Source organism: Carassius gibelio, chromosome B2, assembly GCF_023724105.1.
Source record: "Carassius gibelio isolate Cgi1373 ecotype wild population from Czech Republic chromosome B2, carGib1.2-hapl.c, whole genome shotgun sequence".
In the NCBI taxonomy this organism is placed as follows: Eukaryota; Metazoa; Chordata; class Actinopteri; order Cypriniformes; family Cyprinidae; genus Carassius; species Carassius gibelio.
Window position 1 is genome coordinate 18,288,927 of NC_068397.1, and position 288,358 is coordinate 18,577,284.

Here is a 288,358-nt window from a genome sequence, read left to right on the forward strand (position 1 = left end):
AATGGAAAGACTTTTAGCTGAACTTGACACACATTTAAAAAACCCAGTGCTCAAGTGTTGTCTATGAAACTGCGAAAATTCTAATTTGTGAACACGGTTATGTCATACACATGCTTATGTGTTCTGTCTAAACAAATACATACAAATTCATGTATTTTTATATTATTGTTTTTGTGGGTCCATGTGGGATCATTTTATCAACATTTTCATTTGTGCATTAATCTTTTAAAAAATGCAAAGAAAATTTCTATTTTTAGTGCAATCTTTGTTGTGTAAACATGCCCTTAAACATTTTTATAAGGTTGTGTCATGCTCAAGATGCTGCAAAAGATGTAAGACGCCTTGTTAAAAACAGTGCAGTAGAATAGAAAAATGTGTTCTGTGTGAACGGCCCCCGAGCAATGATCTAGCATGGCCAGAGCCCACTGCTTTTCATCACAGAAAGGTGGACTACTAGCGAACGAAATAAAAGTCATTACACATAGCCTATTTGTGAAGTGAAACTTATTCACTCGAGGTGCGATACAAGAGACATGAAAGTAGCATCTGTTTCAGTTGCCCATATACAGCAACGCCAACAGCTGATGGCACAAATATTAAGAAATATCTGACCACTGTACAGTCTGCTGGTATAACCACATGTAGATGACCCAGAAAAACAGTGAAAAAGACATTTACCACAAATTCGTGTCAGTAGACATTGTATAATAAAATATATTTTTAGCTGAAATGTCATGCCAGAGAAAACATGTCATTCGCCATCTCTGGCGTGGCAGGGCTGACTTTAAAAGGTAGATTCAGGCCGGGAAACATGTCAATGTTCCTGACAAGTCCTGTGTAACATTTCAACTTTCCCACTGGCAGAGAGTTACAATTGTGAAATAGTTTTTTTTTTTTTCTCTCAATGAGCAAATATCCAGTCTGATTTGTTCCCCGGTCTGCCCAGGGTTAGCAGCAGCCTGTAAGAAGTGTCATACTCTATTCTTCTGAAGTCTGAATATTCAGAAACATACTGTTTTCTGCAACCATTTGTGCCGATAATTAGACATAGCACTGCTTGTAACACTTCTCCTTCACACATTGGATTCTGGACTGTTAAATGATCCTTACTTCAACTGCTCTGTTTTAATGATCAAAGTGTTTGCATTTTGATATGCATCTTGCTGGGAGCGAAATCTAATGAATTCTTTGAAAATGTATTCATCTTTAATGTGAGCGAAAAGCTGAAATCCATATTTTACTACAGGTCCTTACATCAATATTTTAGAACATGTATTCCTTCATGACACTATAGTTCCATCATGCTTTGTGACTGCATAATGAATCTGCAACTGGGATCTGTTCGAGATTTAATTGTTCGAAAACGTAATTGCGCTTTCGAACAATGTCGGAGTGAAAATTGGCCGAACTGATTAAGCATTCATGTATGGCTTGGGGAAATCCACAAGCAGAAACAATAAACATGTTAAACAGAAGAGGTGAAATATGGACAGATTGCTGACCAAAATAGACCTTCTTGTCTTCCTATGCCTTAAGGGTATGAGGTTTCCAGGGGAAAAACAAGTAGTGGTTGATATATGCCCGATGTACTAAAACATTAAAATATTCATAACACCTCCAGCTTGAATACACAATAAATCAATAAAATATTTTATTCTATTGGTCTAAAGTCTAAATCAAACATCAGCTCCACGTGTCAAACTATTCTTTTAGACAGTCTTTTAGAAATGAAATGCATGTGTGGGAAGCTAGGATTTTCATAAACTACATAATTTCCTTTAATCAAATATGAGACATTCAACAGACTGTGTCATCCGCTCTCACATAGCTAATGCCCTCATCTTTTAAATCATTACTTTAATGACAGTTAAAACAGTGCCGCGGTGGAGGGCTCATCCTAATCACACTGGCACTTCTTCACTCTTCACAGCAGATTCCTTCAAACGTAAGGTGACAAGGATACATTTCAGTGCACTTACAGACCTGCTCATTAACAAAAGACTCCTTCAAACTGTTTCTGGCAAGTACATATTAACCACCAAATGTTTTGTGTTGTATGTAACCTACAGCACTTTACTAGTTTTCACTTTTAATGGGAGTTTTGAATTTGTGCCTATATGGTTTTGGACTTAAAGACACCTATTGCTGTCGATGCATGAGGTTTGTTTTTGCTGTTTTTGTCTTATGCTACATTAATCTCTATTGGATTCGATGCCAATTAACTTTAATGCTTTGTTGGAAGATCATACTGGTAAGCGGTTTGGCTGCTGCTCTGAACTGTGATCAGACTGCCGTGAGTTCTCTTCCCTGCGGTCACTGTGCATTGAATGGAGGCATTTTTCCTTGATCTGTGACATGGAAGCTGCTGGCCGTCACAGTTTGTTTAATCACTCCAGGCAGCAGAGACTGTTTGTTTGGGCATTTTATATCTACACTTGTACTCATTCTGTCTGAACTGTCTGGTGGACTGTGCACATGCTTCTCCATAGAGGTGACTTCAGGTAAACTGGGATCCCATTAGGATGACTGCCAAAAATGTCCCAATTCCCTTTAATTAACTTACACTAGACTATGACGTTGTGTACATTGAGTTTGTTATTTGATGTTTTGTTTACATAGAGTTATATGTTCATTCTTCATAAATCATCAGCCATGAGCACTGACTGAAAGCATAAAGAAAACAATATTGTTTATGTTATTATTACACTATTAATTATTAGCTCAACAGCATGATGAGGATGGTCACGTGATCTCAACATGAATGCAAAACATGACCCTGTCTATAAAACAGCTTTTTCTGCAAATCGACATTTAAATGATATTCCTCAAAAGTACTGTTCATTTGCAAAATATTTTTATTTGCAACATGAGTGCATCTGTAAGCCTACACTTTCAATCCATCATTTGGCCAAAGTAACTACATAAAAAGGTACTTTGTGCACTGAATTGCTCTGTGAAGGCAGCTTATTGTGCATTGATTTGCATATGCTAAGCATCACTGTTACTTGTCAAGCTGCCCATTAATTAACATATTCAGAAGAGCTGTAAGTGCATGCGCATGCAAAATAATAATAATAATAATAAAATAATTCTGCACATCGCGTTACTCAAAGAAACATTTATAACATTATATCATGCAGAGTTATCATATATACAAATATATCGTCTGTATAAGAATTAATAAACACTGAACACTGGAGGCAGTTTAATAAAGGCATTAAGTTTTTGGGAAAAGTTGTAGTTATGATTCGCAATATTTTTGGTAATAAACTTAGCCCACTAATGAATTGGAAAGACTAGTACTCTCAGGTGACATTCACATTACTTCAACTTATCATATCTTCGCGAATACAGCATCTTTCAATATACAGCATCATTCACACAACGTTACTCTGCCAGATCTACACGCGCACATATTCACGGCATCTCACCGCAGCTTGGTTAGGCTATTCAGTTGTTTTCCTCCCATTCCCGCTTACCTTCGGGCAAGACGAGTTTTGCTTCAGCGAAGGCAGTATCACTCCATTCGGTAGAAGACAGTATCCTGAGTGAACACTGTCTGTCAGTCTCTTGATCTCGTGTTCACAGGAGTGACCGCGTCCGCGTCCGCGCAGTTTCTCCCTCAGCGCAGACCACATTGGATGCAAGGTTAAGAACATAGCGTTACCATATCAAATCCCATGAGACAGACAACTGCACTGAGCTGTGCTCTCATGTACAGTTAAACGTTGCATGGTGTGTACATTGTTTCTTCCATTTATGATTGAAGCTTCCTGTTTTTGTAGCCTATAGGAGAAATTACATTCACTGAGGCCTGAAGCTATTAGTGAAGACCACTAATACATTATTTTCTAACCTTCATGATATTTACTCCGCACCTTCACATAACCCTCGCTCACCCTCACCTGTTGACATTAGATCTAGAACAAAGCAGCAGTAGTAGTTCTATTATGCGGATTTTTGAACATTTCAAACTGTAAGGCGAACTTCACAGTATTTTTGTAAATATATATTTTAAAGACATTTTCAAAAGATAAAAAAGGCTCTCATAAACAACCATATAACTTACACGTACAGACAAGAAAAAGGGAATAAAGTCAGCAAACAAACAAACACACATTCAGAATATTTCATTAGTCGGTTGAATTATTGGTTTTGGACACCTAATGAAAGATTACTGCAGAAAAAAAGATAAAGGTTGTCCTGTCTTAAATCAGCATTTGCAAAGACAGGATAGCCTGTATTTATTTTTCTTTTATTTTCCCAGTTAGGCTATTTACACTTTATATGAATGTAAATAATTTTTCTTTAAATACCAACAAAATTACCTTTTTTTATACATATCTTGTTCATAAAGATGTATTCTGGCCTGTCCCCTCTCAGTCACCGCATTCTGAAATTAAAGATTTTTTTTTTTTGTATGAACATATTTTATGTAGCTTTAGTTGCTTGAAGTTTCACTAGGTTATATGTCACTGTCAACCCTATTGCTCTTATAAATAGCTTTTTTTTAAAAGTGTTTGTTGCCTTAACTTGAAGTTAACTAAACAAAAGTATATGACGATAAAATATTAATTACTTCCAAGTAAAAATAAACTTAAGTGTTGAACTGTATAGCCAAATCAATCACAGATCCGTTTAAATTTAAATTCAAAGTTACATTTATTCCTACTTAAAATGCGTTGGTTATACAGATGAAAACAGTCACACACATAGAAGTGTTTCATATTTGGCGCTTTAATTGATGTAAATAAGCGCGTAAAAGATGACACGCAAATGTGACATGTTGCACAAATATAGGGGTGTTATGAAATGAGCAGTATATTTATTTTAATATAACTGGATAATTCAAGTCCAATTATGATATGAAAAACTAAATAGTTTTTTGCCATAACATAATCTATAATGTTATACTTGTATATTATGTATTTACCAGATGTAGTTGCATAAAGATATTGATCTCCCCCCACGAAAGAGATGTAAGGGTCCGGAGCCCGCCGAATCCACTTTGGCGCTTCAGTACCCTTTTCCTATTGAGGCCGATTGTTCGCTAATCTGACAGCAACATAATGCTTACTTTCTGCTGTAAAATTAATTAAATCAGTCAAAACAATGTCGGAAGACGACATAAAAGTACCGGAAGAGCTTTTCAAGGACGTGAAGTTCTATGTGGTGGGAGATATTGATCAGAAGGTACATTTAACATTAATAGGCTATTCATTTAGCTTTTTGGCTAATACTGGATACTGACTGGTGTTAGCATGAAGGCTAATCCACAGCAGCTTTCATAATATGGTGAAACCTAGAGAATACCCTATGGACAAATTGCATTTAATGTTATTCTTAAATACAGCTGCTTTTATTAATTCAAGTCGTCGGCTTTCGTATGTCTGGTGCCTTTATCTGCGGTTAGCGAAAGAACTGTCTTCAGATGTTAGCCATTGTCAATGACAACAATGCGACACTTCCCACGTTGGGCTCATTTTTGAGTTATTTTAGCGATTTATTTGCTATCCTGCCCCTTAAGTGTGTGTAAACAATTTTTGCTAATGGTAGCTAGCTTGTATCTTAAATAGGAAGTCGAACAAATAAAATAACGTTAGCATATGTAACGTTAGCCCTTCTTTCTGTGTTTCAATGTCTTTTGGCTTCATTATGTACCTTTGCTCCCAGTTGTCTTATTGGGATTTGTGCAGTTTTCATTTATATTTAGACTACATTCGTGTATGGTTTGTATAGAGTTCCTGGCACATCAATTAAGAGCTAGCACAAACCGATAATGTTTTATTTTATAAATTGTCTGTTATTTGACTGATATGGTAATGATCAATTCCTGACATTTGCTGATAGGTTGTACAACTTCTGAAAGCCGGGAAAGGGAAAGAAGTATCTTACAATGCCCTTGCCACCCACATTATAGCAGAAGATGGGGACAATCCAGAGGTCGGGGAATCCAGAGAGGTCTTTGACTTACCCGTTGTGAAGGTAAACACGCATAATATTGCACTGGTTATACACAAATAATATTGAAAGTTTTTAGACATTTACAGTTGGCAATAATTTATACTGATCTCCTGTTTGCGTTAGATTTGTTTACTTACTGTTACTAATGAAAATGCGCTGCAGTGTTGAACATTCACAATGCTTTCTGTTTCAGCCGAGTTGGGTGATCCTGTCTGTCAAATGTGGAGACCTGCTACCGTATCCTTCCATGATTAATGGGTTTGAAAGTGATGTTTATTTTGCACCCGACATGTCACGCATCAGCTTAATGCAATTTAACAACTGATGTCTAGTTAAAGATGAATCACATGCTGTTTAGATGTTTATCTATCTTGACTGGTAATCAATCAGAGTTACAGGATTTTCCCCAGAGTCAGGACAAGTGTTCTTTGGTGTTACAGCTTGTCTGCCACATGTAAGTTGCACCTGCATATTCTGCCAATTTATTCAAATCTACATATTGTCATCTGTCATTGTCAGGCAGCAGCACTGATTTGAGGATTTACCAGTCTTGTCATTTTTATAGCTGTCAGAGGATCTCAACACACTTTGGGCCTTTGTAACATTCTATGGAGGTGACTGTCAGCTCCACTTCAACAAGAAGTGCACACATCTGGTTGTGCCTGAACCGAAGGGGGTAAGCGCATGTGTTTTAATGCATATGTTTACTAATGGTAGTTAGATGTCAGTCAGGTTAGGCTGTTTTGTTTTTACTAATACTGAATGCATGGTGCGCAATAAGGCATGGTACACCAATACAAAGTCTTATGCTCCACTCTCTCTCCAAAGTAAAGTGGGGGAGGTGTGTGAGATCCAGCGGCTCAGTTAAAGTTTACGACTAATAGAGTCGTAATAGAGTCTTGGTTTATGTCTGTGGGTTGTTTGCTATTGGATCAATTGAGGCATGGAACTAGATTGCTGGCTTTATTTTATTGGGCCTCTTTTTGAGGTCTGAGTGCTGTATTAAAAAAAGGGTCAGTTTTTTTAACCAACCATCTAGGTTTTCAAAGCCTGACTTTTATAGGCTATTCTTGGTAACCAAGCTAATGAAATGTCATTGGTATTATCTAGTGAGCATGCAGAAACCTTTCTGATTTAACTTTTAATATTGAGAAAACCCTTGTGTACTTCAACAAACATCATGCAAATATATAACCACTGCAGTGATCATTGAAGTTGTGGATTTATCAGCATCCATTAATTTATGTCGAATACAAAATATTTTATCACTCTCCTTCTGTAATTTAAGGCTTAAATTTTAGATAAAAATGGTTTGTGATTGAAATAATTAATATTATGATTATTATTATTAACACAAATAAAAACTCCAGGTTTGTTTTGAGGTCTGCACAATTTGTCCAAAAATGTTTTTATAGCTATATGATTATATAATAATAGTACTATTAAAATAGTATTAATATTTAGCAGATTTGTGTAATTTTAAGTTTTTTCATGTTTCACTGTAAAATAAAATTCAACATATAATAAATGTATTTTACAGTGTAAAATTTTATTTTTATTTTGGAAGAAAACAGTATGAAGCCCTTAAAGCTTCTCTTTTGTTGACAACAGTCAGTTTATAAGAGCTTCTCTTTACAAGTTTGGAAAGATGGTTGGCGAATTTTGCATTCCCAAATGCACATTATAAGCAACCCAAACTTGCTGCAGATGCAGAAATTATTTCATCTGGAACAGCATTTTTTTGTGAATCACATTGCATATAATTTATTGAATTAAATTGCAACCTTTGCGATTTGATAATCGCACTGGGCAATATTGCAGTTCTTGTTTATTTTTTAGAGTAATTTTTTTTTAATGTGGGTTTTCTATCTTTGCCAGGCCAAGTATGAATGTGCTTTGCGGCATAGCAACATTAAAATAGTAACTCCAGAATGGATTTTGGACTCGGTGAAAGAAAAGAACAGGAAGGATGAGGCTCTGTATCACCCACGTCTTACAGTGTATGAGGCACCAGAAGAAGAAGGCAGCGAGTATGAAAGGAGCTCACGATCTGAAGGCAGCTACAGTGACAGACGCTCACCTCACAGTCGACGGTCCAGCCCTACATCATCCCGCGATGCTTCCCCAGTAGGCAGGCGTAGTCGTTCACCCTCATCGAAACATGAGCGCAAATCAGAGTTGATGTTCGATGACTCTGATGACTCATCCCCAGAGAAGGAGGACCGTAACCTGAACTGGACCCCAGCTGAGGTGCCACAGCCTGGACCCGCCAAGCGTCGAATACAACCTGGCAAAGAAACTGGTTTGATCAATCTCTGTGCCAATGTCCCACCTGTACCTGGAGGTTTTGGTCCGCCAGATGCTCGGCTGGTTGGTGCAGGTGGAGGTGTGCCACTAGGGGTGGAGAGATCGGATGTCATGGGTGGTTGGAATCCAGCTGCTAGGACTCTGAGGAACATTACTAACAACACAGACACGCAACAGGCCTCACGACCCTCCAATGTGGCACATGTAAGAAGCTTGGTTTTGAATGTAGTAGTGTTGTCAAAAGTACTCTTCGATACTGAAATTTTAAAAATATCCATTTCCTGCTAAGATTTGAGCGCTGTTGAGCAGATTCTTACACAGTGCTGATTGGTCAATGTGTTCACGCACTCAACAGATATGACTGTGATTGGCTGCAATGATATTCGCTTAATGCTCTTCACCGAGCACTAGGGCTGATTGGCTGAACGATATGGACAAAATTTCATATCTCGATATTCATGCCAGATATCTCGATATCGATATGATATGACTACGTGTTATTTTGCTAAGCACGACCTGCACAACACGTCACTCTGGTTTACATCGTCTTTTCTGAATCCAAAATACTTCCAAATTATGGAAGATGATTTATGTTTTGGCACCAAGTCAGATTCTAAACTGGCACTGGCCGCATTATCTCCCACACTCATTTCTTTCCTTCTAATTTATCCGCTGTCTCTGTACAGTGTGCATAGACGTTGGAACAGGGGGGGCTGGGGGGCGGCCAGAGACAGGCGCGCTCAGAGCTAGTGCTGTCACTTTTGTGAAAAAATCATTTTCGATTTTTAAGACATAAGTGTTCATGTCTAAAAAAACAAAAAAAAAGGTTTCCTTTTTCAACGTCAAATAACGGACGAACGTAAAGAGAGCGCTGGAAACGCACAAGTCAGCAATATTTCTTATTTATTTGCATGAACTTTCGTGAAGAATAACAAACGGCAACAGGAGTGCAACATTCTCTAAAAAATATATATGCAGAGGGGACGGCTGCCATAACAAAAGAAAAACATCACTGCAGGCTTCATTTATGATTTAGGCAATTCAAAAATCTCCAAGATTATTTTTAATAATGATTCAATCCATTTAAAAAAACTGTTCAAAAAATTAAACTTTAAATGGACTTGAGAACAGGCCATGTGTGTTTTTTTTATTGAACGTAACCGACACTAGGTAGGCATATTGTAATGCGCAAAAAGGCGCAAAATAAGGCCATTACAAATTCATTGGACAGGAAAACAAGTCGATCAACATTTTCGGAGTCCAGAGCAGAGCGTTTTTTATTCACTATGTGTCCAGCTGTTGAGAAGACACGCTCCGACCGCACTGATGTCCCAGGGACACTCAGGTACAGCTGCGCAAGGTGGGGGTATTACTGCCAATTTCCACCACAAAAGCCGGTCGCTCTCAGCTTGCAATGGTCCTTTTCATAACTCATAACTCGTCTACTGCGCCGCGAGACCTCCAGACGCGCGTAAACGCGTCTTTACATTGAAATCATTCGCGCCAGACGGAGAGGTCGCAACTTTTCAGTGTTTTCAACCACATACTGTTTATTTTAGTTTTCAAACAAATAAATTCACATAAGTACTAAAAAACAATACATTTAGAGTTTATAAAATACACACTGATGTCTATGGAAGAGGTAATAATAATCCTTTCCATTATAATTCGACACGTTTAATTCATATCAGATACACTTTGTGTAAGTAACTTCAGTGTTTACATATTCTATTCCCAGTTCACCAACCACTTACTTTTAAGTATTTCGGGAGAAGTGGATGAATTCACATGTTGTAAATCCAACAGATCCGATTCTCTGAACTGCGTCTGCGGCACAAACTCGTAAAACTAATGTTTGTTGTGACTGCCAGAGTTGTATGCAGGGCGAGCGCGGAGAGGGGAAATCTATATCATCTATATCGTTGCTTTTTTCGATATTAATATCTTGAAAGTTCATATCTAGATATAGATATGATAACGATATATCGTTCAGCCCTACCGAGCACTCACACAGAAGCACACAGGAGCGTTTGAAAGCCGCTGATAAGCATGTATTTCAAACGCTCCTGTGTGATTCTATAGCCAATCACAGTCATCTGTTAAGCGCATGAACACAATGACCAAACAGCTCTGATTCATAATCTGCTAAACAGCACTCAAATCTTGGTGGCAAATGGACATTTTTAAAATTTCAGGTGTATAAATTCTGATATGTGCTCTACTGTTCAAAAGTTTGGGGTTGATATATTATTGAATATTTGAACAAAAAATGTTTTTGTTTAGACGTACACATTAAAAAAATAATATAATATTGTGAAATATTATTACAGTTTAAAGTAACCTTTTATTCTGTTTTAATATATTTTAAAATGTATTTTATTCCTGTTTTTTTTTGTTTTTGTTTTTTTCATTCTGTAATTTCAGATCCTCCAGAGTCTTTCAGCCTCATCTAAAGGCGTGGTGGAGCACCTGGGAAATCAAGGCCAGCCTGGTGTTCCCAACCAGATTCTGTTTAATTCAGTTAAGACCCAGCAGCAGCTACCGCCTGAAGCACAGCAGCAGTTAATACAGCAGCAACAGTCACATCAGATACCACAACAGCAACAGCAGCACCCGCAACAGATGGCACAACAGCATCCTATGATGCTGCCACAGGCCATGCAGATGCATCACCATCAGCAGCAACAGCAGCAACCCCAGCAGCAGCCGCAGCCACCACCGCAGCAAGGCTTCCCTCAAATGCCTCAGCAGTCCCATCAGTTCTTACAGCAGCAGATGCATCAACAGATGTATGCACAACAACAACAGCAGCAGCAGCAGCAACAACAACAACAACAACAACAGCAACAACATACATTCCCACAGCAGCAAATGCGACCACAGCAGCTCCCAAGACCACCCTTGCAGCAGCAACACGCAATGCAACAACAGTTGCAACAGTTACAACAGCAGCATAGGCTCCAGTTGCAGTTACAACAACAACAGCAACAGCAGCAGCAGCAGCAACAACAGCAGCAGCAACAACAACAGCAGCAGAACCAGCAGCAGTTGCACCAACAGCATTTGCAGCAGCAACAACATTTCTTACAACAACAACTCCAACAGCAGCACATGCAACAGCTGCAACAGCAGCAGCAAATGCAACAGCAGCATCTGCAGAACCAGCAGTCTCTACAACATCAGAACCAGCAGGTTACTCAGAATCTGACCCAGACCATGCTGCAACCTTCAGTGATGCCTGCGCAGCTGCACCAGCTGTTCGGGCATGAACCTGGACAAGACAGTAAGTGCAGCGGCTGCTGCTTTGTGATAACAGACAGGCATGTACAATAGAAATAGTTATAATAGAAATAGTCTTTGTTATTAAGATGTATGCAGAGTCTCCAATTTTAGCTAACTGAAACTGATTTCTCCTGAATGGATTGACTTACAATATGCCAGGGAAATTTAACATGATGCTTTTTTTTCAGTCCCTGAAGAGGGATTCCTGGTTGGCTGTATCTTTGCAATTGCAGACTATCCAGAACAGATGGCTGATAAACAGTTACTGGCCACATGGAAAAGAGTAAGTTACACTGTACTCCTGAATTTTTCACGCCAAAACATGCTGTTTTTTCCGTACTTGTACTTTAAGACCAAATTTTCATCTAGTATTCAGAAGTTTAGAGCGGTGGTTCTCAACCAGGGAACTTAAGATGACTTAAAATGAGACAAAACGTGAATGAAAATAAGCTAAACAGCAAAAAATACAAATATTTATATTTTTAGATGGGTTTTTAATTAAACCAGGATTCTCGTTGTCTTGAGAAAAATTTGATATGAGTAAGCCTTATTTTAACATTAAAATTTTAGACCATGTAAATTAATGTTTTCTTACAGGAAAAAAAAAAAAAGAATCCAAAGGTATTATTATTTATTTGAATGAATATAATTTTTTCCTACTACGTATTTTCCAGACTATAAGTCACACTTTTTTTCATAGTTTGGCTGGTGCTGCGACTTATAGTCAGGTGCGACATATTTATCAAAATGAATTTGACATGAACCAAGAGAAAACATTGCGCTCTATGCTGCTCAGTTCTCCTGTAGCCTACACTGAAAACATAGAGCGCCTTCTCACGACGGTAGACGGTAATGTTTTCTCTTGGTTCTAAATAAATGCGACTTATAGTCCAGTGCGGCTTATATATGTTTTTTTCCTCATCATGAGAAAATTTTCGGCATTATAGTCTGAAAAATACGGTATGGCAAAATTGAGTAAAGTATTTAAAAAAAAATCTTTTAATATTAAGAATGTATCAACAACTATTGAATATTGAATATATATTAAAACTTTATTGGAAATTGGTACTGAAAATAGACAAAACTCCACAATAATAACAGAAAGCTCCAGTGCAAAAAAAACTTTTAGTCTGAGGAATTGTTAATTCAATAATGGACTTTTTCAAGCATCAGGAAAATCCATTAATTAAATGAATCGGTGTCTTAAATAGAAAATTATGTGTTGTAAATAATGTGAATACCACATTATGAATAGGGCTGTCCTCAACTAAGAATTTTTCTTGTTCATTTGAAGCATTAGTCCACTAATCGCACTTTATTAATAAACCATTTAAAACATTATAATGAGCCTATAGTGATGTACCAGTAGTGATGCACCTGTATGCATGTTTCACACATTACATAATCATGTTTTCACACATTACATAATCTGAGAATTTGTTTTCCATTTGCACTGTTTCATTCAAACGTAGACATTTCAATCTCTATAGATATATTTTGAATGTCTTTAAGGCAAAGATATACACAGTTTCACACTCAAGTTCACAGACCAAGATGGCAGAAAGACAATCCTGTTTGCTTTTTATTTTACAAAAGCGCAATATTGTGCTCACACAAATGCACACGCAAATAAACAAACTCTTTACAGAGTCTAAAGATGTATTACATTTATCTATATGACCCAAAATTACGGAGTATTTTAATAACAAGTGAGCGCACCGGCGCCCCCATCTGTCCTGCAGTGAGCTACTGTTCAGCTTACACACTCAGCACACACTTGAAGAGCGCACATTTCTCGAGGTTAACATTAGATTGAGCGGCCATGTAAAGTTGCTAATACTTAGGCTACATATTTCAGATGATAAGCCATGTTTGAGGTTGATGAGTGAATTTGATGTCCTGCCCGAGGTACTGTATTACCATAGACCAGCCGTAAACAATCTGTTAGTCACAGACTGTGACTTCGCCCATGGATTTTCTTTTTTGTTTTTTTGCGACTAATAAAATGTTGGTTGACTAATGATTAGGGGGCAGCCGTTATTATGAAATAGTATTTTACCATATCAGTAGAAAGGTACATATTTGAAATCCACCTCTTACTTAAACATCCTGTTAGATTATTAATTTTTTTTTCTGGCAGAATGCAAATAAGACATTGTTATTTTGCACACAGATCATTCAGGCAAATGGAGGGACTGTGGACTCTGTTCTCAGCCGCTGCACTCATTTACTTTGTGAGACTCAAGCCAGCAATACCTATGTCCAGGTAAACATAAAAGCTTGTTTTGAAAAGCATTGTGGTTTAATTGGTGGGAAAACGTCTTCAATGTTATGTTTTTTAGGCTACTTTCAGTCGTGATGTTTACTAATGATCTGTTATTAAACTGTTTTTCTTGTACCAGGCTCTGAGAGAGGGGAAACGTTGTGTGACAGCTCACTGGCTTAACACTGTTCTCAAGAAGAAGAGGATGGTTCCCCCTCATAGGACACTTCATCTTCCTTTCATCTTCCCTCCAGGGGCCAAGCCCTGCTCGCAGCATGTAAGAACCAGTCCTTTCTGTTCAGTGGCTGTAGTTCATCATATTAATTTAGGGCTGGGTAAAAAATGTAAAAATTGTAGGCGTTCATTAGAACAGAATACATTTTCATTAGACTAAGCTTTTAAAATATACCTGCTTGTCATAGGATAAATGGAAATTAATATTATTGCTGTTGTTGAAATTAAAACTCTTAATGTATGTAATGTATTCTATTTTATATATATATACACACACACACACACACATATATATATATATATATATATATATATAAATAATATTTTATTATTTTTTTAAATAATAAACAATTACTTGATTTTAAATAAGTTTTATTGATAATTGTATTAAAATGTACATCTAAGACATATGTTCACACATTTTAGAGTGTGAACTATGCTTCTTGATATTGAATCAATACAAACACAAGTCAAATTCAATCTGAAAATGAGTGCCAATACCCAATCATGTGGTATTATTCAGTTTATCATACATTTGAGCGTTGTATACATGGACTTTAGTGTTAGTTTCTGATATTGTGTTTACTTTTTGTTGTAAAAGATCATTTCTGTGACTGGATTCGTGGACAGTGATCGTGATGATTTGAAGCTCATGGCCTATCTAGCAGGAGCCCGATACACAGGCTATCTTTGCCGTAGCAACACTGTACTCATCTGTAAAGAGTAAGATCCAGTGCAGTCTCCAGTTGTTGCTCTTTTTCAACTGGTTCACTTTCTTCCCGATTTCTTTCTGTAGTAAATCTAGAGGTTTCTTTTCCTCACTATGACTGTTTATAGAAGTATAGTAAACTGTTGGTTTCTTTCAGTGGTCAATAGAATTATAATTATTTATTTTTTTACAATTCCTTTCCCTAGGCAGTTTAATTTTGAATTCACTTTTAAGGCAGTTATTAAAGTTTTTACTGTAACAATTGAGCAAATAAATTAAAAACGACAAATCACATTAATTGTTTCATATCTTTCTGAAAGCTCAGTCTTCTTATTAATATATCCAATGCCCCCTCTTTCAATGGCATCAGACCGAGTGGGCTGAAATATGAGAAAGCAAAGGAGTGGAGGATCCCCTGTGTGAACGCCCAATGGCTGTGCGACATCCTACTGGGGCAATTTGAAGCTCTGCGGCAAATCCAGCACAGCAGATACTCCCAGTTCAATTTGCCTGAACCGCTGGCACCCAACCCTCATCTTGTGCACAACCTTCTGAGTAAGCTTTATTCCAAACAGCAATGTAATTTTGAGTTATTGCGGTGCTATAGCGGCCAGATTTCCAAGCTGTTGAGGAGGTAGAACATAAAATGCTGAACGTGCTGCAAACGTGCCTGATGAAGACCTGAGGGTCGAAACGTTGCCTTGTACATAATTAAATACACTTTTGTATGGAGCAGTATTTTTCAGTGTGCAGACTGCATTTTTGTATTTATTGATTGCATATCCAGTTGTCTTGCACCTGGCCCAAATTTGGGTTCATGTGATGTGCACACCACTTCTGTGTGTTCAGAACATAAAATGCTCTCATTTTTTGTGGTCAGGTGCTTGGCGTATTCCTGTGAAGATCTCACCGGAGGCGTTGGCGGTGAGTGGGCTCTCACACGGACACACTCTGATTGCTTGCTCTTGTTTGTGATGCTCGAGCCTTGCAGTGAAAGTCCTCAGCGGATACACATGTAACAGCATGTCTGGGCAGATGTGTATGTGTTGAGACTCACAGACATCTTTTTTTTGTTGTCGCCTCACACAGAGCTTACGTCTGCAGCTGAAACAGAAACAGGCTGATGTCGGCTCACAGCCGCCCAACAAGAGGCCCAAGTGAGTTCAAACAGTGAAAGATTGTTCGAGCTGGATGGTAGAATCCAGACTGTACCATTTCCAGATCCAGTTTTTCCCCAGAACTTTCTGTTGCGTGTCTCAATGTCTCTACAATGTTCAAATTATTTTGATTGTGAGACTGATTATTACATGAACAAGTTCTTACTCTCAGCAACAGCCTGGCAGAAAAACTCAAATCTCCTGAAGGACATACAAATATTCCTTGGCAAATGCACACAGTAGCATAAAAAAGTGCAGTATAAAACATTAAAGGTGCACGTGTGAGCTGAATGTACTGGGCATGCGCAGTTAGAGAAACCTCTAGTGATGATGACATTTTTTTTTCATGCACATATGCTAGCTTATACCTATTTTAGGCTTAAATAGGGGACAAAAAGTAGAAGACTAAAATAGTGTTATGAAGTACAATAAAACCTTTCCGGGGCAGAATGCTGGAGAAATAATGCTCTCTCTTCTTTTGCAGGTTAGAAGAGTTGCCAACACCTACTAAAAAGCTTTCACCTGAGTCCACACCTTACGTGCTCTTCACAGGCTTTGAACCTCTGCAGGCACAGCAGTACATAAAGGTAACTGAACGCATGCACTCTTTTTGAAAGAAGCAAAGAAAAACGAATGACACTGACCTAGTTTTAAGAAGTTATAAAATGTCTCTAGTCACATTGTGTCTGGCTGGCAGCTCTCAAGGCTGCTGGAAAGCTCTGAAAATGAACATGTTTGTAAAATGGTCATGAGCTTATTTCCTCTGAACTGTTCGAGAGCACTGCGAAATATATTGCTCCATTCAGATGCGCTTCAGTAAGTAACCCCTCATGGTGTTCTGCTCGCCCTTCCCTGCATCCTTTTATCATCTCTCTTTCTCTCTCCTCCTTGGCTGCAGAAATTGTATGATCTTGGAGGGGAAGTGGCTGACAGCGCTCAGAAGTGCACTCATCTGGTTGCTAGCAAAGTGACAAGAACAGTGAAGTTCCTCACTGCTGTATCTGTAGTCAAGCACATAGTCACTCCAGAATGGCTGGAGGAAAGCTGGAAAAGCCAGAAATTTGTGGGTGAGTCAGTGTGGAGTATACTTTGTTTCAATCATTATACAGATTATACTGATTTGTGGACGCTCTAAAGAGCCTTGCTTCATATTCCAGCAAGAAATGTTTTGTGATTTTAAAACATTAAATATTAATGTAACGTAATGAACAATGGATTGGAATATAGTTGGTTCTTGAGTTCACAAGCAGTTTCCATAGAAATGGACAAGCAATCTCAACCCACCTCCCACTTGGGTGTTAAGTCATTTCTAATCCCATTAGGGATGTGCTGGTGTGGAAATTTTCATTGGTACTGCCAATTTTTTTTTTTAAACAAATGCCAAGCTCACACTTGTCAGAAGAAGACCAACATGTCACCCAGAAATATTTTAGGTTTATTTCAAATTTTTCAGACAGGTTTGGAATAATTTTGAATATAGAATTTGAGCCAACAACATAGAATGAAATTGCCATAACACAGAAGAGTGTAAGAGGAGGAAGTGGGAATTGTTCTGTCTATTTCTTCTTGTGTTTTAAAAACCTTTTGTAGTGTATTTTCCATAAACTCATGATATTGGGCATGATATGATCTGCTCGAAGTAATGTCAATCACTCTAGTGGCTGTAACTTAAAGGTATATTTAACCCAAAGATGAAAGTGTGTCATTTACTTCCATGTCATTCCAAGCCTTTCGTCAGTGGAACATTAAACTTTAAGAAGATATGTTGAAATTTTCTACATACATTTCAAAGTCATTGGTCCCCAAAACTGTCTCGTTACCAACATTTTTCTGCATTTTCTGCAACATGTTATGCAAAAGAAAGTCATAGAGGTTTGAAACAATATGTGGTATCCCTTTGAGAACAGTATATCAGTAGATACAGCTGTATTGCCCATCCATAATGCTAATTTGATTTGTTCCTCTTTGTGCTTGCAGATGAGCAGAGCTACATGCTGCGAGATGCAGAGGCAGAGGTGCTGTTCTCTTTCAGTCTGGAGGAGTCACTGAAGAGAGCTCATGCGGCTCCTCTCTTCAAGGTCAGGAGCTTTGGGATATTTAGAGTCCATCCACTTTAGTGCGTGTACTTCTACTCAAACTTGTTTATATGACTCTGCAGAACATAGGCCAATCAACTATGTGTCTCTGCGCTGACATGTGGCATAATTGGATATCACAAGGAAGCGCGTGTTCTGTTGTCTTTTCTTCTTTTACAGGGGAAGTATTTCTATATAACTCCAGGAATCTGTCCGAGCCTCAGCACAATGAAAGTTATAGTGGAGAGTGCCGGAGGGAAAGTGCTATCCAAGCAGCCCTCCTACCGCAAGATCATGGAGCACAAGCAAAACAAGGTACCCCAATCAGAGGCGTGTGGGGCTGTTGTATTGATGAGGATGCTGGGTCACTCGACTCACTCGCTTAATGAGCACCTGTTTGTCCCCTACACAGCTGTTCTTTGTATTTTGTGCTGCTCTGAGCCACAATGTGAATTCAGAGTACCATTTTAAAGGGAATTATGCTAGTAGATAAACAAGGATGCATTACACTTTATTTATTGGCATGATATATAACAATATACACTGTAGATCAAAATTTTGAAGGCATAACATTTTGCTTTTAAACAATTAATACTTTTCAGCAAGGACACAATAAATTGATCAAAAGTGAAAGTTAAACCCATTAATAGAAGTGCAGAATTACAAAGTTACACAGTGACATAATAAATACATAATTACAGAAGATGTCTAGGTCAGATAAATGCTGTTTTGTTTAGCTTTCTATTCATCAAAGAATGCTGTAAAAATAGTAAGCAGCACAACTGATCGTCAATAACCACGCAAGCTGGGTGCTATTTAAGTTTTTTCTCTGTTGGTGTTTATCTGTGTAATAATAACTGACACTCGTGTCATTCATGTTTGTTTTAGAATTTACCGGAGATTATTTTAATAACCTGTGAAAATGACTCCCATCTGTGTCGAGAGTACTTCTTGAAGAACATCGGTAAGAGGGCATAACCTTCAGGCCCAGTTTCCATCTCAAAATTGACGTTTGTCTCTGGATAATATAAAACCACTTTAGTAGGAAAATCTAATGTGTACACATTTCAGTCAGCCATCACTCAAGCACAATCTTATGATTTTTTTGATGATCTCTTCATTTCAGATGTTTACACTGCTGAGCTCATATTGACGGGGGTGTTGACTCAGACCTTGGATTATGAATCATATCCTTTTAAAATGCATGCAAGATTTAACAGACACGTGAAACAATCACTTTTGAATGAATTCTGAATCAACATCTGAGTGAAATGAAGCAAGAACTGTTTTGTGTAATTAAGCTTTGTTAAGCTTGTCATTTACTGATGTTCATTAGACCGCACATTTTTTTAAAGCTTTTTTGTAATAAGTTTTAATGTATTTATTGATTTATGCATGTATGGTTTATTACGCTCCTTAACAATCTCACATATAAATTCACATGATGTCCTTGTAAGGACATGAATATTATATGACTGCTGGTGCCCTGTTCTGGATCGACGTTAAAGGTTACTTATTAATTTTAGTGTACAGTCATGTTATATTTCAATGTTTGTATTTTATTACTTGATTTAATAAATAATTTGTTACCAGTTTTGTAAACAAAGTAACAGTGAATCTAAATAAATTACTGTTATTTGTAATGGTTGTTTTAAATGAAGGCAAAGCTATGTTTTTACTGTGATAAATGTTTGCCCCTTTTATGGTTTTGCAATAAAATCCGGATTTGATTGTGTTTTAAAGAATGAATCTGTCAGTTTATGTGTCCGATTTGATTCTGGATCGAATGGTATTTATAAATGTCAGGTCTACAATAAAGATTTTTAGTTATATTTATGGACTTTTGTGCCTTTTATTTTGAGAGTACGGTGGAGAGATGACTGTAAAGTATTGGATTGGAGAGAGGGGAGCGGGATCAGCAAAAGGCGGGATCTTGAGGCGGGATTCGAACTCGGGTCACTGTGAGCGAAGTTGCGCTAGATGTCGACGCGTTAACCATGAGGCTTTTGGCCAACCTAAAAATACAACCACTTTGCAGGTCGCAAAAACGTATTTACACTCCCAATCATGTCGTCTCTCCAATGCTTTTGGGAGTACACAGGGTAGACTACTCTGTTCTCATTGAGGCATTCTTCTTTTAAAGGCATTATTCCTGGTAGACAAAATTTAATTAAATGCTAATGAAGTGTTAGAGTACTTACCGGTGGAGGGCAATTGTGTGCTGTCAGACAGTTCGCCTGGGGTGATCCCATGGCTCCTGAGCTGGGTTGTGGAGTGGAGCTGGCAGTAATGCCCTCTAAAATGGGATAAATTAAAACTTACCCAGCCAAGGTCATGTGCCAGAAATGCAACAGGGGAAACAATAGGTGGTTCGCTCAGAGCTTGAGATCACCCACTCTGGTGTGAAAATATCGATCGATACATCTACGCTAAAAGTGTGTTCACAGTGCATTTGTTTTCGAGTCCAACATACTGCATCAGGAAATGCTTACAACTGCACTACATCGCTTAATACATGAATCCATTGAGTTGGTTCTTTATGTAGCTACAAAATCCTTGACTCTATACTCGTGTGTTACTCAACACATTCATCATTCATGGTTCTATGGTGACAAAATGTGTTTTTAATCATTGGTTATCTGTATATGTTACGGTAAATGAGCTCTAGCAGAAAACTGAGAAGCATAAACATGATTTTCCTATTTTAGAGACACAATAAATAGGATTACAAAGAAATTGTATAAGCAAACGGCAGTAGCTTGAATAGCTATAGCAGCCTTAATTTCCTATTCAATTGACACTCGTTAATTGCGATGAATTAAAAATGCAAATTAGTGACCAGATCTTTGATTAACTTACACAAGTTCCTTGTTGGTTTGTTAACGTCCTCAAAGATTTACGATGTTGATGCTCTTGTACCATAAAACATCAGGAGACACAATAATTAATCTTAAATGCTAAAAGGACTGGCGCTTTAATTACTCTTGTTCTCCTCTCTATAGCATTGTAGCATTTGGACTCCTCACTTCTTAATGGTAAATGTATTATAATATACAAATTACATGCTAATTAGATGGTGCAAAGCTTAGGGATTCAGTCATTCTAAAATTTGCATATGAACTAATTATCTTTCATTAAAGCTGGCTAATTACAAATTTGAGGAGGACCTGGAAACGGAAAAAGCAGCATTCCTTTGTCCAGACAGTGTTTTCATCTCTAATTAGATGTAGGATTGTTCATCCCTATACATTTGGAAAAATGTATATACATTTTGTATTTATTAGAAATGCCCTTGAGTGAATTTCATGGCCGTTAGTATGTGAATGGCAACAATAAAATGTCTTACGCTGATGATGAACTGCACCATGTGTCTGAACAGGTACACTTAATTAATTCTTTAAGACTGAATTGAACTTGCCATAAAAAGTAATGCATATCTAAGCACGGAGGAGAAGTCCAAATTAATAGATGTGCCAATCATTCGTCTCAAAGGAGTTTTGCTGTCCACATAATAGATATAGACTCTTACATCAATCAGGTATTAATTGCTTTCATGTCTCATATAATGAAATGACTGCTAAGGGGCAACGGCACAGTTTTAAAATGGCTTTTGAAACCCATTTTTAAAGACTTTTGTTTAAGATCCCCACTTCAGTTTATCTGATATCTCAATACAGCCTTTCTTAAATTGTTACTTAAAGGTCTGGAACAGTAATGGGCTACTCTGGCAGCATCACCTCCAAAGTATATTATAGCAAGGCATATTCCTTCAAGTGATAAAAAAAAAACTATTGTCAGCTGCTGGGTTTTTATGGGTCAGTATTTTTTTTTTACAGTCAATATTTTTCCACCTCTGCCAAAAAACAAGATGACATTAAATACGAAATCAACAATTAATAAATATTAAAAAAATATTGAGTTTAAGATTATTACAGCAGGTCTCTTTTCACGGTAAAGTCCTGCAAGTCAGTGCTGCCCTCTGCAGTTGAATACTAAAGTGATAGAATCTGGAAGTGCTGTCATTAGTTTTCAAATTGTTAAATCAGGTCTTGAAAGAGGTTAAACTGATTTATGTTCACTAGAGAGACAGGTGTTCATCCTCATTTAAAATATGCAATTGGCAGACAATTCACAAATTTGCATACACAGCGTTTAAATAAAAACATGAAAAAAGAAATGTCAAATACACTGGAAGCCCTTTATTTGATAAACATCTCTGGCAAGCATTTTCTTCCAAACAATGTACAATTTATACAGGATTACAAAATCAGAGGTAATATTTACAGCATTTACCTTTGCAGTATCCATGGTTAAATATCTTAAAAGCATGCATAGGAGTACAATTTGCAATTTTAAAACATTATTTTCACAGCCAATATTTTTGAGAATAATATTTAGCATGTGAATCACTTTATTGTTTGGCATTTGACATGAGCTATTTGAAGGAGAACACGAATAAAGGAACACAAAAATACTAGGCTTCAGAACCACTACGATGCTTGCACGTCATTCATTCACTCACACACTACTCTATATACACCTTTGTTTTTAAATGAAAAACAAAACTTTGGTTTTATGGCAAAACACTACAAACTGCATATTGTTAAAACTGCCAGTGCAGTGGCAAAAAAAACTAACAAAAAATCCATTTCGAAATGTCAAATCAATCACAGCAAACCTGTTAAACCATTTCTGATAGATATAGAGTGGGCTCCAAAAGTCTGAAACATCTGGTGAAACTGCATTTTTAATATTTATTACACCATGTTTTACATAAAATTATAACTCTTAAAGTTGGTGTCAAACCTGATAATCGTTCTCAAGCATGATTTGAAATGATCCATTGAGCACCTTGTTCTTCAACAGAAGCATGAACATCTGATAATGTGTACAAAGTTACAAATTTGCTTTGTTGACCCAGTCGTCTGCTTCTGGATCTGGAGATATCGAATAGTATTTATAAATGTCAGGTCTAGAATAATGATTTAAATAATGATTTCCTAAATGACAGCTTTTATGCACTAAAATGTTTTTTTTTTTTTTTTTTTTTGTAAGTTATATTTATATCTTTTTTTGTAAAAGCCCTAAAGAAAATCCTAAAAAAAAAAATAAAATAAAAAAAAGATTTTATGAAGCTTTTGTTTTCCCACAATATACGGCAAATTTAAAAATAAAACACTCTATATTATAATATATTCATTTAATTTCCTTTCTCTAAAACAGCACTGCATATTATATATAGTTCATGTAAGTAAACAAACGCACTTCTATAAAATAAAAAGCCAACACTGTCAAGCTTAATCCCTCACATATACCGAAACAAAATCCATAATATGCGGCTCTAGATTCTGAACCACTTCTGGATTTCAGTGGAAGTGCACACAGACAAAAACACCACCCCAAATACACGGCATAACTAAATCGGTATTTCTGTTACACCTTAAATACCACTAGAATGAGTGCAAACAGAATGAGCAAAAGAGACAAATGGACAGCTCATGCCATGTTCCCAGTAAAGGATGCTGGTGTGATAGTGGCTTGATCCCTGCTGGCCTTCAGAGACCTGCGGCTGCTGAAGCTGGCCATGTGTACAGCTCCACCTCCCCAGCACATGACGGGGAGACAGGAGGTATGGAGTGGAAGTAGAGGTCGGAGAGACAGAGGAGGAGGAGGATGAGTAGGAATAGGAGCAGGACTGGCCATTTTGAGTCTGTGGAGGGAGGGTTAGGCTTTGACCTTCTGGCCCCTGAGAGGGCGAGACGGGTCTACAGCTGGGCCAGCTCAAACTGAGACATGGGATAGAGGACTTAGAAGAAGAGGAAGAGGTTTGGTTAGTCAGCCTAGAACGAGCAGCACGGCCTGAGCTACGTTTCCATGAGCTAGGTATAAAAGCTGGGATCTTAGAAGCAGGCAAAGCAAGGAAAGCATCTTTACTATTCCCACCAGCTTTCATAGCACTCCCGTTAGCCTGCCAACAAAGACGCCGGAAGACATGGAAAGTCAGGTAGGATGATATAACACATACACTTGAAAATATATATTCTATGAAAATACCAACAAAAATATTACTCTTGTAACAAAAGGCATACTTTTGTTTCTTTTCTCTCACAGTCAGTTTCACACATTAAGCATTAAAGAGAGAAAAGAAGGAATAAAAGGAGGAATTTGGACACGGGGTTCTTCAAAGTATCTTCATAATCCAAAGAAGTGGAAATATAAACCGGCACTCCCCAACCAACACGGTAGTTCCTAGTGTTTGCTCTTACGATTGACTGCTGGATAACAAGAATCATGCCGTTTTTCTGTATAGCTCAACTGGTAGAGCAAAGTGCGAACAACAGCAAGGTCGCAGGTTCGATTCCCAGGGAGCGCAAGAGTTGGTTAAAAAAAAAAGAAAAAAAAAGAAGCCTGTCTTGAAAGTGCCTATGTGTAAATGATAAACATGCACAAGGAGCTGGTTGTGATTAATTGTATGGGAACAGAGATCGTCATATTGGATCCCTGTGTGTCCTCAATAAAACTACTCGAAGACATTTCCCATCTGTCTTCACGCCTTAACACTGCCCTACAGTAAAACCACCTGACGGAATTGCCTCTGGGAGTCCTGGAGCTTTTGAGGTTTTCCAGGTTTTTCCACACTCTCTGCTGGCTGCGGGCGAGACTTGGGTGAGGAAGTCTGACTCGAAGCAGGCGAGTCCCCAGAGCTCTGAAAAGATCAATAAGGAAACAATGTCAGCGATGGATTGAGGCCATTGACAAGTACACGACAGAATGAGGACAAGGCTTTTAAAGATTTCTCATTTGTAGACATGATTGGGAAGAGAAAGATATAGGCAGCAGCATGCTCAAGTGCACCACCAATATCCCAACCACAGTACATGCACTAGAGAGAGAAACAGTTCGTGGATTCAACCTCATTGAAAGTCTGAATAGAGAAATAGACAGTGGTTTAAAAGAGAAAAACACCATAAGTCCATAATCATGTCCACTGAAATCACACAGAGCCCCCAAAACAGAGCGTTCACCCGAAGACACCTACGAAACACATTCAAAGTTGATTTAAGTCCTTGGTTAGAAAGTCAAGCTTTTAAAGCAAACCCAAGCCACCAGCAGAAGGGTGCAACGGAGTTGAGAAAGACCTGTTTACTGCTGGAGGAACTGGAGGAGGTGGAGGTGCTTGAGGAGGATCGAGACTGTGTTTTGGATCTCTTTTGCAGAGATGACTTGTGGGGTTTGGGCTTCAGTGGGGCTGGCTTTTTTGTGGGACTGCCCTCCTCCGGTTCTGCATCACTGGACAATCTCTTAGCTTTCGATTCCTCCTTGCAGGAGACTTCCGAAACCAATGTAGGCTCAATATCATTGATGGTACTTTCCAACTGCTTAATGGTCTGCTCAAGGCTGTCTAATGTTTGATAAGTAGTCTTACGGAGTTCCTCAGTTCTGTCTTTGGTGCTCTGTGATGTGGTGGTCTGGTTTTGCCATAATGACCTAGGGGTGGTAGAATCATCGTCTGCGTGGGACTTGATCTCAAACCTTTTAGCTTCTTTAAACTCCTTCACGGTTCCATCTGGTTCCTCTTCATCCTCGTAGACAACTACCTGCAGTGTCTTTTTGCCAGTTTTTGTCCCCGTACGAAGAGCTTGGCCAATAGCTACAAGCTGCTTCTTGGGGAACTTAAACTTGAATTTCTTTTTGGCATCTTTAGCAGATTCTGTCTTGTCTCCTTCCTCAACAGAAAGAGCAGGACCCTCAAAGGAACTCTGCTGTTGTAGAGGCACTGGAACGCTACTACTACTCCGATTGCTTGCCCTATTCTCAGTTCTGAACTGATCTAGATTATCTGCAGGTGTTATCTGACCGACCTGACTCTTTGAGTTGGCTTCCTCTTCCTCCTCGTTCTCTTCATCTATCCTCTCTTCCGATAGCACCCTCTCAAGCTCTTCTTCACATTCAAAGACGGTGGACAGTCGCTTGTAGGCCTGACAGATGTCCATAGGCTCGTCAAAAATGATGATAACCGGCTTCTTGTCAAACCTAGAGTCCTCGGGGGCAGATAGGGTTGGTTCTGAGCCCACTTTAACAGTTTGGACATCTGTGCCTTTACTGTTTACCAGCTGTTGGTACTCTCCAGTCGATAGAGCCTGCACCTTGGTCTTAGTGATCCTGAAGGCAATGTTATTTGGTGGAGGAGGACCTTCATCTCCTGGGAGGTCTGGACTTAGACTGGCCTCCTCAGTGTATCTGGCATGATCTTCAGATGATCTCTTTGGTACATCCTGCTCAATGTCATGGTTATTCGGTTGTGTTGAAAATGAGGCATCAGTGTTGGGCTGATGGACTGGTTCAGCACTTTGTGGACACTTGCTAACAAGTGTAACTTTAACAGTGGTCGTGCGATGTCCATGCTTTATTGACTTGTCCATAACAGGTGCAACGGAGGATGTACGCAGTATCTGCTCCTCAAACCTCTCCTCAACGGGTGAAACTTTCTCAGAAGGTGTAGGAACCACCTGCTTTAGAGACTTCAGCACTGATTCAGCCTTGAGCTCTTTGGGATTAATGAGCGATGCCCCTTTTTCAGCTTCCGTGCTGTTCCTTAAAGAGTTAAAGGGGCTATATGGCACCTCATGAATATTATTTGGCTTGGTTTGGACCTCCTTGACTGATTGGCTTGGCTGAAGTGAAATTACAGATAAGTCATTTGATTTGAACAGTTTTTGTTGTTGGGAAATGTCAGAAGCATTCTCAGTTGCAACCTTCGAAGGAGAAAAAGTTGCTTCCTTGGGTTCCTTTAGGTCATCTGGCCTAGAGGTGCTCTGCCTTGATGTTTTTGATGTTCCAGTGATATAATACATGACCTGACAAAGAAATCAAGAATTCTTTGGACTTCTGATAAAATATTATAGTCAATGTGAACACAATGTGCTTGCATGCTCTTAAATCAAACATAAAACGAATTATATTTACCCCAGGTGAAGCATGTGTTGCACTAGCTTCCCTACGTTCAGACAGTGCTCCTTCTTCAGATAGGTGAGAAGGGGTCTGCTAGGACAGTTTATTAGCACAGAAACCTTTATTTATATCCTCAAATTAATATCCAGCTAGTCAGTACAATGCAGAGAAACATTAAGATCACTGGCGCCATCTAGAGCTTAGTTTAGCTTTCATCCGACTGCTGTATGTTGTCAAGCATTGCTTCAAAATAATTTTTAACATATTTTAATGGAGAAAGTGACGTGTATCAGTCTTTTTATAGACACTCAATGACCCAGAATATAGAAATATTATTCTAGTTTTGAAAACCCTGACACTGTTGATCTGAAGGACTAAAAAGGTTATAAACATCACAACTATTACGTTCATTGCACATTAAAACATGCACAGATATGAATATATTGCATAACACTTATATGTTTGTAGAGCCCAAAACATCAATCATTTAATAAAAAGTATTCAATGTTATTATTATTTTTTACAAATACTATCAATATTACAAATATTTATTTTTATAAAACATTATAAATAAATATGTAACGTTTGGTGTCTACAATACATATTTTAGTTCTATTTGCAAAGCGGTAGTAATATTATATCTTTATAGCTCCTTATGGTGGACATTCTGGACCTTTCTCAAAATGAACTCTGAATGCTACAAAAGGAAAAGGTCAGAAGTCAGAGCGCTGAATGGCCTTTCAAACGCTCCAGTCACTCTGACCCACCCCAGCTTCTACAGCTGGATCTATTAGCATTCAGCAGGAGAGTGTGAGTGACAGACCAGTGTTAGACACATTCAAACGTATTACACCCTCTCTCGATGAGGGGCTACGGTCAGGCATTGACGTGCGTCAGTATGTCAGTACATCAGTATGGGTGTTGTGTATTAGTGTCAGTAGAGCGGGATGTTATGGGACTTGACTGCTCATGTGAGCACTGCTGTTAAACTGCGACGGGGAGTTAGCAAACATCACGTCCGTTACCTTTGTGTGGTAAGACAGGGAAAGCCCTGGCTCCATCTCACTGTCTGAGAGCTCACGGGATGTGAGATCAACAATATATCTGGGCTGTAAATCTTTTTTTGTGCACTTCTGAAACACCTGAAGGGGGTAAGGGTACGGGCATTAGGTGCTGTGGCTGTGTATGGGTGAGCGCTATGTCCTGTTGTTGAGCAATTTTGAGATGTCAAACAGAACTGAACACCTTGATCCTGACAAAGTACAGGAAAAATGTTCACTACACAGTTAATATATATATATATATATATATATATATATATATATATATATATATATATATATATATATATATATAGTCACTGCATTAGATACAAGTGGCACTTGCAAATATAATAAGATGCAGTTTCTTTTCTCAGAACTTCACTTTTCATTTTAACAATCAAATAAAGTAATTAAAACATTTATAAATCTGAATAATAATAATAATATCAATAATACTTATACTTTATTCCACTATAAGCCCAAATACATATATTCATTCAGTTTTATTAATTAATGTCAATGTATAAACATTAATTCATATATAATCACTATTCAATACTTCTGTCGCACAGTATATAGTACATAATCCTATTCACACTACTAATATATTGCAAACATTATAATAGGTTTTATCTCTCTGATTATATTTTTGTCGAGCATTTTATTTTATAATTTTTTGTTATTGTTTCTTAAAGGAATTTGTTTACGTTTTTGTGGTATTTTTCTTTCAAATAAATTGCACTTGGTTTCTTTTGATATGTAGTTAGCTAATACAATGACATTCACAAATTTCAATATGACATTAACAAACACTTTCTGAGGCCACTTAATGCTGTTGATTTATTACTTTTATTCCTAATACAAATAAAATCGAATTCATGATGACACAGCTTTATAGAAAATCCTACCCATTCTCAACAATAGAGGGCAGCACAAGTCAAACATCTAAGAAAGCCACAGTGCCCTCATTTTGATACTTTTGTGTAAATGTTGACACTGGTGTGACCGTCTGAAGTTTGTATGGGCTCAATATTTGTCCCTTAACACCTCAGACATGTCTCAGACTTCCTGTGTGTTTGTAAAAGAATAAGTGTGCATTGATGTCTTTGTGTGAGGACGATGGTGGTTTGCTCACCTGTAGCTCAGCCATGATCTTATCTCCTTCATCCTCTTCATCTTGTAAGGTGGAGGTGTTGACAGGAGGAGGAGTGCGGGGCTTGGGCTTGACCTCTGGGGGCACACGCAAGGGTTTGGGCTTCGGGGCCTCCTCTTCACCCTCCTATAGCCAAAACAACCAGCCGAGTGTGACCGACCCTCACCCTCCATTATGTCTTTCAAATCAACAAAAGCAGCTGGAATCTCTACCGTGACTTCCCATCATTATTATTCACAAAAACAAGGACACGATATGAAGCGCACGGCACACCCAGGCAAAATACAGCACAATGACATTTCTACACGTAGTAGGTACACTATACGATGTGCTGTTATCAAATAATAGTAATGACAATTGTCATGTTGTCTGGGAATGCAGCTCAGCAAGGCCTAAGTCAGATGAATAATGGTGTGTGATGTTAATTAGAGGAAACTGAAAAAGCATGACTCAAGCACCTGTGAGCTAGTGGACTCTTTCCGGGTGGTGTAGATCACCTCTCCCGAACGTCCTGTGGTGAGTCCAGATCCAGAGGGGTAGAATCTGCGTGGAGGGGGAGGGGGAGGCGATTTGCTGGCCGTTTCAGGGTTGGGCTGTACTCTGTCAACACTGGCCCTGTGGGGCTTCTGTGGCCTCTCCAAACTGGTCTGGGCTGGTTTATCTGCTTTGGGTCCATCCTGCGGTGCGGCTTCTGTTTGAAGTTAAATAAAGAGTGCCTCAAAATTAAATCCTTCAGAGGTTATATATGAACCAGCTAATCTGGGATCATTAATAAAACAACAAGGAGTACTGTAATAATAAAAAAAAAACCTTCTGTTACAAAACCTAACATGATCAAATCAGCATGAAGAAAAATCATAAAACAGGAAATGATGGAAAGAACCCCTGCAGACTTTAATGACCATGTCAAGGCTTCTTAAATATTAAATAATTTCATATAATAAAAATATCATATAATATTTCATGTTGTAATGCAGTGACCCCAAAACGTACAAATATTTATGAAATAACAATAATTAACAAAATAAACTTTTTAACTTAAAGCATATTTATTTGTTTTGCAAAGCATGTTTTTTTTTTGTTTTTTTTTACTTATACGGGGATGCGAACTCATCAGGGGTGAAAAGGCTGACGAAGATGTGACCCCTCCATCCCAGTGGGTTTCTTTTACCCTGTCTCAGGTCACATTCACCCTGTTGTTGTTGTTGTTTTTGTATTAAAATATATTTCTATAGCATTAGTACAATTCTGTTTTAAAATAAAAACATCCAGTATTTAATAATAATAATACAAATATACATTTATTTTACAGAACAACAGTAAAAACAATGCTAATAATATTAATGGCTGATTTAACTATTATTTTTTGCAGAAAACAACACCAACCACACAAAAGAGATTTTGTATTCAATGCTGTAATTTTTGCACAACTTTCAAATTTCATTACATTTATTCAAAAGTCATTACATTTAACTTTTCTTGAGCATGATTTGTTAAAAATATATATATATATAATAAAATAACTTGAATACAAAGAACACATCTATAATGTGCTTTTTATCATGGACACACTTATATGTCATATATATGTGCTACAATCTGAATGAACTGTTAATATGCAGGTTCATATGAGTGGACAGGCTTACCAGGGAGTGAAGATACAGGAAGTGGAAAGTCCACCTCATCTGGCAAGATGCTGGGTGGATGGGAGGAGGCGCTGTCCACCTGTTTGCTCACTTCCAGGTCAGGTATGGCCTTCATAAGGCTGGCCTGAGTCTGCTGAAGGATCCTCTCCATTTCAACCTTGTCCTCCTCTGCTGCCTGTTTAGAAACCTGTGGAGAATCTGACAGAAGTTACTGTTTGTTGGAAATAACACACATAATAAAAATTTTTGGTTCCCTGAAGAACCTTTCAGAAAACAGTTCTTAAATGAACATTTTCACTTAATTTAGACCTTTTTCCTGGATGCGGAAATAACGCCTGACTCTTAACTGGAAGGATGATTTGATTTCCAGCCTCTAGTGTTTTTAGTCAAATTTGCTAATATTCTGATCTGATAATCTAATGTTAAACCTATTAACATGTTTTAAAAAAGCACATGGCTCCATAGCGCCATCACTTTTTAGTGTCGCAATGACCGCCATTTGTCAGTGCCTCACTCCTCAATGAGTGTGTAGATGACACGAAGCTGCCAATGTTAGCCACATTAAAATCAGATGGGCACTATTTGAATGGGTTCCTATGGAGAACAAGAGCATCCAATTGGAAGTTAGAATTCATTCTCAGGAAAAATTGCCATAATAAACATTTGAATAATCTAAAGAACCTTTACATAATAAAGTACCTTTTGTGCAAGGGAAAGTTTTTGGAAGTTAAAGGTTCTTCATGGAACCGTCAATGCCAATTAAGAACATTTATTTTTAAGAGTGTGCACATAAACACAGAGTTACAGAAATAAGACATTCTTGTGTTGATGCCAATCCATGGATCTTAAATCAATCAGAAGTGCAAGTCACAGTTGAACCACACCTCGTCAGGCATGGGCCTGCTTGTGTTGACAGAGATCTCCTCTGGTGAGGAGGATCCAGTCGTGTTGATGACAGCGGTTGCTGGCACAGCTTCCTGGCCCCGTGGTGCTGCTCTCTTTAGCAGGGCAGGACTGTTTTCTCTGCTCCTGGGACTGACCTTCGCCACAGTGGGGGAGTCCCTGCTATGGGTGGGTGTGAGCGGGGGACTGGGGTGGTGCATGCTGATGGGAGTCCCCTGAATGTGGTGCACCGTGACTGGAGAAGTGGGTACGGGCTCCGAGCAGATGATTTTGGCAGGTGATCTTGGCTGTGGGGTCGGGGACTCACAAACAGGTTTTGGAGATCTGTACTCTTCCGCAAAGGAAACTGAATCAGCTGGTAACGCCTTCCCTTGGACTGGGTCAGAAGTATGGTTGTGGCTTTCAGTGGTGTATCTACAACAAACAGAAACCCTAACAATGAACCTGCCAAAGCTCTAAAGGAATTGATTGTTTCAAGTGCTACATGTGTTTACCTTCTCAGTCCACTGAGAGTGTCAGTCAGAGCTTTGACTCTCTTCAGCATGCTGTCCATTTTGTGAGGCTCCTCTTTAAGGAAGCGCACCGCCTCCACCTCCACCCTCAACACGCCACGCATTTTCATCTGCAGGGCTGGGAACTCTCCTGAAAAGACAATCATTATTATACAAGAGAATTATCTACAGCACCATTTGAAAGTTTTTTTTTTTTTTTTTTTTTTTTTACATTTCTGAAAGAATCCTCTTATGCTCACCAAAGCTGTATTTATTTGATCAAAATTACAGAAGAAATGTCAATGTTGTGAAACAGTCATTACTCCAGTCTTCAGTGTCAAAAATGATTCTAATATGCTGATATGGTGCACAAGAAACTTTCTTATTTGTTCTTTTTATCAAGATTAGAAGCGGTTGTGCTGCTTAATATCTTTGTGGAAACTGTGATGCGTCTTTTTTATTATTAAGAAGTTCAAAAAGATCAAAATTTTTCAAATAATAAAAAATATATCTTTAGTGTCACTTTGAATCAATTTAAGGCATCCTTGCTAAATAAAAGTATCTTTCAAAAATAAATAACTGACCCTAAACTTTTGAATGTTAATGTATAATAATTAATAAATGATTAAATAAGTCCACGGGAGGATAAATACAAATGCAATCACCTTTGAGTGTGGCCAAAGCTTCTCCTACTTTGCGTAAGTTGACCGCCCCTTCCTCCACATCCTTCAGAGTGACTGGGCGATTGCTCATGGCACAGCTGGATTCTTTCTTGAGCATCTCCACATAGTTTTCCAGCTCTCTGTGACATTATAAGAAGGATGTGTCATTTATTAGCACAGCTGTCACTTTAATGCTATATAACAAGTATTTTACTTTGCCTTTTTTGCTCAAGCTGCATGTACTCTACAATGTAAAACCTGAACTGAAAAAAAAACAAAACTGAATAAGCCTCCCATAGACATTTGGACGCCACTGTTTATATATATATATACATATATATATATATATATATATATATATATATATATATATATATTTCAATCGTATTTAATCCAGCGTTTAGTGACACTTAAAGGGATACTCCACACTAAAATGAAAATGTTGTCATTAATCAATTACCCCCATGTCGTTCCAACCCCATAAAAGCTCTGTTCGTCTTCGGAACACAATTTAAGATATTCTGGATGAAAACCTTTAGGCTTGAGACTGTCCCATAGACTACCAAGTAAATAACGTCAAAAGTCATCGTCAGAATGCTCCATCTGCCATCAGATGTGCAACCTGGGTTATATGTAGTGACGGGAACAATTTTTGTAAGCGAATAAAAAAATAAAAAATAAAAAATAAAGACTTTATTCAATAATTCCCCTGTCAATGGTCTCTGTGTCACTATATTTTAAGTGCTGCGTATGCTCTTCTGTGGGATCCACGCCACAAGGATGCGCTATTTTATTTCAAATCAAAGCTAAATACATGTAGAAACGGTGCATCCTTGTGGCACTGAGGACACAGAAGAGTATACTTATTTGGCAGTCTATGGGACAGTCTCAAGCCTCAAGGTTTCCATCCAAAATATCTTAAATTGTGTTCTGAAGACGAACAGAGCTTTTACGGGTTTGGAACGACACGGGGGTAAGCGATTAATGGGGTGGAGTAACCCTTTAATGCTATGCAATAAGCAAGTCTTGACTGTGATCCTTGACGGCTAAAGGCTGAAAACCTGTTTAACATGAATTAGTCTTGTTTGTTGGCTGACAGTTCACATACAGAGAAGTTTGGCTGTGTAAGCAAATTTGGCAACGAAAGTCTGCCCTCAGCCAAATACTTTCAGAGGATAATCATAACCTGCGTCTTTCTCAGATTTTCTGACCTCATTCGTCTCGAAATGGTTACGAAGTGTGCATTGTTGAAGCTGGTCATCATTAGCTGTACCTGCACATAACATCCCTCAACAGGAATCTGCAAGCCAGTACACATGCTCTGAGATCATAGTTTAACATCATCCCTGTGGGAAATGGTGTGTGTTTTGTGTAATTTACCAGAGGGGTGTCTTAAGGGTTTTCCCATGCACAATGTCAAATCCTGCTTTCTGTTATCTTTCTCACCATAGCATAATCTAAAGCAAGGGAGTAACAACATTTTTTGGTTGTTATTATTTCTATGAACTGATATCTGTTGGTTACTGGAATAAAATGCTTTCCATATTTAATGCAGTGACATTTTAGTATTATTTATTTACTAATACAGTATTTATTCATAAATACTGTGCGTCTGTCATTATTATAATTATTTAAATATTTCTATTTTTATTTCATATAGTTTATTTTATATATTTAATTTCAGTTAGGCGCTAAAGCAAAGATTTTTCTTTGGTTTACGTTTTTTTAAATATATATATAATATTATGTTTCAGTCCTTTTTTGAGTTAACATATACATATTTAAAGTGATTTTCTTGCTTTTTTTTCTAGTGATATTTTATAGCGCTTTAGTTTTAGTTGCCAACTGAATAGCAAAACTGGTTTCATGCACATTGTGACTAAACGCAGATTAATTTCTGAAGCAATCTGACTTATATTTCCCCTTCAGGACAGCACACATTCATCGTGACAGGAAACACGTAGAAACTTTCATAAGCCTTATTCTTCTGAGACAGGTTGGGACAGTGGATTATTCACTGCACATCTCCACCCAATGAAGCTATGACTAGTCTTACTTAAATCAAGGTGTACATAAGCAAATGGGTTTTAGAAAAACACTCAATATAGCACTAGCGATGTAAAAAATCCCATCTGTTCACATCTATTGCAAACCTACAGTACACTGACCTTTATTTATTAAAGTGTGCATTCAGCATCGATTGGAGACATGGTTTTATAATTAATTACTACAGCGAGAATTCAGCTTTGATTAGACGTGAGCAGTTAATCAGCATCAAATCTGGCTTGTTTGCAGCAGCTAATCAGTGCGCTGATTTCCCCCTCTGGATCGCAGCGTTTGTTCTGTTCATCTACAGCTGTCTCTCACATTCTACAGATGAACTGTCCATAATGAATTCTTCATGGCTAATTAATGCCTAGGTCTAAGTCACATAAAAATGATGCTGTCCTATTGTCTTACCCGAGCTGTACGAGAACCATCTCCTCCATGCCTAGATATCTGTGTCTTTCCTCTTCCACCTGGACTCGCTGTCTATGAACGGGGTCCTTAAGGTGCAGCACAATGTCTGAAAACCTCTCGGAGATCTCCAGCTCTGCCTGTCGCAGCATCTGCCTCATGGCATCCTGGTTTTGCAGCTGTATATGCAAGGCAAGGCTCTATCAGCACACTTGTTTTCTGACCAACTCTTTATTGTAATTACTGTAATTACATATGTGTTTATATACTACCATTCAAATGTTCGGGTAAGAGTGTTTAATGTTTTTGAAGAAAAATCTCCAATTCTGTGCACCAATTCTGTATTTGTTTGATTAAAAAAATACTGTAAAGAGAACTACTGTGAAGAATAGCTCATATAGGCCTTTTTTAATACATTGTAAAATGTAATCTATTCCTGTGATGACAGAGCAGAATTTTGAGTCTTACTCCAGACTTCGGTGTAAAATTAAATCATTCTTATATGCTGATTTGGTGCTCAAGAATTTTTTTTTATTATTAGCAATGTTTACTATTATCAGGGAAAACAGCGACTATTCTTTTCAGGATTTTTTGATTAACCGAAAATTCAAAAGAACAGTATTTATTTATAAAAAATCACTTTACTTTGGTCAATTAAATGTATCGTTAATGCTTTTTTTTATCTTACTGACCCTAAACCTTTAAACAGTTGTGTATTATTTAGCAACGAAATATGTGAAGCTAGTTGCTTCACTACTAAACTATTGCATAATATAACTACTGCAAAATACTTTTTTGATTGATGGTATTAATAATATTTTAAGACATTATAATATTGTTGGACAAGCACTTAAAAAGAGCAGTTTCCCTGGACACAACCTCGTTTCAGTTTGAATTTGATGTGTACCTGCATCTGTTTGAGTTGATGGAGCTGCAGTCTGAGGTCAGAGACGTTTCTCCTGAAGGTGGAGAGGATTGAGCTCATAGCAGGGTCTCTGACAGGAGAAATACTGTCTGGCTCTTTAGTTGATGATACAGTACAGACACCTGGATAAAAACACCAATTTATGAAGTTATTGCCCTGGTAACAACACAAATATGGTAAAAATAAGATTTAATTCAGATCCATGATTCACGGGAGCAAGAAGGAATGATAAAGGAAGCATCATCACAATCAATAACTGAACGTTAACTGACCACCATTCTGTGCCGAAGACTCAATCTTTACTGGTTTCTCACTATAGAGAAAGACAATACAGTAAGTCTTCATTTGAAAAGTTTTCATTTTTACATTATACTAATACGATTTCGATTCATGCTATTAATGAATCACATTATATGTTTCTGTGAACATCCACCTGGAAGTCTCTTTGGCACTTGTATTTGGCCCTTTCATAAGAGCGTGTTGAACGAGTCCAGTAAGGCTGGCGATCTGCTGCTCCATTGCCTTTATTTTTTCACTGCAATACAAAGGTCACGTGACTCACTTCAACAAAGAAAGATCACATTCTATAAATGATCACATGTTGTTCACAATAAGCTGTTCACTATTCACTATAACACAATGAGCTGCGGGGAATTTAAAAAGTCTCACCTCTGAGGATCTCCAGCTGCCACGTGTCCTTGAAATGGCTTCTCTCCGTGACTGGGCTGAAGGTCGGCAAAAACAGGGGAGGCCACATTGCCTCTCACCCTGGTGGCCACCTCCATGGCCACATTACTGTCCTTGCGGAAAGATCTACGCACAGGTGATGCTCTTTCCGCTGCCACACCTTGTGAGGGCATGTGGGAGTTCTGGCCTGGGAGCATGTCAATCATTCTGACCTCATTGACCCTGTGAGGAGAAGCAGGCGGTGTTTTGGAGCCCATGGAGGCGAGCTGACTCTCACTGTACTTTCGAGATTTCTGTCTGTAGAGGGAGTGCTGCAGATCCTGGCCATCTGTGTACGCACCGACAGACTTGATGGAGGAGCGGTGCTGGATGTACGCCGCCCCATCCGGGACGTCTCCAGAATGGCTGCCTTGTGATGAGGAGACACTGAGCCTGGCTTCAGGTGAAGCATATGCTTCTGAATACAAAGGAACGCTCTTGCTGCTCAGATCCTCATCCGGTTTTACGTCCCGTCGCTCCAGGATGGCACTGGAGCAGGGTGTGATAGAGCGATTTGAGGGTGCGTTGGACCTGGGTAAGGTGGCACCACCAGGCATGGCAACAGAGTGGCCGAAAGGGATCCTAGAAGGAGATGAGGGCATGGAACGAGGTGTAGGAGGAGACAGAGAGCCCTGGACTGAATGTATGGGACTGTGAGGCAGAGTGTGCACTGGGCTTTGGCCTCCCGGCTGCTGTCTGCCACTGTAGAGCCTCTCTCTTGTGATCTAGGGATAGAACGAAAAAAAACATTTCAGAGAGAATTTGGGTTTGAAAAAAAGTGGTAAAACTTTCTTTAGCCTTTGTGAATTATAAAGGGTTATTAAAGGGTATGATGCATTATAATTATTCATAATGTGCATTGTAATACAGTACATTATATCTTGTTATGAATAATTATAACTGAATTTGGAATGCATAGTGTAACAATGAATTGATAAGTGTTATCCTGCATAATTAATGCATTAAAACTAGTTTTATAATGCATTATAAATGAATGCTTTAAGTAATATGTTACAAAACTGGTTTTTGGAGGTTATGTGACATATGTAAGGAAGAAAAAGTGTAAAATAACAGTTATCGACTGGTTTTGCTACATCAAGTGGCAACCAAAAAGTACCAATAAAAATGTAAACAATAAAATGTATTATTATTTAATACCAAAATAAATATACATATCACAATTATTTATTCATTTGTGTTTTTAATTTATATTTAATATGTATAGTGATGCACCAATTATTTTTTTTTTTTTTCAAAACCAAAATAGAAATGTTTCATTTAGTTGAAAATGTAAATTGAAAATAAAGTTTAAAGCTGTTTTTAATCTTCTGATTTATCAAATTATTTTATTTTAGATTTGTGCTATGTGCTCACGGCTTTTTGCTCATAGTTTTTGGAATCAGTAAGTTTCAACCAAGTGACAGATACATTTGTGTCAAAATACTGTAGAGTGTATCTGTTCCCACAACCTTTGATGCCAGTAACAAAATGTATAGTAACAAAATGTAAAACACCCCTCACTTTTAAAAGCTGATCAGTTATGCATTTTGCTATAACTGTGCAATATTATATGGTCAGTTGCATTTTATTATTTAAATTGCAGTGTCTTGTTGTTTCCTTCGGCTGTCCGTTACAATGTTATTCAGAACGCCAACCACCAGTTGAAAACTGCTGATAAACAACTCTCAAAGAAAGTCAGTGGATATGAAAAGGACTTTTGAATTTAATGAAAAGGCGCTTTTTATTACATATTTGTCACGAAAATGATTAATCTTCACAGAGACATTTTCAAAGCAGGAAACTAAAAACAAAAATTGTATTGTATGGCCGTGTTGATATGATTTATGTTTAGACAAGTGCACAGATACGAACAAAGGATGGAACCAGTGCAAAAGCACAGACAATAGCCCTGCCCAGACCTGTCGTTGTACAGCGGTCATGCTTAAGCGTGCAGTAATAAAGCCCACAGACAGAGCGTGCGTGCAGGTGAATTATCCAACATTCAGAGCAACAACACCCTCTGCACTGGCCTAAAGATGAACAACACTCTCTAAACCTCAGGTCTAGTTTCAGAGCACATTAACAAGATGAACCAAGAAAATTATAATTGCCCTTAATGTATCTGGTAGATGATTTGGCTGAATGCTTATATCCTGAAAACTGTATCAAATGAATGACAAGACAATACAAGCTGCTTCAATAAAATACCTAACAGTTAGGTCTGTCTGTCATTGCTTCTTAAAGATTTCTTTAAAGAAGATGCTGTTAGAAATAGACTAAGTTTTCACAAAGAACTCAATTGGAGTCAGGCATGTTTAAACAGGTGCAGCCATCGTTTCATTATTGTATTATCTAAGCTCAAAATAGGTGTCTTCTTTCAATGGGTACATAAATACATCCATGAAATTAGCTTAAAACTTGTCATGCAACCACAAGAAACCAAATATACAACAAACATGCATGTATGGTCGCAAAAGTGTAGGACCTTTAGTTTGCCGCATGTCAGAAGTGATGCAAAGCACCTGAGAAAGCGGATTCACAGAGCACCACTTTACATGGGTCTATAAATTATGTGTATGAAGGACAAGCTTCAACGTTCAAGAGATTTACAGCGTTGACAAACAGCTAAAATGAAAGGCCAATATATCATCAGGCTCAAACATTAGAGAAAATGGGTCCATTTTTGCAATCCTTCAAAATAAGCGCATCACATCAACAAACGTGTCTGTGCATGTTTGCTTTGTCATGCTCTCAGAGGACTTGTTTTACACATCCATTTGTTTTTCTGGTTCCTATCATCCCACTAATCTAAAGTTTGGTTTAGGTGGGAAAAGGGTTGCCCAATACCACAACACGTGGGCAGAGCGCAGTGTTTTTGCACAGACCTTATTGTCCCATGAACTCAAATTAACACATGCAAACACACTGTGCAGAGATAAAATGGGAATGGCAGGTTGGCGATTCCAGCTGTGAAGAACAGGAAAATGGAAAATTTATAGTCATTTCCTTCTGGCAATGAGTTGGTCAACTTGTCTAGGTTGACTAATTTAGATGTTTTTTTAGTTTTAATACATTTAGTGGTGGTACTTTAAAGGGACTACATTTGGAAATCCAACATGTTGCAGATTTAGTTTTAGCTTTAGTTTGCAATTATGCCTCAGGTTTCCACACTTTTTGATGTAAACTGCCAAAGAGATAGAATAATGTAGAGCTAAATAGATTAACTACAGAATTTTTTATGAGTATTTAAAGATTTCAGCAATTTTCCACCGCTTAAAATTCAAACATTTTTAAATGCCCTGATATTTCCATGTTTTTCATGAATGTGGTAACCCTGTTTGTACAACTATGAAAGTTATGGTTATTTAGCCCTCGTATCGTAGAATACCTATACACCCACTTAAGTATTATTTATATACTACTGTATTTATAGTGTTACATTATTTTGAAAAAGCTTTTCAGCTTTCATTACAAATTTAGATTAAATATACAATTTCTTAAGTTTTTAATATTTCTACTTAGATTTAATGTATAACAGATGTAATAAGTTTAAAGTAACAGTACTTCATGCATATTAAGTCAGTTAGTCAGCAGTTAGGCAGCATTTCTCATTTTCATTTATGTTTATACATTTTTAAAAAGTTTATAAAGATTTTTGTCTATATTTTATTTCAGCTCATTTCAATTAATGACAATTTCTGTAGCAATAACAATACGGATATTAATAATCCTATTTAAAAAAAAAAAAAAAAAAAGCCTGCCTGGAGTCAGGTGGACATAACCCTGAGCCAGCTTAATTATAGAGGGCTTACTAGTGGACTAGTTGTTCAGACCAACTGCTGATTTGTCAATTTTGCAAAAATGCAGTTTTGCACATCCCTAGTCTAGACTCTGAACAAACTATGCTCAAGAAAAAAAAATAAAAAATCTAAAATCCAAGTAATTGCACCGGGTTTGAAGTGGGTCTGTTCTATCGATATAGCTGTGTATTATCTAGCTACTGTTTTAGGCACTAGATGTTGTTATAAAGAACACATAAGCCTAGATAAACACAACGCAAGCAGCCTGCTGTTTAGCTAGGCTTATGTGTATGTGTGTGGTGTGCTGGTGCAGACAGGAGCTGGTCCCTTCTGGACTCTCATTAGAGCTGAGAACTACAAGGTCAGACGCATCCGCTGCCGTGCTCTCTTGAGAGCTTGACCTCAGTTCGTCTCCACACCCGGCCCAGGAATTTCAGCCCTGGCTTAGAATGATCCTTTTCCCAATCCCCCATGGCCCACTGAACTCAAGATATGGATGAGATAGCTGGAGACTTCTCCAGAAGTGCTTATAATTAGATAAAGCAAATTACACCACAGCAGAACACCTCCTAAATGTGTAACACATCCTGTTAGAGACAGGATGCGATGAGTACATTTCTGGCTTAAATATATAAATATATATATATAAAAAAATTATGCACTAGTATGCATTTCGATATTAAATATGAATAACATTATCCTACTGTGCGTTTGTAGGTCAGTATCAAGTTTACATGCATGGATTCATGGAAAGCAGATGGGTTTGATTAGAAAGTAAGATACTTAGAGCTTGGTTCCAATTAAATCTGTTGCTCAACTCAAATTCCATTTGTTGCATAATGAGATAAGGAACAGGCATTGTTTGGCTTTTTTAAATGTATTTATAGTTACATTGGTCTCCAGAGACACTGCTATAATTCTGCATTGTCTACATTCCTGATGACAAACAAATCACTTTAACGCAGCGTGGCGAATACTATTGTGCCTTTGACATACAGTTAAGATCTCAGCAGAGCTGACCTGTTTTGCTAAAGGTGATCGCCCAATATAATTGTGCAACAGTGGGTAGACCAATCAGTGGGACCCCTGCCAAAATGAATGGGTGTGGCAGGTATTTGCTTCAAATTCTGAGCTCTAAAGAACAGATTCCGAGCTTTAACCACCAGGGTCCTGCTAGCTGTCAACACCAGCTGCAAATAAATAGTGTTGAAAAGCAAAAGAGCTTTTTCAGTTAATGATTTATGAGTTGAACATGAAGAGTTATAAAAATGGGACAGTTCAGTGTTACTGCGGCCACACTCTTGTCACTCACCCTAATTTCTCCATTATTTGGTCTTGTGTTGTGATTGAAGGCCTGGGCTGGGTCTTTGTGATACACTTTCAGACAAGAGTGTGATGTGATGTTCCTGCAAAGAAAACACATTTTTTTATACTGTATGTATTCTGTTGCCTAAATGTTTTTTTGAAGGATAGTGAATTCAGAAGAACAGCATTTAAGTGAAATACAATTTTTGGAGCATATAAATCTTCACTGTCACTTCTCATAAATGTAGTCAAACCTTGCAAAATAAAATTAGTAATTTTATATAAATATTATATTGTGAAGTCCAGTGTTGTGGTGTAAATAACACTTGAAAATTCAGGTTCAATGAGGCAGAACAGAGAGGAGCTGCAGCTCACTGCGACACAAAGATTAGAAACGTGTCAACACAAGCTCCTTCTTCATAACTATAACGCTTGTTAAAAAACCAAGCCCATCCTGTGGAGCATAACACACACATACACAGAGAGAGAGAAGAACAGATTGATCATGCTCTCTTTCTATTCCTGCTGACTTGTCAGGAAGCCGCAGGCCAACGAAGAGTAGGGTGTGGAAAAGGGAGTCACCCAACAGTTTGAACGCACTTGAAATCAAGCACTGCCTGCAATTTTCTATACTTAAATCCAAGCACACTGTAAGAGGGAAAGGCTGTGATATTTATGCGATATTTAACATTAAATATTATGCTACACTTTTTTAATTTATTATTTAATTCACGCAAAAAAAAGTCTGACAATGACAATAGACACACCTGACATCAGTCAGCTCATAGTACATATTCCTCATGTCATCTTTGATGTATATAGCCACGCTGGGGGACTCCAGGGTCTTCATAGTGAGGTGCTGAGGGAAGGCACTGACAAACAGAGCCTTGATGGTGTCTGCACCCGTCACCTCATTGGGCATTCGGATCTGTTTGGTCTCTTCTCCATACTGCAGGTAGAGGACACCTAAATATAAAGCAAATATAAGAGTTTAATACTAGAACAATGGGTAAAACAGAAGATTTCTGCAATAATTTGGAGATGAATTAAGTTTGGAATGACTAAAAGTACAGTAGCGCATATAGGCTAACAACTGCATTCTGTCCCAGACCCTGCATTAAATTATTCTCTTGAGACAGCCCAAATAAAAGGTAAGCATTTTCTTCCCATATAACTTGAGTTATATGGAGCAAAATGTAAAATATGCTCTCTAGCTGTAACATAAACCAGATGTTTAAACGTATGATCAGATATAGAGGTTTTATTCAAAATAAAGTATATTTGTATTAATAAATTTACAAATTAAAGTGAAAGAATGCACAGTTTTAGCACATTCACCTCAAGAATGCTTCCAAAAAGGATAATGTCTTTAAGTGAAATCCTAAAAGTCTATTTGAAACAGTTGCATGCATGCATTTGTATAGACCGTGCGTACTACACTGGTATCTACAACTCATAAAATGCATGCTTTGTAAAAAAAAAAAAAAAAAAAAAACCCCTGTAAAAGGCCACCTGGCCAAGTACTTAGAAATCATGGCGTCAACATTTGGTCTGACAGGCCCAAAGGTTGGCACTTTCTCAAAACGTGTTAGAATTTATATTACACACTATTTAACTAAGAAATCTGTAAAGTTTTAAAGAAACATTTTCATTATAATATTCAAATATTGAATTGACCACAAGGATATGTTAATCATCCCTTTAAATGTGCAACAAATTTCTCTTAATTATCTGACTAACACCAACCCTGCCTTAATTTTGACAAACTTGATTAGTAACCTCATTAATATTACCTCAAATATATATATTGACAATGATGTGAGAAAGACAAATAAATCAAAACCACACCCACTAGTTAAAAACTCAGTACTTTACCTAATGACCTGTCCTTGGTCTGGTTATTTGACTTGACCACGGGGAGGCTCGCTCGAGAGCGGCTGCCTCGGGTGAAGGCGGAGGGGGCTTCTCCCTCCGACATGGCCTCCAAAGACTCAAGGGAGGCCAAAGAGAGATGCTCCCTCGGCTCCCCTACAGCAGACTGAGGGGTTACACTGTGCCCAGAACTCCTGATCTACAGGACAACACGAAATGATCAAAGAAGAGGTTAAACAGATCACTCAGAACCAGAATCTAGCATCAAGCACTTCACTTTAGACATCATTGGGTAGCATCTGAACTGGTAAACATTTGGAAAATATTTAAACATTTATTAACTCTGCATTCTGAATGTCAAGATGTGAGCAATCTAGTTCCGTCATAAACTTTAATGCTCCAATAAAAGGCCACAGAAAAGGTGGCCACAGAAATGAACAAATAAAATGTCATTAAAATGAAAATGTATTATTCAACCACACTTCTATGTGTCTAAAAGAGATGAACTGAAAACAATGATCTACTGATGACAAGGGTGACTACCAAACAAAAAGAAGGAATGGTAGTCATCTGATTCCTTCTCTGTTTCACAACACGTGGACATAAAATCGTCAACACGTTTTCAGGTCAATTATGGCTCAGTCCTATAATTTAGCTCACATTAAAAAGAAAATGGAGTGATTTATCTCCAGTGACACAACAGAAGTAAACGCACAAGGACCAACTAGCATGCTCTGGAACAGACATTATCCTTTGTAGCCTATTTATATTCAAAGACCGAAGTGCATCTACGTGGTTGTCCTCAAAATAACACCTTTTGGATCTATGCAGACAGCAGACATAGTTAATGTATAATGTTCTCAGAGGATAGGTTTTCACCCCGAGGCTGGAAATCATTTCTTCCTTCTCGGCAAACGGAAAGAAGCGACAGGCAGAAGGCAACAGATACTGAGTCAGACTGCGTCTCTTTGTAACGGCAGCATGCACACTGACCTGCTCTGACATGCACGCCTGCCATATTACCACCTTGCATGACCCCAAGGAACCTAAGCCTTCTGTACTGCGCTGCTTCATTTTCCACGGTGGTTTTGGTGACAATGCAATTATGAGGTCAGGACAGAAGCAAACAATTAGCCTACACCTTAGACTCTGCATTTCCGAAAGTGTCCCGAAACAACACCTTTTCAGAACAATATTTAAATCATACCATTCTTTCGTACATTTGATGAAGTTTTTGAGCATCCCTACAGATTAGTTTGAGCTCTAAATGTGTTTTGACCAAACAATGCTCCACTGTTGCTAGTCGAAGTATAACTCAGAAACTTTTGATCTGAGGTCTTATGTTATCTAAATCTAAAAACATATGGTTGTACCACTGGAAGGATCTCTGCTGACAGTAAAGAAGAAAACATATCTATGCTCTATGCTGTATACAAGTTGATACTAAAGAATAAGGTCTTAACCAGTTCAGCCTAAGGGGTTATTCACACAAAATGTTTTTCTTCGCAGAGAAATTGAACTACTTTTTAAAAACTTAACTTTTTTAAAAGTAAAAGAACCTGCGCGAGTCATGAGTGAGATGTTGCAGAAGATGCAATGTAAATGCAATGGTCAAAGACATCCGTCTTGCAAATGTTTACATAGAAAACAACAGAAAACTTACAATGCAAAATGTGTTCAGAGTTTAAACTGGACCTTTATGTTTTAAAAAGGGTTTGGAAAGGGTTTTGTGTCTAAAAAATGCAAGACACAGACCAATGGAACAGAGGATAATAAGAAGGTTTTCCCAACACCGTTTTATGCGTGAGATAACATCGCAACAGTCACACAAGTTTTTAACTTTTAAAAGGTCTTAAAACACTTTTAATAAAAATTTTGACCCAATGGTCAAATACATCTATCTAGAGCATCTTTACATACAAAAACAACGGGAAAGCAGTGCAGTAGAATGCAAAAACGCATTCTGTGTGAACGGCTCTTAAGAATCCAAGAGGTCGACTTCAGCTTCACTTTTTGCTTATGTTACAGCTGCACTGACACCAGATTGATCACATCTTCATATCCCTACACTGAATTTATTCTTAGGGAATGCACAAGTTGTTTTCTATGGCTTTGATGAAGGTGGTTCAACTTGCCCATTATGCAGGTAATACCAGAAACCTCAAAAACTATGTTGACTGACGGAAAACAGTGCTCTGGCAATTCACTAGGAGGCATATCCAAAAATCATTCATTCTGAAGGTCCAGGCTGAGAACTGAAGGTGATGAATATGGGTTTGATGTTATCTTTGCACAGGTGATGCATTGTGAGTCGACTAACAATCACTCCGGTGTGCACAGACACGGCAAGAGAAAATAATAGGCTTTTATGTTCACTTGAAAAAAAAGTGCATCAAACTGTGCCCAGATTAATAGTGCATGACAGCTGGGATCATTTTAGACATGAATAATGCAACTGTAAATTAAACATTTCATTGTGTGGATTAAACTAAATAAATATGATCACATTCTTAAGATTGCTTAAGGATAACACTGAAGAAAAAAAAAAAAAAAAATCAGCACCAGCCACTGTACTTAACACTCTGAATTTCCAGATCCAGATTTCCCAACTGCAACCTGCAGACCAGGGATAAAATGTACACCTATTCCACATGCATAAGCAAGCCGTGCCGACATACGCTCACGCTCGGGCACTGTCAGAATGCGTTACCTGCAGAATGCCTGGAAATCGAGAGAGGCCTGAAAACAGCAGTTTAAAGTGTAAGGGTGGGCTTGAGGGGAGCAGCTCGCACGGTTCACTGCACTCTCCTCTAATCACAGGCAGATGAATGGCCACAGACCACGCTTCATCTGAGCTGGTCTAATGCCAGGTCTTTGTAGGCACTGGCAGGGTCAGATAAATCATACCTCATTCTCTCTGGGTCTGGAGAATATTGAAGAATGAAAGAACGAAAGAGCGAAAGGAGGATGAAAGACACACTCCCTCCTGCTGGATGGGCTTGAGTTTTATTCAGTGCCAGGGGCATGATATGATATTACTCACGGCTGCACCCAGCCACAGAGAAAAAAACCACAGAAGAAAACATACCAAAACTATGCTGAAAAAAAAGAAAGAATATCAAAAGACAGACACTGCATTGAAAGAAACCAGCTATTGGGAGCGCAAGTGATACTTCTGAGTTAAAAGAAGAAAAACACACACACGCACACACACAAACCTTACAAAAAGCACTCTGGCAGTTCACATACAATGGAATCAGATGCTCGTACATGGTACTTTTTTACCATGGTATTTTCCAGGTACTTTAAAATACATTAGGTAGGCTACTTTAAAATACACTAATATTACCATGGAACATGTTTTAAAAAAACATTGGGTACATTGAAATGAATAAGCAATTTCTATTCATACTGGCAGAATCTAGTTTAATCTTAAGTATTTTGATCCAAAAGAGAATCAGTATGACGACTTCCTTGTTTACATCTTTAGTTTACACATCCCTTACTACAAGACAAAGCTAAAAAAAACTATAAAATATAGGCTAAGACAAACATCATTTTCTTTACTCAACGAGTTAAGCAAAGCTTACTGTATACCCAGACTGACTTGCTGACATTGCAATTGTCATTTTAGTTTAATTTATATTACCTTGATTCTTCACACTAACAAGGACATATTCCAGATAATAAATAGTAAATGTCAACAGCATGTCCGGTAGTGCGTCTGATGTAGATCGCTGCAGAAGTTTGTCTGCAGTGAAGTGATCTTTGAAAGGCGTGAGTGACATCAGCGTCTGCACAGACACACCCACCCATATGAACTTACTTGAAAAACTTGTTGGATTACAAAAATGTATTGAAGCCAGGAGGTTGCGAAATGTGCCTTTCCATCAACTTCTTGTTTACTAAATCTTAAATCAAGATAGCGACAATAAATGTTGAAAATATTGGCGACGATATTTACTGTTAAACAGGACTAGTAAAATACATTACGCAACTCTCTGGAATAATTCTGATTGGTCAATCGCGCTATTATGCGAATAATTAAATGGTAACTGCACGGTAACGCAAAAGAACCTTTCCATAGCTGTTTTCTGCATGTCTACTTGTATACTGATAAAATAACATATTTTAACTCAAATATGATCTTGAAGTTGAAGACAATAATAATAATAATAATAATAATAATAAATACATATAATCCTATCTGTAATGTCTATCTGATTTCTAATCATGTTCTAAACTTTAGATTTGAAGAACAGGCAAATTGCTGTCGGCAGTTATCGACCAATGGCAACAGCGTTTAAAGGTAAGGCACTTTATCCCACACTTCAGTATGTTCTGCAGTAGACCTATACCTGCTTCCTTTGAAGGCAATGGTATGAAATACTAGAGCTTTGGATAACCTGTCTGTGAGCGCAGTCATCTGGATAAATCATATGGTATTCATTCTGTAGTAGTCTACATCTTATGTTTAGGTGATATAGCCTAGCTATAATTTAGCTTTCCTTATTTATTTATTTTATTTTAGGTGTAGACTACATTGAACAATTTATTCACATTGACTTCCCTTTTTATTCATTTCATTGTTTATTCAGGCATACATTCAAATAAACCTGCAACAGTCCAAACCGACGCCACTCAAACTTATCCATCCGGCAAAGAGACGGTGAAAATGTCAAGCGGAAACTATTAACAATAAAAAATGTCAGTGTTCCTTAATCTGTCAAGAGTCACTTAAAACATGTGTAGATCAGAGTAAAGTAACGCAACGTGTGGAGAGGGGCTTCAGCAACTGTAAAAGTTTTTCTTGCAAGGTTTGGATCAAGGCTATGAAATGTCATGTTATGGAATTTAGTTGTCAATGATGACAAAATGTAATGATTTACACAGAAAACAATCCATTTTTTTATGCGGTTATCTTATTTTATCATATAGGCCTATGCTTCTATCTGTTTTTGACGTAGCCATTTATATTTGACTTTTATTTTTTAAAACTAAAAAAATTTATCTTAATTGAAAAAAGTCTTTAGCAATAACTGATTTGAATATTTTAGAGCTTACCTTGTCTTGGAGTCTTTCCTGGTGCCCCATAATGACAGAAGCATGATGGGGGTACTTTTGTTTCAAATGCTCAAGAAAGGCCTCTTTCTTCTGCTCCATGTTGTAGGACTGCATGATGATCACGTCCCCAGCGGTGCGAGGCCCTCCTACTGTGTGTCGTCTTGGCACGGTGCGAGGGGACCAGGGGTCAGACTGCTCACTCTCATCTGCACTGCTTTGTTTTCTGCTGTTTCTGTCCACATCCTCATGGGAGCACAGCCTCTGGTTGCTTCTCGCTTGCTCTTTGATTAAACCCATAAAAAAAATATACAAAGGAATACAGATTAGATAGGGACACTCAGTGGGTGGCTGTACTTGGCTTGAGACCTGCAATTAATTAGTGTGATAAGCAACACAGTTAAAGCAATGACCGGCTTAGAGTCGCACAGCTGCTGGCCAAGAGAGCAATTATTGAGCAAAGCTACAAACAGGCCATTTGTTTCCCATAAACAGCTTGCACCTTGCCAAAAGAGGTCTCGGAGCACTCAGTGTGATGGCTCATTATTAGTACAGGCTGACTGCATGGCATTGAGGCCCTCCAGTGGGCAGTCAAACCACTGCAGCATCACAAGGAGTCACAGTTTTATATACTTTTAGACTTATTACTCATATGCATCGCTGTTACTAGGGCTGAACCAGTATTGGGATTGCGATTTAACATGCAATTATTTTTTAAAGTGAGCTGACAAAAAGATTGATATCAATATTTGGTGATGAAACTACATAACAAGAGATTTATAACTTTTTTGTGTAGGGCGGTCATTTTTTTTTTTTTTTTTTTGTACAATGTACAAAATAAAAGCTTTTCAAAACAAGTTGCTTAGTTAAACATTAGAACATGCTTGCTAGTGTGATAAACAGTGCAAATTTTTTTCAGATTTTATTTAATATTAATTAAATTATCCACAAATAATGCTTTTTTTCACTCAAAAACTGATAAGGCCTACGATCAATCAGTTAAACAAAATAAACACAAAATCAATTCTAATTAAAAGATTGATACCAATATTAGGTGGAAATATTGCATAACGAGATTGATCATTTTCGACCGGGAACACCACAAGTGTAACATGGTTGAATACAATAAAAAATGTTTAACGAAAATTAAAGTAGCTAAAATTAAAATCAGTAAATCTTAGCCCAATGTGATAACATTAAGTAACATTTTCAGGAGAAAGAAAATTCTCTCCCGGTCAAATTGACCCAAACACAATGAGGACTTCGAAAAAACTTTCATCAGGAGATATTCTGTGGTATGTGAAGGAATTTTCTCATTCTTTACTGTGCTGTCCTCCCTTTGTGGATAAGATTCATTGAGAAACATTAGGGCAAAAAAAAAAGAGGAACTTTATGCTCTTTCTTTCTTGTGACCTGTTGTTTATAGTTTACAAGTCTGAATATAGGGACTAAGATGATCCATTCACAGACAATATGTGGTAAGATTTATGTTGTTTTTTCTACAGGCCTTGTCTTTGTGGGACTGCTAAGGTGTCCTCTCAGTGAACATTACTTTAGTAACGGTCTACTGAAGCCCCTTTATCTTTTCCTGACCTGAAATATCCCCATCCCATTGCTCACTTATGAGAAAATGGACACTGAAAGAGTTGCTTCCTCAAAGAGACATTGTGAAAGAAAAATCAGTCAACAAGACTGAAGAGGGTCAGAAGATGAAAATGTTTCCAGTTTGCATGCCTTTGCACTTATTCCCCATAAAACATAGCCTAGTGCATGAGAGAATATAAATCATTTTTTCTCATTTTTGTGCAGAAAGCGTCACACATTGTGAATGAGGTATGTTGAGATAACGTAGTAGTCTAGAAGACAAATTGCGCTTCCCATTTCTGACTGGAAAAGAGATGTTCCTTACATTTTACTACCCAGTTAAGAAAAAAAAAACAAGTTTGGTGTGTGTGTGTGTGTGATCAACATCAGGCATCTGGACGGCCCCGAGAGGAAGGCCACGGTTAATGCTGCTGAGTGGTTGTAGATAACTGATGATGGCCAGCTGTTCCTCTTGTGATTATGGATGAATGCCTGCTTTTTGCTGGACTAAACAAACATTCACACTCCTCTGAAAGCTATCATACATACAGATAGATACAGTATACTACTGGAGTTATTGTGAGGAACGTGAAGGACATTTGTGTTGTTATGCACATCCTGGGCAACTGTTGCAAAGAATCTTTGATGTAAGGCTGAGATTTTGTTATACTTTCTTTTTATGTAGAATTTCTCATGATCCAAGATATAAAATGAATATTATAAATAGTGGTTTTGTCAATGTAAAAATATACACTTGACAACTGATCACGAAAACCAGTGAAAATTGAGATTTATACTGTACATAATCAGAAAGATGAATAAATAAGCTTTCCATTGATGAAAATGGTTGTGCTTCTTAGTTTTTATATGTAAATCGGGATACTTTTTGCAGGATTCTTTGATGAAAGTTCAATATAAAAGTTTATTTTGTAACATTATAAATGTCTTCAATAAGACTTTTGATCAATAATAAAAATAAAAAATCCTGGCCCCAAACTTTTGAATGTAAAGAAAGAAATAAATAAGCAACATAACATAGCATAGCATAGCATACAATCTAACACATAGCATAACATAATTTTGTATATTTAAGCATTACATTGGACAAAAATTTGTGCTCGAAGAAAGAGTATGACGATGAATAAATGATATTTTGTGTTATGGCAGTTGTATCACAGTGAGCTGTTTTTTAAATCTGTGAGAATTATTGAACCATTTATGTTGTATCTATCCATTCGCTCATCTATCCATTCATCATCTACATTATATTTTTATTGTCTTTTAATTACTTCAGATGAACAAAAGATGAGCCAACATTATCTCCAGTGGTCTTGCAAAGCCCCTCTGGGTAACTTTCTATGCTTGCATCCAATTTATTCCACAGTAAAAATCTCCCCTTAATGGTCTTTTAATGTTATCCATTTCCAAGTGTATGGATTATTAAAAACCTTCCCCTATATCCTTTCACTTCCTCTGAAAACTTTCCTCAGTGAAACAGACCACTGGAGAAAATCCAGGCATTGTCTGTCATTTTCCAAGCATGTGAGGTCACTTTATGGAGAGGATATCCTCTCTCCACTCACAGATGTTGTTTATGCACATGGGACTGGATGACAAACCTGTATCTCCAAAACTTAGAAATTATGAAGTGGTCATGCTGAGGCACAGCCATACAACATTAGCCATTTACAATTTAAAAGTCTCACTCTGACGTTTAATCTGAAGTTTCACATGCAGGACGTCAAACTGTGTTTGACTAATGTCTCATCATCCACACTAAGCTATGAGCGTGGATGATTTCAAGAGGTTTTGGGATTTGCGGGCCTAGCATCATGAGTGCTTCCCTCTCAAAATGAAATGTTGATTCCTCTGCCTCTTTCATGAGAATTGTGTGCTTAGAAATGAGGGAAAACAGGAAAAAGCTATGTAGACACAAAATCTATAGATGCAAAACTGCTATAACAAAAATAGGAAATATGAGAAATAACCAAAACTTCATGGAAACATCTAATGTAATAAGGACAAAGTTACAGTAGTAGTTGGTTCACCTACTTAAACTGTGATCAAGAGTGTGATGACATAAATTCAAATGTATATATATATATATATATATAAAAAAACTATTAAAACCTTACAAAAACAATATTTATATCTCCTTTTTTTCTTTCCCCATATTTTTAATCATCAGAGTATTCTGATTCTGATTAATTGGAATCTATTAGATCTATTAGAATTTATTATAATGATTCCTGAAGGATCATGGGACTAGAGAAATGGCTGAAGAAAATGTACCCCAGTAATAAATACATATATATATATATTAAAAATTATTTAAAATATGTATTTGTGTATTTGGTCAAATAAATGTTTCTTTGGTGAGCATAAGAGACGTGGAAAATAATATACATTTAATATTATTTAATATTATATAATAATACATATATAATATTAGTTAGTTAGTTAACAAATAGTGAGTGGAACGTTAATGATACAGAACAGGCTTAGTCATGAGTTCAACAGTTAGACAATGATTTTTCAGGCAAGGACATTATTTGTCTTCCCAAATTTTTGTGTGACAAGGAAAATGTTTCCTTACTGCAAATTAACTTCTAACTGGCATTGTGAATGTCCTAATTACGGCATTTGACATAACGGCCATGCTTAAGAGTATTTTGTGTCTCCCGTCTGCCGTACGTTGAATGTTTAGACTGCAGTGTACTGCGATTAGTATTCAGTGTGGTGTCTTCAGCTGAGAATCCTGAAGTATTATGTAAAACTGAATAGTCATAAAATGTGGGACTTTTAATGACTTGCTTTCAACCAGTTTTCACTACAGCACTTGAATCATAGGTGTTGGTGCCTGTGCTAACCTTGATAAGCAGCTTTGCATACTTACCTCTCTGTCCTGTTATGGGAGAATTGCTTTATCTTTTAAATCCTAAATTGTGTTTTGCGTTCATTTATAATCCAGCAATAAATGCTCTGAAGAGTTAAGCAACTGAAGGGACACTGTGTGAATGAAATAAAACCAACACAACCATCATTCTCACCAACTAACTTGTTCGAACAGATCCTCAGTTATAAAAAGCACAGAGTACAAGTGACAAACAACAATACAACATTCAAATAGTGAAGCTAATCCCTGAAATCAGGCATTGGATGACTAAATGGTTTACTTCCAATCTTTTAACATAATGTTTCAGTGCCATCTAGTGTTTAATAAGACTGACAGTTCTCAAATGTCATGGCTGGTCAAACCTGGAAAAAGTAAATTAAGGAAAAATGTAAAAAAAATATATTTGTAACATGAAAATTAAAATTCTGATTTAAATGTTCTTAAGAAATATTTGATAATGCCGAGCCGCAGTCTCTGTGTCTATTAATATGGTAGGAGTCTGTGTGAGTGTTGTTCTTGGCCACCTTTGAGCTTCACACTTTGTGAGGAATGTACTGTACCTCCTTTGTAAAACTTATTCCATGACCTTGCAATTATTTTGGTAGCCCCTCTCACAGTCTAAAGTTGGTAGGTTCCATAGAAACCTGTAGTGCTTTATTAGCCAAGAATATCAGTCTCTCAGTGTAGCAACAGCATATTTAAAACAAACTGAATTTTTAGTGAGCAAAAAAAAAAAAAAAAAAAAAAAAAAAAAGGCTGTTCACCTCTGCTTTCCATCAAGGATTGGAACGTATCATTAGAGAATTGACTATACAGAGACCAATGGATGTTTATGTAAGCATAGACATTTAGTGTCTGGAGTGGACTCAAATATAGATAAACATTAAAGCTGAGTTACCCTAATCTCTTCAAAATAAATAAATAAATAAATAAAGTCCCCTTTTTCATTGCTATTCTATGAGTGGAGAACATAGGAATCTTCCATTAACTTGGTAGTACACTTAGCAGGACACCAGCATCAACACAGGCAGGAAATATCACCCAGCCCAGATCTCCCTTGCATAGCCTTTTCCATTCATTTGACCTTGACTGTTTTTCCTGCCCCCTTGTAATTCACACAGACTAACAATAAACCTAAACCAACTCTCCTCATCTAAAACTAAAACACTATGATGTATTGCTGCAACTCTATACTTTGCCCTTTCCTTTCCGGTATTCAGCTGCAACCCACCCACAAATTTATGAATACACAAATGGTATATATTAATATTAAAGAAGTAATTGTTGAACAAATAAGCACAAAAGGTATTCTCATACTGTAGCTTCGGTAATTACGGTTGAACCCCTGATGTCACATGGACTATTTTATTGATGTCCTCACGTTTCTGAGCCTTGAACATGTCGTTCCATTGTTGGAGGGTCAGAAAGCTAAAAAATATCTTAATTTGTGTTCCGAAGATAAAGAAATATCTTATGGGTTTGAAACGACATGTGGATGAGTAATTAATGACAGAATTTACATTTTTGTGTGAACTATCCCTTTACAATGGAAATCATAGCTTCACTTACTCTGCACTTATGTATATAAAACACTATATCCTTGCACTTCTGGTGAGATGCTAACTGCATTTCATTAGCTCTGTACTTGTACTCTGCATAATGGCAATAAAGTTGAATCTAATCTAATCTAATCTAAAAAGCTGCAGTCCTTTTTTGTGTTTAAGATTCCAACGATGTTGTTCCTCCTTGTTGTTGTCGTTATAGTTGTGGAGTGGACCTTTTAGTCATAGTTAATGTCTATGGAGTGAACAGACCAACTAGTTGAATTATTAAATCTTGTGAGTAGACCTTATCCCAACCCAGTTTTTCTAAGTAGGATAAGTGACAAAAATGCTTCTCAGCTGATATTTAGCAACTCAACATGAATGTCTTCAGACCGTTCCAGCAAGCTCATCGTTTTACCGGAACTACTGTACTGCGCTGAGGGGATGGTGAAGTTGATGTTTAAAAAATTATATCTTGTTCCCTCCAAGCTCAGAACAAATTGCAGTCTTGTTCTCCGACATGCATGATTCATGAGTCAAGCTTGCATTAGATTGTCAAAGGAGTGTAAATACTGGTGTGTGAAATTCAGCTGAGTTGAACCAGGGTTCTAGGACATGACAGAATACAAATGGACATGTGCAGAGAGAGAGAGAGCTCATTAGAGTACATCACACACTGTGTAAGCAATGTGGCAGGCCAGTGCAGTGTCTACACATGTGATGCACTGCCTAAAATGCTATGGGTTTCAGTGATTGTTACTTCATTGTTTATTAAGAATCAGGTTTACATCTGAACCGACAGAGTGCATCATCAATAACGTTAAGTTAATGGCACATAAACACATCAACGAATGTCTCCGGGCAGCTTTTTTTAAGGGTGCTATGTTATACCAAATCAGTCATTTCCTCCTTAAAACAGAAAATGAAAATTTGCTCAAAATTGTACCTTCAGGTCATCTAAGATGTAGATGAGTTTGAATATGAACATATTTACAGAGGGTCCAAGAATTACTGTCAAAAAAGTCATTTTTGTAAGAAAAAGTGAAAATTAATCCGATATACTATATAGTGAACTATACTCAACTATTTTTCATTGTCTTTCCAACATTAAAATGTATCAAGTATAAAACTCTACATCAGTAATGAATATTTGTAATGGCATTGCAGTGTAAACATCATAAAGTATGTAAATACATTAATATTGTAATACACTGTACACATTTTATTACAGGCCAAGTACAAATACCCCTGATCTACACTGTTATAGTTCCTCATAATCACATGTAATTTTAATAAAATGAAGAAAGATTTTTTTTTGTTTTTACTGTTAAATACTTCCTGCACAAACACATGCCAGTTAACATTAACCTTGTATAATTAACAGCTGATTCAAATGACTTTGGTAATTCAGTATTTCACAAACACATTTTGATGCTTTCACCCACCCACAGTCGCAGTATAAACCCCACACCTGTTATTGGAAATACTGAATGTGCCGTCTCTGCTCTCTAACTCAGGGCTGGCACAATCACGTCAAATACAAATCCTCTCTAAGTCAGCAAAGCAGTGGAATGCAACCCATCCAGCGCCCACACACACAAATGCCTCGGCTCAAAAGATTTGGGCTGATGCATGGCCATCAGCATTTCAGCAGACCTCAACAACAATTAAGCCTCATCAACCAGTGCTATTTCATAGACCATTTAGCTGGCCCACAGTAGAGCCCTGCATTCTACTCCATTAGGACACAAATCTCTGTTGATGTATCACAAATATCTGAACCCTGATTTCAGTACTGTGACACTGTCTGCGGGTTACTCTGGCATAGTCAACTCTTTACTCATACCATTATTTATGTGCCTGTAACTGCTGGTTTATTTTCTAGCTACTATGCAGAGCATTTGAAATGACATCCTGTTTTATTTTGAAACTTTATACTTTGTTTTTATATTGAAATCTCAGTTGATTCATTTGAAGAGATTTCCACTTTAGACTCGGCATGGAATGAACATTACTCTATCTGTTTTCTAAATGCATGTCATAGATCGTAGTGTGAACAATTCATCCATGAGTACTTTTGACCTCAAACAGTCAAACAGTCAGTCTGCTTATTTTTGAGTGCACATCCAGTTATAACGATTGGATTTCTTTGTATATATTGAAAGGGGCAGTGGAGATACTTCCAGCATGTGAAATTTGCTCTGATAATATGATTATCTTTAAAACATCGGTACACTTCAAAAAACTTCATCAGATTCATCCATGAGAAGAGCACAACCAAAACCCAACACACATTACCAATACAATGTTTTTCCGCAAGTAACTTACTTATTATGCTTCAACCACTAGTGGGCCAAAAGTTAAATAGTGTAGCTTTAAACATTCTGAGGAGAGAAGGAGTCTGTTATAAACACTGCAGTTGAACAGAACAAAATGAATAGTTCATACAAAAATGAAAGCAAAAAAAACAAGATTCAGGAGAAATATATAAATATTATAGATAGGCCTAGCTGTCTAATATTTTAGCTAGGAGAAAATAGTTTAAGGTAGAACACTTATGATTTTGTTTATAAAAAAGATGCAGCTTTTTGCTTTATAAGATGTTAATTGATCAACTGAAGTAAGTGCATTACTTGTGGATTATTGTGATGTTTATATCAGCTGTTTGGTCTCTCGTTCTGACGGCACCCATTCACTGCAGAGGATCCATTGGTGAGCAAGTGATGCAGTGCTAAATTTGTCCAAATCTACAATATCACACAAATCCGGAAAATTCTGTAATTAATTACTCACCCTCATGTCGTTCCAGGTCTGTAAGACCTTCGTTCATCTTTGGAACACAAATTAAGATAATTTTGATGAAATACGATTGCTTTCTGATTCTGCATATAATGGAATTACCACATCCAAGGTCCACAAAAGTAGTAAGGACATCATTAAAATAGTTCACGTGACATCAGTGGTTCAACCTTAATTTTATAAAGCTAAGAGAATACTTTTTTGTGTGCAAAGAAAACAAAAATAACTACTTAATTCCGCAATGTGCATTTACGAGAGTACTATTTTATTGATGTCCTTACTAGCTTTCTGGGCCTTGAACGTGGTAGTTCCATTGCATTTTTGACAGACCGTAAAACAATCAGACGTAATTTCCTACTAGAGTTATTTACTAAACTTTTTATTAAATTCATGTGACTGCTTTGTTATGCAAGAAATGATAACTTGGCCTGCATGTGTGAGAGTATATGACAAAAATAACATCTTTACTGCAAATGAGGTGAGCAACACTCCCCTTTGTATATTTCACACTTTCATTAAGCCAGTGTCAGTCTTTTCAAAGCATAGCAGATGGAGCTGGAACACTGTTCCTCTTATTAAACCATACAAGCACACACGTGATCTGCCAAAATAAAGCATGATTAAAATATTTCCAGAGAAAAGGAACAAGAAAAAATTTCTTGAATTTTAAGGAGGGAATAGTTGCTCCACACCACAATAAATATCGTGAAAACAATGCTGAAACCTTTTCAGAAATGAAACAGTGAAGCCAATTTTTGATTCCATTTAGCAGAAGCTTTTATCCGAAGCGACTTACAGTGCATTCAGGCTAACAGTTTTTACCTAACGTGTTCCCTGGGAATAAAACCAACAACCTTCACTGCTAACGCAATGCTCCACCACTTGAGCCACAGGAACACTATTAACCTTAAATACAACAGTACAACAGAGTCAGGTAGATTGCTAAATATAATACAAAGTCTAACACACTCACCATCAACATACTTATCATGCAAAAATTATATATCGCTAAAATCTCTTTACACTGGTTCAATGACAAAAAGCTTTGCAAGAAATGCTCAAGTCCACATGATTGCAGCACTTTCACTCGCCACACACAACAGTCTGGTTCTGGTTGTTAAAACATGCCGTATAAATCTCAATGACAAAGTTCAATATCTGCAAGGAGTTCTAAAGCAGCAATACAAACATAAAACATAAGCATCCCAAAGCACTGTTTATGAAATGTGTGCTCATAAATGATTTGACATTTATAGGGGTAATTCAGTCCTACAAAAAAACTCACCAGCTCTAAATGTCCTCCGAGTCAGTTTGCATGTGTATCCTGTTCGGTGTGAGGCTCACACTGCCTCTCCCTCTATTAAATATATGAGTGTCTCGCCCACTGCTCAAACCACGGCTCTACTCTCTGCACTACTGAGCTGAAATTTGTCTAAGTTAGACTGTGTGTGAATCGGAAATGCAGCAAAAAGGAGGGTCTATTTTAAGACTAATGGCACTCCTGGTCCTGAAACCTCACCTTTGTCTACTATCAGCAAGCATAGGACAGTGGTGACAAAGAGATTAATGCCTAGACAATTATTTAAGAAGTGTTTATGTTTGTGGTTCCAGAGTGTTTGGACACAGGCTGCGGCACCAGAGGTTTAAGACAAAGAACACAATAAAAGCAAATAAGAGATTTCCTTCATGTTTCAAAGCACAGCTCTCGTTCTGTCAGCAAGGGGTTCGTTTTTCAGCAACAAGCCCTACCTGTGACCCTGAACAGACAACAATCAGCATTTTAAACAAAGCTTAGAAGAGTAGGGCAGATTCTGTTACATCTCTTGCTATCCCCTCCTAAATGAACTGGGAGAGCAAGATGTTTCCCAGAAGACGCTAAAAATCTAAAAATGCATTGTTTTTCATATAAAGTTTCCAACAGCTGCCACTGTTTGCAGGAATTGGAATTTGCTTGTTGCAGTTAATAATTAATTTCCGCTGGTTCCTCCACCCTCTCTTTCTGTTCATCCACAGATACAGTGTGAAAAACAAAGAATCAACAAGGCACCAAAACAACAGTGGCTATACAATGAGATAATATATTAAAAACATTATTTTATTATACAGTACTGTTCAAAAGATTGGAGTTCTTAAGATGTTGTAATGTTTTAAAGTCTCACCAGCATTTATTTGATTTAAAATACAGTAAAACAGCGGAAACAAATATTTTGAAATGCTATTACAATTTGGAATATCTGTTTTCTGTGATGAAATATTTTTATTTCTGTGAAGCAAAGCTGAACTTTCTGCAGCCATTATTCCAGTCTTCTTTCAGAAAACATTCTAATATGATGATTTGTTGCTGAACAAACATTTCTTATAATTATCAACTTTGAAAACAGTGATACTGTCTCCATTATACAATTGAATAGCTTTTAAAACATTTCTAAATTAATATTTTATAATATAGCTATTATCCATTTTTAAAAAAATGATGGCGAGAACCATACCGTTTTTACAGCTCACCTTTTCAAAGGAACACGTTGGTACCTAAAGGGTCCATATTGGTTCCTTTAAAAGTACACAATAGTTCTTAAAGGTACTTCCCCTACTGACAGCTTTCAAAGTTTTTTTCTGAGAGTGTTCTTGTTCGAAATGTCCAGCATTTTTCAAACTTACCTTTTTCATATCATGTAACTTTCCTCTCACATCCAAATCCATTCTCTCTAGCCACTTTTAACATTTAAAAGAAAGACAGAGAACAAAGTGATAACAGAAGACCAACTATACAGTCCAGTGGGCAAAACTGACATTTATATGAAGGGCTGCCCAGAGGACATCATATTTTTAGTCATTGCTCTTTCAGCGCCATTAGACAGACACCAACAACACAGATAAAGTCCCTGAGCAGGTCGGCTTTATTCAACCAATGAGAGACTTAAGCACTGCCACAGCCAAGTTTACACCTCTAAGATCTTCTCTTATGGTATTCTGTTTCCAAGCTAACCCATAAGGAAATACATAATGTCTCTAGGATACAAGACAGTCTCCCGAAACTCTTTCGACTTAAGGAGAATTGACTGCAAGACAGCATCACTCAGCTTTGTTCACTGTCAATGTACATGTGTGGCTTTGTTTTACAGTAGTTCTATAGATCGAACAAGTCTAAAACAAAAAGACTAAAAAAATTGCAATCAACCTGAAAGCAGGTAATAACAGAAAAACAATATAAGTATATTATCGCTAAAAATGGGGTGAGTACGATTTGTATTTAATTGTAAACAGTTAAATGTTACACTTTTTTCTATTTGAATATATATTATAATCATATATATATATATATATATATATATATATATATATATATATATATATATATATATATATAAATAAATAATCAGTGTTAGAATGATTTCAGGATGTTAAATATAAAAAAATAAATAAAAGAACACGATTTAGCCTATATGTGAAATCTTGAAACTTTAGAAATGTCTTTACTCTAAATTTGATAATTTTTTTATGTCTTTGATGGAAAAAAAGTATTTTCATATAGTATTGTTGAAAATGAGTATTATTTTTACTTTTAAAAATCTTTTTATGCCCCAACCTTATGGTAGTCTATCATATAATATGCAGCTGTTTTTAAAACCGATAATAATATGAGATGTTTCTTAAGCACCAAATCTGAATATTAAAATGATTTCCGAAGGATCATGTAACTGAAGACGGGATGATAATTGCTGTAAATTCAGCTTTGCCATTAAGAATATGTTACATTTAAAATACATAAAAAAATGTGTAATAATATTTCACAGTATTGCTGTTTTTACTGTAATACAGTCTTAAACATAAGAGACTTCTTGTAAAAATTATTCTAAACTATGCATTTGTAGAAGACATAAAGGATGTATTTGAAGAAATGTCTCCATCAGTGTTTTGATTTAAAACAAAAAGGCTGTCAGAAGGATGTGACACCTAAGAGCAGCGCAGTGCATGCAGGGACACAGATGTAACGGTGGCGGTGGAGGGCTCTTCTAGGTTGACAAAGCCAAGCTGATTGATCTAGTTCACTTGTGCCCTGAAGCAGACTCCTCTGGACTGCCATGCTGCAATGGTTCACTACATTCTCAGTGAGCGTGTACAGCGCACATCACAAACAGCACAGATGAGAGGAGGAGAAATTCATTATGGTCCTGAGAAGGATCTTTTCTCTGCTGCTTGCCCCTATTTAGAGCTCCTGGCTGGGCTAAGACAAGCACAGAGATAGGGAGCCATGGGGATTTTTTTTTTTTTTTTTTGCTGTTGCAAAACATGACATCATAGCTAGCGGCTTGTGGACTAGACAGTGTACCACGTTACCAGCCATTCTGGGCAGGTTATTAATTAACCAGTGACAAATCTAATCTAAATCTAAATCTAATCTAAATCCATAATTTAGCCCTGGCTGAAATCCCAAGATTAAGTATATTATGCTACATTGGATTCAGCTTCATCATATAATACTTGTTTTAGAACAGAAGGACTTTTACAGAATTCAATTCTATGATTCAGCTGGTTGCAAAGATACAGAGAATTATATGAGAAAATGAAAAAGCACTCAAAACATTACTGGAAGTCGAGACAAGGATGAGGCATGAAGAACCCAAACACGTATAAAGAGAAACAGTGCAGCGTTTTCAAGACATTGGCTTTTGATCAGTTAGATCTGGCTTGTTTGGCAGCAGCTGAAGCATTGGGAAGTTTAGTGTTGTCCTTGTGTGACAGCCACAAGATGCTTCTGTGATTCGACAGCATCTGTTAGAGTTATCTAAAAGGACAGTTTCAGTCAAGCATAAAGATGATGTATTCGGTGTTCAGTACTGGGCAATACTTATTAAGTGCATTCAAATGAGAATGCACATAATAAACTGTACTATGATATACTTTAAAAATGTGTACAAGCTTCGGCAGTAACAAAGAGTTCAAATTATGTGCATTAGTCTGTTCTTGGCTCATTATGCACCTTTAAGTAATTTATCATGGCCAAAACTCTAATCCTTGTAGTTGGATTAAAATGGCATCAGATATAATAATAATAATAATAATAATAATAATAATAATAATTATATATATATATATATATATATATATATATATATATATATATATATATATATATATATATATATATATATATATATATATATATATTTCACATAGACATCAAATATCTCCTCCTCCATAAAATAAAATAAATAAATAAATAAAAAGCATACATTGTACTAATTGTATAATGTGCAAAAATTTTATAGACCAAAGTTAAAAAATACATATAATACATTATAATACATTTAGCCTTCTACTTCTACTAATCTACATTCATTCATGAATATATGGCTTGCCAATTATTTTGCTGGCAGGAAAAAAGCTTATTTGTTAAAAGGAACATAATTTAAAATCATTATGTTCGGTCCACTAACTTACATTTGTAAAAAAATAAAATAAAAATAACATAATTAGTTTTGTTACTTACTGTCCAGTATCCATAGTTTATTTGGCATCATTAAAGTGTTTAAGGCCTTTTTTTTAAGTATGCCAGTCATGTCTCCTTATGCTGGGTCCCCTGTCACCTATTTAAATTTTGTAGGCACTGTACTTTCACTGTAACTTTTGATAAATTGGCATGACTGTAACCTAAAAAAAAAAATACAGTAAATATAATAAAACCAGCTATCTGGTGTTATCCAGAAAAAGAAAAGAAAAAATCATACTTTGAGAAAGCATCTCTTTTCATTTCTCTGTGTGTGTGCAGAGCAAAAAACTACATACACTATGGGAAAGAGAGGAGGCGGAAAGAGAAACCAAACCATGGCATTTCTTTTAATAATACATGACCTCCACATATTTTAATGGAAAATCTCAGGAAATGCTCTCCATTTAATATTGCACACCAATCCTGCCAGTTACAACACTTCAACCTGTTAAATTGTGATTGGCTGATTGTCCTAGATTAACTTTATTCACATCTCAGGCTTTAAATAAATCACAATAAAAAGTGGCTTGACTAACAACTGAAATAGAACATAAACTTTCACAACAGCTCTATAGAATTATTATTTTAAACAGACTAACTCCAGCTGCCAAATGGTCTGTAATGAATTGTCTTTCCTGACTATAATGAGTATGAAATCAATTCTCTTAGAAGTCTCATTATAGACAGTTTTAATTGGGGGGAATGTGTATCTTTAATAACTCCACCAGAAGAGGCCAAGCTTAGCAGTCTGCATTGTGGATTTTGGCCCACTCAGGTTTTGAAGTCGTGTGGTTCTGACAACAGTGAGCACTGATATTCCTGGGCTCAGCTACTGCATAACCAGACAAACAGGACTTTATTGGAGATTAGACTGAAGGCATGCTCACAGCAGCTTTAAACTCCAAATCATTATCAGAAAATTGCACAGAAGTGGTCAGTGTATTAACCAGTTTTCTGCTGTTCTTCCATGCAGAACGTGCTGATGAATGACAGGAATGTTAATGTGGACATAGGGTTGAATCTTGGAAAAAAAAATAAGCTCCATGATTACCAACATTGATTTTTTTTAGACTGTTGTGCTCTGCATACTGTATATTTTCTGAACTGTTTGGTTCAAAGCTGTGAGAAGGCCATATAGAGCTAAGCTGGTGGCAGGGACAAAAATGAGGTTGGACAGGGCAGCAGAGAGGAATGGGACAAGCCAGGCACACTTCCTGTGTGAGATCACACTGATGTCAAACCATATTGCTTCCTGATGATTACGCTGACATAATGGCACATGAAGATCTGGCTTATTCCTGTATTACATTAGTGCTTTAGTGGCAGATGCAGGGAGGTTATATAACTGCAGAGCATTACAATTAAGTTACATGTTATTTAATTTCTGCATACAATAAGCAGTAACTGTTTAGCAGGATGATTAAGTGAAATTTTAAGCTTTGACGAAAACACTTATAAACATTTTGCATGTAGCATAAGTCGCTAAAGTGACATTTCCTAATAGGAGTGTGTTGCTTTAAAAAAGCATCCTGTTTTTCTTAAGGTCTGATTGTGCAATAAGCATGAACTATATCATAAAGAAAAGCTTTTTTGAGAACTTTTCATTTTTCCTATACAGCTGTAAAGTAGGCGAATGTTATCACCCTATTTAGCAGAGAGAGGCCCAAATGATCTCCAACCTAGCAAAGCATTTCCTCACCCGCTACACCTCTGTAGCCTACTTATTAATGTAACTTGCTTTTGAAATATATTTCTCATTTCATTCCCAAAGCTAGCACAAAATAAAAAAATCAGAGCAGCAAAGGGTTTTGAAAAAGTATTAGAAAATTGGGCTGAAAGACAAAGTTCTTTCTATAATATTGAATTAAAAATGAGAGAGAAGTATAAACTATTTTTCTTGGGTAATCTTGGGTAACTATTGGTGAACACAGTTTTTTTAAAGAAAAAACAAAAGCAACAAAAGCATATATCATAGATTAACAACAATCTCACAGTTGATCTCTCTTATAAGTCATTGTTTAAAATCAATCCCTTGACAGTGAAAATGAATAGAATTTTTATTTCCAAAACCTGACTGTTGCACTGTTGCACTCAAACTGATGTGACAACCATCCTGATTGGCTACAAAATGAAATGCAACACCCCCAACTTTTTAATAATTAAAAAAAAAAAATTGTTGCCCGTTAGATAGCTTTAGGCTGTAACAAAAACAGGTGTGATATCTCAGGTGCACCTTTTGCTAAAAATGCATTTTATAGTTCAGCTGAATAGAAAAAAAATACATTCTTCATAAACATGAACTGCAGTTCATTGCACAAATCCACAAGAAAAGAGGCTTTAAAATTAGATGTGAGTTCATGGAGGCAATTGGAGCTGCAGGATTTCCAGAGGAATCTCTTGGAGCACATTTGGAGCCTCTGAGGGTAGAAAGAACTCTAAGAGTCCACGTGGTGTTGGATTCTGTGCCTGTGGAAATGTCATGTACTGTATCTGCAGCGGTGTGGCAGGATTGGTGCTGTCTCTGGGATAAATCTCTGTTTTAATAGACCTGACTGAGGGAATGGGGGACAGCAGGGGACAGTGGTCCTAGGGCTGTGCCTTCAATCTCATACCTCTCCAAGCAGTGTGAGTAAAAATCATTGAAGTGAAAGAAAACTATTTTGGCATTTGGAAGTCTCTGGAGACTGATAACATAAATAGGCACTATACTAAAATATATTCACACATACTCAAAAACAGCAAATAACAATCTAATGAAAAGCATGTAGTAACAGATAAAAAATATAATTATATTACCGTTAAAAAGATTGGGGATTTTTAGAAAATAATGAAAAAAAAGATGTATTTTTATTTTTATAATTACACTGTACAATACATTTTTCTATTTGAAGATATTTAAAAATATAATGAATTCTTGTGATGTCAAAGCTGAATTTTCAGCAGACATTAATCCAGTCTTCAGTAGTTTGGTGCTCTAAAAAAATGTTTCTCATTATTATCAGTATTGTGCTTTTTATTTTTTTTTTATTTTTTTTTTTGTGGAAACACTGAAGCTTTTGTTGTTAGATTTTAAAAGAACATATATAATTTAAAATACTTTTCTTTAGTAATAAAGTACAACTGTCACTATCACTTTATAGGGATACTCCACCCCAAAATGTACATTTTGTCATTAATCACTTAACCCCAAACCTCTAAAAGCTTTGTTTGTCTTCTGAACACTATTTAAGATATTTTGGATGAAAACCGGGAGGCTTGTGACTGTCCCATAGACCTCCAAGTAAGTTACACTTTCAAGGTCCAGAAAAGTATGAAAAGCATTGTCAGAAAAGTCCACCTGGCATCAGTGTTTCAACAATAATGTTATGAATTGACGAGAATAATTTTTGTACTCAAATAAAAATAACAACTATATTCAACAATTCATCTCCAGTATTTAGGAGAATATGAGTTGGACCCAGGCAGCGTACGCTCTTCTGTCTCAGCAGTGCTACAAGGATGCGCTGTTTTCTTTCAAATCACAGCGTAAATACATATCCATGTGACGTGGCTGACACAAAAGAGCATACCCTGTCTGGGTCCAACTCATATTCTCCAAAATAGCACTACGGTGATGCGGACAGGAATAGAGAAGAAATGAATTGTTGAATATAGTCGTTATGTCTTATTTGAGCAAAAAATTATTCTCGTTGCTTCATAATGTCCTGGTTGAACCACTTGACGACTCATTTAATACTTTTCTGGACCTTGACAGTATAACTTACTTGGCAGTCTATGGGACAGTCTCTGTCATGTGGAGGGGTAAGGAGGAACTCAAGTACAGACAGGATGTACTAAACACAGGATTTATTACACAAAAAGGGGAAAACAAAACCCACGAGGGGGAAAACAAAGACTTGGGCAGATACTAGACTACTTAACAAGACACGATAAACAAAGACTCGAAACACAAGAACACAAACTACAAATAACCAATAACAGGTCTCACAACGTCTTCTTCCAAGAGCAACACTGAGTAACAATACTTCACAGGAACATGTAAAAAACGCATCTCACAATGTGGAAACAATCACAATGAACTGACAAAAGACAGAGCACACTAGGGGATCTAAATAGGAGAACTAATTAAGACACAACAGGTGGCACAGATAAGGCAATCACGGCAAGACTAGGATAACAAGGGGGCGGGGCAAGGGGACGAGACAACACAAGCACATGGCCCAAAGACAAGGCCATGTGCTTGTACAGAAAACACGGGTCTGTCATGATCCTGCCTCAAGACTAGAGAAAAGTCAGGAAATGAAGGCAGAATCGTGACAGTCTCAAGCCTCCTGGTTTTCGTCCAAAATATCTTAAATTGTGTATAAAAGCTTTTACGGGTTTGGAACAACATGTGATTACGATTACGATGTGATTAAAAATGTCCCTTTCTCTTTGGAGTATTACAAGCTCTTGGTGAATGTAGAAGATCTGTGAAGTTGCAAAGACTAAAGTCTAAAATCCAAAGAGATATTTTTCAAAGTTAAGACTCTTAAAACTGCTCATTCAAACACGTCCCCACATATGGAAATATTTGCGTAATGCCGCCCAGATGATTACGCAAAGAAAGAAGGCGTTGTTTCAGTAACCACAGTTAGTGTTGAAGCAGCCTTGTCAGGGAGATGCTGTTTGTATCTTGGCAAAAGCAAAATCACTTTATTTGGCCATCCGAAAGTAGATGCGTTCAGGAATCTTTAAGATTGCTTACAACAGAACAGCAACGCATTTTATGGACAACTGTTTCATGAACCTAGGAGAAGAGGTAATTCTGACTTTGTTATGACAATCTGTCACTTCTGAATCAGCTACTGTAAGTAGGCCTATGTTTTGTTATTAGTTTAAGTATTTGCTATTGAATGTTCTAATGCAGAGTTTTGACAATAGTATCTGTGCATCACTTGTTTATCTTGTGTGTGTGCACCCATCAAATGTCACCACAACGATAGTACCAGTAGATTTTGACTTTGTGGGGACTTTGTTTGTTTTTTTGGTTTCCACGAGGAAACAAGCTTATAAATCATAAAGAATGATTGATTTTTTTTTTTAATCTAAAAATGCAGTAGTCTTTGTGTGAGGGGTAATTTTAGGGTATAGGGTAAGTGGATAGAAATACAGTTTTTACATTATAAAAACCATTAAATCTATGGAATGTCCCCATAAAGATAGGAATACCAGCATGTATGAATGTGTGTTTACAGTAATGAACCACAAGAAAGTCTTTTGTGGAAGGTGTCTGATAAAATATTAATTGATTTGAGAAGCCTCAGTCCCTGCACCCATTAGCTACCATGTGGTTTCTAAACTGACCTAATTAGAGCGGTGACAGTTCTTCAAAACTTTTGCCTAACCGCACTGTCACAACTTATAAGTCAACTGCTGACATCAATCGAGGGAGCTTCCCATTGCTGCTCTTCTCTCTGAAGATTTTTCCAATCTTTTTGTAACTATTAAACAGTGCACACAAGCACACAGATGTCATTGTTAATTTCTTAAAATAGAAGTTTGCAGAGAGAGCCAACTAGTGTAAATGTACATCAAAATCATTTGGGAGCATAGGTTGATAAAATCTCCTGTCTCATAAATCATTTAGAACCATTTTCTAGCTGAGAGTTGCTGGTTTGATCAGCACCAATGAGATCAAGTGATGTGAGATAATTTGATGATGAGGAGGGAATGTAACTAATCAGCAGAGTGAACAGTGAGGGTCAAACCCCTGTCTTAATCCCCCCATATAGAGAAGGCATCAGCCAAAGTATACAAGCGCACTCATGTGCTGCAGTCAGGAATATCGTACAAAAGCTCCTCAGACAGGCGGATCTAAACTCATGGCAGAACCGTAAGCATATCTGTATGTGTGTGTGTGTGTGTGGTCATATGTCTAATATTTTGTAGAGTGGCACAAATATCTAATCAAATAATCAAGATAATGCTAACGCCAATCAGATTTAGGAAGCATGATACCTGGATTGGAACCCACTGGATTGGTGTCAGAAGGCTTCTGGGGTGGTCTGGATCTCACCAGGTTGCCCTCACTGCCAGCCCTCATCAGCCTCTCCCCGACGACCAGCATGTGTGAGCGATTTCCTGGAGGTTCCTTTCGGGACTGCTTGGAGGGCTTGACCAGACGTGAAGGTTTGGACATCTCGCCAAGTTCTTCCGGAGCACACTGGTAAGGGATTTTTCCAAAGTTCTCCCTTCTTTCTGAAACTGCACACACCTTCACCTGTGCCAATTGTGCAGATAGCCAGACATACACCTAATTGATTTGCTGTCCTTCTCTGTTAATATTCATTGTTGCTCTGACGAATACTGGAGAGTGGAACCAGTTGAGGAGTCCTTGGAGAGAACCATCCGCTCAGCTTGAGGCACCACAGCGAGGACACAACTGAACGCTTGAAGAACTGAATCAGTGAAAGAGTTGAGGTTGTTAAACTCTCTTGCTATGGAGAAACCAATGGCATGCTGATGTCTAATCACTTCTCCCGCTTTGGAGAAATGATCCTCCTAATAATCCAGCACCAGGCAAGCATCAGACATCTACTCTATTTGTGTAGTTGCTGGTCAAACACAGTACTCTCTGTGTAATCTCTGTGTTAAGTTGCCATGCAGATTTAACCAGGGAGGCAGCAGAGATGATCACTGTGTGTCAGTTGGCTTCCTACTGCTGTGCATGCAGACCAGAGCCACAGCTAAGTCACACTCGGGCAGTGAGAAGGAGAGACAGAGAGAGAGAGAGAGAGAGAAGGGATAGAGAGGAGAGATTTACTCCCATGTGCATGGTTGTGATAGGCTAAAAGCTCTTGTAACCTCCCTCCCCACCTTATCCTCATATAGTGCAGGCATGTTATACTACACTGGAATATTCAGTGCCCAGGTAAACTATAGTATCTATCTAAATATCTATATATTTATCTGGGGTGTAAATTTCATGTAACAGTTTGGGGGGACAATAAACAAAATATCTCAAGAGCAATTTTTTAAGGGGACACAAATAATACATCTAATTGTACTTGTAAGAATATGTATACACAGAGGAAAGCTTTACTACTATTAGTGCAGTAGGGAGACTGTTTCAAATTAGACAACGTCAAGCTGTTCAGGTTGCACAGCCACAGTGCTCGTATCTATTGTAGACATTACTATCCGTCACAGTGTTGCCAAGTCTGCGGTTTTCCTGTGGAATGGGGCTATTTTATCACTGTCACCGAGGGTTGTTTTTCATATCTGTGGGTTGATGCGACCCCAGTCTCGTGTATTTTAGTCCCCGGAGCAAGATTTGTACTGGGGGACCCCCTCAAAACGTGGTTCGTTTGGGCTAGTTTTGCAAAGCAATTGGGCAAGTTTTGTTGTATGAAACCTGGCAACACTTTCCGTCTTACTAATACTTACTATTGATCTATTGTGCTGTTCAAAAAGTCTGATTAAATTTTTAATATATATATATATATTAGAAATAGTGCTCTTAATCTTTACATATTTCTATTTTATGCAAATCTTTATATATATATGTATATATATATATATATATATATATATATATATATATATATATATATATATATATATATATATATATATATATATTCCCTATTTACTCTTTTATTATCTGTGTTAATGTCCTGTCACTGTCATTCTGTTGCATTGGGGAAACTTCTGTCACCATATATATATATATATATATATATATATATATATATATATATATATATATATATATATATATATATATATATATATATATATATATATATATATATATATATATATATATATATATGGTCTAATGCACCACCTGGCTTGAGAAACCCATTCTCAAAGACTTACTTTTATTTGGGTAGCACACATATTCTGAATTCCTTCGGCATTTTGGATTAATCTAGATTAAAAAAATTAATCTATGCCCACTACTAATATATATATATATATATATATATATATATATATATATATATATATATATATATATATATATATATATATATATATATATATATATATATATATTTACAGTTTCATTCAGGTATATGGTACATCAAACTAGGGAAGAAAAACCAATTGCAACTTCCATTTCATGCTAACCTTAAAAACCACAGATCTGTGCTGTTAAATAAAAAAATGATTCCTTCAATGAACAGTGTATGATCAGTGAAACCACTACTTTGCAAATGAGGTGCACAGATCCCCATTGTGGGGTACTCTATATTTACCCAAACAGAAAATAAAAATCAATTTCATTTTAGCACACTAAAAATAGTGTTGTTAATGCTTACCCAGAAATATAATGGGAGGTAATGTGACACTGACTCTGTTTTACACCTCTAAACTTGAACTTGTATAACATCTCTCCACACATCTTAGATAGAAGGTTCAAAATTGATTTTCTCACAAATTTGATGTTGACGTAAGTCTGCCACCATCTGGACCATGTTACTATGAAAAACTGAGGCGAAAATTATTTTAAAACTAATGTAATTGACTGTAACACTATTCAGTAATGATACAGTTCAGTGCTGGTCATTAAACAATCTGCACATACTGAGAAAAAAAAAATTTACTCAAAACAATGAATGTTGAGGCAAAAAAAGCTTTCCTCCTATACTAAGGCTATTAGTCTTCCCCTCCAGAGTGACTCTAAACTAATCCAGAACAAGGGATGGAGAAGAGTGATGAGATTGCTGATTATGCTGCAAAGCCCGTGAGGAAAGAGAGGATCTTTAACAAGAACTATCTGCTCTAATGGAAAGTGCAGAACCAATTCATATTCATGAATGGTATGTTTAGAGTTACATAGCTTGAGATAGTCTATTTATTGGGATGACTGCTCAACTGAGGTCTGTTCATATGCATGTGTTTATGTACAGTGAGATATTCAAGTCATTATCCTTCTGTGCATTTGAGGGCATTGCATTTTTATGAAACCTATACAATTATTCTAACCACTGCTCTGCTATGGTACTAATAGGAGTATATCAGGGACTGTCTATATGAGTATGTATTTTTAATTGTTATAAAATGGCATCAACACCTTTGTAACCATATAATCAAATTCACCTTTACCCTTAAGGTTGACGATAACATATATATATATATATATATATATATATATATATATATATATATATATATATATATATATATATATATATATATATATATATATATATATATATATATATATATATATATATATATATATAATTACTTTCCTATTATGGTTATGTTTATAAACACTTACTCATCAGTGAGCTGCTGAAAGAGAATGTCCATAAATCACCCTTTTTATAGAGCAAGAGGTATTAGCGCAAAAAAAAAAAAAAAATATGAATGCATAATTTAAGAATACAACAGAAACACATAAAAGTTTGTAATCCAGCTTTATTAATGACAACAGGAGGATTTAAAGATATTGTTCTGCAGTTCATCTGGCTTTTTGTGTCAATCACTGCTTGTTATAAAAGGTCTTTCTGGTCAAAAGCAAACATTGATTTGTAGGACATGCCACTACAGCATATCATGGACATTTCACAACCAACATGGCCTGCAGCCACACAATGTCTTGTTTCTCAGATTAAAAGAAAGACAATCCACATCCTCCGTTCTGATAACCATAAACATCCACGTGTAGCTAGACTCACAGATGCACTAAAGTATGTTGTTGTGGTCAGAAAAATGAAGTGATGTCCATATCTCACTGCCCCCTCCGGCATATTTTTGTGTCTGTCATGGGTTACTGTGCTCTAATCTAAGCCAAAAATATCTCCCAAGCACATGGTCCAGGGAGTTCATGCTGTCATGGTTATCTGAAAAACAGGAATAAAATGGCTTTAATAGGTGTTTATTTTCAGCCCACCCTCGGTTCACATGAGAGCAGGCCTGAGGTCTAAAGAATATAAGCTAATAGACATGTAGGAACACAGGATCCTAGACTTTAGGTGTACCCTCGTCTTATGACAGTTTGACTCGTCAGCCTGTCTGCAGCGTCTGGAGTTGATTTTATTCAAAAGCACACATTCAGCAGTCCTGCAAGAACAGACCACCTATCAACTCTGCTGTCAGCGCTGTCACATGAGAACAAAAAATTGGTGTCTAGCTTTATCATTTATCATGTGGGATAGGAAGAGGTCACTGAGAGACACAGACCACACTGCATTTTTCTCTTACGGTGCACATGCCTTTCTGTAAACGCATTTTTATTTTATTTTATTTTATTTGTTACATTGTTATACTAGAAGCTAGTAAAGCCTTTATGGTTGAGGCATTGAATCGCTCACCCAACCCATTTGTTGAAAAAGCTTTACTACTGTGTGCTTGGTGCAATACATTCTGCTATGGCTTTGAACTATTTTCAATGCAGAGCAAAAAGTGTCAAATTCTTAAGTGTAGAGTATATCTAAACTGTAAATTTATATCTTGTAATATCATATATTTATAATCCATTATAAAATGTTGCAGTGTCTAAAATGTAAATATATTATATTATATTATATTATATTATATTATATTATATTATATTATATTATATTATATTATATTATATTATATTATATTATATTATATTATATTATATTAGAATTCAGTTAAAGTCAGTTCATTATTGATTCAGTCATGTGATCATCCAGTACTTTCTGTGCAAACAAGTTGGTAATATTTCCAAATATAAGTATCCACAAATAAGCAGGCCAAAAGGTGACAGTGGCTATGAACCCAAACTACATCAGTGACAGAAATGGAGAAAAGAACCCAGGCTTAGTCACCATCAAGTTCTTTTCTGGCCAAATGAACCAACATGTGGTCATCCATTCAATTCCTTCCGCTTAAAAGATTGGAGTCCATCACATATTAAAGGAGTCGAAGCCGACCACTTTTAATTATATTATACATAACTGGTTGTATACTCTTTTGTCAGTACTATTTAAAAAAAAATCACATTTAATTTTGACAGACCATTGTTATTGTGTAATAGTATGCAGGTGCAGAAGAACAATCCTCTATTGTAGTTAAGACTCTGTGTGAGTTATGCAAAAGACAAAATGGCCACAAAGGCATCATCACAGTTATAAGTTCTTTGAGGCACGTTACAGATTTACTGGATCATTTGGGGGTTACTTCAGGGCTGAGAGCCTTCTGTCCACCCTATGCATATATTCATCAACCGTTTAATTTCAGCCAAACATCTGTAACAACACAACATCTTATTTCCTGTCTTTAAATCTGAACCAGTCTTCCATGATGACTCTGAGTTCATTCCCTCTCCTCCGTTTAAAGAGAATGGGCAGTTCTCCGTCCCTGATTGTCTAAGTAAGTTATCAGGAAATGAGTTTTCCTCTTAATTTAGTTTGCCTTTGCTATGAGCCAAAGGGTATACGTACACACATATACACACTTGACTGATCTTTGTACTGACCTTGTGTGTGTGTGTGTGTGTGTGTTGGTGTACAGAGGGAGGAGGCACACTGATGGTAAAAGGAAGTAAGTGACTACAGACCTGGTTATGGTTTATTGATTTTTTTTTTTTTTTTTTTTACAAAGCTTAGCCAGAGAGACAGATAGATAGCCGAGTTAAGTCCAGCTAGTACCCAGCTCTGTGAGAGAAGAAAGGGCACAGTCTCAAGTTCACCAGGGAGTAGACGGTGTCACTATAGTCCTTCCTGTGTTTCTTCTCCATTAGCCCCAGTAATATAAATGTCACCTTCTTACCCACATACAAGATAAAATAGAGCCCTCATTATCTCAGGGTGAAGTGCTGTTGCTGTGTCATGGTCAAAAACAGGCCACCCTGACTACCCTAGTAAGACCGGGAGAATGTACACTGGATTTGCTTAGAATATACTACATTTCTCCTCCCTCAAGCTGCTTATTGTGACACCACTTTTTAGGAGAGAACACTGGACCATAGTATTTTGTTCAAGACATATAGCTAGTAAATGTTACTTTTTAAAAATCATTTCCTATAAATGGAATAACAACCACGTCAACTACTTCTTCATCCCCAAGAGTGCCATACACAAAGCCAGAGTTCAGTTTGAGGAATGAGAAAGGTGGGCTCAACTTAATTGTTTTAGGAATGATCCATCCCACAGGCTTGCCATCCATCCACTGATCCATCCATTTTCCAAACTGCTGTAGGATGGTGGAGATGATGGAGTCTAGCCAAGTGTCTCAGGCTGTAGGCTGGGCTATGTCACTCCTAATCCAATCTTCACTTGCAGCGAGTCGGCTAAGCAATTAATAGGTGATGACCTGCAATGCGTAGGCCTACTCATTATGATTGTTGAGAGGTAAAGCCATGGAAAAAAGATTGCAGTTAAACAATTCATATGCATTTATTACTCTGCAATACTTTATTCTGACTGGTCAGTAGATAGTGCCATATCTTTAGTTTAAAGTGTTGCCAAAATGATGTTTAGCTACATGATTGCCTCATTGATATTGCTAGTGATGAGTGAGCTGGTGTGTAGGTGGGCTGTCAGTGACTTGAGCCTTGTGTACTGAAGGAAGCCAAAGAAGTCCATTTTAAATTAACTGGACCCTAATACCAAGTCCAGGTCACTCTCCCCCACTCTCATTTCTTCCTTTGAAGTCTACTCCTACTCAGCCTGCATTAATATCCATGCGTCTGATGTTCTCTCCCACAGACCTGTGGTCACAGACAAGCTACGGTTAGAGCAGACTGTGGGGGTTGGAGAGACCACTGTTTCTATCACGTTGAAAAAACTCTTAATTTAATCCCCAAAAATGACTCATACCTGGCGGCCCATCATTAGCCTGAAAAGACTGGGATATATTTATTAAAAAGAACCAAACCGTCCGGAGTACAAAGACATTGCAGCTTAAAATAATCAGTTCGTAGGAATGGAGTTGTACTGTGTTGGGAAGTAACTAGTTACATTTAACTAAATTAAATGTAAATGTCTAAAGGACACATGCTTATTTGATAACTGTTTATTTTCTATTATGTAGCCTATATGCTTTATTTTTTTTAAGATTAACAGTTATTTTCCAAGGCATTGTTAGATGCCAGTGTTCTCAGGACTATGCAAATATTTGATATCTGAAACAGTCTCATACAGTAGCTACTAAATTAATCTGTTGTTGTAGTTTAAATTTTTTTTTTTTTTACCTCAGAAAGATCTCGAAGTAAGTCTGATTTTGTGGTGGCTGTGCTTTAAAACGAAAGTAACCTTCCCAGCACTGATGGTGACTTATACGTCTTGTCAGTCTCACAAAGTTCAATGAACACAAAGGAAAACAGTGACTCACACTATTCTGTCAGGCTTAAGCTGGAGGCTGAGGAGAAAATGACAGAGGAAATTAATTCTCACTTTTTTTTTTTTACTTGAATATGCAGTTTGAAACAATACATAGTATATGGCTGGAAATTGCTCTCTTTGAAACGATTATCTAGTAATCAAACAAAACTAGTGGAGATGTAGATGTAGTTATGATCAGTTTCATAACAGCAAGTGCCAATCCAAACTGCAGCTGTGAGTATATAAAATAAAAAAACTGTTTGTTTTGTTAATATTACCTGTAATTACAGATAAAAGTTTAATTCATATTGTTTCTAGGCATTACTGTGCTTAAATTAGAATCCTCAGTGAAGTTGAGTCAGTGGAGTCTTTCTTTCACAGCTGAAGTCAAAGCTGTATGTGGCACAGACGTTCCTGTGCCGCTTTCAGAAATAGTCTGCATCCAAAAAGCTTTGTGTCTATCAGTGAGCAACATTTCAATTACGTACCTCTTGGCACATTGTTTTCATAATCAGACGCTGGCAGAGAACAAAGGACAAACAGGATTAAAAGAATCCCAGAGGGACGGCAGTTATTCACTGGCAAATATCAGAACTGCAACCTTATAGAACACACAGTGGCACACTCTAAGGATGACAAGGAAAAATACACATACACAAAAGAAATCTTCAAGCTATCAGCCTATTCACAAATTAGCATCCTAGATCACAGCTACAGTAGAAAACTGATCAAACTGTTAAGCAATTATATGTCACAGTTAAGATGCTCTTAATGCTGTTAAGAGCTCTAAAACAACAACAACAACAACAAAAACATCACTGTAAACCAAAAATATAACAATATTTTTGTGGTTTATATTTGGTTTAAAAGTTTTTTTTCAGTATAATACACAGATAGTTTGAATGCTTTTTGCCCCTCAGAAAGTTATGACATTTACCAGTAGCGGCTGACTGGACCATACTTACCAGAAAAGTGACATTTGCAGAGAATAGAATTCATTTTCGGAAATCTGTGATATTTTGTGGTTGCTGATTTATCTCCTGCTCCTGTCAGATAAAAATACACTGTGCATAGGAGAGACACTCAGTTCCTCCAATCAGAAACCAGCTAGACTGATGACACTTTATTTGCACATTTACTTATATTCTCTGTGAAAAAGGAGTACAATCACTTCATCACAGCAGTTTTAACAAGATACTTGATTTTGAGCTACTTTTTGGATGTACAGTATTTTTATTCTGTTGTCTAAAGTTTAGATGACTGCAATTTTTTTTTTTTTTGATAGCTGACAGATTTTTACCATGGCTGCAACATAGGCGGCCACTGTACCATATATGGCCCAGTGTAAGCACCTTTTTTGAAAAGTAAGAGTAAGCACCTTTTTTTTCTGTAAAAAAAATAAATAAAAAATAAATAAATATATATATATATATATATATATATATATATATATATATATATATATATATATATATATATATATATATATATATATATATATATATATATATTAATATTAACAGATCAAAAGATGTTTAAAACGTGTCAAATAAGGAATTTATTCTCAGTCTTCTTAGATTGCATCCGGTTAGGACTTGACCAGAGCACATTTCTAGAGATAGCCTTACTTTAATATGTTTTTTTTTTAAATACCGATTTTTGCATCCACAAGCTGTATTCGTATATTAATATAATCAACTCAGAGTTGAGGAAAAAGTTTAGTGAGAATGAGCGTAGTCTCAATTTTAACATGTCACACCTGGTCAGTTACTGCCCTCTAGAGAAAAGATTCTGCAAAGCATGTTTTAAAATCCGTGTTGTTCTGAGCATCAGATAAAAGCACAGATAAGATCATGGTATTTGTTATCCAGCTTATTTTTGTATCAGCCTAGTTGTTCTCACTTTCTCTAGGGCAAAACTGCATCAGCAATGAGCAAACTTATGCCATATGCCATTCTGAACCTCTGTCATATGCTGCCAACTCTAACTAATTAATTTCTCTGTTTATTCAGAAGGGCAGCTTTAGCTTATGTCACCAGAGGCCATTTGTTAATATCATGTTTCCCCCTCCCAGTGGTGTGTTCTCTGGGGGCTGGCATGTCTTGTTTTGGTTTCCTATCCAATCTGGCCCTGATTAGATCCCATGGGGTTCATCCAAAATCTGTTTCTTTTCCACTGTGAGTCTGCTGTGTTATGGCTTTCAATAAATATGACACAGTTCAATCACACAGTAGTTATTTATTAGATTGTCCTACAAAAAAAAAAAAAAGATTAATGAATGCATTAATGAATTGAAATAAAACAGAAATAAAAATAATAATAAAAAAAAAAACAATCTTCATTTATTTGTTGATATTTATTGATATAAATCTTTTTGTTATGTCTAAACACTATGAAAGTAAAGGTATTTATTTTACTGTTTAGATAAAATGAATGACCACAATACATAATTAATGTCAATCTTATAGTATGACCTGGGATTAATTGGCAGTCTGCCCATTTTTGTGTCTGCTGGGGAAAAAAAAAAGAAGAAAAAAAAAAATCACTGACTGCCCATTGACCTATTTTCCACAGTTTTTAATAAATATGGGGATTACTGTGATTACTTATGTGCATATATTGATAACAAATTAAATAGGAAGTATGTAAATGAAATATCCAAAATTGTGCATTGAGCAGACAATATTTTTTTTTCCTTTATAAAGTTTTAGGGTTGCAAGTTTTTTTTTACATTTAGGTTGTAAATAAAAAATAAATAAAATTAAATAATTTAAATATATTATTGTATATATTATTGTTTAGTTGTCACTTGCTCTTGTTTGCAGGAATAATTCTTTTGGAAGTTGAGGCGTTTCAACCAGTGGAGGGCAGCAAAAAGCGACTTTGAACCCGTGCCCACTTTTAGAGTAGAGCCACCCAGAATAGTCGGACCAGTCTCCAGACTTGACGATGAGCTGAAATCATCCTAAAATGAACCGTTTACAATGACACTGCTGCCGTTTGTTGGCATGGCAAATACCAAGAAGCCCCATGAAACTGAACCCCTGCGTGCAAACTAATGAGAGTCTGTAATCATTTATCTGTTTATGTTGTTGAGTGCCATGTTGACATCTATAAATGTGCAACATATAAATACATCTCTGAAGCATTTTATTAATTTGCATAAATTAGTGTCAATAGACTGATATAATGATCTTGTTGTCCTGTCCGAGAGCACCCATTCCCAGTCATTCTATTAGATTAGTTTGAGTTTCCTCAGAATGGTCCTCATGAATGGAGTTCATAGTGTGACAGCTCTTCTTTCAGCATGCAGCTCTGCTCAGGCTCGCACTGGGGCCCCAAGGCTTCTGCGAAGTGCTGGTTCAGACTAAATGAATTGAGGCGGATTTCCATTGTCAGCTGGTGGGCCACGTCTTAGGGAATTTGTTGCTTGACTTAGCTTCATAAATATACCCTCCATTTTCTGTAAAGTTATGTCTGCCTCATCATTATGACACAGAGCAATTTAGACCTGGTTCTAAACTGCTGCTAACCAGGGTTATTAAAGTTAACTAAAATGAAACATTTTAATCATAAAATAAGCTTTTGTTAAAGTTAAACAAGGCAACATTCCTCATTTTCAGTTGAACCTGATATTTAAAATAACTAAAGCTCAAACTGAAATAGAAATTCATTAAAATAGATGTTAAGAAATACAAAAAAACTGAAAATTACAAACATTTTTAAAATATAATTTATTATATTATGTTTGTCTGCAGATATTTAATTGTTTTAAATAGCACATTATGTTCCATATCAATTTAAAGTTGTCTACAAACTAAGCATTTTTATGAAACATTAAATCTTGAGGTGAAAATTACAATCAGACAAAACTGAAATAACAATTCAACAATATATATATTTTTTATTAATTAAATGAAAGAACATTTATTCCGTCTGTAGTCTCTTCATTAGGAGGTGTGTGTTAAATGAGCATGTCCAAGACAGTTGCTCTCACTTCACGCCTGACTGCTACTCAATGATGCATACGTTATTGATCATAGGGGCTCTCAATTGGAGCACATTAAATAACAAACTGTTTTGGACCACATGCAAAAATGAAGATCAGATATCTGCATGCAGTGAAAACAGAGCCAAAAAATCAACACTATTATCCCTTAACTCTACTAAGGAGGAATACACAGATTAATTAAAGGGCCATATTGGCTTGCCCGAGGGCAGACTCTTACAGTACAAGCAACGCTGTCTACGAGGGGGAGGGGACATACCTAGAGTCTGCTGTTGTGGCTGCTTCACTCAGGGTACGGCTTACAGCATGCAGGGGAGTATATTTCAGTACTGGGGATTATGCTGTTTAAGCAGACTCAAAGAGATTATGCCATCTAGACAGACTATGGCAGACTAATCTATTTTAATGGACTTTTGCTTGTCTGAAAATGAAGAGTGGGCTTTGTGATTAGACACATGAAAGTGCACAACAGGCCCCTAAAATATATTAAGGAGGTAAACCAGTTAATTTGAAGACTGTTGTCTGTCTTCAGTCTGATGAATTGACTAGAATTACTTAATAAACACAGAGACCTAGTTATCAGCTGTCCTGGTGAGTTAGGAGAGCTGTTTAGAGCTAATCAAGGTTAATAGGCTTCCGAATTTCACTTGTAATTACATTTGTCAATATCTGTTCTGCTAACAAGTGGATCCAGAGGATTTAAACTACTTTAATGGCTATACTCTCTCTCTCTCTCTCTCTCTCTCTCTCACACACACACACACACACATATTCACATTTATATTTATTCATTTAGCAGACTTACAAATGAGGACAGTGTGAGAAATCAAAAACAACAAAAAGAGCAATGATATATAAGTGCTATAACAAGTCTCAGTTAGGTTAACACCTAGCAAGGGCTTTTAAATATTATAATAAATAAAAAGAAAACAGATAGAATAGAAAAAGAATAGAGCAAGCTATTGTTAGAGGTCTACACACACACACATACACACAATTGCATAATAAATTAAAAGAAAATAGAATACAAAAAGATTAGAAAGGTAGTTAGATTTTTTTTAAGAACAGATATATGTATATAATCAGTAAGATTTTTAATGTTGTTCAAAGAAGTTTCTTATGCTCATCAAGGCTGCATTTATTTGATTAAAATATGTTAAATATACCTTAAATACGTGAATTTTCATCAGTCATTACTCCAGTCTTCAGTGTCACATGACCAATCAGAAATAATATGCTAAATGTATTATCAATATTGGAAACAGTTATGTTGCTTAGTATTTATTTATTAATTGGAACATACTTTTTTCAGGCCTCTTTGGTGAATAAAATGTTAAAAAGAACAGCATATATTTAAAATATAAATCTTTTGTAACAATATAAGCTTAGACTAACGTTCAAAGGAAATTAATATTTTATTCAGCAAGGATACGTTAAACTGATAAAAGTTAAAAAAAACTTGCATTGTTATAGTAAATTAAATAAAGTAAAATTATGACGTTAGATGCTTCAACTAGCCTAGGTTTTGAAAGTTTTTGATTGTTTTTTTTAAGCATTTTAACTAAGTACTACTGTTTTAATATATTATTAATAACACATTGAATTAATGCTACCAATAATAATTAAGTTATTAAAACATAATAATAGTAATGTGAAGTTATTGTATCCAGCGAGTCCAGCTCAGGTTACAGTGAGAGTTGTTGGCTTCCTGTTAAGTTTCTGTTGCTAAGGCAACCGTGGCGCAGCCGAAATCTGTATCCAAACGTTGTGCGATAGCGTTTAAGTTTGGATTCATGGACGTTATCGAAAAGAGAATAGACGGCATTGAGGATGAAGCCGAGGAGGAGCTGATTTCAGAAGAGATTAAGGAAATACGTCGGTAAGAAGTTCTCCTCTATTACAAACGAGCTTAAAAGTTGCTGAAGACCACTAGAGCCATGTACGACTTCAGTTCCATTACGTTTTGCCAAACTAATCTGTTTAGTAGCGCAGGATCTGCACTTCATTTCATCAAACGATCTTTCTGAATCTTCAGATATGCTCTGTCAAACCAGCTGAGGGCAGGATTTTTTGGACAAGATGCCTGTGTCCAAACCGACGAGTCCGAGCTGCCAGATATAAAGATACTCGCTGCCAACACTGCAGAGCTTGTGAAGGTGTGTATCTGCTGCCACCAGATAAACAGTCCCTTACAATGGTTAGTACATTCATAGAACCTTTTTTAACAACAAAAAATAGGAAGCAGTCTGTTAGCTATCAATCAAGCTGTAGCCATCTTTATAAATGCCTTAAAAAAGTCGCAGAGAAAGCTGCTATACTCAGTGCATTCCGCCAGATATGCTCAGTGAATTCATTCATGCTGCTGGCTTTTCATCTTATTAGTTCAAGATTCTTCTAACTTTAGCTCTGAGTGGCCTCACTGTGGGCCGCCTAGGTCACCCGCTGAGAGGGCATATGATGGCTTTGTGGTGAAGAACAGTTCCTTCACAAGGAATCCTCCAGCCTGCGGAGTTAAACATATTGATTAGCAGGCTTGCAGCTGAATCAATGCTCTACTAAATGCATGTTCTCATTCCATAACTCACAAAAATGTATTTATTTGTAGCTGGGAAGGACATGTAACCTTCCTATTGAAAAAGCAAGAAAGACAAAAGGAAATCCTGAATGAATAGTAGCAAGTTTTGTTTATGTTATCATTTATTTGCCAGATGCTTTTGTCCAAAGTTGGATATACTGTAAAAACCATAACCTTGGTGTTGCTAGTGCCATATTATTCTTTTATGTGTTTTAAAATATTTGATTGCATCTCAGGAAATGAACATGCTAAAAGAAGACACTGAAAAGAAACTGAAAATAATGCGTTTGCAGTATGAGACCAAACTGCAGGATGAATCTGATGCCCTTTATGCAAGTATGAAGGATAAAATCAAGAATTTGGAGAACTGCCACAAAGAGGTTTGTACACAAAGCTGCTTCTATTATAAGCAATGAATCATGTTTCTACTGTAATAATCTCTGTTTTTTTTTAAAGAAATTATCTGTTCTTCGGAGAAGCTATCAGCAGCAGCTCTCAGATGCTATGCAGGTGATCAAAGCCAGCTATAAGGTAATCTTTTCATGAATTTGTAATATCAGCTAACATATTGTGAAAAGTTTTTTGTTTTAATTTTATATAATTTACAAAGTTCACAATGAATCGTTCATAATGAAATCTTGCACGGCCCAAATTTGACAAGAATAAAGAAGAGACGGATCTGGTGTGTGATGTTACTGATGGACAAGTAAAGGACCTTCTGAACGAGCTTCAGGAGAAGAACTTGAAGATTGAGTGGATGGTTGAACAGCTAAAGAAATATGAGGTACAGACCCAATGCCATTCATCACAGAAAGACTTGTGTGCAATAATCAGTTTATTTTGTTTAAATATATGCATGTATGTATCTACACAATGAACCAATGTGAAACAACCATTTATCTTTAATAATGTCAATATGATTCTGGATTGCTTAAATGTCACCCACCTTGTGTTGTCGCTGACCAGCAGGATGGTAATTATTGTTTAGTGGCCTCCTGTAATATAGCCTGAAGTGCACTTGGCCATATTTGAGTGGCCTGGCCCAATGGCTGTACACTCATAAGCAGGTTCTTGCGTTCCACAAAGTGAAATCAATTACTCACCTTTATGCCCTTGAGAAAGATGTTTACTGTAAATGTAACATGAATGAGCTATCAGGTGCCAATAAGTGAGGTGTCTTTCATCTGCCTTTTTAATAGGCTGCCCGTCTCACTCCGCCTCAGAGTTATCTCTCACTAGTGTCTGAGCTCTGTCCAACCGAAACGGTTGCTTGTGTAGGCAGATGGCCCGGAGAACAGCCATACAAAACCTGCCACTCAAAGTGTAACAAATGAGTGCAGCCCGGCAGAGTTCGAGCTTTGTTCATTGTGCTAATGAGAACTCTCACGCCCACAGGAGAGATGCATGGCTAATCACCTGTAGTTCTGTTACTGCAGCAGATGGTGGAGCCAGAGTTAAAGGTTGGGGTGTTCAAACAGGCCAGGAAGGTGTTCCTTAGAGTATAAAATATCTTTTGGAGGAGGAACAATTAGGCTCAGGATCTATGAACAAAAGATAATACTGTCTCTCCCTAGAAGATGACAGGGAGGGAAAGCTGAGGGGTGGGTGATGTTTGGGCTGAGGTGACCACCCCACATGGAATCATATTTCCATGACATGTACATCATCAAAATCATCGCCATCTCACGTCACACTCGGGGAGTCACATTCATAACATATCACTCTTTATTCTGGCATTAAATTTATAGTAAACAATCGTCAACCATATGCAAGGTGTCATAAATCAAAGCATTTCATTAATTCTGTGTGACTAAAATGACACTGTGACTTACAATCTCAAGGTACAAAAGCTGTGATGGTACCTTTTCGAATTTTACTTTTTTGTGCCTTTTTTTTTTACCCCATACCTTAAATGTACTTAAGAAGACAGTGACAGCATTTTTACCTTTTTTCGGAGAGTGTCTATGTTGTCAAGGCTCATTCGAGATCATCTCAAATAAACCGTCAAACATCAAATACATTTATAGCAATCAAAACCTCTTTATGATCGCAATTTACATTCTTTAATGAATGAGTGAGAGAGAGACGGAGTGAATAAAGTGGGAAAAAAGAAGAAAACCCTTTGAAAGCCTTTGAACGCCTGCACAATCTTAAGTGTGACAGGCATGCAAAAGCCCTGTTAATGTTCGGGGCATGAATGGTTGCTGCGGTACAAAGTAGAGGGCCAACTGCGTGGATATCACAGGAACCTGATGGGCTCCATGCGGCTCCCAGTCTGCAAACTTCAGCGCTCTGACGTGTGATGTGATCCTGGTGACACTGGCAGCACTGCGACTGAGGGACAGCACAAAGGCAACAAGCCCCCCCCGGGAAACTGTGCTCTCTGTGAACCCCCTGGGGCTGCTCAGCCATCCTCCAATCGCCCCCCTCACGGCCCGGCTCTGCCGAGCTTGTTAGAAAGCAGAGCTCAGACTGTGGGTGGATAGGCCCCAGCTGCCTTCCTTGACTTCCAGAATAAATTGACCTGAATGACAGGGGCACACAAACAGTATGATATGTATTATTCCTGTCAATAAAAATGTCCCCATGAATTATGGGCTTTGTATGTAATGTACTGCCGTCTTTCTTCCGGGCGAGAAGAAAAGGCCGAAAGAGAGAAGAGGAGGAAAGAAAGAGATCGCCCTCTTCTAAATGTGTTTGCTTTTTTGTTTCTCGCTTTTTATTATTCAGGGGGAAATGGTAGGAGGCAGAAAGTTGTACGATTGCTTTGTGCCTGAATGGCACTCATATTTGCCACGCAGCTTGAGCGGCGTGGCTTTTGTTTTGAGCTGTAAAGGGAAAGTTAAAAAGGACTTGTGTCATTTTTCAGATTGGCTCCGAGGGAGTGGAGGACCCCGAGAAAAGCAGACTGAAGTCAGAGAATGAAAAGCTAAAAGATAACATTGACTCGTTGCACGTCGAGCTGGAAGAAGTTCACCGAGTCCTGGAATCCAAAGAGCAGAGGCTGGGTAACATGTCATATTTTAATTCCTTTTTTTGATAAACCACACACAAAAAAACAGTGTGCTTGCATTTTTTCAAATGCTTTTTTGGGACAAAAACAAACATTTGTCACGAATGCTGGTTTCGGAAACATAGACACATTCTCTTATCTTTCCCGGTGTGTGAGGTAGTTAGCATTCAGAGCGCAATGTTTGAGGACACTTGTCAGACCACAGCTATCATCTCACACTCTGTGGGAGTCTGTGAGGAGAAAGCAAACACAAGACAGGTGTATTCTCAAGGGTCAGCCCTTTATCTCTCTTAGTGTTTGATATTCATTCATTGCTTATGTAACTTTGGTAACCGTCTGAGTATTTTACGCCACTGTTTTTGTGTGATTACACATAAACACATCGGTTTTTAAAATCCTCTAAAACAACATCTCATCTATTTCAGTGAAACATAAACTCCCTTTTATGCGTCCCCATTCAAAATGTGAAGAACCATCTGCTAAAACGTTTTGCATTGGCTGTGACTAAAGATAAGAGCTGTCCAGGTCTTAAGTCTCTATGGAAATAAAAGCACTTGGGCACTTACACACACTTGGCCCTTGAACTTAGTGGCTTGTGTTTGGTCAGTGCATGCGAGTGGACATGTCAGCAGCAATGCACCAGGTCAGAAGCTTGTCAGGACCCTGAGCCAGAACAGGTCACGCAGGCCAGGACTGGGCTTCAGTCCACTGACCCAAGATGAGAAAGATGAACAAAGATGAGTGGAGGTCCTGTCGTTGTGCTCCTGGCATTAGCCTTTGTTTCTCTTCTTGATATTGTGAAAAGAGTCTTTTTTTTTGTTCTCTCTCAAATGTTCTCTCTTTCTTCTGTCTATAGCTCTGGATTTGGCAAAGTTAAAATCAGAGACTGAGGACAGCAAAAAAGCCCTTCAAAAGGTTTTATGTAGTAATTATATAGTGCACAAAAAAAGTCAAAAACATCCTTATATGCCCTTAGCATTTGTTTAATTTAAAACACTTTAATTCCTTTTTATTGCAGTTGATAGGTGAACATGAGCAACTGAAAATGCAGTTAAACTTTGAAAGAGAAAGTGGCAGAGAAAAGGTGAGTTTTTCCTCTCTTTTGTTAAATGATTATTTAGCTTAAATGTATTTATATAGCACCAGTACAGTAATTACAAAAATAGTCAATGGAGACATACAAAATATTCTGGGTTCAGTGCTAGTTAAGTTCAGTCATAATGTTGATTGGCACAAAACTCATTTCAACTTGTGCATTGCTTTCTTTCAAAAACCAAAACTACTTATATTACACACACATTGGAAGTAAATGGGGCTTATCGCTAAAAGGTTCGCATTAAAATGTTCACCTTTTGAAAAGTTGAAAAAAAGCATTACCGTTAATACTTTAAAAAAGATTTTTCAAAGTTGCAAATAAAACAAAGATGTTTCTCAAGAAAATATTAAGATTTCTTTCTACTTCTAAATGTCACATTTAATTCAGTTAGTAATTTGCATTTTACTTTGTAATTGTTTGTGTATTTACTAGCAATTTCTGAGTAATGATTGTTTTTATCTAATTATTAATAGTTAATTTTATATATATAGATATAAATATTTAAGACTTTGTTGCCATATAAGTTTAAGTTTTATAAATTATAAGCTTCACATTTAAGCTGTTAATATATATATATTACAAATAATTAGCCCCATTCACTTTTATTACAAACACTGGTTTTCCTGTTTCTCTCAAAAAATAATTATCTTTACCAGAAATGGTTACTGTGTGACAAGTAAGATAAATAGGGCAGCATATAGTATGTGAGCTTTACAGCCTAGAGAATGTTGTCCCTCATAATTTTGCATGTTTTCTCATGTGAGCAGAGAGAAGCATGCCAGTGGAGCAAATTGCCATGATCTAAATGCTCTGCAGCAACTGGTGCATGAGGGAGATCTAAATTATTTTATGATATGTGATCAAGCACAGCTGACGATGTGAAGCACCGAGCTGACGTTGTAGCATGTTAGTATTTGGTAAAACATTTGGTGAATAGACGTAGTGCAGCAGTTTTGACATGTATTGATATAGGATTGTTTATTTAGTGTTTTATCTTTTGTGCAGTAAAGCTGAAGTGTGTGTGAAGTAGCACTGCGTGGTGTTAAGATTGGGGCCATGCCAGAGTTTATATTATTGCACTACAGTAAGAAACCATGTGGTCAGAGTGCTTTGTTGTGCATTTTGAATGCGCTCTAAGTTGGACTACTGCCTTGTATTCATTAGTCTTGAGCTCAAATGTCAGCCAGTTGCTTTATTATACCATCCAAACCTTTAAATACAATTGAAAATATTTAATAACACAGAATCTTTTATTTACATACTTAAACAATTTTACAGATAAAATGTTTTCAAGCACTGGTTAGCAAGTATCATTATACACAGCATCTGTGGTTGATTGCGAGGAACAATATGCACCAAGTTTGCCACACAATGGCTGGAATTAAAATATGAACACAGAGGACAACGTAAAAAGAGTGTGAAAGACTCTATGGTACTCAGCCATTGAATTTGGCCACACAGAATCCAGAAGGTTAAAAGTCTCCCTCTGGTCTTGCAGGGTTGCTGGGAGACAAGCAGCAAGGGTCCTGTCAAAGCTGGCATAATTTACCCTGCAATCAAACGCTCATATTAGCACAGCTCTTCAGCAGAGTAAAGAAAACTATGCATACAGATGTTTATTTTTGTCACTTGTTGCTTGTCAGTTAGTTAGTTTACTTAGGTTTATATTTATGTAGTACAACTAAAACAATAAATCTACTTAAATACCATACTTACTAAAAGTAAAAATGCAATTTTTCTTCTTTAAAGTATGGAAGAAATATATGTATATTTTCCAAATATGCTCATATGTATCATATATGTGATCATGAACCAAAAATCATAAGTAGCATAATACATTGTATGGGTCAAAATGATCGTTCATTAGGATATTAAGTAAAGATCATGTTCCAAGAAGATATTTTGTAAATTCCCTACCCTAAATATATCTAAACTTAATTTTTTTTGATTAGTAATATGCATTGCTAAGAACTTCATTTGGCCAACTTTAAAGGTGATTTTCTAAATATTTAGATTTTTTGCTCCATCAAATTCCAGATATTCAGATTATAGTTATATCTCATATAGCCAAATATTGTCCTATCCTAACAAACCATACATCCATGAAAACTTATTTATTCAGCTTTCAGATTATGTATAAATCTAAATAATAATAAAAAAAAAATTAAAACCCCTATGACTGGTTTTGTAGTGCAGGATCACACATATGCATTTTTGATGACATAGTAATTTGATTACCGATAAAGCTCACCTCTTAAAATTAATTGTTGAAAGTAATATTTAAATAGTTTTTTTTATTAGATTTTGTATACATTTCTATTATACTCATATGCATAATTTAATATACAGATATTCTGTATGATACAGTTTTTAATTATTTATGTTGCATTAATTGAATTTTTTTTTATGTGTTATTTATTTATTTAAAAAGATGTGGTACATTTCTAGAAAGCTTACCACTGAATTGTTGAAATGAATAAAAAACAAACCTGGTAGAGCCAGGAAAGAGACTAATGGAGCAGGTGGTGGCCAAACATGCTCCATGTAGAAGCCCTGGTTAAAACCACTAATGAAGACCTCCTTAATGTTGTTTGAGCCACCGGGAGAAAAGGATTATCCATATTTAGTGTAGCAGTTTAGATTGGCCTCTTTTCAGTCTTGCACCCTTTGTTGAGCCGCCCCTTTGTGCTGTGACTGACAAACTCAATGTTAAGGTCTAGCATGGTGGCTATGCATAAAAATGTAAAGTGAAAAAAATGACGTTTTGAAAAAATGACGTTTTTCTCCACTTTATTTTGGTGACTTTGATCAATGGAGCAGAAAATTTGTTTCTATAGCCAGAAGGCTGCAGGAAAGACCTATAATGAGAGGCTGAAGCCCAGGCCAGAGTGGAGTGTGAAGCTCAGCTGGGTGCAAGCTTCGCCTCTGTGAAAAGACACCCAAATGAACGGCCCATCAACCACACAACTGCACTTGTCAGCAGCACTATTGGCTGACCACTTCTGAAGTTTTAACCTGGGTGTAAATATCCAAGAAACCTTTGGATGGTTGCAAAAAAGCACTATGAAATCTCACCTACTGTCCACTCTTGTTTGTGACATAACTATTTTATTATCTTTTGCAGATAAAACAGTTAAAAGAGGAAATGGAGAAAGAAATTGCATGCATTGAAGCCTCACGCATGAAGGAGGTGAGCATGAGACCCAGCTGACCACATGCTCAGATACGGCACGGACTTGACATGAGTCCTATCTTTATCAGGATGTTTGGAGGTCTTGAACCCTTGACCAGTGGACGGTCTCTCCATTACCCCAGACATCAGTGTCCTAAAGCAAAGACAGAGGATAAGGTGCACACGCTGTATCTAAGTCATATCGATCTTAGCCATGAGTCTGCGGTTAAAATTCAACCCGCACCAACAGTGAAATGCATTCATTAACAGCCCTGAGTGATGGATGGCAGCTCCCCTCTCCCTTCTTCAAGTGCAGATCTTTTTCTTTTTCATCGAAAACAACACAAACATACACACATTCATTTTTATGTCCAGGCCTAATCTTACATACCATTTAATGAACACACTATATGATATTAGCATATATGAAGCTGATCTTAAAAGTGGCTATTGCATCCAGGATTCTTACATATGCTTCCCCTTTTTTATTTGCTTGTTCATGGCTTGTTAAAGGCTCTGTTGGGTGGGAAGGGTGAGGTGAGGGGTGTGGGGAGGACTCTGTCAACATGGTGGTTGTATGGAGGTGGCCGAGGTGGCGGTCAGCGCCTAGCAGAGGGTGGAATGTGGCATGCAGCTGACACAACACAGTGACAGGCTGGAGTGGGTGATGGGGTACAGCTCAATAGAAGTGGACAATGAGCCCAGTTTAAAGTCCACTTCATAAAGGGAACACTTACAATGAGCTTGGCCACTGTAGTGGCTAGTTATTATGGAAATGTGTGGAACTCTTATCTTTTTTTATAACGCCCAAGCCTTGATCTTAACTGGCACGTGCCCGGCCCTCTATAGACAGTGGCCCAAACTTAAACAGTTTGATTTATTTACCTTGGCAAACAATAGCTCTAATGTAGGGTCTGTGCTTGAATGATTACAAAATACTATATTTCAAAATCAGGCTTTTTTAGAAAAAAAAATCTTTCTCAATTGCTCAGTACCTTTCAAATATTTAGGGTAAGTATTTTTTTTATTTGAGAAATTAATATGTTTATTCAACTAGAATGTATGAAAGAAAGTGACTTTCAATGGATTTATAATGCTACAAAAGATTTATATATTTTTTAAATAAAACAGTAAACAACTAAATTTAAGATAAAGATTAATAATGGGTTTTTTTATACTTTCTGTTCATCAAAGAATCCTGAAAAAAAAAAATCACACTTTCCACAAAACTGTTTTCAACACTGATAATAATAATAAATGTTTCTTGAGCTCCAAATCAGCACATTAGAATGATTTCTAAAGGATCATGTGACACTGAAGATTGGAGCATTGATTGCTGAAAATTAAGCTTTGCAATCACAAGAATAAATTACATTTTAAAATATATTAAAATAGGAACAGCTATTTTATATTGAATAAATCGTGCATAGTAATATTGTTCTTCATTATGATATTTCATACAATTCAAGCTACTTGAAACCTTTGAGTGGTAGTGTATATGGAATCTATCAAAACCTCTCACAAGGTTCTTCGGTTGAATGATCTATATTTTATGTCTAAACTGTAAGTGTGCATCCTGCATCCTAGTAAGAAAACAGACTGGAGTGTAGCATGCCTTCATTAGTGTCTGTTCTCAAAGCAGAGGACTTCAGAGGCCTTACACGACTCACTATCATATTGTCACAAATCAACACCTACTCCTTTTTGCACACAATGGCTCTTTGAACAATCTGGCAAGGAAACTTTCTTTCTCCTATTCTTTGTTTTCTTTGGTTAGGATGAAAGAAAAAGGGTAGACTGACATCCTTTCTGTGTCGGGTTAGACTAACAACACACTCTGCACCCACTCTTACTAAGAGAAACTTAAAAAGGGACTCCCACGTTCTGTTAGGCTTTTTTGGGGGAACACGGGTGGAAAAGTGGATGTCCGAGCTGACCTGAGGTGACCTGACCTTCACACTGCTCTGAACGTACGCACTCAATCAGCCAACATGACATTCCACAAAGCTGTGTCAGGCCTTGATTGGACATGCCACATAAAGTGGACATTTGGTGTTAAAATGACCCTTTGTGAGCGACAAAGAATATGGCCCTCCATTTAAATCTCCATTGGGAAAACAGATAAAGCTCCAAAGCTATTTCCTTTCTTCTGAGCTGAGGTGCACCGGCACATTAAATTTGTTGCCAGATTCAGTGTAAAGGGATAGTTCACCCAAAAATATATTGACTGATTATCTTGTTCTAAACCTGCTTTAAACTTTCTTTCCTCTTTAAAACACACACAAAAATGATATTTGGATCCTACTGACATTCATTATATGGACAAAAAAAGACACTGAGGCATTTCTCAAAATATGTTCTTTTGTGTTACATAGAAAAAAATAATGACTACAGGTTTGGAACAACATGTAAATGTTTGTAATTTTGGGTTTTACAGTAATGAAAACACAAAGAAACATAAGTAACGTTTTATATGTATTACTTCACTGACATACAAATCCTATACCGTATTGCATCATTGATGTGTTTTATGATTCTTCTGTGTTCAGAAAGGAGCCATTGACAAGAAGCTTGAGAATCAGAAACCAGCAGAGACTGCAACCATGGAGGTACCCTTCATTTTGTTCAAGTGGAACTACATGCATGCGTAAACATATGAATGAATTTTTTAGTTTAGTTTAATTTAGTATAGTTTAATTTCCTTTAGCTTGCTGGGGATACAGAGTTGGTTCAACAAATAAAAGAACATAGAAAGACTGAAGCAATGCAAAAAAAGGAGATCGAAAGGTATAATACAATTTTAAAAGAGTACAGTACTTGTTCTTTCCACTTCCTTCTGTTGTTCTTATCGTTTCAGGCTCAGTAAGCAGTTATGCATTTCCAATCAGGCGTGGGAAAAGAAGTTTGAGATTTTAAGACAGAGGTACACTTTGTAACTCTAATTGCTTTTTCAATTGACTCCATGAGCTGTTCTACATTAACTATTTCTCTCATAAGTTTCCATGCCATCAAGGATGAGATGTTCTTACGGCAGACGTTGCGGCGGCAGGAAGCAATTCTGCACAACGCCTCAGTCAGCTTTGTGGTCAGTCGCTTCTCTGTCGCTGTCCACTTTGAATAAATATGCCCTTCCATGATATTTACACCAAAACATATTTTTTTTTCATCATTTAATTGTGTAACCCTTAATGAAATCTGCACCTGTGGCCTGTCCCGCACACACACAGAGCACATATACAGTAGATGTTAACCCAGACTTTAACAGGTGCACGCACATTAAGCCCCTCATCTCTGGCCTCAATTTGTGAAGGCTGATGAATATGCATAAGTTTTGTTTTTGTTTTGCGCTGCACCCCACACCCCATTTACCAGGAGGACAACAGCAACCCTTTGAGGCCTGCCTGTCCCGGAAATCATTTATTATAGAAATAATGCAGATGAAAATAGCTTAGAACCTCTTAAAAAGGACATAAACATTTTTGCCACTATATATATGTATATATATATATATATATATGTATATATATATATATATATATATATATATATATATATATATATATATATATATATATATATATATATATATATATATATATATATATATATATATATATATATATAAAACACTCAAAAGTCTGGTGGGTTTTTTTTTTTTCAAAAAATTCACCAAGAGCTCACCAAAGCTGCATCTATTTGATAATAAATACAATAAAAAAAGTATAATATTGTGAAATATTGTTATAATTAAAAATAACTGTTTTTATAAACTTTAAAATGTTATTTATTCCTGTGATGGCAAAGCTGAATTTTGAGCAGCCATTTCTCCACATGATCATTCAGAAATTAAGTAATATTTCTTATGATCAATGTTAAAAACTGTTGCTCATAGTTGATGATTAATATTTTTGTGGAAACTGTAATGGCTTTTTTAAGATACTTTGATAAATAGAAAGTATATATAAGTGTATATATATATATATATATATATATATATATATACTTTTATTCAACAAGAACACATTCATGTTTCATTTTTTTTCAATTAAATGATGTTCTTTTGAATTTCTATTTAGTGTGGCATAGTGGTGGGCATAGATTTTTTTTTTTTTTTTATCTAGATTAATCTCACTGCAATCTTGGAATTGATCTAGATTCATCTAGATTAAAATGGCTCATTTGAATTCTGCCAAAGGCATTCAGAATATGTGTGCTACCCAAATAAAATAATGACTAAAAGTAAGTCTTTTAGAACGGGTTTCTCAAGCCAGGTGGTGTATTAGACCAGGGGCTCATCTCCTGTTTCCAAAATGCATCACAAACTGCTTGAGAAAGCTGTAAACAAATTCAACATTGCACAAGGTGCAAACAACCTTGCCTGTTTCACACATAATCCGTCTGCAGTGCGTATGCGTTTCGTATTTTTTTAGACACCCATGTTAATGGATTCCAGCGTTCACGTGGTTGTGGTCCGTCAGTGCAGCAGTGCAGCGATCGTTTACGTACCGAGTAGCGGACTGCAAACGTGTCCTGTGTGAAAGCACAATGAGTTTGAGACCGTGCTGCTTCAGCACCACATACGTAATGCACATGGACAGCATACGCACTGCAGACGGAGTATGTGTGAAACAGTTGTGCGTCTTGTCAAGGTTTCCATTGGGAAGCTTCTTTAAAAATATATATATAAATAATTCCCTGAAGCAAACCCGGCAGCTTCAGCTGCATCCATGTTAGGACATCACGTTTGATGTGGTAATTTATTTCACAGTAGGCATACACACAGGTTTAAAGACTTGTTCTCGCCCCCTACAGTACAATTCGGTTAGGCATACATCCACGCTAAAATTTTAAGGTGAAAGTCATCATAGCTCACCTAGTATAGACCCAGCTCCCAACCCAATTTTGAGAATAGATTAACTGCAATTTTTTTGTTTTCGCACGATAAGAGTCTCCTGTTAACGCAGCACATTAACCCTGATAACAGCCCACTACTAATATATTTATTTATTTATTGGTCCATAAACAAAAGGTTCACCTAAACATTTTTTTTAGATGCCCTTAACGATATGTAGTGAATTATGTTGAAAATTGACTTAGTGGACATTTGAAGTGGCCTTCATTAATTAAAAGGTTGATATAATGTTTTCATGACGTCAGCAGATTTGTGAAGGTTCAGATTTTGGGTTGGAGTGTAGCACAAATTATGACCTCTGTAAACAAACAGTTGCATCTATGAGATGTCCTCACAAATAAAGTAAAACCAACATGTGTATGAAGACTGGGGACATTTCAGTCTTTTTCTTGCAGATGGATGCTCCTTGCTCACCACGACAGAAGAGTCGGCTTGGCAATAGTAATATGGCTCCTTTGGTAAGAAACCTTTCAACTGACAACATTTCTGGTTTTGGTGTGATGGACTTGTAGCTTTAATGTCCCTCTGATATAAGCCACATATAGGTGCTGGAGTCCAGCAGAAGATAGACATCGGCCTTCAGAGTGAAAGAGAAGCAGATGCTCTTCCTGGATTAGGTTAGTGCATGACCACCTGAAAGACATAACATCACAGACCAGTGACTAAAACATCTAATTTAACCTGTCTTCAAACTGACCACATCAAAAAAACATGTTCATAATGTGTTCAAAGATATTGATTTGACCAAACATGTCCATCACTCTGAAAGGCTGCCTTGTGCGCTATTATCATATTGGCAGTGACACATGAGGAACGTGAATGAGAAATGATGGAGAGAGTTGTCTTGCCTCAGCTACTTTTTAATCTCTCTTTTGCCTTTTATTGACTTTCTGATGATTGGGATCTAGGTTAATGAGCTTAGCAGGCATGACTTGGCCAGATAACTGAAAGACTTAATACCCTTTGTCAATATGGAAGCTCTCAGACACAAATTTCTGATGCACAGAAGCTAACTAATCAATCTGCCCAGATTACACCGCTGTCCTGTCTGTGGATTTCAACAGGCCAGTTATCATAGACAATAGATGTGTGTCCTCGGTTCTGCATTGGTTCTTCTTTATGCAGTGTATAGATTTATACACTTAGAATGTGATATTGTAATAAACACACATATGAAAATACAATAAATAGAAAACATTTATTTTAAATTGTATACATATTTATCAATATTACTGTTTTTTAATTGTATTTGGGTTTTACATTATGTCTAACCTTCTGCATATTTGCTTAAGTACTTGAAAAAAGCCTTGTACTTGTAGCCTTGGCTCTGGATGGATAGAGATGTCTACAGGCCATTTCAGTATTTTATAGTTGGTCAGCATGAAGGGGGTCACTGGTCCTCTGTCCAGAGGGCCTGGCCAGTGACCTCTACAACTGCTAGCTGGCCCCTGTCTAAACCATGGGAATCTGGACCATACATCACCACTGACACCCAATAATTGCGACACTGGAGATAAGGCACCGGCTACTGAGGGTCTTGACACTTGGAAAGAGTTGGCAAACATTGTTGTCACACAGCAGATTATGTTTATTCAGTGTGTCACCAATCTAAGTTGGTGTGAATAATTTCAAGCTTTTATGGCAAACGCACTTTTACAAGCTCTTGTTTGGACATGTAAACTAAGGCTGTCTGTCTGTCTGAGGGGTCTTGTTAGCTGAGCTTTATTTTTTAAATATGAATATTGCCTTTTAGGAATAATAAGATATAAATGCCAAGGCAATGACTAAGGTAAAATGTTCACATAATTACATTTTTTATAAACTTAAGTATTAAACCTTTTAACCACATTGCGAACAATGACTTAAAGAATAAAACTTAAGCAGAAGGGTAAAATCTCCCATTTTGTTTTTTCTAAAATATTTAAATGTTCCCTTTTTAATGTGGAAAGTGCATGGCTTCAAAGTCATTCGGCAAACGATCAAAAGAAGGGGGACAAGACTGCTTGGACACAACCATAATAAATTTTGGCTTTTTCTTTCTTTTTGTTCATGAATACGTCTGGGCCATATGCTTTTCTGCAGAACTATTTGAAAGAGGCATTTACAAACCCAGGCCCACCACATTAAACACTATAACAATCTTCATTCATGGTAACTTATCAGACTCAATTAATCAACCTCAACAATGGCAATTCTGATGTGTTCAAGCAACCTGAAAGGCCTAGGTCAACACTAGGGCAGTCCTGAGCTTGAGGATTTTTCAGCTCATAAAACTGCACATTCTGTCATCTGCCATTATTAAGACCCTTTTACCTTATATTTAGAGCCACACCCAATTAAACAAAATAAAATGTGTTAGGAAAATAAACACCTTTCAAAATAAGCTCTCTCTTTCTCCCTCTCTATTTATTTTTTCTTTTAAAGGCTACAAAGCCCTGCAGTTGATAAAAAGCCTCTCAGTCAGTCTCAAAGGAGCATGTCTTCTCTGCTGCAAAGTGAATGGTATTGTTATGGCTATTCCAGTGGGCTGAAAAGGGGTAACCACTGGTTTGATTCGGTTACACGGTGTGGTTAAGTTCTCCCTCCCACCGCCTTGGTGTCTATGGAGGGTCCGTGACCTGTTTTGAATCGGCCAGGGAAATGTCATGTTGCCCCTCCCATGGGCAGTACTCACATTCACTTGATTGGTACAAAAAATGACTTGGGATGGTTAAAACCACAGTTCGTGCATCGCAATTTATAAGTGCTCTAATATGAATGAAATGTATGATTTACTAGTGATATATGACTGGTAATACTATGCACAAAATAAAAACTATTCATGTGTATGTATGATTTTCTTGGCATTGTGAAGCTATTTGCTAATTAAATGTTTTATGTAATTGCAGATCCCAAATTGAGTGTTGCAGATGAGGAAGATGAAGAAGCATAAACTAGAGCTCTTTCTCCCTTTTCAAGAGGCAACCACCCTAGGTTTTTTGAAGTTCCCATCACATTTAAAACAGAAATGGTTTCGTCTGTGCACAGCTTGTTTTTGTCATTTCAAAAGTTCTTTATAAATCAGAAATAAAATCACAGAGTTGAGGAGCAGTCAAAGAGTTGATGCAATATGGCGATGAGATTTATACAAAAAATAGCACTTCAATAACAACATTGTTTCATTAAAGATTTATTGTTTATATCTAAAAAAGGAAACGGCTAGTTAGATTGAACTCATAGTCTTATTATTATACTTAAGGATATTGATCAGTTTCACACTAATAAATAATATGTACAGCAATTCCTATTTAGTACTTTTGAAGAAAAGTCAGTTCATTTAGTCAGTGAAGATATCACGGCAATGTACAGTGCATTTGAACTCGCTTGGCATGCTTTCAAACAAAGCAAAGAGAAAACTTCAAATCTTTTTAAGTAAATTCATTAGATTTCTCCCACACAGAGCTCCTATTAAGAGAAAACAAAGGCTATCGTGACTTTAACTGACTGTAATTGACTGTGCTCTGAATGGGCTCAGTCTACTGCAGCTCTCAAGCCTGAATGCTGTTGGAGAGGTGCAGACATGAGTAACTGTATGCATTCTTCTGCCACAGTAAAGAGTGCTCTAAGAATGGTCTTTCGCTTTCCGCATGCCACATACAGCACAAAACCAGCGGAATGCACAGCTTTGGAGGCGATCTCAATGGCTGTGGAGCCAAACAATAAGATCTTGGCTCTCGAACCCATTTCAGTCTTTAGTCTTGCTCTGCCCCCATCGCCTTCGCTCAGTCTTTATTTCGCTTCTTCACACTGTACAGAATAAATGACCATATGAAATGGGCTCTACTTTACATTTTGTACATGCTTTAAAAAATCAAACACAGTTAATTTTACTCTAAGCTTTAGTATGAAGTGATAAACAGTACCATTGACCTTCTAAATCTGTAGAACAGAGTGGTTTGGCTGGTAGCTGTAATGTTCTGTATAAACAGTGTCGCTCTGTGGCAAACCCCTGCGGAGCTGTTCTCCGAATTCTGGTCTCTCCAGACCCCACTGACCCTAAGGGACAAGCCTAGAATCAATTACCAATTTCTCCTTTAACTATCTGTCATGTACAACGGATGGTTATTGGGTTATGACTTGATCAGCCTGATCACTGTGCCGTGACCCCTTCTCAGGGATTATGTGATTATGGCCTAATTCCTTGTAATCTTCCACTAACTGGTCCATTGCCAGAGTCACAAAACAACTTTTCCATACTGCTGTGCTACTGAACAGATCAGCATGGTCCGGACTGCTTGCTGCCCCGTTACCATAGAAACTACTATAAGATGTCAGATATATATCATTAGCTAAAACAATCTCAGGAGGGGGTATCGCACTAAAGATGTTTGCTACTTTCACAGGGTTTCAGGCTCAGGTTGTAAAACAAACAAAGTGGAATTTTAGCTGAACTCCAGAAATTAATTAGTTTCATTAGTTGGTGGATAAATGGCGATGGCTGGTGTGTTGGATTCCAGCAGAGTTTCACCATAGAGGGTTAATGGGAGTCTGGCCTGGAAGCATTCCCAGCTCTGGCCCAAGGCCATTTCAGCCAATCACTCTAAACTTATAGTCTCTTGCACTGAGCTGCTGTTTTACACTTTTGCTTTCCCTCTGCCACAGTTATAGGGTCATTCAAAGCTGGAAAACAATTGAGGAATGCAGAATTTAAAGTTTTTCAGAGTGCAGGGGTTTCCAAGGGTTCTTGGATGCTTAAAAAAATAAAGAAATAATAATAATTCAAACTATTAATTATAATAATATAGTCCATTTTTTTAATTCTCAGATTATTATAAAAATCAGTTGTTATTATTTATAGATTGTATTTGTTGTTTTGAGAAATAATAATGCATTTATGACATAAAGCTGGACGTCTTTACTCTAAATATGCTGTTTTGTGTGTATGTGTGTGTGTGTTACAGCTGCATTTGTGTTGCAAATACCTCCCCGCTGAGAAATGTTTATAATAGGAGAAATCAGTTGGACAGCAGTGAGGTTCATGCCAGCGAACAACTGAAAGGTCTGTTTTCATAGATTTCCTTTTGTGAATATTAAAACGAGACCTGGTGAAAAATGATGCATGCTTTTACACTTTAGAAACCTGGCAACTAGGGAAAAAACCCTCTCAAGTCCATCCTGTCGAACAAAAGGCGGTCGACGCATTGTGCAAAGATGCAACGAGTTCTGCGTCCCAGGCACATGACGTGCATCATGGAAACATATTGTATCGAAATCGTTTGTGGGAGAATACCGGGGATGAAAAAGAATGGGGCGCTTTGATCCGCGCCCTGGGGTCCCGAGCTCCCTGAGTGCGCGCAGACTGACTGCAAGGCCTTATTCACTTTCAGATAGACACACTTACAAACGCCACTGAATGAAATTTGCATATTTGTAATTTATCACATTTTAGCCCGACTTTTCTGTCTCTTTGCGGAAGGTAGAAGTCTGAATAAAAACCTGGATCAATTATCAACGCGAAGCTGTTCCCTTCTCGTAAGGCAGAACGCTGGCTCTTTTGGAAAATTAGAAAAGTAGCTAGTTGTTGTTAGAAAAAAAAAGGAAACCTGCAACCAGTGGGGGAAAAAAAGAACCCTTTAAGCCAAATTTTACTTTTAATTTTTGTCATATGAAAAAAAGAAAACACACGAAATAAAACACTGCTTTAAAATGATGCTACGAAAATTACTAAAAGACAAATTATTTAAATAATTTACACGATTCGATCGTTTATTTATGGAATTGTTGCATGCATCTTCTAGAATGGAGAGTAGTTATGTTAACCGAATTTTCAAGTTTCTAAGACCTTATTCCTTGAAGAATTATTAGAGTATGTGCAATTCCTTGGCCATGCGCTCGAACAAAGCAGAAAACATTAATATAAGTATGGGATCCAGGCATTGTAATGAAGTGACAGGCAGGGTCTGGATATCTTAGCACTGACACAAAACCGCATACGGTAACTACATGCCTGCCTTGAAATACGAGAGTTTGAATAAAGGAGCAGTAATATTTCATATGGGGCACGCAAAAGCTGGATACAATGCCTCTCATATTAAGAACAATATTCAGTCCATTCTGTGGCGAACAAAGATCATAGCAAGACGTCTTTGAGGCTAATTCAGTCAAAGGCACATTTCGGCTTCCCCCGCGGTAAGGTCAGTGTCGTTGTGTATGGTCCACCAAGGGTGGTATGGGGTTCCATGGCCAAGCAAAGCCAGCTGTCTCTGGTGTAGGGCGACCAATCTGAATTGATATTATAACGCACCAGAGATACTATTGTGGCTAGTCGTGAACCTTGTGTTTTGAGTTTAAAGTTCAACGATTTTTTTTCTTTTTTGCCTAGATTACCACTACTAGGCAAATGCAAGTTTTGTAAGCTCAGCTATGGCTTCTAAGTAACTATTTGGCTTTTTTGCGCAAATATTCTTGATGTCTGCTTTGACCGTGACTTGGAAAAACACCAGTAGCCTACCATTCACTGAACTGCTGTGCATCGATTAACCATGTCATAAAGTACAAAACTATCATTGAAAAATGATGGTAATCACGATCTTCAGATATTAATAATAATGCTTGCGGTTATAATGTTTTAATATGTATAATTGCTTTGGATAGATTGGCTGTTAATTACAAGGTAAAAAATAATTTTGCTTATAAGTTTTTCATTTTAGCGATGGATTAAGATTTAATGAGATACTGTAAAACAGAGCACTTTAATCAAAACATTTCTACAGAAGCAAATTAAGTGCATAAAGAATCCTCATAGAAAAAAAGTGTGGCAAGCAAATAAATCTTAAGGCAAGTCTTGTGCTGCAAGTGGATTGAACTTTGGGGAGAAGAGGGAGGCCAGACGAGCAAACTCTGCCAGCTACAATTCCGCTCTTGTTAGCCGTGCCCGTGCGCAAAACCCCAGCTTGCCTTGGTGATGTTTTATTTTCAAAGGTCCAATGTCATGGAATAAGTGTATTTTTTTCTGGAGGTAACTGGCGTCTATTGTTACAAAATAGAAGGCGGTCCCTCTCCTTTTATGCGCAATTGAACAATATTTTCTTTTTCTTAAAAGTCCTGCACGCGTGCGCGCTTTTGTGCACTTGTTTCCCCTTATCCTGTTTGGCTGCTAAGAAGTTAAATGATTCGCAATAGACACCGGTTGCTCTGTCGAGGGGTTCATCAGTACAAAGGCTGCTGCTTTCGCACCATATGCTTAATGGATACGGCGTTAAAGGCCACAATAAAGGTAAAACGTGGTCTTTTAAAAGTTGGAAGGGTTCCCTTTATTTGATTTAGATGGAGCAGACTACGTGCGCACAAACCCAAGCGCACCGGGGCACTGACTTGCTCTTTCTTTTTTGAGGCATCGCAGCCACCACGTAGTGTGTTTCATTACAACATAAGCTTTTCATCACCAGGCTTTGTCCTGAATGAAAGTAATGCTGTGAATTAAAGAAATGACAATATTTTCCATCAACTTGATGGTCCAAGAGAAGGGCTCTCAAGCTTGGCAAAAATCAGACACATCATTCATCATGTCACCCCCGCACCTGAGGTCCTGGCATTCAACGTATACAAACTTATTCTTATTAACCTTAATTATTCAAAAACGACACAATAGTTGAAATAGAGCAGGTTGAAGTCTGTTTATTGGTCCTAAATGTTCCTCTGAAGATCTCCAAGGCTCTTTGTTAGGACCGCTCTTCTCCTTTCAGACATTTCAGTTTTCAGTCGTAACATCTGCTTAATCGTACGGATCAAAATATGGAGACACCAAACATATGCAATGGAGGATTTGTTAAATCCGGGTAATGAGTTATTAACAAGACAAAACAATGGAGCAGGATTGTGAGGGCCTTATGTTTACCGAGTCACTTTACGAAGCGCTTCGCATTACTCTTCCCTCTGAACCGAGCGCCAGGTGATGGCGGGGAAATCAATGTGCTTAGAAGGCACCACTCGGATCCTTTTTTCCGCACGTGAAAAATTGGTGGACATAAATTGAATGGCTTGATCAAGACACAGCAATGCGTCTATTGCCCGTGGACTTGGAGGAGAAAACAATACTGTCGGCTGGCTCGCGTTGGCGCCCTAAATCCGGGTGGATCATTGAAAATGTGTTTTATTATAACGCACGTCATGCTTTACTGTTCCCATTTTGTGTCAAGACAAAAGCTAATGGTACATTTAAGACAAGACAACCATGCCAACACGTCTTGGAGACGTTGTAGATGGAGACGGGCCTCCCTCTTTGCTTGTTTTACGCAGCTGCTGTCCAGGACCCAGGCGCACAAAAAGAACAAGTTTGAAATACCAGGTGCATCGAGGAGAAACTCGACAGGGACGGAGATGTTAAAGTCCCAGCAATAAAGATATCATGGCAATTATATGCAGACTCAGCAGCACCGTGTAAAACTAGGGGCGCCTGGACAGCCTGCACTTTGGCAACAAAGTCCCCCTACCCGGGGTGCGTGATGAGCCTGGCTTTCTCCAGCACCTGTTAGCCTGTGCCCTCCCGAGGAAATGTTTTTGGACAAATAATTAGTGATATATTTGTTACATTGAGGATCACGCTATACCCCCTGGACGCCACTCGGACATGGGGGATTTAGTAGCCTAGGCTTTAAAGAGTTTGGGTACAGGGGAATCAACTGGTGTTTGTTCAAGCTGGCAGCTGGCACGCCTATGCCACTGTTGCCATGCACTAATGAAAATTCACTAGACTCAAAGATTTTCAGTCTTATCCTCCATATTTTTTTTTTTTTGCAGGGGATAATCCGAATATGAACAGATTTAACGCTTATGAGAATCTTGATAGGCGTCGTTCCCAGCTTAGTGCGCATCTTAAGATTGTTGACACTGATAGCTAAACCGCGCATTATCTTTTCACTTTCTTTAATAATTAGGTGGGGAGTATGGGCCTCAAAAACTTATGACAGCGACTGCAGATTTTTTTCTTGCCAAAATTTAACAGCGCAAAATATGTCTGATTTAACGCACACAGAACAAGACAAAAAAGAAAATAAATAAATAAAAAGGAACAAACTTCTTGTAGCTTGTTTTTTTTTTTGTTTGTTTGTAGGAAATCTCCACTACTGCGCAAAAACAACATGAGATCGCCGATCGCCCTGTAGCCTAATGGCTCGCGCAACAAGTAGGCTATTCTAATTCGTGTACCCACGGAATCCACATTCGCAGACTTCCGAAAAGAGTCTCTGGGACGTTGGTACACATGGGCCAATAACGGGAATAAACCCGACAAGCAATAAATGGTTGCCTTTTAAGCTTTGCCAAGCTAAAACCCCTAAGTGACAAAACAGAAACCTGAAAAGATCCAGTGCATCAGCCTCTTTCTTCCGCTCCATCGGCGCTCTTCCAAAAGATGCTTTAAGGGTTTTGTACTGTGCCTTTATTCAAACACTCTCTTTCACATAGCGTGATGTGCCAAAATACAATGATAGCAGCATTTTTTCCGTCTTCCCTTAATCAAATTGAAATGTTACCACGGCCAAATAGTTGAATTCGCTTTAAGACGTCTGGGGTCCTTTATCTTAGTTAAGTCTGACTTGGTAACATTTGACTTTCTAATGAGCATAATGGGATTACATGGTTTTAGTCCTGCGCCCTGGATAGCAGAAATCAACGCGTTTAATGAGGCGCTAATACATGGAAAGGTTGGATTACGTCGATCAGTTCAGATTTTATTGAACTCATCAGGGCTGCTCACAATGGAGTTTGCGAAATATTGCTGACACTAATTAAATAGTCATCTGCGCATAATAAACTTCCATGATAAAAACTAACCCAATGGGGAAATAAATGGATTGGTAAGCAGTAAGCATTTGTTAATAACAAACATATAATTATGTAATACAATAATAATTTGCACTAATGATAAGATTGTACACGATGTATTGATAATGTGATATAATGAACAAGCAATAGCAAACATTACATTATAAACAACTGAGATGTTAAATGATTATTAAATAAATACCTGTGAGTCTCAGTCTATCCATGATACAAGCTTCCAGTCGCTCTTCTCTTCATGGGTTTACTTTGGACATGTGGACATGGGCATGTGTTTGGGCTACCTCTTAATAACTGCGAGAGCTGACGTAGAGACAACTGGGTTCATGGAACACAAGTGGATACCACGGGAAAATTTAGCCTGGGAGCACCTGCAGTGTACCCAGGCCAACTGCCCAAGGCAAAGGAAACGTCATGCCTCTTTTACCAATTTGGAGCCATACTTTAAAACATACTCCTTCCTCTCCTGTTTCGTTATTTATTTATTTTTCACCCAAACTGTCTGAGTCACAGCAAGGGTCCGTCAGATTTCCATAATGATAAATAGTGACATCTTTCAGCTGTCGTTCTATCCAGGGCTTCACACCTCACATTAAATTATCCATTCAGAAATCACGTTTTAGTTACAGTTAATCGCAGGATTTGACTCTATTCATAGGCAAAGAATAAAAGATGACCTGTCTACAAGATATATCGTCATATACTGACGCTATACTGTTTTACAATTCGAATTATATATATATATACCATAAGACGCATGTTTGCCAAAATTAATTTAATTTGGGATCATTTTGATATTTGAAACTACTGTTGAGCTTTTAGGAAACAAACAAACAATAGTAATGTCCATATGGTCCTATAAATTGTTTTATATTGGCCTGTGTGGGTGCATTGAAAGATTTGGACACATGAGAGTGACATTAGACAAATTTATTGAGTCATCATTATCAGTATAAATATAGACGATTTTCGTGTTTCGTTTGTATAAAAATAGGTTTTATTTGACATACAATCCGTATTAAATTAGAAAAAAAATATATATTACAGCACAATTAAACAATTAAATAGGACACAAAATGATTGCCAGTGGCCTTATCTTCAATTCAGACTAAAAAGCTGAAACACAGATAGTAACAATAATACATTACAAATAAACAAAACATGGATATATCCATACAATTCAGTTTTACACAATGTGTATACAGAATAATAATGACACTGCCTTAGGAAATAAAGTTAAAAGGGGGTTCATTCTCAATGTTGTTGATGGATGATTTTAAGTGCAACTTTCGTGGGTCCTCTGGGGTCCAAACTTTCGCTGTCCTAATGATGTTCTGGTCCTTTAACTGCTTCTCATCAGTCCATGACAGAGAGTGTCCGGCGAGAGGAGGCAAACCGTAGTCTGGGTCATTTGGAGATGGGGATCCTGGAAAAAATAATAATAAAACGTGTGAGATTTGTTAAATAATAATAATAATAATAATAATGAAATAATACAATGATGGTATACATACTTGTTCCTCTGTGGCAAATGATGACCTTTTTAGGTTGGTTTAAAGAATCACTGTGTGGGTTACGGATGGGCATGTCGGACTGCACGAGTTCTGCAAGGAAGTTTATGTAGCCGATTGCCAGACGTAAAGTGTCAACTTTCGAAAGTCTCTTCTCGTATGGCAGAGTAGGGATGTGAGATCGCAGTCCCTCGAAAGCGTCGTTAATGGACTGCATCCTCCGTCGCTCCCGGACGTTGGCAGCTTGACGCAACTGTTGCATCTCCACTTCGGATCTCATGCGCCTCCGCCTCTTCAGCAAGGGTCCGTCTCTGTGAGGGGACAGTTCCGAGGTGCTGTCAGCGCATCCGTACGAGAAAGTCGAAGACGACGAGGAAAAAGAGAAGTTGCCAACGTCACAATAATCTCCGTCCTGTGATATCCGGCTGTCCTTATAATATTCTTGGATTTGATTGGTGAGGAAATCAACGTCCTCGTCCAAAAAGTCGTCTGTGTCCAAGTGGTCCCTCGACGAGTGGTCCGTGAAGAAGTCATCGTCGTCGAAATAAGGGGAGGAGAAGGAGTCCAAGCCTGTGAATGGATCCAACACAGTGTCCATTTTTTGTGCTGTGTTGGTGTTGCCCAGTAACAACAATCGCCGACTATTCGATCTCTCCTCTTGATGCTCAAGAGTTGGTTAAGTTTGAAAGGCGGCACGCGAGGACTCTTATAACTACATCCATAGTCGCGTGCCATTGACCGTAAGCGCCAACCAATCAGCGCTTAGCATCCCCAGCGCCCGCAGCTGAGGCAGCTCACCTTAGGATAAGGCATGTTTACAGGCCACCCCCCCCCCCCCCCAAGTACACGCCCCCTAAGCCCAAGACAGGACATGCTCCTAAATTGTCGACAAAGCGACTGCCTATATTGACAACTGTATCAGAAATAGTGTCTCCGTCAGTGACCCAGTCGAACCCTATAAATGACCAGAATAAATAAAACCACTTTTCTTATATATTTTTGTTTTTATATCATTTTATATCGTTTACATACACTTTAATCGACCTATATGTGATTTTACAGCACACTACATTTTATAATAAAAATAAATAAGGAAACCCACATGTGCATTTTTAAGAACTGAATATTTTTTAATTAATTTCCTTAAAATATACTTAATAAGTTAATATGCATGCCATCATGGACCCCCAGGAAAAAAAAAAATGCAAAAAGCAGTCACTGGTCTTGTACACTTTCAAAAGGAAGTAAATGTACCATGTGTGAAAAATAAAGTTACAAAAGGAGGTTATATGCCACAGAAGAACAATTTTTGGTTCCCCAAAGAACCTTTCAATTAACCTTTTTTTTTTTTTTTTTTTTTTACATTTTGTGCAATGAAAAGGTTACATTGATGTTAAAGGTTCTCCATGAAACCCTGCATGCAATTAATAACCTTTATTTTTAAGATGTAGCCTAACTTTATATGCACCCGTTTAGGGTAAATATTGTAATTATTTAACCATCAGTATATAAACCACTGGAAAAGGTACCACCCCAGTGACAGCTTTTTAAAAAAAAAAAAAAAAAAAAAAAAAAAAATGAAATCTATGATTTTCCCCAAACTTTACAGTTATTGTGTGAATTGTATATTTATCAGTTGCTCTGCTGTTAAACGAACAGACAGACACGAAACAACAGTTAATGGACATCCTGCGCTCTCTTAATTATTGACGCTTATGTTAGTTTTGTCCTTCCACCATTAACGGTGACTGGATAAAATGCACTCAGTTATCACATACAATTAAGGGGTCAGAGAGGTAGGTAGGCATACTGTTGACCCTGTCACCTTGAGGCTCCTCTTAAAGCAGGTAACCATTCAAGCTCTCACCATTCGCGTGCGCCAAGCCCTTTCCATCGGCCTCTTAATTATCAAGACGTGCAGCTATGTTAAAGCCCCATTGGTTGTCAACGAGGTGCATACAATACAGCACAAACATTTGTGTATGAGTGATGTCAGTGAAAGGAGCTGTCATTTAAGAGGCAGAAAGGGTAAAGAATAGGTCTCTCATCAATCACGGGCTGTAGGATGCCAGCCGCACGTTTGTATCGAAGCAGTGGACACTCGCCTGTCCAAGAAACAATCAAAAGAATAAGGCAAGCGCTTCAGCGCTAAAGCGGGGGCGTTTGCAGCTTTAACAACCCATAGTCACCCTAAACGACCAATTCTATAACAATACGTGTTCTTGAACAGGCAGAAAAAAACTGAATGGCAAAACAAACATAAAAATGACTCGCACTGAATTTTATCTAACATTAAGAGAAACGCTATTGGAAAGACATCTGTAGAACGACACTGTCTCTTAGTTTTGTAAAAAAAAAAAAAAAAAAAAGTTTGGTTTCCATTTTAAAATTATTAAAATATATTGATTCAGTGAAAGATGTCAGTGTAATTTATGTAGCCTATAGGGTTTTACTAGCCAATGAGCGACTTTTCAGAAAAAAGCATAATATGTACCTTATTTATCCATATGGTAAATAATACAAATGTAACGGTACATAAAAGTACTTTAAAATGTAATATTAGCAACTAAAGTGTACATCTTTTGAAAAGTACCTTTTGAATGGGTATCACCACATTGACAGCTGATAATATTGTGCTTATTAATATTATGTAAAATATATAATCTACTTTTTTCATGCTCCTAACAGCTTTATTATTCATAAATGTAAAAAAGTGAGAGAACAATGCATTAGCTATAAATCAGCAATAAATATATAGCTATAAATATAAAATAACCAACATAAAAAAGGAAAAAAAAAGTTTAAGTAAATTTTCCATATTTTTAATGAAAACGTTTAAAAAAAGATTTATTATGAATACCAACTGAATTGCATTTAAAATAATTATTGTAGAGTTGCAGTTAGGATCGCCACGCGTTTGACCGACGAATTCCCATAGATTTTTGAAAGAGAGGGAGTTTTGTCCTATAAAGTGGTGTTTTAATGTTTTCTTTTAACACGAGTCTTCATTATACAAGTGCTTGAATAACAAACAAGAATAAATATACCAGCGGAGAAACGACAAGCAGCGGGTATGATTTTATTATGTAGGGGGCTGGTACTGGCATTAAGAGCAGTGTGCCTCACAGTGGTCGCCAATGAGGAGGTTTGTAAGACACCTCACAACAAATTATGCCGGTACCTGAGATGCTAACTGGTTGGAACCCATAAACAACCCTTATTCTCTGCTATTCAAATAAAGATGGAGGGGGTCACTTTGTTAGTAAAAGGGAAAAAAGGGTCTGGTGAGTGTATGGTTGTTGCACCCCGCTGCAAGCTGCAACGCGAGGGACAATCCGTGGGAATCACACCACTTGCGCGCTTTGCACTCAAAGAGACCCACTGCCGGCACTGAATGAACAGAGCAGCCGTTCAGCTTGTATGCTAAAACGCGTATTTAGAATATTAAAAAAAGGTGTTGATAAATGTATTTTTTTGTTGTTGCAAGGACTGTTAATTTAATTAATTTATTGCTTGAAAGTTTTTAAATTGACGAGGTGCAAACACACCAGAATGCATTTCTACGTCAATATTGCGTGTATTTCAATGCAATATGATGATTTTGGTTTTTATCATAACATAAATAAGAAATGTCACTTAAGGACTATTTACCCAAGAGCACAAAGTTCACGTTCAAGTGCATAACACGCATATAAACTGCCCATGAATTGGAATGGTGCACCTGTAGTCCACTGTGGAGCGACACAAGTGGCACCTGAACGCCCACCGGTTGTTCAGCAAAGCGAGTCATTGGGCCATTAAGCACAGACAGGACCGTGACCGTCACCTTTGCGCTATCAATTAAGCAATGTCACATCTCTCAGCGGCCGCGGCTGCAGACCTTGGGCTGGCATGGGAATAGCAACACATGGATTTTTGAACAGATATTACAACGATGAGCATTATAAATGAGACGTCTTATTTCAGGTCATGGTGCATTACAGTTCAAAAGACGAGTAAAGGCGACAAGCAGCATGAAAAGACACGCGAAAAGCTTGGAAACTAACAATATTAATAAAATTATTGACAATATAAAAAATGAACATAATTTAAAGATTGTCATTTTTATTAATTTGTTTCAGATGCTTTAGAAACAGGTTGGATTAACGAGAGGAAAGTTTATTTCATTCTAAATACAGTGGAAATGGCTAATCCGTGTAATCTCTTATGTCAAACAGGATTAGAGAAAGGATTAGATATAAAGGCAAATTAAATGAATCAATCAATGACAATAACTGGGCTACTTTAATGGGCTTGATAGTAGGTGCACCAAACCTCTTGAACCGCCAATGTTTTGGCGACGTGATTTTGACTTGGTTTCTCTGAAAGACACTATATATATTTTTTTCAGCAACAAATAGCCAACAATTGTTGAAACAAAAGCCGCGCGATGTGAGTGGCATTGGTCCTCGCGTGTTGGGTAATGTAAAACGATAAAAGGCACCGCACTTTGTTGACGCGCCTGTCAAGTGGCTTTCATTGTTTCCACACTTTACATTTATTGACCTGGTATTCAAAAAGGTTGACTGGTAGACAACTATTGACTACAGGAGCTTTGCGTTTTCACGGCCTCTTTGAAGGGTCATAGATGTTAGGAGCGCAAGCTGCAGAACACTGGGGATCCCTGGGAATCCAGCCACATGCGCCAGAGCAACAGGAGCAGCAACAGCGCACCGAGCGCTCGTTCTCCAGCTTGCCAGACAAATTAGAACGGCAGTCGTGGGGTGTGGAGCGATTCCTGCTTTCACAGGGATGAACAAATAAAGCGTTCTTTCTTAAGTGGCACATCACACGGGGACGCATTGTCTCTTAATGTGTTAAGAAAGGCAATGGTTTATTCTTCATTAGCCTATCAGGGTAAGCCCAGAATGAGCACCTCATCATATATCAACTGTATCAAAGATATTTGATCGAATAAAAACTTATATTAAACCCATTGAAGCAAGACTTATATTTTATCCTATTAAAAGCATCAATTTCACAGATCTGGAACTGGGGAATGTAAATGGAAGCGAAGGCTAATCATAATCCCCTCAAAAGCGTAAACAGCACCTATAAAAGTGTTACATAGTTATTATTACGTTTATCCTCGCGGAGATTAAGAGGATTATTGATTCACTACATCCTAGACTAATTGATTTGTCTATCTGTGTTAATCTGAAAATATGGCTGCCCGCAGGCTGTTTCAGATTAGTGAGGTGTTTGTCTTATAGCGTCCAGCAAATAAACCTCAGGAAAAGAGGAGCGCAGGGAGGGGCGGGGGTGGAGGGTCGCCCTGTTTCACTGCATTAGTTTTATTCCTATATGCTATCTCTTCGTTATTCGTCCTGCAAAATGGTGGACTACAAGGAAGTCTTACATCTCAACCACAAACAAGTTTAAAATTCAAACTTGAATTATACCTACATACATAAATACATACATACATACATACATATATACATATATATATATATATATATATATATATATATATATATATATATATATATATATATATATATATATATATAAAATAATATTATCTTCCTAAAATGTAGGCTAGGCCTATTTCGTTAAACAAAGTCCTTAAAAGTAAAAAAAAAAAAAAAAAAAAAAAAAAAAAAAAACTTTCACAAACCATTAAGTAAAGTACTTATTTTTAAGCAGAATGAATGGGAGCTATCAGGTACAAAGTTGCTGAAAGTCCAAATTTCGCAACATTTCTAGTTCGTCAACCACACACAAAAGAGTGCTAAAATCTTGCCAAAATATGAACACTGTTTTGAAACAGACCTAATTTAATGAGGGGGAAATATAGTACAATTATTATTACTAGGTAGCCTACAAATATTCCCTGTAAAATTTGGCCCATGACGAATTACCTAGTTGATAGATTTATTCTGTGCGACCAAATAAAACACCCAAACTGTTTAATTGTAGAAAAGTAAACAAAATGCCTTGAATATTAGATATCTGTATTACTATTTAAAACGAACAGGCATTACAATATGCACAACAGAACATTTCAAGTTAGTAAACCAAAAGGGCCAAATGCTGTAGCCTGTTTAATATTAGTCATATGCGACAGGTGTTTAATACGCCAAAAATACAACAAAGTTTCAGCGCGCACGTCCTTTTATGGGAAAGACTTACCGCTAAATTTCCAATTTCCAAATTATGCATTGTTTTATTGTTAGTGGCAAATTATTACCAGCATTAGTAATAGTTTTGATCGTGACCCTCCATTTGAGAATCACTGACTGAAAACTGATTTTTTTTGTTTGTTTATTTTTAATCCTCAAATATAGGCTACAACAGTGATAAAGTGCGTTCAAATTAATTAATTAGTCCAAGCTCTTTTTACGAAATAACCTATATGGTTATGAACATAATAATGAACTAAAAGAGGAAAAGACAAATATTAATATTCATATGTAGTTTAATTCATAAAAAAAGCTATATTTATTATTTGCAAAAACGATAACACAAGGCCAAGATTAAGCCATCAAGTACGTGGTTTACACTTAACATGAAAGCATGTTATATTCAAGGTTCAGTCAGTTCTACAAGTAGCCTACTGAAATGTTACCTTTGTGTCAAGCAACTTTTTTTAATTTTTGCACTAAGGCCGCATTCGTGCGATTCCTGGCAATGACGAGGACACACCCCATGCGGTGTTGTCAGAAATATTTGATCTTTTAATTTTTCAGTTTGCGGGTTTCTTGCAGTTGACTGAAGAACCCTATTCATTCAGGTATACACTGGTTACCCAATGATACTTTTGGGAAACGGTCAACAATTCCAAGATGATTCATGCTATCATTTTCAAAAGGGTCCTATGTTTAACGATCAAATAAAAGTTAATTTACACATCACATTAGCATAGTCAGTATACATATGCATCTTAAAAAATTAGAATTTCATGGAAAAGTGATTTTTTTTTGTTATTAAATTAAGAAAAGCTTTAAAAAGTTTTTTGTTTTAATTCTGATGATTCTGACATCTTAGGAAAATGTAAAATTAAGTATCGCAAAAAAGTAGAATATTTACTCAAAGATCAATAAATCAAAAAATATATTATAATAATAAAAAATAACTAAAATAGAAAAAATACAAAACAGAAATGTTCAAGATGTCCAAATCAGGTTTAATTATGTACTCAATACTTGGGGCAACTCAATATTTGACCAGCACCAGCAGACGCCACAGCACCCCAAGTCATCACTGACTTCAGAAACTTCACACTGGACTTCAAGCAGCTTGGATTTTGTGCCTCTCTAGTCTTCCTCCAGACTCCAGACCTTGATTTCCAAATGAAATGTTAAATTTACTTTAATCTGAAAAGAGGACTGTGCACGAGCTGTGGACCACTGAGCAACAGTCCAGTTTATTTTCTCCTACCCCAGGTAAAATGCTTCTGACTTTTTTTCTGGTTCAGGAGTGGCTTGGCTCTAGGAATGTGACAGCTGTAGCCCTTTCCTGAAGACGTCTGAGTGTATTGACTCTTGATGCGCTGACTCTGGCTTCAGTCTACTCCCTGTGAAGCTCTCCCAAGTTCTTTAATCAGCTTTTCCTGAAAATCTTCCTAAGGCTGTGGTCATACATGTTTATTGTGCACCTTTTCCTACCACCCTTTTTCCTTCCAGTCAACCTTCTATGAATATATTTTGATACAGCACTCTGTGAACAGCCAGCCCTTTCAGCAATGACCTTCTGTGGCTTACCCTCCTTGTGGAGGGTGTTGATGATTGTCTTATGGACAGCTGTCAAGTCAGTATTATGTTTTTCCTATAATTGTGGTTGCATGTTCTAAACTAGCCCAAGAGGTAGCCAGTATTTATACTCAAAATTAATCAAACTAATCAAGCTCAAAATTGAATATTCAAATTTTTTAGATAGCTACTGCATTTTAAAATTTCCTAAGCTGTAAGTAGTAACCATCATATTTAGAAAAAAATATAGAATCTAGAATACAAGTTACAAAAAATAAAGACCTTTTCCATGATATACATTTTTTTTACATGCACCTGTAGATGCGCTTTACTGTATGTGGGGGCGTTGCAAGGTGCATAAGAGCAACAAGTGCTTTGTTGCTGGATCCTCAGTGACGCCTAGTGTTGGAAGATAGCACTGTCATATTACATCTCAAGAACTAAGTGTAATAACGCCACAACTTGACATTACATTGCGAATTGTATTTGGGCTGATCACATAGGCCTGCAGAATTCACAACACAACACAACACAGGTTTCCTCAGACGATTTGAGGAATAATGAGGAATATTAGCTTTGCAAGCACCCTTCTTCTTCAACGCAATCTATCCATCAATAAAGTTGCTTACCTAGTCTGACTTACCGGTAACCAATCCCACTAGTTCTCTAAAAATCCCCCATCTCATGAATATTATGCCATTGTTTATGTTGTAGCTATGTACTCCCTGCGTCTTTGTCGGCCTGCTTCTGAAGTCCGTTGGCCTAGTATTTTCTTTCGTTACAGCGCCTCCTTTTGTTCTAACTGGGTATTTCCCGCTAAACAACACCACAAGTGTGAATTCGAGAGAAATGGAACATATTTCCCAGTCTTCTCAATGGCAAAACTAAGCGTCCCATTTGAACTGAATTGACTCCAATGTAGTCCCTCTAAAATGTTATATTAAAAAAAGGAGCTTGCATTCGACTGAGCAATATCCAATGTTCCAGTAAAAGCCACCTGAACAGTACTATTTTGCAAGGCAGCAAAATTATGCCAGTGAGCCTTTTCATTACAAACCCAGTGTTTCTTACATCACTAAGGTTTTAAATTCGTAAGAATATCTAATAAACATCTTGCCATCATGACAATATTGCAAAAGAAAGAACCGTTTATTATGTATATCGTTAGTGTATTTTGCAATACATGTCAAGACAAATAAAGTTTCAAGAATTTATTCTTTGTTCATCGTATGTATGCACATATAATGTTTATACATACAGTACAACATATTCACAATATGAGGGTGGCATGACAGATCACTAAACAGAATCAAAACTGTATAAAATAAACCCTAAATAGATAAGACAAATAAATAAGTACATAAATAAATAATAGTATAAATCATATATATATATATATATATATATATATATATATATATATATATATATATATATATACATATATATATATATATATATATATATGACTCATATTGTATCTGCATGCTTACAGGAACATCCTCATTATCTTTTTGTTGTACAAACAATATAGACTAAAATAAGACCAAGGGGCTTTGATACTGTACACAAGTTCATGAGGCTACTTGACTTCAACCAACAGAAAGAACTGAAAGATTGTGTTAACCAATAAAATCAGGAAGCACTTTTATAGACTCGCGCGCGCACACACACACACACACACACACACACTGCACACAGGTTCACATACCAATTTACCATAAAGATACATACATTCTTTTAAACACAAACTGACTCACACCTGTGTGCACTGAACAAACTCACAAAAACAGGCGTAAAACATCACCAGTGGGAGACCCTGAATTTGCTGCACTCACTTCACATCTGTCTTTTCCTGAGAGTTTAACGCCAGTTTAGCTCACCTGACACGACCGATCAGGCAGAGTCACACGGTCCTCTCAGAGTCTCAACCCTTTTGAGCACAAAGCTTACAAAAAAACTCCCCCCTGTGCCCCAACACAGTATTAAAACACCTCAAATTAAGTCACTCAAATTGCTACTGGAAAGACATAATCTTGTGAACAATGATGAAAAGCTTGCATTTTTATTAAAACTCCCCTTCTAGTGTCCCTTTTTTTTGCAGTCGTCTCATTGAAGAACCTCTACTTGTCTACATAAAAATCCATAGAAGGCCCCAAATCTATGTTAGAAAGTTTATTTGTATTTAATACACGAAAGAATATAATAATGTGCCTAAATGTCCCACGTATGACTAAAGAGGAATTCAAATAAGAAGAACTGTTCAAGAGTGGCCATTGACAAACGTTCACAATAGCAAGCATCAGAATGGCAAAAAAACAGAAATGGCTACAGAATAGTGAAGGCATCTTTTCTTTAGCAATGAATCAGTTTTACAGAATCTCTACATCAGAATAATGTAGTAATATTAGATTTTTTTTTTTATGAGTATTGCTTTTAGCTTAAAATACCCTGTTATGTGGTCATCATTTTCCAATTGTATGAAAAAAAATGGCAGGGATAGAAGTGCTAGCAGTTCTTCTGCGCTTCTGAGAAAACAGAAATGCTAAAAGACAACAGGATATAGTATTTCCTAGAGGGACTGAGAGAGAGGGTTTACCTACTTCACATGGCTAGGAACATAATTCACTATGATCACATCTCTTTAGATCATCAGATTAAGACAGTGTGTGAAAGAGAAAGACAAATGGAACGACTGGAGAAGTAAAACATTAAACCTGGTATAACATTCCTTCAACTCTTAAGGAAAAAGGTACAGACAGATTATATTACAAACACCCAGCCTGCTCCACGCTTATGTTTATTATTTGTGATAAGTCTGTGTAGAACTGTTAAATGCTAAAGTATATACGTGTGTATATGCTCATATTTATCTACACGGTGAATGAGAGAGGTTGTAATGCACGTGTGCATGTGTAACCATGTCTATTATGTGTTTACAAACAAACTGTATGTAACCACACATGCATAAAAATGAAAAAGAGTATATATAAAGTGGCTGAGCTCCAAATAGTGTGCGTGTGAATGAACTAGTAATAGATTTTGTTCAGGGCAGAAATATTTAATTTCACACAAATAAAAGCGAGTCTGTGAGGGACAGTTCTGATGTATATCCAGCAGAGTCATATTTTCTATGAGATGAGCAGTTTTGTCATATTTTTTTAGTAAAGCTATATAGAAATCTTTGAAACAAGATAAATTGAGAAGCAAGACTGCATAAGACAAAGTATCTTTAATACTAGTAGACTTTGTGTAAAAGCACTGGCATATTCTTTCATTTTTTCACCAGATTTTAAGTGTTAACAATTTTTTTCTGAAGGAAATTAATATTTTTATTCAGCAAGGATGCCTTAAATTGATCCAAAGTTTCGATTTGTCTAAGAAATCTTCAAAAAACAGTTTTCAACATTGATAATAATAAGAATTTTTCTTGGACAGAAAATCTGCATATTAGAATGATTTCTGAAGGATCATGTGACACTGAGTAATATGACTGATGAAAATTCCCAGTGCTGCCATCACAGAAATAAATGCATTTTAAAATATATTAAATTAGAAACCAGTTATTTTAAACAGTAATTATATTTCAATTGATTACTGTTTTAATTGTATTTTTGATCAAACAAAAGCAGCTTCTTCTAACATACTTCAATATGAAAAACCAGTTCTTCATATTTTATGCAGTGCTGCTTCTCAAAAAAAATAAATAATAATAATTCTGAATATTCATACTGAAGAAGTACAAAGCGAAGGTCCCTCAATCATTTTCACCACAGGACGTACCCTGAAATAGTTTTGCCAAAAAAACAACAACCTCGTTTTCATTTGTGTAAAATTAAAAGTCATTTGTCCTGAAGTCATAAGGGTCATAGAAATATGATCTATGGTCTTGGAAGTCATTTGTTTTATTAATAAAAGGTCAAATTACTACTACTGTGCTATCACGGTGCTGGTGTATGTCGCTCCTAATATACACTGATCTTAGTATTAGGCAAATATAGACCTGTGTGATGTGTTGTGCTCGCGGCGGGTTTCTGCACTTGGGCGTTCTTGTGTGAGTGCGTTTTGGCGTTTGGCAGTTTCATAATCTGGTCTGGGCCTCAGGAATATATATCTCGATGCTGTCTGCACTCTCTGTGGCCGAGTTCTGTCGTACGGAAGCAGCTCGTTTGGCCGCCATCAAACGCTTGCGCGCCTCCTGACGCTGCTTCTCGGTGCTTTCCAGCGAGCGATCTCTGGCCAGGGGGGGGTGGCCTTTCGGGGGTTTCTTTGGCACTGGGGGAGGCAGCCTTCTCTCCTGAACAGGGATGACAAACAGTCAGTTAGCCGCCGCGGCGGGCGGAGAAAGACGAGCCGAGACAGCAATATGGCACACCTGCACACAGACAGCGCTAAGGCCAGCCGCGGCTAGCGTTACGGAGCGGCGCTAACGCTTCCGCGGCCGACTGCGTGCGGTAAGAGAGTGGCCCGGCGGGGTGAGAGGTTGGGGGCCGCTGCCCCCATGGTACGTGCCGGATGGAATGACTTCTGAAAACAGCTCACTGTCAAACAAACAAACAAACAAACAAAGCAAACATGAAGAGGATGTCTGGAAATTAAGAGTGAGTGAAACATTCACAGTCACATTCGACCAAAAGACTGACATGAGCAGCAGGGAGACAACAGCAACCCTTCCGGAGGTAAATATTTTGAATAATATTGTGGATTTTGGAGGTTTGTAATTGCCAGTGCCCCCACTTGAATGCATTATATCACACTACAGAAGCAACAGACCATGCACATGAATGAAAAAAAAAAAAAAAAAAAAATGCAACATTGCCTGCGGTCAGGCAGCTAGCACGTCTACATTCCTTTTCTTCTTCTATTAATGACTCTGTACTGATTCTGCAAGTTTGTTGTACCTTTCTCTCGGGGGGGTCGAGGGGTCTCCAGTTGTTGGCTTTGAGCTGGTGAAGCTCATCGAACTTTAAGCTGATATTCTCAATGGAAAGTTGAAGCATGTCCCAGAACCCTGCCAGATCTTGAGCCACTGGCCGTGGGTGAGCGTTTGGGTTCTGTTAAGCCAAGAGAAGGAACAAAAGTGAAATTATAAGAATTAACTGTGGTGTTTAAACATCTGATAGCCTTGATGGATCAGTTTTCTCTGGAGCTGGTGTGTCCATCCTGGTATTTTGCTTGCAAAGAGGCATTCTTTAAACCAAAGAAGATACACTACTGTTCAAAAGCTTGGGGTTGGCATGTATTTTAATAAAAATGCAGTAATTAAGTTATACTGTGAAACATTGCAATTTAAAATACATTTTCCTATTTTTGTTAATATATATATTTTAAAGTGTAATTTATTTCTGTGTTTACAAAGCTGAATGTGTAGTAGTGAATTTGAATTTGATAAAACAGAAATCTATTGTATCATTATAAATGTCTTGACTGTCACTTTTGATCAATTTAATGCAACCTCGCTGATTAAAGGATTAATTTATTTAAAGAGAAAACTCTTACTGACCCCAAGATTTTGAATCACAGTCAAGTCACCTATATTTATATAGCACTTTATTTTTAACAATAAAGACTGTTCCGAAACAGATTCACATAAATAAACAGGAACATAGCAGAATCACTTCATCATACTGTAAAGCAGCACTAAAAACACAATAGCGTCATTACTTAGCTCAGTTTGCTTCAGTTGAGTTCAATAACAGTGCAAAGTTAATCAATTTCAAAACAAGTTCAGATCAGCTATAAACAGCTGTAAATAGTGTCTTAATCACCTCAAGTCAGTTTAATGCTGCTTCAGTTGACAGTATAAGTTGATTCGGTCAAATAAATGTTTACAGTATCATTCCTACTAGTACTCACCAGATTTTCCTCACACAATTCCCTGAACTGCTGAAACTTCTGGGAAATGAGCAGCTGTGCGCTTCCCACTGCACTGCGGATCTTCCCCAGGACTGAACATCACACACAAAAACATACAGGCGAGCATCAGAAACACGCATAACAGCCCTAGATCAATAGAAAAGTAGAATTCTGCCTTTTTCTGAGACTTGAAAAAAATAAAATCAAATAAAATTAAGCTTAATTATGATTATTAAAATTAGCAAAGCCTATTGATGTCAAGAAAACACTGCAAGGACCATGATGTCCAGCAGGGGGCAGATTACTTCAATGCAGATGTGATTATTTCAATAAATAGATGTTACATAAAAATGTCTGCATCCTTAATCATCCATATTAATTTGCTGTAAGTTAATACAACCTTTTTACATTCTTTAATGATGGTTGGCCTACTAGAAGACTTCATTATGGGTAAACCAAACACTAACTTTCATCAGGCAGCTTGTTCTCCTTCTCATCGTTCTCCATCTGCCTGCACCAGCCCTCCATACGTTCAGTCTCCGCCTGCAGCAGCTTCAGGAACCAGCGGCCGTCACGCTGACACACTGAGTGGCCCACGGCTTCTAAGGGATCTTCCGTTACGCTATCGATCCAAGGGTCAGGTGGAGGCAGGATGGAGGGATCAAAGCCAACGTCCTCATACTCATCTGAGGTGCAGGCGTGGTAGTGATTCCCTGAGCCCTGGATGCTGACGGTGGAGGTGGCGGCATCACGTGAGTACTGCCGGGACAAGCAGCCCGAGGAGGGGAAATCTGTGACAGGAGAGTCCGCTGGTGTGTAGTCCGGAGTGTCCAGATCAGCCTGTACTGCTGCCGTCACGCTGTTTGAACGCTTGAACCGCCGGTGACTGAGCCCAAGAAAAAAAAGAAAGAAAAGACAAATGCAGATAAAACCCCCACTCATGAAGAAAATAGTTTACATTTCTGTGTTCATATTCATTTAGATATTTTGGAGGACCTAAACCATTATCATTATTATACAGGAATAATTTTTAAATTTAATGATTCAATAAAACTATGAAAATTTTATTAAAAATTTTATTTAAAAAAAAATTTCATTATCATGTCAGAGTATTCGTATATGCCACTGACTCATAAGCAGTAGTCACAGGTTCTGTCTACATAGACATCATGTATACCACAAAATTAACTTGTTTGAGATGCTCTTGTTGGCACAAACATCATTAACAGCCATAGTTTTGGCAGAAAAATTGCAGCACTCAAGTGACCTGCAAGAGAGACTCATTCAAAGCGCACAGCTAGTGATAATTTAATAAAAATGATGTAGCAAACATGAAATTTGCATAAAATAATGCATCTTACTTTCTGTCAACACTGTTCAGTAATGAAATTATAAACATTTAAAGTCTCCTTTGCAAAGCTTGTCAATGAATTAAGGGATTGCCTTATGTAGTGGTACTTCTAATTTAGCTAAAAATTAGGCTGCATAATCTGTTGTCTACAATTGTGACATCAGGAGCACATCTATGGTGCCTAAAAATACTGTCTAGCTAGGCAATTTTGAGAAGAGCCATAGTGTGCCAGCTTTAGCGTTCTGGGATAATTCTGTCCCGGCTCAATAAATTTAATAAAGTGAAAGTGTCTCCATAATACAGAGCTTCTGAATCCTTGATTTTAATGCACTCTCTCACCATATGGAGTGTGCAATATAACAACTGAAGAAGATAAACAATTCCTTTTCAGAAAGCAACAATATGAACTCTGAACCACTGCATTCATCTGTAGACTAAAGCACTTTGATAAAACACACAGATCAGACTTTGAGAGGAAATGGAGCAATAACGGATGCAACTGCAAAAGTGGAACTATAAATTATGCACAACTGCAATGGTGTAGCCAAGTAGCCAAAAGAATGGAGTCACCAAATGAGAATATATTTTATTTTTGTTTGTTAAAAAAAAAATCTATATTCACCACTAATATGAATAATTTCTAACAGCACAGATTTACTGTGTTAGATACGATTTTTGTTTTTGAGAGAGAAATTATTTTAGCACATTTATTTATCAAGGAAACATATTAAACAAAGAGTAAAGAGTAAAGTAAAATAATGTTACAAAAGATTTATATTTCAAATAAACAATGTTCTGATCATCAATAAATCAAGGTTTCCACAAAAATATTAAGCAGCACAGCTGTTTTAACACTGATGAGTGGTAAGAAATGTTGCTTGATTTCTGAAGGATCACATGACACTCAAGACTGGCGTAACGGGTAAAGGAAACTCAGTTTTGCCAACACAGGAATAAATTACATTACATGTATATATGTGTGTGTGTGTGTGTGTGTGTGTGTATATATTAGGGCTGTCAAATGATTAAAATGTTTAATCAAATTAATCAGAATTTTCAGTGGATTAATCAGGATTAATCACTATTTGCAATTACACCAGAATCCTAACCATTTTTTTTTTTCTGAAATGCATACCAAAAGATAAATAACAGGACACAGATACATAATTTTCATGTATTGATTCATCAATATGTGGTTCTTTTTTTCTGAATTTCAAAAGTTTAACATTTACTTAATCAAATTTACCTGAGCACTATATCAAACCATGCCATTTAACTACAGATAGTGTAAGAGTTTTAGGTGAACCAGTGGTTAAATATAGCCACATATCTATGAAATTATGCACAGAGAAACTCGAAAGAATGAACTCAGAAACACAAACATTCGCCCTCTGCACTCTGGGCACTCTTGTTTTTGGGAGGTGTTCATTTGCTCTGCCACAATACTTTAGGATCGATATTTTCACGTTCTGAAGGCTTCAAGTTCCAGTAAAACCAAGTAAAAATGCATATGCTTTCCCAAACAGCTGTAATTTTCGCTGCATTGCATGTAGGCGTTCTGCGCATACGCAGTGTGAAACACAGGACGCTATAACAGGAAGAAGCTCCATATATATATATATATATATATATATATATATATATATATATATATATATATACTGTATATATATATATATATATATATATATATATATATATAGATATCTATATCTATATATATATATATATATATAGATATCTATATATATCTATATATATATATATAGATATCTATATATATATATATATATATATATATATATATATATATATATATATATATATATATATGTGTGTGTGTGTGTGTGTGTGTGTGTGTGTGTGTGTGTGTGTTTATATTATATACATAAATAAAAAGCTATTTATAAATAGTAAACATATTTTATAGTATTACTAGAGTTAAGTGAATGTGACTCTGGGGTGCTATTTGTTCCTGAAACAGTTGTTTTAAAGCACACAAGCACACACAGACTCACCCGTGCTCTTCTTCAACCTGAATCCCCACTGACTGAAACTTGGACTGGTCCTCCAGTTCCTGGTCCTCAGGCCCATCCACCTGTTTAAACATATCAATCAATAAACCAGCCACCTCCACAGTCACTGAAAGATCCATCTACCTTGGGAGAAGTAAACAAATCTCTAGAGTTGGGGTACTCGAACTTGGACTCGGACTCGAGTCCGGACTCGAGTCCAATTTTGAAAGAACTCGGACTTGTCACGCACTCGGGTGAATTTGTACTCGGACTTGACACGGACTTGAACATTTTGGACTCGGAAAATATTCCGAGTACAGTCGAGTCCACGTCATGTGTAACAATAAAACCAGCATAAAATTGAAATGATAAATTAATGAACGTCTCCCCTTCTGTCATTTTACTGCACCACACTGGCAGGCAGAAGTCTCATGCTTGCAGACGAAACACACGCACCTGGATATCAATGTGGATTAGTGATGGGAAGTTCGATTCTTTTCCGCGAACCGGTTCTTTTGGACGGTTTGATTCAATAAACCGGTTGAAAAAAAAAACAGTTCACTGGATACATAATCCATTGCGATGTATTTGTTATTAAATGAACTTACGTTTCGTCAGATTGCCCTTCATTAAAGCCCTCGGTTTACCCGCACTCATTACATTAGCACCAAATCACTTCAGAATCAATCACCAAAAGAATCAGTTCGGTTCAGACGCGCTGTGAGTCAGTCGGCTTCATGCTGAATCACGAATGCGCAGTTTCATCAGCTCCTCGGTTCTCGAATCGGACGCGTCCGAAAGAAACGGTTTTTGGTTCAGTGTACTGATGATCTGAAAACTGATACAACCGGTTCTTGACTCGAGAACGAGAATCGCTTAAAACCCGGGTAGGAAAATCTGACAGGGTAGGATAAAATGTCAGGACACCGGCACATGCTGCAGTTCAGTATCATCAGCTGCTCTACTCGTGTCCATGTTCTGTTTACTACAAACTCAGTTTGTGAATCTGTCATCATTAACTATAAATACAGTACAGATATTTCATAAATCATCCCTTATTCATATTAAACATGGAGTCTTTAGAGTCTTAATTATTGTCCAACTTCCCTGAAAACCCCTTTGGCCCATACATAATCTACAATATACAGATTAGAAACATGTAGCCCCTATCTTAACAAAATACGTATATATATATATCTATATCTATATCTATATATATATATATATATATATATATATATATATAATTATTTTTTTATATATAGTTTTATTACACTTTCCGATGTTTAACAAAATACTTGAAAAATTACAAGCATGCGCAGTATCATCAGTTCATCGGTTCTCAAATCGAAGACAACAAGAAATTCATAATGTCATCATTAAGGATCTCCTCATTGGCTGCACTTTACCTCTGTCAAATGTGGGGGAGAGGCATTAAATAACTGAAATGTCATCTTTAACTGGAGGACAATATAGTGTGATACAATAATAAAATAGGTTCATTTGTATTTTCATGCACTTGTAATACAATAAAACCTTTGAAACCTTTTTTGATAGGAAACTAGTTCTGTTGACATAAAATAAAAATGTTCAATGGCAATGACTAGATGTAACAGTGGTATTTTTTTATTACATTTTTATATTGCCATTGGTTTAATGTGTTGAAAGGTTAAAATATTAATAGAATGCAAAAATGAACAATACCAATTTATAATCTTTTTTAATTTAATTACTTTCTGGACTCGGGCGGACTCGACTCGGACTCGGCCATTAAGAACTCGGACTTGAGTCCGACTCGGACCCTTTTGGACTCGGACTCGGACTTGGACTCGATGTTTGTGGACTTGGTCTTGACTCGTACTCGACAAAGGTGGACTCGGACCCAACTCTACAAATCTCCAACACACCCTGTGTGGGTTTGTATACAGAAATAAAAAGACCAGCTCGTGAAACACTGAACTTGTATGAATATGTAGGCTATTTTTGTGTACAAACCCCTGATAAAAACATTATAGTGGATATTACAACTAAATCTTGTTCTAATAGCCAGCAGGAAGATCTCAAGAGCGTTGAGGAGAATAAACAATGATAACAACTCTGAACCTCACTCACCTGGATGCCAATAGAAAGGCACCTGCTCTTCCTGAGCACATCCCTGCGGACGTCTTCCAGGGCGGGTATGGGTATGGGGACGGGCACATGCATGGGCAGTGGAGAGGGAGGGGTAGTGCTGATGGTGATGGTGCTGTTACTGACGTGTTGACTGGCAGGGCCGTGGATCTGAGCATTGGCCGCCTCGATGGCTGCCGTCAGCGCTTTCATGCTGTCAATACTCTCGGTGGAATTGCTCAGGCCAGAGTGGAGGACGGGCTCGCTTCCTGTCCCGGGACCATCCATGTAAGCGTCCTGCGCAGACTCAGTGCTGCTCTGGGCCGTGATGGAGATGAAGGGCTTGGTTGAGGTTCGAGGAGGTACCGGCGGAGGAGTCTTCTTGTAGGTGGTGATACATGATGATACTATAGAGAGAATAGTACACTTATTCATTTCTCAGATGCTTTTATCCACTCGAACTTACAAATATAGATGCATGAGAAAAGTATGTAAACAGTAAAGCGTAAAAGATTAGAATGGAAACAGATGTAAGGACAAAACACTTTTATATGAAGTGTCAGGATACCTATACTAATTCACCAAAAAACTAAAATCACTATTGACCACTAATTTAATTTAATATTAAAATTTAATTAAAATTTAATTTGAATGCTGTGGGCATCCTCAATGTCTATGATGTTTCAGCCATGTATCATTTTTTTTTTTTTTGAGAGAAAGAAATGATCAATCATTATCCATTAATTTTTATGCATGTTCAAGTTCCCCTATTATGGATTTTTGAAAATTACTTTTCATGCAGTGTCAATCACAGCTCTAAGTGAATGAGAACATCCTGCAAAGTTTTAAATCTGAAAGTGCACCGTGAATAATAAGTAATTGTCTCTCAAAAGAAAGAGTTGACTCTGAAGCATTTAAACGAATTGTTTTTAAAACGAATCCCAAGCCGTTTCATGTCGACTTACACAAAGCAGCTCTGCACTCACAAACGCAGCTTCAAATGCAATCGACCAATCACCACAGATTAGGGTCACGCAAAGGAGGGGTTTATAAACTTAATTGTTGAGCAAATCGTTTGGGAGTCGTTGAGCTAATAAGGTAAAAATACATGCATATTACAAGAAAATGAAAGAGTTTTTTGACCTTGCATGCAATTCAACATTTTGTTAGGGACTCCGAAAGCCATAATATGAACCTTTCATAACCCATAATAGGGGCACTTTAAAAAAAAGTAGAGGACATTTATAATGTCTCAAAAGATTTAAATTTCTATTCTATTCTATTCTAAAAAAAAAGAAAAGAAAAAAAAAACACTGCTCTTTAAATTTTAGTAAATTATTTTTACAAATGTTTTTGAAAAAGTCTCTTATGCCCACCAAGGTTGCATTTATTTGATCAAAAATACATTAAAAACTATTTAATAACTGTTCTATTTAAAATTCCTTAACATTTTATATAAATGTATTTAATATAAATATTGAAACATATATATATATATATATATATATATATATATATATATATATATATATAATTATATTTATTAAAATATATTCAATTACACAGTGGCTGTCATATCATGTTTCATAACATAAATTTAAGCAAACATTAAATAAACATACATTACATATTTAAGACTAACAGGTAAAGTAAAATCTAATGAGAATTTACTGTAATATTTCACAAAATGCTCTTCTCTAGACTTAATTTCTCTGATGAACTAAAGAGCTGTGGACACTGAAAATTTGCTGAGGTGAATACGTTTTGAATACGTCAAATTTACTTTTGATCAATTTCATGTATTTTTGCTGAATAAAAGAATGGATTTCTCAATCAATAAATCAATAAATCATGTTGAATGGTAGTGTAAGTGTGTGCATAAGTAGCCTACTGTAGTTCAAATCCTTTTTTTTTTTTTTAAAGCTTAACCTCAACTGCTGTATGAAGCAGTTACAGCAAGATACTAGCAAACCAGAGAATTGTGATGGCTGACATGATTTCAGCAAATCCTCTGAACTTAAAATCAGACTTGCGGACATCTGTGTGAAAATCTTACACATTGTGAATGCCAATCTTGCAGTAACTTGCCATTACTTGAGCAAAAAGTCAATGCCGCCCACCGTTATGCTGGCAGTTTTAAGTTTTCTTCAACACACACAGCTAAGCACATTAAAGAGGCCAGAAATGTTTTGCTTGAGTCATGGGGAATAATAGATAAGACTCAGAACAGACAACACTTCCAACATGACTCTGTGTGCTAATCGTTTGCCTTTGCCACCACCTTGAATCTGGCGGTAAAAAAGCCCATTCATATACCATGGATCTGCATGAGATTTGTCTCACAAACTTTTTTCAGGTCAAGCCCAAATGCCACGCAGATAAATTCTGTGATCCAGCAACAGATGGGACCCAAGATGGAACAGCAAATTCTGCATGTTTCTAAAGTGAAGCACTGTGAGCTGCTTTACCATCTCTTCACCAGACTACTGCCATCTGCTAAACCTGCAACATGTTAAATTAAAATAAATACAAATACAGCAATGACTTCAAGAGAGAAATGGCACAAAAGACTATAATTATAAAACAAATGAACTTCAATAGAATTTATCTCCCCAAAATTGATAAAGTTATAATAAATGTCCTACTTTATTCAGATTATTACTTTATTAGTAACTAATAAAATGAAATTTAAAAAAAAAATCACAGAAAGTAAAACAAAATATTAATGGTTATAATAAAAATAGAGGTAATAGTAATCGATAGTTACTTAATTATATATAAAATGCAATTTAAAAGTAATTGAACACATATAAATATTCACTGATGATATATTGATGATAAATATCCAAGCTTATCATATTGTCACAATATTATTGGACCACCATACTATAATATTTATTGCACTCATTTTAATTGACAGAGATCATGATTAAATATTCACTAATTAACATTCTTATGGAAGAATCCCATTATATCAGTGGGCCATCTGTTGACATTGAAAGTGTTATCTTGAAGTGCTACTGCTTGACACAGTGCTGGTGGAGCACTGACTCATTTCCTCCAGCACTTCACTTCAAAGAGCGAAACAACCCCCACTAAACATGAAATCACTAATCGATGGCTGCATGAAGGGGGAGATAGAGGTGTGTGTTGTGAGATAAACAGTGAGAAAGTCTGTGTGAGCAAAGCATATATTTTCCTTATTATTTAAATTCTTAAACATCCACAAGGGGGCAACCCAGAGTGAGACAGAAAACAGCTGTTAATGTCCTCTCTGATTTCACTTCCTCATTTTCACACTCCTTGGTTTTTCTTTCCTCACATATCCAGGGAATTCTTTCTTTGGAGAGTGACTTTTTTTGTACTGTTTTTATGTCCCAATAGGATAATTTATAATAAATAAGTTAGACAATTATGATTAAATTATTATTAAATAATATTATTAAATTACACTTAAATTACATTATTATATATAAAAACATATAATAATAATCTCTAAATAAAAACAACATACTAAATCAATACACTGTAAAAAAAAAAAAATTACAATAATCTTAGCATGCTCATTCATTCATGTTTCAAGAATTCATGTTTTGTCTATGAAGTCTCTGAGACCTAAACATAAAGTAATACGGGGACGCACTGCAGCACAAAAACATGCCAAATATTAAAAATGAAAGGATTGCAATGCATAATTTTTTTTTGAAGAATAATCCAATATAAAAATGCCTACATGCCATAATGGATAGTCATCACATTTATCTGTTAAATTAATAAATATATGTTAAAATAGGGCCCTTAATGTCAATGTTGACAAAGTATTTTTCAAACTATTAAAATTAGTGGTCAACTGATATGTGTTTTTTGACAGCTGATGCCGATATCTTGGAAAAGGGGTGGGAGGTGATAGCTGATAAAAAGCTGATATGATTTTTTCAAATTATAATTATTATTTAAGAAATTTGAAATCATTTGACAATGGATTAAAAAATAAATGTGTAAAAGAAACATGCTTATACTGTAGATGACAGTATTTTCCACAAATAAATAAATATATAAAAATATAATTAGAAAGTAAACACTAACCAACAGGGGACTCAGTATTCTGGGAAGTTTTTGTGCACTGAGAATCATATTTTTCAAATAAAGCCAGGGTAACCCTCATTTTACATACAGTGAAAATGACATGAATATGACAGTGGGCAAATGCATAAAATTCAGCATAATCTGAAATCACAAGTTTATAGTTTAAAGCATTCAATTCACACGGACTGACCATCACGCAGAGCACACACAATCATGCTGGATACACATACACACTTCACAAGATCTCACAGCTGGATTCGGCGAAGTTTGCAAGGTTTGTGAAATTAAATGTTCATAAATCATTCAAAGATTTGTTTAAATTATATAAATGCATATTTGCTTAATGTTGACGGCAAACAAGAACTTATTATAATGTTTGCCTTTCTATTATTAAAAGGCCTAAAATAAAAGCAATAGTTATAATACTTTCTGTATACATTAATTTCTTTGTTTAGCTGTTCTATCTGATTATTAGACAGACTTCTATCCGTTTTAGACAGAACTATTAATGACGATGGCAAACAAGAGGGAGTGTGAGTTCAGCTGTGTGCGCTCAGTCCCTTGAACACATCTGCCAAGCAGAAAAACTTATATACTATTATTATAGTATTTATTAACTTACTAACTGCTCTTGGCTTAAAATGACAAATGTCGGCCGATATATCGGCCTAGGTGATATATCGGTCAACCACTAATTAAAATAGTACAAAAGTATCAAATTTCATTCATTCATGCCGAATAACACGTAGGCAATGAAACCAGGCACTCATTTACAGGCATTCAAAAGTTCCTATGGTAGCCCACTTCTGCCACATAAGCATAGAAAAATATGGCTTGGTAAATCAAAATTCTAACATACAAAGTCATTAATATGAGACTAAATGTGAAATGATGAGATACAAAGATATAATTACGATAAATATAATTTGCAAATGACAAAATATTTTTTTTTTATCATCATGAATATTTATCTAATAGTTATGACAACTTTTTTGTGTCATAATTGTCTCATTATCTTTCCTATCTCATAATAATAAAAAAATGCTTCTCAGTTCATAATTGCAATTTATGTCATAAATTAAGATTTTTGTGTCACACAATTATGACTTTGCATCTCAATTTCCACTTCAGTCATAAATGCCTTATATCACATAATTATTACATTAGATCTCATAAAGATGACTATGTTATCATTGTTATTTACCAAAGCTTGACATTTGGCAGCAAAGTCCCCCTCTTGAATTACCTTTTAAATCTCCGTAAGATAAAACCATGTTGTTCTCAGGAACAGTCTATCACATTTTCTTTGGCAAGGCGCCCATTCTTGTTTGCTTCTTTGACAACCAGTCACACAAAGAAAGCCACGGTATGTGTTTGAATAGCTGAATTCATCTCCCCTGAGCTACAGTGTATCAAAGAGCACATGTACACACAATCGCTTCTCCAGACTTGATCTCTGTCTCTCACACCCTCATTTATTCACATACATATGCTCTGAATCTACGCAGAGGTTCACACACACACACACACACACACACACACACACACACACACACACGACTGCAGCCAAAACAAACGCTTCGTTTCATCCCAAGATGTCTAGCTGGTAAGTTAAGGACAAACTTGTGCTCTGGAGCTACAGTGTGCGCTGCTGAGATAACAGCCTGTAGATCAGATGCTGCTCCAGCTCGAGAGATCTGTGTCATACAGGCATCCTCTCCTCTAAATTCACCCCCTCCCTCTCCAATCAACTCGCTCTTTTCATGGTCCACCTGGGTTTGTAGTGATACAGGGGATCACTAAAGCTGCATTGTTGTAAATCGTGATTGTTTTTGTATAATCACCAATGAGACTTCTGCTGATTGTGTCTTTATCTTTGGTGTTTGTCGTTGTTATACCAACACCGATGTACACATGAGTGTTTGATATTTACTTCCAAAAGCATTCTAATAGTTGATGCTACAATAACTGGGAAAGTGTTTTGAGACTGTAACAATGGTCATTGTGATTAGGGTTTGTCACATGAGGTAATTAGAGGACAGAATGTAATTAGCATGAAACGGGTTCTGGAACTGGAGCTTAGCAGTCTGAATGTTGTTTGTTTCCCTCTAACACCTGGAGAAAGCAGAACACATCTCAAAGGAAGCTAAAAGACCAATTAGAAGGATGTAAATTGCTCACTGCCACCTTTGCTTGTGGGTCGTTTTTGAAAAACATTTCTTATGCTAAACAAGGCTGCAATCATTTTATTATTTTACTGTATATATATATATATATATATATATATATATATATATATATATATGTACACATTTAAAATTATTATTATTATTTTTTCTGTGGCGGCAAAGCTGAATTCAGCATTCATTATTCCAGTCTTCAGTGTCGCATAATCCTTCTAATCATTCTATTGTTCTAATGTGCTGATTTGGAGACATTTATAATTATCAACGTTAATTTTATTACTATCATCAACAAAGCATTATGAAATATTTATGTAGTTACTACTATTTCCACCAGGAGCTTAACAACCAAACACTGACTCTTGATTGTAACATATTACCTTGTATTTTAAATCTACTAGCTCATTTTCATGTATAAATTATTGTCCAGATCACTACACTTTAACTTAGACAGCAGTGTCACAAGTTAGTTATTTTTTCAACCCTGGAAGCGATGGACCAAAAAACCCCACATGTAATTAAATAAATGATCCTTAAATATAAGATAAACCTCTATTAAATACAATTTTACAGAGATTAAAGGGATACTTGCTACTGTATGTCAGATACCAATCTAACCTGAGCCATCAAGCACCTTCTGAGGAAGAAATAGGAATCCTGCTCCCATGCTCTATACTTCCCTTACTAATCCCTCCATTTCTCATCTATACTAATGGAAAGCGTCAGCTAAATGACTAAAATGTAAATGTAAATGTAAAGAGATGGGCTGAGTTAGCACTCCTGCTGATGCGCAGTGTAAACACTCCCACACATACAGGCACTGCTCAAGTCAGTAGTGTCTCCTCTGGCCTGTCAGCCTGGGCGCTTACAGACTTCATTCCTTACAACAGACATCACATAGAGCCTGTTTGCTGTGATCAACTCAGGATTTACCTGTTCGAAAGAAGAGGAGCAGATGTTTCTAGATGATAAAACTCTTTATGTGCTGTTGTTGGAACACAATTATGTGATACTTAACCCTAGCAGCTTATTATATTAATATATTTGAATAGTTTAACCTACTTACTGCTGTTAGTTAGAGTAAACGGACACCTGTACAAAATGAGCAATGCTTTTAGCTTCCAGAAGGAGAATGTGATGGCATTTTGCTTAGTAGAAGTCTTGCTAACATTATGCTAGGAGATTTAAGCTTTTTTGGGATTACAATTATTGTTCCTCACACACAGTTCCCTTGTATGTGCAGATTTGGTTGCGTATCACTGTAGACTGTGCAAAAGATGATAAAATGTGCGTTTAAGCATTGAAACCTTGACCTCCTGTAACTGACAGAATTTGTATTGTGTCTGCCATGCTCTGACCTTGAGCTTGGAGGATATCGTAAATGATATGGTCGCAGACAAATCAATTTGAGCCCGCCGACTCATCTTTCTTACAATGACAGGACGCTCTGCACGTTCATGTCCTTAAACACCCTGACAGTGTTGTTTCAGATGACAAACCGACAGAATTAATCCACCTCCATTTCCTTGGGCGAATGATCTTTCAGCCATACAGAAACATCATAACCAATTATTCCCTACATCCATAATCGCAAGTATCCACATGCATATTGAGTGCCCTTCAAATTCCCTAACGTCAGATCTTTTTTAAGGACAGAGTCAGATACGCTCGGCTGATCAGCATAATCCGGAGCGATTTTTATAAGACCGCAGAGAAGTCATCTGGTCTGGACAGGAATCTCTGGGTTTTATTCTGATATCTCATCCTTCAGGGAACGAGGGTTACCATACGCAACTGAGACGTTACTTTTATTGACTGACAAGTCTTATTTCCCCATATTGTGAGAAATCAGCAATACAGAGATACTGTGTGCACTGTGTGAACATGATGTAGTTCTAGACTAAATGTGAATGTGCATTGATTCATCCCACTCTCAAAAAGAAAAAGAAAAAAAGATTTAGCATTCATCATAATGAATTAAAACAGTGCAAATGCAAACTCAGAATATGTTAAAAACACAAATTGATCTAATCCCATTTTATTAAATAATGTCTTTGCTACTGAGCTTTGATGATCCAGTTCAACTTTAGATAAACTAACAATTGTGCTTCATTGTTTTTTTTTTTATTGCTGAAGAGTGTTGAACCGTCTTCTCCTGTGTTCTACTGTACAGATGTGAATTTACGTTTATTCATTACACTTTTTGGTGTGAAAGGGCTTTTACATTTGCTATAAACAGAACGTCTTATATTTAAAACAATCAATCCCTTCTCATATTTTAAAAGTAATGTGAAAGTAATGCAAAAGTAACGTTACACATTACTTTTCATAAAAAGTAACTAAGTAACATAATAACGCAATATTGTAATGCATTACTTTTAAAAGTTACTTTTCCCAACACTACTAATAACCATGTTTGGAGACCAAGAGTCGTAAACTTTCCCTCTAGAAGTTCAAGTCACCATTGGCTTTTTTGACGCCCAAGTGGCGTGACCTCCACAGAACTTAAAAGACCTCTCTTCAGTGACCCGCCTCGCTTTTAGTTCCTTCACTCGTCAACGATCAAGGCAATGCAAGTATCATACATTTAAGTAAACAAAACAGGTTTAGTATAAGCCATGGACCCCATTGTAAAATGCCACTGATGGTTTCAAAGGTTAACTGACTCCATAGCTGCTTTTTCTTGTTTCTCTAATGGTTCATTCAGTCTCACTTGCCCTTTCCCTATGTACGAGTGATTTTATGTTTATTTGTTTAGAGTAGTTATGTGTGTTAGCTTTTAGTTTCTAAAACTTTGGTGCACAAATTACATGAGTTTCTGGTCCTGCTTGTGAATAATGTCCCTTTACGATTCTGATCCAGCTACATGCTCTAATGCATTAATACTTTAGGAAAGATATTTTCTGTGGCCACGAAAATATCCTTTCTTAGAGCTGATATGAACATACACTGAATGTTCGCTGGACGAACAGATTAGTTGATGACAATATTAATTCAGCAACAGTTACTACTGGCAGCTGATATAAATAATTTGAATTATTTATAATTAACATGAAATGATTGATATACATTTCCCTTTTGAGCTAATTTGCTACATATTATTTTATATTATACTTAAAACTGATTAAGAATGTAATATATAACATTTTTATAAATTGAATAAATTTAAATACAAATTTATATGGCCTATATTTAAATAAAACCCCTTTTTTACACACTAAGGATGTTAGACGTATAAACCTGAAGATTAACACATTTAATTCAGTTCAAATGTATATCTATAGGACTCTTCACAATAAATAGTTAAAAAAAACAGTTTTACACAGAATTTCTGATTTAAGTTGCTTTCTAGACCTAAAGTTGAAAGCAAGGCAAATGCTAAACAAGAAAGCACATGATTGAGCATGTTTTACATTCAAATAAAGCCTGATCAGACCCACTGTCCAATCCAGTATCTGGCACACTGCCCTGGAAATGACCTTCACTGAATATGTGTGCATGAATATGCAAAGGTATTTGTACTCCAAATCCACACTAAGTCACTTTGTCAGCAATACAAAAGAACAATGCAAAAAATAATTTCCTCAACCAAGGCAGATAACAAGAAGCTGACAAAGCCATCCAAGCAGAGACTCTCCAGTCTGAAAATGTGGAATAATGTGGCAGAGCGTCGTCGCAGCTTCCACTGATAAATGCTTGCTTCCCACTGCTGTACTTGTGAAAGTGTTTAGTGTGTGTGTGTGTGTGTGTATGAGTCAGGCATCAACTAAGAGTGACTGTGACGGTCCTTCTTCACAAGCAGCAGTATTATCCCATCCATATCTCAGCCTCGAGCTCAGCCCTCACCAGTATTACATGCACGTCATGTACAATCACACTTCACCCCTCACACACGTCCCCACACACACCTTGCCGGTTTCCATGCTCAACTCAACCAGAGAAAAAGGAGTTTAGGAATAACAGGCAAGCATATCATCAGCTATGCTTTTTCCAATTTGTGCAGAAAACCCTTGCCACCTGAACCTGAACCGAAACACCCCATGTATTTGAATTGTGTTCACTGTGCCATTTTTCACAAATAAATTCTATTATATTAAACTACAAGTTCATAAATGTATTGTCTTATGTAATTTAACACAAACCATTTATGAGGTTATCCGTATTTCATTGTATGCAAAAACATAAAGGTAAAAAATAGGCTAAAATAATATAATCATGTTATATGAACTGTACCAGAACACCAGTTATACTGTGTTATACTCTCTCAGCGACTTTTCTTTCTCAAGCTTAGTGGTCTTAGTGTTAGTATAAGCACATCTCGGGATCTTGTGTATAAATCCATTGCCGAAAGCATTTTAACCTTTCATCTTTCTGCCTGGTATATGAGCATCTAAATTGCAGACTCAAGAACAAACTTCCCAGAATTTTATCCATGGGAAATTAAATAAGAACCAATTGATACAACTTTATGTAGAAAGGACAAAGTAGGCAGCGAAAGTTATTCTTGCAGACAGACAGTCTCATCCTCTTTTCAGCCAGTTTGAGCCTTTGAAGTCAGGTAGACGAGTAAAATGACGTCCTTTATCATTAATTCATTAATTCACGTACGGCATGAACTGTATCTTCTTATTCTCTTTTATGTAATATGTGTAACTTGACTAATGATTGTGATTTTATTTTACTAAGTATGTATGTTGCTACTAATTTTGTGCTGGTGAGCCAAAGACAATTTTCCACAGGTGGACAATCAAGTGAAACAATACAATACAACACAATCCTGTATTGCTAAAAACAGATGCAGTTGTAATACAGTTGTAAACAGGCACTTAAATGTTTTGAGTTGTCCACTTTTCACTGCTTCCAACAGGGCTGCTGGTTTAATGTGCTCAAAGAGCCACAATAGATGAATAATTGCCACACACTGACATAAAACACGATCACTATATGAGATCTGCTTTGAGAAAGCGCACCAAAATAATAGATTCAAACTTCATGTTGTACCAAAACACACGGATCACATGGATTACAATCCAAATAGTTTTTGCTATCCATATTCTTTGCATTCACTTCATTTCCCACTCACTTGTGAGCAGTGTAACATGGCTTTATTCATCAAAAAGTAAAAGTGCTGTAGAGTGTAATGAAATGAGGAGGGACTGATCTCAAGTGGTCACAAGAGACACATACAGTATAAAATGCATTATAATAAAAGGTGTCTTCAGTGAACACTTGTGATTGAATCACTGAAAATGCATCTGAATAATGGGTGGAAACAGCACCAATGTCATGATCTAACGAGTATTAAAAAAAGACAATAAATAAATACAATTAATTAAATGATAAAAGTGGAATACTGTCACAATTGTGAGACATAAAGTCACATTTTGAGACATGTACTTGTACAATAATCCAGACTGTAGAATATAAATCCACAAATAGGACAAATAATGTCCAAATTATATAAAAAAAAGTTGTAGTTGTGAAAGTTAAAGATGAATATTTTTTTAACAAACTAATTTATTAATGAATACATATTTGGTGCTGCTATGAACCGAACTGTTTTAGTATTCAGTCCTTATCTTGTGAAATAACCAACGCTGCAAATTTCCAGTGTAAAGTTTTGCCACAGCTTCACTTTCAATACTGAAAATCAATGGGCATGCGGATAAAACATTGCCCATACATTTAGCTCCGATTCAAGATATTTCCAGCTCTTTTCACACACATTTTCAGTCTAATATTTTTTTCTCTGTCTGCATGAGAGCTGCGAGGCCACACACTTGTGTAGTTCAAAGGGAACATTGATCATCAGTCCCAGAGATGGCAGCTGTGGTATTTTCCTGCCATACATAGACTGAGGACAGCTCTAAAATAGCCTCCATCCTTTGACTATGAGTCTAAATGATAGCTGCTGCCGGGCCAGGAACACAGTTTAGAGACAGTGGGAGGATTTTGCAGTTGCAGCCTGAGGGACTTCACAGCTAAAGCATCATCGGAGTGCACTGTGCAGTGAGCCTTTCAAAAAGGTAACATTGTGCAAACAAACACTCCACACTGCAACAACCCACCTGTCAACATCTAACCCCTGGCTGCTTCTCTAAACTTCCTGCCTTTTATTTCACCATCTCTCATAATCAGTCTCTGCCTGTTGGGGGTCAGAAACCTCCACTCATGATGTACAGCTCAAGCTCGCTTTAATATTTAAGAAGCAAACTCCACTGTGTAAACACACACACACATTCTCTGGATTTGTAAGTTTTAACCTTACCGATATAAAGCAACAAGTTCAGCCAACTGAATATGTGTCCTGACTAGGGTGGTCATCCGTCTGGTTTTAGGTTGCACAGTCCAGTTTTGAAATAACATGTCCATCTGCTGGCGCAGACTTGAAACGGTTACTCATTTGACATCCTTTTAAGATCACTATTTTATACTTTCTTAAATAATAGCAAACTAGTATACTCCTCCTACTATTTCCAGCATATCTTGGCAAACATTGCAAGAGTTGCATATTAGTGCTTAGTCCAAAATTAGCAAGTCACTTGCTTCATTCTGTTTCAAACAAACTGTTTGAATAATTCAAAAACTCAATCATTGAATAAACAATGACTTATTGCCACCAATTGGCAGTTTCACTTTCATAAGTATCTTTTCATAGTTCTATACTCAGTATATTTTATGTTTAACAAAATCTCTTTACATTATTTATGCCACTGTAACGGCAGTTTAAATGCTTTTATGGTATCTCTGATTAGCTTTAAACATCTGTGTAAATACATCTAAATGCCACTTTAGATGCAGCATGTGTGCCACTTTTGTAGTGCAAAGATGGATTTTGCCGATATTGATTTCATTTGATTGGTAACATCCCAATAGTATCTTAGTATTACAGTTGCATTTATTGAACAAACATAAATTTACATGAAAGGTGATGCATTTAATAAAAAATGTGTCCTAGTAAATATATAAAAAAACAGTCACTTGAAATCAATTTAAGGGGGAAAATATCATCCCTTATTGGAAATGTTTATTTTATGCCACTGGTTTAGTTTTTATCCTGGCTTCACGAATCCTGCAAAATGTCCTCTTTTTGTCATTATAGAATAGGCCACCCTAGTCCAGACAGAGGAATTAAAGCATAGTTCACCCCAAAATTCACATTTTGTCATCATATACTCACCCTCATGTTGTTCCAAACCTGTATTAACTTCTTTCTTATGTATTGTGAACATAAAATAAGATATTTTAAAGAATGCTGGTAATCAGTTGAATTCCAAAGTACTTCTTTCCCTACGACAGAAGTAAACAAGAACCAACAACTTGTTCTTCAAAATATCTTCTTTTGTTTTCAACCTAAGAAAGAAATGTAGACAGGTTTGGAATGACTTTGGGGTGAGTAAATGACAACAAAATAAACAATTTTGGGTTAACTATTTCTTTAAAGGCTGCAAATTCAGGCACAAGAGTGCAATGCCTTTTATTAAAATAATACAGGGGAATGGGTGACATTAATGGAAGAAATTGCCCATCACATTCATGACTCATTTAACATGCGAGCGTGCTCCTGAGAACAAGACTCATTATGTTTTCTGACTCATTGTCTGCCCCCTGTGGTGAGGATGAGATGTTGCACACTAATGGTTTGCTAATTAGTTGTACTAAAAGACAAATACTCAGCAAAGCCAAGCCATTAACAATTTATCAAAAGCTGCATGTTATTATGATAAAATAAACATGAATAACAGCTTCAGTGGAACATTTTGAACATAAACAAAGTGTAAAATCCTAAACTTCGCTACACTCCACTTCAAAGACTTTGCTCACTACCCCAAAGGCAGTGTTGCAGCATGTGATAAGGGCCTGCTGTGTACCAGGCAGATGGTGCCGCTCTGTTCGTCTGAATGCACAGTGCTGTTCTGAAGGGGATGAAGGGAAGGAAGGTGCCCTCTCAATGTCAACCCTGACAGCTCCCTCAATTAGCCATCTCATAATTCATCTGGTCGGGTCTCTGTGGCGAGGACATCTGGAAGAGTATGCACTGGATGGGGAAGACTGGACAATGTATCTACAGCTCAGTGATACATATCATTCACTCACCCTCCTGTCGGATCCAAACCTGCATGACTTTCGTTTCATTGTGGAACAAAGAAGATGATTTAAGTAGTGTCTCATTTTTTTTTTTTTTTGTCTATACAATGAAAGTCAATGGGGGTCGGACATAACACTGAACCCTTGTAACTTTCGTTTCATGTTGAAACATCCTTCAAATAAAGGTCATACAAGTTTGGAAAGACATAAGGGTGAATAAATGATGAAATAATTTCCATTGTGGGCGAACTATTCCTTTCACTTGCCACCAAATCGCTATTTTGTGACTGTTGCAGCTAACGTGCATTTATTCTGGCTTTATTTTTCATTCGCATTAAAGATGACGACTAATAATAATTACATAACGTTATGTTAATCATTCTAATTCTACGAGAACAGTGAAGTCCACATCACAGCTATAACTATAACCACACAGAGAAAAAAACATAATTGTAATCTTTTTCGGAACAATTTTTATCCAGCTAATAAATAATAAAAAGCATTCAGAATTAGCTTTTTAATGTTGAGTGCTTTAAAGCGACAGATGACCTAATTGCAGTGCATGCTTACAACAAGACAGAAGGTAACATCCACTGGTGTGGACACTAAAGTAGTTATTGTTATAGTTATTTTCATAATTATTGTTCTTTGCATAAATTGCCTTAAGACACTTTCTCTATTTTTGTGATTGAATGTCCCTGCTTCACATATTACAGAAGTAAAACTGGTTTGCAAAAGGCAAAACAAGACCACGCAAATACATTTGGTGTTGGGTACATACCGACTTTAACAAACAAAGTCAATGTCAGGAATACTGTAGATAGAAGGTCAGGGCATGTCTGTCTGTCACATCTCTTGCCAGAGTCACCCCAGCCAAGGCATCACATCAGGCTCCTGCTCCCTTCTGAGTTTTGTCAGCATGTGAAGTTTAAACAAATGGCAGCAATCGATTCCACAGCCCTGCCAAACTACATCTGCCTCTGGCTGGCAGGTGCAGCCAATGTAGAGGAACACACTAGCTCTAATTATCCACATCACACATCTTTCAGGAGCGGATGACTATATCATCTCACCACAACATACACAAGCCAGTTATTTTCCATTGTTTGCTTAGTTTGATTTAAATTAAGGATGTCAAATGTAGTACTTCAGTACCAAGAAAATACAAAAAATCATCAAAATCTCACTAAGGTATCAATGTAAACAATCAGTTATGTCCAAAGTGAATGTACATAATGCATAAAAAAAAGAAAAAGGAATACATTTTATTAATAAAATATGCAGCTGAATATTACTAACACTGTCATTTATACTAAAGTAAATGTATATAACCACTTTCAAAAAATGTATACAACTCTTCTAATTTATAAATTATAAATAATTTTGTTAATAATAATTATAAATATTTAGAAAAATATTTATTATTAAACAGTTTACTTTCCTTGAATAATTACTTGAATATCTGAAGCAATGCTTACACTGACAAATACTCAGTTAGCATAACATTATATCTTTTTTTTCCAATTTGTAATCAGCAGCCATAAAATGTTTTTGAAGCATTCTGTTTGCTTGCGTTCTTGTGTGGATTGCACTGGGTGAGATGAATAGAAAAGATTAGCTGTCTTAAAACATCACTGCCCCTGTATTGATCTAAGGGCCAAACCCTTTAGACCACGCTGCTTCTAATTATTTTTAAAATCTCCATGTAAACAAGGTCTGGCTGCTTATCAAGAGGGATGGCATACAAATGAAAGCTTTGAAATAACAGTTTGTCAGTTCTGACAGGCTGTATGCCCTGATGTTTTGCTCCACTCCAATTGGAGCACCATGGTAATGGCCATAACCGAAGCTGTGACTCAAAGATGCGGATCAAATGCCTGCACTTCCTCTCCATTAAATCTACCCACAGGTGACGTGAGCACTAACGTGAGACCCTAATTGTTATCCTATAGGACTTTAACAAACTTTTTAACATTTCTTCACTTTCTCTCCCTCAGCCAGCTGTCTTCTCTCAATAGATGCACTGAGGCTGGTGGCCATATGTTGGCTCTCTGACTAGCTGCAGGCATTTGGAGAACAGTAGGAAGACGAGGGGAGAACACAGCACTCAAATCTGCATTACTAGGGCAGAGAGAGACTGCAGCACTGTCTCAAGCACCATATAGAGTGTATGCAACTTCCAATAAGGATTACAACATCAGACAATTCTCTGAGCATCCTGATTTATTAAAATTCAACATGTCAACGTTTGCAACGTTGTGGATAATCTCTCATTTAATGTTTTTACTGACAAGTATTACACGCTTGGGCTTTTCCAAACTAATTGCCGATGTGAAAACTCCATCAGAGACGCTGTCAAACTTAAACCCTGTTCACAGTGACAGCAACCTGCAGCGACACAACATCCTGAAGTCAATCATTTTCAGTAAGAATTGGTGATTTTTTTAGTGACTTGTGTCCAGTGATGATTGTGTGATAATGCCTCAGTCAACATTTTACTATTCTGTACCTGACCTGCTTTATACATTTTGCATATATACACATTCATGTACAGTATTTAATAGCCATTTAAAAACATTTGTGAAAAAATGGGTCGTTCTAAAGGACTCAGTGAATTCAAGTGTGGTACAGTGATAGGATGCCAAATTTAATCACTGTTAGATATTCCTTGGTCAACTGTAAAGCCCCTTTCACAAAGTACGTCGGACCCGGCATATTGCCGGAACATTGTCGGGTCGCCTTCTGTGTGAAAGCAACCACGTCCCGGGATTGATTCCCACATTGAACCCCGGTCAGGGACCTAACATTGCCGGATCCAACCCGGGACGAGCGCTGTGTGAACAAAAGCCAGATCTAATTCCGTGTCGAAGTGATGACGCGCATTATCACGCGACTATTTTACCGGCTGTTTTGAAGGAAGATCAATGTTCGCGATGAAAAAATATGTGGAAACTGTAATGAAGCAGAGATCAATTAGTTACTCACTTTCCGCGCTGACGCAGAGATTGTTCGCTTGCTTCAGTGAAAGTATAATGTGCCTAATGTTTTCGACTAGGGCTGGGCGATATGGAGCAAAAAATATATATCTATATATTTTGCTATATCTCGATATACGATATATATCTCGATATCTTTACAGGAAAAATAACCCCCAAAAAACTACTGCAAAAACAAATATGGCAAATATTACATGTTAAGGGGCCTATGAAACATTTAATTTTTTTCTTCACCATATGTTTTATTGTTACCTAATTCTGTGTTTTAGCATGTGCAATTATTTAAATGCATAAAAACAACTTAATTAGTTAAAAACAATTCTTAAAATAGCCTTATGTGAAATGTTTTTTTCCCTTCAGAAATTCTGTGTATTTAAATTTTTCTGATTATCAAATGAAGGCATAAAACATTCATTTAATTTATCTTTTAATTATTTAAAATTAAGCAAACTTTATTTTTTGGTAAACAAAGGGGATTTACTATTAAAAATAAAACATGGGAGAAATGTTGTGTGATTATTCCTTATAAAATTATGTTCGTTTCATTTTAATAGTAGTAGTAGTGGGCTATCTACATTCTGCTGTACAATAGTAATAGATTTCTGTCAAATACTTTTATTTTGACGGGTTTACCTTTACAGTTCTGTGTATGTGATACCACAGTCTATGATGTGATATGAGCTAGTCTTACTCAAATCAAACGGTCAGATGCTCATGAAGTGACTCTCAGTGCAGTTGTGGAGATGTTCCTCATGTGTTCACGTCATTATTAGTGAGAGGAAAGACAATGAAATCAGCGCGAGCGTTATGTGAGCTTCCGTGTTTAATGAATGAAGACGCGCTTCTGCTCCATTCGTTGACACAGACACACAGAACATGCAGGATTCATATTTAAATAGACTTTTCCGGGTTAATATTTGCAGATATTAGTCCATTTCCTGATGTGATACAAGTGCATGGCCGACTTTTGATTAATTCATTTAAAATTTGACCAATTCCGTGACATTCCGCGTTAAACTGTAAATTCCATTTTTATGACTGGATTCCGCGATTCCGTCCGCGTTTCATTGGGCCCTACAGTAGACATCTGCCTGCCGTTCGCCCTACGCCTTAAAACTGAAGTATCTCCATATAATGGAGCCAGTTGTCTTTTTTTGACTAGTTCTCTACACGCGAGGTGAGAGGGGACAAAAGCAAGGAGGCGGGGGGCGAGCACAGCACACAGGGAAGGCAAACAAGCAAAGTGGCGGAATCAGAATATAAACAATATATCGATATATACGATATGTCAAAATCCATATCGTGTTTAAAAAATATCTCGATATATTTTAAATATCGAGATATCGCCCACCCCTATTTTCGACTCATACATTACACGTCACGCCCTAATGTCACGTGTCGTTAAGGGATCTTAACGGGTTGTGTGTGAAGGCACGCACATATCCCGGGTCATCACTGGCAGTGTGAAAGTGCAAAATCTAGCGACCCAGGAACAATTGCCGGAACACTTTACCCCTGTATTTGCCGGAATGGCAGTGTGAAAGGGGCTTAAGTGGTATTACTGGAAAGTGAAAGCATTTTGGAACAGCAGTAACGCTGCCACTGGACTCTGGAGCAGTGGAAACTCGTTATTGCGAAGAACTTCATTTGGACAAAGTTTAAAGGCGATTTTCTCAATATTTTAAATTTTTTTGCAACCTCAGATTCCAGATATTCAAATAGTTGTACCTGGACCAAATATTGTCCTATTATAACAAACCATACATCAACGGAAAGCTTATTTATTCAGTTTTCATATGATGTATAAATCTACATTTAGAAAAATTGACACTTAAGACTTGTTTTGTGCAACAGGTTCATAAATAAGAACAAAAGCACAGATTTTTATTAGGCTGTTTTGATTACCCAGTTACAGTCACTTTACAGTTAGTGCCATCATAAAAATACACTTACTTATAGCTTCAAAACTTTACGTCACATTCTCCAACTACAAATATTTCAGCTAATATATATTTTAGTCTATTTCACTCTTTCTATTTGGCACACATGCACATGGTGGTGTCAGTTCACTGAAGTGAGGTTTAGCAGAGATTACCCAAGAGGGATCATGTACTCCTGACAGCAAAATTGAAATATTTCCATGACTTTCTAAAATGTATAGATGAAGAATTTACCTGTAAAATTTAAGTTATTCATTAAGGAAAACAGCACATCTCAAACACATTAAAGGGGGGGTGAAATGCTATTTCATGCATACTGAGTTTTTTACACTGTTAAAGAGTTGGATTCCCATGCTAAACATGGACAAAGTTTCAAAAATTAAGTTGTACGTTTGAAGGAGTATTTTTGTTCCAAAAAAACCTCTTCCGGTTTGTCACAAGTTTCGGAAAGTTTTTTTTGAGTATGGCTCTGTGTGACGTTAGATGGAGCGGAATTTCCTTATATGAGTCCTAAGTCCGCGCTCTTCTGCCGGAAGAGCGCGCGCTCCAGTATAGCAGAGCACTGAGAGCCTGAGAGCCTGAGAGGCTGAGCACAGCCTGATCAGAGCGAGAGCGTCGCGAAAAGTCACAAAAGAAGTGTTTTTTTGGTTGCCAGGGCAAGACAACCCTGCACAGATTACCAAAAGAGAAACAGCATTAAGGGACCAGTGGATGGAGTTTATTTTTACAGAGCATCAACGGAGTTGTGCAAGTGTTTTTGTTTGTTCCCTGCATTTCGGATTGCACATCGTTTATTTCTTAAGGATAATGCAGTCCCAACGGAAAAGGGTCACGATCGTGTGTTGGAACCGCATGCGGTGAGTAAAACTGCTTCAAATATCTCTGTGTTGTTAACTTAGCTATCAGCCCGTAAGCACATCAAGTAAACAACATGCAATGTTGTCATCAAACTGCACTTTCCACATGTACAGCTTAAAAAAAAAAAAAAAAAAAAGACGACATAAAGTGGAACTTAGTCATTTTCCAAAACCGCTAAGCAAATATATACAGTTTCAGTACATACCACATTGCATACCGCCTTTGCTGATGCAGCTCTTGTTAAATTTCAGCCTCTGGATCGGTGTCACAGCTTCCACATGCTCTCAACTCAAAAGCTTACTGGCACTCATGATTCTTTAGCTCCGCCCACACGTCACGCCTCTAGGCGCTCGTGTTTTTCCGGGAAAAATTGGTACAGACTATCTTTCTCTTTTAAATATAATAAAAATAAAGACTTTTTGGAGTTATGAAGGATGCAGTACTACTCTATAGGTACTCAAGATTAACAGGATATTGAGTGAAAACGAGCATTTCACCCCCCCTTTAAACAGCTTAAGTAGATTCTCTGTCAGCCTCACACACAGCCTTTCTGTCACAGGATCTGATGGGGCAAGCCACTTTAAAGTATATGAAACTATAAACCATTCTATAGTTCTTAATATAAAGCTTGTCACATGTTGGATCACAAATTGGATCATGCACTTTCTGTCTGTGTCCTCCACAATATTTTCCAGATGTGCTGATTCACTCATTTCAATCTACTGTATATCGAAATAAACGGTATTGCCCCATACCGTATCGCTTATAAAGAATATATCGAAATATCGTACAAACTCGATATCTAGCCCAGCCCTATGATAACGCATGTCACATATAATTATTTCTATCTACATACTGTACAGTGATATAATAAAAAAAAATAATTGTAAAATAAAACTGTGTCAGAAATTGTTTGCATTCTGAGTGAGTTAGATTCATGCATTGATAATCGTTCATCTTGTTCATGATATGATGTATCATGCAGCACTGCTGAACTCAAATGCTCTCTCCTGCGGAAATAAAACTGATTCTTTGTCAAAACAGACATTTTATTTTTACCGGCAATACATTTGTTTTCAGTAATACAGCCCACCAATAATGGCCAACAACAGAAACGCATACTAGTGATAAACAGCACAAACAAAAAGTCTTTACAATCACATTTAAACCAGGGCAAACTATTTTTAAGAACAGACAGGCTTCCCCAATAGGTTTAGTTCAATAGTAAACAAAAGCGTTGCATTTTCAAGACACTGTGGGCACAATTTTATGAAGATGTCAGCTGTGATGAAATCAAACTGGGTTGTGATGCTGGAGGTGGATTAGTGATCACTGGGGTTTCAGATGAATGAAAACCCCAGAGCAAAAGCAGACACAGGTCACACTGAGTTCACACATTCTGCCTGACATCTGGATCACTCTTGGTCACTTGAAATATCACAATCTATTTTCAAATCTCAGTTTGGATGCAGACCAATTACATGTACAAGTGTATAATTCTTTTAAAGATTTCCATTTTATATGTTCCTCAATAACATGACAGGCTACACTTCAGATCACATGCAATGATTTACTCTTCGTTATCGGATTCAATCAATCAAATTCACTCAATCATTCAGTTTCCCCATTACCGCTGTTATTGCCTCGCAGTGCTAATAAAAAGGAAATTAGACACATCCTGCCAGGGCTTCTGAGGATAAACATATTGTGGACCACAGAAAGGACAACAAATGAATATTGATTCTTCCTCTGGCAACCTTCTTGATACATGATAGAGAGTCTTATATACTGCTAGAATGGGGTGGGCCATATGGTACACTTATTTTTGCTTAATTCTTGTTACCAGTGTCAATATCACAAAAAAATAATACTAGCCCAAAAAAGCAAGAAAAAAAGCAAGTAAAAAGTCAGTGATTAAACAAGAATATAGGGCTGGGCGATAAATCTAACGATATGATCATGCGCATCTAATCAGTAAAGCTGCTTCCGTGATTACCGCTAAATCGCCATCACCTGCTTATAATTGGAGTGGCATTTAATAGACAGAGCCGTAGATCGCTGACAAGCTACACAATATCACGTTCATTATCCCAGATGAATCGCTTTCGATAATGAACGCGATATTGCGTAGCTTGTCAGCGATCTACGGCTCTGTCTATTAAATCCCACTCCAATTATAAGCAGGTGATGGCGATTTAGCGGTAATCACGGAACCAGATTTACTGACTAGATGCGCATGATCATATCGTTCGATATATCGCCCAGCCCTACAAGAATAAGAAACTAATTACAAGCAATTGGACAACAATTTACAGTAGGAAAAAAATGCTACAATATATAAAGTAATCAAATGTAGAAAAACACTGCATATTCTTTGCTGTATAAATTAAATTAAAGTTACAAAAGCGATTTAGTCAAGAGCAGTGACATATTTTCTGTCTTTTGTTTGATCAACACTTTAAGAGCTACCAAGATCCAATATACTCTTACACGTGTTGTATTTCTTAGCCATTTGCTTTCACTTAAGACCTAAATCACTACTAAGACAGGAATTTTGGCACAAATAAGTATGTGTATTCAACTATTCAAGGACTATAAACTCAATACTCCTGTGCTCTATGAGCACCATGTTTATGTGTGCACCTCTCTGACATCGTTCAGAGACAGTGCGCACTAATACCAAAATGGGTTTTCTTTCACTACTCAACACATTTTAACAGCTTAAAATTACTTAAAATTCCTTAAATTCCTTAAAAATGCATGCAAACAGTATATATATATATTTTTTACCCCTAACTGCTAGAGTGCACTGCTAGATGACAGACAGAACAACAGTATGAATGATAGGACAACAGATGGATAGACAGAACAACAAAATGATAATGTAATTGCATGCTGACCCGTGCTGCTCTGGATGGTTCTGACAGTAGTGGTGGTCCTTGGGGGGGAGGCCGGTAGCAAAGGCCCGTCATCGTCCTGCGAGCAGCCCTGGTCGATGGCACGCACGTAACTGTGACTCCTCATGCGGAAGCACCCGGGCATGGGCAGGTCCAGGGCGTCCACTGCCTGTGACTCCATTTCACTGAACATACTCTCACACACTGCCTCAATCTGCCCGTTAACCTCAACCTCACTCACCTGCAGGCAGAGGAAAAGAGAGGGGAGATACAGAGAGAAAGAAAAGACAAGAAATGAAGATTAGAAAAGAGCAGTCAAGAGAAACAGACAGGGCAGAGGTCAGGGAAAGTGGGCTTCGAGGCCCACTTTCCATAGGGCACTATACTTTATAGGGGTGCAGAATAAAAAGAAAGGGAAAACGGAGCCAGAGACTGCAGATATGCCATTATGTGCAGGTCAGAAACACACAAGGCAGTGGCAAGAGGAGGAAGAGTCGAAAAAAGAAACACGGTGAGGCTTGAAGGACAGTTTCACAGGGTAAATGAAGGTGCAAGCCACACCAGCAGGGAGGAACTCCTCAAGTGCGGTTTATTGACAAGGTGGAAGACAGCGAGACAGTGCCAGGATCAACATGTTCATTAGTGTTGATCGTAACAGAAACCGACGGTGTACGAGAGCGGGGGGTTAATGAAGTTGTGATAAGGTAGAAGTGTGGAAAGAGGACTGTAGAAAGGGTGGGTGTTTTGGACAAGGTCTACAGCTTGAAACTCTGTCCCAATCACTCATGAGAGCTAGATGGGTACGTTCTTATTTACTAACTGTAAAGTTAAGAGTCATGAGCCATATACAAAATCTTTACTGGAAGGTCTGAAGCATTTCTAATGCTAATATTACTTGTTTATTTTGTTTTTTGGTCTTCCATCAAAGAGCACATGCTGTCTCAGAGTCAACGTTGGCGCCAAATGACAATGATGTAATGCTTGCCATTTAGTAATTAGCATGACAAATCAGTGCTTGGGGACTAAGTGTGCCTAAGATGGATGAGTAACTGTCTGATGAATGCCATCCTGGTACTACAAAACACGGAGCATGAGTTGGTTAGACGTATACATCTGTGATTGAACAATGTTTATGGTGATGGCCTAAATTCATCTCATGAATAATGGATGAATCGCAGGTTGTTTTCATGGTTTGTAACTGGACATGTTGGACTAATCTGGTCCGAGTTTGACCTTCCCTTCCCTGCACCCCGCTATGACGGCGTGTTTGGGGGTGAGCACAAACCTGGCTGATGGTGCTCATAGCCCTCATGTAGCTCTCGTTGCGTGAGCGGTATTGGGGAGAGGCTAGCAGAGCTTTGGGGTCCAGGGTGTCCATGCTCCTATTGATGGAAACTTCACTCACCGCCCGCAAGTAGCTGTGACTCCGGATCTGCAGCTTTGGAGAGTGTTCTGTAGAGATACTGTGCATGGAGGAGAAAACAAGAAACATTTGTTTATTTGCTGAAAGACAATTGTAATATATATTTTTGCTTACTCTTGTATTCTTAATTTAACATTTAAAATTAAAATTGACATAAAATAACAACAATAATAATAATACATTTTATTGAAAATATATTTTTTCCAAAAATTATTTTATTTTATTTTCATTTTATAAAACGTAGTAATAAATTAATATTTCAAAAATTGTATTACTTATATAATTCTTATATTATTGGGACCAGTTATTGGGTAAGCACATCTTTTGCAAGAATTCTATTATATTTATATTTTTTATACCTGTTATGTCAAGAGAAAAAATATTTAAAAATGATAATAATATTAATATATTTTATGCATATTAGATAGGTTAGATACACACAAATTAGTCTGCAAAATTCTTTCCATGTAAACACATTGTTGAATGACAATGAAATATAAGGATTTTTTTTTTCTTGGACAAAAACACACATCTAAATAAAAGATAGTGTTGTGATCATTCTTCTATGGATGGCATTATGTAATCTGAGAGCCACATATAATTTCCTCCAATCAAACATGTAGCATGTTCTTTGACGTCACGACTATTAAACGCATTTAGATGTCACACTCCTCGTCAAGGTCCCTTCATCAGGGCTCATGGGGGGGGGCTGTGAGCAAAACAAACGCTCATGCAAGACCTCTGCATGTGTCCAGTGTACAGCAATGTACAATATGAATGTGGCTCTTTAAATAGATAAAAGGACGACTCCATCAGGCCACTCAGGCATAAAGCAGGTGGGGTGAGAGAAACAGCTAAACTCACTTAAGGCCGCCCACGCAGCCCAGCACACACATGCCCGACGCTCGCGCTGGCACTTTGCTGACAGGCAGACAACCTTGCATCTGCATCAGCAGTATGGGAATTAGTGGAAGCTCTAGCTTTGGCGTAGATCTCCCACCCTGCATCTGCATGACTTCACACATACATAATAAGTGAACACAGCAACTCCTCATGGAGCAGTATGGTCCAAAACACCCCGGGGCATCTCTCTACACTACTGGAGAGCAGAATGGCTAAACTTCACAAGAAGTGCTCAGGGGGGCCGCACCCCCCCCCACCCCCCCATGGTGAAATGGTTATGCATGATGTCATCGTTGCGGAATAAGCCGATAAGTTTCTGCCTCGATGTCGCGTCCGTATCCACGGATTGGTTGCTGTGCGGTTGTTAATAACGTCAGCCATTCACAATGCAGCGCTGTGCCTCACGTACTTTCTGCTGCAGTGGCAGCTCCCTGAGGCATCTAAGACTGTCTATTTTCATGTTTCACAAAGATACAGAATTGTATCTGATGACTAATGTACATGTGAGTTATTCAGTCTTCTGAGCTATAAAATAAGCAGCTCCACTCTTTCTTAATATAAAGAACGAGCTCGATAAATATAGAAATTAAACAGTCACTTATTTTTATTAATCATAAACAATGTTAAAGGTCAAAGCACTGTCCCCAGGCATATAATCAGGGCATTTTTTGGTTGGAAGGATTGTGACTGTACTCTAAAGCATACAAAACCTCCCTTGCACATACAGATGTAACACTGGCATTTGAAGCTTTTCTCTGTCAATAAACAGATAAAAACCATCCAAATGCAGGATTGAGGAAATTCCACAAGATTAAAAATGTATGAGTGTTCATAATGCCAGAAAAGTATTACAAATCTGAAAATCCTCCAATCTTTGTCTGGGCTTTCCACTACGCTTAGGGTGGAATCTCGGAGCACTTTCTTAGAGCTTGAGCAGATATCAATCTGAAATTGAAGCAAAGAAATTACACTGCTGTCATGTCAACCCTTAATGTCAAACAGTGGTAATCTCAACAATGAAATTACTGAGAAAAAATGTTAACAAATGATTTTTGGTTTCACCATGGGAGAAAATGCAATAATAATAATAATAACAATATTATTATTATTATTATTATTATTATTATTATTTATATATATATATATATATATATATATATATATATATATATATATATATATATATATATATATCATAAGTACAGAGCTAAGTATTAAGTGTGTGTGTGTATGTATATAGTGAATATATTAACAAAATTCCCTCTTATTTTAAAATTTATATTTAAATTTGTATTTCCATTGACTGAAATGTTATTTTTTTGTCAAGTAAGAAAAAATGGTAAAAATGAATTTTAGCCATTGGTTCTTCTGATCTTCATTCTTTGGCAGTGAAAATAAAACAAACTTGCCTTTACAATTAAAAACACACTGTCTCCTCGACATGATGCTATCACACCAACCACAGCGTCTGTGAGGGGGGGGGGGGCAGGTCAGAGTTCCCTTTCTCTCAAGACGGTAGGCGGAGATTATTATGCAAAGTGTTCTAGAGACATACATAGAGATGGGCAAAAGATTTGAAATCTATAACAACTCGTTTCAGCGATTCAGAGTCGACTCCTTACTTTAGAAGCAAATAACTTTATAAATCGTGTGCTTTTTGGTTTAATTACTTTGCACATTGTTTACACTGATGGACAGCTACATCATACACTGTAATACAGGTAATTTTTGATTTCCCATCTGTGTGGCTCTTTAACAAAAAAAGTTATAAAGAAAATTATCACTATACATTAGTATAAAGTTGTTGTCAAAACCTTGCAGAGGTAAAAAAAAGAAAAAAAAAACACGAAATAGGCTTTAAATAAAAACATATAGTAAAAACATATACAAAAAACATATAAAATATAGTAATGACATATAAATTAGATGTGATTTTTGTGATTAAAAATATAAACAAATTATGAAATGAAATACTAAATTGATTGGCTCTTTGTCAGAAAAGTGTGAAAAATTATCACTGCACATTAGTCTCATTAGAACAGATACAATGAGAACAAACAATTGATTTAATGAACTCAGCCCACCTACAGACCATTTGAGAGAACCTCTTTAGACTTATTACAGCACAAATCTGTTACTATGGTAACCCCACAGTGACTTACCTAAACATAGACCAACCCCCGCTCACACACACACACACACACACACACACACACACACACGCTGGACTCTTTAAAACCACACTGAATCAGTCATATTGCATATTAAGCCGGCTAAATATATCAGTGGAGAACCTGCAAAGTCAATTAATGCTCAGAATAACTGACGAGCTCCTGCTGCTTACAAGACCTCAGTCAACTGGCATGGGAGTGTGTGTTTTACAACGCAAGAGCTTTTAAGGAAGTCTCTAGGCTAATTAGAGTAATTACTTGTACCTTTGCCACTGCTGTGGCGTAGCATATTATGCTTCCTTAATTAAATCCACCCTCAGCTCCTGACCGGAAAGAATAATGTTGTTGTGTTACTGTGGAGACGCTGACTGATATCTCCGCTGTGGGAAGCATGTCTGTCTGACCATCTAATCTCACACCCTTCAATGTGTCCGTGTGTATCCTTTATGGGTTCTGCCTGTCAAGCTGTGCTAGGAGCCCCAAGTCATACAGCAGGTTGGTAATTAGTGCAGCGCTGAACCCTGGCTGATTAGACACTCATTACTCAGCAGTAACAGAAAAGCCTGATGCCCTACATGAACGGCAGTCAGGTGCCCATGGGGAAGCAGGGCATGGAGGTACAACAGTCCAACCCAATCAATCTGAGCTGAGAGCTGGACGAAACCAACGGAAGAACACAAAGAAAACATTTCCGAGTGGTAGTCAAAGGGCTAAAGCGCCCAGTTTGAGGTTAATGTTTTGCTTAAACTTTAAATTAAATGCAATATCTCTCAAATCCAACGGCAGTCATTTGATATTATTTAATTTATCCAATAACGAGTCTTTGACGCCCCTCTAGATAGACTGCTAATGGATTTTCAATTTGAATCGCAAAGACATGCTTAATTTGAATTGCGCACCGACCTAGAAGGCAAAAGCTTTTGTATATCACATTCATGTTCTTAGCAAATGCTTTCCTAACAAAGCAATTTACTGCATAACATAGTAATACATAAAAAAAGTAGCAACAATTGCAAAATATAAAAATTATTGGACTCCATTCATTTGCATCAAAACAACAGAGATCTGAGTACCAGACAAATTAATATCTAGAAAAACAGATTTTGCCTGCACCTTTCTGTAGGGAGATGTGTGCAGCACAGCAGATAAAACAGACAGTTAATAAACTCGTCACTGTCTAAAGCTACATGGTAACAGATCTGCATGCTTGGCAGGTGTTAAAGGTGTTGACTACAGCACTGGTGCGCTTTAAAATGAGGATTGGACAGGCAGAGGATTTTGAGCTGTTAGATGGCCAGCTGGATGACTATTACGTGGCTAAAGCACAGTCTTCAAGAGATGCCAAGCTTTGGATACCAACACAGAAGAACATGGTTAGAGCTGTTGCCAATAGCAAACACTTTCATGCTTACTTTTATTTCACTTTACTTGCAGTTTAAGTAACACACATACTATATTATGAAGGCTCTTAATTGTGGAACTCTATGAAAAAAAGACATTATCTGGAATTTAAACTTGAACATCATTAATCAATTACTGAATTAGTTCCAATATTATAATAACTGCCATCAATGCAGACCAGATGTTTTTATTTTTAAGTTGTTGGAAGGTTGGATGATTGATTCTACTGGTCCAAAAATCAACACAATAGGATATCATACACCTTTTGCTTATTGGTTATTGTTGAATAATATTTTCTTAATAATCTTTTTGTCCCATTTCCACAACAAATCTTCTGTATATGTTATGGGACCAGCTTTCAGGTGAAAGAATTACCCATCATGATGTCTTTTAATTCAGCAAGACATTCACTCGACTAATCAATTCAGCTGGTTCAAAAGATTGAGTTAAACCAATAACTCAAGAGTGAAATGTAGTTTGAAACTGGTTAAAATGAATCATTACAAAGCTACTCTTGAATCAGTCTTCACTAGATGAAATTGCAGCACATGGTCGCTGATCAATTTAGTAGTTATTATCTGATATTATTATAGTAGTCATTATCTGAAAATAGCCAATTTGTCACAGCTTCTCAGAGAAGTAACCGGCTGTCAGGACTGAGCTGCCTTTTTATAGAAGGAAATTAGGTGGCCAATAACCTTAATAATCTTCCACTTTAAATTATTGGCTATTAAATATGTGACCCCTTTTATTAAGCTTAAACAATTTAAATTTTGGTTCCTAATGAAAAAAAACAACTATTATATACTACAGTACAGTAAACAATCATTACATATATAATTTATTTTAGTATAATAATTCACTAATATAATAATTAATTAATTATTTATTAATAATTTATATAACAACTTCCAGTTTATATAACTAGTTTTTCAAACACTTGGTATATCAATTAAATAATTAATTTCACAAATACACCTGAATGATACATGATTCTGTAAATGGCATTTTAGTATCTATTTAGTACTTTTTTTTTTATAAATTAAAATTTAAATGTAACATTTTATTAATTATTAATTATTAATTTTAATTTTATTTAGTAGTTAAAAGTAGTTCAAGTAGTTAAAATAAAGTAAGTTCAAGATTATAGTTTTTTTAATAGTAACAAAATGGTTTTCTAATGGTTTTAGTTAACAGAAACCATGGTTCGAATGAAAACTGGTGTGTGTAAAATTTTAAATACAATCAACACAATGGATCCAAATCTTAGAACTTACTTTAGAGTGGTCATCTCTGTGAGCGATGGCTGGGTGGCTTTGAGGTAGCTGGCCCGTCGCGCCTGCATCTTGGGCGAGGGTTTAGGGCTGCCGTCCGAATCTCCGCTGTCTTCCTCCGCCATGGCTTTCACGTAACTCCCGCTGCGCATGCGTCTGCATGGGATATCCTCATCTTTCCCCAGTGGAAAGCCTCCCCACTCATCTTGAGGAACCTGTGGGGTCAGAGGTGACACTGTGTCATGAACTTCTTCCGAAAGGTGCATTTCACCATCCAAACTGCATCCCATGAGCTCAGTTCCACAAATCACCCATACACACACACACACATTCTGATCTCCACTTCTTCTCTATGTGCCGGCAGAGGTAATTAATGAGGCTGCCGGTGTGAGTTCACATGATTACACTAACGACGCCTCCCTGGTTAGTTAAGCATCTGTCTCAGTGCAGCTCTCCCAGGGCAAACTCTCATCTATAGGACTCTCTGAAAGCATGAGAAGTTGGACAGCGGTTTCAAGAGAGGAACAACTTAAGACTGACAAATGGGAAAAGCTTTCATTTTCAACTAATTGGTTTTAGGATAATCAAATGTTAACAATGTAATTGTAATAAAGCCTTGGCAAATGCTCAGTAAGACTACATAAAAGAATGTCTGATGTAATAAAATATACAGTAAAATGAGAATTGTATGAAACCACTCGTTCGAAGATGCTTTCTGAAGTGGACCAGAGAAAAAGTTTTAGTTGGTTTCACTTGATTATTTGACCTCAAAGAAGGGCTGAACTCACTGTAAACTCCAGTTGCCAAAATACCTGCCAGTTTGTTATTAATGTGATTGTTCAGCACATACGTAACCACTCTTATAATTCATTTTAATTGCATGAGCTTACATTCACAAAAGTCTGTAATACTAGGTGGTACTCTTATCATATAACAACAAGGATCCACAGTATTAGTTCCATTGCTTAAATGCTTCACAAAAATTTAAAGAATAATTAAATAAATGCATAAAAAAAGATTCAGTAATTCCTAAAGTTTGTCAAATCATAGTATGTCTGTTATTTCTTTCTTAAAGATACAGAAAGGGCCATCATCAATTTTTTTTATTATTATTACAAATGTTTTTTTTTTAATTATTATTATTATGTGGATCTGGGAACATCTAGCCCCTCTCAATTCGAACACTGCTTTCATGCAAAAATCAAATGTGAGCGTGCAAATTACTCAGTCCATACAAAACACATGCTGACAGAGAGCACATCTGTGTGTCACTCTGCATGGAGATTCATTTTAAGGTTTGGAAAGAGATTCTCGGCTGGCATCGAGAGAAAATCCCACTTTAAAGAATTTCACTGTGATTATATGAATCAGCGCAGAGCTTGTGTTACTGGGGAAACGGCTGGCCTTGACGTCAGGAAGTGTATAAAAGGCAGTCAGAGGAAGAATGACTCCAGTAACACCGGTTCTTTGCCCACACACATGCTCACAGACCCGACAAACACAAAAACTTCCTTCAAAGATACCACCAACACCCACACAAGCCTTTAGTCAAGTCGAGTCTGACGAGCAGAAATTGAGGATAGATCCTGTTGAGCAGACCTGGGTACAAGACTCAGAGTCCTCACAGCAGACTGCGCATCGCTTCATCATTTCAAGAATGAAAGTCTGTGTCCCACATGAGAGCTTCCATTTCCTTACATTAACAGAATTTCAGTTGATATCTTTAGGTGCTTATTTTAGCCCCATATTTTTAAAAGTGCAGTAAGGATGGGTATCGTTTACATTTTATCGATAACGATAATGTTACTTATCAATACAGTTACTATAGTTATTTTAATACTCTTGAAATATAGCAACTGTATTAAAGTTCAGTGTATTAAAGTTCAGTTGATATCTTTAGGTGCTTATTTTAGCCCCACATTTTTAAAAGTGCAGTAAGGATGGGTATCGTTTACATTTTATCGATAACGATAATGTTACTTATCAATACAGTTACTATAGTTATTTTAATACTCTTGAAATATAGCAACTGTATTAAAGTTCTTCAGTCAAGAGCAGTGACTTATTTTTCTCTTTGTGTCTTATTTTATTAATATTAAATTAATAGTTTGAAATGAAATGAAAAGTGTGTCATCATTTACTCACTCTCATGTTGTTTTAAACCTGAATGATTTTGTTTCTTCTGTTAAAATAAAAGTTATTTGGAAGATTGTGGGAAACCAAACTGGTCTCCTGAAACTTAAAGTCAGTGGTACCAGCAACTATTTGGTTACCCACATTCTTCAAAATATTATTTTGTGTTCAGCACAAGAAATAAATTATTACAGGTTTGGTACAACGTGACAGTGATTAAATAATGACAGAATTTACATTTTTGGGTTAACTATCCTGCATGATAATCAATAATCAGCAGCATGTTTAGTTCTGTGAGTTGCACAAAACCTTTTCTGTTAACATAACTGTACTTTCACTTTAGACATAACTAACAGTTTTTATATGTAAAACTTTTGTGAAAACTAAGTAATCAGTGCTGTTTGACCAGCTTTTTAGTGTACACACACTTCGGGTGTACACGCTCTGAATATGCACGTCAGAACAGCGTGCAAATTAAATGTTTAACCGGCAAGGCTTAAAAACACATTTACTTTTGTAACTGTGAATAAGTGCAGTGTATCGTGAGTGTAACTCAACCGCTGAAGTAACATTTGATGTGAATGTGTCTTGCAGTTGGAGTTGGAGCAGGGAGACACAGTAAAGCGCACTGCTTGAGTTTTGTTAGTAAATGTTTTATTATATTACTAGTGTTGCCTGCTTTGTTTACTACTGCATATGTTTTATCTGACACTGGTGTCGCTTAGTTTTGTATTGTGAGCCAACACTTTCGAACATTTCACTCTTTCTGCGATGACTGATTGCACGTAAACACCCACCGCACATGCGCATGGATATCACATGCACGTCGACCAAACGTCGGCCACATCATTCAGTGAAGGAAAATGACAAGCAACAGCCATTAACATTGAAGTATACAGAGATAATACAACGCAAGTATTGATAACAGTTTAATTTGTCCTGAAGCTTATCTGTAGTCAGGTATTAACCCAATTATGCAATAGGACAGTAAGTGAACAGGAAGCAAGGGGGGAAGAGAAAGAGAAGAGTGGACGGGATCAGAAAAGGTTAGCGGGCAAGAAATCTAACTATGGACAGCCAACAATGCTACTGGTGGCGACCAGGGCTGTGTGATTAATCAAAATAACATAAATGTGTTTTTTAGTTTTTTTTTTTGATATGTTGAAATTACATGAATGTGTTATGTGTTTCAGAGTAAAGTGTATTACTGTGTTATTTTACAGCTCATGAATTAGTGTTTTCAGTGTCTCAGAGTGCCATGGTTGTCAGTAAATGTCTCTTCACAAACTTCAAGTCTGCATGCAAGCTTATTTAAAATTTGATACACATTTAATTTTACAGTGCTTGATATACAAAAATATAAAAATATATTAACATACAGTATTGTTCAAAATAATAGCAGTACAATGTGACTAACCAGAATAATCAAGGTTTTTCGTATATTTTTTTTATTGCTACGTGGCAAACAAGTTACCAGTAGGTTCAGTAGATTCTCAGAAAACAAATGAGACCCAGCATTCATGATATGCACGCTCTTAAGGCTGTGCAATTGGGCAATTAGTTGAATTAGTTGAAAGGGGTGTGTTCAAAAAAATAGCAGTGTGGCATTCAATCACTGAGGTCATCAATTTTGTGAAGAAACAGGTGTGAATCAGGTGGCCCCTATTTAAGGATGAAGCCAACACTTGTTGAACATGCATTTGAAAGCTGAGGAAAATGGGTCGTTCAAGACATTGTTCAGAAGAAAAGCGTACTTTGATTAAAAAGTTGATTAGAGAGGGGAAAACCTATAAAGAGGTGCAAAAAATGATAGGCTGTTCAGCTAAAATGATCTCCAATGCCTTAAAATGGAGAGCAAAACCAGAGAGACGTGGAAGAAAACGGAAGATAACCATCAAAATGGATAGAAGAATAACCAGAATGGCAAAGGCTCAGCCAATGATCACCTCCAGGATGATCAAAGACAGTCTGGAGTTACCTGTAAGTACTGTGACAGTTAGAAGACGTCTGTGTGAAGCTAATCTATTTTCAAGAATCCCCCGCAAAGTCCCTCTGTTAAAAAAAAGGCATGTGCAGAAGAGGTTATAATTTGCCAAAGAACACATCAACTGGCCTAAAGAGAAATGGAGGAACATTTTGTGGACTGATGAGAGTAAAATTGTTCTTTTTGGGTCCAAGGGCCACAGGCAGTTTGTGAGACGACCCCCAAACTCTGAATTCAAGCCACAGTACACAGTGAAGACAGTGAAGCATGGAGGTGCAAGCATCATGATATGGGCATGTTTCTCCTACTATGGTGTTGGGCCTATTTATCGCACACCAGGGATCATGGATCAGTTTGCATATGTTAAAATACTTGAAGAGGTCATGTTGCCCTATGCTGAAGAGGACATGCCCTTGAAATGGTTGTTTCAACAAGACAATGACCCAAAACACACTAGTAAACGGGCAAAGTCTTGGTTCCAAACCAACAAAATTAATGTTATGGAGTTGCTAGCCCAATCTCCAGACCTTAATCCAATTGAGAACTTGTGGGGTGATATCAAAAATGCTGTTTCTGAAGCAAAACCAAGAAATGTGAATGAATTGTGGAATGTTGTTAAAGAATCATGGAGTGGAATAACAGCTGAGAGGTGCCACAAGTTGGTTGACTCCATGCCACACAGATGTCAAGCAGTTTTAAAAAACTGTGGTCATACAACTAAATATTAGTTTAGTGATTCACAGGATTGCTAAATCCCAGAAAAAAAAAATGTTTGTACAAAATAGTTTTGAGTTTGTACAGTCAAAGGTAGACACTGCTATTTTTTTGAACACACCCCTTTCAACTAATTGCCCAATTGCACAGCCTTAAGAGCGTGCATATCATGAATGCTGGGTCTTGTTTGTTTTCTGACAATCTACTGAACCTACTGGTAACTTGTTTGCCACGTAGCAATAAAAAATATACTAAAAACCTTGATTATTCTGGTTAGTCACATTGTACTGCTATTATTTTGAACAATACTGTATAAAATATTTTCGTTTTAGTATAATATTATTGTATTATTATTGATTTATTTGTTATTGTTATTAAAAGAATACTGCTGTAAAAATAAAATATTTAATTTCTACATAATAATAATAATTTCATTATTGGATATCATACTGATATATGAAGTAAAAAAAAAAAAAAATCGCACTGTGCAAGCTCTACAAACAATCAAACTTGTAGTTTGTTTTTTCAAGAAAGAAAGCAAGTAAGCGAGCAAGAAAAGTTCACAATGCCAATTAAAAAATTTAACCACCCTTAAATAGGAGCCCTACTAACTACCATCTTACAAAAACACTGTTATCGGGCCCATTATATTAACAAAAGTAGCTACACACGATCATCTCAACTGTTATCAAAACCATCCACTATTTTGCTAGCATTCGCTCACAGCATCTGAACTCAAATGATCTGCTTCACCTACCATGCTCTCAGATTCCTGTTTACCATATATGGCCTTTCCTGTGAACACATAAAATGACTGACGGCAGTAAGGGCCTCAAAGTGTTCTAATTGGCAAGCAAAAGAATCTGACAGTGGAGAACTGTCACAGAAACAGGTGCCATTTTATTAAATAACGTAGTATAATGTAACCTCATCTAAAATTGTACAAATCACTATACTGCTCAATCACTGTTGTGATCCTACTCAGTGCACACACAGACACACAGAGGCACTCCCAAAAGAACAAGCATGAAACCCTAAATGTCTGTATAAGGTCAACAACATCAACATCATAATTCTAACTTGATATCGACAGCAAATCACAACTTGCTGAACATCTAAAGAATTTTTCCACAAACCTTTAGAACAAGACCAGCACAGTGCAATGCCCTGTCACTCACGGTTACTATGGCAACTGGCATCCAGATTTAGCCCTGAAGAAAGATGCCAATTATTCTTTGTATTGACAGAGCATGATAGAGAACATGTGAGACATTCTGCCAGCTCAATTTAGCCTCTGAATTAGTATGTGGCTGCCCACGTGCAAACTCTGATTCACAGTCCGCTGCAGGTGGTCTTAAGATCTTCTCTAGTTCACTCGTTTGATGCATGTACAATGTAACAGGTTACCTCATTTGTCTGTTCACTAGAACTATGAGGACTGTGCACTGCAGCATTACGTACAAAAGGAATAGGAAAAACTTTAAATAATATCAGATACAGTGTTCTCTCTCACCCTAACTAATGTGCTGTTTATTTCTGACACAGTGCTTAATATTAACCATCATTCTAATAACTGATACATGCCCCGTAGAGACAAAAGTACTGAGAATGTAACATTTATACACAAATATTGGCTTTCTCAAACAGACATCTCAAACAAACCAGATTTAAACAATAGTACAGTGTGTTTTGGCAGGTATTCTTTTCCAATCAGATTACAGGACCACTGTCACAAATATTTGTCGATGACTCCTGGGACTCGTAGATTGTAATGCTTGATTAAAGTAGAAATCACATAATACCTATAATGCCTTTTAAAATCCCAATTTTAATTCTGAATCTGAATTTAATTTGAACTGGATTTAAAGTGATTTATATTGTGGTAGTAAATAAGGTGTTTAAAATGCCTCCTATATAATTGCACATTCAGTTTACATTTTTCAGGTTATATATAGTTCTACATTTGAACATATTTAAAGCTGCAGTATGTAACTTCTGCCTCTATATTGCCATCTCTGTTTGAAACATAAAAAGTTACTTAAAGGGTTTACAATCAGTTATTTTTGAAGGCTTGATTGTCTTTATGGGGTGCACTGTAGTGTGTTCATGCTTAGTTTTTTTTATTTTTATTTTATTTTTTAAATTACTTTTCTAATATATTACCTTCATGCTACACCACGATTTCTGTTCTTCTAAAAACGGTCTGTTGACTTCCTGGTTCAATGAAGCCCCTCCCTCAGAAATACGTAATTGGCTCAGATTGGTTAGCTGGCACAGTGTGTTGTGATTCGCTAACCTCCTGGTGCATGCTGTCCATAAATGTCATGCCTTTTACCATTACCCTTTGTTGCTTTTTCCTGGATGCAGTGTTTAAGTACATTTGATGTAAAGCTGATTCTAGTCCCTACCAGCTATTTTCTGTAGGCCTTAAAAAGCAAATACTGTCTCCTAACCTATCTCTCACTTTGCATCATATATCGCAGATGTTGTTAAAGCTCAAACAGCAACATTACACACTAATTAAAGTTAAATATCATAATAATCATAAATCATAATAAATCACCCCTTTAAAAAAACTAAGCAACTGTTGTAATAACAAGCTACAAATGCTTCTCCCACATATGGCATATAGTAGCCTGGTCTTCAAACTGACAAATGATATCAATTCCCTGTGAAATCGGACACAACACATAAAATTAAAAATCATTATTGTGTGAACTGAGGTAAGATAAGGAGATTTTGTTTTGAAGTTTTGAACACTGATTTCTTTTAAACTCAATAACCAATTTGTGTTCATTTCTGACCAAAAATGGTACTGCAGCTTAAGTAAAATAACTTTTTCGAACATGGTTTCTTTGAATTGCAGTTTAGAGTGAACTGCTCTTCTTGTAATTCCAATTAAACTTTCAGTGGATTTTAAATTCACATTCATGAATTCAGGACTTCTGTATATTTCACAGCTCAGTTGCACAGTGTGTAGGCTAAGCTAACTGGCTAATTTGCAAACAGTATACTAAGCTTGCACGTAACCTTTCATGAAACCAGTTATAACGGATGGAGTCTATCCTCTTCATACACATCCAGAAGAACAGCACTCATCCAATCTGCACCATCCAATCCCACCACCTACACAGACACACACATTCAGATTCACACAGAACCCAAGAACTTAGTAAAAACATTGGTAAAAAAAAGTGATTTACAGGTTTAGAGAGGGAAATAATACCAGCGAGAGATCGAATGGATCCAAACAGATGCTTGTCAGCTAAACAGAAAGTAAGGCAGCTAGTGGGTTGCACTTACTTCTCGGCAGAACTCAAATCAAAACTGGAGGCTCTCTCCAGTGGTGGAGGAGGAAGAGGAGGGGTGGTGAAAAGGTGGAGGTGGGTTAGGTGAGCATGTGGGTGTAGGGGAGAATCGAAAGGCTTATTGCATACCTGCAAGAATTGGCATGAGCGCTCCTGCTGACAAGCCTCTGCTTTCACTAGAGCCTTATCTACATTTACAGAGGGCTTCTGGTAGACTTGACGTGCTCTGCTCACCGTGAGAGAGGACGACCACGAGCTCTTCTTCACGAGCTGTGAAGCGTCCACGCTCAGCGGGATGCTTGTGCACGTCGTGCACTTGCCCAAATCATTGCTGCTGCGGGAGTTTTTAAGCGCCTGGTCATTGATGGTGTTGTAGGCTTCCAAGAAGTACTGCGACTGCGACTTATCCGGGTGACGGCCCATGGTCATGACGCCCGGTGGTCCATGGTGAAACAGGCAGGCCTCGCGTTCCAATTCATCCGAGCTCCAATAGCCAGAAGGTGGCGTCCTGTTCTTGGGTTCAGCCGACTTGCAGCGCTCCCGGCTCTTGCTGCGCTTGCGGTGCCGAATAGCAGGGGGTTCTCCGTCGGGGCTGGCCTTGCCTCCATTGATGCTGCCCTTGCCATGGCCGTGACCATGGTGCGGGCCCTCTAGTGAGTGGGACTTTGTGAAAAGCTTCTGAACAGAGTGTACCAGGTGCCGGATTCGGCCAGGGCTGTCGCTCCGTTGCTCCAAGGCAGCAGCGGCACGCTTGTACTGCAGTGTGTGATAGCCATCCCGAGGCACTGGGAGCTGCCGGTCAAACTGATCCAACAGGGCGACAGGGAGACGCTGTTGACCCTTGTTGGCTGGAACCCCTCCCCCAGTGTAGGGAACCACAGCGGTCTCATCCTTCAGCTCATGCTGAGAGCTGTAGTGTCGGCGGGGGAAGGTCCCGTAAGGCACCACACAGTCGGGCTGGTAGGGGCTTCTCTGGGAGTAGTAAGAGTGGTCGACCGGGTGGGGGTTGTCGATCTGGCTGATGAGGTAGGGCTTGTGGTCCAAGTGGTGACCCATGGAGTCAAAAGAGGGGTCACATGTCACCACGTGGTGGTGGCTGCGGCTGCCGGATAAGCCTTTCATCACGAAGATGGAATCATCCAGCGAGGGTTGGAGGCATCCACGCACAGTATGGCTCCAAAGTGACCTGAAGGTCTGCAGGGAATACACAGAAAGACATAAATGATTGTGAGCATTCTGTGCAAATGTTTTCATGTTTTTTGCTCTCTGGGTCAATAATAGGATACTTTTTTTTCTTTTTTTTTTGCCTAGATCTATGAATTTATTTAAAAAATACAATTCAGAGATATCATGAATTGAATTTTTCCCTGATCTCTGAATTAAATTCTGAATTCAAATTCCATGAATAATATTCAAATGTGTTGTGACTCCCCCAAAACATAATAATATTTATTAATTAAATCAAGTAAAAGTTAAGCTTTTAAAATCATATGAAATCAACATGAATGCAAAGTGTGCATGTTTTTAAAGATTTTTCCTTTTATGTATCTTAGACACTCTTATTATTCATTAAAGGGATAGTTCACCCAAAAATATCTCATGTAAATAAAGACATGTCAAATACTCACCCTCATGTCGTTCCAAACCTTTAAGACCTGCTTTCATCTTCAGAACACAAATTAAGATATTTTTGATGAAATCTGAGAGCTCTCTGACCCTCCATACAGCAACAAATCTACCACGTTCAAGGCAAAGCAAGGTAGAGAGGACATTGTTAAAACAGTCCATGTGACATCAGTGGTTCAACCTTAATTTTATAAAGATACGAGAATGCTGTCCTTAGTAGCTTTCTGGGCCTTGAACGTGCACCTGATGGAATTTACCCGTTGATTAAATAACAGCCTTTACTGATGAGATGCGCATTAAATATCGGATGATATTTATTGTGCACCCTTAGTTCCGAAGATAAACTAAAGTCTTACAGGTTTGGAACAACATGAGAATGAATTTTCCTTTAACCTCTTCACCACCAGCAACACACAGTTTAATAAAAGGTCTTGTGCTTTGCAAAGTGGAACCACGACCACTTTGTACAAAACAATGTGTACTTAAACCTAACCAAGCAGAGCTGATCTGATCAAATACCCTGTTAGTTCAATGAACATCTGTGTTTGACATTACCCAGCAAAAGTCAGGCTTTCAAAATGCTTTTTTGTCTGACAGTACTTGAAAGGATTATTCAAGGCTGAGAAGTCTTGACATACTTTTTCTGCTCTTCTCTGAGGGAAGGAAAGAAAGCTAAGATTCACATGATAGATTGACGATGTAAAAAGGAAAGTAGTATTGAGAATCACAATGAAGTATTCAAGAGGAACTATATATATTTTCAATGTTGCCAAAGATTTCAAAGTTTTGAATTTCAATTTAAATTCTTAAACAGACACACATCCATACATACAAATTAAACCAGAGCAGTTCAAGCACTTTTAAAAGACTTTTTTGACACAGACCCAACGTGTTAAGTAATAACTAAATCAATTGACTAGTCAAGTAGTAAGGGTCAACCCCTAGCACACTACTTTCATTTTATCACCAATCCCAACTACTTTCAGCGGCAGCCGCTCACTGTCAGAGTCATTAAAATCAGTACAAGGCAGCACTCGGTTTACTGGGGCACTATTTCAACATGAAGCCTGATCATTATTCTTAGAGCCTAAATTTCCTTTTTAAACCGATGTCTTTTTTAGATGTTGTCAGCTTTCATCAAGGCTCTTCATGGAAAGCTCACACTCAGTAATTGCTTGAACCAAGTTCACAAAAATCAAGAGTTATTGTCCTATTTATCAGTCAGGCTATATAGCCCAAGCTGGCACAAGCTGATTGGTTCATGCTGCATATGCATTTACTATATGCTGCATGCGTTTACTATATGCTGCATGAGCTTACTGCCTTGCATTTATATGGCTGGCTAGCATTCACTTGAGATTCCTGCAGCACGCTTTCAGAGTTTCTCTGAAACCCTCCAACTTACCAGCTCCACCTGTGTATATCTGCTATAGGTTATTTTATATGCAATTTGTGCAGCAGCAGTATGTCTTCAATACTCATAGCACCGTATCGCCATATGCATTGGCAGTAGCAAGTTCCTGTACTTGCTTGCAGCAGCATCAATAATCTAGAACTACAGCAATAACCAACAGCGGCAGCAACTCAGCAGCAGCGTAACAGATCTAGTCCGCCAAGACCAAATACATTACATGACAACTGTCATATCAGAGAGTTGTCATGATTGAACTATTAAAATAAATTAAAATTAAAATTAGCTGGGATAAAACACTTTGTCAGGTATGTGATATGATTGAATCACTCATGTGAACAACTTTTTCATCTCAGTTTTGGGCTTTTTCTGAGGCATATAGCCAAATGTGGCTAACTGCAGATGGTTAGCATATCCTCATTCAGCCACAATAATTGCATGACACTGGAAATGAGGAAGAACATTTGTTTCAAGAAAGAGAGAGAGAGCAGCAGAGTGAGAAAGAGCCAACCCTGTTATTAGAGAGGTTATTATTGGCCCTTGTGACAGTCTAATGGGGGGTGGGGGAATGCTGTTGCAGCTTGGAGTGCAAAGCCACAGATCTCAAACACCTACATGCCACATACTCATATCACACATACACAAACAGGAAGAGAGGAGCTCATTTACAGCAAATCTTTAGACAGCCAATTGCAACGCCACTGATTCACACAGCACTGGGGTTCACAGTGGCCCTGTCAATGTCCTTCACTGTCATGTCAAGCATCACCCTTTCTATTCATAACAACAGGCATCAACCAGATACACACCATCTATAGCTCATTTTTTGTACATAACTTTTTCTGAAATGCTTGAAAGAGAGAGTTTAGTTCCAAAACACGATAAATTACTTTTTTTTTTTTCATTTCCACCAAAATCAGTATTGTATCTGGTTGGTATTGAAAAATATATTTTTAATTTTACGCAAAATATGATATTCCCAAGTTATAAGGTCATGTTTTCAAAAAAAAAATTCCAAACCCCGACAAATGCCACTCTCCCTTTTTTGCAGAATGCGATATATTCTCTCAACCAATCACAGTGCACGATTCCACACACACGCTTTGAAAACACCCGGCACCCTGGTTTTCCTCATCTACTTTGTACTTTGTGATTAACAAACAAGGGCGGCACAATAAATCGCATTTGTTAACTTGTGCATCTTTTCAGTAATGCCGTATCTGCGATTAATAGTAGGCTACTGGTAAATATCCATCACACGATTTCAGATGGAAATTATTTAGATGCATTGAATACACAGAGCCGTAGATCACTGACAAGCTATGCTATATCGCATTCATTAGATGAATCACATTCGATTATGAATGCTATACCGCGGAGCTTTTCAGTGTTAATGTTTTTATTAAAGGGTAACTAAACCCCTGGTCAGAGCCTGACTCCACCCACTGACAATATTTGAAAAATGCTGAAAAGTGGGCAGATCACAACGCAGATAGAGGGGACGAACCTAGGGCGGGGAGTGCGGCGTGAACCTGAGACTCGCATTGATGGGTTGATTGACAGCTGCTGTCAGAGACGCTAAAATGGAGAGTGACTGTAATGACGCAAGTAGCTTTGCAACAGAGCGATCATTTGAAGTAGAGGACTTTTCTCCCCCACTTTCACCTGAAGTGGAGGATGTCGAGGTGTTCATATCAATTAGAGCAACTGGCTCAAACTGCGGTCTTAACTCCCGCACCGCGTCGCGTTTCAGCGCGAGCTGTGTGGAGAAGCCCATTTCCACCTCTATTGCGTTGGAGAAGCATTTTTAGTCCAGTGCCTGTATATAAGAAAAATCTCCATTCTGTTCAAAATTTCAGTTGTTATTTTTCTTGTGCAGTATATATAAACATCTGTTATGTGAAATAGATTATTAAGGACAGAACTAAACAATTTTCATGAGCTCTCTTAATTTGTTAAAATTATTAACATATTTGGATATTCTGGATAAACTTATGAGCACATATATATATATACACACAGTTAAAAGTTATATCATGGCAACTCTCTGAGGGATTGTCATGGTAACTTACATGGCAATGTTAATGTGTTTGGTCGACAGAATAGATCTGCTACGCTGTTGCTCCTGTGGCGGCAGAGCAAGCACTGGGACTTATATTATATATAATATATCTGTAGTAAACATTCACTGATTCTAGGAAAGCTCTTTGTGGAACATCCCATTAAGTGTGCTTTCATTTTACAGTGCATATAAAATTGACATATTAATGTCATATGCATCTTGATAAAGCCATTCCCCTCAGACATCTCTGGAGAAAAAATTTAACAGTTCCTGCAGCTCATGTCCTGGAATTGTATTCCGTCTGCAGGGGAAATAGGTCATTATGACAGGTGGAGTGTGGATTGGCTATGATGTGATTCCCTGTAAAAGCTTTCTAATGGAGACTAACACCTGCCACCCACCTTCCCCTAATACTGGTGAATCCACTACTACCATTCATAGGACTGTGACACCAATTCCTGGTTCCCTCATTGTTGTTTTCCCCGTGCAGTGTAAAAAATGTAATGTAAAAAAATATATATGCATGTATATGTGTGTGTGTGTGTGTGTGCGTGTGTGTGTGTGTGTATATATATATATATATATATATAAAGTGACGTGACATACAGCAAAGTATGGACTCAGAATTCGTGCTCTGCGTTTAACCCATCCAAAGTGCAAAGTTTTCATACAAATCTGTCATCTTCTAAGTGAAATCTCTGTTCGCAAGGATCTTTAGGCAATTTCTTTTGGGGAGTGCCCCTCTCTCTCTCATTTTTGGTCTCAGCTCTCACAGGACCTTTCTTATTTGTTGGGTACTGAGATATGTTTGACTCCACGCCATTTTTTCATGAATGACTTTTGGGAAAACTGTTAATTTATGGCATTCATCTTTTAATGTTGTTTCATCTTTTCTAAAATCTTTGTAAAAATAATTTTATTGTATTTGATGTATTAATATTACTTAGTTATTATTATTATTATTTATTTTACTTCCTGCATTTATTTATTATTTATCTTCTCTACTCTTTAGTCTACCAGGGGATGGGTTGGGATGGGTTCTGCATTTGTGCTGTTGCTTTTTGTTTTGTGCTATTGTTCACAGAAGAAAATTAAAAAAAAAGAGAATGAGTCAGAATGATAAATTATAATTTATATGCTCCATAAACAGTTCAACATATGCTAATGTGTATTCTAAAAGGCTCAATGCTTCTAATAACAAGGTAGGCTATTGATCCATTGATCGGTTAAAATTAACAACAAAAATCTGATCTGATTTTGCATTGGTCTGAACAAAAATATGGCAGACTGAATAAATCTGTAAATCCACAGTTTGACAGCAGAGGGCGCTTATGAAGTGCAGAACAGAGCTGTTTCCATCGTAACCTCTGTAAACAAAGCTGCTTCTAAAAACACTGCTTTATTACACATAACACAGAGGGAAGATGTGAAGAAATTGCAATCGAAACTTTTCTTAAGACATTGGGTCTCCTTATTATGCATCAAACTTATTTCATAGAATGTCCCTCAGCGGTCCTGTTTTTACACAAAACAAAACTACTCTACATGTTGTGCCTGCATGAGACTCTTAATAACTTTGATTAAAGCTGATCTATTTACTTTGAGTTTTTCAAAATTTTGAGCGGCGCGTTGGGGACCCCTGCTCTACCTGATCAAGTAGCAATATCTCTTTTTTAAGATCACATATGAATAATTATCTTAATAACACATTCAATTATGCAACAGTTTATTTAATTAACACAATTAATTGCACATATATGACATGACAATATTTGGCATGAGTGTATTTTACAAGCTCAAAATTGGCTGGCCTTCTGCTTTCATGAAACAATGTGCTTTAAATAATGCTTTTGTTTTATGTAATGTCACGATGTTGTAATAATATGGTAACTTTTGTTTAAGGGCCATTTCTCAGTATTAACTAACTGCTTATTAGTGTGCATATTAGTGGCTATTAATGAGTACTTAAAAAAAACCATATTAATGCCTTATTCAGCATGACCATATTTTAGATCACTTAAACCTACTCCGTAACTACTCCAGCTGTTTCAATCACAATACTGCTTTATTGTGGAAACCTGATTCCACTGCATGTCTTTTATATGCTGGTTAAGCATAAGCACAGAAGTTGTGCTGGAATGTGTGTTGGGCCATATTTTTATGGGTGACAAAAAGTAAATTTCATTACTGCAGACAATGTCCATCTGTCTTTTTCATGAGTATTAACAAGAGGTTACACAGCATGAGTAATTAGTCTCTGAGGGAAAAGGGTCGCCACACAGTGGCTGAACAGATGGGATAAAACATAAAAAATATCCATACTGGAAAAGTACAGCAAGATACCCAGTTATAACCACATTCAAACGGCATATGTGTTAAAATATACATATATATACAGTGTACTATAGGCATAATGGACAATTACTGCAAATTATTATTAGTACATTTCCTTTTGATTCTGGATTCAACTGTGATCTACACATTTTGTGATGTACCTATTAATGAAACAATTCTTCACTTCATTCATTTGTTCTCACATATCCTGATCATAGATTAAGACAAGACTGCAGTTCTGAACTGTTACTCCAAACAGTTTCTTGTATCTTGGTGATGCTTGAAATCACAGCCGACTATGAGCTCTCGTACAGACAGCAGTTGTGACAGAATGGGATTACTATGATGAATCGGGATGTTTTCCTCTTATTTAATGCTATGGTTGTGGGCATCCACAAGCGTCTGGAGAGCCAATACTTTTTTCTCCACCTGAACGTTTTTGTCTTTCTAGAAGAAAACTGTCTGGACTTTTTTCTCCAGTTTCCAAGCCACTTACCAGTGAGGGAACAATTACAACTATGAATAAAAAATTCAGACCAGCATTCATAAAATTCTTGACAGAACAGGTCAAATCTTTGTTGAAAAACAATGACCGAAATCACAGTGCTAATATTTCCTTCTCTGTTTCACTTCAGAAGATGCGATCCATCACCGCTCTCCCGACTTCCTGAGACAAAAACCTAGAATGATCCATGACCCCTTCTGTTCCTTATCAGCCACTTTTGTCTCCATCCACCCATCTCTCTATCCATCTATTCCTGCCTATCCTTCTCCCTTCGGCTGACAGACTTTAACACCTATGGCCTTCAAAACCCCCAATCTCAGCAGGGAACTAGAGCCTTGGCTCTCCTCAATTGCACATTTATCACTTACAGATGGATGGAGGTGCACATTCCAGTATAAAGATGACCAACATGGACTTACAGTACATGCTAACATACACTCACTATAATCACACACACACATACACACACACACACACACACATGCGAGAATGATGAGCTGATAAAGATGTGAGTCAGAGCGATATTGATCCCAGTCCGGCGGTATACCGCTGGAGGCAGCCTGATTGATAGTATACCAAGGACCAGAATAATAGACTGAAATTTGATTTGTTCATAACACAATATCCATCTGGCATTTATACATAGTTTAAAGAAAATGGATTAGCCTATGAGAACAAACGCATTAGTTATGGTAAATGATAATGCAAAAAAAAAATAAGTTCATAATCAATTAACCTTCTGACAAATCGCATTGTACGTCTGGGTTATCCTGAGTTATTGTGCAGGGAGAAGAGGGTTTTAGAAGTGGCTTTAGTTGTATCAAAACTTGTGTAATTAGCTGCACAGCTTTAGCTGTAGTGAGGATGGCGGAGCTACTGAATCGATGCAAAGGCCTTTTGTCCATTTTGGTGACTCAAGAGCCTCTGTTTGCAGACTTCCTGCGAGCCAAAAATAAACTCAACTTGAATAGATTTCCTCTTCCCACGCAGGAATCAGAGAAGCAGAGGGAATGAGAGGAGAGAGAGGAGAAGGGGTGTAATGTTCATTAACTGTCAGGAGGATCTGATTTTCATGGGCCTGCATTTCTTAAGATGGGAAAGGTCATGTGTCATCGCCGGATATGACTCTGTAGGCTATGGATTCGCTTGTGGGGGTTGTTTATATTGTTATTTATAGAAGTTATTTTGTGAATCATGTTTAATGGATCTTTGAAGATCTCGGATGCATTTGAGGGGTCAGGTTAGCAATGCATTTTTAGCACCCGCTGACAGATCAGGTGTACCCATTGACGCTTACTCAAAAGTAGCCATGTATTCTGATGGGATAAATGTATAGATATATGTTTTTCCACTGTTCACATTTTAGGAGGGCTTTTAAAAGTATAACATTTATAAAGAATATTCTGGGCACTCATTTCTTTGTAATTAAAGTCAATGAGGACGTCAAGCTCTGAACTTCTTAGACTTCTGAAGACATGCAATAATTTAATACAAGTTAATGACTAAAACTGTACCATAACAGAACAAATAAATTCTTTAGAAGTCACAAGAGAAGCTGATTTGTGAACAAATCAGATTATGTTTTTTTTAATGATTCTGAATAATTATTTACTGGAGAAGAAGATTGTCAGTAAAAATGACCCAAGGTATAGTTTACCACAAAAGTGTAAATCCCATCATCATTTACTCTCATGTTGTTACAAACCTGTATGCAGATTTCAAAAGAAAATATTTTGAAGATAGTTGCTAGCACAAATTTCTGGTGACCACTGACTTCCATTATTTCTGAAAATATATTTTATGTTCCATAGTAGAAAGAAAAAAAGTCATACGGATAAGAAACAACATGAGGGTCAGTAAAATCATTTTGTGAACTATCCCATTAAATGTCAGGCTGACAAAGCTATTGTATAGCTATAACTGGAATATAGTGCACAAGTCATGTTGTTGACCTTTGATACTTTTATAGTGCTTCTGCATCCTTTTTGATGCTTAAAAGATCCAGTCTCTTTTTTTATAGTTAAAAAAAAAAAAAAAAAAAAAAAAAAAAAACAACAACAACAACGTGTAACCAGTGTAGAAAATGGTGTAGAAAATGTCTTACAGTATGTGTTCCTCAGAAGAAATAAAATCCTAGAGTACTGGAAGAACATGCAGTTGTACATCATGGCAGAACTTTCACTGCATTAAGGAGCTATTTCTAAAGTATTTGACTCCAAATTAGACCAACTATTTGGGGTTTTGACACAAATTTCATGATTTTAATTAGATTCTGACTCTCAAGCTTTCAATTTCCGATTCGATTCGATTCAATTCAATATCAATATCAGATACAGTACATGCCAAATTTTCTCAAGAAAAAAATATCCCTCAAGCAATGCTAATGTAAAATATACATGAGTCAGTTGGTAATACATTACTATAATATTGAAGGTTATTATTAAGTGATTTACAGTATATATAAACACTTAAATTACACTCAATGAAGTTTTTATAATAATAAAGTTACAATCAAATAATTATATTTCTACTCCAATTTGTTTTTTGAAACAAACATTTAAATGAGGCATTTAAATGTCATTAAAAATTGACGGATTTATTCAAACTAATTATACATTGAAGGACAGTAAAATGTATAATTAATTTGTTATATGGTAAATACACTTAGCAAAATGCTCCAGTCTAGAGTTATTTTTTTTACCTGACTAACGAGTTTGGTCACCAAATGTGTTCTTCTGAGGTAAATGTGACGTAAATGTGACGTAGTGTGACATTATTCAAGCTGTTAATACACATTTCCGTGGTTGAATCAATGATTGGGTAATTACATGAGACAGGACACGGATTTCGGTAAGCTGTACTAGTTCTTTTAACATAACCTCAGACGTTCATTCATGTATATTTTGCTGCTGTTTATCTTGAACTGAGTTGCCATAGCAATCTGACACGCCACATTGAAACAGCCTTTATTATGTTTGAATACTGTAAAAAAAAGGTAAGAATTAGAAATTTGAGAATTTGTTTCATTTTATTGAATTTATTTATTCATTCATTTATTTTTGCGATGCGATGACTGCTACAATGTTCAGTTCATTAACTGAAAACAGGCTAGACTAATCAGTTCTTGGGATTTAACAATCCATAATGTTTCATAAAAATTGAATCAATTAAAATTAAGAAACTTATATATATATATATACAGTCTATATATATATATATATATATATATTAGGGGTGTAACGATACGCGTATTCGTATTGAACCGTTCGGTACGACGCTTTCGGTTCGGTACGCGGTACGCATTATGTATACCGAACGGTTCGTTGGACTAATTCATTATATTGAAAAAAAAAAAAAAAAAAAAAAAAAAAAAGAGAAATATAATGATATGCGTTCAACAAGGTAGCCCAATAACCCAAACGACGTAACAGGCAACGCCCCTGACACTCCCGAAGAAGAAAAAAACACCAACTTATATGCTTATGTTAGGGTACTACTCAGTCAGGCGCTCGCTCACTCAGTACGCGCTGAAGGCTCGTTGCAAAATGGCCAATGTGTTTAACATACCAGAAAAAAGAAGATCCTCCAGTAACCAACAGGTCTGGTGTTTGGGTGCACTTTGGATTCCCTTTAAGCTATAATGGTGATGGCAAGAGAGTGGTGGATAAAAAAACAACGGTATGTCGCATCTGCAACATGACAGGGTACACCAACGGGAATACAAAAAAAAAAAAAAAAAAAAAAAAAAACACCAGCGGGAATACTTGAAACATGTCAACTCATTTACGCTGACATCACCTTATTGTGTCAGTATCTGGGAAAAGACGAAAAAAAATGAGAAACAAGCACGCAACAAACTATCCCTGCAGCATTTAGACACCGGTATTATAGCTTACAGGGAATCCAAAGTGCACCCACACCAGACCTGTTGGTTATTTTAGGATCTTATATTTCTGGTCTGTTAAATGCATTAGACATTTTGCAACGAGCCTTCAGCGCGTGCTGAGTGAGCGAGCGCCTTAGGGGCCGTTCACATATCGCGCCTAAAAACGCGTGGAAAACGCTAAGCGCGTCTTTCTCCTCCTTTCCAAAGCGCTCGGGCAGAAGCGCTCATGAGGCGTCTGTCTTTGCTAAGCAACAATGACGTGCTCTCTCCATGAGACGCGGAAATTTCAGCGAATGATAAATGGATTTGCAAGCTCTAAAAATCGCTTGCAGTAGCTCTGCTACTAAATTTATTTCAAAATTGCAATCCATATACAACTGTGAACAGCTGTTCCTTCATCTTGGCTGAGTTTTCAACGTTGTTACGGGAAAGGATGAAGCTGATTGGTTAGTTCTTGTCACATGACCCGCGGTGCGCTTGCAGCATTCTGAAAAGTTGAGATGTTTTTACATTTTGCTGTATCTAAAACGTACCGAACCGAACCGAACCGTGACATCAGTGTATCGTATCGAACCGAACCGTGAATTTTGTGAACCGTTACACCCCTAATATATATATATATATATATATATATATATATTTTTTTTTTTTTTTTTTTTTTACTTAAAACCAATTAATTTAGATATTACCACATAAAACACACTTTAAGGTTACCATACAAGTAATTTTTAAACTGTAAATCACACATTAGACTTTGGCTAGGCTAGGTTTAGGCTAGGTTTTACTACGTCATGTGGGTATTTTAAGCCTTTCATATTGACTCTCACTGGATAGTTGTGCTCCATGTGACGTTAAATAAACCCTGATATATGACAGTGCAGGACTTTACCCTTTTATGTTCACAGGTCAGGTTTCTAAACATAAATAGGGACGGAAAAATATCAGTAGAATCCATACAGTTGAGTTATATACTGTGTGGTTGTGTTTAGTTCTGGATTGGGTGTGTATGTGTACAAATACGTTCTGTTCCAGAAATATCTCAAAAGATGAGGGGTGAATGTCACCATGGTAACAGATGGTTTTAATATAAATTGCTGCAGTCCTTCTACAAAACATCTCTGCTCCTTTCAAAAACAGCCTGGGCATGACTCCATGAAATGTACCAGGCACTGGCATCTGGGAAAACACCAGTGAACTAGCAAAACAACATTTATTATTAAAATTCAATTGGTTTTTATTAATTGACCTCTAAAGGACTGTTAAATCTGAGACAGCTCGAGAAGAAATAAAGTCACACACATAACTACAAAATACTGTACATGCAAATGATTATGTGTCAAAATCAAATCTTTCCCAAGTATTGATTGAAACTGTAGTGAAAAAGAATGTATGCAGAGGTAATTATGTAAAAATGTTAGAGTTATAAATAAGAGTCCTTTCTTTTATAGCTGAACGGTTTCAATGTCATGTCTACAAAACATTGGCATTAGCTGATTAAAACAAGTTATCCGGAAAATTGCATTGCAAGAATTCCATCACAAGGACAGTGCAACCGTGGGAAACAAAGGGTTTAGAAGAACACAGAAAGCAACTGTAGGATAGGGTTGCTGACTTCAGTTCAGCTTTCAGCTTTATTTTGTAGTGCATGTCTTTATTACTTTGAGGAGGTTAGAATTAGACAATAATATATGTACTTAAAAGTAAAAACTCTTAACTTCTACCATTAACTGTTTGAGATCAATTCAGTTGAAGATGGATGGATAGATGGATTTTTATTTAGTACTCTGTATGGCTTTTACTGCACAGTGGCACAGTAAATCACTTCTAAAATGCATAAATGTTAATTTGTAAACATTTTTTTTCTTTATGTTCTTTTAAGGCATGTCTAAGTATGTTTACTATTACTATGTTTACTACCTTATATAGATCTATATTTATTATTAATTTAGTAGGTTTTTACATTTCCTTTTGAACAACTGAATGATTTTTATAGTTAACTTTTTAATATCAACAATGCACTCTGAGCTATAGCACACAACTGATATGCACGACATAATATTAATCATTTGCGATAAGCTGCTGTCAAGCACAAAGGAAAATGTACATGACTGGGGTGGGTAATTAGAGCTTTAACGTAATGTACAAATTGTACAGTACATATATTAATAGTGCAGCTGCCATGAGCAACTGACAGATAAAGACTTTGGTTGCAATACATATATGTTGAAAAATAAGAAAATTGTAGTTTCAGCACAACATTAAGGTGTCAAACCTGTGACTTTTTTTGAAGATATAATTATATTACAACTTTTTCTTGAGATGGAAAAATGCAAGTTTTGAACATTTAAACAGGTAATTTTCTAAATAACTGTATATAAATCAACTTTATCAAACTGAAAAAGGAAAGTTTCATGGAATAACCCTGTTCATAGCTCTGTTTTACTGTACTAAATCACCAATTACCCCTTTAATTCACAGATGTACCCCTTCGTGTTTAATTTTTATTTAATGCATTTCATTGACTGTGCTTATTCAGTCTAGTCCAATTCTAACAGGGGTATTTTAAATTATTTTCTTGATCATACTTATGATATAAATTAACAAAGAATTGCATTAATTTGTAATATTAAATGTAGAGAATATGTGACCCTGGACCACAAAACCAGTCTCAAGTTAAAAATTTTCGAAATTGAGATGCATACATCACCTGAAAGCTGAATAAATAAGCCTTACATTGATGTAAGGTTTATTAAGATAAACCTTAAAAAGGGCAAAAATACTGAGAAAATCTTTTTTGAAGTTGTCCAAATGAATTCTTAGCAATGCATATAACTAATCAAAAATTAAGTTTTTATGTATTTACAGCAGGAAAAAATCTAAAATCTCTTCATGGAACATGATCTTTACTTAGTATCGTAATGATTTTTGCCATACAAAGGAAAAATCTATAATTTGACCCATACAATGTTTTTTTGGGCTATTGCTAAAAATATACCCCAACCACTTAAGACTGATTTTGTGCTCCAGGGTCACATATGAGGCTTTTAAATAATCACAGTGCAGTGTCAGGTACAGATTTATCTGCAACACGTTTACGATGATACATTGTCTGAATTGCAGGTCATTATGGTCATCTGACTTTGTTTAATGTGGCTCCATAACGTCACCCTTTGTTTAGTGTAGTGAGCGATGAGCTCTCCTAAGCAGTGTGAATGTACTAAAGGAAACGGCACACCACTGGGTTTTCAGACTGCCAAATGACCTTTTAATGATAGAGCAAGCATTTGAATGAGGATAATTAAAAAGCTATTGGATTGGATTTCTAAGCAACTATGTGGAGTGATAAGGGAGATTATGTTGCTAAATCAGGACAAAAACCCCAATGGCGTGGTATTTCCCTGTTGGATTCCGTCCTTTAAATGTAAGCACTAGAGTAGTGAAGCCATTCAGGATAACCATTGCACATACTGAACTGCATGTGCTTTACTAAATGAATGCAACATGCATTAATTTAGCTATTAAGGTAACGCAACGCATTGTTGACTTGACTCTGTAACTGAGCAGTATTAATGCTCCCATTGAGCTATACTGAACACAAGACATGGTTTGGCACCTTAATTCAATAAAACCAAAACCACTGATTTAAAACTTACATCAAGTTGTTAATACTTTTCTGGCAAAGTTCGTTCTTTGCAGTATGTTGTTCAAAAACACTAAATGTACACAACACGCACTGTGACAATCTTAATACAGAGTAAATTTAAAGTCATTAAAATAAGCATAGATGCAAAATACAGAGATAATTTATTGTGAATATATTATCACATACTGTATTTGGCCCACCCAACGCTGATTTTTTTTTTTTTTATATAGATTTTTGAATAAAGTGACCAAATTCAAACAGAAATTTAACACAGGAAGTCAAGGCTCGTCATATCTTCTCTTCTTTTCATTTCACCCTGAAACACATCTTTAGCCATTTTTCTCTCATCCTTCCCTGCACCAATAATGCTGAGCAAGTAAATAGACTAGGAAACCATCAAGAAAAAGAGAGGGTATATAAATATTTCAAAGAAATGCTAGCTCTGGTCTCACTAACACAGGCCAAAATTCAAAAACAGTCTTCAAACTTCAATACTGTAGGTACTAGGTAGGTACTGTAGGTAGACAGATAGATATATTGATATATTGCATGGAAAAGAGAAACTGGTTACATGGCACCATGGACTGGAGTCTTGTTTATAATAACTAAAATTAGTTCAAATGAACTGAATTCGATTACTTTACCTTTATACCTTTTCAAAAATAAAAATCTACATTTTGACTCTGTTGTTCTCTGAACTATTATTAAAAGCCAAATGAAAAGTGGAAAACAATAAAATCACCATTAGGCTGTAACTTTAGCAAAGGGACAGGCCTGGTTGTGTTTTATCATATTAACTGTAAGCCATTTTATCTGACAAGATTGAAGTGAGCTCCACATGAGAGATGTTTAAAGTCAGTGCAGATGTTATCTGTCAGCACACATCCTCCACTGATTAGCCGCTCATTCCCCAGGGCTTAAGCATGCTCCCTAGGCCCAGCATTCGTGGCACTACTTCATTTTTCTTTCAGTCAAGCCATGATTACAGCCTGGGAACTACAGACCATAAAGACCCCTCTCTAGCCAATCAATTGAGAACTCAAGGTTTCTCAAGAAAATAAAAGTCATGACATCAGAAAAACTGGTGCAAAGATGTTTGCAGGTTCTAAAGATTGTTCATGCTTTTTTCGAACATCTATCTTCTAAATTACTAAAACAATTAAATATTACCAACATACATAACAATAAATCTACCCTAGAATCATGTATAGGTGAATATAAGGTGGTTTCTCCACAATGTGATTTTGTGGGAGTGGATGACTCTCTTTAATGTTACAATAGCTCCAGATACTCAAAAAGGAAGTCTCAGGTGTTTAGTCAGCAAGCAGGTAAGTATTGATAACGGCTATTTGTGTGCAGGCTAATCAAACAGTGTGAGTGACACATGCTCTTTAAAAGTAACTAGGCCAAATGCCAGTCTGCCAATTTCTACATTTTAGTTTCTATATACACAAATCAGCCATGTGTGCCTGCCAAGCTTATTTAGCTTATCTACTTTATCCAGCTAGACTTTTAATCAAACAGCTTCTCCAGAAGAAATGTCATTCCACAAGCTAGACTAAAATCAAACCAGGGTAAACAAGCCTGGACCAGCATTGAAATTCTTACTAAAGTGGCCTTTTTATGCTGGTGTTACATCTTACAGTTTCTTTAGACAAACCACATGGCTACTTTTAAATGACTGATTGATAACAATGTTACAGTATAACAACAGGGAATAACATAACCATGCTAACTAGCCACATTTTGACCCCTAAATGAGACAGAAGTGCCTTTCACTGTAAGCTTCAAGTTATGTCTGAAAGATCATTTTCAGCCCAGAAGTTGAGGGTTAATCAGTGAGAAAACATGGTGGCTGGAAATGGATGGAGCATCTGTATTAACAATAAAAAAAAAATATATATACAGTATTGTTCAAAATAATAGCAGTATAATGTGACTAACCAGAATAATCAAGGTTTTTCGTATATTTTTTTATTGCTACGTGGCAAACAAGTTACCAGTAGGTTCAGTAGATTCTCAGAAAATAAATGAGACCCAGCATTCATGATATGCACGCTCTTAAGGCTGTGCAATTGGGCAATTAGTTGAATTAGTTGAAAGGGGTGTGTTCAAAAAAATAGCAGTGTGGCATTCAATCACTGAGGTCATCAATTTTGTGAAGAAACAGGTGTGAATCAGGTGGCCCCTATTTAAGGATGAAGCCAACACTTGTTGAACATGCATTTGAAAGCTGAGGAAAATGGGTCGTTCAAGACATTGTTCAGAAGAACAGCGTACTTTGATTAAAAAGTTGATTAGAGAGGGGAAAACCTATAAAGAGGTGCAAAAAATGATGGGCTGTTCAGCTAAAATGATCTCCAATGCCTTAAAATGGAGAGCAAAACCAGAGAGACGTGGAAGAAAACGGAAGACAACCATCAAAATGGATAGAAGAATAACCAGAATGGCAAAGGCTCAGCCAATGATCACCTCCAGGATGATCAAAGACAGTCTGGAGTTACCTGTAAGTACTGTGACAGTTAGAAGACGTCTGTGTTAAGCTAATCTATTTTCAAGAATCCCCCGCAAAGTCCCTCTGTTAAAAAAAAGGCATGTGCAGAAGAGGTTACAATTTGCCAAAGAACACATCAACTGGCCTAAAGAGAAATGGAGGAACATTTTGTGGACTGATGAGAGTAAAATTGTTCTTTTTGGGTCCAAGGGCCACAGGCAGTTTGTGAGACGACCCCCAAACTCTGAATTCAAGCCACAGTACACAGTGAAGACAGTGAAGCATGGAGGTGCAAGCATCATGATATGGGCATGTTTCTCCTACTATGGTGTTGGACCTATTTATCGCATACCAGGGATCATGGATCAGTTTGCATATGTTAAAATACTTGAAGAGGTCATGTTGCCCTATGCTGAAGAGGACATGCCCTTGAAATGGTTGTTTCAACAAGACAATGACCCAAAACACACTAGTAAACGGGCAAAGTCTTGGTTCCAAACCAACAAAATTAATGTTATGGAGTGGCCAGCCCAATCTCCAGACCTTAATCCAATTGAGAACTTGTGGGGTGATATCAAAAATGCTGTTTCTGAAGCAAAACCAAGAAATGTGAATGAATTGTGGAATGTTGTTAAAGAATCATGGAGTGGAATAACAGCTGAGAGGTGCCACAAGTTGGTTGACTCCATGCCACACAGATGTCAAGCAGTTTTAAAAAACTGTGGTCATACAACTAAATATTAGTTTAGTGATTCACAGGATTGCTAAATCCCAGAAAAAAAAATGTTTGTACAAAATAGTTTTGAGTTTGTACAGTCAAAGGTAGACACTGCTATTTTTTTGAACACACCCCTTTCAACTAATTGCCCAATTGCACAGCCTTAAGAGCGTGCATATCATGAATGCTGGGTCTTGTTTGTTTTCTGACAATCTACTGAACCTACTGGTAACTTGTTTGCCACGTAGCAATAAAAAATATACTAAAAACCTTGCTTATTCTGGTTAGTCACATTGTACTGCTATTATTTTGAACAATACTGTATATATATTATTAATAAAAGCTGCAAGCAGCGATGAACGGGCCCTCGCACCTGGGCTCACCAGCAGCGAGTGGCTTTAGTAAAAAGGTGAATGGTGAGAAATATGCATTTAAAGTCATAAATATAAGTGGAATATATCAAAGTATATTCCATATATGTGCCAATCCTCCTGTTTCCAGCAGGTGGCACTTTCATAATAATGGAATATTGGCCTTCAGATGTGTTCAGGCCAGGACTCTTATCGAACATGTGAAGTTTGGGGAAGATCCATTTTATGCCTGAGTTACAACAACTTCTCTTGCTGTGGCGAGACATCAAATTTTGTCATGGCGCCATGGACACGCCCTTTAACAAAAACTCAAGATCTCCACAATTTAACATTGCACAGGCCTTTCGATAAGACTGACCACAAAAAATACATTAATGTCAAAAAATGTAAAGGAGTAGTTTGTTTCAGCGTAAAACATGTCACTTCCTGTAGCCAACAGATGGCGCTATGACTATAACTGAATATGTGCATGTAGATCTGTTAAGGGCAAAAGTCTTATCTAACGTGAAGTTTGGGGAAAATAGGACATTTTATGCCTGAGTTACAACAACTTCTCTTGCTGTGGCGAGACAACAAATTTTGTCATGGCGCCATGGAGACGCCCTTTAACAAAAACTCAAGATCTCCAAAATTTTACATTACACAGGTCTTTAGATTAGACTGAGCACAAAAAAATACATCAATGTCAAAAACATTCTAGGAGTAGTTTGTCACAGCGTAAAACATGTCACTTCCTGTTGCCAGCAGATGGCGCTATGACTATAACTGAATATGTCCATGTAGATCTGTTAAGGGCAGAAGTCTTATCTAACATGAGAAGTTTGGGGAAGATTGGACATTCCTTTTTCATTGCGAAACATCGAAATTTGTCAGGCCGCCATGGACACGTCCTTCAACGAAAACTCAAGATCTTCGCAATTTAACATCGCAAAGGCCTTTAGATTAGGCATACCAAATTTGGTTTGATCTGAATAAATCTCTAGGTGGAGTTCGTTAAAATACAACGCATGGAAATGACAAAAATTAAACAAAATTTCCTCATAATATTAAAAATAACCGACTTCCTGTTGGGATTAGAATTTTGCTCCAAGGGTCTTTTTTGTAGGTATTGGTGTGTTACATGTGTGTGCCAATTTTTTGTGCATGTACGTGAAACATAGCTGGAAGGCTGTTGTTTTTTTTTAGTATAGGTGGCGCTGTCGAGTCATTTTGCAAAACCCTCTTCTGAATCCTATATCAGGTTAAACTTTTCACCAGGTTTGATGTGTGTGCAAAGTTTCATGACTTTTTGAGCATGTTTAAGCCCTCAAAAATGTGATTCATTTGGGAGAAGAAGAAGATGCTTTTTTTTTTCATTTGCATTTGCAAAACTTGCAAGCACTGTACAATTACAGAATCTGCAGGAATTAGATCAAAACATAAAAAAGTAAAAACATGCCAGATGCAAATTCTTTATTCTTCATTTTGTAGAAATAGAGAAGTACAAAAAAAAAATCATCAAAATGATCTGAATGCAACTGATGTCATAACTCTTCTGATTGTATATTTCCATGCTAAATACACTGCAACTTATATAAATAAAATGGGCATGAAATATTGATTTGAGCTGAAATTAATTTAGTTTGCTGGAAGAAAGGCTCTGGAGTGAAATTTGTTGCCAGGGACAACAGGCAAATCTACACTTTAGCATCATTACACATAAATATCTGACCGCAGAATGCCACAATTGGCTAATCAAAAGCACAATTCCACAGTGTCTGCATATTGCATATATGGTGGCTGGCCTAATGAAACCATATGTTGAGTAATGCTGTTTATACTCTCACATCAATCTCTGCTTTTCAGCTGCCGTGCACAAGAAATCACAGAGTGGGGGAAGGAAAAGCATCTGTAACGCAGTTCTAATGGAATCAAAAGGTTAGCGAGCACTGGCTCATTATGTCACACATCGGGCAGTATGCAGAAATCCATTATGCATCAGCACATGAAAACGAGGAAATGCAAAGGAGAAGAAGAGATAAGGGAGGAGAAATGTCAGAAAGCTGAGCCGCAGGCTGCTTCCTCCAGTCCGCTTGGGATACGTCAGAGTGTGTGAGTTTGTGTGCGCCAGTGTGTATGTATGTCTGCGTATCTTTGGGAGAAAAGAAGCACATTCCCACCCACTCAATCCCATGATTCAACCGAGCCTGCACCAGGCGTAGGCTTGAGAGAGAGAAAAAGAGCGACAGAGAAAGAGCTCTCTTTCAGAGAAAGCAAGAGAGGAGAGACATGGAGAAGAGAGGGAAGCAAGCAAAGGAGATGCAATGAGAGAGAGAGAGAGAGAGAGAGAGAGAGAGAGAGAGAGAGAGAGTGCAATGTTCCTTTCAGCTGGTGTTCAGGCATTGCTTTGAGGATAAAGGCTGCAGGGCCAAGGATGGGGAGAGTTGGGCAGGTTTTAGGTGTTTTTGCTCCTGATGGCTTCAGCTCGACAGGACATGTCTTAGGAGTATTATTTCCACTTGTCAATGCATTTCCTTACAAAACCTTGGTTAAACTGAGATAGGCCATTTACGATGGAAGCAAATGGGATGAACAAAATGTGAAAATTTCTATTTCTAAATTTCTATAGTAGAGACATAAGAAGGACAAAAGACATATACATGGTTACAAGTTTTCGAGTGTGAAAACGGCTGTTCAAAAATATTTGTGGAACCTTATTTGTAAAAATATTTAGGACGAATGCATAGTGGTACTCTTTTAAACATGCTTAAAAGACTGCCAGAAAAGAAGAAATTGCTGAATAAAGCAGTGATTTTAGTTTTCTTTGCGCAGCTATTCTCGTAACTTTATAAAATTAAGGTTGAACCATGGGCTATTTTAATGATGTCTTTACTACCTTTCTGAGTCATGAATATGGTAGTTGCTTGGCTGTATATGCAGTGTCAGAAAACTCTTGGATTTCATCAAAAATGCCTTACTTTGTGTTCCAAAGAGGAAGCATTGTCCTACAGGTTTGGAATGACATAAGGGTAAGTCATTAATGACAGATTTTTTTTTTTTTTTTTTCAGGTGAATTATCTCTTTTAATCCAAAACATGACCAACTGATTCACACTCTGTTGTGGCAATGGTGACTTGAATGATCAAGTAAACCTGACTGATTCAGTCATTCAAGTGTGGGCTTGTTAAAACGACACTAAAATCCATGTTGTTAAACAGATTTGCAAGAGCACAAGATGACAGGATGACAGGTCTCTTCCTGACAGACTACAGGTGTAACATCAGTCCCAGTCAGGTGGAGCCTCTCAATGTCAGTCAGGTGTCCCAATAGATCACTGTAAGATCATAACTCTTAACATTTTTTGTCAATCACTGCAAACAGGTCTGGATCAAAAGATCATCTGCCCCTGGGGCGCAAATGTCACCCAACCCACTCATGATGCCACATGACGTCCTCGATGTGAAACATATTTTCCTGCGATTATGATACTGTGTAAGTATCTCTACCTGTTAAAAGAGTTAAAAAGTATGTTTAAAAAATATATGTTATTAGGAACTGCTTCATAAAGCATGTTTTAGGTTTTCAAGATAGTCTGACATTTGCTGTTCCTATGCAGAGCAATGACTGAATACTGTCATTTATGAACAGAGCAAAAACTCCACCAAAAAAGTCAGCCAAAACTACATTTACACTACATGCCGAAATTGCACATCTATTCCTGATAGCACAATAAATACATTTATTAATATAATAATAATAAAAATGAGGCTGAGGTCCTATAGCATGTGCCCCACATGCCTTGTTTGTAATCCTGCCATAATTATAAATGATTAAAATCAGACTCTCACAGTTCAAGGACAGTACATACTGATAAAAACTCCCACAGGTCATATGAGGAGTGCATCTTCAGCTGGGAAAATGTCTTGCAAGTATATCTGAAGCACATGCAGCTGGTAATAGCCACTTGAATTCCCCATGGAATATTTTCTTCAGGTCAGGTTTCATTAATGTGCGTTTCTATCTCTCACATACACACAACAAGCAAACAAATATCAAACAGGCACCCTCTTCACATTTTCCTGATTCAAATGTCCTCTGTTAATGTTTAGTGCCTTAAGTAAGATGATTGGGGGAACATAAAATTCCATGCAATTTGCATAAACAAATTCAAACTGCACTGTACTGTTAAGTCTTGTGGGAAATCTAACAATAGAGCAGATGGAATTAGATGTACACAAATGTCTTGTTGTAATTTTACTGAGAATAATGTTTGAAAATGTCTGAGTTTGTTTGGCTAATTCTACTTTTATGACAATCATGTTACACAAATGAAAAACAAAATGAGACACAGTCATCAAAGTTGTTATATTGCATCTCTAACAGTTTCTGCTACCATGGACAGCTCCCATATTCACACATGCATCAGACTCTAACTTCAGCACCCTGGTCAGCTCCCCCAATATAGAGCACACAAGGTGGCCTGCTCTATACTGTAGCTTAGCACCCTATCAGCCCACGCTCAGTGCAATTTCCTTCACAGCGTGCTAAAATGGCACCCTCTGTTGAATCCACCAGTAACAGTGTTGAGAAACACTCGTCAATTTGCTTTCACACTTGCAAAATTCTCTGCTCTCTTCACATTGGGGGAGGAAGTGCTGTTTTAATTTCTAATTTGTCTATTGAATGTGCTATTCAATAGTGCTTTCAAATCTGATGCCAGTGAGGTCTGTAAGAAGCCTTTGAACTGGGAATTTTAGTCATCGTCTGTTGGAAGACATTTGTTTTTTGTGGAGACTGAACTGAAGGTTCTTCTGAATGATGGATAAAAAGGGGACAACCTCATTGTGTTTTTACAGTATTTTAATTTGGTTTGCAATTTTAAATTTATCTATTGAATGTGTTATTCAAAAGTGCTTTCAAATCTGATGACAATGAGGTCTGTAAGAAAGCCTTTGAACTGGGAATTTTAGTCATTTTAGTGGATACTAACTAAACTGAAGGTTCTTCTAAATGATGGAAAAGAGGGGGCCAACCTCATTATGTTTTTACAGTGTTTTAATTTTACACTGGGCCAGTGTTCAGGACAGTTCAAAACCAGAAATGTAAAGCTCACATTTTGTTAAAGCATTTACATGAATAATTCAGCACAAGCCCTTTTATTATCTGAGCTGTAAAGTTGTCCATAGCAACCTTTTTAAGGCGGGAACGCTTAGTTACTTTATAAGATACCTGGTTTACCGAAATTATAAAAACTAAATATTCTGCAACAATATTTGCCTTATTTTTCAATGCAGAAGCAAGTTGTTTTCTTTAAATGTGTGAGACTTCTGATTCATTAGCCAGTGTAGGTAAATAACCAGATGAATAAAGTGCAGTAAATGTTGAAAAAGTATGTAAAGTAAAATAAAATACAATTATAATTTTTTTTTTATGAATACGATTACAAATTTCAACAATATGATAACAAAGACAATTTTGCAAAATCAAACATCTTAACAGACTGCACAGCAAAATAAATGGAAGCCCCTAATTTATGTAATGTAAAAATAAAGACACAACTGCATTGACCAGCTACCTGACGGACTGATAAATCATAAAAAGTAGTCATTGGCTTTAAGTGCAGCTGTTGATTAGCTCTATCTCTTCAGGACATTCGGTATAACACATATTCTAGCATGCTAATTTGGTGCTCATAAAACAGTTATTAATATCAATGTTGGAAACATTTGTGCTGCTTAATATTTTTGTGGAATCCATGTAACATTCTTTTCAGGATTTGTTGATCAATAGAAAGTTCACAGGAAAAGCATTTATTTGAAAAAGTATTTCTAATTCTGAATGTCTTTACTTTTGATCAGAGAAGAAAAAAAAATCTTAATGATGCCAAGCTTTTGAACAATATTATTTGGTAACACTTTAGATTAGGTAACACTATTCAATATTAAGTAGTTGCTTATTAGCATGCATTTACTACCATATTGGCTGATTATTAGTATATATAAAGCACATATTTAATGCCTTATTATTACGATCATATTTTATATATATGGGTCTCTCTTTATAACCCTTTATAACCCAGGTCTCTCCGACCAATGGCATGCGTCTTATCCACTGTGCCATCACCACCCCTATACTATAAATACTATAAATAACTATAAATAACCAGTAATTAGGAGTTTATTGAGGTAAGAACTTTAATTTTCAATATTGTGTCTAGAGGTGTTCTCTGTAAGCGACGTAAGATAGAAAACATAAGCATATACTTGGCAAATAAGGCTTCTGATTCTGAAAAAGAGGAAGTGTTCACAGCGCTCGTGCCTCACATGTGAGCACTGAATCAGTGACGCTAGTAACTACTAGCTTGACTCACACGTGTGTTTGTAGGTCAGAGGTAATGGTGGGGAAAGGAAGCCTCTGCTGCGAGACGGAGTTTCATAGAGTCTGCAACCATTTTTCATTCAAGGTGCCGTGGAGCAAAAGATCGGACATGAGATGCTAAGATACAGGTTATGCTTAGTGAGGCTGCACCATATTAATTTGAAGTGAACAACCTGAAATGATGAAATGATGAAAAACATAATAAGAATGAATCATCACAAGAAAATGTTTTCGCTTAAGATGTGTATGGCAGGAAGGAAATTCATTAAGTCTGTTACAAAACCTAGTGAGCTGCTTTGCTACCTACTGCCTACATAGAGAGCTGCCATCAAATACAGAATCCAAACTGAAATAGATCTTCATAAGTGACTGGTTTGGAACACACTACATAGACAGCAACTCTGTGCGTCATGCATGTAGAGATTTGAGTCACAATTGATTTCAAAATTGGTGATGACTGAACACACAAAAATATACATACACTCAAAAGTTTGGGGTCTTTAAGATATTAAGTTTTTGATAGAAGCTTGTTATGCTCACTAAGGCTGCATTTATTAAAGATTACAGTAAAACTAATATTGTGAAATACATTTTGATGTAAAAAAAAATATAATTTTGCCACTGTATAATGCATATTAACATAGCATTTATAAGCACAGCATTGCTTTATTTACAGTGGCAACCAAGTAAATGCTATATTTCTGCTGTACCATAAGCACCACCAGCTGGCAGAGAGTTAATTTGCAGTTCTCATTTAGCCCATCTGCTGTTTTTGTTTCATGCAGATATGTTAAATGCAGCATAGTTTTACAAAACTAAAGTAAGGCCATTCTGTTTTTGCTCCAATTTTGAAATCTAAATTTTGATTAAAAACTGCACGTTGCATCTTTGTTTGAATTTTGATTAAAATAGAGTGGCTGCCTCAAAGTTTAAATGTAAAGAACACACTCAAAGCCTTAGTTTGGTTATATAAAAATATTTATTTTATTTGTGTTTTTTATTCATTTGTTTTGTTTTAACATTTCAATTTAGTTTTGTTATATGAAAGATTTGATTTTCACAGACATATGAAACATTTTGTCCAAGCAGACAAAATAAAATGACAGTGACACCTTTTAATACATTTTTTTTTTTTTTTTTTTACCATAAATCTAATTTTGTTTTAAAAAAGTAAGAAAATTGTATCGAGAAATCATGAATCATATCACATAATGAGTTAAGTGAATCGTTACTTCTCTAATTATTATCAATGTTGAAAACAGTTGTGCTCCCTAATATTTTGGTCGAAATCATAACATTCTATGATGAATAGAAAGTTCAAAAGAACAACATTTATTTTAAATAGAAATCTTCTGTAACATCAAAAATGTCTGTATTGTTTTGATGAATTGAATGCATCCTTGCTTGACGAAATGAAAGTTCATTTAAACGACAATTATCTTTACACCTAATTTGTAATAGTACAAACAAATTCAGGGTTTTCTATTATTTTAAACTATTATAATCACTATTTTAGTACTCTCTCTCATATCCATCTTAAATTGCTTAATACAATCTGGAATTGCCTTCTTAATTTAGGATACATGCAATGCTGCCTTTGAATATGGCCAAAGCAAGGTATTTTAGGACAATTCATTTGCCTACCTGGAGGCAGCAGATGGGGTTTTGTAGCTTTCTGTACTGAGAGCATGTTGAATAACTACTGACTAAAGAGAAATGTTAGCATAAAGATATCTATAATCAGGGGTGCACCTAATTTTTTCAGCCTGGTTCTCATAGGAGAACCTGGAGATTTGTTTTGGTCCTCACACTGCATATAGCGTGACCCATTAAATAATAAATTATAAAAAAATAATTAATAATAGTTATAATATTATTGCACTTTATTTATTTAGTTCTTTTTTTAAATAAAATAATAGTAAATAAACTAAATAATAGTGTGTGATAATATTATTAAAAATAAAAGGCAGTCCTAGTATTAAATACAAATACATATATTTTAGAGTAAACTTAAAAATAAAATGCTAATATTTACTACTACTTTCTTTGTTTGCCCCTTTAAGAAGAATTGCTTTATATATGCCCCAATGTTAAGTCGCTTTGGATAAAAGCGTCTGAAAATAAATAAATAAAAGCATATTCAAACTTTAAAATGAGCAAGCTTTTATTTTGGCAGGTTGCCGGCAAGTAAGTATACGCGCTTCCGGATTTAGCACTGCTGCTGATTAAAGAGCGTCAGTGGATGAATGTCATAGTTTTACATAGTGCTTTGAAAACAGCATGGCATAGCCTAGATGTATGCTTTCAGGTGTGATCTAAAATGGTAATTGTGGTAATTAACAGCTGTCAACCATGTCGGTACGCAAATGCGCTGTCAGAACATATTTATATAACACATTTTTTAATTTGGTCGCGCATGCGGACCTGCGGGTCACTTATGTGCACCCCTGTCTATAATGACCATTAAGTGTATCAACGGTATATCCTGGAGTTACTGTACACATACACTTAATAATGTCATGCTTTACATTACATTAAGTTCTCAGATCCAAAAGAAAGAATCACCTTCTAATGCATTTACATAAGACACGCATACAGTACATATGAAAAAAATAAATAAAAAAATAAATATATATATATATATATATATATATATATATATATATATATATATATATATATATATATGTGTACAGTGATTTTCTTCTCCAAGAGTTGGAATCAGTAATGACTGAATCATCTGTCATTTTGATGCAGTAGTGGGATTTGTACTACAATGCGTCTTCTATACTCAGCGTGAGCATCATATACCCATCAGTTCATTGCTGCTGTTTTAAAAATGAGGGTCACAAATGTGTCTCACTTCCATTATCGCTCTAGTGTGATTCAGGTTGTGTCACTAACAAAAACTGGAAAAAATCCCTCTTTTTAAAACTTTTCAGCTCATAATCTCATCAGATAAAGCTGTTTTAAATGGGGAGCAGAACATGGGAAAAGAGGGGAAATATGGAGATATTAAACTGAAAATTTAATGAGCAGAGCTCTCGCCACGGGCAACACAGAGCCACCATTCTGAGAAAGTGCATCTCCCACCACGTGTTTCACCTTCTGCTGTGACACGCTCGCTGGGGACAAAAACGGCTCACAAAAGACGGGCAAGAGCACACATGAATGGCACAACATGACCTATTTTTTAGAAAATGCCCAGCAACTTCAGGCAGCTCTATCACTGAGCTTATGGATGCTTTATTTACAGATACCTTTCTCTTGAACCTTTATGAAAACAAAGCCATAAAAAAATGAGAATGAGAATGAGGATGAGAAAAAAAATGGAAATGCAATGAACAAGCAACCAGTATAAGTTTTAGCATTATCTAAAACAAACAAACAATCAAATAAATAAAGTTAATACTTAAAAAAAATATATTATTCATTATTACAAAATAATTACAAAATAATTGTTACAAAAACCTCGTAGAGTTTTGGAACAACTCAAAGGTGACTAAATGATGAAATTAAATGAGTAGAAGCATATAAGTTAGTTAAATTAATTAAAGCTAATACTTTTTTAAATATTATATTATTTAAATAATAATAATAAAAAAATTGTTACAAAAACCCATACAGCTTTGGAACAACTTAAAGTTGAGTAAATGATGAAAGTAAATGAGTAGAAGAATATCAGTTAAGTCCTACTATAGTTACGAGAAATTCTTCTCTAAAAAACAGTTAGGACTACTAGGCATGCTACATATCATAGTTAATATTCATAAACCAAGTTGAAAAAGTTAACATTATGCCCCACCTAAATTTTACATTCATATGTCCTTGTTGTAGCTGTTTAACTTTATTCAATAACTCATACTGTAATGACCTTAAAGAAAAGAACAATACTGATTTCAGATCAAGAAAACAGTAACATTTTAGTCCTTTGTTCTCCCTCAGGAACAAAAAAAAAGTAATTAATTAATTAATTTAAAAAAAAATACCAGAAAAAATGTGGCATCTTATCTCCTTCGCTTGATGACGGTTACCTCGCAGTCAATGGACGTCATTCCAGATTAGTCATCAAGTACTGCTCTTCAGATCGACTTGTACTCAGACGCTGTTGTGGACTAAATAATGTTTCTTTTTAGATGCCGCATTTATACCAAAGTGTTCCCATCGCTATGTGTCACTTCGCGTGGGATTCTAATGTTTATTAAAATATATGGATGATCTAGAAAATAGATGGTTGTAAGTTTAACAACCTCTCATTTCCAATGGTCCTTTTAGCATAGGGTACATGATGTTACAACCACACTGAAAAAAAAACTAATTCAGATTCATATGCTCTTCCATATTCCAGCATCTATTCTTCCCATAGATTTCAAAAACACTTTAGAAGAGAAAAATTGAAAACTAAATAAGTGTTTAAAATCAAATCACATCTTTTCAAACATGGCAGACCCACTACACAGTGGAAAGATTGTTTTGCTTGCGTTATGGCAGCTGTAGACTGAACATTCATGCAGCACATGAGTGTGATTAAATTAGGCCGTGTCACTACCTCCATTTAACTGGTGTTCCTGCACAGCAAACAGTTCTGTCCTAATGAAAGCAGCCAGGCTGCAGCACTCCAGAAGCCCTTATCAGTGTGTGTCAGATTAGTCTTCTACTGAGCACTCCTAGATAACTTAACAGCCATGACTCTTCTCCAGTGAACCTGCAGACTGTGTGTGGAGCACTGGAGCCACAGTATCAGATGATAGTCCTGTGCAAGACAGTTAATCCAAGTACACTGCTGATTCAAAGGAGCCGCAGCCTTGGGAGAAACCCAAGGGTGGCATATGGTTCCTCCAAACTCAATATAACTGCTCCTGCTATTCGTCTGAAAGCACTGCGTGAAGCTGCTAGCTAAAGCTATGACAACTGGAGGTCATTTGTGAGCATCCGGATTGTAATAATAGGTTGCTATTGATTTCTAGTAAAACTAATCTAAACAACCTTAATACAAGATGCAAATTTTTACTTGAGGAGCTCAACTGTGTAAAGTGTCAATGACATGAGGCTCACGTATTTTGCTAATTTCAAAATCAAAAAAATTCATCAAAAGCGACTTACAGTGCATTCAGGCTATATATATTTATTTATTATTATTATTATTTTTTAATCAGTATGTGTGTTCCCTGGGAATTTTCTTAAAAAGTTACATTTTCTTTTGGAAATATTTAAAAAAAATCTAGATAAATGACATGTTTATGAGCAGCAGAATATCAACCCATAACCAGGTGAAAGCCTAATCTTCTTGTCCTAATCTAATAAACAGACTGTGTTTTCCTTGACAAGAGATGAGTGTGTGTGAGCAGAGGTGTGTGTGCTACCCATCTGTCTGTGGCTTCTCACGGACGATTTTGTGTCCTTCCATGCTCTCCAAAATAACACACCAAACAACAGGTGAGCATATTAAACAATGTCCCATCTAATTCAATTATTATTATGCATATTACAACAAGGTCAAGAATGAGGTTAATCCGAATGATACCAAACAGCATTAGCAATCCAGGCAGATTTCCACAGAGCTCATAATACAACACAAAATATTTGGGGAACACACAAAATCATACTCACGCTTAACAGTTCCTCATTTTCGGCTGATGTATTCCAGTGCACACAGGAATCCTTTTGTTACAAAACTCCACACCAGCCTGACGGAGAGAAAGAGAAACAGAACTGTGGTTATTAAATTTAGCAAGAGCACCAACAGGGACGTTCACAAAGCCAGAAAATATACCGCTACCTAATTTGAGCAAGAGAAGAATAAAATGGGAGAGGCTTTATGGTTCTCATTAGTGTTTATTATCCGAGATGAAGAGAGGGTTGAAGGCAAAGGCACTTCAAACACATGGGGTGAGAGAGAACGAGCGAGGAGTCTTCCTGACACACTCTTTAAAGGCTCGCAGACAAAAGACAGGCTTGTAAACAAACACGACTCAACAAATATAAAGTGCATTTACAGACAGGCAGATATTGCCCTCGGAAATATGCATGGGAAATAATAAATTACTCAAATTTCAGACCACCCAGAATTTGTTAAAAAAGGAAGGGAGCAGGCAATAGGCAAGGATTTAGATTTTTTTTCAGTTACATTTATAAACCTTTATAATTTCAAATAAAACAAGAGCTTTAAATGAGTTAAAATTAGTGTGAAACAGTGTTTAACTTCATGATTTTTCCAGAAACCGATATTTCCGATAAGACAATACAATGTGTAAATTGTGTGAATTTCACTGTAAGGATGACACTCGTAAGTGTCGACTAGATTTTCACAATTACTATTTTTGTCTTGTGTACCAGTAAAATTATTTTGTGTAAAATAAGATTCCATTATTAAGATTCAGGGAGGTATTTTTCAAAAATACAGATCACAAAAATCACAGATTTTTGTTGCCATGGAGAACACAAAGGTTTTTGTTTCTCATCTCTGGCAATGTTAATATCAAACCACCAATCAAAATCAAAATTCTCTATGGCACTTTTAGGATAGCACTCTGTCATGTCATTTAACTGAGACTCCAAAGAGCCTTTTATGAGCTCCATGGGGAGATATCAGATCAATATTATGATTTCATCCCTACATTTGCATATTGAACTCTTTATGAGATCCTCCACAGTAGCAGTCGTCAAAGCATTTGTGAGAGCCATGGATGTATCTGGACAAAACACAAAGACACACACACACAATAAACTGAGCATTTTTATGATTAAGCCGGCTCTTCCTGATCCTCAGGATGCAGCTCAAGACAAGCTGTTTCCTCTGCGTCATTATTCACACAGATGAGCATCATTGGCTTTGATCATTAGATGTTATCTTTGATGAAACGTTGTAACACAAATGGGTAAATATCTGCTGAGAGTGAGACGTAATGAGTGGGAAGTGCTGTCTTGATTTCCCAGCTGATCTGAATTTATGGAGGTTTTCTGCCCTGTACCCTCTCTATAGATCCCATAGGTGATCCAGAGTTATTATAGCGAGAACACTTCCTCTTAAAGTGAAAAATACAGATTAAGTCCTTACACAACCTCTCAGTTGAACAGCTACTGCTGTGTACAAGATAATTTCAAGGCTGAACCTTGAAATTCAACAACATCCTCATCCATGTTCCTTTGAAGCGATAGTTCTTAATTTCCTTACCCTCAAGTTGATTCATACCTGTAAGAGTTTCTTTGAACTCTTGAACACAAAATAATATATTTTGGATAATGTTGGTAACCAAAACGTTGACGGGTAGTTAACGCTGAAAAAAAAAAAAAAGTCACAGGCATTCTTCCTAAATTTTTCTTTGTGTGTGTTAGCATTATAAATACACTCATACAAATTTAAAATAAGTGGACGGCGAGTGATAACTGAATTTTCCTTTTTTAGGTAAACTATCGCTTCAAGACGTATGGAACAAAACAAAAGCAACAATATGATAACATATTCCACGTTGATATTAAAATACTTTTTATTTAACAATTTTCACTCAGATTTGATAAATATTTATAAAGAAAGGCAAATAACAGAATTAAATGTGAATTTCTAAAACAGAAACACAAACAGTAGATCAGCATTTTCACAGGCAAACAGGTTCATTAAAAAAGTCAGCAAAAGCAATTGTATATTTCTTGAATAACGTACTTCAAAAAACCTGTTTTTTACAACTCTTTACAATTTCTTATTACAGTGTACAATACTACAATAGTTGATCATTATCAGATCATTAGCTATTAAAACCACACCACAAATATGAATGGTGGCAGGAGCAGATGTGTACTTAATGTAATTTATTCAATAAGAAATAATATCAATTTGGAAATCACAAAATAAAATAATAATAAATAATAAAATAAAATATATATATTTTTAGTTTTATTTTAATTTATTGATTTATTTATCTTCCCTGAGTGGGTTGTGCAGCGGCGCGGTTCCAGTGCGGATGAATCTAATGTTTTGAGGAGTCACGGCACCGCTGTGGATGTTTACTGTACTTCACAATCACAGATCCTAGCCTACATCTTGAAATATATGACCCAAATAAGAATTTTCATTGTATACTGTCATCCGAACGAGTATGTAACAAGTCCTGCACTTTTGTTTTGACCAACTGAGGAAAAAAGCATTACAATAAATCATGCTGCCAATGGTGATTTAATCTAATGATCGATTATTATTATTGTTATAATTTATTCTCACATTATTAATGTTAACAACATCAGCATTGCATGACTATGAGTATGGTGTGTTTAAGCACGTATTTAAACCAAAAAAAAGTAACGGACTGCAGCTTCAAGTAAAATGAAATTAAATGTAAAAACACCCCAGCAAGGAACTCTTGTTGACTCTGTTTTAGTAATTAAATATAGTTTGACATGGTGTGCAAAATGTGTTTGAAATTGACTTTCCTGCCATCAGGTGATTGTAGTCTTTTCATACATAATAATAAACTGCTGATGTTACTTTGCATACAGATCACACTTACACAGTCCAGCGCCTCAGGCACAAACAAACAATTTACTTTGGACGAATATATTAGCATACAGTACAGTATACATTGGAATACACTCGCATGCATAAATGACCTCTAATTATGTCCTTGACCAAATAGCACATTAAACTTTTTTCAGTATCTCAGCGCTTCGATCCTACACCACAAAAACATACATCTTCACCAGTCACAGATCTTCTCGAGATGACCTTTGACCATCACTATTATAGGAAAATAACGGTCTTGACACGCTGTATATAGAGCTTAGCCTAATTCAATTGTCTGCTATTCTCAGTCCCCGTACGAGAGGCTCTTCTTACGCCCAGCTCCTGTGTGTATCACCTGTGATTGATGGAGATAATGAATGAGTCTACATCCATTACCGTGATGCGGGCTGCTGTGTGAAGTAATATCAAAGCAGGGACGTGGTGGGAACGCTGAGCACTGGATAGGCCAGGAGCCCGACCAGCCAATCTCACTGATATATGGCACCGCCTCAGGCTACCTGGCAAAAGACTAACCCATGCTAATGCAGTATGTTCACTTTTAGAGCATGCAGCTCAAATTGCTGTTCTTCACTCAGCAGTCAAACTCATTTCGAAATTCAGAGGGGGAATTGTGAACACAGCTACCGTTGTTTTAAAACCAGCACTGACTGACGCCACATCCGTAAAAATGATAGTTTAAACAAAAATTAAGATTCTGTCGTCATTTACTCATGACATCCAAAACCTGTATAATATATGTGGAACACAGAAGAAGATATTTTGAAGAATGATGGTAACTAAACAATCCCTGCTAGCAATGACTTCAATTGTATGAGGGGAAAAATGTACAAAGGGAAGCAAGCAAAACTGTTTGGTTACCAAAATTCATCAAAATATCTTTGATTGTGTTCTTCAGAATAAAGTCATACATGTTTTGATTAGCATGAGGGTGAGGAAATGATGACAGAATTTTCATTCTTTTTGGACTATGCCTTTAATATTTTTACTTGGGCAATGAAATGTGTCTAGGGTATAGACGAGATCATAAAATGAAGTCATAAAATGTAGCCTAATCTTTTCTGTTGCATATACAGTAGTGCCAACTGATTAAAACTTCGCAACAGCAACCTGAGAGCACAAGATGATTTTTAAAGTTGATTAGTTTGCATTTTATTGTACTAGTCTTTGAGTGGAGGGGAGGAGTGTGCAGTAGGTCAGAGAGAGAGAGAGAGAGAGAGAGAGAGAGAGAGAGAGTGAAAGAGGAACTGAGAGATGGCATTCGAAACAGCTGCCAGGGCTCATTGGAGTTGTATCACAGCTCACTTTACAGGCAGCAGAACTCTGGCAACATGCATCATCTTTACAGAACAGTGGGGCTTTTTCCTCAAAGGCTAATTTAATAGAAACAGATGATAGCAGTATTAAGGAAGAGGGACTGAAGTTGAAATCAGGAATCAGGGAATCATAGAAACATATAAACAAAGCTACACCTAAACCACTGATAAATATCCATTAATAATTAAATCATTAATTAAAATCACCTTGCCATTTGCTTGTTCCTAAATTCGTTCATTCATTCAGTATGATAATACTTATTTGTATCATGGCTATTATTATTTTATAACTAAAATGACAAAACGTTTTATTACTACTAAACTACAATACATGACATTACTACTAAATGAATAAAATTAATATTCCTTTGAATAAAACAAAAAATAATCATTTTATTGCCAAGGCAACGTTTTGTAGTACATAAATTAGCGAAACTAAATAATCTAAAAATGTAATTTTAAAGATGTAAAGATTTTTGTATGCACAAGGAGTCTAACAACAGCCAGTGATCCACACAGAGATCTGATTTCATCATCATCCAGTCCGTATGAGATTACATGCAGAATCAAAAAAATAAATAAATAAATAAAATAAAAAAAACTGTGGCAACGTTGCAAAGACACTTGAAGAAACCTTGTGCATACAGACTTCTTGTGCATATAAAAATCTCACTGTCTAACTTACTACAGTTAATGACAAAATAGATGTCTGGAAATATAAACTAATATTTCCTACTGACACACTACAGCAAAGAATAAAACCATTATGTTTTGTAGCAAAATTAGTAATGGCCTAAGACTTTTGAACAGTGCAGTATATTTATTTTTTATATTTTTTGTTGTAATTTACTTCGCCCTTCAGCTACTAATGTCAAAAAATATAAAAAAAATTTAATGGGCTTCCCTGAACACTACACCGTTAGCCATCGGTCAAGCAATCATATAAACTCGCTCTCAAACTTACCCTAGTTGAGCCAATGTAGCTATGTCATGCCGGTCAGCCTACTCTACTGCTACTGAAAACCAAGTCAAAGCAGTTTCACAGTAAAACTCATGTCCTTAGAATCACAGCTAATGGTAACAGATATAAACTCTGGCATCTTGTGCATATCAAGTAAATAAGAACTTGAGTAAGGCCTCACCCACGTTTTCTGAACCTCATTCCTGGCGTCTGCAGTGAAGCAGATCAGGCCGACAGCACTGCACAGTTCATCTGCCACCCAGCCTGATCATGTGACACAGATGAAAGACAGACGAAGAGCAGCAATACCTCTACTGGCTCATCTGCTTACTAAGTGGTTCACTTTGCAGTATTGATGTTTGATATTTACATAGTACTGAATGTGAAATTTAATAACATATAATGAGCTTGAACAATGGGATTTGCAACCACAATGACACTGGTGTGAACCCAAATTTGAAACCTCAACACAATCAACACATCACTACGGACCACTGATAGAGTTACATGTGCTTTGTTCTTCACTTTTCGGCAGGCTATAGCTGACTACAGTACACGTGTGTGAAAGGGAGAGAGATCTCATTTGAACTAAATCAGACAGTCAGGATCTTTAGTTGTTTAAATGATCCATATGCCTGCTTGTTGCTCATTAGCACTACATATTCATTGCTATTTTATTAAAAGCAATGCTGCAATTCTGGGTTTGTATACACACACACACACACTGCATATTAGATGATTTGTGAAGGATCATGTGACTTTGAAGACTGGAGTAATGGCTGCTGAAAATTCAGCTTTGCCATCACAGGAATAAACTAAATTTTAAAACATATTGAAATAAAAACAGTTCTTATAAATTGTAATAATATTTGTATATTTGTAATAACATGTAATTGTTTTAATCCATGGTTCTGGTTAACCGTAAAACAAGAGATACACTATATCTTTAAAAGCACATAGTATGCTTTCAAATATAATCATACTGATAACGACTGGGTAAGTACTGATACACAGTGCACACAGCTCAGGAAATGCAATTTACTAAACACCATTATGACATTCTGTGTATTAAAGTGGGTCACATGTGAAATCCAGCCCCTGAAAAAAGATGAGCAGAAGAAAAAGAAGTGATCAAGAACTGAGGAAAGGTGGAATGGGTTAAGGATAGGGCTAGGAATTAAAAACCAATTCCAGAATCTGATACATAAGGTCAAGAATAAGATACTTCTCGTAAAATTTCAATTTCAGCTGTCAATGCTTGCATCTTATTTATTTATTAATTTATGCAGAAAAGGAGCGGTTAAAATGTATTTGTCTTTGAATCATTCATCCAGTGTGTATTTGTCTTTGAATCATTCATGAATCATTCTGATTCATCCAGTAATAAAACAAGTTAATCCTGAGTGAGTCATTGAATCATTCCATTCATAAATTCCATGACACTGGTTAGTTGTCTAATGTTTTTTCTTCAGAATTCTGAGAAAACTACAACCTCCATAAAAAAAAAAAAAAAAAAAAACGTCTTCATTTATTCAGAATAATGCAGCTATATTTTGCACACAAACACCTCTTAAACAAGTCCAGTTTTTATGTAGAGGACAAGACACAGAGATGTAAACATAATAAAGGTACTATTTTTTTACAAGATAAAATAACTCCACTAGTAGTGTTTGCTCTATTCATAACAGATAACAAAAACGCTTATTTAAATACTGGTATTAAAAGTTCAATAACTTTAATGGTGAAATGGTCTGCATGCACCAATGACAGCTGTAAAGAGATACAGCCCACGACCTCTCAAGAGGGAAGTGCTCTGTGATTTCAGGATCAATGGGCCTCTCAGCTAAAACTGCATGAGGATGAAAATGGAGGCCTCTCATGGAGAGCAGCAGTCACTAAAGCAGCTCATGAGAGCACTGCGCTGGCTTCAACAGTGTCATTCAGCTGGCAGACAAAACTCACAAACACTGTTACACAAGGACATACAGCCTCTACACTCGACACTTTGATTAAAAATACAGTAGACAGTAATATTGTGAAATTTATAATCTATTTACACTTACTGTTTTCTATTTTAATATATCTTCAAATGTAAATGGTTCCTATTAGGGGTGTCCATGGTTAACCGGTTAACCGATTAACCGTTAAAAATTGTGTAACCGAGTGAAACATTTTGCTCGGTTAAGTGACGTCAATGGCGTGCATTGAATTTAGTTGTAATACATTTTTGCACCACCAGAGACCGCCAGAGCGCTCCCAGACATTTGTAACGTCCACAAGAAGAAGTCATTTTTCTAATATGAAGCGGGCTAATACGAGTGACGGGGCAAAATGCAAGTATTGCAATACAGTGCTTAGATATACTTCAAGTACAACCTCGTTGTTGTAATCTCAACAGCCAACACCCGGGCATCATTAGGCCGGTCAGGACACACTGGATGCGTGGCGAAAGCATCTCAGCTGCGTGGCGTGTCTGTTTTTAATTCGGTTCCCATGTTAATAGGTTAGAGCTTGCCGACTGCCTGCGTGAGACGCGCGGCTCAGGCGCGGCTCGACGCGTGAATGCTAGAAATAGAACCGACGCCTTGTTGGAAGCGTTTCCAGGCAAAGTATAATAGGAAAATATGTTTATATGTCATTTTGTACACAAATACATATTAATTCGTGACATGTTGATATTTGAAAGTCTATAGGTTGACATAAATTCAGATATAAATGTAATTTAAATAAATAAATAAATAATTATCGATTTTCAAATATTGTACGTGTCAAACATAGTCATAGTCATAGCCTTAGCGAGGCGGCCGCGGAGTCTCCTTGTTACCTTTTGCCTTATACATTTTAGGCTTATTCTCAAATTCAGATTGTGTTAATGGGCGGCATTATTAGGCAGTTTTAATAGGACAATTTGACCGGAGAGATTAAATTTTGTCGGACATTCCTTTTTTTTTTTTTTTCGGCCAATGTCCGGAAATTACTATGGTTATGGTTACTATGGCACACTATGGTTAACCGAGTATTAACCGCTAAGGGCCTCGGTTAACGGTTAATGAAAAACTTGAGAACGTGCAGCCCTAGTTCCTATGATGAAAAGGATCATGTGACTGTCTTCGGTGTCACATGATCCTTCAGGGATCATTCTAATAAAGCTCATTTTGTGATCAAAAAACTTTTTTATTATTATCAATGATGATTGTTTTGCCTAATATAATTGTCGAAACCATGATATATTTTCTATTTTTTTTTTCAGAAATTTTTGATGAAAAGAAGGTAAAAAAGAAATGCATTTAAAAAAAGAGCATCTTTACTGTCATTTTTGATTGTTTGCATTCTTGCTGAAAAAAGCACTTAAAAAATAGTAACGATAGTATGTTTTTTCGAAATGTAAAATTATCCTTATACATTTATTTTGATATTTACCAACAGGCGTGAATTAGACCATGACAACCAGCCAAACTCCTTGATGGTAGCTTTTAAATATCATGACATATAAATATGGTAATGATACTGTACCAAGGTATGATCATATTAATACATGGATAATTCCATTACAGGGTGCTGTGCTCAGGTAAGTATGACTGTGGACATGTAAATAACGGTAGAGGCTGAATGAGATTGGTTTTCCAGCAGTTAGAGATGAGTAAGAGAGCGCAGCGCTGGGGGTGGCCACTGAGTAGGCGTGCAGACTGGCACCTCACTGACGCCAGCCTTCCAGCACATCATCACTGCTGGCGCACACAGACAACCTTCCTCTACAGCCTCTGCATAAGAATTACTACTTTTATCACATCAGAAAGCATCCAAACCTGTGGGATCTTCAATACAATTGAACAAGTACTCTGTCCAAATGATTTGATGCAACACGATTCTGGTGAAAAGCAATTTGCCTGTTCACATTACAACTGAAAATGCTGAAAATGCTCTATATATCCTATATATATATATATATATATATATATATATATATCCTGATCCATCCATCCAAGGCCCATATACATTGGTTGACATTTGTAATTTATTATTTTTGGCATCACCAATAGGTTTTTCCTGTTCGGCCAATGTGTCAGAAATGGGACTTTTATTTTGTCTGCACTGAAAATTCCAGCAATCGAGCACCCTTTCTCTGTAAATTGGTGGCTATGGAAAGGGACATGACATTTCCTGCCCAGGAGACGAGTGCTGCCGATCACAACACACTGGCCAAGCAAACCAATCACAGCACATTTCATATTTCAGAAGGCGGGACTTCATTTATTACAGGAATTATTTAAGCGGTTCATGCCAGACTTGGGAGAGAGGTGTTGTAATAATGTAAAATATGTGAAAAATAATGTGTCTTTTGAACAACCTCATATGAGAGCCTGTTCTAGTACACACCCAAAACAAAATCAAGACTTTATAAAAGAGCATAATAGGACCCCTTTAAAATATTTTGCACATCATACAGTATTTCAGTGTGATTACAGGTCTTTTTGTGCTTTTTACCTAAATCTATCTATGCAGCAGCATAATGAGATTTAAACTTTTTCAACACAATACAAATCACAATGGCAGTATATGACAGGATAATCGCTTATGAAGTTGGAATCACCTGTTGCTTTCCTGAAGACATAAAAAAATAGTTTTCCCAAAGGGCCTGAAGTTTATTTACTAACAGCTACTGAAATATTGCACACGCTCAAAGTAACACCAGGCACAGGCCTCACAGTTCTGAGATAAAATGATGCCCCCTCATCCACAAATCAGACAGATACTTTGCCTTCAGTGAAGACTCTCGCCAATCAAGGCTTGGCTTTTATTCTCCCTAATTTGGAAGCATGTGACCACACAAGCTCTGTGACCCTACTTCAACCCTTTAGTCTCATCTCAGAAGCCCAGATACATCAGCTTATTAAAGGGACAGCGCACATAAGAATCCCAAAGCATAATGACATACACACAAACATCGCTTTAATTAAGTAAAAGACACTCCCTCCAACCAAACACTCACATAAAAAGTCGTTCATTTAGAGCAGTAATGACCCAAAGCCTGTGTTACGCTTAAATCCCACAGCGGTATGCCTGCCGATCTTTTCCTCTGACCCCACAAAACCTTCTCCTCACCTCCGGACGCCTGAGTGAGTCACACAAGCCCAGAGTGCAAGTGTGTGGGCCTGGAGCAAAGCAAATCTGCTGTTCCATCTCAAGCAATTACACTCTGTCATAATGGCAACTATGAATACGAAAACAGCAGGAAGCTGTAGAGTTTTCTTTAGACACACGCAAGACATGCTAACTTCTGTTTCAATGATTCACGTACCCCACAGCTTCATTGTGATGTTACTATTTTTAATACAAGAGCACCAATGTAATCATGCCAGGCCACATTCACTGCACTTCCACGCCAGAGCCGGCGCTACCGGGATCATTGCAAGCTGGCTGCTCTGACAGATTTTAATTGAAAATGCTACAGAAGTTTTTGGTTTGAGATAGGCTGTCAGGGTTTTGTTGACCTGTTGATGTATTCCAGCTTTCACAAAGCAAAACTTGAAGCCACATCAGAGTTGTAATCTCTGTGGTAGCATCAAAAGGCAGCAGATCCACATTTAGGGCTGCAACAAACGATTATTTTGATAATCGATTAATTTAAAAATGATTAGACAGATTAATCGACTAACATTGATTATTTCGCTGATTAATCAGTAGACATTTATCAAAGCTTTTGCAATTAGTTGAAAAAAATATTTATACATATTCTAACAAATTAAGGTTATCACTTCAGCTTTTGCAAGTCATCTGTAACTACAGTTACAATTATTTCATACTAGGGGTGTCGCGATATACCGGTGTGGACGATAACCGTGATATGAAACACAGAGAAAGCCAGCGTCTTGTGCTCTGTGTTTATCAGTATCCTTATGTTCACTGGGTGATAAAGATAAACTCAAACAAAGTAAAAAATTATTTGACTGATATCTTCTCTCCCCACCCCAAGGTTTCTATAGATATCACAATTTATCGAAAATCATGAATTCTTAATGGCCACAATAACTGTGAAATAAAAAATCTAATATTGTGGCAGCCCTATTTCATACTAAAGATGAAGATGAATTTAAAGATTTCATACTAGAGATGGCAGAGAAACTCTCTTATTCACCATTTAATTATTTAATTACCTTAAATATCTTTGTAAGTCATATAGATAAGAAACAAAATAAAGGTTAATTGATAAGACATTTTATCATGATAATCAAAACAGTCCTGAGTTATATCAAGCTTTGATCTCTGTAAACCAAACTATAAATTTAATGAAATGATTTTTCCCCACTAATAAAAATATTTTATTATTTGCTAGCTCCACACTGGAGAGCTGATTTACAACGGTTCAAATTCAAATTCAAGTTGTAATTCTAACTTAAAGCGACACTGACTCTTTTTTTATGTTTAATAAAACTGTAAAGCTTCTTGATTGATTGCTATCTGTTGCATAAAGTATTAAATAAATAAACGTGATGTTTACTGGAGTACTGAACTACAGAACTCGTGCAAACATCCACATCTCTGTAATCAGATGCATTTTAAACTGCTGCCTTCTCACCACTGTCAGTTTTTGATGTGTTTATATTGTTACTGAGAGGAAAGCGTGCAGTACAAATTTACATATTCATCCAAACGCCACTCAGCAGCCTCAGTTTTGGCTGCCTTTGCTTTGAAGCGCTGCCGCTGCAACTTCTTCTATTGATTTGCATCAGGAGAGCTGAATTACAGTCTAGTGCTACAGCGCCACACTGGTCAAATCACGTTATTGCAGGTTCTTACATTAGGTTATATGACATCAAACGACTACAAGGTGACAAAAATATTTTTCGACAATTTTTTACTGTCAATGTTATAGATAATGTTGACTAATCATTTCAGCCCTATATCCACATTCAGATGAAATATCAGCTTTTGTTATTTTTGGAGCATTATAACTATTCTACTATTATATACAGTTACATGGAAAAACATATAAAAATAAAATTTAAGCATTAAAAAAAAAATTTCTTCCATACAGTTTTTTTTTTATTATTTTTTTTTACTATTTTTAAACAGTTGTTTAAAAATTATGGCTTATGAACCCAAAATACTTTGGAAATTAAAAATCAGACATGATTATTAGGCATCAGTAATAATCAAAACGTGAACATTTATTAGTAATAAATTCAATAAATATTTATTATTTCCTAAAGCTTATACTGGGCTAAAATTGATTGATTTTAGCTCTGTTTTTAACACGATTTAACCTAATTTGTTAATTAAAGGGGTCATATGACGTTGGTAAAAAGAATATTATTTTGTGTATTTATTATTTTGTGTATTCATCTAGCTGAAAACTATAATGCACAATTGAATAGAATGTTGGATATTTATTGAAATAAACTGTAAATCATAAGCAAATTATGCTACTTTTTCACATGGTCTCAAATGCAAATTTGAATAGCATTTGAGGAGAAAGACTTGCAGTCATAAAACAATTGTAATCGGTTCATTTAGGTGTCAGCTACAATGCACACCTTATACATTTTTAATATCTATCAAAATAAATTATAAATCATTTAGGTAAAAACGAGGCCCGTTTATCACTTTCAGACACATTCCCGTGAAAGTTGTTTTTCTTTTTCTTTTTTCTTTTTTTCTTTTTTTTTAGGTTCCCTTACAAAAAATGTTGGTTTAAACAATAAAATCCACAAATCATCGTTCTTGTAGCCATGGTTACTGCAAATTAACCATGGTTTTGTTACTTCAAATAATAATTTACAAAGAAGTATTAATATACTGTAACATTTTGTTGTTGTTGCTGCTATAAAAACAGACCTAAGCCATCAATAGCCTTTAAAATGACTTAAAATGCGTTATATAAAAAAATCTGAGGCAATAATGATTGATTAAATAATAGCACTGTTAAAATACATAATTTAGGCAAATACAAAATAAACAATTGATGTACATGTTATTACAAATGCCTGCAAAGGGAGCCAAATGCCATGTAATTGCTGCTGTTACACTTACAGGACAATCAAATCCTTGTTTAGGCTTCTGATTAAACATTTAATTAAAATATTCATTTAATCTTTCACTTTTGGCCACCTTTTTGCTATAGATGACACAGCCTTTATAATTTCTTCAACAAAAAAACAAATCACATCCCTTACAAAAATAAACCATGGTTTTATCATAGTAAAACTGCTTGATTTCCTTTTACATGATTTCTGAATGCTTGAGACTATAAAATCAATTAGAGTCATAATAAAGTTATAGCCATAGGTAAATGTCGATAACTACAACTGTAATTTGTAAATAATACAATTTATTAATTTCCTTTTTTATTTGATTAAAGTTCTATTTTTACCCCTATAGTTGGTGCCCCCCCCCCCCCCCCCCCCCCCATCATCATATTTGAGGAAGGGGGGCACAACAATACAATCCTGCTTAGGGCACCCATTTGGCCAGCAGCGGCCCTTAGTACACTACTACTGTTTAATTATTATTTATAATATGTTCATTTGTCATAAATAAATAGATATTATTTTACATCCTATTTTGGGTTCATTTTAAGCAATCAATATAGTCATTTTAAACAACAGTTGAGTTAAATAAATATATCTACCCAAATTGGGCCAAACATTTAACCCAGTTGCTTGGTCAAAACAATCCAATCACTGGGTTTGTACATATATTTAACTCAACTTGGGTTGTTTTTACCCAACATTTTTTAGAGAGTAATTTTTTAAAAATGAAGGAGAATAAAAAAAACTTTAATTAACTGTCTTAAATCAATAAAAAATGACTAACTTATATATATATATATATATATATATATATATATATATATATATATATATATATATATATATATATATATATATATATCCTAAAAACTTTAATCAACTGAATAAAATAAATAAACAAACAAACAAACAAATTAAAAGTTGTTCTGTTTTTCAATGTTGGTAAGAGATAAAACCGCTTGATCTGTTCCATCTGTAAGAACAGGTTGGGATAGAGCTACTGTAAACAGAATTTGCTTACAATTGAACTTTTTCTTGATATCTGTACAAACCTTACAAGTAATACAAATGGATTGGCAGTTGCTTCCTACTCAGTAACTCGGGGGAATAAATGGTGCAGCTGCAAGAAGGACACCTTCATTTGCAATTCTTCTAAGCGTTGCCATACAGAGAGTCAGCATATTCTGCTTGCCAAATCCATCCAGCTCTTATCTGGACTGCTCAGTAAAATAAACAGAAATTGGGGAACTACAGCCCTCTTTTACAGAATGGCCTGTGCTGAGATTTCAGCTTAACCTGTGTAATGTTCCCTTTCCAAAAAAATCTGGAGGTGAGTCCACCTACACATCTCTACACGTCCCATCTCTTCACTGAGAAGGACTTTGTCCAGAGAGTAAAAAACTAATATAAGAATTTTAATACAGCTCACATGACCAAACAATAATATGGAAAGAAAATCTCATCTTTCCACCTTTTTCAAGTAATTAATAAAAATTGAGTGTTCACACTGATTTCTGTCCTGTAGATTCTGCTATAATCTTTAAAATTGTGTAAAACTCCAAACTGGTAAAAATAAAAAATGTATTTGTGATTTTAAAAACTCAATTGTTTTTGCCTATGCATGTTCATTCATGTTTTTTTACGGTTATTTTTTTTAAAGAAATTGAGACAGCATAACTTTTTTTTTTTTTATATACATTATTTTTAATGCTCTAAACGGTGTAAAGACATATAAAAAAACGTATTATTTTCTCGGGTATTAAGAGGTTAAACACAGAATCATCTTTAGATAAGGACTATTCCTACTCCTTTGAGATTATAGTAGACACTGATTTTCCTTCTCTTTGCCAGAGGAGCAGACAATAATTAGGCCTCTTAAGTAAGCCTTCAGTGATTCTCAAAATTACCACCGGGATGCAGAGTCTTCATTCACACTTAGAAAAGCCTCAATATTTGTGTTTAAGAATGGCATGAACTAAGAATAAATGATTACTAAATGTCCAACATTTAAAGCTGGGTGTTGATACAATTTTGATACTGCTTCCTGTCATTTGTGCTCCATATAGAGGAACATCTCATTAAATTAGAATGTTGTAGAAAAGTTCATTTATTTCAGTAATTAAAATTGTGAAACTCATGTATTAAATAAATTCAATGCACACAGACTGAAGTAGTTTAGTCTTTGGTTCTTTTAATTGTGATGATTTTGGCTCACATTTAAAGGTCCCGTGACATGGATTGTTAACTTTTTTTTATGCTTTTTAATGTTTCCTAAGGTGTACTCATATCGTTAGTATGATTTTTACATTTTAAATTTTTAAATAAAAAGCATTTTTATATCCTGATATTAGCGCTCTGGCTTGAATGCTCTATTTGAAGGGGCGTGTCTGCTGTAAGACTCTGAGTAAACGACAACTGTTGTGATTGGCTGAAATCTTTGCATACGAAATGCGCATTACATGTGGAACCCCTCTCAAATATATATATCGTGGAAGTGTTGATTATATAATTATTTTTTCAATCTTTTCACATCACATGAAAGGCTGCTGTGATGAGTATTGAGTAGACAGAGTGTGTTTATCGCGTGAATGCAGTGATCTCGTCATTATTGCAACACGTTTTCTCTCACAAAATGCTTTCACCACAACTAACAGCAAACACATGAATACACCACATTAATACAGTAAGAGCTCCGTTGTGCAGCATAACAGCGTCATTCATTGTAACGGCAGTTTGGGCAAGAGTGCAGATATACTCACGATGTGTGACAGCCCCGAAAAAAAGGGAGCGTTCTTTGATCGCTCTCTGTAGTTAAATCACAATTTAAATAACAGATTTGTTTCATGCTACTAAGAGAAACAACGTGAAGTTGATCGTATAGTCACTGGCTTGATTCACTGATGCATAAACAGCACTAAACGATTTAGAAAGAAAGTCTGTGTGAACTTAAATAATTAGCTACACATCAGAAATCACTGATCACAGATCAGGCATTAATGAACACTGTTACTCACTCATCATAAAAGTCTGTTTCTAACGCCTGTGCTGACATTACGACTGAATTATATGTAAATATTTGGGCGGGCAAAGAAAAAAACAAAAAACTTGGGACCTTTACTTCTTAGGGTGTACTCACACTAGGCACGGTTGCCATGAACCGGGCCTGAGTACGATTGTCCCCCCTCCCCACTCCCCCTCTGGCCTGCACTCACATATAGGGTTTCAGCATTCGTGCCGGAGCACGCTTACGTCATTATGGTGCGACGGTTTCGGGATAAACAGGAACAGCGGCGCTCTCTGAACGCAATGGAGTAGATCGCTCTGTTTTCTTTGTGGATAATTTTGTGTTGTTTGGTCCACAGCCTGTTGTTAAACAGATGTGTCGCCTTAGTGGCGCGAAAATTTTCACGTAATCGCGCTGCTCGTATGAGGATGTTTGCAATGTACCAGCTGAAGTGCAGCAAGGACTTTGCAGTTTTTAGTTTTTTATGCGTTCTGCACCTCTGCCGTAGACCAAAGCGACCCTTTCCCTGCCATGTTGGTTTTGGAGCGTCGCAAAACCGTGACGCAACGCGTCCTTTTCTGTGCTCCGGCACGCTTAGCGCTCACACTGCATGCGAACCGCGCCCGAGTCCAACTGAACCGTGCCCTGGCCCACCTCTTCCAAGCGGGCCAGGGCCGGCCAATCGAGCCGCGCCCTGGCACGATTCGGAGCACTCACACTAGTCAAACGAACCGCGCTTTGGTGGTCAAACGCACCCGGGCACGGTTCAAACTGGCTAGTGTGAGTACACCCTTACAAAAGTGGAGGAGACAAAATATTTCCTAAATACTTGTTTAAAATTATACCAATTACAACAATTATACCAACACAATCTCATGGCAATTCTTAACTATTGGCTAATACATATACATCAGGGTTAGTGATGGGCCTTCATTCTAACATTTTTCCAGAAAACTGTATGTTATCTTATACAGATCCTATTCAATCAGACTGATGAGAATTACAGCATGTAAACATACATATTTACAAAAATGTCCAACAAAGAGAGAAAACAAAAATGTCTCCAACCACACTAATTCACAGCACTGGGGGAAAGAGTTGCATTCAGTCTGACCTTTCAGCTCACAGCCCACAAATGTCATCCAGGTTTTGATATTCCACTGCACAGTCATGTGACTTCTGCTGAAAATCTTACATGCTTACATGGGGTCCACATCTAAATGCAAGTATATGCCTCACGGACGAGAACAAGTCAGTCAAAATGTGTCTATCAGTATTACAAGGACATATAATGTGTATGCGTGTTCAATAAAAAGCTAGATTGATACCTGCTTTGAGATTTAAAGTTGATCATTATTAAAATGTGATTGGTCCTGCCACATGCGGTTCTGACAGAGAGATAAGTAAAAAATCTCAAATGATTGATTGAAAATGATTGTTTCAAGCTCCTTGGGAGAGAATGATGGCCCCTGAATAGACTGTATTTAATCCCAATGTGACCTAGATTATGAATAAAAGATGCAGGAATATGACATGCATGCTTGGACCAATCTAATACATCCAAATCTTTGTCAAATAAGATATTCTTACAATAACAGCAATGCAGAGCAGATCTTAATCAAACAAAGGCTGTGCTTTTTAACCGTTTAGCATTTTAACAGGAATTAAGTCTGTCTACTCTTTGACTAAACCAGCCACAACATTAAACAGTCCCTTACTTAACATTTACAGTAATAGCATGACCATTTAATCCAATGTCTACAAAAAGGTAAGAACATTTCAGTTTATATAAAGCATTGCACAATGGCCTGCTATACTGGCAATACAATTACCCAGCATCCTTCAGTAGGCCTGGATGTGCTGTGATTAGAGGCTTGAGGGATCTCCTGCTTGATCTGCCTCTCATTCCTCTAGTCTGCTAGTCTCGGATCCTGCGGTTATGAGCTACACAATAACAGTAGGAACCAGGGACGGGCTGATTAGTTCGGGGAAATCCTAAAAGGTTCATGGGAACACTTCTGGCTGTGAATAAATTGAGTTTGGGACTAACGCTGATCAAGCTGGCAGATGTTTCAGAAAAACACAATCTTTGATCCTGAAAAGCAGAGAAGTATTTGCTTGTTTTCTTTTTAATTTATACAAATAGTATAGAATTGTAATACTTTTCTTTCTTCTTTATCAGCCAAGACATATCTGATTTATTATTATCAGCTTGTTAAATGTATTTTATTTTAATGAACATTCCATAATTATAATTTATAATAATATAATTCGAATAATATAATTATAATTCCCTGTCAAGGGAACTTCGAACTGCGTCCTCTGAAGGGACACTATGGGGAACACCTCGTCGTGACCCGTGTCTGAAGCATACTTTGAAAAAGCCAACGTGTTGGCCAGCGACAGCCTCTGACGTCGCTACCGGCGCGACTATAAATACGCGCCCGTAGGACCCGTCACTTATCTTCTTCGTCTTCATTGACTGTTTTGTTTGAAACATGCATCTGAGAAACGACCAGAACGGTAAGAGCGATCTATTATTGTTATCATGGCATCCACTAGCAAGGCGTTTAAACAGTGTGTGCATCAATGTCAGCGTTATTTGACACCTGATGACATACAGTCTTTGTGTCTCTTGTTTTGGCGAAGAGCACGCGCACGATGTCCTTGAGGGGGCAATCTGCGCGCACTGCGAGCGTTTTTCTATGAAAAAGCTCCGCTCTCGTTTGTCATCTGGATCTCGCGGCTCAGGACCCGCCGTTGCAGAGGCACGGAGGAGAATGAGCTCGCGGGGATCGCAGGTGGATCTCGCTGAGGAGTGTAGAGAGGGACTTTTCATCTCACACTTCTGGCGGCAAACGAGAGCGAACTTCGGGAGGAAGATGCGTTGTCATTAACCCTTTCTGACACTGAAGTTAGTGCTCTGTTGGGTTCTACCCAGAAAGAGCAGGAGATATTTGAGAGTGGCGAAGAAGCTGAGGCTGAGCCGCTCATTTCTCCTGCTTTGCGTATGGAGAGCTGTTAGAGGTTATGGACCGCGCTGCGGCAAAAAATAAATAAATAAAATAAAAAATAATAATAATAAACTTGCCATGGAAGCGTGCCAGAAAGGTAACGTCGCGAGGTAGCCTCGATGAGCGTTATTTATCTGACCATAGCCCGTCAGCCCAGGTGAGCCTCCCATTCTTGCCTGACTTACATGCAGAAGTCGAAAAGGAATGGAAGAGGCCGTTTTTCTCTCGCATCCATCGGTTTCAGCAAACGAGTTATGCTGATATCGATGGCATGCACGAGAACGGCTATGAGAGGATGCCCCTTGTAGAAGAGATGCTGGCTAGCTATCTCTCAGTGGGGGAACATCCTCTCTAAAATCTCCCTCTTTGCCATCTAAGCCCTTCCAGGATACATCCTGCTTAAATGGTAAATCATACGCAGCAGCAGAGCCCGAACAACAAAGGGGTCCTGGCCCATCTCGATCTGAGGATCAAAGACGGATGCAGAAGGCTAGTGTCGCGGCTCGCGATCCTCCCCCGCCTGAGGGCAGGGGCAAGAGGAATCGCGGGTCACGAAGAGGTAAGCAGGGTCTGAGGGATGTGATTCAGACGGGGCAGCGTTCTCGTCCGGATCGGAGCGATACCGAGGAGTTCGTCATTTCCTTTTTGATGTTTTTAACTTCTGTTTTATTTCTCCCCTACCTAATTCCCCTGTAGCCACCAGCGCTCCACCTGAACACGGCTAGGTGGAAAGTTTCTCACATAACCGTCTCCTATCCTGGACCTGTTATGTTTTTGGTTGGTCCTATTTTCATATTGACCACCTTACTGATGGTCCGGACCAAAATGGGGCGCCCCGTAAAGCAGGACTCCAGTACAGGAGGGTGGGTGAGTATGTAACCCTTTCTTCTTATGGGTGTTATGTTGCTGGTGGTTATGTCTACTAACAAACTCTGTGAGTTTCCTTTACAGTGCTCAGTTCCAGTCTTGTGCTCTGGCCACAATAACAGGCTTTCGGCAGGCGGCCGTGCCACGTGGGTTCGCCCCCCCAGGGCGCCACACCCACCGCAGAGCAAGTTCCACGTGCGGGAAGCAATCGCTCTGCGGTTGCTCATCCCGCACCCCTCCAGAGAAGCCTGGCTGATCGTCAGAACTGGCACAGCACTGCAGGGAATTTCATGGATATCCGGCCAGGTCACCCTGAGGGGCCGCCTGGCCGCTTGGCGCATCCGGGGAGGTGGTAGTTACGGAGTCCTTCTGTATGTACTGCCTCAGGTGATGTTCCCTTTGATTGAGGGTTGGAGCTCGCCTCTCCCGTGCGATCCAGCGCCTCTGCGATGCTTAGGAACCTTTCTTTACACACGCTAAGCCTGTGTACTGTCTCAAAACCACATGGTGGTCAGTGTGCATGTGAACACTTTGCGCACTGTCTCAAATCCATGTAAGTGGTAAGTGTGCACGCAAGGCTCTGTGCACTTTCTAAAATCCTGTACGGTAAGGGTTGCGCACTCCGCTTCATTCCCTTTCTTAAGATGATTAGCCCCGAGGTTCCTTGGGCTTCATTCAACCAGTGTGTATTTGTTATACACCCCAAGCATCGCTTCCCTCAACATGAGGGGCTGTGTGGACTCCCGCATATTGTGTTTTTTTCAGATAGTAGGCTTCACCAGGTCTCTCTGAAAGCGAGCTCCCACATACTGTGGTTGTCAGGTAGGAGGCCTCACCAGGCCTCCCTGGAGATTTAGCTCACACATGCTGTGCGTTTCCACTAAAAAACAAGCTCCCGCGGTTTGTGGTTGTTAGGTAGTAGGCCTCACCAGGCCTCCCTGGAGTCGAGTTCCATATTACCTTCCACTGAGGTGGTTATCTGGTAACGGGTAGTAGGCATCTCTAGGCCTCTCTGTAGGTGAACTCCCACATATTGTGGTTATCAGATAGTAGGCTTCACAGGTCTCTCTGAAGGTGAGCTCCCACATACAATGGTTGTCAGGTAACTTTTCTGTACACACGCTAAGCCGGTGTACTTTCTCAAAACCACATGGTGGTCAGTGTGCACGCTAGGCAATGCGCACTGTCTCAAATCCTGTACGGTAAGGGTTACGTGATGCGCTTCGTTCCCTTTCTTAAGATGATTATCCCCAGGGTTCCTTGGGCTTCATCCAACCAGTGTGTATTTGTTATACACCTCAAGCACCGCCCCTCAACATGGGGGGCTGTGTGGGCAATTCTCGCGGTAGTTTAACAGCGCTCCCCTTTTCAAAAGGGTCGCCCATGAGCATGCTGCTCGGAGTTCGGAGTCCTCCTCTCATGGGAGACTGAATTCTCGGTTTTGTTCATCAGAGCGCTCTAGTACTACATACTGTTTTGAGATGCACTGTGAGAGCAGACATCCTGCTGAGGCAGGGGCTGAGGCTCGGGGAATGGCGCCTTCGCACCAAGGTGTTGAAGCAGAGTTAGAGAGGTTGGCCAGACCTGGGTGGATCGGTTTTGCGGCTCAAGAGAGCGTCGCACTATCCCCTCTGGCTTCCTCTGACTCATCCAGTTCCATTGGGGCTGGACGCCATGGTACAGGCATGGCTGAGGCTTCATCTGTACGTTCCGTCCTCCAATTGCTCTGCTCCCGGGCCATTCCATCTACGAGCTGCTCTATCAGAGTGCCACGAGAGCCCCTCCTTTGTGACAGGCAAGACTTGGTAATAAACAGTGCTAAGTTCTTCGCTGTATCCCTTTAAAGGAATCTTTCGTGATTCCAAGCCTTCAGCTCTACCCCGGTAGCGACGTCAGAGGCTGTCGCTGGTCAACACGTTGGCGTTTTTCAAAGTATGCTTCAGACACGGGTCACGACGAGGTGTTCCCCATAGTATCCCTTCAGAGTATGCAGTGTCTCGTTCCCTCTCAGGGAACCATGGTTACATTCGTAACATGAGACGTTTTATTTATAATTATAATTTCATTCATGCTTGGGGTTGACATCTGTTATGCTCGCCAAAGCTGTATTTATGTATTAATTAATACATTAAAAACAGCAATATTGTGTAATATTATTAAAATTTAAAATAACTGTTTTCTATTTTAATATTTTTTAAAATTGAATCTATTCCTCTGATGAGCAAGCTGAATTTAGTCTCCTGTGTCACATGATTATTATTCAGTAATCATTCTAATATATGCAGATTTCAACTGAAGAAACATTTCTTCTTATCAATATTGAAAACTGTCCTGCTTAATATTTTTGTGGAAACTTTGCTTCTTTTTTCCAGATTTCTTTGATGAATATAAGGTACAGAGGGAATTTATTTGCATCTATTTTAAATACAAATCTTTTGAAACATTATAAATGTGTTTGCCACTTTTGATCAATTTAATGTGTGCTAGATAAATAAAAGATTTAAAGGGATGGATCACCCAAAAATGAAAACTTTGTCATCATTTACTTACCCTCATGTTCTTTCAAACCTATATTAATTTCTTTCTTTTTCCTGTTGAACACAAAAGTATTTTAATAATGTAATAATGTTGGTAAACAAACAGGTAGCCTCTGACTTCCGTAGTATTTTCACACTATATTAATAATAAATAGTATTTTCATACTATGGAAGTCATAGGGGACCAACAAAGTCAGTGGCTCCCAGCAACTGTCTGGTTACCAATGTTCTTTAAAATACCTTCTTTTATTTTTAGGAGAACTATCCTTTTAATTTCTTTCCAAAAAAAAAAAAAAACGCCCACAAACCACAAACGTTTTAATAAAGTTACAGATCCATTACAAACTTCTAAACTCCTGTATGCAGTAGGCTTGCCAAGATAGATAATGATGATGGTGAGACTGTCCTTAAGCCACAACACCGGTTACGTCACTTGCTCACCGCGGCACCAACTCCCACCATCGTTTTGATGTTTTACAGAAATAAAAATCTTTAGTAAAAGAACAGACACTACAATTAAAAATGAAGCATGGCCGCTCAATGCTGCATCCATAGGAGGAGGGTGAACCAACTCCAGGGTAAGGCTAAAAGCAGCCAAATTTATTAACTACAAACATCATAAACCTGTCTTTTTAGGCAATAGCCAGACATGGGTGTCATGTATAGGTTAATAAAATTAGTTTAATTGGACTGAATTTGCATTTAAAGTGATTACAATTTAATTAAAATATTATAAATTGAATATTCAAATTGCATATTCAAACGTGGAAATAAATTATGTACAGAAATGACATTATCACTAACTTTGATCTAACGCACTCTCAAAAAAAGAAAAAAAATAATAAATTATTGTAATCACTGAAACTGTATACACTGCAAAATGAATCCCTTACTTTATACTTACATCTGCGCTTTGTTATTTATGATGAGAGAATTTACACTATTCATTTACACTTTGTTAGCAACAGACATAATAGTTTTAATTTGTTTGTGCAGGGGCATTTTTGTCCAAATTAGTGCCATTTTTACCCCAACCCTGTGGCCAGGAGAAGGCTAAGTCTTCCCCCGCCTTACACACCCTGAGGTCTCATCATAGATCAGATTTCATTTATTCAGTGATGAATATGTATATATAGTGTATTTGTATTTATTTGTATATATATATATATATATATATATATATATATATATATATATAAATATATATATATATATATATAGTGTATTAGTGTTTATATCGCTGGGTAAATATCGGACAGAACAAATGCTGGGTTATTTTAAATGTATTTGCCCACCATAATGGGTTGTTTAATTTAAGTAATCCACAACAAAATTGATTTGTTGAAGCCAGCAAAAATTATTTTATTGCTGGCTTAAAATGGACTGAAAAAATAAAATACAATCATACACAGATTAACTATAGGCAACAGCAATAATCAAAAGATGAACATTTATTATTAAGTAAGAACACCCATAGACAAACGACAAAGACAAATTGAATTTATTTGGGTGAATACAGCATAGTTTACAATATCACATACATTTTAACTTGTTTAACAAGCATTTTAGAAATAAAAAAGGCACATTTAAAAGTAGCATTTTAATTTAAGTGTATTCAAGCGTTCTCTGTAAGCACTTTTGACTGAAATAGTGCCAGTTCTCGTGCTGGTGCTTTTGCCGAAATCTGAGCCGGTGAAGGGCTGCTGTTCGCGGGGGAACTGTGAACTTTAGACCAGCAGCCTCATGTTTCACTTGTAGCTTAGAGATGGCATGACTGACTCCTGCCCCAAAACAAACAATACTGAGATTAGAGAACAGTTTTTAACATCAACATAAATTACACTCAGTATTATAATGAATAATATCCATTTATGTTATGCAAGGCAAAGGTGTTTCCAGCGAGGACTGACATCTCGTCCTTATGTAGCATTGCCTAAAATAATATAATTTACACCACAATAAAGACTTTATAAATTAAATAAAATGTAAACAAACCTTTATTTCCCAGAAAGAGTGCTCCAAATGGGTGGCGGTGGTGCTGAGAATGGCTCTCTCCTGTGGACTTAAAAAGCCTGTGCTGTCAATAGTAGACAAGCTCAACCCAGTGGTTAAGTAGAAAAAAAGAAAAGAAATATAACACAGCCGCAGATTAAAATGACCCAGCACCTGGGTTAAAATTTTAAAAAAATAATTCAATAAAATGACTCAACAAGCTGAACCCAGCATTTGGGTTAAAGCAATAACCCAGCATTTTTTTTGAGAGTGTGTGTGTGTGTGTGTATGTATGTATGTATACATGATGGTTGTATTTGATAAAAATCGTATACAATGTTTCTCTAGAATAAAATAAACATTATTTAAGCACTGCTCCTCTGCCAAAAGGAAGAACCAGTCAAACCAAAGTTTAGTTAAAGTGTGTCTAGGTGATGACCTGAATCTGAATCTTCCAAAGAGAGATCAACTTTCCCATAATGTTTGAGCTTTGCTGCCTCCTAAATCCACAGTACTGTCTGATGGCATTTTAACACTTCATATCTCACCCTGGCAGAGGGAAGACAATATAAGTAATAAAGCAGAGCAGGAGACAGTCAGGGTCTATCTTGTTTGAATGCAATAAATAACTGCATGTCCATAGTTTTTCAGCATATGTGGAGCATAGAATCCTCTACTCCTCCTCATCCTTCTCTCACTTCCCCTTCTTTTCTCCTACTCTCTTCCTTCTAGCTATTGTGACAGCATCTTGTTCTTCCCCAATGTGAGGGCTCCCCCACCTCACCATGCTTCTGTCTGCAGTGGCCCAGTTAGTGCTAGATTATTCTGCTTACATCATCGCATTTCACTGCATCTCCCAGTCTTTTGTGCCACCCCAGCCACTCTTGATCTGCGTGTGCACATTTAAGCCGCTTGGATCTGCCCAAGTGGCCTTCTGCGACCCACTGTGCTGCCACCTTCTTCAACCAATCATATTTTTACTCACAATGAAGGGGAAGGGTCCAGACAGTGCAATTCTAGACACGTCTAAAACTGTCACCAACTCACTGAGACAACACTCTTAAACATAAAGGTGCTTCAAAAGGTTCTCAAGGGATGCCATATAAGAACCATTTTTGGTTCCACAACTAACCATTCAGTCAAAGGTTCTTTTATACTTTTTTATAATCTGAAGAACCTTCTTTTGCCACAAAGAACCTTTTGTGAAACAGAAACGTTCTTCAGATGTTAAAGGTTCTTCTTGGGACCACTTTTATTTTTAATAGTGAAGTTTCACAAAATGTCTTGGAATCATATGACCATTTTAAAAGAGTCTTAGCACATATTTAAACAGATTATTATTCTTTTTTTAATATAACAGTTTTATATCTCATGTGGGCACAGTAAGGAAACTTTAAAGACATTACACCTTCCCTGACTTCCTAAGTTCTCTATGAAAGTCTGTATTGTAGACTGATTTATTGTAGACTGGTTTTTGTTGCTCCAAACCCGTTAGACCTTCATTCAACTTTGGAACACAGATTAAGATATTTTTAATGAAATCTGAGAGTTCTCTGACCCTCCATAGACAACAAGGATATTACCACAATCAACACACAGAAATGTAGCAAGGACAACAGAAAAACAGTCCATGTGACATCAGGGGTCCAACCGTAATTTTACAAAGTTATGAGAAAGGTTAATAGTAGTACTAAAATTACAGAATTTTAATTTCTATTATACACCAAACATAAAGCCAAACAGCACTATACAATAATAATGTCATAACATAGTAAGACATTGTAAAAATAATCCATGTGACAGTTGTTCAACCGTAATTTTTTAAAGCCACAAGAATACATTTTTATGTGCAAAGAAAACAAAAATAATGACTTTATTCAACAATTTATTCTCTTCTGCATCAAACTTTGATACGTGTTCACCACAGCATCAGTACTTTTTGCTGTCAAGTTTTGTGAATCTTTTTGAATGACTCAAAAAAAAAACAGGCAAATAACAGTAATTATATTGTTAGTGAACACTAAATAAAGTGCATTTTTTATGCTAATTATATTTCACTAGTGTTTCAACTTAAATACTGAAATATACAAAAACTATAACTGCAATAAAAATAAAGCTTAATAGAAATAAATACAAATGGAAACTGAAAATCTAAATCAAAATATTATTAAATACTATCACTTTCATAAGAGTTCATGACACGGGAATTTGGCTCATTGCTTTCAATGTTGCAGCTTACACTTGCATACATAATTAACCAGTACAACACATCTCATAAACCTGGACACATTCAACGTTTTGCAGAATGTCACAAATTCTTGCTTTCTGTAAGGAGAAAAAATGAAAAAGCTATTTAAAAAAAAAAAATGTGTCTCACATGATAGTACTGCTTTGGTCTTTCTAAAGTTTATTGTCTACTTTCAAAGAAAAAGCACCCGTAATGATTTCTTATACAGAATATCTTGAGTTTCAATAATAGTACTCATGCATTTACGGTGTGAGCCAAGGACTAGGAGAATTGGGCAGTCAGAACGTGTAGTCAATTACTCTGTTGACATTTAAAATGAAGAAAGGGGTCTTTATCATTTCCATTATTCTCCACCCTCAGGATGCCAGAAACCTCTGCCGAGGGGGCGTGTAGCCCTCTGAATGCCATTGTGAAACAAAAGCTGGCTTTACTGCATGCCTCAGAACACACAGAATCTATGTAATAATTTCAGGAGAAATTTCACTGTGGATCATAAGCAAGCCTGCATCTCCCTCATCACTCAAATGACAGAATGAGATCTATAATGATAGGGAGGCACAGCTGGTATCCCAAGATTAAGCCAATACAACTGCCACCATGGGAACATCTGTTTTTTTTTTTTTATGGTCGTAGGAGTGCTATAGAGACAGACTGCATTTTGACGTTAGTACAAAAAGCATGTCTCAATTCTCTAAATATTCCATTTTAATGTCTAAATTTATGAATAACAATGAAAACCCATTTATCCTTTTTATGGCCAAATTCTCAGGCCAAGTCAGTTTTATCAGCTGTTTAGACTCTTATTCTGAATGCACTCACTCACTGTTGAAGATCCAATGGAAGTGATGTAATGCTAAATTTCATATTAATTTTATTCCTTTAAAATACTACAAGCAAATATGCACCCATAAATGCAAATCTTTCACTCCAAAATCCCATCATTTTAAAACTGTCAATGCAAAAATATTAAGATATTACCAATACTTTATTTCAAACAATGGGAAAAAACAGATCAGCTGACATGTTGTTTCCGGAGTGGAGACATGTCAGAAATGATGTGTATATATTGAAATGTTAAAGAGGACATCTTTACAAACCTCATATTATGAAGTCTTTAAAACTAATATTAATCATTACGTTTGATGATAATGAATAAAGGCAATGCCCATTTTCTTTTATGTAGAAGAATATCCATAAAAAAATATGCTGTCTTTGGCAATTGCATGGAGAGATCTTACAAAGGAGGCCAATGTAACTTAGATTAAAAGCAGTGGCCATTCATTATCACAAAAGTATCATTATCTCTATACAGTGAGCCTGGTGAAGCAGAAATTCATTAACTCATATAACAAACATTTGGTAATGCATACAAGCACTTTAATATAAAAACGGTCCTTTTCCAATAACAGACCTGACACCAATACATCTATTATATCAATCAATACAGACAAATCAGTCTGAGCTTATTGAACTGATACTGGCCAGCTAACCCAATATTTTCAAATTTAAACAAACAAAAATGTAACTAACATGCTGATATCAAAACGCATATTTATCCATGTCACAATGCAGCAGGTGCACAACGGCCGTGCATTTCAGAGGAGTGCATCTTTAATCTACATGGTATCTTAAGGCTGTAAGGTTGAACAATTAAAATGATGAACTATTCAAGTCTTAGCTCACCGCAAGCCCTTAGTAGGTACAATTTAAACACAGACAGATGTAAAATGTAAATGCAGCACACAACAAACACTGTTCTCTGAACTACAACATTGCATTTTGACCCATTTCATTCCGTTAAACTGAACAGATCACAAATGCTGGTTCGACAATTCTGTGTTTAACTGTTACTAAGACATTCTGTATAAAGTAATGATTATTTTGGAGCGGTCAAAGAAATCTGTATTTCTCTGCATAGTAATTCCTTATAAACATCAGATCTGGTGATATCTGGTGAATGTCCACAACTTGAACTGCTGAAACGTTTATAAAGGTGTTTTTATAGCCAAATTCATTTTTATTTATTTGATTATTATCACTAAATGTGTTATTTTGTAAATCACTGGTGCATCAAGAAGGTATCACTTCTAAGGGTCCAAGGGAACAGCATCAGTTTCAAAAAGGTGACTCAATTCAGACTAACTGACGCTGTAATTGTCTTGTCAAAGTAAGAGCCCCTCATTGAGCCCCTTTACCTGCTGTGGCCATGTGGTGAGATGACCCATCTCTCCACCTCCCCTCTGCTGGAAGTGTCACAAAACCTGGTCAAGAAACAGGTTCAGCTGGCAAAGATTCACTACTTGTCTACATGACCCTTAATAGCTAACTGCACTCAGGTATATAAACTCAGCAACCTTTCTAGAAACAACTGCATAATTGTTATCACTGGCATATAAGGTTACACAAATGTTTACCTTGAAACAAAAGCAACAAATACCCATATACTGTAGATATATACTGTGCTTACAGGTGTATACAATTTCCAGGTTATCGATTGTATAAACTAAGGGACTACTATTCGAACAGGTAACAAAAAGCAAATAATTATTTTATATGTTATGTCCAATAACAGAGGAATAGTTCATCCAAAAATTCAAATTTGCTGAGAAAGCACAATTATGACAGTGTACTCCATTTTAGCCAGAAGCAATGATTTGAATTTAAAAACGTCTTGAAAGATGTTTATTATAAACACACAGCTTTTCACTCCACAAGGTGTTAACAGATAGACTGGAGCCATATTGATTACTTGTGGATTATTGTGATGCTTTTATCAGCTGTTTGCCACTTATCGACACTTATTCTGATGGCACCCATTCACTACAAAGGATCCACTGGTGAGCAAGTGATACAGTAATGCTACTGTAAGTTTCTTCAAATTTGTCCAGATGAAGAAAAAAACTCTTCTACATCTTGGACAGCCTGAAGACGAGAACATTCCCAGCTAATTTTCATTTTGGGTAAACTATTAATTGAATGGCCAATTTTAAAAGACTGTCAAAATAAATTAAATAACTTTTGTCACGGTTTTACGCTGCCTGAAGGAATACGGAGTCGAGGATAAACGGAATAAGGTTTTTAATATATCCAACACAGGGGATATCCAACATGGAGCACAGAGGTAGACACACGTAAGTAGCAAGTGTCACAAGTGAGCACAAGTGAGAAGACCCGACAAAACAGAACTGAAGGGACAAGGCTTATGTACAACAGATAATTGGGGAAACACAGGTGGATGGAATCATTAAATTAACAGGGACATGGAACACATGAGGAAGATAATAGACACCTGGGAACTAATCAAACTAAACACGGAAGACAGAAACTGGGTCACGGGCAAAAACAAGCTAAATGAGTCCAGGTGTGTGACAGTACTCCCCCCTCCCGGTAGGTGCGTCCTCGCACCGTAGAAACAACAGAGGGAGGCATGGGTGGGAACCTGGGAGGAGGTTCCGGTGGAGGACGGACTCCCAGGAGGGGGCCAGCAGACAGGGACCACAGAAGGAGGAGCCAGGGAGGAGACGACGGAGGAAGGAGCCAGGGAGGAGACAGGAGCAGGAGGAGCCAGATGGTCCACCAGAGACCAGCCAGGACGGAGATCCAAGGTGGAGTCGACGGCGGGAGGAGCCATGGTGAAGGAAGGGTCGACGACACCAGGGGGCCGACAGGCGGAGACTGCACCGATGGGTGAGGAGCCCAAGATGGAGCAGCACAGCCGCAGAGCCAGGGTGACGTCGAGGATCCGGAGGGCCTAGGTGGAGCTGAAGGCTCAGGCGACCAAGGCAGAGGCGGGGTCCTGGCAGACCGCTGTGGAGCCGGAGTGACCGAGGATGGAGGTGGAACTGGAGGGAAGGAGGAGCCTGACAGAGCCGGAGGGATGGAGTGACGAGGTGGAACCAGAGGAGAGGAGTCCCGAGGTGGCGGATGGTCGACGACTGACCAAGGTGGAGCCGGAGGGACGAGGGAGCCCGGTGGAGCAGGTGGGATGACAGGCCACGGTGGAGACGAGGGAGCTAAGAGCCAAGGCGGAGCCGCTGGGTCGAAGGACCGAGGAGGAGTCCAGGGCTCGGAGGCTGGAGGCGGAGACAGGGCCTTAACACGCCAAGGCGGAGCTGGAGACTGGCAGTCCGGCGGCGAACCACCGCGCCCCGATGGCGCGGACTGAGGGTGAGCTGCGGGACTGACTGGCACCAGCAGGGATGGCGAGGAACTGGCTGGTCTAGGAGGAGGAGAGAGGAGAAGGATGGGAGGAAGGACAGGAGGATCAGGACTGGATGGAACCAGCGAAGGAGTAGAGGGACCAGCAGGTTTGGGAGGAGGCGGGAGAGGGAGGCTGGGAGGGAATACAGGAGACACAGAAGATTCAGGGCTGGGCGGAACCAGTGGTGAAACAGAAAAATCATGGCTGGGCGGAACCAGCGGAGACACAGAAAATTCAGAGCTGGGCGGAACCAGCGGAGACACAGAAGATTCAGAGCTGGGCGGAACCAGCGGAGACATAGAAGATTCAGAGCTGGGTGGAACCAGCGGAGACACAGAAGATTCAGAGCTGGGCGGAACCAGCGGAGACACAGAAGATTCAGAGCTGGGCGGAACCAGCGGAGAAACAGGAAACTCAGGGCTGGACGGAACCAGCGGAGAAACGGGAAACTCAGGGCTGGGCGGAACCAGCGGAGACACAGGAAACTCAGGGCTGGGCGGAACCAGCGGAGAAACAGAAAATTCAGGGCTGGGCGGAACCAGCGGAGAAACAGAAGATTCAGAGCTGGGCGGAACCAGCGGAGACACAGGAAACTCAGGGCTGGGCGGAACCAGCGGAGAAACAGAAGATTCAGAGCTGGGCGGAACCAGCGGAGAAACAGAAAACTCAGGGCTGGGCGGAACCAGCGGAGATACAGGAAACTCAGGGCTGGGCGGAACCAGCGGAGAAACAGAAAACTCAGGGCTGGGCGTAACCAGCGGAGAAACAGAAAACTCAGGGCTGGGCGTAACCAGCGGAGAAACAGAAAACTCAGGGCTGGGCGTAACCAGCGGAGAAACAGAAAACTCAGGGCTGGGCGGAACCAGCGGAAATGGAGCAGAGGAAATGACTGGAGGAGGTAGGAGTGGGAGACTGAGAGGGTTTACAGGGGAATCAAGGCTGGACGGAACCAGCGGGGAAACAGGAAAATTAGGGATTACCTCCATAGACCAGTCCATCAGATCCAGAACTTGCTCCATACGATCTTCAGAGACTGCATATAGCTCACCCTCAGTCGCAGGAGTGTGGGCAGGGCTTTCCTCCACGCCCTCGATCTCCACGAGGACTCCCACGATGCACGGTGTTGCCGGCTCACACACCTGGTCAGTCGCGCTCTCGAGATCCGGCTCCCTGTCAGTGGATGGCTCGGGCTCTGCGGTGGGCTCTGGCTCCGTGTGGCGTGATGGTGGCTGGCTGGTCTCTGGGTCGGGAGTGGGGCTGGCGAGGTCCTCTATGGGGCAGATGGTGAGAGATGACCCATTTCTCGCCAGAGTCCACTCCACAAATGCGGCGAAATCCTCTCGAGGACCATCTTCGGACGACAACGCTCTGCATTTGGAGTTCAGGCTGGTGTTGTAGAAGGTGCAGAGCGCGCCGTCCGGGTAGCTGGTGGCATTAGCTAATAGGAAAAACTGTCTGGTATGGTCCTCGAGAGAACGTCCTTCCTGCTTCAGCAGGAGGATGAGGAATTCGGGACGATAGAGGGGATCCATAGACACTAAGAAAAGAAAAGACTGTGGAAAAACAAAAGCAAAACGGAGGGAAGAACACGCAGTTTTCTATTTTCTCTTTTGAGGTCGGGTCTTCTGTCACGGTTTTACGCTGCCTGAAGGAATACGGAGTCGAGGATAAACGGAATAAGGTTTTTAATATATCCAACACAGGGGATATCCAACATGGAGCACAGAGGTAGACACACGTAAGTAGCAAGTGTCACAAGTGAGCACAAGTGAGAAGACCCGACAAAACAGAACTGAAGGGACAAGGCTTATGTACAACAGATAATTGGGGAAACACAGGTGGATGGAATCATTAAATTAACAGGGACATGGAACACATGAGGAAGATAATAGACACCTGGGAACTAATCAAACTAAACACGGAAGACAGAAACTGGGTCACGGGCAAAAACAAGCTAAATGAGTCCAGGTGTGTGACAGTTTTATTATAATTAATTAATTATAATTATTATGCTTCATAAATAATGTGCCATATGAATAATTAATTAATTCATTTTTAGATTACATCTCAAATTGTTTAACATAAAGATAAAATGTAAGGTAAATTAAAGTAAAATAAAATGTTAAAAATAATTTCCATGTAAGGTAACAACACTTGCTGATGCACAGATAACTATTTCACAAAATGGTCTAAAGGATTTACCTTTAACGGCAGTTAAAGAAAAGACTGTATCCTCTCAATACAGCCTTTAGATCTTTTCTTTTTAAATATATGAAACCTGTCATATTTTGATTCATCCAGACTCTGCTGGATATAATCAGACAAAACTGAATCAGAAAAAAACAAAAAATGATTAATCAAATACTATTATGTTTTAGCAGATGAGGAGTGCTGGTGTATAAACAGTTTCAGAGCTCTAGAGGAAAAAACAGCTCAATTGACCCGTCTATGACTAACGGGCAAAGGGGACCTTATTATGGGAAAAAGTGCTGTGGAGACCACCTCAGTTTTGGCTCTAAAACAGAGCCAAATCATCTGTCGTACACATTCTAGAAATGAACAAAACCAATAAAATTACCACAGTTCTTCATGTTGGAATAAAGCAAAGCAAAGACCGATAGAGTGGAAGGAAGACACGTGGAATAAATGTGAAACAAACTCAGCAGGATATTTTGTAACGCTCTATAATTTATTTCCCCCAGCCCCTGGTTCTCCCTTCCCTCAGGCCACCTGCATGCTCCATCTCTCAGCAAACCATCGTTGCAAACAACACAGTCCTTCAGTGCCACTGAGACTGATAGTAATCCTACACATTTACACACAGCTTCAGATGTCGCCAATCTGATAGTGAATGGCATTACTGCCGCTGCCATTGTGTCTAAAGGGTTTCATCACAGCCTCAATGATGTACCATTCTGTCTTGGATCAAACCAATCCACAAATTCAATTCTCAAACGTTCTTGACCTGCTACTTAAACTCAACTCTAATCAGAAACACAAGAAGACAAAAGAAAAAGAAAAAGAAACAGTATGTTGTGGTTAAGCTTTATCCTGTGTTATATTTAGTAGCATGAGTTGCCAAAGACTCGAGATTGATTCTTTTAACAATAGATTCCTTGAACAGCCTCTGAAAATAAATAAAGAAAGGAAATGTAAAGACTTTTTGGACTAAATTGAACATAATAACATCTGGGATGCAACAAAATCACATCTGACAACAGCTAATACTGTACCGTAATTAAAGTAATAAAAGTATAGATCAGCCTAAAATGTAAATTCTCTCTTCAATAGCTCAGCCACATGTGGTTCTGAACTTATAACCCTTGCATGGAACACATAAGGTGAAATTCTGAAGCTATGTTTGATTTGAAATATTGTGCCCAAGTCATTTAAACCACTTTTATGATACTTTAATGGATACAGCTCACAGCTAAAGAAAAAAAAACTGACTTATTAGCATTTTTGCACTCAGTGCCTACTTTTTAAAACACTGTTTCGGCTTTTAAGTCCAGGAGAATGGAATGCTTAAAAAAAAGCGTCAACAGGAAAAATGTATGACCTAAAGCAATGGCTGCATGAGGCATCCAAATTAGATTCATTATCAACACATAAAAGGATGATTGGTTTTAATAAAATAACTTGAGCGACCATTACCCAAAGCGATGGTGAGCAATGAGAGAGACAGGAACAAAGCAGGCATTTGGAAGTTAAATAGAAAGAGCTTTTAAACTATGTTGGGAGTTTCAAATTACTCCCAGACTGTTCCAAATTCTGAAATCTCCAGACAATTTATTAGGAAGAACATACAATAATTCAGAAATCAAATAATTAATTCAAAGGGACTATTAGACATTTCAGCTTTTTCATGTTAAAATACTTTCACTTATCCAAGCTTAATTCAGCATGAAATAAAAATTCACCCTCCATTTTAAAAATGCAAGTTCATACCTTATTGTGAACAATTCATTCACAAGTAGTTTTTGCCCCTTTCTTTCTTACTATGTTTAATCAAAATTAACTCAATCTGACTTCCAATGAAAGGAAAGACACTGGTGACAATCATTTAGATAAATTGCCATTGGTATATAATTTAGTAATTTGTATTTGTACCAAGATAGCACACATACGTCTGCAAGATGTCTAGTAGAGATCCGTAAAGTGTCTGGTTTGTACAAACATCTGACAGATGTCTGTTTTACACACATTCTAAATCACAAACATCTTGAAGACATCTACAGATGCCTATTTAAATAGGAAACATCCTATAGACGTATTGCAGATGAGCAAACATGAGCAAACAAAAAATACGTCTTCCAGATGTAAATGAAGATGTCAAATAGAAACAGAAATGACCATTACCATTATCTACCATTCACTTCAAAAACAATAATTTATGGCAAAAAAAAAAAAAAAAAAAAACTGTTAAATGTTTTCTTAAGCAAATCTAAAAAATAACTTATTAACAAATAGTGTTGTGTTCCATAAATTGACCTGAAGTATTTATTTTTCTGTAATTTATTTTTTAACTTAACTTCATTTAAATTTTAATTTATGGGTTACTAGAAATAACAAAAAATATCGGCTCAACCAAAACTGTTTATAAAAAATAGGGCAGGACTAAGAAAGAGGAAACTCAAGCAACTCCATTCATTTGGTGTGTTGCAAAAATGACAAGCTTTAACATTTAATGGCCCAATTCTACACTTCATACCTTTCTTCATGACTTATTACATACATTATTCATGACTTACCATGCTACCCCAAAAATAGCTCATTGATTTAAAAACCATAGAGTATTTCCATCTTGTGTCACAGTCCTCCTTTGGAGAGCTCATTAAGCTAGTCTAGATCTGTGCTAGCACCTTCATTAGCAATTGAGACCAAAATAATGAGTCTGTGTCTTTAAAAAAATAATTAAAAAGCCAAAGAACTGATTAGCAATGAATACATATAGCCTATTCAAGAAACATGTCAGTGAAACATTGTATAATAGGCTGTTTCCAGGCAACACACTGCTGTGCCACTCAACAATGAGTTCTGTGGTTGTAACACACGTTTAGCTTTGATCGTTTCATTCAACCTGTAAATCTCCACTGCAACCAGGCAGGCCAGCATCTAATGATATGACCATATTTCAAAGACGGTACATACAGGTGAATGTCCCCACAGCTCTTTTATTGGTTTGTTGCTATGCTACTATTAGCAACTGCATGTCAGGTACAAAAAGCATGCATCTTTTGCATAATCTTCCCCTGAGGCAAACCTGCAGGATATCACTTACTATGTGCTTCAAAGAGTTATGAGCATTGGAAACAGTAACACTACAATCTTAAATCTTACAGACTTTCTTACAGGCTGGCAGGTGTCTACGTTTATATTACCGCAAACAGATGGTGTAAAACTAATAAAAAAAATAAAAAAAAATGAATCAAAATGATATGGATTGTCTGTTTTATCTTATATTTACATATGCTCTCGTTCAAAGTGTATATAGGTCAAAATATATACATAGGGCCTTACATGATCCAGTGTTTTGCAGATAACATGTGTTTGAGAACATTATTCTCTTCGACATTAAAAGTAAAGCACAATGTTTCCAGATGAACCATGTCATTTGATGTGCGCCGCTGACAGGAATATCTCCACAGGGGGTGATGCTAATTTCTAGCAGTGCAGCTTGATCTGCAAAGTAACAAATCCATTAAACAGGAGGAGTTCACTCCAGAAACACCACAATAATAGGCTTAGACTATATGCTTGATGCCAATCTGTCCTTGCCCTTGTGTATTTCCCCATCATGATGCTTGCAGGCAAAAATGGCAAACTAGTATGCAGTGACGGAGGTATCCTGGAACAGGCCAGGTGCAGGAAAGGCTGCTCAATTGTGGCTGACCTGTCAAAACTGACTGTGTAGATAACAGAAAAAATCCTGGGTTTAATACAAGTTAAGTTTAATTACCAACATTTGATGTAATGTCCGATTTTCATTTATACCATAAATAAATGCAAAGCAGCATGTGGATTATTTAGAGTATTGTTTTAGCCACAGGACTAGTATGCATAATTTTTTATTTGAATTATCACGCATGTATTATTAAGGCTTTTTTAACACATTAAAATGCACAATATATTTAGCAATCAAACATTTATTTATCAATCATTGGACACCTATTTAGAAGTTGAAAACAAGCGTTTTAGCTTTTCAACATTTATTAAATGATCAGTATGTTTTGTTTTTAAATGTAGCCACTAGCCACAAACATAATCAGAAAGTAGCAACAGAACTTGTTAAGGAATATTAACCCAACTCCAACCACTGAATCTATTGAGAGCCATGGAAGTATAGAGGGCACATACACATTAATAGTGTAGAAAGAACATTGACTTAAAAGAATACTACAGAGCAGGTATTCCAAAACATTTGAAACATTCTAACAGAAACAGCCAAACTTATGTGTGAATATGGGTGAGAAAGTAAGTTTGTGTGTGTGTCTGTGTGTAAGGGAATGTATTGAATGAGTGTGTGTAGCCTGTGGACTATATTGCAGAGGTCTCTTCAGCTACTGATGTCTTTATGCAAAAAAAGTTTCTCAGAGCGGCTCACAGTAAATGCTACTGCTCCCCACAAATTTACCATTACACCAACAGCATGGCATTAAAATGTAATGATGTACAACACTGAAATGCTGTATTATTATAATTTTTTGTGTACAACTGACAAACTTAACATAGGCTGAAAGTAGCAAGCTAACGTTAATTGTGGGGGTGCTGCTCGGTATAATAGTTTTCAAGAATATTGTGTTAATTGGTAAACTACTTAGCCTAGGCTACTAAAATGAACACCAAAACTTAACTTGAACTGTTAAAAATTAAAGCAATTTATGCAAAAAAATTTATTGAAAGCTGACAGGCTCCAAGTTTCTTACCTTGACCACCTTCTTCCATATTCAGCAATTTTCTGTTCTGATCTCAACAAGTCTGGGCAAACAAAACTATTGAGTAGGCACCAATGATTTTCATGATGTCATCATGTAGACTAAGTAAGTATTTTACAGTATTTTAAAAATACATAAATAAAAAACACTGAAGTATTTTGAAACAAAATACGAAGATATTTTCATCAACCCAATACAATTTTGTTTTTGAAATACGTGTATCATAAATACTGCCCATCCCACGAAGATAACTATAAAGATAAGGATTTTGGTGTCCACACCCGTGGACTAGGGCTGCACGATATTGGGAAAAAATGACATTGCGATATTTTAATTTTCTGCGATATATATTGCAATATTTTTTTCTTATAAAAACAAAAATGTGGTGGGCACACTTACATTCTCATTTTAAATTATTTAAACATCGACATCATCGTGTCAATTGATTTAATATGCGCGAGGGTGAGAGAGCAAGACAGCACTCGTGTTGTTTGAAGACGTCTCTCTCTCTCTCTGTCTCTCTCTCTCGCGCACGCTCTCTCTCTGTCTCTCTCTCTCTCGCACGCTCTCTCTCTCTCTCTACCCTGTTAGACTTGCATGTGTTTTTCAGTCCTGTCAATGATAAACTTTCACTCTATGATGGTTAAACTGTACAATTAATCCGCGAATCACATTCGTCAAGGGCCGGGGAGCAGCTGGCCCGTACAGTTAATGAATAATGGATAAACTACAACAGCCTACATCGCACATCCTGCGATGTGACTATCGTGGATTCATACATCGCGATATCGATGCTTAAACGACACATCGTGCAGCCCTACCGTGAACAATATAGTCTGTTTATTCTAAGCACACGATCTTCTGCCATTTTAAATTCTTGTGCCCATTATAACAGGAAGGATTCCAATTTTTTTCTGTGAAACATAACATGAGGCTTGTGTTTGCTTATAGACCATTTAAAGCCATCTCACTGGGACAAGTCAATTCTCGGCCTGAGGGGAGTGTGAAAGATAGCTGCTAATCTATCGGAATAAAACATGCTAGTAGCCCCTTTCCACTCATTTCTCATCCTACTGCTTCAAATAACTTAAACATAGTCCTGGACACTGAGTGTTGCCAGCACTTTGTTTTGACTCCTGCAATGGGACTACTGCCCTACATGTGATCTATTAGTGAATTGGGAGGCCTGGAGAAAGTAGAGTACTCAGGGGGTCAAGCTGTGGCAGGTGTATGTGTGTGTGTTTCAACAATACAGCACAGAGAAAATGAGAGGGGGTTGATGTGCTAGACTGTGAGAATGTGCAGAGGTGTTGGTGAAACGCAAATGGGGATACTCGCTGTTGGGGATTTGGGCCAAGTACTCTATTTCGTTAACATAATTTACACTTTACTGATGTACAAAATGGTTTAGCTTGTTGAAATACTGTATATGAACCTAATATTTTACAAATAATACACAAATTGTTCCAAATAATACAAATAAATGCACTCAAATATTTTGTTGCAGTGTTAATTTTTTATTTACTCCGTAACAACTGCACAATATATCTGTGCCATCAGTTACTGGCCAATATTACAGTTCCCTTTCAAGGGAACTTCGAACAGCGTCCTCTAGGGGGCGCTATGGGGAACATCTCGTCTTGACCCTTGTCTGAAGCATACATTGAAAAAACACCAATGAGTTGGCCGGCGACAGTCTCTGACGTCACTACTGGCGCGACTATAAACAGGCACCAGGAGAACACATCATTCTCTTCTTCGTCTTCACTGACTGTTCTGTTTGAAGCGTGCATCTGAAAGAACCGGTAAGAGCGATCTTTCTCTGTATACCATGGTGACAACTACCAAGCATTTAGACATTGTTTGCATCCGTGTCTGCGTTATTTGACACCCAATGACACACGTGATCAATGCATCATTTGTTTGGGTGAAAAGCACGCACACGATGTCTTTGAGAAGGCAATCTGCGTGCATTGTGAGCGTTTCTTTTTTTTTTAATGAAAAGCTCCACTCTCATTCGTCTCTCTTTCCAAGATAAAAAAAAAAAATGGCGGCCATCTGCTTTCAGGACCCGCAGCTGCTGAGGCACGGAGGAGAATGAGCTCGTTTTAGGGAGGGACTTTCCCTTTCGCGCTTGTAATGGTGGCAGGCGAGAGAGAGCCTCGGGAGGATAATGTTATATCTTTAACATCTGATACTAAGGTTAGTGCTCTGCTGGGTTTTTACCCAGGAAAAGCAGGAGATATTTGAGGATGGTGAAGAAGCTGAGGCTGAGCCTTCTCAATCCTCCTGCCCTTTGTATGTAGAGTTGTTGGAGGTTATGGATCGCACCACGGAAAAGTTGGACTTACCATGAATGTGCGCTAACAAGTTGACGCCGTGAGGTTGCCTTGATGAGCGTTATCTTTCTGACCATAGCCCTCCAGCTCAGGTGAGCCTTCCATTTCTGCCTGATCTCCATAAAGAGATCGAAAAGAAATAAAATAGACTGTTTTCTTCTCGCATTCATCGGTTTCGGCATTAGAGTTGTGCTGACATCGAGGAGATGTGCGAAAGCATCTATGAGAGGATGTCACCTGTAGAGAGAGCTAAGAAAAATATTTCTGCGGGGGAGACATCCTCTCTTAATCTCCCTCCTTGCCATCTAAGCCCCTTCAAGAAATACATCTCACTTAAATGGCAAGGCATACGCAGCAGCAGGTCAGGCTGTGGCTCTATTACACACAATGGTGGTGCTTCAAGCATATCAGACTGATCTGCTAAGAGACCTGGATAGAGGCGAGGGCCTTTCTCCTGATCAGGTAGCCGAGCTGTGCCGCACCATAGATCTCTCTCCATGCTACCAAGCAGGCCACCTTCGCCATGGGCAGGACTATGGCAGCCATGGTGGTAGCGGAGAGACATCTGTGGATGAACCTGGCAGACATCAGGAAGAAAGAAAGAAAAGGCTTTTTTCTCAAAGCTAAGGTTTCGCCTTCTGAACTTTTTGGTATTTCCCTTGAGACAATGATCGGGATGTTCAGGGAGACGAAGCCATGTTCCGCTGCATTCAGATCTTGCGTTCCACGAAGGTCCAGGTCTGCGTCCAGACAACATATGGGTCCTGGCCTGTCTCGATCTGAGGATCAAAGACAGGCACAAAAGGCTAGTGTTTCGACTCGCACTCCTTCCCCACCATCTTGAGGAGGTAAGCAGAACCTAAGGGATGTGATCCATATGAGGCAGCGTTCTTGTCTGAATCAGAGTGATACCTAGGTATCTATTCATTGCCTTTAGGGATTCTTCTGCTTTTATCCTCCTCTTCCTAATTTCCTTGTAACCACCAGCTCTCCACCTGATCAAGGCTAGGTGGAAACCTCTCGCATGCACAGTCTCCTATGCTGGACCTATACTGTTTTTGGCTGGTTCTATGTTCATAGCAACCACCTTACTGATGGTCCGGACTAAAGAGTCAAGATTTCCAAGAAGGGTCGCCTATGAGTGCGCTACTCTGAATTCGGAGTTCTCCTCTAATATGAGACATATGACATCACAGACAGAAACAGTCTCGTGCATTTTGCATATAAATCTTTATCACAAGCAATCCCACAGGTATAAATTAACTTAGTTTTTCTGCTTCTATAGAAGGGAACATATGTATTTATTAACATATCTTTATTGCGAGGATTAACCCCTTGAGATGAAACATCTAGTTTTCGAGGGGGTCCTCCAGTACATCAAAGCAAAATGAACCAAATCAGCAGAGCAAATATCACGGTCAAAAACAGTACAACAAAACACAACAGCACACACACACACACATTCCACACACATTCCAGCTCACAATGCTCAACCCCACCCCACCCAGCACGAACCCCACAAGTGACATGACAAAAAAAAAAAAAAAAAAAAACAACCACATGACTAGCATTGCACAAGATCAAGGACTAAGAGGAACACAAACAAGAACATTGATGATAATAATAATAATAATAATAATAATAATAAATAAATAAAAATAAGGACATAAAAATGAAAGATAGTAAACACATGACCAATGAATTCAAGTCCTAGGTCAAACAAACAAAACTAGAAACAAAGACAATTGTTCCGAAGATGTTCCCCGAAACGCTGTAAGTGAAGTTAAAGAACGGATAGAAAATGGAAGATTATTCCAATCATATGGAGCCTTAAAACAAAATGCATATTTCCCTACCTGTCTTTTAACTCTAGGAACAACAAAAAAGATCTGATCATTGTGTTGCAGGCTGTATAGCGAATTATAAAGCACTAAGTGTTGCTTGAGATAAACTGGATAATTCAAGTAATAACTTTTAAAAATAAATTGTAACCAGTGATACTGTTTCCTGGCAGAAGGGGCAAACCAGGACAGATGTCTGTACAACACACAACGGTGGAGAACAAAGCGGCAAAGACTGTTTTAGACCACATCAATGGAATGCAAACAAGAAGCAGTAGTATTCTGATAAATAATATCGGCATAGTCCAAAATAGGCATGAGCAGCTGTAAGACTATTCTTTTCCTGACCAGAAAATTAAAAAGTTAACAGATTGATAAAGTATTTTAAGACGAGAGCTGAGTTTGTTTGTCATAGCTTGTACATGAGTTTTAAAAGATAAACCAGTTTCCAGCCAAACACTAAGATATTTAAAGGTCTCAGTTGACTCTAAAGGAGAGGAGTCGAGAAAACAAACATTAAGGTTGTTTTCACCTATATCCAAGGCTTTCCTATGGAACAATAAAGAGTAGGACTTTGAAGAATTGAAGTCGTGCTGTAAAGACAGGTTTATCCCGGAAATGTTAGGTTTACTACAGTAAATAACTGTATCATCGGCATAAAGGTGAATATTACAATCTGTACAGCATAAGGGCATATCATTAACAAAGATAGAAAATAATAAAGGTCCAAGAGAAGAACCTTGAGGAATGCCTTTCACTATACCTGTATAATCAGACTGACAACCCCTGTAATACACACCCTGACGACGATGATGAAAATAACTATTAAACCAGAGTAAAGATGATCTCGAGAGGCCAATAGCATGCAATTTATCCAATAGAAGATAGTGATCTACTAAATCGAACGCTTTGGAGAGATCTAAGAAAATGGCACCGGTACACAGATTGTCATCAAAACTAGAAAGTATATCATTAGAGAGTTTTAAGAGAGCAGCGGTAGTGGAGAAGTATTTTCTGAAACCTGATTGGCATGGAGTAAGTAAATTATTATCAGACAGATAATCAATATTGTTTTCCCTGTTTATCTAAAAGTGCTATTTTTCTTGTTTTAAACCTAGCCAAAAACCCATGTGTTGCGTGTGAAACACAGTAGGCTTTAATTAGTATATATTTATTGTGAAATGACTGCGTTTCCATGTCAATCCATGTTCATTTTTCCCGCGAACAATGTGCTATCACTTTAATTCAGCACCTGCAGCACAGCAAAAATAGACTCAGTAGCCTACGTAAACAATCGCTTCACTGCTGCAGACGCAACGCTCCTGGAACGCACTGACGAACCGCAACCTCGTGCAGCTGGAATCCGTTAATACGCTCTGCAGACGGACTATGTGTGAAACAGGCGTTATAACACCAGAGCACTGCTGTTTAACCTCACCACGCCTCGCAGTTGCTGCTTAGAAGTTCAACATTGTAAAGGGTCACAGTGTCACGTGGTGTAGCATAACATTCATTCCGAACGTTGAGAAATTAAATAGTATGGCGGTATATTAAAAATTAATATCATAAACGAAAATATACACTGGTTTTCGGTATGAACCAGTATACCGCCCAACACTATACTGTTCCCATATTCGAAGTTCCCTTGAAAGTGAACGTCTCAGGTTACGAATGTAATCATGGTTCCCTGAGTAGGGAACGAGACACTGCGTTCTCTAGCTCTCTGCCATGCTTAGGATGCAAGCTTCAGACGAAGAAGTAAATGACATGTTCTCCCGGTGCCTGTTTATAGTTGCGCCGGAAGTGCTTTGGTGTTTTTTCAATGTATGGTTCAGACACGGGTCACGACAAGGTGTTACCCATAGCACTCCCTAGAGGACGCAGTGTCTCGTTCCCTACTCAGGGAACCATGGTTACATTCGTAACCAAAAATCTTTTCTTTTTATTATTTATTAATTTTTTTAAATCAGTATCCATATTGAATATACACTACTGCTAAAAATTTGGGTCAGCTCAGTAATTTTATATAAATGAATACCTTTATTCAGTTTGGACACATTAAATTAATCCAAAGTTTTTACAAAAATAAATGTATTTAAATGTAAGCTGTTCTTTTGAACTTTGTAAAAATCCTTCAAAGAAAGCAGGGTTTCCACAAAGATTTTAAGCATTTTTACTTAAAGCTTAATAAGATTTTTCTTAATTTACTTTTGCTGTCATCTAAAAGTTCAATTCATTAATAGCCTACTGTTTAAGGCAAATCTCAAAATAGGCTAAATATACTGTATAATGCATTTAAAATGTTATATATAAAAATAGAACAACATTTTTAATATCACTGCATCCCTACTTGACATATTCACATATTACAGTATAAGAATATCCATACATTCTAATCACATGGAACATTGCGTTTTAATGATTCACATCCTTTTTTGAGTGACGTAACAGCAGTTGCTATACAAGGCACAACATTTTTGGTGAATCATCCTTCCACCTCCGCAGCATAAATACCACCTGTTTCAGAGTGCAGAGGGCCGCAAACCTCTGAAAATCATACAGCTATCCTCATTAAGATGCAAACTCCCACTGTCTTGCAGCTAATTCTGCACCATATACTTACACCCATCCTCCACAACATCCAGAGTTATTAACATTATTTAAGGCACAGTGCTAAACGGAAGAGTACTCAGACTGTCCTCAGCTGAATCATGAGGAAGAAATACAAGCTTATATTTTACAATAATTTGACATTAATCTGATCATAAACCTCCTCAGGCTGGAAGGATATATTCTTTATCCCCATCAAAAAAGTAGCTCTTGATTAAAATGTATTAACAGGAGATCATTTAAAATATTGTTTCTTTTAAACGTGCACATCAGAGAGCCACTCAATAAAAGTAAATATTTCAAGCCTAAATTAACTGCTTTACAAGATTAAAACATTAACAATTTATAACAATCAAAGATCACAGGGCATTTAGAATAGCAGTGCATATCGAGTTCTGGGAGTGAAATACAGTAACTGCACCAAAGTGTCGGCCCAACTAGCTTGTGTAAAATGAGTCGATCAACTCAAGAGTCAAATTCTGTTACAATGATCATCTTCTCACACACTGGCCTTCTTATGCTCCACCGTCTCACACATCATTCTGTGCCGCTGAGTCTGACTAAACTGCACAGAATGGATTTTAGTGGCAATGCTTAATGGCTAATAAAATGAACACAACCTCAACAGTGAGGCCGACCGTGGTCTGAGATTCAAGGTGCCCTTTGAGCATATTATTTTAAAGTGATCATTTCCTTTAATTGAGCTTTACGGAACACTTCCTAATTAGATTATTTCAATCCTATTACCAAATAAAGCCATCAAAGCATGTCCAGTGATGCTAGTCTGAGCAGTGATACAGCTCAGCAGACACAACTCTTCCTACTGTTATGGAGAACTGAGATGAGACACCCAGGTGGGAATCTATTGTGGATAACCAGACTTTACGGTCACATTGTGTTTTGTCTGTATATCTACTAGGTATAGTTTAAATAAAAGCAAACCAGACGCTACTTCAAGCTTCATAGAAAAGCTGTTGAAAAATAAAATCACACTGTTCCAGGGCACTTGACAGTGGACTGACTCAGATCTAATAAATCTCTTATCCACCCACCTCCACAGTTTCTCTCTCTCTCTCTCTCTCTCTCTCTCTCTCTCTCTCTCAGGATGTAGCTTTCTGCCCTCCCTTAAGCATGACATCAAATCTAAATGACATTTATTTCAGACAGTAAGATGGTGACAGGTATAGACTTATTTGTAGTTCAGTAAAAAAACAATTGATCAAAGTTGACATCTTTGAAAGGTTTAAATACAGCCAGATTTGCCAGATTTAAAAACACAATAAAATTTATGAAAAAGAAACATGATTTCAATTTTATTTTTTTATTTTTTTGTGGTTAAGGGATTGGTTGTTGTTTTTATCTTTTTATTTAAAATCCTGTAATGATCTTTAGTTTAACAATATAAACCTCCTAATCAATAGCAATATGCCATGATTCTTCAAATATACTATGACACGGCCAAACCAAGAGAAAGAAGGTAGAAAGAGATAATTCAATCGAAAATAAAATTTTGTCATTGTTTAATCCCCTGCATGTCATTCCAGACCGGCAGGACTATGTCTTATGCAACACACGGCAGAAGATTTTTAGAAGAATGTTGGTAACCCAACCGTTTTGTAACCAAACTTCCATTGTTTGTATAAAAAGCACTGAGAGATTTTTCAAAATATTGTATTTTATGTTCTACAGAAGCAAGTCAGTCATGCAGGTTTGGAACAAAATTGGAATTTTCATTTTTAGAAGAACTTTCACTCAAAAGTTATTTTTCTCTCCTAACAGTTATCATTTATGTGATATTATCTTCAAACATATTATAATAGTCAGACTTAAGCTTTAAGTGCATTTCAGATCATGAAATGAAAGTTGAGCCAAAGTCAAGCAAATATGAAGGCAAAGTATTTCAATAAAATAAAATACAATAAAATAAAATTGAAAGTATTTTATTATTATTAAATTAAAAAAATGATTTAATTTCTTATTCAAATAACCCAAGTCAACTTGGCATTCCGAGTTTAGGAAAGACACCATGAGACACATCATCTGTCATTTCAACAGCTGTGTATGGTCTCACAACACCAATACTTCCTTCTGCAACAGATGTTATATGTAAGTGATTGCCAATCATTTAACTTAATCGAAACAGACAATTCATCTAAAACATACAATGTAGCTAGTTTGATTTTTGTTGATATGTTGCTACCTGACTGTCCCCGGTCTTTGTTCACTGTACATTCACAGAGACTGTAGCGCAGAGGCTGCAGAAATGAAGTGCACAGCTATGTGAAACATCAACATTACAACAAACGCGACAGGGTTTAACGCGTGTGTGAAGCGGCACCGATGTGGCGTGATAAAGAAACGGATATCAGCGGGAAACACGCGACATGTTTCATCAATGCAATTCGCAACAAGAAAATAATCACACTTGGATTATTATGAACAAACCGCATATCAGAATAATAAAACCTTACCTACGCGTCTTTATCAGCCGCAATTCATAAACAGAGGGAAGTAAATCCTTTAGCGTTTCTGAAATACAGACCGCGCATGGAGGCAGGAATGATCGCTGGATATGATAGTGGAGTCGGTCTGATCCGCAGCTGACAGCGAGCCGAGCCGTGGAGCTGCAGCGGAGGTACGTGTGCTGTTCAGTGATGCCGGAGCACCGACAAAATGCGGCATGGAGTTCGGCCAGTGGACTCCAATGAGCTCACGCTGGGAAACATTCCTTTAGAAAAAATCTAAAGTCCGTCTGTTAAATAATGAAGGAGATTGTGTTAATCTTGTCATTTTCTTAAGATCTGAAATGTAATGTTGGGTTTGAAGTTGGCTTAACATTTAAAAAACTGTGCCAGTTCCAAAATAGCCAACAAATAGATAGTTCAAAATAACAATAGAAACCTACAATCAGTGCATGCAGAGTTAATTTCCAGATATTGCACACCTAATGATTTCCGCATGTAGGCTACTTTATGTGTAGCTACTGTATGCACCTAAATAATCATCATTACACTCATTCATTACTTATCAGTATTTGCATTAGACATTGGAAACCCCATATAGCTTAGACTACTGATAAAATCCTTTTTTAACTTTCCTGGAAAGCTACATTTGGATTTAAATCTGTGCACAATGCTGTTAAACCCCTGACATACTGGTTAATAAACCCATCAGCAGACTCTAGCGTTGTGTTGTTCGATTCAATTGGTAATCCACGCCAGGTTTTAGATTTTGCCAACCGGATAAGCTCCATCACAAACTATCAATGTACTACGTCTTCACAGCGCCTAACTTTAATTTCAAGAACCAAGCGGATAATTTTAGCATTCATATTTTTTTTATCCGTTCGTATAATTAGCTACGTTACAAGCAGACCAGATGTTTTAAAAGTCTGAATTAACGTGTTCTTTTGCATAGTTTATAATGTTTGCCTACATGTGACCCCGAACCACAAAACCAGTCATAAGGACAGTTTGTCAAAATTGAGATTTATACCTAATCTGAAAGACGGAAAATATATGATAGGATATATATATATATATATATATAGAGAGAGAGAGAGAGAGAGAGAGAGAGAGAGAGAGAGAGAGAGAGAGAGAGAGAGAGAGAGAGAATCGCCTTTAAAGCGGTCCAGATGAAGTTCTTAGCAATGCATGACTGATCAAAAAACTCTGAAATTTACCAAATATCTTCATGGAACATGGTCCAGACTCACATATGAAATGTGGACAACCGTAATTCTGTTAGCCTAGCATGAATTCAGGGGAAAAAAAGAGGCAAAAATGATATTCTATAGTAATAGTTTATTATACTCTTTGATATAGCCTTATAGACACATAGTAAAAAGAAAACAATTAAACAATGGTGACTGCAATAAAATTCTAATTTTTGTACGTTGTATGGTTTCCTGAATCTGAACCTGTAATTTTTGCCTTACCAAAACCATTAACCATTAAGATCATCATTCAAAAACATTGAAGGTTGAAACTAAAGTGATTTTTATAATAAAAAAAGAAAGAATAATTCAAAGTTTACATTAAATTGGCCGTTTAAAAAAAATAGACCAATATATCTTTCCAAAGATTCAAATTCTCTGCAAGACATGTCATACTAGGCGTCAAAATAACATTCATCATAAGGAACCATCCAGTTAGGTCACATTGTTCCCTCTTGAAGTATCAGAGATGGCTGAATGGAGGGTATCAGGGGTTGTGATGCTGCTTGTGAAAGGGGGGAACCCTGCTGTGCAGTCTGTCTGTAGAAGGTCAAAATGATCTGGCCTTTTCATAGAGCCCATGTCACTTGCATCCAATCAGAGAAGTGAATAGAACCAAATGAGAGGTTTCATAAGCTCCTTTTGCTGCTGTCATTCTTGTTCTTAGTTAGACGCAGCATGCATTTGATCCTGCGGAGGCAAATTTACATCTGTGACATGAAAGGAGCTCATTTTCTTCCTTTTCATTGCTGATTCATATTGTAGCATTCACATTGCAGCTTGATGAGCTTTCTCCTTTCTCTTGTGGAAGGTAAAACTCCGCCCCGTGCCACTCTTCAAAATACTTAATGACAAGGCCATCATTAATCTGTAAGACCCATGCAAAGAGAGAACTGACCATCATATTGTTTAGGCATTTGATCTTTTATGCTGAGAATAATCACTACATTATCATTTAAATTTCTTCATTATAGTTATTATTTATAATTATTTGTTTTATTTGTTATTGTTGCAGTTTCTAATCTGTTAAAAACACATGTGCATCTATACATTATAACCCACTCTCAAGAACAACTGATTTTTTTCAACAAATTGAGAGAGAGAGAAAAAAAAAGATACACTATTACTCGCATACATACATGCTTGGAGTAACTAACCCAACCCTAACGAGTTTTGAGTATATTTATATTCATATTTAGAATTGTATGTGAGTGTTTGTGTGTGTGTGTAGGTAATACATACATATATATTATGAACTGACTACTCTGTGCGCTGTTTTATGAAACATGATTCTTCTCTGACACCTAGTGGTCTGAATGATCAGTTACACATAAAACATTAGTGGCCGATTTTAAAGTCTTAAAAGTTCATAGCAGTGTTGGGGAAAGTTACTTTTTAAAGTAATGCATTGCAATATTGCGTTACTCCCTAAAAAACCAACTAATTCAGTTAGTTATGAAAAGTAATGTGTCACGTTACATTTGTGTTACTTTCATGTTACTTTTTAAATATGAGCAGGGCTTGATCCTTTTTAATATAATAAGTTCTATTTATAGCAAATGTAAAAGCCCTTTCACACCCAAAAGTGTAATGAATAAACCTCAGGCTAAGAGAAAAGGTAAATTCACATCTGTACAGTAGAACACAGGAGAAGATGGTTCAGTAATCATCAGCAATAACAAAATCTATGAAGCACAATTGTTAGTTTATCTAAAGTCATTTTTGCTTATTAGTATGGTTGAACTGGATCATCAAAGGACAGCAGCAAAGACATTAGTTAATAAAATGGGATTAGATAGATAGTTTTAGTTTTTAACATATTTAATTATTTTAGGTTTGCATCATATTCTAAGATTGCATTTGCAGTTTTAATTCATTTTGATGAATACTAAATCAGTGTTTTTTTTTGTTTGTTTGGTTTTTTTTTTTGCGAGTGGGATGAATTAATGCACATTCACATTTAGTCTAGGGCTACATCATGTTTACACAGTGCACACAGTGCCTCTGTACTGCTGATTTCTCCCAATATGGGGACATGGGACTTGTCAGTCAATAATTGTAACTGTCTATACTTTTTTGAAAAGTAACTCAGAAACTTTCTTGTACATTAAAATGTAATGTGTTATTTTACTAGTTGCTTGAAAACAGTAATCTGATTAAGTAAATTGCGTTACTTGTAATGCGTTAACCGCAAAGCTGGTCATTATTTTTAAATAAGTCACACAAATTGTCTAATTTGAATCTGAAAGGTAGGATTGAACTACTTGGTACTACTTGGTTAACTGCTAGTTAGTCAAACTAGTTGTTAAGAGACAGTCATAACAACACAGTGACTAGGTATGTACTAGGTAGGTACTACTATTTTTCAGGGCAAATTTGTGTTTAAAATGTATTCATAGACACTTCAAAGTCTGTGACAACAAAATTTGATGCAAAAAATTGTCTGTGTGACAACTAGGCCTGCTCTCCTCTGTATAGAGAGTGGACACACAATGTGTTAACCACTAGCTGCATAAGATGCAAAAAAAAAAAAAAAAAGTTTTATATGTTTATCCAAATGATACTATTAATAAATCCAACACTTTCCATAAAAACGGATTTTTATTTTGTCCAATGCCAATACTTCCTTATTTCATGATCGGTAAAAATTGATAGCCTGAATGTACTGTACAGTACGTCGCATTGGATAAAAGCGTCTGCTAAATGCATACACTTAATTGAATTTTAATTTCTACATTTATTTAGTTTTATGTAAAAAATAAAGTAAACAAAATGTAATACCGTAAATAGAGTAAATAATGTAAGGTAGGCTAAATCAAATTGAGATTTCCCACTTCAGCCACCAGATGACAGCAGCTCAATAATGCAAAGAGGTCAAACAACGACATAACATTCTTAAATTTGACCATTACAAATTACTATTAAGTAGGTTATTTAACATAGTGACTTATTTATTGGTAGGCCTACAGGTAGGCTACTGTAGCTAATAATGTATGGTCTACATGCCTACAAATGTCCATATTTTAATCAACAAGTGAACAAACAGTTAACTGTTAAGACAAAGCAAGTAGCCTAGGCCTTATTAGATTTCTTAAAAATAATGTAGACAATATGTGCAAACAATTTAAGCTCTTTTAGCTTCGGTATAGGCTGTTTATGTAAAGTCACTAATCGTAGAAGACGCAGTGGCCCCTTTAAATGAGCGCTAAGCGCTTCGGGTACCAGAGGATGTAGAAGAATAAACGGCAGCTGCTTTTGCTTTCTTTAGAAATTTGGATCAAAACAACGTTCTAAACAGCAACCTTGGTTACAAAACCAGTCATTAAACTACTAAAATCCAGAGTTCTTAGGCGCACCTCCTCCACTTGTTCGTCCCGCTACAGCCTGCGTATCTACAACATCGCAGAAGGACGAAGAAGGTCAAGAGAAAGTGAATCGCTGCCCGGATAGGGGATGTGTTTCTGAATTGTCAGAGAAAACGACGAATGGCGAGGATTGGCTATTCGAGCCATGGAAGAGAAAAAGTAACTTAAACGCATGGAAAACAGAGAGGATCAGTCCCGTGGAATGTCCGCATCCCGTCAGTGCACCGGCGCTCGAGCATCTCTGTGCAGCAGCAGCAAGAGGAGCAACGCGATGCTCAACGTGCGAATTAAAAGGGACGGGGGCTGTTCAAATGTTCTCTTACTCACTGACTCCTCCTGTGGAGTCCATGTGGCCAAGCCCCCTAGGTAGGTTCCAGCAGGGGACCACTATATAAAGCCTGACATAGATTAGGAACCAGCAGTTGCTGGTCTTTATCATACAGGTTTTACAAACAGAGGAGTGGAACACATTGAACGACATAATTAATCATGTCTCACGCTTGGGGTTATGGAGCACAAGACGGTAAGAGCTGTTTCACGGGTCCTAAATGAATCTATTATATATATATATATATATATATAATATAATTATACAATATAATTTAACAGTCATTTAGTCATTTATTTTTTTACATTCTTCTACACTGAAAAACAGCGATGCAACATCTTTGGTTTAAGTGATCTTGATGCATTTTGATTCACTAGGTTTCTCTGTGTGGGGAAGTATTTGTTATTTATTATTAAACAACTGGGGGAAAAAAAGTTATACATGACCAAATATAAAATATAAATAAGCATAACACATATGCATAACACAAATGATATAAAAGCTGTCACTGGGATAGTATCCTTTAAAATGTACTAATAAATTAGGTTACATCAACAAACGTCATTTCTAATTGTCAAAGCTTAAAAAAAAATGTTCCTCAAAGTAACAGCTGCATGTATCCACTGCTTACAGTGTACATTTGCTGACCTTGGATCTGGCAAGGAATGTAAACACACTTTTTTGTGCATCTAGGCACTAGGTTTTTATCTTACTGTGCTTCATCTTTTTTCTGTTGCTCTGTACTTTCAGGGCCAGATACGTGGGCAGAAAGCTTTCCCATTGCAAACGGACCCAGGCAGTCTCCCATTGACATCGTACCCACCCAAGCACAACATGACCCTGCTCTGAAGCATCTCAAATTGAAGTATGACCCCGCCACCGCTAAGGGCATCCTCAACAATGGCCATACATTCCAAGTGGACTTCACTGATGACGACAACAGCTCAAGTTAGTATATCACAGCATTTCAAGAACTGTTGTTCTTATTTTCAACCTCTTAAAGCAATATTAATCCTAATAAGATGCTGCAGTTTATTTCACATGGAATAGGTATTTTCTATAGTACAATATTTAATAAATATTTATCAAAAGTTTTGGGTGTGCAGCCTTTTTAGCTTATTCTATTAAAAAAAGAAAAAAAAAATTGCAAGAAAAATTGCAAGAAAAAAAAACCTTGCAAGGATTTTTTAGTTGCATATTGAATGTTAAAATAAGAAATAATCAGTACATCTAAATCTGTCAGTCATTACGCATAGTTTATAAACAGCTCAGCATTCAGATACTGAAGTCTTTTAATCATCTCCTGCCCTATTTCTATCTGTTCATTATTAACGTCATTTATTAAGTAGTCAGGAGCAGCTTTTAGCGCTCAAGTCGAGTCTCAAGCTTGAGCTCTCTTTTTCAGACAGCAAGGATTACGTGAAATTGAAAATGTATATTATTGTGTCCCTGCAGGCTACTTTTTCTCTGACTGAAATTCATTTCAGTTTATTCCAGTTCATCTATATTGAATCAACAAATGATGTAAAACTGTTATGTGAGCAGGGGATATAGATGTGTGGATGTATTCCTTCCTCTGCCAGTGGAAATAAGGCACTTAGAGCTCTGTGTACTCAAGTGCTAATGTATTCTATTATGAGAGAAAGAATAGAGCCGCATATCAATGCATGTATGCCATGGTCGGTCAATGAGAGCAACATGTGCTGAATTTTAATGACCGTTTCAAGAGGGGACTCACACATATGCATGGAAAAGAAACCTTGTAAAGGAACACTATAGAAAAAAAGAGTCACTTTCTGCATACAAAATGCTTGGTGAAAAGAGATTAAAGAAGTGGCTATTAGATGTGTTAGGAAGTGAATAAGTAAGTAATATAAGAAAGTAATATCCCAAGTAGCCCTCTCACACTGACATTCATCAGTCTGCCAAATAGAAAGTAGAGGTTCCATGTCATTAAGGATGCATGTTCATACAAAGTCCACAAAATAATATAATTTTCATATCAGCAAGCATTTTTATATCTTATCGATGATCTTATCAAAGAAGTTGATACAGTATACAGAATACAGTAAATACAGTAACATTGTAAAATATTATTATAATTGAAAATAACTGTTGTATTTTAATAAATTTTAAATTGTAATCAAAACTCCTTTTTAATACTTTATAACATATCCAATGCATCATAAATGCATAGATATACATTATAAATGCACACAAATAAATGCACAGAAACTTTTTCAAAATCGTAATTATTTGAAACTTTTGGAACATATCAAGTATGTATTTCGTTGGAATATATTGGAAATATATTTTGGAATATATGGAGTGTATATATCTTATATTATCTTAATATTTTATGTGTATTATTCAATATATATATATATATATATATATATATATATATATATATATATATATATATATATATATATATATCTTATATTATCTTTTATATGCATTGGTACATTGGTACAGTTGTTTCTAGTGCTGTTAAAGAAACATCTGAATGATTGGAAAACATGTTTGTGTGTGTAGCTCTAGCTGGAGGTCCCGTGACAGGGATATACAGGTTGAAACAGTTCCATTTCCATTGGGGAAGCGGTGATGACAAGGGCTCAGAGCATACTATTGCTGGAACCAGGTTCCCCTGTGAGGTAATGAGACTCTATCTCTCACACTCCGGATTCCAGTGTTGCATCACAACCGAAAGAACCCTCATTCTTCTGTGTTGCGGCTCATTCTAATTCTTCAATGTCTCTCACCGCTCATTAATATTCTTGTGATGTTCTCTCATGAATTTGTAAATCCCTTCATTTTAATACATTAAGATATTCAGCTAATTCAGTATGTTTTTCGCATATACTGAATATTTCATAACTGAATGTCTCTTCTTTTCAAAAGCTTCATCTTGTTCACTGGAACACCAAGTACCCAAACTTTGGCGAAGCTGCCAGTAAGCCTGATGGCCTTGCTGTGGTTGGCGTTTTTCTCAAGGTCAGGATTGTTTTCCAAAAGCATTTCAGGAACTGCAGTGATTCAATTATATGAAATGTTGGATGTCTTGTGTGGTTTTGTTTACCAGATTGGTTCTGCCAATCCAAGACTTCAGAAAGTTATAGATGCTCTTGATGAAATCAGATCAAAGGTATGAAGTCATTTAGAATCTTTATGAATTAGGACATATTTACTCGTCCCAGTTACCCACAGATGCTTTAATTCTTTCACAATATGACTGTTTCTTCTCCAGGGCAGACAGACTACATTTAGCAACTTTGATCCTAAGACCTTGCTGCCAGCCGCTCTGGATTTCTGGACTTACGAGGGGTCTCTGACCACACCTCCTCTTCTGGAGAGCGTCACCTGGATCGTTTTGAAAGACCCAGTCAGTGTTAGTCCTGCTCAGGTACTTTTCAAAATACTTTATCTATGCTTTCACATTTTCAAGCAATTATATACAGACATCTAGTTCTAGTCCATATCTTTAGTGTCTTGCGCTATCTTTGGTCATTCATGCCCACGCATTTTTGTTAATTTGTAAGGCAATGTGTTTTTTGCTACTTACGGAGTATGATACCAAATTCAAATGCTTTCTTTAGGTGGTACAATAACACAAATGGGGTCCCAACAATTAACGTCACTTCTACTTTGAAACTGGGAGGGTCGGTGCTCCATATGTTTCTGCTTCTACAAGATTACTTTATCTTAAATATATTGCTTGCCTGACAGCAAATATCATATTTAAGTCAGGCTTGTGCCTTTAAGATAGAAACCAACACCCATATGTTCATTACTGGAGATGAAGTTGGCCCTCATTGCAGTCTTTTATTGTTTTTATACATTTTATTTATTAAAGGCAATAAGCAAGTCAAGAAAGTGTTGTTATAATTCAGTAATAAGTGTTATCCTACAATCATTTTTTACTAGTGATACACAGTAAATGTTCTGGACACAATTTTTTTTTTTTAAAGAAAAATGAGAAATTATATTTTGTATACTAATAGTCTTTTATAAAAAGATTATTATCAAATACACTACTGTTCAGTAAGATTTTTTTATTCACCTGCATTTCAAGATTCTTGAACACCAAATCTATATATAAGGATCATGTGACACTGAAGACTAGAATAATTCCTGCTGAAAACTCAGCTTTGCCATCATAGAAATAAATTACATTTGAAAATATATTAAAATATAAAACATTTATTCCAAATTGTAATATTTTTATTTTTCTCTGTATTTTCGATCGAATAAATGCAGCCTTGGTGTCCATAAGATACTTCTTTCAAAAAGATTAAACAGATATCTTACCAACTGCGTTATTTTGAATGGTAGTACACACTTATTTTTGATATAGGTGACATTACTACCATAAAATGTATGCTCCAAAATCCTTTAAAATATTACAATATGTAAAATACAATATTTTTTTGGGGAAAAAAAGCAAAAACCTCATGAACCACATGCTGTGAGCTAATTATTTCCCCCAAAACGTTTCAGAACTGTAGATGTAGCACAATAACAAAGCAACTTGTCTTAAAAATGCTGCTTCAGCAGGATCATACTGAGAGTGACATTATGCTTTCCAAAAAAAAAAATAAAAATAAAATAAAACCCAGTCATTACCTTTCCCTGATGTAGGCAGTGTTGTTAGCCTGCAGAGCTTATTTTAGTCTCCAGTGGTTAGTCAGAACAGTCTAACGGCTGAACGGGAATTCTGGCAAGTGCTCTATGAATGTGCATGGAGCTAAATATAGTCAATATAGGCTGTAATAAGGCTCTTGCAAGACTGCCAACAACACACTAAACACCACAATCCAAGAGAACACAATCTAACTCTCTCTCTCTCTCTCTCTCTCTCTCTGTCTGTTCTTCAGATGGCTAAGTTCCGTAGCCTGTTGTTCACATCTGAAGGAGAGGCACCTTGTTGCATGGTTGACAACTTCAGACCCCCTCAACCTCTCAAGGGACGCAAAGTCCGTGCATCCTTCAAGTAAACAGCAATATTGATGCCACAACGCTCCCACTGCCTTCCGATCATGGTGCTTTTAACTGGTTCGCAAAAACATTCCCAGTGAAATATCCCAATCCAGACCCTTGCTTACATTGCAATGTTGAGAACACAAAATCTGGATCTGATCTTCTAAAACTGTCAATTTTTGTCATGAATGCTTATTATTATTTAACATGAGAAATACTATTAAAATGCTTATATACTCAGTGCTTAATAGCAATGGCAGCCCCAGCTGTAGAAACAGTGGTTTGTTACCTACATTTCCTTGCAGATTTATATAAACTGAACAAATGGGAAACTATTTAATTTCCAAATTATTCCAGTCCATCTTTGATCGCTCCGCTTCGTGCTTTATTTCTAGCTATGCAGAACTGCGCTATACTCCATGTTATTCAATAGGAAAGACATCATGGGTTTTTTTGTGTTTATGGCAATTGATGAATTTCGTTAAAGTGTTTTGTTACTTATCAAGAGGGATTTCAAGAGATTAGCTTTTGTTTTGAAGAATGTTGTACCATGATGTTCTGTCATAGATATTATAATATAGATTTTTCAGAATTAAATTGAGAAGTATTGTGAACAAATATTATATGTAAATCAGGCAAATATAAGGAATTTTGTCAGCAATAAATGAATATATTTAAACTATACTTCCTGTGGTTGTTTTCTGTGTACAACACAATGTATGACACACATAAGCTGACCTTAACATCAGCCTTAATACAAAATCAGCCTTTTTTTAACTTTAGAAAAAGATCAAACCTTATTACTCCATTAGGTATCATTAATTAATAATGAAAAAAGTGCATAACTTAATGCTACTTTATAAATATACTATAATTCTGTTTTATTTCATTTGAATTTACGCAAATAAGATTTTTTTTAAAGAAATAAATACTGCTATTCTAATAAGAGCCATTAAATTGATCAAAAGTTACAATAGGAAACATAATATATATATATATCTATATATAAAAGATTTGTATTATGCTGTACTATAGGACTTTTTATAGTATTATATTGTAATAATCTTTCACAATATTACTGTATTGACCCCAAATTTTTCAACGCCACTGTATAACATATTAACATTTCACATTGTATTGCTTAAAGAACAATAGTGTACTTATAAATTAACATTATATTAGTAAATACTGTATAAGTATTGTTAATTATTTATTGTTTTAACTTTAATGTTAGCTACATTCGAGACATTTCACGCTTCTGCGTTCTTGACCAAAACTGAAACGTCCAAGCTCAGCATTAGTTCCTTGTCTAAATTAACATTGTGGTAATTTTTACGAGCTAAAAAACAGGTTCAACTGAGCCATAGAAGCCATTCCACAGTGTAGACTACCAAATATTTGAGTTTTACCACAAATAAAACCTGTTCTGCTTTTCACATGGTCGTTTAACAAAAACTTACAGATACAGAATGAACCTCTTCCTCATGCTAGTAACTGAAATTTGAAGTAATTTACAAGAAACATTTCAATCATTTTCTGATGTCTCATTTCAAAATGTTTAAATTACCAGTGTTCTGTAGTGGAATTTCAGCCGTAAAAGAGGAAATTTGGAATTCGAGCCCATTCAAGATCAATATCTGTCAAACACTTTCCAGTCCATGTCAGCTCTGTGCTCTGTTATCATGAAGAAATAATGAGATCATTACCCAGAGATCCTGTCATACAGGCTGAGAGAGGCCTTTATCTTGGAAGCTGCCACATCACCACAGATGAGCGCAGTTTTGGATACCGCTCATTTTGGTCAGCCTCTCATTAACACTTGACTAATGCTCTTTGTGTGTGTCCAGCCTTACTTATGTAACCCATGCTTTGCTGAGGACACATTCTAATGGCTGTCTTGAATCATCTGTGGTGTACAATCCACTGCTGCTGCTTTATAGAAAACCCCTCAACATAAGAGCTTCTTGTAAGCTTGAGTGCCAAATTACTCACTATTATTAATAATCACTTTCCATCTACAGCTTTGTACAATTAGTGGTCTTACTGGAAAAAAGAAAACATAGGAGGAGTGCAGTGACAAAATGGAGAAGGAAAGTAGATGAATAAATTAAGCATAAGTTGGAGAGGAGAGCACAACAAAATAACAAAAATCTCTGAGATAAAGACAGCGGAGCTGAAGTACAGGTTTGAGATTAAAGCTTAGAGAGAGCAAATAAAGGAAGAGAGGAGGAGTAAGAAAAGCAGCAGATTAAATGGCAAGTAAGATGGCAAAAGCAGAAAGGTACTGAAATAAAAAGCAAACAGTTAAAATATGTGGAACAATGCTGCTTTAAGCCATGCAAAATTTACTTGTGACAGATGAATGACTGCATTACAAGCTGAGTACAACACTCTCCACAAGAGGCCATGAATCCATACACGACTGCATACTATTAGTATCTAGCTTCTAGCTCATCTCTAGACAAATTGCAAACCAAAATGTGAAATGAGTGATCAATACATGGTTGTTGCACATATCACAGCAATGTGTTTTCAATTATTGGAGTTATTTCTGCATCACTCCACAAATAATGTCTGTGCCACCGTAGTACAGTACATAGGGCCTTAAGAAGACCCGCTGTTGTGTTACCTTTTCCATTACACAAATGAATATCCCAAACGATTAAAATAAAATAAAATAAAATATTGAAAAAAAAAATATTGAAAAATGGCCAATTGTAAATCTGTGCTAATTTAAGAAAGAAAGAAAGAAAGAAAGAAAGAAAGAAAGAAAGAAAGAAAGAGAAAGAACTAGCAAACAGAGGGGAAGACTGAATCGGTGAGACCCTCTTTTTAATTATCTTAATAGTCCTGCAGAAATGGACAGCACCATTAGGGGAACTATGGATGAGTGGTCCAGAATAAAGCCTCTTTATCCAAACAATAAAACCACTGAAGACAGGATTTCAGGGGACAGATCAGTTTCATTTTACCCCAGCTTTTGAAACAGCATCTGAGAACTCCACCAGCACCCCACCAGAAAAATAACAAGTGACTTTTTCTTCTCACATGCAGTAGCATTATATATATTCATATAGCTTTTCACTGTAGAAAATAAGACATCAAATTAATTTGGGGAATGTTTGTTTCCGAAACACATGGTCTTGGTTTGACCAGTATGAAAGCTGAATTCACACAGCTTTATTTGATTGCCTAATGAGCTGTTGCAACTTGTAGATTACAGTGGAGGTTCAAAGTTGTATTTTGACAGTAATCATGGTCACATTTTGAAAGAAGACTGTTTGAAAGAATGTCTGTTAGTCAGAAGATAAGAGAGCAGGCAACAGTGTGATAAGCAGGGTGGGTCACTCTAAACTCCAATGCAACTCTACCACAGCCAGCTGATCTTCAAAAGATTGATCTGCAACTCATGATGCCACCTCCTATAGTGTATGATTACAGTATGGTAATTGATTCTACATATATACAGATGATCTAATTCATAGAGCATCTTCAGTGGATTTGGAGGCATAACCCCCCAGCTGCAGATCCCTCGCATAAACACATTGCATTTGTGATCTTCTGAGGCTTCTGTGGTTACCATGATAGTAGGGCTCCAGAGGAATTGAGAATATCATTCTTGGCCATTAATACAGCATTCAGAGCTGCTAAGATATCAGCTAAGTGGAATCAGTAATTGTCAGTTGTGTACTGTAGATGCATGAGGGAAAACTGATATGTTGCTTCAATTAGACAGAAAACACTACGTCTTTTTATCATGATAGCATAAGTGATCCTGCTCTCTCTGGGGATTCTGCCACTTATGTGGAAGTCATTTATAATTGAGCCTGTAGCTTCCTTTATTTGTATTACGATGAAATGAAAAGGATTGAAATCAGGGAAATATTTTTACCTATTTTGCACAAAAGTAGATGTTGACTATTTCGGTAACAGTCTGATATTTTTGGAAGATGTTGTGGAGTGAATATTGTGTTCAAAAAAATACTTGATACATATTATTACCATTGTTTCATTCAAGTATTACTAAGATCTCTGCCCTCCTCCAAATATCTCTTCACCTGAGAAAATGTATTTCATAACCATTTCAGAGTGTCATTTCCCTTGTAAATCAAGATAAGAGAAATTAAACTCTAGTTTTTGTAATAACATTGACCTACTGACCATCTCAAAGCAGGCTTCATACTTTCTGGTTATTTTCAGTTCCCTTTTGTGATTCTGAGGAATGAGTGAATCAGGCATTAGGATGAATGTGGTTAAAGTTATCCCATGCCCTGTCCATGCAGTGTTTTGAAGGCGTATGAGGAGGTCTGGGCACTGAATGGGTGGGAGAGGGTGTGGTTTACTGTCACTCTAATCAGACTCCAGCAGTAGTCTAGAGTCTGATTAGTACAGACTTACTACTTTACTAGTGTAAACCTCCTTCATGGTTTTTAGTACATGTTTAATAGTGATCCATATCTCAAACAAATAATCATGAATTGAATTACTCAAAAATAGGATATGGGGCTTATTTATCACATGGTTTCTGCATGTATATTTTGATGGGAACTCCTTTAAATATTAATTTTTTATTAAATAATGATTGTTTCTGTACTTTAAAATTCATAATTTAATGACAGCATATTTATTGAAGAAAAATAAATTATTTTATTTATCAAAATAAACAGAAAATAGTACAAACTTAGTTAAAGTGATCGTTTAGAACAAGTATTAACTGACTGTAGATATTATTCAAAACATCTTACTCAATCCTAGGCATCGAATACTGCAGCTGATGCAAGAACCTGGTTCGTCGCTATGTAGATAGCAAAAGCGGCCCACAGCATCATTTAGCAACGTGGCTGGTAAACCCATGGCAGTCTCATAAGGGAGGAGTCACGTTAGTGTTTTCGTTCTTCTAATATTATTGCATGTGCTTAACTGCAATAATTATATCACATTATACATACACTCAGCAAGGACACATTAAATTGGTGAAAAGTGACAGTAAAAATTTTTGTAATGTCACAAAATATTTCTATTTCAAATAAACACTTTCCTTTTGAGCTTTTTATGTGTCAAGGAAAAATATATATTACGATGTACACAAAAAATATTAAGCAGCATGGATGGAGTGATGGCTTCAGAAAATGCCATCACAGGAATAAATTACATTTGAAAATATATTAAAATAGACAGCATTTAATTTAAATAGTTATAATATTTTTTTTATAATTTTTTCAAATAAATCCAGCTTTTGTGAGCATATATATATATATATATATATATATATATATATATATATATATATATATATATATATATATATATATATATATAATGTAAATAAAAATACCAACTCAAAATTTGTGAATGGCAGTGTAAATTACTTAATATTTTAAAACTGTGACATCCATATTTTAGATCTCCTATCTCCAGAACTCAACATGAAAACTTTACAGCAGTGTAAAACACTATTATAGGCCTATATTTTTAACCATATAATATATAAAATATACAGTATAAATACAGTTGTAATGCTTTATTAAAAAAGAAAGGGTTACAATCACATTAAAATGATTCCAAACAACTGATTGTTCAATATCAACTTGCACAAGTACAATATCGCCACCTCAACTTGCACAAGTACAATTTTACCCTCTACACCCAAACTACTACCACAGATCATCTGTTAACTCTTTACAGTTGTAATTATAGGGCATTGCTGTGCAAATGACCACCTGTTCACATAAATTTAGCCAGACACATGTTGAATTATCCATGTTAGTTATGTGGCCTCATCATGGAGGATTATTAGCAGAGCAAGCCTGAAAGTAGCTTTAATATACTCATAAAAACGGTCAAAGAATATAGGTGATGAATATAACTAATTAACAGGGGATATGGCTGGTTTTAAACATACAGAAGACAGTGTGACAAGAGAACACTTCCACAAACCTAGCTTGAACTGCTTTACCACTGACAAATAATAATATATTTTTTGTTTATTATATTATTGGGCATTGAAATGAAGAGAGTCATTAAAACAGAGTGTGAGAAAACATGTGAAAAATCTGTGGTGCTGTACGGATAGAGTTTGTGTTTGTGTGTGAGGTGTTTTCTTTTCAAAGCTTCTGTCCCTTAAGACTGAGTCCCTTGACTGCTCTTGTCGCATTCATGCCTTTGATCATAATAGTAATTTTGCAGGTACAATGAACCCAGCTGCGGCAAAGCCTTATTTTACACTTTAATGGTGCCAGGCAACAACCAGTACCTTTCAAAGCTATTCCCACTAAACAAAAGGCACAGGCCCAGATCCGGGTGAAGGCAAACAGAAACTAATTCACTCATATTCACACACCCACTCAAAACACACACGAACACACTCATCTTAATTATCACTTATCTCTTTTAAATTCTTAAACTGGTTATTTTTAAAATTTTTGTGTTCAAGAAAGCATTTATTGTCGTTTTCTAAAGAGTGTGTAATTGTTACCATTAATTTAACCTCAGACTGAATTGACACCCAAATGTTGTAATGATTATCCTGTGGTCACAACACACCTCTAATTGTTTTTCTTTGAAAAACACTTTGATCTACACAGAGTGCCGCTAATCTGTGTTTTCCCTTTGTCAGAGAAACTGAAAAATCTAATAATCATAGTGTTATAACTATGTCGGAGACACGCTAGGTTTCCCAAGGCAGACGAATTTTGAGTGTTCACAATCCTCTGGGTTTAAATTGTGCTCATATTGTTTTGATTTTGACGCAATATTCTTTTCTTTTTTGTCTCTCATCACATTGTCAGTTTCCTCTTTGTATTTTTTTGTCGCATGAGAACATGATTTGTTTTGTGAGAGTGGCATGGCTTGTTGGACCTAGCAATAAGGGGGCGGGTCTTTGCGAAGGGTCAACTTGACACATTTTTATGAAAAGGCAAGTTTAGTTGCAGTTGTAAAATGTCATGTGCTCATAAACAAACAAACAAACAAAAAACTTTACCTTGAAATATTTGACTTGATAAAAAGACAAAAAAAAAAAGTGTGTTAATACTTTTATTTAGTTCTAGTTATTCTGTATATTTTAGTTATATTGTGGATGACAACAGAACAGAACAGAACAGAACACAATAGGGTGATCGAGCATTCATAACATGGTCAGTCAAGTGAAACCAATTAACCTCATTGTGGAGGTCACCATGAAAAGCTGGCAAGGGTCAGTCCCTCCTCCACTTCCAGCTGCACCTTTACAGACCCAACAGGAGAACAGCAGAAGGATCCCTAATTAAAAAGTATGTATATGCATATCCCTGTGACATATTGATAGTTTGTGTTTCATTAGCTCTGTTCCCCTGCTCTGGGTCAGATGTGCAAATTCAGCACCCACACGCTCAACAAAGGCCTTCCAGACACAAGCTCAGACTCTGTAGACCTCTCTCTCTCTCTGTCCCATCCCACACCCTTCCCCCTTTTTCATTTCTGTATCTTTTCCTCTTGCTCTCCGATGCTTGACTGGAGATGGTCGTCATGGCAACTGCCTGTTCATCATTTATCACGAGCTGGAAATACAGTGGGATTTAATGCAGAGGGTCTGGCATAATAAGGTCATTGTTTAATCTGTCAACACAGCATTTTTGATTGCCACAACATCTTCAAGCCAAGTGCTAATCTTTCCTGTCTGCCAAAGCAGATTACATTTATTTTGGTTTGGGGTCAAATATAGTTTTTCCAGCCTTTGCCACATAACCAATCACAGGATTTTACGATGCAGTTTAGATGTTACATTTGAATACACCTCCCACACTGACAGCCCTTCTCAAGCCCGTCATGAATGATTCAAGGCTTTATAAATTTTTCACATGCTGCATTTAAAGAAGTTATCATTACTGAGAGATAATGTCTTAGGCTTTATTCTCCTATGAGGCCCTTATATTAGAGTTGCCGTGAAGAAGACAGGCATTGCCAGACAGTGGTGATACAGTGACATACAGTACAGTGAACTACAGTGGAGACTCAAGGAGGCCTGTCACGTCATGTTTTAGACTTTAAAGAGCTCCAATCAGTCTAATTAAGTGCAATTAGATGGAAGTCAAAATGAAAATGAAGCAGGGCAATTTAAAGATATCCATATTCACCTGGTAATAATCACGTCATTTTACATTAGATTTATTCATTAAGGAGATTAGTGTGGTTTGACTAAATATGAACAAAATTTCTTAATTATTCAAGTTAAAATACATAAATAAATGAATATGAACTTAAAACAGCCCCTTCACCATGGGTTGTCATTGTTAACTAAAACAAATGACAATCTCTTAATTAAATTAAAATAGAGTTTAAATAAAATAAAATAAAATACAAATAGAAGATAAATTACACACAAAAAACTTAAATGAAAATTAGAAATGTTGCCTTAACAACTAGCTGATTGTTTTAAATGACTAAATACGAGATTAAAAAAATAGATCAGAGCTAAATAAAAATATTTTAGTGAAAACCAGGAACAAATGAAAATGTGTAAAAAAAAAAAAAGGGTAAAAACGGAAAATAAATGCCAATTAAAAGTACATACTTTGCATAATATTTCTAAAACACTAAATGCTTCAGTGACCTCACTGACCTTTGGTTACCATTGTCAACTCATACAAGCTTTACAGAACATCCCATGAGAATGTACTGAAGACTTCTATAAATGCCTATATGTATAATGTATCAATGAGTTCCCTTTCAAGGGAACTTCGAAATGCGTCCTCTAGGGGGCGTTATGGCATACTTTGAAAAAACACCAACTTGTTGGCCGACGACAGCCTCTGACGTCACTACAAGCGCGACAATAAATCAGTGCCAGAAGTACATGTCATCCTCTTGTTCGTCTTCATTGACTGTTTTGTTTGAAGTGTGCATCTGAGAAAATGACAACGGTAAGAGGGATCTTTTTCTGTTAATCATGGCATCAACTAGGAAGGCGTTTAGACAGTGCATACATCCGTGTCTGCGTTATTTGACACCAGATGACACACACAGTCTTTGCGTCTCTTGTTTGGGCGAAGAGCATGTGCGCAATGTCCTTAAGGGGGCGATCAATTTCTTACTATGAAAAAGCTCCGCTCTCGTCTTTCTCTCTTTTCAAAGGGAACAAGCTGTAGCCATCTGCTTCCCGGGGTTTTAGGACCCGCCGCTGCTGAGGCACGGAGGAGAGTGAGCTGGTGGGGATCGCAGGTGGATCTCGCTGAGGAGTTTAGAAAGGGACTTTCCCTTTCACGCTCTTTGGCAGCAGACGAGAGTGAACTTCAGGAGGAAAAAGTTTTGTCATTAACCCTTTCTGATACTGAAGTTAGTGCTCTGCTGGTGTTCTGCCCAGGAAGAGCAGGGGATGTCTGAGGGTGGCGAAGAAGCTGAGGCTGAGCCATCTCAATCCTCCTAAACCTTCATATGTGGAGCTGTAAGAAGTTATGGATCGCGCCATGGCAAAGTTGGATTTGCCATGGAATCATGCCAGCAAAGTGACGCCGCGAGGTCGCCTCGATAAGCGTTATTTATCTGATCATAGCCCTCCATCCCAGGTGAGCCTTCCATTCTTGCCTGATTTACATGCTGAAGTCGAAAAAGAATGTAAGAGGATTTTTCTCGCATCCATCGGTTTTAGCATACGAGTTATGCCAAAATCGAGTTCATGTGCGTAAACGGCTATAAGAAAATACCCCCTGTAGAAGAGATGCTGGCTAGCTATCTCTCTGTGGGGGAAACAACCTCTCTTAAATCTCCCTGTTTGCCATCTAAGCCCCTCCAGGATCCATCCCAGAGCCCGAACAACATAGAGGTCCTGGCCCATCTCGATCTGAGGATCAAAGATATCAAAGATATAAAAATTATATTCACTAACATGATAAAAAGGTGACGTGCTTGTTGAAAAGGGAAAACAAATAATGCTAATTAATGCAACACACAGATCCTCTTACATTAAAAAGCTAAATCTTGACTAAGAAAATGATGGATTTCAACAGCCGCTGAGGATTGTTCAGTGATATTTTTAAGGTTGGTTTTAGCAAAGATTCAGTTTTCTTCATACTGACATTACTAGACTATGTGTTTAACTCAAATGACTCATTCTGTAATACATATCTTTTTCAATGTAATTTGGGGAATTGAAGTGCCTCACACTGACTCAACATTTCAGTAACTAAATTTCAAAGTCCTGTACATATTTACATGAAGGGTTGGGGTGAACTACAGGGGTTTGTTGTATCCTAGCAACAAATGCACACCCAAGTGGAGATCTGCCACAAGGTTTTTCAACAGGAGAGGACACTGGTGACGTTGGCAAAACACACACACACATACACATTGCACAACATGCACTCACTGAAATGAGGACACTAAGTTGCTGTAAGCAATAACTATGAATTAAGTCAAGGATGACATTTTCTTTGAGACAGCTCTGCTTAGACATACCTAATCATGCTCCTAAATCCTGAATAGAATATTTTTCCATGCAAACTTACACAGCCATCAATACACTGTGTGACAATGGAATTTCTGTGTTCATTTTATGTTTTAGACCATTAAAAACAAATAGTGCAAAAAACATCAATATGCATTTGTTTTGTAATTCTGATTGTTTTAAATGACTAAATCAGAAATAAAAAATAGTTCAGAGCTAAATAAAAATATTTTAGTGAAAATCAGGAACCAACGCAAATGTGTAAAAAATGGTAAAAAAAGGAAAAGAAAATTCTACCGAGCTTAATTCTACCAAGCTGCCTCAATATTACAAGGACACTTATTTCTATCATTACTCACCTGAACATGTCATTAAATATTCAGAGCAGCAGAGCTGAACCAGCATTTCTCATTTAATGAAATAGTAAAAATAATAATAATACAATAAAAATAATAATAAAAAATAATAAAAAAATGTATCCCTTGGTGGATAGAGAGAGATGTAGTTACTAATATTAACATCTAGACTACTTGTGTATATTGCAAAAGTAATGTATGTTTACATACTTTGTTGTTGCTTGCTATTCATATATGTTAATATAGGATGGGCGATGAAACATTTAGCCATTCTTAAATTTGGCTTTGCTTTAAGTTAAAGGGATAGTCAGTGCATGCCATTTTTATTTAAAGCATACTTCAAAAATGTAGTTAAGATGAAACAATATCTGGTAGACTGTACCACTGGAGACCAACTGTTACAGACCGCTGCTAATTAAATAATTTATTGTTTTGGTTTATAAGTAGGTTTTGAGCATATACATGTGCATAAATGCTTTTTAATAGCTTACAATGTTTCTTCTATGGTTTTTGAATCCATACTCACACCTCACAAATCTACTTAACAATGTTACCATTCTCATGTGACTTTCTGTCCGGTTGCAGCTTTTGGAAACACCTGTTCTCAAGGTTTCATTTGACCAGCAACGCTCAGTCTGAACACTGAAGATCATTTTCCTTCTCTGTTTGTAAAGAGACATTGTTAAAAGAGTTGGACCACCAATGCATCAAAGAATATGCAGCAGAAACCAGCCAAGTTAGTAAATCTGCACTGAAATCTACACCACTGCACCGAAAAGCAGTATTTACAATTTGGCCTGAAAGGAGATTTGACACATGGAAGAAGGATAATTCCTATACAGAACAAACACGATTTACAACATTAGGACTTGCTAGTGATGATTTCAGAAGCTTTTTTAATATATCACCTTAAATGTCTTTGATTACATAACCTATCTATTTTAATGTTTGATGAAAACAGTGGAGGAATCTATCTATTTCATTCTGGGGGAAAAAAGACATGAGAACTAGGAGAAAAACAGGACCACAAAACCAGTTTTAAGGGGCATTTTTATTTATTTATTGAGATTTATACATAATCTGAAAATCAGAATGAATAGGCTTTCAATTGATGCATTTAATGGTTTATTAGGATAGGACAATATTTGACATACAACTGTTTGAAAATCTGGAATCTGAGAGTAAAAAAAAAATTAAAAAAATGAACAATTGCCTTTAAAAGTATACAAATTAAGTTCTTAGCAATGCATATTACTTATCAAAAAATACGTTTTGACATACTTATGGTAGAAAATTTACAAACTATCTTCATGCAAATGATTTTTACTTCATATCCTAATGATCTCTGGGATAAAAGAAAAATCTATAATTTTGACCCATACAATATATTGTTGACTATTGCTGCAAATATACCCGTGACTGGTTTTGTGGTCCAGGGTTTGCTATGAAATGCCTCACAATTTAGCAAAATATTGTTCTTTGTAGATTTGTAACATGATTATACACAGCACTTGTATAAAGGAAAGAACATCAAGCATATTTAATTACAGTTCCATAATAATAAGTACTAGACATAATTATGCTGTTGACATCATGATTGCGGCCTTTACTTCAGGGAATAATATGTTGGAATAAGATGCTCTGATAGACGCATTAACTGATAACATTGTGCAAACAACCTGTCATTGACCTTAGCTCTTCCATTGAGGGCTGCACTGAATTTAGCTTTGTTCCATAATGATTAGTACACAAGAAAAGAAGCAAGATAAAGAATCGCTCAGCACTTTATGACAGTAGTATGAACAATCAACATCTTGCTTTTTCACCACATTCAGGCCATAGTATTTAACAGATAGAAATTCCACATATATATATATATATATATATATATATATATATATATATATATATATATGTAAAAAGAAAAATCAGATTTACATTTTTTTAAATCAATAAAAGTATCATCAGCAGAAAATATGCTAAAACGTTATGTAATATCCTCTTTAGAGAGGAGACGCCCGAGTTTATCTGAGAGATACAAAAGAGATTTCTTCCATCAAAGCCCATCAACTATCTACAAAGAAAAGAACATGGAGTAATAAACTTGGAAGTTAGTTATAACTGACTGAGAAAATAAAAGATAAAAAGCTAGAACCAGGAAATACAAATATTGAGAGAGAGAGAGAGAGAGAGAGAGAGAGAGAGAGAGAGAGAGAGAGAGAGAGAGAGAGAGATTCCATTACTTCAAAAACAGCATTAAAACTTATAATTCAGTTCCAGCTTGGAATTCATTTAATAAGAGGGCTAAATTATTCAGTGGATCAAAGTAGTAAGAATGATCTAAGGTTTAGGTAATAAAATATTTGTCTTAGGGGTAGGATTTGAGGATATATAGTCTACACTAAGACCACAAGGTCACTCTCTGTGGCTTCTGTGACTTACGCACTACCCATCCCCCAGTCCTCCGTCTCCCGTCTCCCGTCTCCCGTCTCCCGTCTCCTGTCTCTCTCTGCCCCCTCTTTGTTTGACACTGGCTTTTCTAGCAGTCTGCTGATGCGAGACTGTTGTGCAACTATCATTCCTCAGAAACCCACACTGTCGTTGAATGAAGTTGGCCTGAATATCTTTAACTCTTTCACAGTCCACTGATGTGACCGTTCAGGCAAAATCAAGACTTTCTGCAAACAAAAACCATTGGCTATAATATAATGCTAAGCAGAAAGAAAGTGTGAAATACAATCCAAGCTGTTCAGAGTCCACATTAACATATATAAAAAAAAATTCTCTCATGTTTCTCTGGAGAAATAGACAGTTCAAAAGTTTTTTTGTTGTCTTTGAAAAATGTTTATTGTGCTCACCAAGGCTGCATACATTTGATCAAATATACAGTACAAAAACAGATATAAAGTGAAATATTATTACAATTTAACATTTACATTTGAATATATTTTAAACTAAAACCATTACTCCAGTCCTCAGTGTTACACGATTCTTCAGAAATCATTTTAATATGCTGATTTGCTGCTTCAAAAAGCATTTCTCATAAAAGTCAGTGTTGAAAACAGGTGCTGGTTAATATTGTTGTAAAAATACTTTTTTTTTCAATAGTTTTCTATGAATACTAAGTTTATGCATTTCAAACTTTTTTTTTTATACTGTCACTTTTAATTAATTTAGCATGCACACTCTTGCTGATTAATAGTACTAATGTATTTCAAATAAACTTTTTAAGCTACTCTAGCCCAGTTCCCAAACGGCTATATATAATGCATTCTCTGAGCAGAGCCAAAGTTTCTTCAGAGCACAGCTCAAACAGTTACTGAATAACAGCCTGTCTGTCAGAAACCTTTGGAATAACTTTTAAATGAAAAGATACTTTACTGAGTGGACTAAACCTCTTTGAAAAACATCATAGAGGCAATATAGTATAAATCAGAAACAAGAAGAAGAAGAAGAAGAAGAAGAAGAAGAAGAAGAAGAAGAAGAAGAAGAAGAAGAAGAAGAAGAAAAACAGTTAGCCTTGAGCTTGTGTAAAAAAGGAGGTTGTCCTTGCTCTTGGCAAGCACTAACTGAATAAAAATCAGCTGGCTTGAATAGCGCCAACAAAGACAGAAAGCATGGAGTGGTTCATATGGCAGCATATTCAAAGAAGGTCACACAATGAAGTAAGGTCATAGACAGAGCCAGAGCTTGTTAAATAAATCCTGTTTGCAGGTAAAATATTTGTGTAATATGGGACGGGTCAGGAACAGGACACAATCAAAGATTAGCATGTAAGCTATAGTAAGCTACAAGTTCAAAAGGCTGAAGTTTCAGGTAACAGACATCGAGTCATGACTCAGTAATTGATGCTATTGTTACAGGAAATGCTACCGAGTTGTTATTATATAAAAGCCCTGAAAAAAAGCATGTAATAAATACTTAAAATGATTCTAATTTATCTGAATGAATAACTGCTTCTGTTATACTGTTCTCAGTGTCAAAGATAAAACAAAAATGACTCATTGCATATGACTGGAAATCACTGGCTTAATGCTTATATCAACATGCTTTTGTAGTCTTGAAAGCACACATCAGTTGTAATCTTGCCAAGTGAGAAAAGAAATGTAAACTACAGAAATGTGTTTTTTATTTTATTATTTTTATAAGAATATATCTGCATATATGCATTTTCCCCAAAAACAATCAAAAGGTAAGGTACAGTAATAATGGCACTATAAACTGACATCATAAGATTAGATATCTTTCCAGCCTAACAGAAATGTTCAGCAATATGCAATTTAAATGTTAAACCAAATATATTTATCAGCATTTTATGAGAGTTATAAGAAGGACAAAATAGTTACAATTGAATTAGAACTTTTCCATTCAGTTTAGTTTGCTTTTCAGCTTTTAGTTGAATACTTGAAATGAATAACTTCGCTCGCTCATCTGATCGCACATTTTATCTCTCCGATGGTTATTTTCATCATGTTCAACACCACCATCTGGTGGAGGTCTTATTTTTATAGCTATCACTCTCCAGAACCTCTCTTCATTGTCTTCATGTATATTTTTAGACTTAAACTTAAAAAGTAAAATAAAAATAAAGTTGTATAATGAGCAATAAAATGTTGGCACTCCTGGCAACTACATTGCATGCTATGTTTCATGTTATTGAATAGCCTATTACTCTATGGTCTCTACTCACATAAGAGGTAATTTAAAGTGTTAAAGTAAAGTGGGATAGTGTACCAGTCAGCTAGTTATTATCGTTAAAAATCCCTTCAGGTTGACTCACTTTGTGTCCATTTATTTTGTGATAATAATAGATTGACATTATATTTTTACAGTCACATATTACATATTAATGCTTCAAAATGTCTGCTAAACTCAGGAACAATAAATTCCTATAAAAATAAAATTAAATAAATTGGTGAACCAGTTGATGTGATTGGTTTAATTAGCGTAACTGCTATACATTTGGAAAAATGGAAACTTCATTAAAATGTATAAAATTAGCATAATAAAAAATTATTTAATTTCATAAATACACAGTGTTCATTTAAGAATTTTCAAAGAGAATCCAAAGAGAAACATAGAAATAGTTCAAAATCGTAAACTTTTCTTCTTCATTTCATTTTTCCCCCTCTGTTCTCCTGTAAAACTTGGTTCATTTCAAGTGAAAGAAATCCCATATTTTCGATGTGGTCCCAGACTTTTGGATCTCACTGTATATATTGCTGTTCCAGGAGGCAGGGTTCATAATGCAGGTGGATAGCAGCTGCACTGCTGAGATACTGTATGTGTGTGTGTGTGTGTTTATCAAGAAAACCTGTGGGGAACTTGGATGCCGTTACAGTGCCCTGAAGCCATCTATTCTGTAAAGCAGCTATCGACCTCCAGCTGCGAGAGTAGAACTGGGCAATTTTGGTGAAAAGACCTCTGAAGATAGAGAGCAGTGCCCAGTGCACATAAAAACTACTCATCCTCTCCTGCTACACACAGTAAGGCTAACGAAACCCATAGGACCATTAACACAGGTTTACCTGATTATAAATGTTCTGAATGGGACAGTTTTATTCCTGCCAAAACCCATAAATTATTCAATGATATTTATGAAAGAGGAAACACAAAAGTGGGAGAGAGGTTTGTACAGGTTTGTGATATCACATATGAGCAGGATACATGACTTCCTTCAGATTAATAGCTGGAATATTCTCTTATGTAAATTAAACACTGTATCCTGCTCGTATTAAAAAGTTATGATCTATTTAATAATATGATCTGTTTAAGAAATTTCCCAGTGGAATGGTAAAAAATTAATTTGATGCCACCAGAGGGCAGACTGAACAAACAAAAAGATCAACAAGCAGTCGGCACTGAGATTCTTGGGAAGTACATGATAATTAGTTTCATTATATTTTAGGTAGTAATTAATCTGTTTTCCATAGCTTCAGTAGTTTTACGATACTCCTTTAAAAAAAATTAATGTAAAAAATATGACTTTGCTGGAAACAGCACATTTTCTGTCAATAGTCATTATAAAGGCATTGTTCTCAAACAATAGGTAAACTAATCCCATACAATTAGGATTTTAAGGTTCCCAAGCAGTCATAATGAGTCATAATGAGGCTATTTGTCTCAAACTGGCAATGTCACATACACAAATCCTTTTGTAAAGGAAGGAATAATGTTGAAGCCACTTGCAATCCAGATTCTAATGATCCTTATTAAGTACCTTAGGTACCTTATTCCTCCATATAAAGCATAAAGTAATGGTCTGCTGGATTCTGATAAGCTTTATTTTACAGGGACTTGGGGGACAGATTGAATATAGCTGTGCAGATCTATCTCAGAGATTAAATCAGGTAAAAGGACTTAGGCAAAGCCTCTGAGAGGCCATGCTCTCAAACATGACATCTCATCCTCTGCATATCACAAAAAACATACAGCGTTTAATAAGTGTTTAGCTTATTTACATAGCAACTAAGGCCAGTAATGACAGAATAGTGATGCACCTGAAGGAATTCAGGTAAATTGACTTGCTTTTCTGCATCTGAATATCTTGCGTTTTTGAATAAAAAGCATATAAAAAACCTTCAATGGCAGCCTTGCTAAACTCGTGACGGTCAATGTGGTGGAAAAAAAGCGAGGCATGTGGTTCAAGGCATTTCACAAGTCACTAATTTACAGATATATTATATGTCTGGATGGAATAACTGACCATTTCTGACATCCTGCTATACCACAATTGCTGTAACATTACCACTTTAGCTCAAGGTGGCAGTTTCATGGTTCAAAACATATCACTGGAGTCATCACACCGTTATAAGAGACATTTACTGTTATTTCAAACCGTTTTGGTTGTTATATATCAACCTGCTGTTTGTTGCAGTTACTTAGAGCCACTTTATTGGTGTTTTTTATCATATTTGTGCTGTCTCTACAAAAAGAGAAAGACAAGCTGTAGATTTTGAGACAGTTACGTTATCAAAAGACTCAAAATGATACGTTGGATTTGAAGCAGAGGCTTTAAACCTTCTCAATTTGGAACTTATGATGATTCTTTTATTAGTGACACCGTTAATAAAATATAACGGTAGCTAATTATTTTCCATGCAGTAACTAGTATAACTAGTATAAATTCCTGTGTAAGAACATTTATAAGTGTGATATTAAGGACAACACAATTACGTAACTTAAAATTATCTTGTAATTGTACAAAAGCAAATCTATTTTGATCGTACTTTATTCAAATAGTATGTGAACATGATTCATGATTAAAAAATCCCCTCAATTTTATTATGGACAGACTTGGAGCATGTTTTCAATTCAGTATCTCTTTTGTTGCATTTTGAAACAATGAGTGAACTTAAATTATTTACATTTATTAATGCTTTTTGAAGCACTGATGGTCCCATGAAGAACATTGGAACCTTTCCATTCCACAAAAGGTTCTTTTGAAAAAGGTTCTCTAGATTTTTAAAATGTTCTTCACAGCAAGAAACATGGTTCTTTGAAGGACTAGTCCCTGAAAGGTTCTTTGGGGAACCAAAAGTGCATGTTCCTTGCACTAAAAAACTCCCTTTTGGAACAATTATTTTTAAGGGTGCACTTTTTGTGCCACAGACTTCAATCAAGATGTTTCAGCCATTAAAAGGTTCGGGCTCATCTACTCTAAACCACGTGAACTGATGCCTGACTTTAGTTTTACAAGAAGAAAATCAGTTACATTACTATATCATTCCAGAAGCTTAATGTAAATCCTTGCTGGTCTTGGAACAATACAGATACTTGTGCCACTTTTGTGTTGTTTATAAAGTTTTCTCAAGAACAGGGAAACATTCAGTTCTATTAACCCTTATTAATCCTATTTGAGATTATTTTCTATGTAACTTTGGAAAGCTAAAATGAGGCTGATATCATCATGTAGTGTTAGAGGAGCATCTAAAAGTAGGCAGTCCCCTGGGGAGGTCATGTTCTCAGGCCCACACAGTGATACATCTTTCTTGTTGACCGTGGTAACTACTGTTCCACTAGAACATCATCAATTCCATGTTGTTTGAAGGTGTTTCAACCTTGAACACCGGTATTCTGTGCTAGTTTAAGGAAGCATTAATCACATTCCGCTGGATAGTGAGAATGCTTCACAGCCATTGCCTGCACAACAGAAAAATGAAATCAAATATTAACGCATTATAAAAACACCCAACTGATATATATAAAAAACGATCTAACTGCTGGGGTTGTTATTGATCAGTTCTCTTAATGATCAGTGCTTCTCTTTGTCAATTTCTTTCAGTCTTCCAACTTCTTGAAGTCCTTACAGAAAACACATTACAGAATATGTTCACAGAATACAATCTTCGAAGCAAGCCGGCATTTTTAAACGGAACTGAGCGACCATCCAAAGTTTCCTATTGATTTGTAAGAGTAATATATCCTTGTGGTATTTTCATTGAAATTTCTTTGAGATTTTATGCCTGAAGTGTGACCATAGAGAAAATATCATATAGGTTAAAGTTTATGAGACAAAACCTTAAGCCTGACTAATCGATTCTTCTGTAACATTTGCGAAGGTTGCACATTTCCCACATAGGAACAAAGGCAGCAAAGAAGAGATGGAAAAGAGCTCCAGGTCGTTCTGTGCACACTACTGTGAAAGTAACTTCATAGTTTATAAAGTGCAATATAACCCAGGACTTTAGAAATGTCTTTTAAAAGTTAAAAGTCATATCAAGCATCTATATTTGTGGAACATTTGGTGTAAGATTAGGCGTAACATTATAAATAAAGAATGAATAGGTCATTGGAACAATAATGCAGTGCTGCTCGAAGAGGGATGTGGCTATAAACTAGACCGTGTCCATTCACGATCCTACTCCACCTTCTCTCTCCCAGTGCTTTCCTGTCACTCTACATTGTGTGATCCCATAGAGGTAAAGTGCCCATCAATTAAATAATTATGGAATATCATGAGCAAGAGTGCTTTTGTACTTACTTGTGGCCCTGTATTCAGTACAATAGCACAACCTCAAGTGTGATAATGCTTTTATACAGTAGTTGTACACTGTAAACAAGAATTTTAAAGCATAGATTTAGTTTTTCCTTAAAAAAAAATAATACTCTTCAAGGATCAACAAAATTGATCAAAACTGACAAAGATCTGCAAAAAAAAAAAAAAAAAAAAAAAAAAAAAAAATCGTACTTTTCTACTTTTCTATTCATCAAACATATAGGACAAATTGAACCGTCAAAATATAAGGTTGGACAACTAACATTGCTAATAATAATTAACATGATTGAGCTCCAAATCAGCATATTAAAATGATCTCTGATGGATCATGTGACACTGAAGACTATTAACTGTCGTTAGAAATTCACCAGCAGCCAAAAAAAAATAAAAAAAATAATACATATATATAAATATATATATATATATATATATATATATATATATATATATATATATATATATATATATATATATATATATATATATATATATATATATATATATATATTTATATTACATATATTTATTTTATATAATATATATATATATATACAGAATACGATCCTCGAAGCAAGCCGGCATTTTTAAACGGAACTGAGCTCTATTTTGACGGTTCACTTTGTCCTATATGTTTGATGAATAGAAAAGTAGAAAAGTAAGATTTTTTTTTTTTTTTTTTTTTTTTTTTTTGCAGATCTTTGTCAGTTTTGATCAATTTTGTTGATCCTTGAAGAGTATTCAGTTACAACTGTTTGGCATATCAGTGTTATATATACTGTCATTTATACTATGCCAGGGGAATGACTTTAGATTTGTAATCAAGGAAAAAAATACCTTCGGTTGTCGTCTTTTTAAAGAAACTTCAAGAGTTGCACTTGAATCATTTTGCATGAAAAATGATGGCCACTTGCTTCAGCTTGCGCGCAGCTTGTTACAGTACTGATTTCTGATTGGCCAATCTCCGTTATATAGTTTGTGAACTATCATAAATAGAAAATTTTAAAACTTAATTTGCACTAGAAGTTTTACATAATACACAACATTATTCATCTAAAGGGGATGCTGGTTTCAAAGAGGGGATGCTTTTTGTAAAAAAAAAATTCACCAGGGGGACACCATCCCCCCACATTCCCCCTCAATTCGAGCTCTGTATATATATATATATATATATATATATATATATATATATATATATATATATACAATTACCAAACCCAAACCTTTGAACAGCACATCGGTGTCAACTATGTTACTATTCATCACATGTGTCCTGTGCCATTTCATCACACATTTATACAAGCTGCTGTTCTCTAAAACAACCCAGCTTCATGTATCTTCTGGCATGAAGCAAACAGTCAGCTGTGTTTTGACACCCAACATGAGTTAACCATAACTGAGAACTTGTGAGCCCACCACCAAGCTCTGAAATCAGTGATCTTGATAAAGTGTGACTACAAATGTTAGAACAGTGTTTCTTTTCTAAAGATTTTCCTCTGAAAATGCTGTAAAGGTTTTACAGAAGAAGCAGCTTTACAGAAAACAGTGGAAAGTAAAACTACCTAATAAGGTCAAAAGTTAAATTACTGTAGCTTTTTGTGGCTCTTGGTCATCCCCCTTGACTGCTTGACATTGTATGGTATCAACTGTTTCAAAGTTGCTGACACAATCCATGTTATGCCACGATATGAATTTGCTTCCGGAAAGTGACTTAAGTTACGCGCTGCTCCCAGTCATCATTAAGACTAGCAAGGCACATAATTAGCAATTATGAATGAGATAGATAAGTGAGTGCAATGATGGTCTCATTTCTTCATCTATAAGTCTACCCTGGAATTTAATTATTAATACATGAGCTTTAATTGAGCTTCTGTCTAAGCACATGCTCAGAGTAATTAAAATGTGACTGAGATATGCTTTAAAAGTTAATCGGAATATCGGGCCCCAATTTAAAATATTTGAGGAAAAAAGGGGTGGCTGATAACTTGCAGGGAACATTAAATTTGAGGAAGAAATGGGACAGTCATCAGCAAACCTTATGACATACTCACTCACTCATTGTGTCTCCCAGGCAAACATTGCACATTTGCAACATAATGAATCCATTCAGGGTTGTTAAAAGCATTTTTCTATTTCATGGCAGATATTAAAAGGTAAAGTGTGTCATATATGCACAACCAGCAGCTCCAAACTGAAATTCAATCTGTGTATCTGAGTGGCCCAACTGGGCTGGACTTAACACTGGCTTGACCAATAGTCTCATATTGATGCAGGACTATCTGTTTTATTTATTTATTTTTTTTCACCATGAAAGACACAAGAGATAAACTTGTTTGAAAACAGTGATAATTATTTGTTAAAATTATGTTTGATGCTGCTAGGGATGCAGAAATGCCGAAAGGCATCACGGTCATTGTGCTTCAAGTAAAACTGGTATTTCAACACAATAAAAATGCAAAGAAATTTAACTTGACAAAGTGATAAATGAGGGACCTCAGATTAACTAAACAGTTTAACTTGAGTTTATCTGTTTGGCAGCAAACCCTTGCAAAAGCAAAAAAAAATAAAAAATCTGTACAAATGGGGTAGTAAACTCTTGGTAGCCTATTCAGATAATGCTCTAAGACAAAGAATTATATTAGGGTGCTGCCAAGTTAAATATCCAAAAACACAGTAATACCATGGACTACAGATCATGCAAAGATCAGTAAAGTTACTGTGGATCATACCAGCCCTCAAACCTGTAAACAATACATATTGATCTAAGAGAAAAATCATAATTCAGTAGTGAGCACACTGCAGGCACTCACAGGAACTGCATGCTGCAGTAAGGTGGGCTGCTTTGAATCGAAAAGGCTACAATACTTTCCTTCGGCCTCAAATTCAATGAACAGAAGCCTAGGCCTGAACAAATGGATGGAGAAAGAAGACCTCCCTTCAGATACACAGAAAGGTCACCTTTGTTCGCATTTACCACATTTCGACAAAAGCATTTCCCAACAGATTGGAAGGAATCAGAGCTGGCTGGATCTCCTTAAAGGGATGCTGTCTTTGTTTCATCTGTTCTCTGAAAATCTCAGAGACACAATCCGCAGATCTGTTCGGTTCAGCTCTCCTGCGGTGCTCTGACCTTTGGCGAAATCAGAGGGAGAGCGAGAGAGACAGAGAAGCAATCTGCTCGTCTGATCAAAGCTCTGGTGGACATTTCTCACATAAAACAGAGAGCGAGAGGATTGCGAGTGTAATTGTAGCAGTATCTGAAATAGATCCAGCAAATCACAGGGAGAGGAGTGCAAATATACATTACCAGTCAAAAGTTTCGACCCACTTGACTCACTTTACACTACTTTGTCAAAAGTTTGGGGTTTGACTGAAAGTTCTGCATTTGACTGAAGCATTATTACAATTTAAAACTTCTTTTGTAATATATTTTAAAATGCTATATGCTGTATTCCTGTGATGGCACAGCTGAATTTCCAGCAGCCATTACTCCAGTCTTAAGCGTCACATGATCCTTCAGAAATCTTAAAAAAAGAAAAATCTTACTGACCCTAAACCTTAAGTTGAGTCAAGTCACCTTTATTTTTTATAGTGCTTTTAACAATACAGATTATATCAAAGCAACTTTAAGTATTAAATAGGAAAATACCGTGTCAATAATGCAAAATGAAAATATTAAACACTCAGTTTTCATCATTGAATTGAGTGATGTCATCATCCAGCTCAGTTCAGTTTAAACAGTATCAGTGACATCAGTCGACAATATCACTGGGTATTAAGTGTCCCCAACTAAGCAAGCCAGTAGCAAGCAACTAAAACTCCATTGGTGAAAAAGTGGAGGAAAAGCCTTGGGAGACCAGGTTCAGTCGGGGGGGCCCAGGTTCCTCTGGCCAGATGAAACCAGCAACTAGATTTGCAAACAAATAAATAGTGCATAAATTAGAATTTCCTTGCAAAATTGACATTTAAATAATTTGAACCAAACGAAACAACAACAAAAGACGACATACATTAACTGAATAGTGATTAACATTCTAAAATCCAAAATTATTAACATAATTCTGAAATTATAGTCATAAATTATACATTTGAAAACTGTGTTGGCTTAACTGTTGAAATTGTTCAGATCCAGTAAAATCCAAAATACGGTAGAAGCAAGAAAAGTAGAAATCATTCTTACTCCTGTCCTTACATGATTTGCCATTACTACTTTACAAAATTTAGTAAAATAATAATAGTATCCAATTGTTTTACTGGTATGTCTGAGAAAACAACCCCAGTCCATAACATTTACACCAAAAAGAGCATATGGGCTGTTTAATTGCGCTCGTGTTACGTTTTTAAAATTAGCTCATTAGAGTTTACCCCTCTGCTAATTCATTGTTAAAATCTTTAATCACTCATCATAATTGACTGAAGGGGCTTAATTAAAAACGTTGTTAATAGAGTGTCACATGTATCCTATTACAAATGACAAATGCTTGACACTCACCTCCTTCGCCATTTAAGCATCTCAACTTGTGATGTGAGTGACAACACTTAAATAGAAAATAATTCATAAATACCTGAATGGGATGTTACGAGGCAATTAGAGAGAGAGAAAAAAAATGAAAGTGAATCATCATCTGAAGAGGCATCATCTTCAGAGCTCAGTTTACCCGTAAAAATCTTAAAAGACAGAGTGATGGGCATTCTTGTTTATTCAGAAACAAAAAACACACATCTCCTCTGGTTTTTAAGTTCGCTGTCATAGAAGGTTCAGCAGTGTGACAATATTATTAGATGTTTCTACTGTTCATTCTTACATAGGACACATTTATGTGACAACTGGCAACATTGCCCCAGAGAGAAAATTGTAACATTGCTTTATTCAAAGACAAGAACAATTTCAAAAGTGAAAGTGTAAAATGAGATTTAAATACTGAACTGTGTCACAGTTGGATGAAAACAACAACAACTACAACTAAAACATGATATTGAAATATAACATAACATTACATAGCTGGCTAAACAGTGTGGGAGTTTAATGTTCTCGGGAAGGATGGCCACAAGATAAAATGACAGGTTTGTTGACCGTCGTCTTTGAAATAAAGCAGATATGGAAGCATGTTTCCCTAAGGACCCTGTCTGAGCAGTAGCTGTGACCTTCAAGCATCCGCCTTTTAGATTTGGGATTCAGCGATGACCCAGCACACAACCAGTCTCTCTGTCAGCAGGGGCTGACATTTAGTGCTTTTATCTCCACAATGCAGTGCATCTCGGAAAATATCAGCAAGCAATTATGTCACTGGCTGGGAAAAATGAATGTTGTCAAAGGCAAAGTAGGTATTAATACATATCATGATAATACTACACATATGCTCCCATTTGAACCGAACTGTTTTGACTCGGCCCTAAATAAGGCAAGCAGAAAAATATTTCCAAGATGTTTGTAAATTCACATATTTTCAGAAAATATTCTAGGTTAAGTATGAGTCGAGGATAGCCAACAGCATTTGTTGTATAATGTTGATTGGGATTTTTAACTCCTTTTCAAAAATATGGGTAACATCGAGGCGCTGAATGGATTGAATCAGTAAACATGAACAAATTTACCATTTCAAAAGAACAGTCACAAGATTGAAACAATACTGTATGTACACTGCATGATTTTACTGTGAAAAAAATCTTAACCATTTCTTCAAAAAGTAATTTCTTTCAATAAGGTAAACTTCATTGTCTGACAGCATAATCCCTAAAATGATGAAGATGACAAGAAAACCTTTACAGCTCAAACAATACAGAATCAATTCTGTATTAATAAATAATGTACTGTAAGTGCTTTCAATATAAATGTAAACTTCACATTTCTGCTTTTAAACTATACAACAATTTGACACATTCACATCCAGTAAATTTCTTGTTCAAAGAAAATAAACAAAAAAGTCAACATTATTTTTCTGTGATCAACATTATGCCACAAATGTTGGCAATTGATCTTAACCTGTATTGTACCCGGAATATTCCTGTCAAATAATAATTTAATAATAATAATAATAATAAATGTCAAGGTATAAATATAATGCCTGTTTCTTCACTTAGTTTGTCTTACAACAAAATTAAAACAATAATTACTCATCTGACTCATCATTACTAACCTGTCATCTTCTTACACAACATAAAATGTACAATCACAGTATCTTCAAAAAAAGAATATCAAACAGATATTCTCATTATTGATTCTATTTATGATATGAGCTGTTTTTTTATAGAATGAAAAAATAAAATGAAATTCAGATTTAACAAGAGACAGGCACTATTTCCATTTCGTAAAAACAAGGCGTATGGCATCCTACTGCATTCGCAATTCTACCCTTGCCTACACCATTACACAGGCCACATTTCCCATTCTAATGAGCATGGTCTGCAAAATAACTAAAAATAAGCCCAGCATTAGCAGTAGATGGTTCACAATGTGGGGTTTTAACCTTCCTAAGAGATGTGCCAGTCACGTCTGCCTGTCAGTTCTATCCATTTTCCATGACAGCTGTGGAGATCTGCTTAGGGATTCCACGAGCATGCACATCTCCCAATCAAAGGAAGGGCCAGAATGATGGAGTGGATGTGCGCAATCAATACCACCCCCAGTCTCAGTGCTCACAATTCATTACAAATTAAATAAATGATCCTCTCTCTCTCTTTACATGGAAATAAATGAGTGTTAAAAGGGGAATGTTAAGCCAGGTGTGAGTGTTACTGAAGGTTTTCCTCCCACAAGAACACTGGATTAAGCCTTCTGTCTTATTGTGGTGGTGCTCTCCATGGATCTTCCCTCAAATGGCCACAAATTGAAGGATATTTGCACACTGTCCACGCTTGTTTATATTACGCTAATGTGGACATTAGACGTGGCTCAAGGAGACCTGCTGAACAAGCAACTCGGGAGGCTTTCATTACACTCAAAATGAGAAATCACATAGGAAATCTTTAATATCTCAATTGTTAATCCTAAACTGAAGTGAGATTACATGGAGAGCAAACAGAGCAATATAATTCTTATTCCAACAGAAGTAATAATACCCATTTTGCATTTTAAACTGACTTCCAGCAGAGTCAATTTGAAGTAAATCTTTAGTAGGATGATTCCCCTGAAAAGTGTAAACACTATGGCGCTTGCGACACATTACTGTGATTGTTTGAGCAATCGAGCCAGTAAAAAAAAAAAAAAAAGAAAAAAAAAAAGGTGGCTGAAGTTTGGGGGCAGGACTATCTGTTCAGGACTAAGCTGAACATTGGCAGACACCACTAGATGGATGAGGGTCAAGTGAAACAGCTATTTCCATAGGCTACAAATGAACTTGACACATGAACACTTATAAACTGGTTCATGAACATTAGGATAGCTGAATTAAAAGAAAAAATTATTTTGCATTCTCTCTTCTATCAGGATAGAAAGTGATTTTATACTGCTGTGTTTCATGCACTCCACGTGTTTTGAGATCCCCACTGACCATGCACTGCTGGAGTGTAGCTATGACTGGATAAAGATCAATTGAAGGGCGTTCCTTCTAACGAATAATGTACAACAGCGAAGAGGCAATGGCTGAATTTAATGCCCCTTTTGGTTCTTCCTACCAATCACGTTCCAATCTGACACACACACACACACACACACACACACACACACACACACACACACACACACACACACACACACACACACACACACACAGACAGATAGACAGACAGACAGACAGACAGACAGACAGATAGACAGATAGATAGATAGACAGATTAGACAATGTTAAAATGTCACATTTTTATTATCTGAAATGTGCTTAAACTTGGTCTTGTTCTTTTTTCCATGTCACATTTTAGTAATCAACTTAAATATAATTTAATATCATAATAATAATAATAATATAATCAAAACTTGGCAAAATCTTTCATTGGAAATGTCTCTAGGTTCCATATTATGTTGGAACATAATTTTGTAAACATATGGCTTTGATTTTATAGCAATTTGTAAAGTATTTATTTTCTATAAGATACATATGTAGAACAAAATGTTTCCTTTACAGTAAATGCAAACCTCTGTCATTTTGCACACTTTTTACATTTTGTTTTGAAAGCTAATCTTATTGTTTTCTTTAAAAAGAGACCAACCTTAGATCTGAATTACAAAGCATTCATGAGTTACAGCTATTTGAGTTCACTGCATCATTTTCACGTCTATGTTTTAAATTACAAATTTACCGAAGTGGGACAAGATCTACTAAAAAAGAGCTTTTTAAATGAACTACAATTGTAGACCTATGCAATAAGTTATGCTGTATTTTGTCTTTACTTTCATGAGTAATACCAATTGACCCAGTCATAAGTGGCATAAAGCTTTTCAGCAAATCTTGGAAATAGCTGTGAACTTCCCTCAGGACACTTTGTGGGAATGCAGCACAGAAATAACAACAATAACAAGTGGATTGTGCTCTTTTGCACCTTCCTTGTCTCACATACAGCTTCAGAATTTAATCTGGGCAGTGTTAAAAAAAAAAAAAAAAAGGTACTGCATTCACATCTCAGCCTGCTACAGATTGCTTTTCCTCCAGGATACATCTAAGATTAAAGCTGGAGTGAGGATTGGTGTTATTCACCGTATGCCCTATGAGATGTTCAGCAGTGTCAGGCTAGTCCAGATTTTCAGTAGTGAGCATTTTCTCCCATTTTATGGGTACATGCTCCTCTATAAATGTCATGGAAAATTCTCAAGAATTCTATACAGAAAGACTCAACTGGTTACGTAAAGTTTGCAGTGCATTGCATCAAGTTTGTTACAACCAATTTTCAGAGTTTGTGTCCAGATCTGTCTGAAAGTAAGCCAACAATGCCTTAGGGGACTTCTTTTCCAGTGTATGCAACTTATCATCTGTAATGTCTTTTGATACTTTCCATCAATCTGTTGTCCCTGAAACAGCACTATTGAATCAAGACAAAGGGATTGAAATGTGAATGCAAATGATTTTGCGAGGTGATGGCACAAGGAGTCATCTTTTTACATTTCTGATTTCATGCAGAGTATTTCTAGGTGGTCTCTGCACACTAGGATGGAACAACTGGCACTTGAAAGCCCACCCGATGTGCATTTGATACAGTCACGGCTGAAATTCTTCCTGCTAATGGAAGCGTTTTGATCCAACGGAAATGTTAATCATCTACAAAAGTGGTCCACTCACTGAAATGTCATTGCCACCCTCTTCATTGCTTTCCTATAATTAAGAACCTGTTATGAACTTCTTTTTGCCTTTTTTGTTTGGAACACTGTGAGCTATTTTGAAAGATGTGTTTTTTTAAAGAAATGAATGTTTCATGATTTGGACCCCCGAGTAGCTGTCCACAGCTTGCTTTCTCTGAATGATACCTCTCACTTAATTCCTCCTCCCTTCCACCACACAGACATAGAGCATGTATGGAACAGACATCATTAAAACTCCAGGCAGTTCCAAATGCTCCAACAGGTGGTCCACTCAGCATTAGAAAACTGTACATTTAGCCTTACACATTGCAATTATAATGTAGACATGAACTTCAGGCAGTGCACCATGTTGAGGGGAAAATATGAATGTTTTAATCCACATATAGGGTTTACCTGTCAAATTCAATAATAATAATAATAATTAAACTAACAGCTGATGTATGTGCGCTAGTCATTAATGCTCATATATAACTTATTACTTGCACTGTTGTTACAGAAATAAATACATTTCTAGCAATATTTCATATCCAATGTCATTTTATTGCCATTTGAATAAACCCAATAAACTTTTTTTTCCCAACAATATAATATATATATATATATATATATATATATATATATATATATATATATATATATATATATATATATATATATATATATATATATATATATATATATATATATATATATATATATATATATATATATATATATTAGCAGTATTATAGGATGGCATATTGTTTTTTCTATATTTTAAATTGTATGTCTGTATATTTCATGCTCCTGATCAATTGCTAATATACAGTATCTTGAACTACCAAAATCTACTTTTTTACCTTAAAATGTAGCCAAATGATAACTCTATAATAATTCATGTGGTACAACAGAAATTAATATGTTGACTTATTAAAGGAGTCATCATATTATGCCCTTATACAAAGCACTGATTTGATTTTTTGGGCTGTACTAGAATATGTTTTCATGCTTGATTGTTCCAAAAACTCATTATTTTTCACATATTTTACATTATTGCATCACCTTTATTCCCAGCCTTTCTCAAATGACTTATTTAGTTGCTGTTTCAATAAAACCCATCTTTCCAAAATACAAAATGTGGTCTTATTAATTAACTGGCCCAGTGTTTTGTGATTGGTGAACCGCTTAGATTGTGTTCCCGAAATGACACGCCCATTAACCGCGAGTTTTATCTGCACAGCTGTAAGAATTAACAATTCCATTCATTTTGCCATACCATTTCAAGCCTGATTCAGACCCAGAGAATGCTTATGAACAAGAAGATCATGCAGAACCTTCACAAGGACAAATTTATCAGGATGTTTTAAAATGTTAGTTTCTTTACAGTCTATGGCCTGTGGTATAGCTACAGGCGTTGCCTCTTTTTTTGCATATTCCTTGGGTGGGGATTATTAAAATGGTTCTAATGTGTTTTGTTGCACCGAATCACAATTAGTGTTATACTAGAGAGCAAACAGTTTCGGCCCAAAACCAGCCCACATCTGGCCCGAGTAAAATCCATGCGGGCAATAAGTGGGCCAGATCTGGGCCAAAACTGCTTGCTGTCTGGGATTCTATTATAGTTATCTAGTTAACTTTTTTTTACTATTGCATTTTTTTGTCTTTTCTGTAAAAAACAAAACAAAATGACAAACATTTTTATAATATACACTAGAGCAAATGATGAATGGTATGTGGAGGAGAAATGCATTGAGAATGGCTGACACCTTATCTGCGCACGAGTTTGTGATGATGAAGGCATCTCGAGCTATTTTGTATGCTCAGTCCTTTGTGCTGATATATATGCTACAGGCTTCTTTCATGTCGAACGTGCTCAGTAGCTGATAGCCTTGAATTAATGTGGAGGGAGGGAGTCATGACCACCAGATCAGGCCTTGTGCAGCTAACACCATCATATCACATGGCGAGTGATCTCTCTTCTTCACCAAGCTTTTGCATTCTTCGAAATATGACCCCTAGATATGTTTCCTTTCTTAAGGTACTGTGACAAGCCTGATTAACCAGAGATTACAACGGTTGTTGTAATCATTCTCTGCCATATCGTTGATAATATTTTACCATGATTTATATTTCACGCCGCAAATATATTCATGGCAGGTAACCCAGCAGCAGTTTCATGTCTTGCCAAACAAGCAGACTGCTTTATCAACAGGAAGAGAGATGGGCACGACAAATGTTAAAAACATTGTTGAAGGTTTTACAGTTACAGGACCTTGTTAAACCAAAACATATTGATTAGGAAAGGTTTATATTTACAAACTTAAAAAAATGTATTAAATATTAAAAAAGCAATCTGTTTGAATAGGAAACATCTTCCCTGAACTCCAATATAAAATAGAGGAGGAAGCTATTATTCCCTAGCTACTACAAAGTACAGTATTGTTTGAAAGGCCAATTAAAGAATGCAGCACTTTTTTGTTTTATTGTTTATTCAATGGTACAAGTTATTTTCTTTTCCTGAGGATAAAAACACCCCTTTTAAAACTTTAATCAATGAGTGATGTTTTTATGGACTGATGAAACGGGACTCCATTGAGCTAGTTAAGGATTTTAATCATGTCGAAGAAATTGTGTTTTTGTTGCTGGCTAATCAAAAAGGCTTTTCCCCCATCTTTGAATCACACGACCGTCTATTGCAGAGCTTCACAAGTCAGTCTCAGTTTGATGCCAGATGCAAGCAGATGGAGACACAGCTGGCAGCTCTTGTCTTTCTACTCTCTACCGCAGTTCCAAGCGATGTACTCTGCTGGACACCTCCCAGTCCTCAACTCCAATGAACAAGTGAGTAGCAAAAAACATACTTGGGTATGCTGAAGCACTCCACGCAACAGGAGACAGACAAGTGCAATACACTGGGCCAATAATCAGCACTTATCCAGAGAAGTAACATGATACCTAGAGAGAGTGCTTTTGGTCTTCTTGCTTTTGATGTTAGAATACGTTCTCTTATAGACAATTATAAGTAAGCCATTGGTTGATTTACTGATTTAAAAAATAATAATAATACAAATAAATAAAATTATATAAAAATGATACAAATACTGTAAACGGCCCTTTCACTAGGTTACATTGATACTCCAGTAGTGTAGGTGGAGACAAGTGACTGTCTTTATGAGTGAATCATAATCATAGTATTATTCATTCAAAATACATACAATACATTCAAATCATTGATTTTTTTCAAAATCTAAACAGTGATATTTTTTTTTGCTTGGAGAGGGACAAAGTTTCAAAGGTTGACAGTCTTCATTTGGAATTATTTTCATCTGTGGAAAAACGTTTTAAGTATTGTGTATAAAAAGTAGGTCCCTATTTTTGTTTTACTGAACTATTGTATAAAAGCGGTATCACTTTTCTAATCATGCTGTAGGCATGAGGAATTGTGCCTATGGCTGAATCACAGCTTGTGTGATATTGCTTAAAGGGGGGGTGAAATGCTCGTTTTCACTCAATATCCTGTTAATCTTGAGTACCTATAGAGTAGTACTGCATCCTTCATAACTCCAAAAAGTCTTTAGTTTTATTATATTCATAAGAGAAAGATAGTCTGTACCGATTTTTCCCGGAAAAACACGACCGGTTGGAGGCGTGACGTGTGGGCGGAGCTAAAGAATCACGAGCGCCAGTAGGCTTTTGTGTTGATAGCGTTTGGAAGTTGTGACATTACCGTGAGGAAAAAACCATCATCCAAAACAAACCATGGCTTACAGTCAGATTCAGCTGTTTATTTATGATCCAGAATCAGATCCCGAGGCTGGAACTGAACGAGAGCAGCAGCAGCAACGACTCGCTCCGAGCGGGGCTCGAACCCGGGTCTCCGGCATGGGAGGCGGATGCACTAACAAGGAGGCAGAGATATTTTAAGCAGTTTAACTCACCGCCTGCGGTTCCAACACACGATCGTGACCCTTTTTTGTTGGGATTGCATCATCCTTAAGAAATAAACGATACGCAAATCCGTCGTCAAACTGGGCCTTGTTTGTAAAACAAGCATCTTCGAAATGCAGGGAACAAACAAAAACACTTGCACAACTCCGTTGATGCTCTGTAAAAATAAACTCCATCCACTGGTCCCTTAATGCTGTTTTTTTTTTTTGGTAATCTGTGCAGGGTTGTCTTGCCCTGGCAACCAAAAACACACTTCTTTTGTGACTTTTCGCGACGCTCTCGCTCTGATCAGTGAATTGCTCTGATCAGTGAAATGACTGTGCTAAGCCTCGCTGTACGGGAGCGCGCGCTCTTCCGGGAGAAGTGCCTTAAGGACCCAAATAAGGAAATTCCGCTCCATCTAACGTCACACAGTGCCATACTCGAAAAAAACTTTCCGAAACTTGTGACAAACCGGAAGGTGTATTTTGGGAACAAAAATACTCTTTCAAACGTACAACTTAATTTTTTTAACTTTGTCCATGTTTAGCATGGGAATCCAACTCTTTAACAGTGTAAAAAACTCAGTATGCATGAAATAGCATTTCACCCCCCCTTTAACCATTACTCAGAAGCTCATAAGAAAACCTATTGATAAGACTTTGATAAGACCTATTGATTGTGAGATTGTGTTGAATTACAAATGGCCAAAGACATCCATCAAGCTCATGTTTACATAGAAAAACAATGGAAACGCATTGCAGTGAAATGTAAATATGCATTTGGTATAAACAATTCCTTTATTTTACTTGATTCAATTGTTATCAATTAGCATCTACTTATGGCATGTGTTACCAAATAATGACTTAATAATGTTGAATTATTTAGCTTTTTCTTAAAGGGGTCATATGATGCGATATAAATATGGCCTTTCTCTTCGGAGTGTTACAAGCTCTTGGTGCATAAAGACATAAAGAAAATCTGCAAAGTTGCAAAGTTAAGAGTCAACCACTCCCTCCTTAAACGGTTTGTTCTAACACAACCCCACATGTCTACGTTACAATATGGGAAGATTTTAATAACGCCATCCAAATGTTCACGCAAAGAAAGAAGGCTAACTTTTATTCACGCTGTTTCTGCTGCCGCCATGTCCTGGAGACGTTCTGTGTTTCCTTGTGAAAGAAAGAAGAAGACACAACTAGAAATCAGTGGTGTTGTTGTATTTACAACACTGTTCTAGAACATTTCAGTCCAAATATTTATGTGTGTACAATGCATTTTATGGATGATAAGTACGGTTTCCTGAATCAGTAGACTACAATGCGTCTGTGGCACAAAGGGTTTTTATATAAAGTGAGGCAGTTCTAACTTTGCAAGGACAGTCTGTCTCTCCTGACTCACAGTCTGTTAGTTTGTTTTTCTTTTTTAATCATTTGCCACTGATGAATCAAATGTGAGTTTTGAGCAGTGTAGAGTAGCACTTGTTGTTTCTCTGACTACAAATACAGACATGGTTTTATGTTTACGCAGCATGCAACACAATGTGTAAAAAGACAGTGTAAGTCATTATAATCATTAATTATGTCCCCACTGGATGCTACAAATGCATTGTTTGTAATGGGTTTTATTGGTTTTGTCTTGTGCTGGAAAAAGGAATTCTGTCAGAACATTGGCACTATATATGGTGCCGTTGGTAAGATTTCCATCACATTTCCAATCACAACGCACTTGATAGCTGGCCAAACAGCGTATAGCTCGTTTTTTTAGAGCAATGAGCTTTGTAAAAATCTAAGCGTTTCAGAAGGTGTGGCATAGACGAGCAACAATAATGTACATTATATGGAAAATAATGTGTTTTTGAACCTTAAACCACATAAACACATTGCATTACACCAAATAATGTTCTTTTTAGCAATGTCATATGATGCCTTAAAAAAATAATAATGACCAAATTCTGATAGATTGCAATGGCTGAATCTACATTATAAATACAAATTAGCTGAAGCTCATCTGATTTCATGGTGTGAGCAGCCAAATATGTTAACCTAAGCCAGTTTATGCTGGGCATGCCTTGCACATTCATCACTACAAACTCCATCAAACCCAAATCCATCTATGCATAAACTTGCATACCTGCCACTGCAGTCTGTTAGACAATGTTTTAAGTTAATCTCACATTAAGACTACAAAATAATTAGTGAAGGGAGAATATGCTAATCAAAAGGTAGGAAGTAGTTACTCCTGCACTGGATCCAATACAATTCAGTCTCAGTAGCCAAAAACAAAGTAATCAGGGTGAGCCACCTTTTTATCCACTGCAGAGGGAGTCGATGCATTTGGCTCATACACAAAAGCTTTAATTGGCTGTACACCTCCCACACACTCCAAACGCCTAGCAGCATGCAGACAAAATGGCTATTTATACTGAGTGCTTGGCATTGTCCACAGGTGCAGTCTGGGAGGGTTCAAAACCTCTTGTGTGGGGTTCACTTTTTTGAAAGCGACACTAACAATCCAGTCATTACTCACCTGCTGCATGCTGAGGTTCAGCTTTAGCTAGCTTTATACAAACATGGTGAACTTTAGGAGGACACAATGTCTATTGTGAGTGACCATACAGGCAGCACTGACTGTGCTATTAACACACCTTGCAACCTTCCATAATTCATGGGTTTGTATACCACTACAATAGAAATGGAAAAAATAGCCTTGGGATGTTTTTCTTGTGTTTTTCTGCTGCACCTAACACTTGACTTGTTGATTTGTTTCACATCCTCCTTGAGTCAGATTCATAAGTGTACTTTTTACACATGCTAACTCATTAAGCTCATCTATTATACCCTTTCCTGATTATGCCACAAGAAAAATTACCATGGGCTGACATCTATAGTCACAGACTCTGCCTGTAAATACATTTACATGCAATGTTATAATTTAACTACTGCATTTCTTTTTCCAAGTATACATGACACAATTTTTATTTTTTATATTTGAAGGATTGAATTCACAGTGCACATTACCTTTGTCTTTTACATACATTGACATTCAGTATGAAGCCTACATGCTGGATGAAGCCAAGCTACAGTCACACTATCTGAATCTGGCTGGTATGATTAGACAAACAGGTTTA

At 36.9% G+C, this 288,358-nt stretch overlaps 6 protein-coding genes and 1 long non-coding RNA gene across 16 annotated transcripts; 3 read left to right on the plus strand and 4 right to left on the minus strand.

Moving 5' to 3' along the window:
* The first annotated feature begins 5,016 nt into the window (after positions 1 to 5,016).
* On the plus strand, positions 5,017 to 19,823 carry LOC127951151 (PAX-interacting protein 1). Its single transcript, XM_052548827.1, has 21 exons — positions 5,017 to 5,193; positions 5,851 to 5,985; positions 6,158 to 6,201; positions 6,355 to 6,418; positions 6,530 to 6,640; positions 7,843 to 8,475; positions 10,696 to 11,554; positions 11,742 to 11,836; positions 13,727 to 13,819; positions 13,956 to 14,093; positions 14,652 to 14,773; positions 15,130 to 15,314; positions 15,640 to 15,683; positions 15,849 to 15,916; positions 16,401 to 16,503; positions 16,815 to 16,983; positions 17,894 to 17,994; positions 18,172 to 18,306; positions 18,880 to 18,955; positions 19,118 to 19,177; positions 19,420 to 19,823. The coding sequence occupies exons 1-21, from the start codon at positions 5,113 to 5,115 to the stop codon at positions 19,434 to 19,436; spliced, it is 3,333 nt and encodes a 1,110-aa protein (XP_052404787.1). The 5' UTR covers positions 5,017 to 5,112; the 3' UTR covers positions 19,437 to 19,823.
* Positions 19,824 to 22,170: 2,347 nt separating this feature from the next.
* LOC127951150 (sickle tail protein homolog) lies at positions 22,171 to 59,234 on the minus strand. 5 transcript variants are annotated; one of them, XM_052548821.1, is made up of 20 exons: positions 59,096 to 59,234; positions 48,991 to 49,271; positions 43,930 to 44,125; positions 42,822 to 43,020; positions 42,062 to 42,155; positions 36,893 to 37,674; positions 36,657 to 36,758; positions 36,496 to 36,536; positions 36,206 to 36,345; positions 35,302 to 35,477; positions 32,845 to 32,981; positions 32,183 to 32,330; positions 31,670 to 32,102; positions 30,786 to 30,972; positions 29,598 to 29,830; positions 29,122 to 29,265; positions 27,969 to 28,085; positions 26,959 to 27,033; positions 25,131 to 26,849; positions 22,171 to 24,697 (listed from the first exon to the last, which is right to left on the minus strand). In XM_052548821.1, exons 2-20 carry the CDS (start codon positions 49,102 to 49,104, stop codon positions 24,557 to 24,559), a joined length of 5,178 nt encoding a protein of 1,725 aa, XP_052404781.1. In that variant the 5' UTR covers positions 49,105 to 49,271; positions 59,096 to 59,234; the 3' UTR covers positions 22,171 to 24,556. The 5 variants fall into 5 exon arrangements, with proteins under 5 accessions (XP_052404781.1, XP_052404783.1, XP_052404782.1 ...); XM_052548823.1 differs by lacking the exon at positions 27,969 to 28,085; XM_052548822.1 differs by lacking the exon at positions 27,969 to 28,085 and having other exon boundaries at positions 26,959 to 27,036.
* Positions 59,235 to 81,778: 22,544 nt separating this feature from the next.
* Positions 81,779 to 102,874, plus strand: cb2h10orf67 (chromosome B2 C10orf67 homolog). Of its 2 annotated transcripts, XR_008152611.1 has the most exons (18): positions 81,779 to 82,478; positions 82,635 to 82,755; positions 83,411 to 83,554; positions 83,631 to 83,705; positions 83,836 to 83,958; positions 86,044 to 86,182; positions 87,044 to 87,102; positions 87,206 to 87,271; positions 90,408 to 90,473; positions 93,005 to 93,064; positions 93,163 to 93,242; positions 93,313 to 93,378; positions 93,453 to 93,540; positions 95,763 to 95,825; positions 95,903 to 95,984; positions 98,256 to 98,340; positions 100,308 to 100,405; positions 100,483 to 102,874. XR_008152611.1 is itself a non-coding variant. In XM_052548831.1 (16 exons), exons 1-16 carry the CDS (start codon positions 82,393 to 82,395, stop codon positions 98,297 to 98,299), a joined length of 1,362 nt encoding a protein of 453 aa, XP_052404791.1. In that variant the 5' UTR covers positions 81,779 to 82,392; the 3' UTR covers positions 98,300 to 100,271. The 2 variants fall into 2 exon arrangements, 1 of the variants encoding a protein (XP_052404791.1); XM_052548831.1 differs by lacking the exons at positions 100,308 to 100,405; positions 100,483 to 102,874 and having other exon boundaries at positions 98,256 to 100,271.
* Positions 95,186 to 105,565, minus strand: LOC127951158 (uncharacterized). The gene is made up of 2 exons (XR_008152612.1): positions 105,374 to 105,565; positions 95,186 to 96,000 (listed from the first exon to the last, which is right to left on the minus strand). It is a non-coding gene; the product is annotated as an uncharacterized LOC127951158 (long non-coding RNA).
* A 542-nt stretch (positions 105,566 to 106,107) lies between these two features.
* ptf1a (pancreas associated transcription factor 1a) lies at positions 106,108 to 107,383 on the minus strand. The gene is made up of 2 exons (XM_052549012.1): positions 106,701 to 107,383; positions 106,108 to 106,612 (listed from the first exon to the last, which is right to left on the minus strand). The coding sequence occupies exons 1-2, from the start codon at positions 107,293 to 107,295 to the stop codon at positions 106,410 to 106,412; spliced, it is 798 nt and encodes a 265-aa protein (XP_052404972.1). The 5' UTR covers positions 107,296 to 107,383; the 3' UTR covers positions 106,108 to 106,409.
* An 8,522-nt stretch (positions 107,384 to 115,905) lies between these two features.
* dlgap1a (discs, large (Drosophila) homolog-associated protein 1a) lies at positions 115,906 to 242,568 on the minus strand. 5 transcript variants are annotated; one of them, XR_008152530.1, is made up of 13 exons: positions 242,406 to 242,568; positions 195,138 to 195,214; positions 164,250 to 165,314; positions 155,985 to 156,196; positions 150,095 to 150,272; positions 148,813 to 149,050; positions 125,765 to 126,168; positions 123,656 to 123,735; positions 120,754 to 121,172; positions 120,287 to 120,378; positions 119,332 to 119,484; positions 118,806 to 118,971; positions 118,588 to 118,727 (listed from the first exon to the last, which is right to left on the minus strand). XR_008152530.1 is itself a non-coding variant. In XM_052547982.1 (12 exons), the coding sequence occupies exons 3-12, from the start codon at positions 165,240 to 165,242 to the stop codon at positions 118,512 to 118,514; spliced, it is 2,985 nt and encodes a 994-aa protein (XP_052403942.1). In that variant the 5' UTR covers positions 165,243 to 165,314; positions 195,138 to 195,214; positions 242,410 to 242,568; the 3' UTR covers positions 115,906 to 118,511. The 5 variants fall into 5 exon arrangements, 4 of the variants coding, with proteins under 4 accessions (XP_052403942.1, XP_052403944.1, XP_052403941.1 ...); XM_052547982.1 differs by lacking the exon at positions 118,806 to 118,971 and having other exon boundaries at positions 115,906 to 118,727; positions 242,410 to 242,568; XM_052547984.1 differs by lacking the exon at positions 118,806 to 118,971 and having other exon boundaries at positions 115,906 to 118,727; positions 164,355 to 165,314.
* A 4,801-nt stretch (positions 242,569 to 247,369) lies between these two features.
* Positions 247,370 to 253,006, plus strand: cahz (carbonic anhydrase). The gene is made up of 7 exons (XM_052548019.1): positions 247,370 to 247,537; positions 248,093 to 248,290; positions 249,881 to 249,999; positions 250,247 to 250,339; positions 250,428 to 250,490; positions 250,593 to 250,748; positions 252,220 to 253,006. The coding sequence occupies exons 1-7, from the start codon at positions 247,504 to 247,506 to the stop codon at positions 252,337 to 252,339; spliced, it is 783 nt and encodes a 260-aa protein (XP_052403979.1). The 5' UTR covers positions 247,370 to 247,503; the 3' UTR covers positions 252,340 to 253,006.
* Positions 253,007 to 288,358: the final 35,352 nt, after the last annotated feature.

Coding starts and splice junctions, on each gene's coding strand:
- cb2h10orf67 (XM_052548831.1), top strand. CDS start 82,393: ATGGACGTTATCGAAAAGAGAATAGACGGCATTGAGGATGAAGCCGAG. Junction 83,959..86,043: donor AACAGCTAAAGAAATATGAG/GTACAGACCCAA, acceptor GTCATTTTTCAG/ATTGGCTCCGAGGGAGTGGA. Junction 95,826..95,902: donor ATAGTAATATGGCTCCTTTG/GTAAGAAACCTT, acceptor CTCTGATATAAG/CCACATATAGGTGCTGGAGT.
- LOC127951151 (XM_052548827.1), top strand. CDS start 5,113: ATGTCGGAAGACGACATAAAAGTACCGGAAGAGCTTTTCAAGGACGTG. Junction 5,194..5,850: donor TGGGAGATATTGATCAGAAG/GTACATTTAACA, acceptor ATTTGCTGATAG/GTTGTACAACTTCTGAAAGC. Junction 16,504..16,814: donor AGGCACAGCAGTACATAAAG/GTAACTGAACGC, acceptor CCTTGGCTGCAG/AAATTGTATGATCTTGGAGG.
- dlgap1a (XM_052547982.1), bottom strand. CDS start 165,242: ATGAAAGGCTTATCCGGCAGCCGCAGCCACCACCACGTGGTGACATGT. Junction 123,736..125,764: donor GCCTTTCTATTGGCATCCAG/GTGAGTGAGGTT, acceptor ATGTTTAAACAG/GTGGATGGGCCTGAGGACCA. Junction 120,379..120,753: donor GAACAAGCTGCCTGATGAAA/GTTAGTGTTTGG, acceptor TGTGATGTTCAG/TCCTGGGGAAGATCCGCAGT.
- cahz (XM_052548019.1), top strand. CDS start 247,504: ATGTCTCACGCTTGGGGTTATGGAGCACAAGACG. Junction 250,000..250,246: donor GAACCAGGTTCCCCTGTGAG/GTAATGAGACTC, acceptor TCTTTTCAAAAG/CTTCATCTTGTTCACTGGAA. Junction 250,491..250,592: donor TTGATGAAATCAGATCAAAG/GTATGAAGTCAT, acceptor TTTCTTCTCCAG/GGCAGACAGACTACATTTAG.
- ptf1a (XM_052549012.1), bottom strand. CDS start 107,295: ATGGACACTGTGTTGGATCCATTCACAGGCTTGGACTCCTTCTCCTCC. Junction 106,613..106,700: donor CATTTGCCACAGAGGAACAA/GTATGTATACCA, acceptor TATTTTTTCCAG/GATCCCCATCTCCAAATGAC.
- LOC127951150 (XM_052548821.1), bottom strand. CDS start 49,104: ATGCAGTCCTACAACATGGAGCAGAAGAAAGAGGCCTTTCTTGAGCAT. Junction 37,675..42,061: donor CAAATAATGGAGAAATTAGG/GTGAGTGACAAG, acceptor TTCTATCCCTAG/ATCACAAGAGAGAGGCTCTA. Junction 32,982..35,301: donor ATGGTTCTCGTACAGCTCGG/GTAAGACAATAG, acceptor ATAATGTCACAG/AGAGCTGGAAAACTATGTGG.